General features: G+C 49.2%; 7 protein-coding genes across 15 annotated transcripts in view; 4 read left to right on the top strand and 3 right to left on the bottom strand.

The window, feature by feature from the left end:
• MAP2K5 (mitogen-activated protein kinase kinase 5) overlaps positions 1-46117 on the top strand; it is a 140328-nt gene extending 94211 nt beyond the window's left edge. For both annotated transcript variants that reach the window (XM_086620497.1, XM_086620496.1), the window contains 5 exons: positions 5040-5066; positions 5382-5414; positions 19061-19122; positions 21446-21491; positions 45977-46117. In XM_086620497.1, the coding sequence (XP_086476623.1) occupies positions 5040-5066; positions 5382-5414; positions 19061-19122; positions 21446-21491; positions 45977-46081 (273 nt within the window). In that variant the 3' untranslated portion in view covers positions 46082-46117. The remainder of the gene's footprint in view (positions 1-5039; positions 5067-5381; positions 5415-19060; positions 19123-21445; positions 21492-45976) is intronic.
• Positions 46118-55958: 9841 nt separating this feature from the next.
• On the top strand, positions 55959-60070 carry SKOR1 (SKI family transcriptional corepressor 1). Its single transcript, XM_086620447.1, has 8 exons — positions 55959-57923; positions 58004-58100; positions 58517-58624; positions 58725-58796; positions 59041-59115; positions 59190-59264; positions 59800-59865; positions 59973-60070. Exons 1-8 carry the CDS (start codon positions 55959-55961, stop codon positions 60068-60070), a joined length of 2556 nt encoding a protein of 851 aa, XP_086476573.1.
• A 23491-nt stretch (positions 60071-83561) lies between these two features.
• PIAS1 (protein inhibitor of activated STAT 1) lies at positions 83562-148270 on the top strand. Of its 7 annotated transcripts, none has more exons than XR_015222545.1 (15): positions 83562-83595; positions 110695-111139; positions 124276-124360; positions 124986-125033; positions 126499-126589; positions 127254-127388; positions 130516-130621; positions 132109-132182; positions 137634-137794; positions 140293-140423; positions 140731-140908; positions 142103-142245; positions 142576-142613; positions 146716-147174; positions 147923-148270. XR_015222545.1 is itself a non-coding variant. In XM_086620493.1 (14 exons), the coding sequence occupies exons 1-14, from the start codon at positions 83572-83574 to the stop codon at positions 146887-146889; spliced, it is 1833 nt and encodes a 610-aa protein (XP_086476619.1). In that variant the 5' UTR covers positions 83562-83571; the 3' UTR covers positions 146890-148270. The 7 variants fall into 7 exon arrangements, 3 of the variants coding, with proteins under 3 accessions (XP_086476619.1, XP_086476620.1, XP_086476618.1); XR_015222548.1 differs by lacking the exons at positions 146716-147174; positions 147923-148270 and adding exons at positions 143669-143811; positions 144320-144343; XR_015222546.1 differs by lacking the exons at positions 146716-147174; positions 147923-148270 and adding an exon at positions 144320-144355 and having other exon boundaries at positions 142576-143811.
• A 3646-nt stretch (positions 148271-151916) lies between these two features.
• On the bottom strand, positions 151917-156674 carry CALML4 (calmodulin like 4). Its single transcript, XM_009979731.2, has 3 exons — positions 156599-156674; positions 155606-155794; positions 151917-152014 (listed from the first exon to the last, which is right to left on the bottom strand). The coding sequence occupies exons 1-3, from the start codon at positions 156672-156674 to the stop codon at positions 151917-151919; spliced, it is 363 nt and encodes a 120-aa protein (XP_009978033.2).
• A 4028-nt stretch (positions 156675-160702) lies between these two features.
• On the bottom strand, positions 160703-168343 carry CLN6 (CLN6 transmembrane ER protein). Its single transcript, XM_086620502.1, has 7 exons — positions 168261-168343; positions 167146-167260; positions 166359-166457; positions 163929-164117; positions 163754-163809; positions 162205-162327; positions 160703-160991 (listed from the first exon to the last, which is right to left on the bottom strand). The coding sequence occupies exons 1-7, from the start codon at positions 168341-168343 to the stop codon at positions 160703-160705; spliced, it is 954 nt and encodes a 317-aa protein (XP_086476628.1).
• A 3160-nt stretch (positions 168344-171503) lies between these two features.
• On the top strand, positions 171504-226849 carry FEM1B (fem-1 homolog B). 2 transcript variants are annotated; one of them, XR_015222550.1, is made up of 3 exons: positions 171504-171751; positions 173736-175534; positions 226828-226849. XR_015222550.1 is itself a non-coding variant. In XM_086620531.1 (2 exons), exons 1-2 carry the CDS (start codon positions 171504-171506, stop codon positions 175369-175371), a joined length of 1884 nt encoding a protein of 627 aa, XP_086476657.1. In that variant the 3' UTR covers positions 175372-175550. The 2 variants fall into 2 exon arrangements, 1 of the variants encoding a protein (XP_086476657.1); XM_086620531.1 differs by lacking the exon at positions 226828-226849 and having other exon boundaries at positions 173736-175550.
• On the bottom strand, positions 181775-227612 carry ITGA11 (integrin subunit alpha 11). The gene is made up of 30 exons (XM_086620530.1): positions 227561-227612; positions 220909-221020; positions 208341-208450; positions 205756-205847; positions 205015-205129; positions 203441-203568; positions 202629-202777; positions 201808-201952; positions 201307-201472; positions 200221-200291; positions 199274-199418; positions 198058-198206; positions 197675-197815; positions 196747-196950; positions 196159-196289; positions 195146-195312; positions 193274-193416; positions 191645-191755; positions 191337-191422; positions 189796-190003; positions 188122-188220; positions 186738-186814; positions 185944-186033; positions 184409-184499; positions 184170-184283; positions 183390-183476; positions 183032-183142; positions 182540-182635; positions 182122-182235; positions 181775-181846 (listed from the first exon to the last, which is right to left on the bottom strand). Exons 1-30 carry the CDS (start codon positions 227610-227612, stop codon positions 181775-181777), a joined length of 3576 nt encoding a protein of 1191 aa, XP_086476656.1.
• Between the last annotated feature and the right edge of the window lie 39702 nt (positions 227613-267314).

Genomic DNA, 267314 nt, shown 5'->3' with positions numbered 1-267314 from the left:
GATTAGGTTGCTCCCGTTCATTACATGAACATGGAGAAGAGATGCAGGAACATTGGTGGTTATGTCATCCTTGCTCTGTTTTTAGTCTAAAGACCCCAGTTCTTTCAGTCTCTCCTTTCTAGATTTCTGACTGTTCTTGTGGTTTTACTTGGAACTTGTTCCAGTTGGCCGACAGCTCTCTGGGGGTGCACAGGCTTAAACACAGCACTCTGGTGCTGCACGGTGTGTCTTCAGACTCTACTCCTTCCTGGACATCCCACTATGGTGTTTGTCCTTTTGGGTTTGGGTTTGGTTTTTTTTTTGATAGCATCATGACATTATTCCTGCTCAGTCGTGATCAGTTTTGCTCTTCCATAGTGGCCTCTAGGTTCTTCTGGTGTTCCTCTCTATTACCATGGTGGTCATTTCTCTAAACTTGCTAAATATGGGTGACATTAAGCAAGAACTAGTTAGAACTAAACCCCGTTGCTTTGTTTGGTTTCTGGCTGACCACCCTTTGTTCTACTTATTGCACTTTTTGTGATGGTTGAAACAAGGTCTTAGACAGCGGTTGCTAAATTTACTGTCTATCATAAGCCTTGCTTGTCCCACGTTCCTGCTGACTGAGGAGTGGGTTACCATTAGCATCCCAGTTCCACTCCAGTGTAGTAGTACTTGTTGGCTTCTTATGCTCCCTCCGTAATTTCAACAGTGTGTGGTTTTTCATACCCACTTTGTTGAATTGTGTTACTAAACTCTGGTAAACAGATTTCTGTGAGAAGTGGCTGCAGTTCACTGGTGGATGAAATAATCTCTTTATATAAATTTCTTTGTGGACCTCTGGGAAAACCAGCGTAATATAATTGTAAGAATATATTTAATATTAAGGTTGTTGTGAATTGTCTTCTTTTTTTTTTTATTTTGAAATTATTATCATCCTCCTTTTTTTTTTTTTTTGGTCTTCTGCTTTGTGACAGTGATTGAAGTTTACCATTTGCAAAATCCACAGATTGGGATGGGGAGGGTGTTCAGAATATCAGGAACAAATTAAAGGGGTCAGTATTACTGGCTGTGGTGCTTTGACTTCTTTCAGAAGTATAACCGATTTCAATTTTGCAAGAATTTGTAAAATATGTCTGAAGATCATGCTTTCATTCCAGAGGAATAGAAAAAAAAACAAAATGTAGTGGTGAGGACCACATGGAGACGCAATACACTTACGTATTCCTTTTCCATTTATATCAGGGCAGAGACAAAGCAAGTGTGCGTTGGTCATTTGTCAATAGGAGACAACGTTTGTAGTTTCTGCTGTTCAATAAAACTTAAACTTCATTTGTAAAGATTAAAAATAAGCTACATGTCCTTTTAAAATCCACAGTTTCCTGAATTAGGAAAATAAATGTCCTACTGCGAAGCCTCCCTTAAAAATCCCAACTGTATGATTTGTTGGTATCTGTATTTTTCTATTCAAAAAAAAAAAATCACCAGCCTGAAAAGCAGTATATATGTAAAGAGAAAATTTGTTAACTGATATGGGAAGATCTAACCCTGGGTCACCTGCAAATCTCTCAAACAAGAGCTCCAGGGCAAGTCCTAATTCCAGAGAGTAAAAGCGAAAATTAAAGCTATAGCTAGTGACTCCTCCAAGTTACCCGGGGTGGATTCATTTGAGTTCCGTTGATTGTGCTTGCGAATATAATGGGAAAGGGATGGTAGAGGTCTTCTCAGCCACCTCCCGTCCAAAGTATCTCCATGGAGACAGAAATGTAACCTGATGGTCTGTCAAAAGTTGCTTTTCATGACCAGAGGCACTCATTAAATAGTAGATGAAGCAGGAGGCAAACTTTTGCATTTTTAACCAACCTAAAAAAAAAAAAATGCCGTTTGGAGAATGTGCTTTACGGGGTAGTTTACCCAGATACCGCTGATATTTCGTGACCTGAGAAACAGACTGTTGATGTGATAAATTTATCATTTTCCTTGCTTCTTCAAATTATGAACGGTCGCCTGCAGTAAGTTAAAACACAGCAGATCCAACCCAGATCCAACAAAATACAACAAAAATACAACAAAAATATCAACTAGCTGACCTAATTCTGCAAATTCACACCGTTTCGGCGTGAGAAGCTTACAGAACCTTCCGAGCACCGGGGTTTTCCAGCGGTGAGCAGGTCGGGGGCTGCCGGGAGCGTGTGGGTGCTCGTTTCCAAGACGAGAACGACGTTCCAACGAGCGCATCACAGCGATCCTCAGTACTCGTAAAACACACGCTGCGCCTTTTTTTTTTTGGTCTTCCTTACAAGCAGTTGTGTCTCTGCCACCGTTTCGCCGTTGGAAATTCTTCATGGAAAGTACAAAACCAGGACGGTGAGAATCTCCTGCTGGATCCCCGAGTTTTCCGAGCATCGTACGGGGGATGCCACGTGCCACGTGCTCCAGCTTTTGAGCGAGGATCCCTCGAGATGAACCTGCCTCCTCGACTTCTTATCTCCCAGTACCACATGAAAACCACACGGTTAAGGGACGGGGAAGAAAAAAACAAAAAAAGGCACGTGGGTGAACAGGAAGATAAAACATTTTCCGTTGAGTACTTTTAAAACTGTTCTTAATGTGCTATAAAAGTGGATGCTTCACTTTTTCATGAACTGTGTGCAAAAGGAGAAGCCCCGACTGTAAAGTTGTCGCCGGTTGGGTTTGGTTTATAGTTGCAGAGACTGCCCAATAATGTGATCTCGGGAAAGGTAAACACCATAGTTTGAACAGTGAAAAATATGCCTAATATAAATACAGCGGAGTTGGTGGCTGCTCAGAACTTGAAAAATACGGCTGTAACGTTGCATTTTCTAGTGGCGTTAGCAGAGGAGCACGGTGCAGCCTCACGAGCAATATATCTGAGCCAGAGCAAATAGGTGATACATCTAACTGGGGAGTCTCCGTGGCATTCGCATAGAGGAAAGCACAGGAGCTTTATTTAATTGAGAAAATGAATCAATTACAATGATGTTGCATCATCAAACGCAGGGGAAGTAGCAGATAGGTCATTACGTCGGGTAACGGCGTTAAAAAGTAATTGAGTGTCTTAAGCGTTTTGAATCAATTCCAGGTACTGGCACGGCTACCTTAATGCAAAATTTATGAAGATGATCTCAAAATAATATGTCGCCATCAAAATTGTGTAATAAAAGCCGGTAACGATGCGCGTGCGAGCGAGCACGCGGCTCTCCCTCTCGCAGAAGCTGGGCCCGCCGCTCCGGCGGAGAGTGGCAATGTCACGGGAAGAATCCTGTAATACTTTGATTTGCGTTGCTTTATTTTTTCATTAGAGTGCTTTTATTAGAAGTAATATTTTAAATCTGTTTCTGGAATTGGATGTAATCGTTATCTGTGTTGAGGCTACTCTGTATGATCCCACCTCTATTCCTTTTTCGTGACAAGACCTGTTTTCCCGGTAAGGAAATGTGACTGATGCTCTGTTTGGGTGAAAAACTGAATCGCCTGTTCATGTGCACGAATCTCAAGGATGCTCCGGATCATCCCTGTCGAATAAGCTGGGTCTGTTTTGTCATTTAGCATCTGGAAGTGAAGTAGGAAAAATAGGCTTTTTATCTCCACGGAATATTTTGCTTATTAGCAATAACGCAAACCAGCAAATTTATTCTGTTGGATTGTAATGGATTGACATTGACCATTACAAAATATAATGGGCTACTTCTGTTTATTGGTTTATTTTCTTCCTTGGGAAAAAACAGAATCGTACACAAAAACTTTATGTGTGTATTTGTGCACTACTAGTACAATAATGAAAGCCACGTGCATAATACCAGCTATTTTCTTGCTGCTAGTTTGCAACCTATATTACATTTTACTACCTGTAAAGTATGAGTAGAGGCTCCTGCCTCTGGCTGGGTACTGGGGGCGAGCGCTTCCAAAGGATGGCAGCCCTACAACATTCATCATCATGGCACTATACAACAGAGAGTATTAAATGTAAGGGGCGAGCCAAAAAAACTGTGTTAGAACAGAAGACAAACCTTTTCACTAAGGACTGCATTCTGTTTGCATCGTGGTGGCGTTGGGCTGCAAGCAACTTCGTGTCTGTTTAGGAAAAATACGTCGTTAATTATCCACACCCATTAGAAAGGGTAGGCATATGCAAATTATCAGAATAGCAGCATCCTTAAATCCGGTCAGATGTTTTTGCATTAAGTACCTGCTCTGTGGTTTGTATTTAATTGTTTGTATTGTAATTCTGCCTTTGTTTCTTTTTGGAACCGAAAGGTGCTTGGCCAATATGGGCCAGAATATTTTGTAGCTCTCTGTAGTTTGCTACTACAAACTATTAATGAATTTCCCGGCCAAACTGATGTTAAGAAATTTAAGCAAGGCTCAGAGACAACTGGTAAAAAGTCTTTCCTTTGCCAATTAAAACGATACAAAGTTCATCAAACTTTCCAGCCTCACAGATGGCAATGCTCTACTTAGAGTCAAAGTAGAACTGGGTTGGAATATGTAAGAAACTTGGGTAAAAGTAGAGTATTAAAGGCTTTCCTGAGCGGCGGCAGATACTTCAACCACATAATTAAAGTTTTCTTCACAAAAAAAGGGATTGTGAGCAGAGTCTGGCAGTATTCCAAAATTCTAATTTCTGACTATGATTTAATTTCAATTTTAAATAAATCGGTTTTTAATTTAAAAAGAGTGAGCTTCATAACATTAGCAATGATTGCAACATTAAGCCCAGTGTTCACAATCTAGCAATATAAAACATTATTTATATCTGAATCGTAAACAGCCTTTTGAAATGGATTATGGTTTTTCTTCCTATTCTAATACAACCTGGAGGGTACTAAAAAGTGTTGTGTGAAATTAACATTCTGCTGACTTTCGCCTATAAATGAGAAGCGAGCTATTAACATTTGTGTATTTTCATTATGTAAATTGTGTTAACACATGCCCACAAATTGCCACCAGCGATGCAATAATTTTCTCTCAGTGATCATAATGTGTCCAAGTGAGTCATTTTGATTATGACATGCTAATTACATATTGCCTTTTTTCAGATTCAGAAAAACCAGGGATCTTTAATGGTAAGCTTTATGAGTTCAGAAAAAAATTCACTTTTCTTTTTCCTGATGGCTGCTTCCTCTGCATGCTTGAATGCCTTGTTTTAAACTTAGCAAATTGCATTTTGAAGAAAATGCAAACCTTTAACTGCCTGTATTAGATTAGGTACCATTAGAAATAATAGAACATCCTGAGCATCAATGTTTTTATAAGAGTTTGCTGCTGTTGATTAATCTTGCTATATTTTATTGCATTAATGATTTTTTCTTTCCACTCCACTGTAAAGATATTGCATATAGGCTAATACTTTTTTTCCCCCTCTCTTCTTTCCATTGCAGCCTCTCCAGTTATTGCAGTGCATTGTTGATGAGGTGAGTCGTCGTCTTATGTGCTTTCACTCCTAAAGTCATTCCTAATGGAGTGGAAAGCTTATATTTTGTTTCCTAATGAAGCACAATGCCCAACATCCTCAGAGCTCAAGTTGCCTTCTGCAGCTCGGAGCTGTCGAACATGAACTGGCCTTGTCCCACTTTATGCTGTTTTTCTACTCTTAGTATTGAGTCTTCGGAAGACTCGGTCGTCTCCAAGGCTGGTCCTTTTAGCTCTTGAGGCCCTAAAGCCTCAACCTCGTCGTGTGAGTTGGTCCTGTGCCAGATGAGTTGGAACAGAGATGGTCAAGCGGCAGCGTGCTTTTTGGTGGGCGTGTTTAATGCGGTTAAGAGAGGCAAAAGGGAGTTTTGGCAAGGAGAGGAAAACAAGGTGTAAGCAGGAAAGCATCTGAATGTCGTCTAGTCGTTTTTATTTAAAGAAGGGCAAAACAAAAAACTGAGAAGTGGGAGATGCGGGTGTGAACAGCAGGGTGAATTTCAGTGGCTAACGTCACGTTTCTTCACGGAAACGTTTCTTTGCAGCTCCCGTCTCCCTTCCCAAACTGAGATGTAAGCAGAGGTTCCAACTCTTGACAGTAAGGCAATAGTCGAGGGCAGACTGCTGTCAGTTTTGGTTTGGTTTTGATGTTTAATAAGACGATGATGATAGTTAGGAAGTTTGAATGAGAAAAAAAAAAACACAAAAACATGTTAAAGACTGTGTCAGCCTCTAGTAGAACATCGTTGCTGACTCTTCAGGTTTGAGCCTCTGGGTGTCGATGGGTCTGTCTAGACCATTCAGCTACTTCCAGCCTGTCCCCTGTAACGTGTTTGTTTAGCTTGATATAAACCCACAGCCAGCGTGATGCCCAAGTACTCTGTCTTGGTTGTATCTCCATCTGTATCTGCCACACGTACGAACTGCCAAACCCGCTGCTCTTACCTGCGGTGAACACTTTTGTCCTTTTATTAGAGAATGACTTAGTGGCTTAGCTGAATTTCTTTTGAAAAGCGACTTTTGGGCCTTGAGGGATGCAGTGAAGTTAAAATGAGCAAGTGTCCCTTGTGTAAAGGAAGGGAGTTCTCCCAGTCCTCCAGCAGTGCTAGCTCTTTTACCTGGCTCTTTATGGTGGGCTGGTTCTTTGGGAGGTTTTTCAGGCAATTCTGTTCCTTTCATCTTTTCCATCCGTTGTTGTTCCTGTTACGTACACCTTTGGTTGAGGAATGGAAATTCCAAAGCACCTGTGCTGTGTATACCAGAAGCAAAAGGCCATCCCTGTCCTAAAGAAGGTCAGGTAAAGATGCTTGGATTTTTAGCTGTGTTTTCCTACCACGAGACAAAGTGGTGGTAGGAAATGGGCTGGTGCTAGTGCCTAAATCTAAGCTTACTATTCTAAAACACTGCCCTGAAGAGCTGCATGTTATGGTAGACGTTCTCAGGGCTTTCACATAGAATCATAGAATGGTTCGGGTTGGAAGGGACCTTAAAGATCATCTAGTTCCAACCCCCCTGCCATGGGCAGGGACACCCTCCACTACACCAGGTTGCCCAAAGCCTCATCCAACCTGGCCTTGAACACTTCCAGGGATGGGGCAGCCACAACTTCTCTGGGCAACCTGTTCCAGTGCCTCACCACCCTCACAGTGAAAAATTTCTTTCTTATATTTAACCTAAATCTCCCCTCTTTCAGTTTAAATCCATTGCCCCTTGTCCTGTCACTACACACCCTTGTAAAAAGTCCCTCTCCAGCTTTCCTGTTGGCCCCCTTTAGGTACTGGAAGGCTGCTATAAGATCACCCTGGAGCCTTCTCTTCTCCAGGCTGAAGAGCCCCAACTCTTTCAGCCTGTCTTCATAGCAGAGGTGCTCCAGCCCTCTGATCATCTTCGTGGCCTCCTCTGAACTCGTTCCAGTAGCTCCATGTCCTTCTTGTGTTGGGGACTCCAGAGCTGAACACAGTATTCCAGGTGGGGTCTCACAAGAGTTGAGTAGAGGGGCAGAACCACCTCCCTCGACCTGCTGCCCACGCTCCTTTTGATACAGCCCAGGATACGGTTGGCTTTTCCTCAAGACCAGAATTCCTCCAGTCTTCTCACAAAAACTTTAACCAACGAACGTTGCGCAGTCCGTAAACATCTGAGTGCCGAGCTAGCCGTAACGTTAGCGGTTTGGTACTTCCTTGTTTTAACTCATTTTATGTTCCGCAGCGTGCCACGGAACCATCACTCTCCAGAGGTGGTGATTCAGAGTGCACTGTGCTCGTGGGCACGTTAAGGCTCCACGTTGCAGAGCGTAGCTCAGCTGGAAGTTCTTTAAGTGCGACGGGCTTTGTCTTGCAGCACACTCCATGTCTAAATGGAAGTTGCGTGCCATAACGTCTCGAGCCCGGGGGGAAGAGGAGAATGGATTGGCTCTGTAGTGTTATTTGCTCGGTACATGTGTGTTGTTAGGGGGTCATTTCATAAGATATATAGCGTTTATAGATAGTGGCTGCCACACCTGGAAGTGCGAATTCTTGGCATGACGGTGTCTTGGAGGACGTTTATGTTAAGGGTTATTCTGTTCTAGCTGATGGGGAGCGTTGACTTGAACAGATCCTCCTGCCACCCCCAGCCCTGTCCTGTGTGCAGAGACCTCAGGGTTTAACTTGTGGCTATTTTTTTTTGTTTGTTTGTTTTCCTCCTCACTTTGTCTTCCGTAAGATGTGCTTCCTGGGGGATGACAGAGGGACCTGCTTTTTTTGGCTAATACTCACTCTTCCTTCTACGTAAGGACCTTTTAAGAGGGAAAGTCTCTTTGCTATCTGGTACTGTACAGCTGTTGTTGCTACCATGAGTATTAAAGATTAGAAATGCTTAGTGTTGTAAGACTGATTATTTTGGGTCAAATTTTCCCCTTGGCTGTAAGGAGGTCCTAAAACTCACAGGAGGTGGGAGCAGAGCCCCTCTCCTGCAGCTGCGCCGTGCAGCCCTTCCCCGTAGGAACCCCCAGATGCTGATGCAGAATTCCCCACCTACCCTAATGACCATCAGAACAGCCTCTTCCTCCCAACAGATAGGGCACAGCGGTGCTCCCGTGACGGCACAGCTTCTGGATGAGCCATAGTGTCAGAGGGTATGGGTCTGCAAGGGTGGGACTGAGCTGCCTCAAGGATCTTCAGTCCCCAAGTGGCTTCATGCCGTAGTAATAATTTGCTGAAGTTGTGGTTGAAAACTCTGAGTCTTTTTTTCTCAAGTCCTTTAATATGTCTCTTTGTGCGACAGAAAATATTTTGGACTTTTGACACCTAAAATTGTGATTAAATGGCTCTGTGGAGGAGAGCGGTTCTTGCAGTCGGGTCTTTGCCAGCAGCATGCCTACCCCAGTCTTTACCCCTGGAGCCAGCTAAAAACTCCAGAGCTTGACACGAGGAGAACCTAAAAGTTTTTAATAATGAGGGAACCGAAGTAATGTGAAGACCTTGATTCTTTATAACAATCTCTTATTATATTGGTAGTCATGAGGTTTTGTAGAACTGTTCCACAATTCCATCAAAAGACAGGAGGAATCCCAAAGTTAATGTTCTCTTCATTCATAATCATCTTTAATTCATAGGATTTATTGACAACTGAACTAGTTAAGAGGTTGCTTCTGTATTACCTAGGTAGGTATCCTGGATTTTGCTCGACCTCTGTATGGTGGCACACTATGGAATAAAAGCTGTCCATGGGAGTTCTCTGATGTTCTGCAGTAGGGAGATTTTTGGAGCTGTTTTTAAACTCTTAGTGAAATATATGAGACATAGCAGGTCACTTTGGCGGTTTAAACAGTCTGTTTGTTGATTTTCTGGGACTTAAACTGACTCGCAGAAATTCTGCAGAACGAATAAATGATTTGAGAAGCAGGATGATTTAACAAAAAAAAGTTGGGCACGGTTCTTCTCAAATCACAGTAAACTATGCCTGATTTTTTTTTTTTTTTTTTCCAAATTATATTATTGGGCTTTTAATGGCATTGGTTCTGGGATTATTTTTTTAATGGCAAAATTAGCGAGGAGCATTGTGTGAATAGGATACATGCCTGCCAGGACCTTTATCTTTTAACATGTGGTAACTTATAGTGAAATCTGATCCAGCTACAAATAAGACACGCTCATTTAAGCAACAGTCCTAATCGTAGCAGCGTCTCCCACCATGATAAGACTCCAGCTTCTGGTCCAAAGATGAGGATAGACTCGTCGTTAGTGTAGTTCATCCTGCAACGCAGCCAGCAATAAAGGCAGTCTGCTGTTATTTGAGAGCTGAGAGTAATTTAATATTCTAGCACTCAACTTAGTTTGTCTCCAACTCACCGAAAATGTTGTATGGAAAGCACTGAGCAGTGCAGATGAATCCCTGTTGGGAAGGACATGCATCGCTTGCTGTGCATGCACTCTTTCCAGAAACGCTCCAACATGAAGGAGAATAGAGTCCTGCTGGAAGCAGGAGCCATGGGTTGGCTTGGAAGGTGTCCTAGATGTAACCCTATGTTTCATGATCATGCAGCCAAAGAATTTGCACTGCAGTCTACTCAGCAACAGGATTATGCTTCCAAAGCGCTAGGTCCGTTTTCTAAAAAAAATAAATAAATAGTGTTTTTGTCATCGGGATCTGTTCCAGATGATAATTTAGAAATACAAACAACAGAGCCCCAGAATAATACGGTTAATGTTGCAGACCCCAGAAATGATGCATTGGAGAAATGCAGGCCACCCAATTTCTCTTTCAAGCTTTCACAGGTTGACTCTGAAACCTGAAGATGGCAAGTAAAATCACCAAATCACTGTGCTTTTTGACCTTTCTTGCTGCTCACAGTCTCAGAATGCCTCCTATGATTTTTTTTTTTGGTAGCTGATAAAGTTATGTTAACTGTTCCCTGCTCAGCCTCCAAATCTCCAGCAACCTCCCAGACAACCTACATGGTCCAGTTAAGAGTTCTCTTTGCTGATGTCTGCAAGAGTCCCTCAAATCAAATTCCCCTTCCAAGCAGAGATGATGAGAACCATATCTTTGGTTATAGTTATGCATTTTCCTTTTAATGCATTAGAAAATTCTCCTTTTCAAAGGTAAAAGAGGGTGCTCTACATTTTCTGTTTGGTGAGCAGTGGATTACTGGGCTCTGCAACTCCTCAGCAAAACGTGAGGTTGGGTTTTTAGGAAAATCAGAGCTCTGATGATATTTTTGCGTTCCTTGCAGTCAGTTGAGAAGTGGCATTGTTTCCAAGATTCTTCCAGCCTGTAACTGCTTATTTCCCTGTTATCTTGATGTCAAAATGTATTATGTGGGAAATTACCGTTTAGTTACTTCCTCAGCTGTATTCCAGATGCCATATTTCTAAAACGATCTAAAAACGTCCTTTTTCCTGATTGCTAGTCAGATCAGCATTTAGTAAAACACCAAGGTGATTGCAGCTTGTAGATGAAGATCCCAAAAGGCCAAACCCAACAGCTCTCAGTTTTTCCGCACGTCGCCTTCCCATCCTTTCCATCCCGTGGTTTTCGCCGTTAGAGGTGTCTGCTTTACATCTGGAGAAGGTTGGGTAGACAACACTGGCAGTGTGGAATGCATCCAGTAGGCAGTCCTCCTGACTTTAGCGACTCCTTTAAATTTTCCTTAAGCTCTCCAGGGCTGTTTTGTTTGACCTTTATTTAGTTAGAGTATCCCTTCTAGGAAAGCAATTATTGCCAGCCCCTTGGGTGGTTGCTGTAAACCAGGTTTTGCTGTACTGGAGCAGTTGTGGTCACAAGCTCGGTAGTTAAGCATCAGCTCTGGTTTCTAACCCTTTCTTCTTCATAACCTGAAATAAATTAATTTTGGGTTTCAAAGTTTCCATAGCTTGTCTGAGTGTAGTAGTGACTTAGGTGTTGAGTTTGGCTTATTTTCATTTATTTTTTTTTACAACTGTATTGAATTAGGGTGGAAAAGAACTCAATTTTTGTCCATCGGTTTTTAGTTAAATTATTGTATTATTCCAATTACATCAGAAGCTTGAGGAGTGAAGACTTCCAAGAGCAAATCCTATTCTTATAAATAGGAGGCAGCCTTGAAAAACCTGCCTATTTTGATGAGTCGGGCAGAAATTTAAAAGAAAAATTAATTAGTTGTACTCGTGAATCCTTACCCTGATAGCTTCATGAGTAAGTAGTGAGAAGCTTTCCATGAGTTTCTTGAGCATTTCTGTTAAGTGCCCCCACAGAGATACTCGGTCTCACAAGACTGCAGTTTAATCTAGCTCAAGGACTTTACAAACTCCACAAATCAAAGACCTCTTTTTTTTTTTTTTTTTTCTTTTTAAATTTGTACTCTTAGAAACGTTAAGCAGCATCGGTTAACGCTAGTGTTGTGTTAATGCTGAGCTGTGAAACGTTTCAGTGTCAATAAATTTTCAGTTTTTCCCATGGAAAAAATAACTTGCACTTAATACGTGTATCCTATGTAGTTGTTTGTTTCCTTGTTTTTTTCACCTGGTTAAATATATCCCTCTATTTATTGCTGCAGTAAACCCTTAAAAATTCTCAGGGTGTTCAGCTTGATCAGGTCACCCAGGGAAGACCATTGCCTGTCGAGTGCTGAATTTCTTAACCTTGAGCATCAGCGCTACGTTTTGCTATTTCTGTAAGTAAGGTAGGAAGCTCCGAAGGCTCCGAATGAAACAAGACTTTATTTTCTCTTTGGGAATTTTACTTTAGATTCTCAGCTGTTGCTTTAAATGTATGAGCAGCTGTATTCAACTCTGAAAATTGCCAGAGTTTTGAAGATTTCCATGCCAGAAAAGCTGGTGTTAGGATACAGACACGCGTGTGCGCACGTGTACGCAAACCCACCACAGTTTGTCCTGTGGATAAGTTGGTTTTGGGTATGCTTTTATTGAGACAGAAACTGTGACCTTACTAGTGTATGAGATTCAGAGACTTATATAGGAACAAGGTAAAACCACAGGTAGGAATTGCTGAATAATTACCTTTAGACCAACCTGAGCAAGAACCTTCCCAAGAGGGCAAGCTCATTTAATGGTTCCTAAAACTCAATCTTGTGGATGTCAATGGTCATGCTTGATTATTTGCAGCAGTGTTTTATGAAAAAGCAATAAAAATGCATCGGGAGCGTACAGAGGAAAAAGGGAACAATAAATGGGTTTAGTTTTTCAATTGAGTCCCTTTGGTGGGAGCAGGTAGAGGCTGCGTTTCATGCTGCCGTGCCTCAGCTATTTGCAATGTGCGTGTGTATCTCCCCAAAACGCTGCCGTGCTCTGCTGGCTTATGATCGACAAGAGACCAGCGATGGGAGGAAAAAAATTCTTGTGTTTGTTTTGGAGAGAAAGCAATTACAGTTACGGTTAAAGGATTAACCTGTTTTTTCCAGCTACCTGTACTGGTAGCAAGGCCCTTCGGAGAGCGGCACTAACAAGTGCAAAGCTTGGCGAGAGGTAGAAAAATGTTACGTCGTACACTTTAGATTATTCCTGGTGTTAATTACACTCTTCTGCTTCTTTCCATCCCCCTTCTGGGCTGTGCAAATTTATCCTGCAGTAACAAAAGTGCTGCAAAAGCAACAACCAAGCAGCCCCAAGTATCTGTTGGCTTATTTAACCAGAGGCGTCTGCGCGCGCTCGGTGCGGGTGTGGGTTACACGCACGTGGGATTTTCAAGAACTTGGGGAGCAGGTAGCACTGCTGAGAGAATAGCTGGTTCTCACGTGGTTTGAGGTGTTAAAGGTGGCCTGAGTGTTCTGGTGGATAAAACACTGGCCTTCTGACCTTGGTTCCCGTCCAGCTAGGGATCTGGAAATAAATGAGTTTACTGCTGACACTCCAATCCCAGCGGACAAAACTTCACACCAAAATGCCCCCACGTATAATTTGTCACATTTGGCATCTGCTACTGAGAAAAGAGCACGAAGCGACCTGGCGCAGAGACGTGATCATCTTTCACCTTCCTGCTGGGGGTGGGAGTGTAACGGGGACAATCCAGAAACGCTTTCAAGTCTGGCCCTCCGAGCCACCTCTAGACATTCCTGTCTTCTGCAAACGTGTTACTTGGAGGAAATCACCTGCCATTAGGCTTGTGCGAGGCTTTTGAAGTAGATTGGCTAGAAAGTCAGAAATGGATTTTTATTTTTTTATTCTTTTTTCGGTGGGAACGATGTGAAAGTAAGTAAATCTGAACGTGTACAATATTGTAATTTGCTGGTTGAAGCAGCCTGGGAACTGCACTGCATTTATTATGTGTAATTGCATCTGGCAGCTTTTCTGGTGCATCTAAAACTTAAGTTTGTCTAAAAAAAAAAAAAGAAAAAAGAAAAAATTTGGCCCAAAAGTATAAAAATAGGTGTATTCCTTGAGAGCGTTAGTAAAAGAGAAGCTGGAGTGCATAAAAGTTCTTTAATCCTAAAGATTTTGGGGGCTGAAGCGATAAGGCAGAAATGCTTTGTGAAGCACACACGTTAGTTATCAAATGCTGCCATTTCAGCACCAATGGGCCAGTTGCAGACTGGGAGTATCGGCCCAGAGGAGATGGCAATTTCAGACGGGGTGTGCTGGGGAAGCCCAGAGGAGAGAGGAGCCCAAGTTTGGTTTGCTGGGTTCTGCTAACTTCCCTCTTGTGGCCATAGAGCCATAGGACCATGGCATTTCCTTCTGCACAAGCTTTCCAGCTGAGGAGAGAGTATTGCAAAATAGGAGTAGCTGTGGGGAACAGGAAAATTTAACCCTTCATGGAGAGGGAGTTAGCAGATGAGAAGAGGGGAGTAAAATCTATTTGCACCGAGCATGGAGATCGCTGGGAATGTCAGCCTCTGTTGTCCATGAAGTGCAGCTGAGCTCATCTTTGATGATGAGCACACTGTGCAGCCTGGCTTTCTTCTGGGGACGTGTTGATGACAGGCTGCCATCGTTCTGCACCGCGGCCGGCCGTCGGGCTGGCCCCCGAAGGAGGAGGTGGGAGGAACGCAGGTTCGATCTTAACACATAGCTGGGGGCTTTGCCATCGCCCTCGTCAAGGTTTTCCTTCTTCAGAAAGGTTGTGATAAATCTCTGGCTTTCAGTTGCTTTGAGAAAATATTTCACTCTCAAGATATTGTCTGTTGGGGCAAGACCTCTGAAGGTGTGTAAAGCTTTTGGTGTATATGGCCAGTGAAGAACTGCTCCTAAATTCCGTTGACATGAGTGTTTCCAAAGAAAATAAGCAACTTGGAGCTGTTATCTGTTCAATTTGCTTCTTGAGTTTGTCCAGGTAAACCTCCAAGCTAGACAGGAAAGAGAGGAAAAGTGCCTTATCTGTATTTATTTGTGGGTTTGCTGGGCATTATTTATTTCCTGAGCCACAGTAGCATCTCTGCTACTGCTCTGCTTAGTGAGAGCAAACAGATCAGGAGACATTGTAAATAAAAGGTTTGAGAAGTAGGTGAGGATAATGGTTGGACCTGTAATTCAGGCTCCTATTGCATAGGTTGCAAAAGATTGGTTGACTTTTAGACACACTATTAGATGGTTCACTCTTCCTTTGTTGAGATCTGTGGGGGGAAAAAAAAAAAAAAAAGAAGATGCAGAGAGTAATGTTATCACTCCCTTCAGAAGGGAATGCTTTTGGAGGAATTGCCTCAGTATTCTCATTCTCAGGTCTTTATTTAGATAATATGACTTCCCCTAACTCCATGGAAGTCAATAAGGTTTATGCCAGAGCCTTCGCACTCTATAAATTAAATATTAGGAGCAGTGTTTGAAGTTTAAAGCCTGCCCTGCTCCTGCTAGCTGAGATTTTCTGCTGCTGTGCTTTTTTCTTTATGCCTGAGCACCTTCCTGACAAGTGCTAATAACAAAATGCCAAGAGAGGGTCCAGTCGGAGTTACCACACATTAAACATTCTGAACTTGTCCTTTTGCTCATAGATTGTGCATAATTAATAATTAAACGGTTTCAGTTGTAATGGGTTGACCTTCTTGAACTGTTCATTATTCACAAGGCAAAGGCATCACTCAAACTTTTTTTCCTATTGCCCTTCCCCATTCTCGCTGTGTGTGCACAGTTCGGCTGGTTTCGAGACATCAGAGGCTGATCTTGTCTTCTCCTGCAGCAGATCCCAGGTATGGGAAAGAGCCAGTCTTGGGAATAAGCTGCCTGGGGATGTAAGAGACCAATGTTACGTTGACTCTTACAACCATTTGTGTCTTTACTACCATTTTAGCAGCATCCCAGATACATAGGTCTTCCTGATACTGGTTAAAAGACACAGTATTTAACGAAAATGAAAGAACCGTTTCCCAGTTTGAAGTGAGTACACCTATTCCTCAGTCCTTTAAATTCTTGGGTTTCTGCTTTTTTTGCCTCTATAGTATGATTTCATTGTGCAGGTGAGTAGAATAAGGCAGGCCATGGGAGTGCAGCTGGACCGTTCCCTATGTGACTGTATTGCATCACGCAGACGGCGTAGACTCGGTAGAGACGTGCGTAGTTCTGGTTTATTTCCTCGTATTCCCATCTCTTTGAGTGTCAGCCAAAGTCCAGGGAACTTCAGGGTACGATACAGAATGTATTTACTTTGTGCAGTTTGGGAAATTTTTGCTTTATACCTGATGCAACAACCTTGTGATTGCTCAAGTTACGGAGGCAGCGATACCAACGCTTTCTCTCATTAGAAGTCGCTCTATCTACAAAATGCTCTCAGCTTTCTGCTCCTCAGATGGTCTTACATAGAACAGTGTCAGAAATGGCATTATTTCAGTCATTGGTTTCCCTGGGCGGATGCTGAATGGATGTTTTCTCTTTCTGACTAAGGTAAAATGCAGAATTTAAGGCAGCTTTTCAGTGTTCACCTTTGGAAGCAGATCAGGGTCCTGGTTCAGCTAAAACCAGAACCTGCCTCCTTCTCCTCTCTTACCTATGCTGTAAAGTAACAGTCGGCTCATGTACAGGAGTGAGAGTAAGGTTTTTATCTGCACTGATCTTTTTGCCCTAAAACACGCTTGCCAGCAAGTATTTCCTTGAGACTGATGCACTATCCCAAAAGGCTTCCAATTTGTCAGGCAAACAGCCAATAAATTTGTGGGTGCCCAGTCTACAATCCTTGGGAAGGCTGCATTAAAGCATCTGGTTTCATATTGAGATCCAGTTGGTGTTCATCTCCACCCACCCCCATGCACACAATCTCTTCCTGAGCTCCTGAGAGCGAGCCAACCAAGGCATGGCCATGACCGACAGGTCTACGGTGGAAGAGAACAGGCCTGGATGGGGTTGAACTACCTGTGCTGTACAGAAAGGTGTGCCAAAAAAAAAGTATTTTACATTTACTTTCATCCAGGTGAAATTTTCTTGCGTTCTTACGCAGGAGCACCTTGCCTTCTGGCTGTGTTGTAGCACAGGAGCTGCGTGGTCAAGGCGTTGGTACTGATGGAGCAACTTTTTCCCTTGCCTGCCTGAGCCCTGATGCCAGCCTAGCTTGGCATAGCCAAAGTGAACCGCTGGTGGCTTCGGAGCAGTTCGTCAGCTTCTCCTGCCCTCTCATAATGAAGTTTCGCTCTATGATGGGTCCGTCATCTCGTTGTGATTGCAGAAATTATCACCTGCCAGATGAGTGCGAAGTGCCGTATGCCCGTCCTGTTGCCTGGCACGGACTGACATACCAGGGATGCTGGGGGGATGTTTGTAGAAGCTCCTCACTTGTATTTTGCTTAAGCAGCCGGGGTAGATTGCTGGGCAGAGCCGCTTCCCCAGGAAATGGGCTCCGATGGCTTCGTCCTGCAATTTTCAAAATAATCTTCGAGTCGGTCCCACTGGGAAAGCGGCGTTTGCCACTTCAGGTGGAAGCCCAGGAAGGCTCTGCTTGGGCAGCAGAAAATGAGAGGGAGAGGCAAAACCTGGGCTCCACGCCGGGTGAGCGAGCCTGACACTCTGCTCTGCGTTTTCTCTATTAACATGAATAATTTTCAGGCGCAGTTCTTTGAAGTGGAGGAAGTTTAATTGCACTGCTTATTTCCTTGTGTTCCATCCACTCTCCAGTGGCAACCTTCCTATATTGATGTCATTTATAAGTTTAGAAACAATAACCTCTCCCTCACCCAGTCTAAGTTCAAAGAGAATTTGGGCATGTTCTATCAAACGCTCCTTGTATTTAATAGAGGTCTTTGAAAATTGTAAAGCAATTTTGGCTTCTCCTTTTACTCTCCAGTTACTTTCGATTTAATTGTATTTTCCAGCAGTTTCCAATTGTTTGAATTGGAAACAAAGCCTTAATAAGAGTTCTAGTTAATTTTCTGTCTTGTAATTACCGATCTCATTTTTCTGATAATTGGCCACAGCAATTATATGTATATTTACTAATCACATAGGAGCCTCTGCGGTTGTGTCTATCTGCCACCATTGATAATGGCACACACATTGCAGAGGTGCTTTTATCATCTTCTTTTTTCCACTACATCAAAGCTATTTCCTCACATTCTCAATAATGAATACATGCATGCATTTGACACAGTTGTGTGCTAGAGAAATTGTTTGGCTCCCACCAAATGCTGCACGCTCCGAGTTTCTTGCCTGCAGCGCTGGAAGGTTGTATGTAATGATATATTGCTCATCCAAATGGCCAAAGCACTCCAAAGCACAGTGAGATTAAAATAAGTCATTCCTTTGTTAATTTAAATAGGTGCATGTATCATACTTTGCAGGGTACTTTGTGGAGGGATGTCAGGGAGGAAAAAAGCCGCCGAAAGGTATTTTTAATAGCAAATGAGAATAGATGAGAATGGAGTCATTTGCAGCTGCCTGTTTTATGTGGCTCTCTTGTTCCAACTGTAGGTCTAATGAGATGACACTGTTAAAGTACTCTGCAGTGTAATTTCATTACATCCTGAGCTGTTACACTATAAACACAGTGGAGCTCTCTGTCATTCTTGGAAAAACTCCTAAATTCGTAAAAGCCCTTCTTTGCAAATGGTGATGTTGTTTGTTCCCTGGTTGTGGTTTGGTTTTTTTTTTTTTTTTCCATGTGCTCTTAATTTTTTATTTTATTTTTTCTTTCTTTCGTAAATACTAGGTGGTTATTTTCTGCCCCTAGACTGGTAAATCCTCCATTTTTTCCTCTTAAATATTCTTTCGCCTTTTAAATCTAGAACAGGCAGCATATGAGGACAGCCTCGAAAATGAATAAGTGTAAATAAACATGAGTGTAAATAAATAGCAAATGCAGTGAAAGAAACAAAGGTCAACACAAGAATAATTTCACAGCTCTTTGTTAATTACAAGACCATTTGTGTGTTACTTAAATAATCATTAATTTCTCATTTACACTTTCCCTACCTTCCTTTTTACCCTGTGGCTATCATTGTCCTTTTTTCACCTCCCCTCAGTGTCTTTCCACATGTTTTTACCCATTGTGTAATACTCATTAGTTGAAATTCAGTGTTTTATAACACATTCTCAGAAGAATTTGTACCTTTCTGCCTCACGTTCTCTGTGTGAAAAGGGGGCTTTGTCGCTTCTTTTTTTTTTTTTTTTTCCTTTTTTGTGTTTTTTTTTTTTTTTTTGGTTGGTTTGGTTTTGTTGTCGCTGTTCTATTGCTCTCAATTTTTTTTATTTTTTTTTTTTTTAAAAAAAAAAGATCTTCTCTCCCTCTGACTCTGCTTCTTGTTTCAATCCAATCCCAGGAATCGCCCGTCCTTCCAGCCGGGGAGTTCTCTGAGCCATTTGTACACTTCATCACTCAATGGTAAGCTCGGTTTGCAAACATGCCATGCCCTCGATGTAAATGATACATGCCATTAACTCTGCAGCTCTGCGAGACCTTATGGCTTTCCTTGCATCCTTTCGGAAAGAAGAGGGACTTGGGGGCCTTGGGCAGATGGGGCAGCAAAGCTAAGCAAACTGTTTAAATTATGTAAACGTTATTTACACAAAGGGTCGTAAAAGTACTTAGAGGAGGGTTTTTCCTGCTTTAATCAACCTGCCCGGAATGTGGGTGCAGCCTCGTGCACTGAGACTCCTCAGAATTCAGCTGGGGGGGAAGGAGGCCACAAAGGCTCACGTGGATAATATCATTATTCCAGGCTTTTTAAAAGATAACTTAGAAAATTGCCTCCACGTTTAGGAAGGCAAGCAGCCTTGATTAATTCACTGGCTTTTCAGTAAGTAATTTTTACTGAGAGTCGTAGTTTGAAACACACCGCTGGGTATATTTTCTTTCCTTAAAACTGGATAGTTCATCGAAAACCTTTTAAATTAAAAGAGAACTGGGGAGAGGAGGAATTTGTAGAATAAGGAATATGGTTCTTGAGTGACTAGAGAATAAAAATCTTGAGGGTAAGCTAACGTAAAGGAACAAAGTAAAGGGAAGATTTATTTTTTTTAACTGTCACAATCCTCCCCCCCCCAAAAAAAAGGAGGGAGGGGGATGCCATTTATGTATGGCATAAGAAAGAAGCTTGAATTCTGTAAAAATACGATGTGTTGGATGGAGAAGCATCCCTTTAGCCAGCAGGGCTGGATGCTCAGCCGCGCGGAATCGGACGGAGCCGTGTCGGCGTGTGCCCCTGCGAGCGGCAGCCGCGTGGCCGAGAGGGCGCCCGGCTTCAGCACCGCATCCTCCCCGATGCCCTCGGCCCCGTGCAGGGGGCTGTGGGGGCTCCCTGTGCCCCCCGTGCGGTGCCAGGGCCGCCGCAGCAGGAGGCATCTAAATAAAACCAAATTTCGAATACGCGACGTAGGAGAAAGCACCTCTCGGGGCTGCCGTGGTACGTAACAAATAACCCGGACGCAAAAAGCAGTCTGATTATGGGTTAATTAGAGTAACTAAATAATTAAAGTCCGTGTAACGCAGGCCTCTGCTTTCAATAGTTTCAGTTTACAGAGCAGAGCTGCTCGGAGGGCTCTGCGGCACGACGTGCCCGCGCTGGGGGCTTGTGCTTTTTTGCCCCGCGAAAAATTGACGGCAGACCGTTCTAAAAAAAAAAAAAAAAAAAAATTCTCATTGAGGCGGAGGGAGGGATAACCCGTGTTCAAATTTCCACAGATGTCAAATTGAAGCATAACTGATGGTGGCTAATAGCCTTGTTTTCCCTGGGGACGCAGCTACTTTGGACTGTCAGATTAGAACTGCTGCCGACCCGCTCGTCGGACGGCTTGCGTTACTGGTTATTCGAGGTGCTCGTAGTTACTTGTAGGGAAGGTAAATGGTATCATTAATACCTCCCCTTTGCAGCACAGATCACCTGGTGTTTCAGATACAGTGTTATATTGGCTGTCCCTTTAGTGGGAGGCATTACTGTGAAAAAAAAAAAAGCAAATAAGAAGCAACTATCCACCGTTTAAGCAATCAGTTCCCAATAAGTGTTGGAGATGTCAAGTGAACGGCGTGTCAGACTTGATGACTTTATGCCAGTGACGCCATAAACACTGGCTGTTTGGCTGGAATCCAGTTAGTCAGTAGGCAGCTCCTGATGGTCACCACGTCATTGCCTTCCTTCATGCAGCTCAGCACAGCCTCCAGTAGCTAATTGCACCTGTTGCACGGAAAACTAGGACTGGTTGGATGAGGAACATGATCTTATGGACAGATTGACGCTGTGTAATGAACTGTCGCCCTGCAGTGCACTGGAAATAAATGTGGAAAAATTAAGGGAGGAAACCCCAGGGTATCGCGCGTTCTCCTGAAGCTGTTTGGTGTTGGAGTTGGATTTCTCACCTGTTTGCATAATACTTTGTGTCGTGCTATGGAATAATCCTTAGCAAAATGAGGATCAACTTACTGTGCCCTCTGAGCTGACTGGTTTCCAGTGATCTCTGTATTTACACATTTTCATGGTTACGAACAGTAGAGACCACTACATCCCATAAGGGAGGGATGGGAGGGAAGGAAGAAACTCATTAACATTTTGGCCACTGTCAGGAGCCCTGTCTGCCGTTGGTACGTAATAAAGTTAAGAAATACGTTAAAATTCTTCACTCTGTGCTAAAAAAGGATGTCTTCAATATTTAAGCAAGTGGAATGAATGAGCAGTTGTTTACCTCTGAACATTTTGTTTTGTGACACGTAGCATGAAAAAGCAACCAAAGGAAAGGCCAGCGCCTGAAGATTTAATGGTAAGTGAAAGTTCAGAGCCCCTCAGTATGTATTTGTCTTTTAATACTTTCTATTCATGTATGTAGAGGTGTATCCTTTTTTTTCTGCATTTTTCAGTATGTGCAAATTCAAAACTAAAATCTTTCTGGCTCGTGCAAGCACACAAACCAAAGCTGGAGTTATGATTCCGCTGAAGTTAATGGGTATTTTGCTGTTATCTTCATTGTGGCCAAAGCTTCACGTGAGATTTGGGGAGTTAATACTGAACTTTCACAGCTAGTATCAGGTTTCAATCAAAACCATTTTGATGCTTAATACGCTTTTTTTTTTTCCAGTTTGTATGTCCAGGGATTCCAGCTTAATGTAGGTCACTCTCTGTCGGCGTTTGCCCGTCTTAACCTTTCAAAATCTGAAGATTGAAAACAGAGGATGTGGTCAAAATGGTGTATTTTTAATGAAATGGAGAAGCTCCTGTTTTCACTTATATTCATGTAAAATGAAATTAGGTTGGCTGCAGAGGATTGGGGTAATATGTAGCTTTGGTTTGTCCGTAGAAGGGCTCCCAGTGTCGGAATCTGAGCTGGGAAACCACTTCTTGTGCTTGGAATTGTCATTTTTTCAGTAAGGCGATAATAGGGTACCTGCTCTCAAGCTGGTCCCTCGTGGCTGTGCGTTTAGTGCAGAGTGCTGTTTGCAGTGGTTTTAGGCAGCTAGAAAAATACTATATCAAACAATTATTAACAAATATTTACAGTAACTTTTATTGCAGGTAAGAGTTGTAGTCCCCTCTGACTCACATCAAGTATCTTTGATTGCTAAATGTTTCATTACTTTTATTTATACGCTGCGTTTCCTGTAACTCAGAGGTTTATGTAAAATCATCATAATTTATTTTCTGTGTATTAAATATCCCGGAATAGTTTTAGCAGAGTTTAAACACGATAAGGACACGTTTGCCTCATTTAATTTCTTGCCTGCATGCTGCCAACTGCAAGTAGAATAAACAAGTGTTTCTATTGCAGCTATTCTCTAGTTAAAGGCTAATCCCTGCAGATGCCCTGGGGCAGGTATCTCACAATCCAGACTAGTCTCAATTTAGATCCTGGTTAGTAAAGTATTTAACTGTGAATCTAATTTTAAGGATATTAACTTCAATAGATCTACATTTGAAGTTAGGCACCTGCTTAAATACTTTGGTAGAACGAGGCCCTAAAGTTTATCAGAGCCCCTCCACTTTGCAGTGGTGTGTGTCTCGTATGGAAGGCTTACGCTGCCTTATTTTGTCTTTTTTATTAACTTTTGATGGTTGGAAAATTCTTGCAGTTAGTCACATCTGAGAAAACTTGGAACAGGTTCTAGAGATGTAGACACATTTACCTTGTGCACTATTATGCCATGGCTGGATAGCTCAGCTATTAAAACAACAGAATAGGGTTTCATAAAACCTATATCTGTTTGTAAATGCATGTTTCAGCGATGCAGCAGGCCTGCCACTTATAAATAAAACATCTGCAGATCGCACATACCCCATAAGTGTGTATGTATGTTTGTAAGCAATAACACCACTCCAGGGTGTAGAGTCATAAAAATGAGGCCAAAGGGTGAGTGCCTGCAGTACCAGGGAAGTGCACAGATTTATCTTTACAACTACGTGCCCTGGAGTGTGCTAGTCCTCTTCTAAGGAGGTATTTTGTAAAATAATTTTAAAATTATAGCGGCTCAGGACACTAAAAAAAAAAAAAAAAAAAAAAAGCCTTCCTACTTTTTAAACAAAATCTTTTTGTTTAATGCGTTTTCCCCCCTCATGCTACTTTCTATTCAATTATAAATGAACTTGCAACAACAAGTCCTAAAGCACGAGGGAGGCTGCTGCTGGAAGAAAGGAGTGACCCAGTCCTCGCCTGCGATGTGGCTGACCCTCAAACGCTGCCCTAAATTCCCTCCTCCCGCCCGCCGGGCTCCGAGCACCCGCCGCTTTTCCGGGACACGCTCCCCATTAGCTCGGCAGCTGCTCACCAGTCGAGTCCTTTACGTTCCTGCACTCAGCCAGTCTTGGCAAGGAGCACTTTATTGATAAAACTGGTGTGCATGTATGGGGCTGTGAGCACGCGGCGTATCGGTACGTACATATACGTGCGTGTATATAAATCCCTGTACTCTGTTGGAAAATGTGGCCAGATCAAAAGCTGTTAAATATCCTCCAAATGCTAGAATTGCTCCCCACAATATCCTCCTGATTCCACGTCATCTGTATCAATTCTGATGGATGTTCCCCTCTAACTATCCAGGTGGGCAGAGCAATGCAGATACTATCAGTGAAATCCTGGACTTGTCCGTTGGTTTAAATGAGAGCAGAATTTCACAGAATTCATTGGGTTTGGGTTTTTTTTTTTTATTTATTTAGAGGAAATAAACTAGCAAAGTAGATTAAAGGTGTAACACGTAATCATCGTTAGCTTCAGACTAAACAGGGGAGGGCAGGCTTTCTCCCCTATGGACATTAACTGAACTGGAAGTCACTATTTTGTAACCAATTTAGTATAATTAAAGACCGAAAGCAAAATGAAGGGAGCAGAACATCAATCTTTTTCTACTCTCCTGATAATGGGTGAATTGTTAAATGCATTTTAAGAGCTGGCTAACAATACCTGGAGCGCCAGATTGGCAACTCCGGTGAAGTCACGGGGTTACATCAGGGATGGATTTACCCTGTCAATCATGTTAGGAAACCCTTTTTTATAAAAGTCACTGTGCACATTTTGTCAGAAGGTAGGGCCAAAGCCAAGGCTGTGTGAAATTCCTGTATAAAGTCAGGCTTTCTAGTACCATAGATACTCTTACACAAGCGAACACCCAATTTCTGTAACAGCTGGCATAAATCAGGTTCTTGGATTTACACTCAGTCGTGACACTCCTTCCATATACTCGTCCACAAAACAAAATATAGCATCAGTTTCTCTGTGTCTACATAATCAATGATTTAATTGTTTCAAAGTATTTCAAATTCACAGATTTGTCCCACGGGAGTGAAAAACAAAAAAAAAAAAATTCACCAAGCAGTGAGAAAATTGTCCATCCAGGGAGAGGAATTATGTTTATACTTCACCGGTGGTTATTTTGAACCTCGTGCTTACAGTGGCTGCTCTTTTGTCTCCAGTTTGTTCCCTCTTAAGGAGAGAAAGACATACAGTGAATTAAATTGAACATCCTCCTGTTGCAGCACCAGGGAAGTCGGCACATCTTAGCGTATCCCTCTGTCTCTCTTCCCTCCCCTTCCAACAAGAAAAGGAAAATCTCAACGATTCTTCTGTATAAAGATAATTTATCTTTTTTTCCCCACGAAATTCCTGTTTCCCTCTAAAACATGGGTTTTTCTGGCATGGCAGGCCTGACTCCCAGGGAAACACAGACATGTGTTGAAGGGGTGTTACGTGGCAGTTAGTAGGGTTTGAACTCCTGCTCGTGGTAGGCATCCGCGGGCTGGTTTGGCTCGGGAAGCCGTAGATCTGACTGTATTTACGGTATTTTTCAGCAGCTTTCCATTCTAAGCTCTATTTAATGGAATCTATGCATAGTAAGTAATCAGGTCAGAGAGAAGCAGCATCCCCTGTTTGAGATCAATCGCTGGCTAATACTTTATCTAGGCCACTTTATTATCTCATGCTGATTCCATTCCCATTCTCCTCCTCCTTTGTAGCATGCTCTTCAGCTGTGGTAAAAGTACGTATCGCATACATATTAAAAACATATACCCATTCTATCTGTATGTAAATGTGTGAGACACAGCTGGATATTGCAGGAGTTTGATTTACTAATAGTTATTATCTGTTCTAGCTGTTCAGAGGCAAAGAGAGTTTCAGAAAACAAGCTAGCGCAGAAATTGCCTTTATGATATCACTATCCTGCTTTGGTAATTGTTTAAAATCTCTTCTTTAGCTGGAAGCTTGGCCTTTTATTTTGCAGATTGTATGTGCTTTTCAGAAAGCCGGCGGAATCGTTGAAGTCTCTTGTTGAGGTTCTTTTTTTCCTTGGTGGTACAGCATTGAACTCTACCGTGCTACTTACATATCTAAACGAAAGCGATTTACTTAAAGAAATGGTATTTGAAATACCAAAAGCCAAGCATGTAGCAGTTATTCCTTGATGCTTTCCCATGGATGCCTGGAAGTGCAGTCTTTAGGGTGCTGCTTGGATTCCTCAAGGAAAGTATTGGGCAGGGAAAGGCAATGCTTTTGGCCAAGGATGTAGTCGGCTTCTGCACTTGATTACTTTGGCACAAAACTGATTTTTGTTCAAGCCTCCAAATTTTAAACACAGGTTCTAGCTTTTCTCTTTTTTTAAAAAAAAATTTACTGATGTTTTTTTATGTTGGTGTTTTAGTAATTTAAAAGATTGTATGATAAATTTGACATAATCTGCGTCAAAACCACTGACCTGCTGAAAAACACCACCTTCTTCCTTTTTTTAATGTTAATGCCTAGTGCAATTTTGAAATATCCCCTTCCTATGCATTCAAGAATCCCTCTCTCCATTTCAGGAACGGCATTTAGACCAGGCACCCCGATTTCAGTCGCTACAACGGGCAGTTTTTCAGACAGATCGTTGATTTGTGTATTTAAATGCGTTCAGATATGGGTCAAGATATTGCAGACTCTCAAAAATGGATTCTGGCTGGCTGTTCCCCCATCTCCAACAAGTGTGGGAAATTTAAAATGTGAAGCAGCTGTATTTTAAGGAGCTGCATTCTAGAGGATCTGGACAGTAGCACTTCTTACCAGGTAGAGCTAAACTCGTTTACAGCTCGTTGTGTTAGACCATTGTTTGTAGCTCTAAGGAAATACCTTTATAGTTTAAACAAACAAGTGGAGAATTGGCATAATCCTACCTGGATTTTTTAATATAAACCTTCAGAATAAAGCCAATAAAATACTGCCACTTGCTTTGGTCAATAAAAGGGTTTTGCCCCAGCAGCTAATTTGGCTTTGGCATTATAGCAGTCGCATCACTGACTGGGTAGCTGAGATGACTGTACAGGTTGGGTTTTTTGATGGTGTTAACTTTTGAGGAAGACCAAGGGGCTGTCTGCACTTTGCTTTTCACCAACACATCCCATAAATCTTATGAAGACAGCTTGACAGGTAAATGTTTTCGGCATGCATCTATCTGGGTATTTATGTATCACTGTTGGATCTCAGCGAGCCAAGAATTTTCCCTCTTTGGCTACTCACAGGCATTGGGGTTTGTATTTTTTTTGTCCTGAGCCGGTGCAGGATCTCCTATCAGTGATGATTTGTCCAGCATAAAATTGTCCATGCTTGAACCTGTGATATGTGGCTTTATTTGCAAACATTTAGACTCTGCTCTGTCACCATGATCCCAGTTACTCACCCCGTGACAAGCAGAAATTCTGACGGACACCGAAACACATGCCAGATCTGAAGGAAAGGGCACTCTCCCGATTTCCCAAGGGAAAAAGTACAGAGCCAAGTATTTTAGCTGTTGTAAATATGATCAATATTAAACTGTATCTGAAGATTATCAGTTCAGACATAGAGTGGACAAGAAGTACTGGATCAAATCCATGGCAGGGGGATTGGAACTAGGTGATCTTTGAGGTCCCTTCCAACCCAAACCATTCTATGATACGTTGGAGGCAATGTCCAAATTTATGTTGACTTCCTTGATGGAAGCTAGGGCTCAGAATGTTCTTGTGTTCATCATTTTTCTTGGCCAGGGTAACTCAGGAGTTGGAGGAAAAAAAGATGTAATCTTTCAGGTAGACTGAGTTGCTCAACTTAATCCCCACTCAGCTGAAATGGGGAAAAGTGGATTATGGATCTTTCCTCCTCTCTCTTTCCCTCTGTCTTTCAAAGGAAAAAAAAAAAAAGCCATCTCTGTCCTTAGATGGTATGTATGATTTGTTCTTTTTTGTCACTTGAGAAATCAGCTATCGAAACGGAGAAATAAATTCTATCAGTGTCACCAAATCCAGCAATTACAGAAGACTAACATTGTGACAGGGTTGACTTCTGTGGAGGTGTTAGATTCCTTCACTGTCTTCTGCAAGCCCATCGCTCCTACGGCCTGACTTGTTACAGAAAATGCCAACGTCTGACTTTCTCTTTCTAACATGCCCTAAAGCTGCACAATATACTAGCACTTTCCAGAGAAATGTGAAAAGAGCAAACTTGAGTTGGCTCCAAGAAGTATTGAAAATCTGAGGAAATTGGACAAAAACAAACTGGCAACAGCTTAGAGTGATACAGTTCATATTTTTGGTTACTTGAGTCTCCTGGGCTTTGCAGTTTAATTTGAGCAAATGTTTCATTTGGCGCTTCTGGTTGTTCTGTAGTTCTCCAGACACCCAGACAAATATTTACATCTCGCTCAGTTTGGTAGCAGAATTGCAAATCTTTCAATTATGATACGTTGAGAAGTGGTGCGTTTGCCTTGCTGATATTTTTATGTCAGCTGTCTTCCTTACATATTTATTTAAAAAAAAAATATAAATAATCTGTTAACAGTTCCAAAACAAGAGCCATATCTTTAATTCCCAGAATATTTTCCTTCCTATCCATTCCAAATGCATCAAGGAATTCGCTCTACCAGGCAACTGTTGAGATCTATGCACAATATTTATTTGTATAATAAAACTGGAATTTTAAACGGGTTCAAACACGCTGCGTGGATTACAATTGCTGGCATTTGGGTAGTACCAGCTACTTGTGGGTCTGATTGGCACCTCCAGACGCTCCTGCGGTATTTAATAAGAGTAATAATTGCCTGTGAATAAGCGGAGTACAAAGCAGGAGATGGAGATATGCCTTCCTAGTGACCTGTGTGCATTGTGCCTCAAATCCCTTAATCAGATTTGTGCCGCTTGATTCTTGCATCCGCAGAAATTCAGCTGGAGGATCAGGGCCTGAAGTAGTAAAAAATCAATTAATACTACTTTCTAATTTGTGCGGTTGACAAAAAAAAAAAAAAAACCCACGCATATAAATAGGGGACATTTTTCTACTGAAGAGGGCCGCACTGAAAGATTTTTAATTGGATTTTCATTGTGATTGACAGCATTTGATTATGACAGTAACTTTATTTGGCTGGACTGTTAGAGCCCTCTTGTTCAGGGTGGGTTTTTTTTGTTGTTTGGTGGGTTTGTTGGTGTGTTTTTTTTTTTCCATCAAAGCTCTCTCTTTTTTTTTTTTTTATCCCCTGAATCCCCGGCGGAGCAGCAGCGCCTGTGAAAGAGCCTTTTAGCACCTTTGTTGCAGCCATCCCTGGTGATGATTGGACCCAGCTGGTAGCAGATAAGAAAATGTGCCTTTCACAAAGAGGTTGCATCTCCCCTCTCCTCCGTTTCAATAATTTTAAGAGCCCCGGAAACCTGTTGAGGATTAGAAGTAGCTTTAGATGTGAAATGAGTGTTAAGTATTAGTAATCGGGAGATTAGGGCCCCGGGGACAATGGGAGATAAACAACTGCAATTAAGGCAAATCTGCCAGAGTAAACAAAATTTAGCAGAAACAGATGCCCTAACCATTTTGGGGGATTGATTGGAGGGCACCGAGGAATCGATTTTTGTCTTGTTTACACTTCCAAACCCCTGTGATAAACTGGGAGGCTAAATATTTCATACAGCCTGATTTTAGTTAATTTTTTTCCGGCTCCTCGCAGTGTGCCGGCTCTCCGCTCGCAGTGACCGGCCCCGACGTTCCTTGGCGTTCACAGGGAGCAGCTAATTGTCTATGAAGGGCCCCTGTGTTTAAATGGGCTTGACAGGAATTTAAATTTTGTTTCAATCAACCTCTGCGCTCACAGCCTGCTCCAGTTTCTAATTTTTAAATTAAGCATGATTTTTTATTTTTTTTTTTCCCTAAGCTGTGGCTTGTCCTCCGGAGCCGGCTGCTGGCGCTCCCACCCGCGGGTTTGTCAAGGCCATAATGAAAACACGACTAGCTGCAGCCCTGGAAAAGTTCATTGTCCCATAAACGTGCATCTGCCTGTTCGGATTTAATGGGAGACGCTGGGGTAAACGCTTGGCTGGTGTAAATCGGGACGGCTCCGCGGAGGGAGCCGGGGTTTCCAGCGGGAAGGGCTCCCGATGGGGAACGGTGACATTAAAACACAAGTCTGAGAATGGAAATGGTTTTCGTGGCCTCAGTCGTTTGTTCAGTGACCTTGTGAGAGATTCAAAGGAATTTTTTATTATTTTTTTTTTTCCCCCAAGCCAACTAGCGGTGATATATTTTCCGTTCTTCTCTCTGTTTCCAGCAGCGCTCCGCACATTTATTCGGACTTCACTTCCTACCTTTTTTTTTTTTTTTCTGCTCCTTGGATGGAGTGATTTGACAGTATGTTCCTGCTTGATCATTTAATACTTGCTTTATTTAGTCTCTTTACTAAACCTTGCAAACACGGGGATGTTATTTGGCACTCGGTGCAGACGGCGTAGGGGCGTGTGATGCAATACGGTCGTGCGGAGCACTTTTAAAAACAACTTGTTCATTTGCAGAAACTTCATCACAGAAATACTAGCGAAGTGCGGGCTGTTTCATTCTCCAGTTTTGCTTCCAGCCAGATCATTTTCTGGTTTTTTGTTTTGTTCAATGTTGTTATTTGCGTGTGTGCACCCATGTGTGTGCACACAGCGTTTCTACTTCAAGGTTTGGGTGAAAAACATTTAGGAGACTGGTTCAGTTTACTCCGGCTTAGTGATTTTTATTTTATTTTCCTGTCAGTGGAAACCAGTTTGTCAAAACTTGGAGCAAACAACTGTTTTCTCCACCATTCTTCTCCAGTTCTGGGGAACGCTTAGTCCCCACTTGAATGAAATACTGCATCAGGTTTTAGTGTCTGACCAGCTCTGTTTGGTGTCAACGAGACCAGTCCTGTGCTCGTGGTGGGGCTTGAGCTGAAGGTACTTCTGCAGGTGCATTAACATTAGGGTTCAGGTCAGGTGTGCCTTTTTGGTGTGAATCTCCTGCCCTTTCAGAGCTACCACTCTTTCATTCTTATCACAGACAGGTCTTGAAGCTCATGAATTGAATTGATCTCAAATGAAACCAAACCAGAAGATGTGCTCCAGGCATACACCTAATGAGCTCCAGCTACTGATGGGCGCAGTGTCCGCAGACCAGACCCGAGCTGGTCAAAAGTAAAACCTCTTCCATCCCTGAAACATTGCACCAACCATTTCACTCTGCGGATCCGCTGCTGTTGTCGACAGCTTGCTAATGTTGACATACTCTATCAGCCTTGGGCCACTCTCTTTGTTGCTCTTCTACAGCTCTTCTTAACCTCAGCAGCACTTGCAAAAGCACGCTCCAATTATATTTCGGTTGCCTTAGTTTTTTTTAAGAGTCATCACAAAAAAAAAAAAAAAAAAAAAAATACCTTTGCTGAGAGTTAGCTCGTTTTGTTAGCTGAGCACCAAGAGGCATGCCAAGCACAGTTATCGGTTTAACAGCAAATATCAAAAGCAAAACTGCTGTGGAAAGAATGATCTGCAGATGGGCAAATAGACTCCTCTGTGCCACAGCCAAAACCAAAACTCTGTAGGAAATTTAAGACTTAGTGTATGCCACAGAAGGAGAACAGCAAAAATCAGACCCATCCACATATGCACCCTGGGGTCCTGCAGTAGGAGGGGATTGAGTTGTCTGAAGTCAGGTCCACGCTACAGAAGTCAGAGGAGCTGCACTAGTTCCTGACCTGAAGAAAAATTCCCTCTTGACCCTGACTCTGGTGATGAGTTACCAGCCTGGACACATCAGTCAAGTGCACGAGGGGTGTCTGAGGAGTGTTTTTTAGGCCACCAGCACATCGTGTGGCTCTGGCCAATGTCCAAAGCTTCAGAAGAAGGTTGAAAGAAGGATTTTAATCATAGTGGAAGGATCTGTACTGCTGCTTAAGAATGGAAATTCAGGTGTGATGCGTGGACAGTTCCTCTTCAGGGTAAGGTTTTCATGTTTAAGTTAAGCTGTTCTTCCTCTTGGTCCATCCATTATGCGTGGGACTGCTGTTATTTAAAGACAAGTTCTGTCCATTGCAGCAGAATTTTGGTGCCTCGACAAAACTACTAAACCAGCCAAAAATCGCTTGCAATTATCTTTATTATGATGAAAGTAAAAATTGCATTGGTAAAAGTTAATCTGCAACTAGATAAATAACAGGAAAAAAAAACCAAACACAAAAGGAATCCTCCTGGGGGAAAAAAAAAAAAAGGAAAACCAAGAAAGATAGCCCCAAGACTTCACCACTTAGTAGTGTTATGCATTTATCTGTCTTTAATACATTTTGTATCATCTTTTCACTATCTCAAATATCATCAGAGGCATAAAATCATTAGTGTGCTAATCTAGATGGCCATAGTTCTAACACTGACCTAGGCTAATCTGCCTTTGCCATTTCAAGAACTATGTTTGACTCCTCTGAAAGTAACCTTAAATTGTAGTCTTGTAAGAATTCCAGAGCTGTATCCTTCACTCCTTCTCCTAATGAGGTTATGACCAAATGCTCATTATAATTGCTTTAGACTCCTTTTAATTTTCAAGCTTATTAATCATAAGAAGAGTTATTTAAAATTGCATAAATTAATCTTAGATTAAAAGCCCATCAAAGCCTCGAAACAATTAAGAATAAGTAGGATTTCCCTGGGGCAGCAAGTTTTATTTTAATAGTGTAGTCAGGTGGATATCAGAACATTGAAGTATGGTAGTGATTAATGTATGCAAAATTTAAATGAGAGTTTTTAAATGGCAAATCTAAATCACATATTGACCTAACTGTAGGCTTTAACTGCATTGTCTGTCATATATTTAAACTGTTTAGTAATCAACATTTTAATTACAGTGCATGTTAGGGAGGCCGTGCAACAAACAAAACTCGCCACTTCCCGACGCTCCGCCTGGAAGTGTTCAGCAGGCTGGGGCCGTGCTCTTGGCTGCACGGAATAAGGAAAGAGCAGAAACTTCAAGGAGAATAATGATACTTGGTTTTGCTTATGGACGTGCTCTTGTCCCTGCTTCATCTCCACCCAGGAAACGCCGCCGATCGATGGAGCTCTCCAGCCTTCTTGGCTACCCTCACTGTTCTCCAGACAAAGCGGGTCCTTTCCTGCTCTCTGGGGGGGGAAGCTACAGGTGATGCCCTCGTGGGGGTGGGAAATTCTGTGAAAACTCTGTCCTCTGGGTGCTTTTGTCTTCTGACTCTTGGAGCCCCTGTGCCCCCGGCAGCTTTGCAGGCTCCTGCAGGTCTATCCAAGCGCCGTGTCTTTGGCCCCTGCGGTGGGAGATGTCACTCCAGCAGCCCCCCGAGAACAGGCTCTCAGGGATGCTGGATTCCTCACCAAGCACAGCGAGAGGCAGTCCTTGCCCTGAATAGTCGCTATTCTAAGGACAGGAACTGGGAGAGAGAACTGGGCCAGTCAACGCTTGGTCCCAGATCAAGCACAGCCATGCAAGTACGTAGGAAAAAACGGTACTTTATGGGTAAACTCGCTGTGATTTGACATACACAGTCCCATCACTGCAGCTGCTGCATGGGAGAGACAAGGAGGCTTCATTTCTGGCGGAGAGTTCTCTCTCAAAGCGGGGGTTGACCTTGCTGGTGCTTTGGGACACCACGTTCTAGAGAAGCTTGCTCATCTCCTCGGCACTGCTGCTTCGAGCACTCGCCCTTTTCTCTAAAGTGTCACCTCCCACGGTCAAATCACATCCTAAAATTGCAAAAGTAAACCAAGAGATGCAACAGCCTGATCGTGCTTGAATAGTGTCTCGCAGACTCTTGTCACCTGTCCGTATGTTCTGTGTCTCCATGGGTCAGTGTGAGTGGCTGAAGCCTTCAGATTCTCTTACCCCACTCAAGCCGTAGGAGCGAGCGATGGAGGGGAGGCTGCTGCGTGGGGCAGCCCCTGAGGAGGGCTCCGACACCTTCTGTGCCTGCGAATTAACGATGTTTTGGGAGTCGGCAAGAAGAGTATTGGCCTGAGGATTCCTCGCTGCTATTCCTGGCTGTGGGAGCAGAAATGGGCCTTGTGGATAGCTGGCACAGATAATTAGAACAGCATCTAGTTTGGCTCGTCCTTGGAGGCAGGAGCTCTAGATGTAAAATCCTCCTCTACTGGAGGCAGCGGTAGAGTGATGAGATCTTCTGTGTGCTGAGGTCACTAGAGGGGGACACAGGGTCAGTCCAGGGTAGTTGGGGCTGCTCGAGCGTTTCGTGTCTCCAGGTGGCCTGGGAAGATGGTACAGCTCCAGAGCTGAGGTTTGTGTTTCTCCTTTTGGAGGTCCGACTCACGTTCCCATTAAACACGTGAACGGGCAAGAACTTCCCCTCGAGTACGTGCCCTCAGTTAATTACAAGAGCCGTAAACAGCACAGACGCGCCGGTGGCAATCGAAGGACTGGCCGGGCTGGTAGCTGTGGTGAGCCGTTTTATAGCCAAGTTCTTGGTTTTCCAGAATCACAGGGCTTGTGCTCCTTCAGCCAGCTAGGGATGAGTTGCCAGCCAGGCTTTTCTGATTTCACATTTGCTCTGTGACCATCTGATCAAGCTTGCCTTTGAACAAAGAGGGCACCTCCAGCGGGGGAGGGCCTGAGACATCCCGACGGATTGAGGAGCGTGAGAAGTGTTGTGGTTTGGTCACGTTTTGCACTGAGTTACAGCAGACACCGGCTGGAGTTTTGCCGAATGGTTCTCGGACGTGGTGGTGTGTGATGGAAACACTCGACCCCTTGACCAAACTAGCAATAGTTTGGCACAGGTTCCAAAGGAGGGAAAGGCCTGAGCCATCACCTGGCCAAGAGCTCCTCTGGTTTCAGTCTGTTCTCTGAAAACCCACGAAGGAGCAGAGTGGCACAGTGAGCATCAGTGCAGACAAGCTTGGGACGCCGATCGTGCGATTAACACCTGAACAGCAGGTGGCTTTTCCAAGACTCATTTATCAAGAAACAAAGAAAGTTGTGGGTACGAGGGGTCTCATGCATACCTTTCCATCACACGTGATTTAACTAGGAGCCAACCACTTTATTCCATAAATAGGAATTTTCTTCAACCTGTCCCTGCTGGGCAGCGTGGCTGTGTGGCGATGATCTCCCCTCGAGCAGGGATGTCTCTCAAGATTTGAGATTCCTGACCTGGGGCTAAGAGATCCTTCCTTGCCCAAGGCAGACAGATCCCTTGGTCGTGGCAGATCCTCGGTAAGTGACTGATAGGATGCTGAATTAGTACTACTGAAATATTACTAATCCATGTAGCTACTCAATATTAATTATTACAAATTTTGTATAGATAATTCCATTAGACATAAACCGTTGTTCTAATCTGAGACTAAGGTTGGACCTAGCCACACCTCGGCTCCCTGAGGAGTTTCGAAAGCAATGGGGTCCACTCTGAACCTCGTGAGTCATCTGAAAGGTCTTCCTTACCCTTTGCATCTCCAGTCTCTGTGTGACTCATTTCTAACTCAATTCTAACTCAATTTTCCTTTGTATGTTTTTTCTGTGCAGTAATTAATAGAGTGAACCTTGCCGTCGCACTTTAAGTCGCCCTTTTACAACATCCTTTTAAAACCACTTCTTCCAGTGTTTTTGACAGCGGTCCTTTAGCGATCTAAATCACCCACCCATGACATGGCATGGGGTGGGGATGGGTGCAGATGCAAACAGACGGGTCCCAGGTGTCCCACGGGCAGCGATGAGGCTGTGCAGAGGATGCTCTTCCTAGGTCTCAGCTCCTACTGCCAGGGAAGCCTCACCAGTGCCACCGGGGACTAGGGAATGGCAGGGAAGGGGAGCAGGTTTCCAGTTTTCATTTTATTCTTCAAAGGTGTCCCAGTGCTCAGAGGTGCCATGTTTTGTGCAGGAAAAGCTTCGTGTTGATGCATCCGATGCACCACGGAGACGTGCAGTGCTGCAGAGCAGGGACGTGCCGTTTCTAATATTGCCTAATAAAGTGCTGCATTGTCTCCTCCCTCCCCCCTTTAAAAAATAGCATCAAAATTGCATGTTAAGCGGAGAGTGAGCTTCCCTTAAAGCAGCCTGTAGCCATCAGTAATATTTATTTTCTCTATTTGTTTTAAGCCTGTGAAGACTGTGGTTTCCTCCATACTGTCCTGATGGAGCCCTGACCAGCAAGCGTGCAATGCCCCTAGCCCTAATGTGCCATTAATGATAGGTTAATGTACAGTATAATGTTTTTTGGACTATGGGTTCATTACACTTCTGAGTGCAAGGTCCTTCTGCAGAGCGCCCAAGGTCCCATTGCATTATATCATGCAATAAAAATACCCTTTTCATATCACACGCCAATAAACTGTATTTGAAATGCTGTCTAAGGGTTCTGCCATCGTCCTGATAGTCTGTGTCTGCAACAGTTGGCATCTTTTTATTGTGTTTTTTTGCTATGCTGAATTCAAATTTTTAAATGGAATGCATGCTTTTGTCTGTTTTTCTTTGTAATAAATGGAGCGCGGTCCTTTAACTGCACGGTCTGGGAGGATTCCTGTAAAAGAGGACATTAAAAGGGTGACACCGTTGCAACCAACAGCAGTGCTGCTTATTTCCTAACACCTGTGTTAGGCACGAGGGCTTTTATTGTCATTTCTCATTTACTTGGTGGTGTGGTTACATTTGGGTGTCACGTAGTCGTTAACGTAAGGCTTTGGTCTAATGGTGTCCCTTCTTCCTCCTCTGTATTCCTGGGGTTTACATCAACGTCCGTCTTGCAGCTCGCTGCAGGGAATTCGGGCGTTCGGAGCGTCGACAGGCAGCCCCGGAGTGTTTGCAGCAGCAGCAGCTCCACCAGACCTCGTGAGCAGAACGGCACGCGGTGCCCCCGTGGCACAGCCAGCGCCAGCCTTGGCCGGGCAGGGATGGAAGTCAGGGCTTGGCTCTTCTTGCCATGGAAGAGAAAAGGGGGAGGGAGGGCAGCACTCCAGGGACTCACTGCTGCTTTTGCAGCCACCAAAGCAGAGGTGGTGCCACGGGGGCACCTGGCTGCGACCCTGGCAGTAAGCACAGCCCCTCCAGCCAGGCTGTGGCGTGGGCAGGAAGGCCACGGCGCTCGCTGCTCATCTCCCTGTGCAATCTGCTGCTCAGGCCACAGCCATCCCTTGGATCAAGGGGACGTGGGATGGTGTTCCCAGGATGCCTCCCCTTAACCTTCATGTCCTCCCACAGCGCTGCAGCTGTTTGTGCTGGCTCAGATGCCCCGGGCCGCTTGCTGCCAGAGCAATGCCACGAGCAAGCACTGACCATGGCATATCCTCCAGGAGAGCTCAGATAGGTCCTGCTGCCCTGCTGTCCTGGTTTTGGCTGGGGTGGAGCTGGTTTTCTTCTCGGTGGTCGGTGCAGTGCTGTGGTTTCGGATTCGGTGTGAGAAATTTGCAGTACCACCACCAGTGCTGGTACTGCACTGATGGTTTTAGTTAGAGCTAAGCAGTAGAGCTGATTTTCTTCTTAGTAGCTGGTAGAGCGCTGTGTTTTCGGATTTAGTATGAGAACAATACTGATACCACACGGATGGTTTTCGTTGTTGCTAAGCAGTCAAGGACTTTCAGCTTCCCGTGCTCTACCAGCTGCCCAAGAAGATGGGAGGGAGCGTAGCCAGGACAGCTGGCCCAAACTGGCCAGTGGGATATTCCATACCATATGACGTCATGCTTAGTGTATAAACTGGGGGAGTTGGCCAAGGGTGGCACGGGAACGGGCTGGAGATCGGTCAGCACGTGGTGAGCAATTGTGTTGTGCGTCAGTTGGTTTGTATATTCTTTTATTATCATTGTTGGATTTTTTCTTTCATTTTCTTTCTTCTGTCCTATTAAACTGTCTTTATCTCAACCTACAAGGGTTTTTTTTCAATTCTCCTCCCCATCCCATTGGGAATGGAGCAGGGGGGGTTGGAGTGAGCAAGCCCCTTCATGGTGCTTAGTTTCAGCTGGGGTTAAACCACGACACCTGCCCAATTAACCTCTCACTGCCCCAGTGAAAAAAATTTAGAAGGAGATGATGTCGTGGGCTCGATCTGGATGCGCTGTCAAAGAAAGGGCAAAATCATTGAGCACCATTTGGGATTAAGGTTCCTGTCCATGTCCTCCCTGTCCCCCTCATGTCCTCTCCTCCAGGAAACACCACCCTGTAATTTTTGCAGATTTGCAAGGAAATTGGAACATCCCTTGTTGCCACCCTGGCTAAGGTTGGTAGCTGTCTGTTTCATGGACCCTTTAAACCAATCTCAAAATAAGCACTCACTTGTTTTGTGCCTGGAAAGTCCTCTGAAATCACAGCAGCGTTGCTTAAGGGGTGTTATTTACAGTCTGCCTGTCCTTTGGCTGCGTTTAGGAGCCTCAGCGTTGGTCTGAACCTCCTTGGTGCTATCCAGACACGAGCGTTTCATGGTCAGGGGCAGAGGAACCTATTTATGGAACAGACTCTTGGGAAGTTTTGATCTTCCATGGACTTGTGTATGAGAGGCAGTGTAAACTGTTACGTAGGCATTATTCTAAATAGCTGAAAGGATTGGGGTAGCCCAGATTTGAGGCTGTGGGGGATGCACAGCCTTGTATTAGTGATGTGTCCCTGACTCGTTCCTACCAGCAGGCAGATCCGGAGCAGAGCTGCGTGTGGGCACGTGGTGCTGGAAAAGGGCCCGTGGGTCTGCAGCCCTGCTGAGGGTGAGATGTAAAGTCTGTGGAGATAAGCTCTGGGTGGGTTATTACCAGAAACGAAGATTTCTTCAGCCAGAGGAGAAGGCCATGAAAGCAAATTGCTGGATTTTAAGGATAGGTAAAATTACGGGACTTTTACCCTTGAATAATGGCAATTTAATTGAGTGGGCTAAGTGATTGATGGTTTGTGAGCACTGAGTTCGAATTACCAGGGCTGTGTGTTCAGGGGGCCACTGCCCTTTTAATTTCATGTCAGATATTTAAATCATTTACATCACCCTCTGCCAGGCGCTGCCCTTTGAAAGAGTTAACCTGTCTGGTGGGACACTGCAACTTGAGAAATGTACCCTTTATCAAGAGAACGAGATGAGACAAGTTCATTTAAAAAGCCTGGTTTGTCATTGTTTATCTCATTTTCGGAGTTGACACACAAAATTAGGCTGGCTGACACTCACTCTGGGGCTATCCCTGGCCCCGTCCTGCCTGACCTTTCCGGCTCCAAGCTGCTGCTGCGTGCTCGCCAGCATTCCCTTGGCTGCAGAAATCGCTGTGTCCTACCGAGCCAGACCCCACCAGGGTAAGGCAGGCATGGGGAGTGGTTGGGTGGTGGCTCTTCAACCTATTTCCCACTGCTTGGGTCTGCTGGATGTACTGGTGGCCACCTGTTTTTAAGGCTGAGTATTTAAGAATTGGCAAGGAGGTGGTTACTGCTTTGTAACGAACACGTGTAAAACATGAAATTCACAGGGATGGGATCAGCTCAGTCATGGGGACGTCCTGTGATACCTTCAGGCTCTTCTCATGAGCATCTCTTTCCTTAGTGTCATGCTTCCCACCGTGCTTACACCTGTCAGGGTTGCGGTGAGCTCTCGCACGTTCCCGAGCCTCAAAACAGTGGCTGAACATCACTGGTGGGGCATGAACAGTCTCCATTACACTGATTTTATTAAGGAATTTTAATATCAGTCCCTTATTTGCCAGTTCTCAGCGGACGTTGGTGTCAGTGTAGAAGAGCTGTGCTCTCTGCTGACGTTAGTGCGCTGTTGGAGCGGGAGAGCCGGGCACAGCTCAGCACCCCGACCCTGCTGCTGCCCAGGGGATGTGAGTGCAGGACTGGGGGGGACCCTGGGCTGGGCTGGGAGCCAGCCAACCTTCCCACCTCAAAAAAAGGATGGATAGCTACTGGAGAAAAGGTACACACCAAGCAGAGAGCGTTGTCTCGGTGAGAAACCAGCTGCTGCGATAAAAAAAACGCGTTTCAAGCTTCCACGCGTTTAACTTCCATCAGCCTTACCTTGCAAAGCAAAATAAATCTGTATGGGAATATTGAAGTGCAGCAGGTTTCTTGTGTTTGTTTTAGAACACATTGCTCACCGTTGAAGTCAGGGCTGGGATTTTTACTTGTGGCTGAGACACTCAGTGACCGGAATTTATTAGTAGTTTCCAGCTGTTGTTAGTTGGTTGGCTGTTTTTTTCCTTTCTGGAGGTGACAGTTTATCCCAGCCCCATCCTGCAGCCTGGGCACGCACCAGACCTGGAGGGTGCAGCTGCATTTCTCCTTTAGCAGTTTTGATTTTTACCTATTGTGGGTTTTTTTTTTTCCTTGTTCCTTCCTTCCCTCCCTGTCTAATCTCCCTGCCCCTTCTCTCCACTTTCCACCAGTATCTCCAGTTGAAGGTGCTGGTTTCTGAGGTGTGCGTGTTTTGGACTGCTGGAGTTAATGGTTGCAGTACCCTGGATGCCTGAAAAAGGGAGGAATGGGGGAACTAGAGATGCTGAATAGTGGCAAAATGCAAAGAATCTGTCACAGTGACTTTGCAGAGAAGTTGCTAAGAGCAGAGGAGACTTTGGAGGAAATCTCAGATGTTTTCCCTGAGACATTTCTGGGTGCTGAGCCAACTGCAAGTCCCTCTTGCGTCGTTTGTACTGCCTTTTCACTTCAAATGTTGCTGTAAGCAGCCCAAGGGCAAGTTTGATGCACTTGTGCGTTGTCCACAATCCTGTATTGCTCTTTGATACCTGCTTTTATTGCAGTTGCAGGCGTGACTGCTGCAGGCCAGATGCTGCTGAGCGAGGTGTGGCCTGGCAAGGTCAGGTATTAGAAGCAGCAAAGTGGTTTTGGTGTAAACTTCAGCTCAGGCCATCCATGGGAATTGTACATCCTTGGGCCGCTTGAGACCTCCTCGTTCTCATTGCCTGACCTGAACGTACCATGGGCTGTCCACTCAGCTTTGCAAAGACAGGACCCACTGACACTATAGCTTTAGCTCTGGTGGAAATCTGTGTTTTCCCATTCCCTGTTAAAAATGAAACAAACAAACAAGAAAAAAAAAAAAAAAAACAACAAACCAACACCAGATTCTGAAAAACGGCTTCTGGTAAAAACATCCCTTCAGCCTGAGAAAAATCCTCCCTAGAGTAATATAATCGAAACCGAAGGAAAATCTGAACAGCAGTTTCAAGTTAAACACTCCTAGGGAGAAAAGTGAGAGTGTAAAACCCCAGGTTGCAGTGGAATAACCTCACAAAACAAAGCAAATAGGGTGAACAGCACGGCCAGCTGACGTTTCCAACCTTGCATAGCCTGCAATTTCCCCTGTGTTGAGAGTAGCTTAAACACTGGGATATACTGGGTGGGAGATGTCTTCCTCTGCGGGGAGTCTCTCCGTCGTAAAGGAGATTCATGGGGGAAGCGGACTGGCTTTAATAGCTGGGTTTTAATTGCCCCAATGCATCTGCTCTTCCTTGTCTGTGGGCTCTTGATTGTTTTTCCCTAGTTCTCACTAGTGTCCTTGACTTGTTTTGTTTAAGAGGCAAAACAGCTACTTCTAGGCTGGCTTGCTTATAATAAGCATTTTCCTTACTCTTGCACCTTTTGCACCCAAAAATACGGAAGTGCTGGGCGAAACGGGCTCGCACTGATTCTCACAGCGCTCTCGTGAGAGAGCAGAATCATTTATTCCCTTTTGAACCACGAGGCTGAGGGAGATTAAGCAGCTTTGTGAAGGTCACGCTGGAAAGTATGTGGCAGCTTGGGTATAAACTCCAGGACTCCCATCTCTGGGTTCCCAATCGTGCCCTCTCCTGAATTGTTTTCATAGGTAGGAACAAAGTAAAACCAGGAATATTTCAGGTTGAATTTCTTTAGTAAAACAGTGAAACCCAAACATACCCAAAATTTTTTTTTTTTTTTTTTTAATCTCCAGACATTCCATGTATAGAATCATAGAATCATAGAATGGTTAGGGCTGGAAGGGACCTTCAAAGGCCACCTAGTCCAACCCCCCTGCAAGGAACAGGGATATCTCCAACTAGATCAGGTTGCTCAGGGCCTCGTCCAACCGGGCCTTGAACGTCTCCAGGGATGGAGCATCCACCACCTCTCTGGGCAACCTGATCTAGTTGGAGATATCCCTGTTCCTTGCAGGGGGGTTGGACTAGATGACCTTTGAAGGTCCCTTCCAGCCCTCACCATTCTATGATTCTATGATTCTATACATGGAATGTCTGGAGATTAAAAAAAAAAAAAAAAAGGAGGGTGCTGACTTCTTTAGCGTTGTTCCTTGATGTTAGACATTCAAGACCAAAGATTTTCAGTGGCCAGGCTTTGGGAGGAAAAAGACATTGTCCGTATGCTCAGTGCCACGAGCATCTGTGTACTTAAATGCATCGTTTTAAGATCATCCATCTTCTCTAGGTGGCATTGAACTGTCTGCTGCCATCCTCAAAGCGCTCGAATGGACTCAGGTACCTCTGGATACGTCGTTCTTCCTCGTTGGACCATTTTCCGAGCAACGGCTGAGCGCCAGCACGCACGCATCTGCCTGGATGGGAATTCAGAGGGCTCTGACAAATTTAAAGTTGCTGTCTACAGCTCAGAATGGCTGAAAGGAAGCAATTTACTTCAAAAAAATTGAATATTGGGGGAAACCAGCTATTTCTGCAGCAGTTACAAAGAGCAAACTCGGAAAGGTCGATGACAATGGCAGGTAGCAGCTGCCCACAATCTCAAAGGCCTGGAGATAAAATTAAGGGCTTGCAGCTGGAGCCTGGTGGGAAGCACTGACAGGTCGGAGAAGGGGGAAACGAGCTCTTGGAGCTGATTTTGCTTTGGAAGCCTGTGGTCGTACGAGAGTCGCGCTGCAGCCTCCGGTTTGCAGGAGTCGGGTGATCTGGTACCCGCAGACTTCGGCATCGCGGGTGTGTTCTGTGGGGTGCACGTCCACACGTGGGGGCTTTGACACTAAAGGGCTTTTCCTTAGGAAAACTCCTCAACTTTCTTCAGGCTGCAACCGTGCCGTTTCTCTTGTAGCTTCACCCTGGTCGCTGTGGTGTCTTTCAGATCCTGTAGAATTTTGGCATGGGTGGGGTTTTTTTCCCTCCTATTTCAATTTTGAGTTATAGACTGAGCAGGCAGAAGCTTTCCTTGGGGGGGGGGTAAGCAGGACAGCCATCAGGTCAGAGCCTGCAGCCTGAACATAAGGCGTTCCCAAAGGCTGTGAATGGTGTATGCCCCATAAATAAAGAAATCCAAGAAGGAGTGGAGGCCACCAGCATGAACAGGTCAGACCAATACTGGAGAAGACACACAGGAGCACGGCTTCTCCCTGTCCAGGCTGAAATCCCAACTGTTGCTGTGACAGACATTGCAGGGTGATGGATCAGTGCTGGAGAGCAGATTGTGTGGGGTATGACTGGTTCCAGAGCATCTTGCACTGTGCTCTGCCTGTGCTGCACTCCTTGCACTAGCAGGTCACACCAAAGCTTCCTGCATCCCGGGTTTTGCTCTCGCAGTTGTGCCAGCAGCTGTTGGAATTATTCACGTTCACCGATGATGGGCAGTGAGGTTTGTTGGGAGGTGGCTGGGGTAGAGATGTTTAAATTAAATTATCTTCTCTCCACCAAGGTCTGGCCATGCTTGTAGTGTGGTTCATGGCATAAACCTGTGCAATCTCTTCCACTCTGACGAATGGATGGGAAAAACTTTAATTTAGGTCTTTCCAAAGGAAGATCTGTTTCGTAGCTGAGAGGTTAAGCCACTGAATGTCCTGACTGGTATAGCTGTCTCCTACCACCTCCCAGCTCTTCATTAGCTTCCAGGCAAACTTCCTTTTTCTTTCTTCCCACTTCTGTGGTCTCTTCCCACCTTTTTATTAATCTTATCCTTTCCTCTTAACACACCTCTTGTCTCAAGTCTGTGGGCTGTACCGCCTCAACTCTCACGAGTTTAGTTGTGGGAATTAGACCTTTGAGATGAATGGGAGTGAGGACTGGCTCCCAGCAACTATTGATGAATTCACCTTTCGTGTTTATTAGCTCTGTCTTGCCTCTTACTATGGTGTTCCTCCATCATTCCTTCTCCAGCTGCCACACTTGCAGTTTTCCCCACCAGGAGAGTACAGCAGAGGTTGCAACGTGAGAAGAAATAAAGACCAAGTAACGTGTCAGCTCTGTGGGCTGCAGGGCCCTGGGGCTGCCCCTCTGGGGACCCTGTTGGCATGGAGATTGCCATGTGTTGGGTTTTCTTTTCTGAGCTTAAAACACGGGGTGGCAGAGCTCGTTGGCACCTCTGCTAATCCAGGCAGCAGAACGGCAGCCAGTGGACCAGAACCCTTTTCAAGCTGAGCTGTTGGGTGCTCAGAAGTTGCTGAGATGGAGGAAAGATTTGGGCTGGGCTCTGCTCCGTGCGTGCAGGCTCGAGTGGCGATGGCTCTCGCGTTGCCCCTTGCTTGCGTTGCCTTTCCCAAAAGGAGGTGGAGGTGCAGCCAGTGTCCCATGCACAGGGAGAGAAAGCTCTGCCAGGCCCTGGGGCTGTGGCTGGCTGGGGCCCGTGCCACAGAGGACCTCAGGCCCAGGACTGCTCGGCAGCTTTCAGGGCACCTAAAGCCAACGTAGCGAAGTAAAACACTTGAGATGTTTGTAGCTCCGTGGCATGGTCTGTGCATCGTGTTCTGGTGGTGGGCCTCCACTGGAATATTCCTTCCATCCTTCCTCTATGGGCTTAACTGGGAAAGCAACCGAGCTGCTCCAAGTAAGATCTGAAGAAGGGCTCTCCACATCTCAGACTTCTCCCTAAAAAGTTTCAGCTGAGATTCCAACCATCCCAAAGAGTTGAAGCAACAGCATCTCACGCTTCCTCCATAATTCTTGTAGATAATGGCACATCTGTGGCTCCTGCATTTGCTGGCCCTGGCCCCGCAGAGTGTTTTATTGCTTCGAGCTGATGCCGTGAGGATTTATTGTGCTCTATTTAGCCCGGTGCTGCTTCATTGCTCCGCTCGGTGCCATCCTAACCCAGCCGACCGTCGGGCTTCCCGTGCCCCACGTCAGACCCACGCTCGCTCTCCGTGTGCCGATCGCCGGCAATTCCCACATGTACGTCACCCTCCCCAAAGGCTCCGCGGCAGATCCACTCTGATTCCTTTCAGGCGTTGTAGGCAAGAGCTATGAAGTTTAGTGTTGCAAGAACTGAGCTGCTTTTGAGGGATTTGGAGTAGAGGTTTTCATCATCTGTGATGGTTTCTCCTGGCAATTGCTTTCTTTCAGTCATTTATGTAATTGCGGTACTCGGTTTCCTGTGGATTTTTATACTTCATTTGAGATTCATCTGAAGATGGCATGTTCCCATCTCTAGGAATGTGGCCAGATTGAGACATGAGCCGCCTAAGCTGGCTGCTGAAATTGCAGGCCATATTTTTGTTTCATCCTGAGATGCTGTTCCTGCTTTTCCAAGGTGTCTAAGACACTGCGTTCCGGTGTCTGCAGTAGCCGTGTTAATTCATGGCCGAGAATATTCTACAGTTACCCTTCTTTCCGTCATACTTAATTCCCACACTGGCTTCTCCTGAAGACCTGTTTCGGTGACACTTAGGTGATGTTTTCATTTCTGTGTCAACCGATGGCTCCAGATGACGTGTACGAGCACGTGTGTCCGTGAACAAACGCCTCTCCGTATGGATGCCGTGAACAAACGCTCCTCTCCGGGAGCGCGGCGGAGCCTGGCACCTGGTCCTGCTGTGCCTGCGGGCACAGAGCTCAACCACCACGGAACACCAGGAATTTAATGCTTGCCGGGATGTTGGTGTTTCTCTAAGTGATTTGTCGGACTGTCCGTTTCAGGGATGCTTGTGCGCAGGGTAAGGCAGAAGGTTTCCACTGATGAAGTCAAGGGCACAAATCCAGGTGGACGTGGCATTCATGAGCTGGGGGTTTCCGTGTGCCAAGTGGCACAGTTCAGGCTCTGCCCCGCAGACGAAGGAGTTGGGATAGCGGACACGCACGGCTCTTACGCTTTCCTTTAGACAAAAAAGAGTATTAGGTTAATGTTTAAAATGTGGAAGAGGTGCATGAGGGAGCTATTGAAGAGAGAAACTGGAATATTAAGAGATCACAGACCTTTACTACTGGACCAGTAGACAGTGGTTTTGTCAGAGTCCCATTTTTACCAAAGCATCATTTAGAAGTTGAGCAGCCTGGCCAGCTGTCCTAGAAAGGAGCTGGTTCAAAACACAATGAGCTAATAGAACATTAAAAAAAAATAAAAATCAGTATTTTCAAGGAGCACCAGGGCAAGGCCTCAGTAAGGGGTCTGGCTTCCCCCAGCCCCCCCTTCACTGTATAAACAATGTACATGGATAATAATATGGATCCAAGAGAAAGATCGCTGGTTTGGATCACTGGTTTATTGCATTTTTACGACTGCAACCACAGGATGTTCCAATGTATTTTTTCCCAAAAAAAAAGTAAAAAAAAAAAAAATAAAGCAGCAAACCTTTTTGGGTTTTCACAGGAAAGGTTGTGTTTATCTTGGCTAACTCTGCCTATCCTGCTTTCCAGGGCCACCCGTTCATCGTGCAGTACAACGATGGGAATGCAGAAGTGGTGTCCATGTGGGTGTGCAGGATGCTGGAGGAGCGGCGATCGACCCAAGGGGTGCAGTGAGCTGCACCAGCTCACAGCTCAGCCTGGACCAGCAGCACCAGCCCCACGCTTCCGACTCTCAGGCTCTCCGGATCGTATTTTACTAAAAATATTTTCTAGAAGCATCAACAAAATCTTCCAGGATGTTTGTTGCTGCCTTTCCCTCACCACCACGTTAAGGAATTTTCTTCCCACGTTTCTTTTGCTGCTGAGCAATTTAATGTCCTCAGATTATCTTCAGTTAAACTGTTCACAGCCTTAAAGCAAGTATTTTATACCTATATTTTTTTGTTATTGAGTGTATTGTATATTTCCTGGCTCCAGAGTATTTTTTAACTGTTAGTCTTTTGCTATTGTACGAATGGCACGCTGAGTGTTCGGAGGATTTCATAAGGAGTTGCTGGCTGTCTTTTGAGTGCAGGCATCCACAAAATTCTGGTTTTAAATTTTAAAAAAAAAAAAAAAGAAGTGTCTGGACTTGCCCATCCTGCAGGAAAGCATGGCAGGTAGATCAGCATCATGCTATGGAATGAGCAGTGGTGCCCCTCTCTGCTCCCACGCACGCACCTGCTGCTGTGGCTCGGCTTCGCTGGGAGGACCGAGCGGGAAAGACGACAGGCTGGTGTGTGCCAAGAGCACCCTGCCACCGCTCAGGCACCGCGGGCCGGTCCGTACGTGCAGAAAGGTTTTGCTGAGGTGGCAAAAGGTGAGGTGCAAGAGGACAGCGTTCTCCTAAACAGGGAGTAGGGGTGCCAGTGGGCACGCACCAGCCGGAGCTGGCAGCCCCGGCGCCGTGCGTGGCCCAGAGATGGGCTGTTGGCCCCTGGCTGCGGGGGGAGAGCAGCCCTGGGTGCAAGGAGGTGGCGAACGGCGGCGGCATAGAGGGTGTGAGGCCGTGCCCGCGTGGCACGAGGAGCCGGGCACCGCGGCGCCGCGTCCCACCAGCTGGCAGGGGGCAGCGAGGCTGCGCAGAGGGGCACGAGCCGTGCTGTGCCACCCGCCCGAGTGGCCGGAGAACAGGCTGCAGGGTTCATTTCTTTATGGCAGCAGTTTGGGGCTTGCTGGGAAGCATCTTGCTGTTCTCAGCTCTGCCACGATCGCTCGTTTTCCGACGTCGGAGGCGCTGACGGTGGGCGCAGCGGGGTCAAGCGAAGGCTCCCGGGTTGCAGAACAACTGCAAAGTCTCTGCCGTGTGCTTCTCCTGCAAGTTCTGTGGACGTTCTCACAACAGACTGGCACACATTTAGTCAGTCCTGTTTCAAAAAAGCACGGAAGAGAGGAGCACCGTGAGCGGCAGGGCTGAGTTTTAGGGTAACGAACTGAGCACTGGTGTGACTTGGGCAAGGGAGGAGGTTGGGGCTTTTGTTTGCTTGTTTTTGCATTAGAAATAAACTTTTGCTAAAAAAAAAAAAAAACAAACAAAGCTCAGGTAGTTTATTGTATACCAGCAGGTTAAAAAAAAAAAAAACCCAAGGGGTGAAAAATTTCTCCTGAACCACTGCAAATCCAAAATGTTACTTTGGAAAAGACTTTGTTTCCTTCCTTGGAGGGATCGTTTGTCTTCTTTTGAAGTATAGAGGTTGCAGGCATGAACTTATAGACTAAAGTTTGTCTTAATTGCTCTGATGTCACAACCTCCCTGGCAGATAACAGTACAATGAATGAGTCAACAGCCCCCGTACCTTCAGGTCCTTTTTCTAAAGTGAGACAAATTTCTTCCCCATGCGCCAGCCAGACTATAGGCAGCTCTTCCATTTATTTATCTCTAACAGTTTGCATTAGCTTTCTCTGGATAAAAAGTCTCTCCCTCAGATTTCCTTAAAAAGTCAGTAAAACCAAGGCTTTTCCTCTCGCTTTCCCTGGCAGGGAGGTCGGGAGGGGAAGACGTCACCCTGAAAATCTGTGCGGGGTGCCAGCTGATGGGAACATGAAAAATCTCCTGGCTAACGGGCTGACAGTGTTATAATTCACTGGCACGTGTATTAACCTTGCTGTCTTCATCAGTGTACTTAATCAATCCAGCAATCAGGGGGGAGGTTTGGGGCCTCCATCATCTTTCCTTCCCCAGGTCCTTGAATTCGGTGCAGGTTGGGGACAGGAGGAGGATGAGCGACCGGGGCTCTACTCGGTGGCACCACTTCCAACCCCACTCCGCTCCCAGCGCCAGGTTAACGCCGTTTTGGGGAGGATGGAAGAGTGGAGGGGATGGGTTTGGGAAAACTGGGCTCCTCATCATCATGGCCAGCCTTGCCGCCCTCCCAAGCGTTGAGCAGCAGCGAGGTCGGGGCTCCCCCAGCTGCCACCTCCTGCCCTGGAGATGGTGGCTCTGGATGGTGGATCCCCATGGGAGGTCTGGACACCACAGCTCAGTCTGCGTCGCTGCATGGAGGCTGCTGGAGTGCCCCCTGGCACAGCACCTCGTTTTCCCTTTCCAACCCCTATCCTGACACTGCTTCACACGTGCGTGTGCCAACTCCTGGTGCCCACAGAGCCCACTTTGAGCAATTCTGCCCGATTCTCACCACCATCCATCAGCACCAAGAGGCAAAAGTAAGAGGAAGGGGAGAAGGCAATAAAATTGGGCCAGAACCTGGGCAAATTCAGCTCTGCTGGCTGCTCTCACCCATGGCAAGTGTGTAACATCATCCTGACCCCAAAACCTGCTCCAAGGATGGGAAACGAACAGGCAGGGAGATTTTTCCCAGCTGCCAGGCAGGGCTGGAAGCACTGGGTGCTCAGCAGTGCTGATCTCCATGCTGCGCTGGAGCTGCCTGGGGACGTCGCCCCTCTCTCCGCCTTCCTGCTGCAACTTTTTTGAGTCTGAATCAAGGTTTTCCTTGGCTGAAAGGCAGAAAATGCAGCAATATTGTACCCTACAGCCGAGTCCTGCTCAGCAGACATCATTGAGGGGGTGCATAAGGAACACATTAATTCAGCAGTGGATGCTATAGATGTGCTGAGTGACCCCCCCCCTCATCTCTCCCAGTCCCACTCCTCATCCCACCAGCTCATTTAGGGGCTCCACCAGCAGCCCCACACCAGTCTCCCTGCTCTGTCTCCTCTCCCTGTAACGTCGGTCGTGGTGGTTCTGATTGACCCCATCCCTATGGGAGTGCGGATGCAGGAGCTCGCAGGCTCTGGGAAAAACCAGGTATGTCCCACCTGTGCCAAAACTTCCAATATTTTCAGTGTTTCTCTGCTTGTAACCCTTGCAAAGCTCATCCTGTGAGACGAGCCTGAGGTAGTTTGCCCTTAAACACAGCACAGAATTAGAAAATATTTTTTCTTGTACCCTGTGGCCAAATACATCCTGCTGCCAGCTTTCCAAAGGCAAAGTGTCAGTCTTTGTTTTCCGAATAACAGCCTGAAAAGCTGCATGTGCATGTGTGTGTCTGTACACACGCAAACATCTGGCAAAGAAACCAGAAATGGGGAATTGCAGTGGGCTCCGGCTTCGAGGGCTGTGCAGACCCCGACCTGTCCCTCTCCCTGGGTTTAATTCTGCGGAGCTGGGATGGCAGCGGCCAGCGACGGGTGACGTTGATAACTGAGCAATCAGTAGAAACAGCTTCGTTTTATCCCTTTGACATCCGAGAGCAGAAGCAAACGGGAGGGTTGAATCTGGGAGTGGGGCATGTATTTTCCTGCCTCTTGGAGCTTTGTGGTCCTGAAGGAAAAGTCTACCTGGAAGCATCAATGGAAAAGGGACGGACCGCAGGGACCCTCTGCCTCTATGATGCACGGAGCATGTGGGCAACATCTGAAAGCAAAATTTGGGAACTTGGGTCTTAGCTAGAAAAAAAAAATCCCTAATCCTGCAGGGAGCAACATCCACTGAAAGGCTCCAGGAGCCTATGGCAGAGACCAGGGTTTGGAGACAGAGGGACTTGGGCCGCGGGTGGGGAGGGGGGCGATGCCACCGGGGCGGGCACACGGCTCACGGCTTTCTGGCTCCCACTGTGCTCCCTCTGCCCAGCGCTGCCTCCAGGCAGCACAGCCTAGGGGGGGCATCGGCATCCAGCCCCATGGGATATGCACCTGGGATCCCCCAGGGAGCCTGCAGCCTCGGCCAGCGAGGAGGAGGAGGAAGGAGGAGGCAGGTCAGGGGGCTGCAAGAGCCGAGATACTCCAAGCCAGGGCTCTGCTCCAGGGGTGCTCCTCAGTGCAGAGAGGAGCTCCCCGCAGCACAGGGGTCCTGGGCACACACAAACCCCCTCGGGCAGTGAACGGGAGCAGCAAATCCTTCGCCTCCGCAGGGGTTAGGAGCAGGTGGCCCCCGTGCTGCTCCCTGCGAAGGGCTCCAAGGCTGCTCAGCCTCATGGGGACAAAGCATCTTTGTGCAGAGAGCCTTCCTCCCGCTCCCGGTCGGACGTGCAACTGGCAGAGACAAACACGTAAGAGACCCGACAACACCCCCGGCAGACCCGTCCTCGCTCAGCTGCCGGGAGCTGCCCCACGCAGGTGACCCCATCTCTTTGAGAGCTGCAGAAGAACCAGCTCTGGCCTCTCAGCTTCTCCGGAGGTTGCTCAGACCTTCTTCAGCCATGTGAGGTTATTTGTGGGTGACTCCTGCCCCACACAGCCCGGTCCCTGCCCCGCTGCTGTTTTGGGGCTGCCCTCTGCCCTGCGGGCACCTGGTCAGGGACCAACCTGAGCCTCAAATGCTGCAGCTCGGTGGCCACGATGTCCCTGCGGTGGGAGCCAGGCCCAGGGGAGCAGAGGGGCTCTCTAGTGGGGAGGGGGAGCTGGGGCCCATCGCATGACGGTGAGGTCCTGAGCTATAGCAGTTATTTTGGGGTAACTCATCTTCAGCCTTCCTTGGGGGACCCCTCAGGCGGGGGGGGGGGGCTCCCAGGCACCGTGGGGCACAAATCTGGAGGGATGAGGGGGACTGTTCCCTGAACTCGCTGGCCTCATCCTGCTCCCCCAGCTCACCAGTACTGCACAGCTCTTTGGCCTGGTCTGTGAAAGCCTGATGGGGAAAAAAAAAAAACTAAAAAAAAAAAAAATCTTTATTACAGTATTTTGGGCACATGGAAGCAAAAGAAGGTTGTGCTTTAAGAAAAGAGGTCTGTGCCTTTCCCTGCGGAAGCTGCAGCGGCGGTGCTGCGGTGCGGCTGCCGGGGAGCTGCGCTGACCCGGGGCTGCTTTACCTTCGGCAAAGGGGACGGCCATAAACTACAAGTGTGCACTGAGGACAGGATTTATGGATTGAGCCTTACCGGCTACCGGAGCGGCTGCCGTGGCACCGCTACCCCACCGTGGCTGCTCGCGCCGCCGAGTCCTGCAGCGAAAGTTCAAGGTTTATAAGTAGCCGGTCAGCCTGGGAGATGGTTCATGGCAAATGGATGTCTGGGGCTTTTCCAGGCAAAAGGAGGAAAACTTCCCTGCAGCCGAGACCAAGCTGCTGGCCAGGCCCCACGCGCAGGTGAGTGAGCTCCGTCCTGGGGGCCGCGGTGTCCGGCTGTCCCCTGGCACGGCACGGCCTGGCAGGGCGAAGGCAGGGTTAATTGCTGCCCTCGGCTCATCCCGCTCCATCTCGGTGAAGGCGCTGGTTTAACCGGATCAATAAAGTCGTGTCCATCGATCGTGTGCGTTGCGTTCCTCCGCCGCCCCGCAGCCGCTCCGGCCGGGGGAAATTAGGCAGATTTAGAGCCGGTAGGGATGGCGTGGGGAGGGCATGGGTGGGCGGAAAGGTGAGGGGCAGCACTGCCATGGGGGGGTAGGGGGTCGGGGCACAGGTGACAGCAGCTGGGGGGGTTGGACAGTGGGGGACCTCAGGGACATCATGTTGGGAAGGGCCAGGGAGTGTTGAGGGGACCGAGGGTGCACTTGGGGGGGGGCGCACAGTGGGATTGGTGGAGCACACAGAAGGGAGGTGCACGGTGGGAGAGCTGGGTACATAGAGGGGGGGTGCACGGTGGGAGAGCCGGGGTGTATGGGGTGGGGGGCAGGAGTGCACAGCCAAGGCACTTGGAAGGGACCCCGGGGTGCACCGAGAGGGCCCCGCGGGCTCCCCGGGGGTCGCATGGCCGGAGCCCCGGGGGGGTCCCGATCCTCCTCCCCACTACCCCATGTCCCTGCCCATCGCTGCCCGCCCTCCGCGGGTGCTCAGCACGCCGGGTCAGGCGGAGTGTGCCCGGCCTGCAGAGAGCCACCGCCCGCTCCCTTTGTCAATGTCCAGTAATTAAAATGTCACCGTTTAATTTTCAGGCCTCTCGGAGCAATCTTTTCCTAATAAAGAGCCTGATCGAAACGCTCCTTCCCCCCCCGCCTCCCCGGGAAGGGCCGCGGAAGAGGCTGTAAAGGCGCAGAGCCGCCGCGGATCGATAGAGAGAAGCCCGGATTGATCGGCCTCTAAAATTAAATTTATTGGGGTCATGGTTTTATATGGTGCTGATACAACTGTTAAATGGGGAACATTCATTTCCAATAGGAGGCGTTTATTAAACTTCCACTGAATTAGACCGCCGTGATTTATGTGGCAATCTCGGCACAGCCCTCCAGGAGAGAGGGGCCTTTCGCCGCCGTCCCCGCGTGATTATTTATTTATACACCCGTGACACGGCATCCTAAGTTTTAACCGAAATTACCCGCCGGCCTCGCCTGCCGGCGGCACCGGCCCGGGGCGGGGGGCGGAGGGGCGGGGGTCCCGTCGGGGCGCACTGCCCTGCCCTGCCCTGCCCGCCGCCTCCCCGGCACCCCGGGGGCTCCGGCGCTCCCCTCCGCGCCCCTTCCGCGGCCGCGCACCCCGGCCCGCTCGGCGGCCCCCGGGGGGGCGCCCGGGGCGGCGGCGGATCCCGCAAACGTCCCGACTCTCGCGTGCGGCGATCGTTGAGCGTTAATTAGAAATTCATTACAATTAAAAGCCGCGCGCACACGCCTTAATTACATCTGATTTTTAATTCCGAATCCGTGTTTACACAGTAAGCGAGACGTACCTCCTGATTATCCCCAATACTCTTTATACTGTACTAATTATGTAAATTAAACCTAATTAACTGACAAAAACTGCAGTCAATTCAACTGTTAAAAGATACGGCGGCTGCGAGGAGCGGGGCGCCGGTGGGGAGAGCGGCCGGAGCGGCGGGGCCGGAGCGGCGGGGCCGGAGCGGGTCCCCGCCTCGGGGCTCCGCGTTGCCGCACCGCCGTCGGGGCGAGCCGCGGGCCGGCTCCGCCGCTCCGCGCTCCGGAGGAGGCTCTGCAGGCACCGGGGCAGCCGCACGGCCCGGTGGAGACAGGGTCGGGGCAGAGCCGCATCCTCCCGGTGCCCCCCCCCCGACGTACGGCCGCAGGAGCGGCCCCGGGAAGGCGGGTACCGGCTCGGTCCGCGCCGCCGCCCGCTCCCGGTGTCTCGCAGCCCGGCGTGGCCTCGCAGCCGGTTCCGCAGCCACTGCGGGTATTTAACGCCGTGGGATCACCCGAAAACTGGCGGCGAGAGGGGCAGCGCGGCTTGGCCCGAGCGCGGGCGCGGCTCCCTGCGCTCCTGCGTCCGCCTAGCTGGAGGATGGGGGGGAGGGAAGGATAAATAATTAAAAGGCGAGGAATAATTACCGGCTCGGGTTGCGATCATTGCGGGAAGGCCGCGCCGTAAGGCCCGGCCGGCAGCACCCGGTCAGCGTCCCCGTCCCCCTCCGTCCCCCCGCGACGGGACGTCCCGGGGGGAGCCGTGGCCGCTTTCCCGCGTGGGAGCGTGGACCGGGACCGGTTCAACCGCGGCGGCCCGGGGAGCGCGGAGGCGATGGGTGACTCCGCACCTGCGTTTCGCTCCGCGCCGGCTCCGCCGCATCCTCCCGGCGCCGCTGGTGATGGCGGGGAACGGGGGCGTGGGGGTGGGGGGAAGGACGCACACAAAAGTGATGGCTGGGGGCGATCCGCGCCGTTATTAACTTCTGTTTGATCAGTGTAATTGCGCCGATCGCGGCCGGACGCGATGATTAATTACAGTTTAATTAACGTGGCCGTGACGAGCGCTGCATGCGGGAGCCCAACTAGGGCAGGGACGCGGCCGCGAGGCCCCGCCACACCGGCAGGACCGGCGGTCACCGGAGCGGAGGGGGGACCGCTGGTCCTGCCGGTGCGGAGTGGGCCCCCGCTGGGAACGAAAAAACACGAGTACGGCCCCCCCCCGTCCTCATCGCCCGGCGATTTCGTTGCCGCCCCAATATCGCCCCCCCAACCCCCGGTGCCGCTCCCGCACCCGCGCCCCGCCGGCGGAGCGCGCATCCCGGTGGGGAATGAGGAGGGGGGCGATGCGCGGTAGCGGCGCATCCCCGATTTCGATGCGGCCCCTCCACTTCTCCCCCCTGTCTCCTCTTTTCGTTGCCGCCCACTCCCCGCGCAAACTTTCAACGAGCGTCGCTGCCCCCCGAGGATGCCCACACCGCGGGAGGTCGTGGGGGGGACGCGGAGAGGCGCGGAACCCCGCGCAGGTGCGGCCCGGGGCTGATCCCCGCTCTTACCTCGGGCAGCCCGGGCGGGTCCCCGCTCGGCGGCGGCCCCCCACCTCCCCCTTACCCCCCCAAACCCCCCCCCCCCCCCCCCCCCCTCCCGTTCCGCCGTGCCTTAAAGCCGCGCCGTGATTGACTGGAGCGCGTCGGTGATTGACGGCCGCGGGGTCCCGGAGGCAGTTAATGTAAATATGCTGGTGCTAAGTGGGTGTGTCTTCCCGTTATTTTAGCTGTCACCGGATCAATGTGCAGCGTCTCCAAGTACGGATCCGGATCCTCCCTCGGTGGCGCGGCTGGTCACTCGCTCTTGTTGCATCTCGCCCGGGCGGACGCGGCGGCGGCGGGGCGGGCGGCGGCCCCGAGGCGTCGGTGAAGGGCGCTCCGCTGCCCGCCCGCCCCGCGCCCCGGCGACTGGTCGCGGTAAAAGGCTCGGTGGGGACGGGCCCCCCCTTCCCCCCCGCCCCCACCACCACCACCACCTCCGGCTGATGGCGGCCCCGGCGCCGGGCTGCGGCCCCTAACCCCGAGGAGAGCCTGCACGTCCAGCCGGGCTCCGCGGAGCGGTAAGTAGGAGCGGGCGGCGGGCGGAGGGGCTGGGAAGGGGGTGTCGGGGCGCGTCTTCGGGAGGCTCTCCCCGTTATTTCGTGTAATTACCACGGAAGCGGCTTACCGCCGTGCGCCCTCCCCGCTAAGCCAATTTGCCTGGCTCGCTGCTGCCCTTCTGCTGCTACGTGCTGCGGGTCCTGCCCGCCCCGGCCCCTAATCCGCCCGCTCCTAATCGCCTGCCGGAGACACGACAAAGGGGCTCTCGGCCAGCCGCGCCCGCCGGCCCCGCTCCGCCCGCCAGCGGGCACCGAGCGGCAAGTTTCAGCCCGCCCGGCCCGGCCCGGGGCTCGGCCTCCCCCGGCCCCGCCGCCGCGGGACGCGCCGGTCGCATCCTCCGGCGCGTTTCGTTGAAGCCCGCCCGGGGCTCGCCGCAACGGGCGGCCCGGCACGGCTCGGCGAGCCGGCACAAAGGGAAGGGACGCGGCACCTCCCGGGGATCCGGGGCGGGGAGGGTGCCCCCCCGCCCGCTTCCCGGGACGCCCTTGCCCCGGGCGGCCGTTGCCGCCGGGCGCCCGGGGCCGCCCAGCCGCGGATCCGCGCCCGGCGGCGGATGCTGCGGAGCTCGGTACCGGCGGTCGCGGCGCGGGGGATGCGCTACGGCTCCGCCGGACCCCTCCGGCCGGCCTGCCCGCGGCGGGGAGGGTCCTGCGGCATCGCCCGGGGGGCTCCGGGCCGGGGCCGGCAGCGCCGAGCGGGGATGGGCCGGGCGGCGGAGCGAGGCTCCGGGAGCGGCGGGCCGGGCGCGGCGGTGGCGGGCGGCGGGCGGCAGCGGCGGGGCCCCGGGAGCGCTTCTAACCCGCGCCTTTCCCCGATTTTGTTTTGCAGGGGCGTTTTGGGGGGGAATGGAGGCGATCGCCAGTCAGATGGGAAATGGGAGAGATGCAAGCTCCTCCCCAAATTCAAAGCAAGAGCTGCAGCCGTACCAGGGCTCCAATACCCTCAAGCCCAACCAAGTGGGTGAGACCTCTCTGTACGGCGTGCCCATCGTGTCCCTGGTCATCGACGGGCAGGAGAGGCTGTGCCTGGCGCAGATCTCCAACACGCTGCTCAAGAACTACAGCTACAATGAGATCCACAACCGGCGGGTGGCCCTGGGCATCACCTGCGTGCAGTGCACGCCGGTGCAGCTGGAGATCCTGCGGCGGGCCGGGGCCATGCCCATCTCCTCCCGCCGCTGCGGCATGATCACCAAGCGGGAGGCGGAGCGGCTCTGCAAGTCCTTCCTGGGCGAGCACAAGCCGCCCAAGCTGCCCGAGAACTTCGCCTTCGACGTGGTGCACGAGTGCGCCTGGGGCTCGCGGGGCAGCTTCATCCCGGCCCGTTACAACAGCTCCCGCGCCAAGTGCATCAAGTGCAGCTACTGCAGCATGTACTTCTCCCCCAACAAGTTCATCTTCCACTCCCACCGCACCCCGGACTCCAAGTACACCCAGCCCGACGCCGCCAACTTCAACTCCTGGCGCCGTCACCTCAAGCTCAGCGACAAGACGGCCACGGAGGAGCTGTCGCACGCCTGGGAGGATGTCAAGGCCATGTTCAACGGCGGCACCCGCAAGCGGACCTTCTCCCTGCAAGGGGCGGCCGCCGGCGGGCCCGGTGCCGGTTCCCCGGCCGCCAAGGCCGCCTTGCACCCGCCGCCGCCCGCCGGCCCCGAGCTGGCCCCGGCGCACAAGAGCCTCCGCTGCAGCGGGCAGGAGCCGGCGAGCGATCGCGGGGCGCTGGGGCTACCGGCGGCGCACGGCGGGGCGGCGGGGGCGCACGGCGGGGCGGGCGCGGTGCGCAGCTACCCGGTGATCCCGGTGCCCAGCAAGGGCTTCGGGATGCTGCAGAAGCTGCCGCCGCCGCTCTTCCCCCACCCCTACGGCTTCCCCGCCGCCGCTTTCGGACTCTGCCCCAAAAAGCAGGAGGACTCGCTGGGCGGCGCGGGAGGCGGCGAGGCGGGCAAGGGCGGCGCGCTGCCCCCCGGCATGTTTTGGGGACCCCCGCACCCCCACCCGCACCAACCGGCCCAGCCGCCGCACCAGCCCGGAGCCGCCAAGGACACCGGCGTCTACCCGTCCTTCCCGGTCTTCTGGCCGGCCGCGGGCAGCCTGCCCGTGCCACCCTACCCGGCGCAGAGCCAGGCCAAGGCGGCGGCCACGGCCGTGGTGGTGGCGGCGGCGGCGGCGGCGGCAGCGGCGGCGGCCGAACCTCCCGGTTTGTCGGGCCGGCACGGCGAGCTGGAGGGCTCGGAGCCGTCGGGCAGCGGGAGGAGCAGCGCTACCCCCCAGGAGGGCGCCGGGGCGGAGGGCGAGCGCTGCCCCAGCGCGCTGTCGCGGGCGGCGGGCGAGGAGGAGCGGTCCGGGGACGAGGCGCTGCTCCCCCCGCTGCCCCTGCCCAGGAAGGGCAGTTACCTCTCCGCCTTCCGCCCGGTGGTGAAGGACGCCGAGAGCATCGCCAAGCTCTACGGCACCCGGGAGGCGTACGGCGGCGCGGCCCCCCGCGGCCCCGGCTACCTCTCCCCGGACTTTCTCAGCGAGGGCAGCTCCAGCTACCGCTCGCTCTCCCCCGGGGGGGACACGGCCGAGGAGCCCGAGGTGGACGTGGAGTCCAACCGCTTCCCGGAGGACGAGGAGGAGGACGCCGCCGCCGCTCCCCCCGAGGGGCGGGAGCCGCCGCCGCCCCGGCTGCTGGCCGGTACCGAGGAGCAGCCGCCGCCCGCCGGGGCCGACGGGCCCGAGGAGAAGGCGGGCGAGCCGGCGGCGGAGGAAGGCGGCCAGCCGCCCGACGGCAGCCCCGAGCGGAGCAGCAGCAGGGGCGGCTACGAGGTGCGGGGCCGGGGCGGGTGGTTCTGCCCTCGGGGGTCCCCGCGGGGCCCCCGCCGCCGCCCTGACTCGCTCTTTTGTAGGTGTACGCGCCGGACAGGGGGGAGCACCTGCAGCCGCTGAAGACCACCGCCTCCCTGGGAGCGCCGGCCGCGTACCTGTGCGCCCCCGAGGCTAAGGGTAAATCGGGCCGGGGGAACCGGGAGACCGGTGGGCTTCGAGGGCGCGGCCCCGGGCGCCGCCCCCGCCGGCCGGTCATCCCTGGGGGGGCAATCGGGCCGCCGCTTTCGTTTGAGGGATTTCGGGAGAAAAACGACGGCAAACGATTTTCGTGGCGGACGGGGCCAGCGCCCCCCTCCCCGGGCCCGGGGATGCCGCCGTCGGACGGGGCCGGTGCGGCGGGGATGGGCCGGCGGGGTCGCACACGGCACGGCGGGGCAAAGCCTCTGCCAGCAAGCTACTTTCCAACAGCAAAGCGATTAGGATGTCCGCTAAGAAGGTTTTAACGAGGGCTTTGTCCGTAATTATGTAATTAAGGATATATCAGGACCATACTTTCGTTGCTTATGGTTGAAAATCGGTTTATTAACTTTAAGAGCAAGATAAAGAAGACAATCACTCCGCGGCAGAGGATTTAGAGACCAGAAAATCCTATCAGGACCAAAGGAATGTCTCGCATCCCAGCCCTGTAAATACCGACAGAGGTAAGCGCCGATCCGCGCTCCCCTGCGGCCTCTCCGCGGAGCGATGCGCGGCCCGCGGAGCCCCCCGCGGTGGGGCTGACCGCCCTCTGCCCCCCCGCAGGAGAGGACGGTCTCGCCATGGATGTCGCCGGGACGCAGCTGATGGAAAAGGACATCGAAAATTTGGCCCGAGGTGAGCCGGGGGCTCGTCCCGCGGCGGGGCGGGGGGCTGCGGGGGTTGGCGCCCCGCCGGGACGGGGAGGGGACGGGCTGTCGGGACCCCCCGGCCTCTCCCCGCGGCTCGAGGTATTTGTGTTTTCTGCAGGAGTGATTAACTCCTGTGATTAATGTAACGTAATGCGATTAGCGCCGCGCTGAGCCGCCTCCATATGGAAAAGTGCGGGCTCCCCTCAACCCCGCCATGTATTTTTAAACAGACGAGTTGCAAAAACTGGTCCTGGAGCAAATGGAGCTGAGGAAAAAGCTGGAGAGGGACTTCCAGAGCCTGAAAGGTACCGGCGATTCCCCCCTCCCTACACCCCTGCCCCGGCCGGGGAGCGGGGCTGACCTCCCCCTGCCCCCGCAGATAACTTCCAGGACCAGATGAAGCGGGAGCTGGCGTACCGGGAGGAGATGGTGCAGCAGCTGCAGATCGTCCGAGGTACGGCCCGGCCGGCCGAGGCCATCCGGCAATTAGTACTTTTTAAATTATTATTTTTTTCATCTCCTTTTTATCGCTTTTCTTTCCTTCTTTCCTTCTTTCCTTCTTTCCTTCTTTCCTTCTTTCCTTCTTTCCTTCTTTCCTTCTTTCCTTCCTTCTTTCCTTCCTTTTTTCTTTTTCCTTCTTTCCTTTTTTTGTTTTAAATCGATATCCTTTCGTGCGCTCTGATTCATCTCGGGATTTCGAGCCGCCTCGCAAACGGCTGCGAGGCATCATTACACGGGAGCGAACGAACCTTCCCTCTCGCAGCAATTTCCACCCGGGCTAAATTAAAAACCGAGGCGTAAAATTACCTGGGAAGCCATGCCCGACTTTGCGCGCATCCTGCCCCCCCCCGTATACCCCTCCACCCACCCACCCCGCGCTGCGGACGAGCGCGTTGCCCTTCGGCCCAGCGCATCCCCGACGGGGCGGCCTCGCCGTGGTGCCCCCCCCCCCCGTCCCGGCGCTTAGTGATGCTCTCCCCCCATCCCAGACACGCTGTGCAACGAGCTGGACCAGGAGAGGAAAGCGCGCTACGCCATCCAGCAGAAGTTGAAAGGTACCGGGGCAGGACTGGGGGGGGGACACAGACGTCTAAAAGTGGGGCCGACCCCCCCCCTCTCCGTGTAGGGGGGAGCCGGGGTTGACGGCTCCGTCGCTTTGCAGAGGCCCACGACGCGCTGCATCACTTCTCCTGCAAAATGCTGACCCCGCGGCACTGCACGGGGAACTGCTCCTTCAAGCCGCCGCTGCTGCCCCAGTGAGCCCCCCCGGACCCCCCCTCTTCCCCCGAAGCCATGCGGGCAGAGCCCACACAAGCCATTTCCACGAGGAGACACTTGTATATAGAGGACTCGGAGCCCGACTTTCCTCGGACTGGCAACAGGGCGGGGAGCGGCCCCGGGCCGGCCGGAGGGGGAACCGGCCCCCGCGCCCCCCGGAGCCCCCCGCGGCCCCCCCCGCTCTGCCTCTCCCCCTCCCTCCCTGTGTGTCCGCTTCTTCATCCCTTGTCCAGACTGGAAACAAAAGTGGCTATGTGCAATGGATATAAATGTACTGTGATTCTCTTGGTACAGTATTTGTTGGATTTTTATTTATTTATGATGTATATTTATTCCCCCCACCCCCCACCCCCCCTCGGGCCCCCTCCTCCCTCACCACCCCCTTGTAAATTTATGGATGTAACAGCACTTTAACGGGCGGTCCGCGACTCCGGAGGCAGAACAACGCTCGCCCGCTCTGGGGGGTGACCCCTCTGTACGTGACTTTGGTTCTTTAATAAAAACCGACTTTAAGAAGCCGCCTGGTCCGTGGGGCTGTCCCGGGGGGCGAGGGGCCCCCCCCCATTGGGCACGCCGCAGGAGGGGCTCCCACAGCCCCGACGGCCTCCCCGGGGCTCTGCGCTGGCCCGGGGCGGGCCGACACCGGGTGCCGCGGCTGGGGGGCTGGGGAAGGGCGGGGGGGGGGGGCTGCCCGCTCCCCCGCGAAGTTCCCCTTTCCTCCCCCCCTCCTCCGCGCCGCAGCCGGGAGCTCATTAATGCCCATTTATATGCTCGTTTCACACATGAAAGTATTACATTAATGAGCTCTGCGAGCGGGTGTGGAGGTGCTCGCACACCTATTAGCCCTAAATACCTGTTTTTCAGCCCAAGATTAACCTAGCACGGCATCGGGCTGGGGGGCGGGATGCACCTTTGACCGGGGCGCTCCAGGGGCGGGAAGGACCGGAGGTGGGGGGCAGCAGCACGTCGCACCGCCGGTCCTACGGCGGGCGGGGGGGATGCACGTTGCACCGGGATCCTGCAGCACACCGGGGCCGGGGAGGGGGGATGCGCCTTGCAGCGCTGCGCACCGGGGCTGCGGGTACCGGGAGCATCCGGCGGAGCGGGCCCGGTGCGGGAGGGGTCGGAATGCGATGCGGGTCGGGATGGGATGCGCTCGGGGGGCTGCGCGTTTCTCCCCGCCCCCGGCGCTTCCCGCGGGGTTCCTCAGCCATCCCCGGGAGTACCGCAGCGCGGATCTGTCGTAATTAGTTTCTGGGACGCTCATTAGGCGGAGAGCGGCGGTTCCGCGGCCTCGGCCGCCACCGCGTGGGAGCAGCCGGCGGTGCAGACCCCCCCCCGTCGGGCAGCGGTGCGCGGGGCTCCGGCCCTGCATCCCCCCTGCTCCGCCACCCCCGGGCGCGGCTGCCGGGGCTGATCCGGCGGCACCCGGCGGGGATGCTCTGCAACGGGCCGGGTCCGGGTCCTGGTCCTCCTGCATCCCGCCGGCACCGCAGGACTCTCCAGAAGTGCCTCCAAGCCTAAATCTCCCAGTGAGTCTCCGAAAGAGTGGCCAGACATTGGAACAGGTTGCCCAGGGAAGTGGTGGCTGCCCCATCTCTGGAAGTGTTCAAAAAACGTGTAGATGTAGCACTTCAGGACATGTTTTAGTGAGCCTGGTGGCATTGAGTTGGTGGTTGGACTCGATGATCTTAGAGGTCCTTTCTAACCTTAACGATTCTATGATCAAACCTCGTGGGTTTTATCAGCCATGATCCCCCCCCAGCAGTTTGGCATGGCTTTTCCCCTCGGCAGGGACGGGGCAGCGAATGTCTGACCCTGGGATCAGCTGTAGCTGATCCCCTGGGATCAGCTGCAGGAGCAGCATCCCCCATCACCTGAAGATCATCAAGGCAGAGCTGGGGCAGGTGGACACAGTTAGATGGGCTGATGGATACAAAAGCCTTGAGGTGGAAGGGCAGCTGATTCCTCTGGGTTTTCCTTCATTCTCAGAATGTCAGGCAAAGCTTTCTGTGGCTTGTTTGGGGACAGGCATCCTTTTTAGCAGTGTGAGCTGCAGAAGGTGTCTGTAATACGTGACCCTGAGTGGAAGTAGTGGGTCTGGAGTTGCTGGTGGCATCTCTCATGCAGGTAAGTCTATGGGAAGGGGGATCATCTTGCTGGGACATGGAAGGGACATGTAGACCAACGAGATGATAGAAAAGAGATGAATAAAAAGCTGAGAGGAGGGTGGCTTGAGGGAATGAAATAGTTGGGCCTCTTTGGAGCTTGTAGAGGAGCAGCTGAGCTGCTTTCCTTGCACACTTTGCTCTGCCCCTCTCCAGCAGGGTTGTTGCTGGCATCCCATGGGAGAAGCATGGAGGAGCTTGGCCTGGGTGCCTGGCCCTGGCTGCTGGCACTGGGGGGAAGTGTGCTGCACTGCGGGCACTCCTATGCCTTGGAGGGGCTCTTGCTCCTGACCCCAGCTTCTGCTCAGGACCCGCAGCCAAGCTCCAGTGTGCAGTTTCTTCCCAGCTCCCACTTTCCTCTTGCCAGGCTGCCGGAGCCGTGCTCTTCCCAGCAGCTCTCCGGCCCATTAGCACGGCCGGCCTCCGCTGCGCCCACCTGCCCGGGCACACCGTGCGTGGCAGCGGTGCTTACCAACACGGGTGCAAAAATGAACTATTATGTTGTATTAATATTTTCACACTACTTAGCTCTCATTAAAATGTGCTTTGCTGAATTTAATATGTGACTTCGAATGACACAACGTATTAAGTGCTTAATATACTAGAAATTATGAAACTATTATAGTCTAAGTAATATGAAATAATTGGAGTGAATTAAACTTCACCAGCAGAATGAGGGAAAGGCTTCAAATTTTTTCTTCTGTGTTTTTTTTTTTTTTCAGTCTTAAAATAGTTGAACGCAGTAATAGCCCCTGAAAATAAACAACCAGAGTTAGGATTTTTAAATAATTAAAGCAGGAAAAAGCCTGGAGTGTCTGTGCTTGAGCCTGTGATGAATTCTGAATCAGAGAAGCAGAAGGTCTGTTTGCTGTAGCTGATGGAGTTGTTCTTTCAGGCCAGTGGCAGAGCAGCTCCAAGGAGCTGATCACCAGACCTTCAGCCTTGCCAAGGCTTCTCCCCATATGCTATTTTCCTCTTGTACACAAGGCTGGTTTTTTGGAGGCAAGCAGACGTGATGGCTCCCAGTGACGGAGCGGTGGCTGCTCCGGGTTTCGCTGCCACGCTGCCTCCCAGCTCAAAAGTCCCTTTTGCCAAGTGGCTCCCCTCTTAACGGGGGTGCAAAGGCCAGAGACCCCCGCGTTAACATCGCAGCGACGGGATGGGGCTTGGCCTCGTGTTTTGGGAAGCGCTTCGAGCCACCGCGCTCGAGTTGGGGTTGAATCACAGGTGCTTTTCTTGCAGGAAGGGCATCGCCCTGGAGCGTGGGTGGACGTGGGGCTGGGAGATGCTCCCGGTTGGGTCTGCAGTGGTGATGCCAAGCGCCTGACCCATCAGCTGCCAGGTTTAGGCTGGGTGTTTGCTCTGGGGTGTGAACGCACGCATGAACTGTGTGCAACTGCACCGTTAGGGCACGCACGGAGTGTGGTGGGGACCCGCTCAATCGGTGTCTCACGGGCCCCAGACCTCCACCGTTGACCCGGTGCAGAGCTGGACCAGCTTGGTTGCCGGTTGTCTCTCCAGCAGCAGCGTGGCCGGACTCGGAGGACGCCAGGAGATGGCGTTCCCAGCGCCGCGCAGCCGGAGTTTGTCTGGTTTTCAGCTGAGGTTTTGTGCAACTTCCATGGAAACTACCAAAATGACTTCTTGGGAAAACAACTCTGAGCCTGGCAGGGGGGATGCGGGGGGAGCAGCGCGGCGCAGAGCTGGGCCATTGCCGCTCCGGAGATGGACTGGGAGATGCTGCTGAGTCCCTCCTGGTGCAGCAGCTCTGGGGGCAGGAGCAGAGACAGGGGCTTACTGTCCCTGTGGGTTTTGGGGCGACGGGTGTTGCTGCTATGATGTGGGATGGTGGCCATCAGTGAGAGAAAACGTGCTTGCACAATATTCTGCAGGAGGACTTGAGGGAGAGAAAATGAGTCACAGGTGGATGCTGGTCCCATCTGTGCAGGGCTGGGGTGCTCGAGTGGCATGGTGCCACAGGTTGGGGGCACCCCCGAGATGCTCGCATGTCCCTTGCAGGTTTGCTGACCCCCACAACCCAGGGGAGAGGGGGAAAAGCAGCTTTCTTATGAAATACTGGTGTTGGGAGAAACCCAGGCTGCAGCAGAGGTCACAGACCTGATTCTGGGGACTGGACCAGTGATACCATTACATGTAATCGAAGATGCTCTGTCCCACAGTGAGGACAGACTCTAGTAAATGCATCAGGTTCTCACCAGGTTTATGGAATGGTATCAGAGAAATAGTGCTGTACTTGAGTGAACACCAGGAAGGCTAACACTTGAGTTGAAAGTGAGGAAAACTGTCCTTAATTTGCCTCCTTGAGGATTATTTAGGTTCCACCAACTGTATCATCAAAAGACACGTTTGCTTGGAAAGTCTAATCATTAAGTACAAACAACTCACCAGCAAGCATCTAAAAAAGTGTTAGCTTTTTTTTTTATACATGTCTCTTTGATTTCAAGGGACTATTTGCTGCTGGTGACAGAGAGGAAAAATAATCACCTGATGAAGCTTTTTTTGGAAACGAGTTGCCTAGTCTTGGGCTAGCATGGCGTGCTTTGTAAGACTCATCTGACTTTGAGCATGCTCTTTCAATGCTGTTTTATTGCTATAGTAAGTATTATCTTGGACTGGAGGCTGGTCAGTACTGTGCAGAGGGAAACACGTTCCCTTTTCCAGCAACTGCTCAGGCCCAGGGTGGATCTGGAAACCAGCAGGTCACATCCAGCTTGGAAGGAACCTCTGGAAGGCTCTAGCCCAACCCCTGCTCAAAGCATGGCCACCTGCATCAGGTTGCTCAGGGCTGCGTTTAGCTGAAACTTGAATACCTGAAGGAGTTCCATGAGTTCTCTCCACTTCCAGTGCTTGACCTCCCTCGTGATAAAATCAAAATGGTTTTTCCTATCATCTGCTCAGCATGTCTCATGATGCCCATTGCCTCTCACTGTGCTCCTCTGAGCTAAGTCTGACTCTGTCTTCTCTGTGCCATCCCATTTGGGATTTGCAGACAGCAGCGAGACCGTCCCTTTGTCTCCTTCTCTCCCAGCGGGACGAAGGCAGCTCCCTTGGCATCTCCCCATACATCATGTGCTCCAGCCCCCAACATCTTGGCCCATCAAGACCCCCAGGTGGCTTCCTGCAAAGCTGATCTTCAGCTGGCCACCCCCACCTTGCACTGGCTTGTGGGCTTATCCCAGCCCAGGGGCAGGATGTGGCGTTTGCCCTCACAAGGTCCATGTCCTTTCTCCAGCCTGTCCCTGCCTCTCTGAACAGCAGCCCTGTCCTTCCCAGCATCGACAGCTCCTCTCAGTTCGGTGTCATCTGCTGACACTTTGTCCCATCCTCAGGTGGCTAATAGGGATGATATTGATCCTTGAGGGGCGGCACTGCTCACTGGCTGCCAGTTGGACTTCGTGCCCTGGACACAGCGTCTGAGACTGGCAATCTGGCCAGTTTTCCTGCTAGTCTGCTTATCCAGTTCGTATTTCACCAGTTGGGCTATAAGGATGCTATGGGCAGCCATGCCAAGGGAAATAAACCCCCTTGCTTTCCCCTTGTCCACAGAGCCAGCCCTTTTATCTCAGAGGGCACCCAGGAACGATTTGTGCCTGAGGAACCTGTGCTGGATCACTGAATCGTGGAATGGTTTGAGTTAGAAGGGACCTTCAAGACCATCCAGTTCCAAGCCCCCTGCCGTGGGCAGGGACACCTTCCACTACACCAGGTTGCCCAAAGCCTCATCCAACCTGGCCTGGAACACTGCCAGGGATGGGGCAGCCACAACTTCTCTGGGCAATCTCTTCCAGTGCTTCAACACTCCCATTGTAAAAAAATTCTTCCTTATTTCTAATGGAAGCCTCCCCTCTTCCAGTTTAAAGCCATTGACCCTTGTCCAAAGTCCCTCTTCAGCTTTCTTGTAGCCCCTTCAGGTACCGGAAGGCTTCTTGAAGGTCTCCCCAGAGCCTTCTCTTCTCCAGGCTGAACAGCCCCAACTCTCTCAGCCTGTCTCCATAGCAGAGGTGCTCGAGCCCTCAGATTATCTTTGTGGCCTCCTCTGGACCTGCTCCAACAGCTCCATGTCCTTCTGATGTTGGCGACCCCAGAGCTGTAACGCAGTACTCCAGGTACTGTGATCGGATGTTCCCAATCGCTGTCCTATTAGCCTCTGGGAAATGCTTTCCAGCAGGATTTGCTCCATCACCTTCTTGGGGTGATGCTGGTGAGGTCAACTGTTCTGCACCACTCCACATCCTCCTCCTCACCCAGACTGAAGCTGGGTGTCACATTTGCTTCTTCCCAGTGTCTACGTTTAGCCTGTGTCCAGGGCTAAACAGTAGTCAGCTGTTCTATTGCCCAATGACTGACGCCTCCTCACTTGAGGAGTGGAATAGGGAAAAGAAAGGAAGACCTGTTGGTTGAGGTAAGAACTCTTCCATAATTGAAATAAAATGGAAAATAATATATACAGACAAGTGATGTACAGTGCAGCTGCTCACCACTTCTTGACCAATAGCCAGCCCATTCCTGGCCAGTGCTCCCAGAGCAGGAAAATTATGAACCTGAAAACTCCCAGAAAACAGGGAGTAGGCCTTGGGAGCAGAATGATGGATGAGACTGTCCAGGGACAGCAATCATTGAGTCAGAGAGCCTGTCCCCAACAAACTTTTCAATTCATATGGAGCACGATGTTCCATGGTACGGAATACCCACTTGCCTATTCAGGTGCCAATCGCCCTGGTCATGCGCCCGCTGGGTTTTTGGGCATCTGGGTCGTTAGCAAAAAACAAGGTGAAAAGTCCTTGATCACTGTGGATATGTGCATACCACGGCTGGCCACGAGCTAAAACAAAGTGTCCTACCAACTTTGTCCCCCCTGCATCGGGTGCTGCAGTCATCTTAAAAATGTGACTTTAGAAACTCAGTTTTTTTGAATGGAAAAATCTGTTCTATGATTCTATCCCAGCAAAACCAGGACACCCAGTCATCAGCATTGCCGTGACCTTTCAGAGATGATCCAGAGTGTCCCTACAGTGATGCTGGCTGGTCCCTTGGGTGCTGCCCGCAGACGTCTGTTTGTCCAGGTGGCTGAAGTGGACCTGAAACGTGCAGATGTGACCAAAACACACCGTGAGCTGTTGGCTGCCTTGACCTCACCTCAGCAAACTCAAAAAAGGTCTTTTTTAGGGGAAAAATCCCAGCTATTTTAGGATCTGGCTGGCTGCAAGGGGCTGGGGACAAGGTGTGTGTCTAGTCCTTGCCTGGCTGGAGGTTCCTCCTGCCTTCATCTGAAGAGTTTTGTGTAAATCAGTTTAATTTGTGCACTGGAGTGTATGGCTGGTGTCCTTTGGGTTTAATTTTGGTCTGTTAGGGAGCAGCGTCCTGTAAATGGGCTGGAGCATCTGCATGCGGGGAGGTATGGCTTTGATCAAACTGGTGGGGGTTTGGGTGCAAACAAGATTTCCTGCGCTGCGTGGGTGAGAGAAGGACGTACGGCAGGGCAGCTCTGCCTCGCTTACAAAATCACTTATTTTCATGTAACAAAGGGAATTCTGTGGTTTTCTTGGAAACTTAAAACATGTTTTCTCTCTTATTTATTTATTTAAAAAAAAAAAAAAGCTGAAAATTCTTTCCTTTGATCTCCTTGCTGACTCTTAATGAAGTTGTGGGATCTGCCTTCCCGCGTGGCGCCTGTTGTTAGCGCGGTGGAGGCGGCGAGTGGGGCGAGCTCCCCTTTTTCCCGAGGATTTCACACCTCCCAACACCAGCCCAGCTTCAAAGCACGCCGCGAACGCGCGGGGCCCCCGTCCGCCTGCGCCGAGGTTGGGCTTTCCATTGAAGTCCGTAAGAGCTGAACGTCACATCCAAAGGTACAATTTGACACTAACAAATTAATTCTCACTATTTTTCTGTAGAGGAATTGAGCTGCTGTTGTCACAGTACAGGAGGATTAACTGGGAGGGGGGGGTGAGCAGGGGAGACTGGTGCGTGTGCTGGAGAAGGGATGTTTTCCAGTCTGTCGTGTGCTGGAGGTGGTGGGATGAGAGGTCCCCAAGAGCCTCGTCTCTTGCACTGCAATTAAATCAGTGCTAATGGGTAGCCTAGGAAGGGGAGCAGTGGGCACGATGCCTTGTACTGGTCCTGTTTTACTCATTGCCAGCCAATGTGCCCGACGGGGGGGGGGGAGGTCTTGAAGTCCCTGAAGCCCAACTGCCCCCATCCCTGGCACATCTTGGTGGTGAGTTCCTCATCCTGAACTGCCACTGGCGAGCTCCGAGCGGCCAGGAGGACGCGGGTGGGCAGTGCTGCAGAAGCTCTCGCACCCAAGGCAGAGCCCTTTTGGGAGAGGATGGGAGCACCTTTTTGGGAAGCCTTTGCTGCTCCTGCTTGTGCTGCCCCAGCTCTGGAAGAGCGAGCAGCCTTCAGCTGTCACCTTTCCCGAGTAGCCCACTTGCAAAGGAACCTGCCAAGTATAGCACGTTTTAATTTGCTCTTTTCCCATGCATTCCTGGATTTATGGCTTCCTTCAGTCTGGTTACCGCTCGCTATATAGATGTAAAGCTCCCTCCAGAGGGTCACTCCGTGCCATTGGCTTTGTGGGTTCCCTGGAGGAAACTGATGGTGCTATTCCCTGAAAAGCACCTGCCTAAAGAGGGGGTTTATATTTGATTTTTCAGAAATTTGAGTTTTGAAAGCTGGCGAGGAGATTCGGCTAACAGGCGATTACATCTAGCAGGCTTCTGTTTGAACACAGATGTGGTACCCTCTACCCTCTGCGTGCCTTTAAATGCTTATAGTTGTTTTTAGGTAGTATGGATTTTGGAACATACGAATCATGTAAAATGAAGGAAAAAAAAAAAAGAGAGAAAGGAAAAAAAGAGCGACTTAGAGAAAATGTGTTTTCGGTGATGCCTGCACCAGGTTGAGAAGCACATTTGCAGTTGCTCGCCATCTGTAGCGACTTGTCCAAAGCAAATATTACCAGTCAGTCCAGGTTTGGCTGCATAATTGCCATAAACCATTGCAAGGGCATCCAGAATAGCACAGCCCTGGAACTACTTCTAGGATTAGGTCCTACTCCCTTGAAAAATAAACCTTGGCAAGAGCTCAGTTCTCCCTAATAAAAATTCTGTTTTCACAGCTCTAATCAAGTTTTCCAGAGCTGTGGTCCAAATTAGAAACTGCATGCAGAATATCTGACCCAGGAGAACAAGATGGAGCTTTTCATTTAAAGCGGTGCCAGGCTGGAAATTTCCAAAGTTCTCAATGGTTCACCAACGGCAAAACTGTGGAGTGTGTCCTAATAAACCTGTCCCTTTCATGGCAAAACTCCATCAGACCCAAACTCCTGGTCCCCGCTGGCAGGTGGAAGAGTCTCCTTTGGGAGATTCTTCCAGAAATGGCATTTCTCTTTACAAACTTGCAGATACTTCTGGATTGATTTCATGGCCAGCCATTAATTATTCTTCTTTTTAACTGTGGAAGGTGATGGGGAGAAGGGGCAATGGAGCTGAAGCCACCTTGCTGAGTGGGCATCCAGAGCGGCAGTGGGCTCTGTGCTGAACCCTGCCTGCCTGGATGGCACTCCATGTCTGCAAACCTCTTGGAGATCCTCCAAAATTGTTCCACTAGTGGTCTTTGCAGAAGATGTCGTGGTTCCCCATCACTGAAGAAGTTGTGGCTGCCCCATCCCTGGAAGTGTTCCAGGCCAGGCTGGATGAGGCTTTGAGCAACCTGGTGTAGTGGAGGGTGTCTCTGCCCATGGCAGGGGGGTTGGAACTCGATGGTCTTGAAGGTCTCTTCCAACCCAAACCATTTGGTGGTTCTATGATTCCCCTAGGATTGTTTGTTACTTACCTGCCTTCCTCGCTGGCTGCAGGAGGTGTTAGGACATTGTTGGGGCGTTGTTGTGGTTTAGCCCAGCCAGCAGCTAAGCCACCACTCAGCCGCTCGCTCACTCCTCCCCAGGGAGGTGCAGATGAGAAGAATGTAGCAAAAGGCCGGAGGGTCGAGATAAGAACAGGCTAGAGGCCAGTCCAACCAGTTTTGGAGCTGGGGAAGCTTTTCACAGCTACTTGCAGGGGCTGTTTCTATAACCCCTCCTGTGCTACCAAACCCCAGCACGTTAAGCTTTTTTCACAGCTACTTACAGGGGCCATTTCTGCAGCCCCTCCTGTAAACCCAGCACAGGTGTGATCAGCAACGACCGTGCAGGCTTGGTACCACCTTCCAACCCTCCCAACTACAAGGTGTATTTCAGCATTTGCAGGAGGGAGGCTTCCGAAATGCGGGGTTGTCCCCAGGAGGGTTGAGAGGAGCCGTGGCTGGGTTTGCGCAGTCATCCGGAGTTCGGAGAGAGCCGCTCGTCAAGTGACCAGCAAAAGCAGTTCTATATTTAATCACCTAAATTGTTTTCTCCTGTTGCTTTTCCAGTCTTAGATCCAACCATCCATCAGTAGCTTTCAGTGCAAATGTATTTTTCTTTTCATGTGGTAAGTGCTCATCTCGCAATATTTGGAAAACAATGAACCTATTAGTGTCTTGGAGAGAGACGATCCAGTTACACGTAACCATGGGATAAATCTCTGCTTGTTCTGTTAAACAGTGCACAGGATTCAAGCAATATATGTTTATTTTTTAACTGCAAATGCAGCAGTGATCCGTGCAGCACGGATCACGGATGAACTTGGCCATCAGTAAACGACAGCGGAGTCTGCAGGAGAAATGAGAAGCCACAGTCACAGTTCATCTTTGTGTCTCAGGCTGGCTAGGCTCAAAGATGCACAGAAACCTAAAAACCCCGGGCAAGATCATTGCTTAAATGCTCACGTGGGCTCCTAATTGTGGAAACATGTTGAATTATGTGATACGATGTGGTTATATAACACCTTTTATGAAACTCTTGGCACGCAAACAATGTGTAAAAATAACAGATGTGGCAAATCACAACCACGTTCTGAAATCTTTCTGTAGTTCAGCTCAGTGAAAACAATGGAGTTGATTTAAATAAGGATTTCTTTTTCCCCCTTTCAAAAATGTCCACGGGCAAAGAAATATTTGAAAGGACAGTAAAAGGCTAAAAGTGCAAACAGGGTTTCTCCTAAAGACATCTGCAAGCGGCCGTTAACTCCAGGGCAGCTCAGCAAAAGGCATGGCATGGGATGGAGGGTCAAGCCCTGCTCGTGCGACTCTTGCTACCTCCAGCGAGACTTTTCTTGTAAGCCAGGCAAGTAAGACGTGGTCCTGAGGTGTGTCCTGAGGGAATAATGGTAAACCAGCACCCTCATCAACAACAGAGTATGCAACTGTCTTTCCAGGACCATCCGTTCAGCAGAACCTAAAGGGATGCCCGAGATGAACTGTGAATGCACGAGGACCTCTGCAAGGGAATAATTAGGTGGGTCCCTGGCCGTCCCCTCCAGCCTTTCACCATCCCCAGAGTTTTCCAGGGTGTTGGCACCCAAGAGATGGCTTTGCAGTGCTCCAGAGGAGATGTCTGAGGTGTTGGGAAGGTGTTTTATCGAACACTTTTGTGAAGCTGGGCTGGTGATAACGGGCTTCGCCGCTCACAGCCGGTAATCGGAGCAGAATCTGCACGCGAGCGAACGCTCTGTAACTCCACCGGGCTGATAAAAAGGGGAACAGGCTCCAATTAAACACTGACAATTTCCTCCTGTTTGTTGTGGTACACGGTGTCCTGAGCACGGGGCGTCTGCAGCTCCCAGTGCTTAAAACCAGACCCAGAGCTTTAAGCGGGGAGGCGATGCCGTGCTGCTGCTGCGCGTGGAAGAAGAAATTGGATATTGCTGGGGGTTGTTTTCTTTCTTTTTTTTTTTTTTTTTTAAATCTTCCTCCTGGCTATTAGCCTTTTATACACTGGATTTCTACATCAGCTCAAGCCCTACCCCGGCTGGCACATGGGACCATCCCTGGTACGAGAGCTCCGGAATAACCGTGCTTCCCAGAACTGAGTTTGGCCTCGAGTCTGCTCCGTAATGTCCCATTAATTCATTATTCATTGATCGAGAGAGCCCAGATGTGAGCGCAGGACCGACTGCTCGGTCGTTTCAGAGTGATTTGGCTAAGAGGTGCCAATTATTTCTTGGTATCATTTTAAAGAATTTTTGTTTCTAGATGGAAGGAAACTGCAAGAGATCTTCAATGAAAAAGGGAAAAATAGTATTAATAGCCTGTTTTTATTAGTCGGGAAAAGAAAGGTCTTTCAGTTAACGGCTTCCAACTTTAAAAAAAGGAAATTTCAACTGAAAGAGAGAACTTACTGTTTTGAAAGAGTTTGCTGGGTGGAGACGTCAAACTGAACGGATCTTGCACAACTCAGATTTTTAGGTCTAATACTAAATTCACCCATTTTATTCCTTTGCTTTACCACAGGAAAATCACTCAGGATTGCTAAGGAAATGACTGATTTCTGGACTAGAAGATGCACCCAGCATCTTCCAGGATCAGACCCTGATGTTTGTCTCTAATATTTGTCCAGAGAACTGGTGTTTCTCTAGCTCTTCTCCTCCTCCAAGTCCTCTGTAAGTGTTAAGTATTTTCACATCCAGCAAACGGAACAATAACGGAGGACTTAATTTCCCCATCTGTCAACTAGTCCTGAACAAACTGTACGTCTTTCTCTTTAGAGAGAAATCTTAGGTAAATTAAAAGCTTCAGTGTTCATTTCCATGTAACAGAGGTTCTGCAAGAAATTCTGTCATCACGTTTCTGGCTGAATGTGTTTTTTTAAACAGATGACAAATCATGGAAGACTTGCTTTTGTAGCTCGGAGACGGTGGCTCTCTCTTGGGTAACCTTGGCTCACGCAGCCCCAAAGCAACACACGTCGCAACGTCGAAGCCTGAATTTTGGGGAAGCCAAAGGATGGTTGGCCATGGCAGTAAGGGAAAACCATGACCCAGGGGCTTTGGCGAGATCGCTCCACTCGTGCAAAGTTCGAGGGATGGAGCACGCGGCCACGCCGCGAGCTCCGTCCTGCCCGGCTGAGGGTGGCCGAGCACAGGCTGCTCTTTGTTGTTTCCCAGCCCGCAGACAGCGGACGGTACAACGCTGTTTGTCTTGGGCTTGACCCTCCCAGGCCGTGCTCCAGCGAGCAACGCTGCTGACGTCGGTTGGTTTCTGTCCGTGCGCCGATAACGCCGTCTAAAAACGCGTCGGTGGGCTCTTGGCCTCGCAGGATTTGTTGGTGTCGACTCCACGCAGGCGATGGCAGCTCAAGGTCACGTTGTGCTGCTCTTTCCCCCCTCAGCCCTGGGTCTGGAGCGGTTTCTAACATAAGAGGTGCTCTTGGGTGCAGGTTTGCCCCTTCTTTGATGTGCACATAAGCTTTGTGCTCGCTTCTCTGCAGATGCCTCCGTCCTCCCCCCTTGCCGCTGCCCCAGCTGGCAGGCTCAGATAAGGGCTGAATGGGGAGATAAGAAGCTCAGAAGCTCTTTTCCTTCTTCTCCCTCATCTGGAGTACCTGTAAATGGTGAGGCCCGGGCTTTCCCACAAGCTCTGTTAAATACATGGGAAAGTGGCTCCCAAATAAACTGGGTTACACACCTGTCCCAGTCTCTGGAAGACAGACTCATCAAATACAATTTGGAAGACAATTCATGGAATATTTGGTGAAAGATGTGAAATGAGGGGGAAAAAAAAAATAATTAGAAAGCAGGTTCCTCTTCTCAGCACCCACCATGTCTCTTAAGCCTCCCTTGAAGCTCCAGGATAGCTTTACCTTGAGCAAAACCATATTATGTGATGTGGCAAAGACACTCCCTGAAAGAGACAGGTAGGAATTTGACTCTGGAGCTATTTCCACTGGAAAACAAAAGAGTTTCTGTGATGGTCAGGAACAAGTGCCAGTTAAAGGGTATGAACTCTTTTCATTCTATGCCCAACTGCAGAATATCACCAGCAAGATTTGTAGAAGCCATCAGTAGCTTTTTTGGCCCTTCTTAATTAGGCTGAGTACAACGTGGTGATGCAGCCCAGCTAACTGAGAAAACAGATACAACTTTTTCTTATTGCCTGTTGGCTTCTCCCTTGGCAATGCATTTTGAGAGTGACATCCACGGATGCAGCAATGCATCTGTGATGGGACTTTAAATAACAGAGCACGAGGAAAACTGTGGCAGGAATCCTCCGGGCTTTAGGGCTAGCGCGATTTCTGCTGCAACATGTGCTGCCTTACCAAGGAGGCATGATGGCTTCATCCCATTGGCAATAATGAAGTCGAAGAGGACATAAAGAGGCAGCTATTGACTGGCTCAGGTCTCCCCTGCTCCGAGCCTTGGCGTCAGAAGCTGCCGCCACTGCGATTCCAGCGCTGGTATCCATAGCACGAGCTTTAGAGCGGATCAGGTTCAAGTATTTTTGCTGGGTTGTGCTGCCAGTAGAGCTGCAGCGGGGATAAATTATGATGTCAAAACAGAGAGATGTTGTCACACAACCATCTCCCCTTCTGGGGTCAAGGTTCTGCTTTATAGCTTGGAAACCCATTAGTCCATTCGAAAGCATATGGCCAAGAACGGACAAAAAAAAAAAAGTCTTGTGTGTTTGGGTCAGAGCTACAGACAAAAGGCTCTTTGTGCTACGGGCTGACAATGACAAATAAAGAGGAACCTGTTGATCTAGGAGAGAAATGGAGGATTATGAAAAGATCACATGGTGAGAAAAAGACCTTGGCTGTTTGTCTGGACGTCAGTCTTGCCTGTCATTAAAATGCTTTCTGCAGCTACGACGTATTTGTTAATAGAAATACTGTCTCCTGCACACATGGGTAGTTTTTTCTAGCCTACGAAATGCTACCTGTGCCGAAGTCTGCTACCCTGGTGAGACCACATCAGAGAGGTGATATGCCCTTCACTGGCTCCTCACCTTTTGTTAGGCGTTATGCAGAATAATCAATGTTTGCAAATCTCTCCGATAGCCCTGGTAGCACTAGAAACAGTAGATGCTAGAAAATAGCATCTGTCTAACCACGACATGTAAGTACAGGACACAAAGAAAACCCCATACCAAGACCCTTATAATTCAACAAAGTTATTGCAAGTTAACCAAAAGCTATGTCTAATGCTAATATTGAGGATATTTCCCAAAGGTAACATTTGATTTCTCTCCAAAACCAAACATATTTGAAGCTTTGCCTGACCGTCGTTGTATAGCAGATTAACTGGGAGAGTTTAATCTGTGAATAACTTTGTAAAGCCTTCAGCCAACTCCGAAGAAACAGCAACAGACTGGGCTACAAACCACTTCACAGACAATGTGGGGTTTTTTTTCACAGTAAGTCTGGAGAAAACAGAGAGCGGCTTTGGTTTCGTGGCACGGCACATCTGGCAAGTGCATATTTCTGATCAGTGTGCAGAGAACAGAAATATTTATACTGAACGTTGATGGGCTGCCTAAAATGACCTCCAGAGTCAATGAAGTGCACTATAGATTTAAAAAAAAAAAAATCTATTATAGCCCATTATGTTCTGGAATGTATCCGAGTCCATCATCGTAGAGTGCCAGCAACTCTCTGCGTTTGCTGCAGCAAAGGAGACCTGTGGAAAAGTGTTTAATTCCAAATAAAGGGGGAGTATGTGTGTGTGGGGAAATAACAACAGAACGTGTTTTCTCTGGTTTTATTTATCTTTACAGCTGAAGAGATAGCAACGGGAAGGCGACTGGAAAATGAAACACAAAGGGAAAGGTCTCTTGCTGTTCTTTAAGCACCGGTTTGAAATCAATGCAGATAATGCACTTGCAAGGACTGTCTCATTTACTGGTTTTCAGTAAATCGCTGGGCTGTGCTTCCCAGTGATAACATGACAGTCATGTCTGTGCCAGTAAGAATATGCTTAAAAAGAAAAAAAAAAAAAAAGTGTGCAATTCCTTGCAAGTAGCATTTGGATAGTCTGCTCTGGGATGCCCTGAATTCTATACATTGCTGGAGAAATATCTAAGGCTGCTGCACGTCTCTCCTGGTGGTACTTTTCCCAAAGCCACAACAAACTGTAGTTAAACACAATATCCTCCTGCACAGAGGAACGTTGTCTCCGGCTCGCTATAGCCTGGCAAAGCCTCTCTGGCACAGCAGGTATTTCCTCACCACTGCTCTTCCTTCTTCCTTTGCCATCTTGATTTTTCACCCCTGGTAGTCGGTGACACGCTCCCAGTGACATCAGTGCTGCTGGATTAGGCGTAGTGTCCAATTATGCTCGTTAAAAGTATGAATGAATAATTCGTAGTTCAAAGCAGGTTTGCTACGGACAGCACCACAATCCCCAGGGATTTAGTGCGTGGTGCTGGAGTTGGTGCTTAGGTTTTCTTTTAATAATATTTTTTAACTGGAGGCAGATCTATTTATATATGCTTTGGGAGAATAATTTTATGGGTAAATATGAGCTTTATTAATATTTTCTTTGTTAATTCACTGATGTTAGTAAAGAGCTTTGAAGATGAAAGCACTGCATGCAATAAATATTAAGATTATTCCAACTTATTTTAATGTTGCCAGCATTCCAGCTCCATTATCTTTCATCCAAGAATCTCAAAGTACTTTCCAAACATTAATTAATTTCCTCTCAACAGTCCAGGGAGATATCTATTATTAGCACCCCCATTTCACAGAGGAGTCATTCCGAATGCATTTTACCCCGTGACTTGGTCAAAATCAGGTAATATGGCAGGAGTCTGGCTGGGACTGATCCAAGAATTCCTGAGTCCCATTCTTGCTGCCAGACAGCATTCCCTTCTGGGGAGTGGGGTGTGACGCCTGCCCGCGTCACGCGCTTGCGCTGGTTGCTCTTAAAACAAAAAATTAGACAACGATAACGTGCCACACTCAGGACAGGCGAGGAAACAAAACTCTGTAAAATCAGAATTATCGCAGTTATTAATTGTACTGAGTGGGCTAGGGTGAATTTTCAGTACCTTTTAATACACGAGAGTAAATCTGAACGGGATGCTGGTTTAGAGTCCTACTGTAGAGTCGGAATCTTACACTCCATCCTCAAAAGACTATTCAAATGGAAACATTTTCTCAAACGGAGCACAGGTGAGGATATATTGTGGTGGAGAGTGCGAGTGAGCAGGAAAGATCTGAGCTAAATAGCACATGCTGCAGCTGAAACTTCGCTTAAAACAGAACTATGAGTTTTAAAACTCTCCCCAAAACCAGAGGCTGAGTTAATGATGAGACGAGAAGGCCGTTTAGAGACAGCATGACTCCAGCAATCCATGAGAACAATGCAAAGTTCAAAAATAGCACTATTGACTGGTGGAAAAACAACATACACATAATTTTCAGGTAATTACTACTGTATAATTAGCTCTGTTGTTTTCATATGAGCCATCTGAAATGATCTCCACTTGCTACTGGAACTCAGCTTTACTTACAGTGCTCCCATGACCAAGGTGATCCTTTAGAAATAGCGATTAGGTAAAAAATAAAGATGTGAGTGCTTCATACCAGATACTGTCTCCGTGCAAGCAGGCATAGACCAGCTGCTAGCATTTTGTTTGTCATTTCATTCACCTCTACTCTGAGCCACTTTAGGCAAGGCAAGAGCTAAAGAAGTGGAGAAGATGAATATAATCTACTCCTATACCCTCCACATTACTTCTATGTGTAATAATCTACTCCTATATTGTCTATGTTACTTCCACGTGTGGTCCTTAATGGAAATTGTAGGGCAGGGAGTAGAAAAGAAACTCAAACTGTAATGAGCCTCTGTCTTTTTCTAGATCTCTATATGTGACTGATGCCCTGTGCAAAATTGTTGTAAGTTAGAATTGTATGAAAATATCATATTTTACATGTACTGTGTGAGTGCAGTAAGAGGGGGAGTAACACGTAACATCATAGCAAGGACTTACCCTCCATCAAAGTTCTGGAAAATTTAGCACCTTATTATCTTTCTTTTTTTTTTTTTTCCACAGAACTTTGCTTATTAGGAATTATTTAGTATCTGTAGAAAGAAACTTCTTAAGCACTGGGATCTTGCAGTCTTCATAAAATCACTTTTAATTGGAATGGAAGAGTTTGTTGCAGTTAAAAGCTGGTTTTGTTGGTGCTGTAAGTCTGTACGGTTTAATAAAAAGTCTGCCTCACCTCTCTGAAGATATTTTGGAAATACATGTAGCTTCCTTTAGTTTTCTGTCCTGGCATTTGAGCAGTTCTTGGCCAATTTCAAGCTTCTGAACCACCTGAGCTCTAGGTATTACTTGGCTTTGGTAGAGCATGGTGCACTTGATGGCTCGTTACGGATCGCTGATGCTCTGCTGCAATGGCCTTACTCTTTCCCCTCGTACTGCACCCCCACGCTACTGAAACGGGTGCTAATATCAAAAAATCCCAATCGTGATTCAGCCAAGTGGAATTTTGTTGACAAAAATCTGGATTCAACTCAGCCAAAGGAAATGCTTTTACAAGTGTAGATGAATATCTCAGGAATGACCATTTCTTCTCAGAGAAAAAAAAACCCTATTCTAGCTTTAATTAAAAAAAAAAAGAAAAAGACAACAATTCAAATACAAGCCCGGAGAAAAGTGAACGAAGGCACATACAGAACTAGATTCACTCGACAGTGGCTGTTTTCCTGGGGTAAAAGTTACAGAAGTTAATTTGAGGTAACTAAATGCTGCAAGGCCAGTAGGATGCTGTTACCTTCGTCGCTCGGGCTGCCTGTACCACGTACACCTGATTTCCATACAGAAAGCAGTCCCCGTGCCATAAAACTCCCCTACTGCTGCTGAGTGTTGCTGTTGAGACTACTGTTGTTACGTATAAAATTGAGCAAGGCATTTTGCATGATACCTCTGTGGCCGGTTCGGGTGTAATCCAGGCACTTTTCTTTTCCTGCACCTGTGCTCGACGAAGGTGCAAAACCTGAAAGGCAGCGGGCAGAAAGCAAACGACGGCTGCCATGTGGTTGGGCGAGGTGATCCCCAGGGAAGACAAGCAGGAAGACCTCATTCTGTTCATCCTCACCTTAAAACGTCATCTCCCTTTGACTGCTACTTCATTTGACTCAGTTCAAATGCAGAATAGCTTAATTATGCTGTGATCAAGCACATATCATCCATTGATACCGGAGTGGAAAAGGCTAAGCAAACAATTTTAAAGAACGGGCTAATTGTTGTGCCTATTACTATTGTCTTGCAGCTGCAATGCTTTGTACAGCAGGGAAGTACACAGGGAGCTGAGCTTGACTCGGACCACGTAATCCCAGGCAGGGAATATAATATACAGGGCACTCAAGTATCAAGGAGAGCAATAAAAATGTTAAAAGATTTGCAAAAACTGCAACGGGCAAAGAGTTTGTACGGTGGCCACGGTAGGCGTTGAGTACGTGGTGGTGTAAACCACCCTGATGTGTACAGCAGTAAGGCAAGTTGATATTTAGGAACTGAAAAAACAGGAAATAACGCAAATGAAGCTGGGATGTGCCACGCTGTAACGCTGCATATGTAATTAAAGATTATAGTAACTCATTTACATATGCTTTCCATATTGCAATACCATTACCAGGAGATCTAAGGATATAAAAGAAGTGACATTAACAAAATGGTCCGGTATTTCTCCCTAATTTAGGATTTGAGGTGATTAACTCCTCCTCTGTAAATTTTAGTAACACAGGCAGCAAAGATGTAATGAATTTTTCTTTTCTAAGTAAGTAGCAGCCCTTGTTTTGGGCCAAATTTGAGAGATAATGGTAAGATAATACGACATAATATAATTTAATATCCTATTGCACTTGGATGTGAATTTAGGGGGTCGTGTGTACCAGCCAAATCTCAGTCACTCAACAATGCTGACCTTACAGTACAGCATGTTAAGCAATGCCACGTATATTGCTTATAAAGAACAAAACGGACTTATTTTATCTGATATACTGGTTACTCCATTTTCTTCATATACAGCCAAGTAATTTTCACTAAAATGTATCTTTATGAGTTTTTTTTTCCCCCCAGAAAAGGCTCAGTGACACATCTAAATGTTTTTTATGCCTCCAACAATCTCCGGAATAAAAGAGGTTTTTATTGGCTTGGTCATGTTTTTCCATCAAGATATAGAGTCTTTGAGAATCTATCTTTAAATAACTTGTTATACTCAAGATCAAAAAAACCTCTCCCTTTACTTTTGAGCAGAGAGTAAGTTTGGACTGTTAGACAAAGAGGGAAAAATCTTGGAGACTCTGACTAATGAAAACAACATGTTAGCAGAAAAAATGCATATCTCTTAAAAACGTTATTGTGCCTGAACACGGTTTTAAGCAAGTGAGTTATGTGACATACGTTTTTGGGGAGGTTACAGAATAGGAAAAAAGATGCAATGGAGGTGGAAAGTAGATTTTGGAAGTCATTTATTTTACTGCAACATGGCAAAAAGGGGGAAACAAACTTTTGAAAATTGGGAATTGAAAATATCAAAACTTTGAGTAGTCGAGGAAAACCCTGATCTTTGTTCTTCTCTCTCTCCCCTTCCCCCTCGCAAAAGGTTAAAAGATAAAATATTGTCATTTTGGCTCAGAAACAGAGGTGACTGATAACTGGAGGACTATTTTGGAGGTGTTCTTACCTGCTCTGGTTGTAGCCCAGTTGCACCAGTTGACGGACATGTGCTTTTGAAATGAAGACAGAGTCGTGACAGATCTGAGTGTTGCCATCACTGACAGAGGCGGTACTCTGAGAGCACCTTCGACAATTACTGCATGTTGACGAAGTCTTTTCTTGGCAAAGAAACCACCATCTAAGTCTCAGGAGTAGAGAGGAACAAAATTTCATTGCATGTAAATAATTGTCTAAAAATAGAAGCACAGATTGCTTTTCACATTAAGTTCCTTCTTCAGACTAAAAGTATACACCGCATTAAAAAATAAGCGACTTGCAGAAGTCCAAACTGAAAAATAAAGGGCCTGTATTAGCTTCACCTGTAAAAACACTTACAGTATTTAGGGTGAACCATTTTGAGCTGAATATTTGGTATCCCCTCTTTCAGTTTGCTTCCTTAATGTATCCGAAGACATTCTCAGCCTGTTTTATTTAAAGCGAGTTTTGAAAGAGGACACTGTGGTTTATGGCCATGTGTCAGGTTTGATAGTGTTGTGCCATGATTTAGCAAAGCTCTTAAGCACATGTCCACATCCCACTGAATTTGGTAGGAAGCAAAGAAGCAGAGGACAAACCGTCTGCTGTGCAGCCAGCTTCTTTCAGGGGGAAAAAAAAAAAAAAAAAGATTTGTCTTTATATGGTTATAGATCTTCGTGCCAAATGCTTTAAGCTAGACACAAACTCGTAGATCATATTAGATCATGATTATTAAACATATTCAATTATTCAAAATGAAGTATTTGAAACTGGGCTGGTTCAGACCACTGAAATAGATCAGCTAATTATGGTACACGTGGGTGTACTGGGTAGTCATCTGACTTTTATTTTTTTAGATATCTTGCCTAGCGCCCTGCCCCCTCGCCAAACCAGGATTTTAGACACTTTGATAAGTCTTCATTACACACAGTATTAAGCCAGAGTATCAGAGTATTACTTATCAGCCTTTTCTAATTGCTCCTCATTTTCTGAATGCTTCGCTTGATATGCCAGTGCTGAATGCCGAGAACTGTGAAATAAATCAGTGATAGTTGGCATGTCTGCAACAGAAACGGGATGTACGCGTGACTCCGGGAAGAGAGAGAGGTACCAGTGAGAAGTCAAAAAACACACCTGGGTTTTCTGTCTGGTCCTGAGACCAAGCTGGGGAATGTTTCTGGGTGAAACGCTTTGAAACGAAATGTTTGGAAAGAGATGTGGGTTGTTTTCCTTTGTTCAGAGAATCAGGACTTCATACTTTTGCCCATAAACAGGACGGTATCAAAAAGCTACTTACTAGAAAGATACTTGATACCACTGTCGAATCCTTCCCTCAATGGAAACCACCTAATTTTAAATTGTGGCTAACTATTCAGGTCATATGGGAGACATAAATTGTAATTCAGTAATAATAATGAGTGGTAATCTCTTTACTGCTGATTCCCTGTGTGGCCTCAAGCATGCTTTTTCTTTAATCTGTAGAGTGGAGACATTAATGCTTTTTTTTTGTCTTGCAATGCAGATAATGTAAGTGCTTTCTGAATGTATGATGACGAGCTTTATAGCAGCTATGGAAAAATTACAGATGCTGTATCTGTCACTTAAAAGGATGGACATCGGCCGCATTCAACAAACTTTTTCCGTCCTTTGCACTAAGGCAGATTCCAAGTGGAGAAAGCATCATGGCAATTTGTAATTACAGAGTGACATAGATGGAAAAAGCAGCTGAATCAAGCTAAGGTGTGTGACTTAAATTTAAGCCAACCGACTTCACAACTGATGCAGTCATCTTGCCAGGTAGCATTTTTGGTCTGTTTTTTTCCCCTCTGCATTATCTGGTCTGGTGTTGCAAGAACCCACATTCTACTCCAGAATGGTGCGAACTGGGCAAGTTTGGGTCTAAAAGCTCTGCTCCGATTCTGGAGGCCCTCCTGAAACCTCTTGTATTGCTTCACCTAAGTGAGAGGAGAACCCGGCCAAGCTCACGTTGATTCCCTGAACTTCCCATGGAGTAGCTCAGGGAAATCAAACCACAATTTCCCACTTCGCGCTGTACAAACCGGCGGGGCGTTCTCCCGGCTGGTCCCGCAGCCCAGGTGCCACCCGACCGGCCCCCATCGCCCTCGCTCCGCCGGGGGAGCGGCGCACGGAGCGCCCGCTGCGCGATCCCAGCCTAAAAAATCCGAAAGCTGCGGATTAAATCGGAGGAAGCAGAGTTGCAAAGTCCAATTTTAATCGATTTATTACTACAGGAAGGCGTATGCACCTCGTCCCTCTCGCGATTCCGATGGAGAAGGCCCGCAGCGCTCCGTGGGCTCTGCCCGGGGCGCGGGCACCCTCAGCGGCCCGGCCTCGAGAGCGCCGCCCGCTCCCCGCTGGGCGCCGCGTTCCGCTCACGGAGCGAGCGGCGGGGCGGACGGGGCGGAGGGGGCCGCGCTGTCACGGCGAAACTTTCCTGGCAGGGCAGCGGCGACACGCTGCGCCCCCCCCCCCCGGGCGGATCGGAGACCCCCCGCCGGCAGCCGCGGGGCTCCTCGCACCCCTGAGGAAGGATCTCGCGGAGCGCTCCCCGCCGAAGACCGACCCCCCCCCCCCCCGGGCCCGGCGAGCGTAGAGGAGCGACAAAATGGCGCCGTGATTCAAACGCTGCGCGCTGCGTGCCGGCGGGGGGGGGTGGCGGGGGGGGGGCGGTGTCCCGGCGGGGTTCACTGCGCCTGCGCCTGGAGTTGCAAGATGGCGGACAGTGCGGAACTAAAGGTAAAGCGCAGCTTCAATTCCCTCCGCGATGCCCCTCGCTGCCGCTCTCGGGGCCGCCGCGGCTGTGCTCCCCCTCCGCGCCGGGGGCGAGCCGAGCCGCTGCCGGCGCTGCGCGGCGCCCGGCGGCGCTGTATCGCCGGGGTGGTTGCGGCGGCGCCCCGCCGGCAGCGGGGGCTGAGGGACGGAGCGGGGCGGGGAGCGGAGCGGAGCTGTCCTCCCCTCGCCTCCCGCCCGCTCTCCGCCGGGCGGCCCCGGGGGGGCGGGCGGGCGGGGAGGGCTCCCCTCAGCGCCGGCGGAGGGGGCTGTCGGGCTCGGGCCGGGCCGTCGTGGGGGGGTGAGGGCGGCGGCGCCGGCCGGAGGAGCCGCGGGGAGTTGGCGGCGCTGGGCAGCGCGGCTCGGCCGCCCCCGAGGCGGGGGAACGGTTCCGCGGATTCCCCGCAAAGTTTCCAGGGGACTCCGTCAGCGGCGCCGGGCGGGGAGGGGACCCTGCGGGGCGGCTCTGCCCGCCGTTGACAGGCGGCGGCTCCGAACGAGCGCCCTCGCCGCCCGGCGCGGGGCGGGGACGGCCGGGGCAGCCCCGCTCGCCTCGCCCAGCGCCTGCCCCGGTAAATAAAGAACGTCACGGGCGTATGTCGGGGAGTTGGGAGGGGGTGAGGTCGCGGCTGTCCCTGTCACCCTGCGGAACGCATCGGAACCCGCTGCTCCGAGCGAAGTTCCAGCTCCCCGAGCTGGGGGGGCCGCGGGGGGGGGGGTTTAGGTGGGACTGTGCCCGCGGCGGAGGAGACAGAGCGGCTCTGCGTAGCGCGTCCTTCAAGTGTTTTGAGGAAGAGTGGTGATGGAGTAGTGGGTGGTGGGGTATCCATGCTGCGCACCGAAAAAAAAACAACCAAACCCAACAGAAAATCCAACAAAAAAGACTGTAAAAGACTTTCCAGTCGCTCTGGCGAGGTGCGTGGGGGTGCGAACTCTGCCTTGCACACGCAGCAGCGTCTTTAAAAGTTGGAGAGTTTCGTTGTGGTTGTCATGGGGCTGTTACTCATCAGGAGGGCTTCTGTCTTGTACTTTAAAAGTTAATACGCTGAAAGACACAAGTAAGTATATTAAACGTGTAACGTAACTACACACTATGTAAAGTATGACTAGGGAAATACTTTGTCTTTCCTTTGAGTTTCGCTACGTCTCAGTTCTCTGTGTATCAAGGGTTTCTCACGCTTTCATTTTAAGATGCTTAAAGAGCTGTCAGGATGTAAAAAAGTATAAAATCTTGTGCATGTTCCAGCTTCTGAGGGTCTCTGGCTACCAGGTCAGGACAAATGGATGCCCCTTTAAATGCTCCTCTGTCCTTTGTTTTTCTGGGTGTCTCGCAGGGTATATTGCTTGAGCTGTGTTGCCCCCAAGTCTTTTTTTTTTTTTTGAATTGTGACTCCCAGATAATGAGATAAAGGGTCAAGATGGGATTCTGGTGTTAAACTTTTGTTAATCTTAGCGTGACAGGTAGCGTTGTGGTAACTGATTCTTAAGATCTTGGTTTTGGTGCGCAGTAGCTGACTCGCGTTTACGCGGTACCTTTATAAGCAAGACTGACTCAAATGGAGTGAAAACAAGCAAGAGCTCAGGAATACAGTGGGTTGATTTTTTTTTTTTTTCTTCCAATATGTTAAGATGGCAGGATGATGGTCAAGGGACAGTGCTGAAAGAGATGACTTTACTATGAAAATTGACAGTTTATTGATCTCGGGAGCTTTGAAACTTGAAGCTTCTCTTGTCCATCGCGGAGCCTCGGGGCTCTGGGTACATCTACACGTATTAGAGTGCTCTTGGTCTCTACGAACGGATCGCAGAGGCCTCTCCATTTCTCTTTCTCTGTAGCTTTACAGGTGGAGCTTTTGTGGAAATGTATTTGTGTCTGCTTGTCATCCCGGACTTCTTTATTGATCCCTTTCTGAAACCTGCTCCTTGAGAACCAGTGAAGAGATTTTTTTTTTTATTTTTAAAGTACTGTTGCTACCTCAGGGATCTGAAGGGTAAATGTCAAACTCACTAGTTTATTTTCAATTTCACTTTGCTGCTCAGGATATGTAGTGGTACTTGCAAGCTGGGACTGTAGGATGGTAACCCTGCATTCTGTGTTGTTTTTTTTTGTTTGTTTTTGGTAGCTATGGGGGCTTGGCAGTTTACATAAGAAAAAAGTTATTTCATAAATTCATACTTTGAAGACTTCATTTTTTTTCTCTCTAGAGTGTACAAAGAAAGAGGTGTGTGGGTGTGTCCCCTCTGTCAGGAAGGAGAAGGAAAGACAAGGGGGCATGAAATTTCTGCTTAGAGTTGTAGCTGTCACATACCAGTTTTCCAGAAGTAGTACAGCTCGGTTATTAGGTACTGGATGAGGTGAGTGCTCCTTGGAAAAATGTGGCTAATGGAAAGCCGTTACATGGTAGTTGGGTGCAGTGGGTATTTTTAAGCAGGAGTCCATCCCCAGAAAGCATGCGTTTGAAATCTTTCTTTTTTTCGAAAGTTGAAAGGAGATGTAACTAAGGGAGGGTTTGTGGTTAAGATTCATTGCAGAACGAACAGTGGATTTCTTTCATTATTTTGATTTTCTCAGGTAAAATCTTTTCACGTTTCTCCTCTGGTTAATTAGCAAATGGCATTGATTTCGGATTTAGTGACCTTTAAAAACTAAAATCAAATGTAATAGTTGCGTAGTAACTCACTTGCCTTGCCAGATAAAGTTTGTCAGAAAAAACTAGTCAAGTTTCTAAAGCTTTCTTCCCTTCCTCTGTAAAGAACCGTGGAGGCACATGCGGATAACGTGCACACATATAAACGACGAAATGTGACATGATGAGTGATATTGCCACATGCACAAAGTAAAATTAAAGATCTTGCTTCTTCCAGAAAAACAGTGGTCATTCTTGCCGCGATTTAGTGCTAGATCATGAAATAACGTTTCCTGTAGTGTATTTTCTTACCATAATCGAGAGTATTTCAGTCTCTTGACCTATTCGAGAATATTTATCCTATTGGAAAAAAAAAAATCAGATAAGATCAAACATACTTTGCAGATCCCAGGCTTGTAAAGTTACTGAATTCTTTGGTACTCTCGAAGGTTTGGATAAATTGCACCAGTATGTTTTCATTTCTGTTGATGAAGCAAGGTAACTGAAATTCTGTTTTTCTGTGGATTACCTCCCTAACTCCATAGGCTGAGGCATATGTGAATTTTCCTGATCTTAATTACTATTCCTGTATAATTGCATACAGATAATTTATCTCAAGGTAAGCTATTTAAAGCTCTTTCTAATTGGAAGGAGTATACTTGAGTGATTAAATCTTTCCTTCAATATTTCTTACATCTCTTTAAATTGGTTATTAGATTGTTGTGATCTTTGCCTTCTACTCAAGTCTTTTGGAAATCATTACACAGTTTGCAATAATCAATTCAATTATACATGGATCAAAGAATGAAAAAGAAAAGCTTATGTTCTAGTATTGTCATTCTTGATACTGTCCTAAGAAGCTGGTTTGGAAAGCACATGCTGGGAGGTTTTCTCCTTTGTTCTCTCTCCTTTTAAGAAAGTGCCTTTGGGGATTGAAGAGATCCCTGGTGTGTTTCTTGTTAGACACAATTTATACTTAAAAAAAAAAAAGTGAGCCAAGAGTTTGAATGAAAATTCATAATAGCACTTCCACACAATGGTGATGAAAACAAACCATTTAAAAATATTCAGTTGGGAAATACACCCCCCCTATAAATACAAGGAAGCATTTTTTTTTTTTTTTGAAGGGGGGAGGCTAATGGCACGGTTTTCAGGTGGTGGTGGTAATAGTGACAAATGAATCTCTGGCATGGAAACACAGTTGTGTTAAATTGCATCGTCAATGCTCATAAGCATAAGCTACCGATTTCGGTGTTCAATTAGAATTTTACTCTTCTGTATTATGAGCTATTTTTGCTTAATCCCTTTATAAGTTGCTGGGGTTGTGTGTTTCTGTGATTAAAGTCAATATAATCCACTTTTCATTGTTATCTGAGTCTATGGATTACATTATTTTCATGCCCATAATTTGGTATATGTCAGTATAATTGTATTTTTAACTGTATTTTGGTCTAGGCATGTTTTTTTTGAGCTGTTGGTCTTCAACACTGGAATTGCAGATATCAGGTGAATAAAATTGGCAGCTGTGCATCACTGCTGAACTGTCAGAGCCCCAATCCATAACACTTCTTTATTACCAGTAAAAACCAGATTGCAGATGGTGTACACATAAATACAGTGTCAGCACACTTCGAGTCTAAAGCTCTCACGAGTGTCAGGAGGTGTCCTGGAAGTATTTGTAGGCCTGTGCAAGTGAAATTCTCACTCATTGCCACTTGTGAGAAGGAAGGAAGGTCCAAGAACCAGTTGTTCATAGCAGTTATTTTTCATGGATTTGCAGTTCAGTTCTGTTTTGGTTATAAAGGTGTTTAGAAATTCCAGTTAGAAGGCTTAGAAGCTAAGAGGCTGTTAGAAGATGTGTCTCATTTAGCTTTATTCTGTGAGAATAAAGTGTTACCCTAGGGAGGGGAAAGGTTCGGGACTGCTTGGCCATTCCTAAGAATGTTTATGGATCAGACACACAAGACAAATACTGAAAAACATCCCATGAAGCGGGACGTAGACAGTTAAGATATCTTCAGATACAGAAGTTATTTATAGGGATGTAGACGGCTGGTATGGTTTATACCCTGACCCGTGTTCCTGTAGAGCACAAAGATAAGTGCAGACTTGTCACTAATGTCTTTTGGCACAGTGGATTTTAGTTCCCGTAATTCATTCTCATGGAAGTCAACATCTGATCCTTTTTCTCTTTAGTGCCATTATAGTGAAAAGGAAAACAGAACTTCCAAACGCTTGAGACTCGAGTGCTCCCTGGAATTGTTCTGAGATAGCCCCAGCCCTCGCCCATCCTCTGAGTGCCTGGCTGCTGCGCTTCTCTGCAGCGTCCCTCGTTATCCTTTCGGTTGTAGCAACGCTGACGAGTCTGGAGCTGAACCCCAGGGTCAGTCGGCTGGTGGGCTCCCGTCAACGTGGGGCTCCTTGGTCTCTGCTGGAGCTGTGGAATTTGAAGCATTGGTACCTTTCTTGCTGTGAATCAACATTTTGAGAGCGTTGTTTTGTGGGGCTTTGGGATCACTCACTGTCCCAGAGGATTTGTGGCTGGGAAATGCGTTGGATCTCTTGCAGCTTTTCTCTTACATGGTGGTACTGGTGTTTGGCCCTGGGGGTCCCCAAGGACATTCCACCTACAAACCTGAAGTTGTCTCAGAAATGTCTGTTTACTTTTGCTGCTGTGCTTCCACTTTAGAAACTTTTGCTTGGATGAAGGATGTTACGGGTGCCCTTCTAGTAGAAGATTCTGCTTTGTGACCCTCTAGAAAAAGTGGCAGAAGACTTCTGAAAGCCACGATTTTAGTGAAGAATGCAAACATGGGTTTTTATGTTAAAAGGTTATTGATACGTACCTTGTTTGCAGTCCTGCTGCCTCAGCTCCTGCTGTCCCCTGGAAGTAGGAACTTCACATCTGGATAACACACAGATGTGCCTGCAAGGATCACGGAGGAATGTTTGTCCTGCTCCTAAGGGGAGGGAGAAGGGAAAATGTATTGTGTGAGTGACTGCTGTGGCACATGCTTGAGCAGCTGAGTTTTTGAATCCTCCTGCTCAAGCCTTGGGTATTGACTGTCTCATTGCTCTGTCACTATTCCAGCTCTGTGTAGACCAATAAATGCTGGGAGTGTTGGTTTGGACTTTTTAAAATGAAGGTGATTGGATTTTATGGTGCAAAAATTGCATGTAGTACCTTCAGTGGTAGTGTGTTCATGAAAATAAATGCCTTTTTAAAAGTAGATTCTTTTCCTAGTCGGAGAGGAGGATGAGAAGAAAGGATCTTCGCTAGTTTCCAAAACGGTGCTTACTTATTTCTGTAATTTTCCTCAACTCTATCAAAGCCATTTGAACAACTATTCACTGCCATAAAATGTGGCTATTTCAAAGTAAATTAGTCACCTTGGGGCTACAACAAAAAGTAGATGATGTTAAACCTTTGAAATGAGAATATATGGGGTTGGGGCTGGGAGATATTAGTTTATCTAGCCTTGTTCTGATCTTCCAAATTTTCCATAGCAGCCAGAACCAAATTAAACCAGGTAACATTAGATTATATTGTTCTCTGTGTGCTGTGGTATAAACCTTTCTATTGTTGTTTCTTTTCTTACTGTTTTGCTGATACTCCTGTGTCTGTTGCAGCCGTATTGATCCAGGAGTTTATCAGCAATTTGCTTAATCTCATTCTCCTGTTGGGATTAGGGATGGCTGTAGATGTAGTGCCGTGTCTGCACTGTTATATTCTGTCCCTTAACATACACAGAGTGCTCTGTAAACAAGCATTTTATTCCAGGACTAGGGAAGAGTAGGAATTGGCAGAAGGTGGATATTATGGGGCTTGTCTAGAATATGTGAAACAAAAGAAATGAAAAGCCAGTATAGAATTAGACCAAAAGTCAACCTAAGCGTGACCTTTATGTCTATAGGAGATGATATACAAGAGATTTATACAGGAAGTGGCATGATAATTAATGGAGAGGGGAAAGGAGCCTTTTAAAGCCATTGCTTGGTAAGGCTAGAGTCCTAGGCTCTGCAGCAGAGCAGAGGCTCTGGAGGTGTGCTAAAGTTTATTTGGCATGGAAGACAGAAAGATAAGTGTTACTCTCTTCATGTGCATCACCGAAGATTGCTGTGCAGCGAGCTTCCCTTGTTTTGTTTAGGAAATGATAATGAGCTTTCTGGATACATGCTAATAAACATGTATGAGTTCTGCTTCTGCCAGGACTGCGTGGGCTGTAGGTGATGCTTCGGTTGCCAGTTTCCATCCTAGAAGTGCATCTAACAGCAGGAGAGAGTAAGAGTTTCAATCTCTACCCTGCTTTGGGGCAGAGTACCAACCAACGGAATAATAAAACTGTAAAGGATCCCTTTATCGCTGTAGATATTTTCTTCCCTATGCCTTGCATGTTTATAGTGTATACTAGGAGTGTTTTTTCCCAGTTTCCAGCCCAGATCTGATTTGTTGTGCTCAATTCTTCAAGAGTTCAGTAGGACTCTCCTGTTAGCTTTTCTTGGTGTTATTTTCAGTTTGACATGCAGTTGCTCCCTTGATCCTGACCGTAGATTATTTGGTAACTTTGGTTGGAAAGGACCTTGGGAAAGCTCCAGTCCAACCTCCTGCTCCAAGCACGATCAGCTGTGAGGTCAGAACAGGTTACTGAGGCCTTTATCCAGTCTGGTCTTAAAAATCTCCAAGGATCGAGACTGCACAGCCTCTGTGGACAACCTCTTCCACTGCTTAACTGTTCTCATGGTGAAAACAGGTGGGTTTTGTTTTTTTTTAATCCAAGCTGAACCTCTTATTTCATCTTGTGGCTGTTGTCTCACGTCCTTCTGCTGTTTGCCTGTGTGAAGATCATGGCTCTGTTTTCTTGATAAACTGCTTTATGTGTTGGAAGGTTGCCATTAGGCTCCTCCAAAGCCTTCTGTTCACCAGGCTGAACGAGCTCGGTTTCCCCGGCCTCTTGCTAGATCACCTTGCTGTACCTCACATCTTTGACAATAAGATACCAGCAGCTTGTTTGGGGATGGGATTTGGGCAGTTAATTCCATGCCACAGATGTAGTTCTTGAGGAGCTTTTACTTCTGTGGATTTCTGTTAGTGGAGATGTATTACAAAGTCCTTAACATCCTCAGAAATGTGCCAGAGTAGTTCCTGAGACTGTCCACTGGTATCACTGGAAAAGGTGGCGGTTGCTTCAAAAAATTAAATTTCAAAAGCGATGAAGCTTCTGAGGGGAGAAGCTGACAGATGGCAGGCAGTAGGTAGGCATCTCTTCACCAGGAGGCTCCGCAGGATTCTTGTCCGATTTGAAAACTGATATACCAAGCTCTCCCACTCTTTCCTCCCCTCCCATTAAATACGTGGTTATAAAGCAGAGGGAAAACTGAGCTCAGTCTCCTTACTTCTTGGTTGCAGCATGGCCTCCACTTCCTGAAGATGTGCCTTTTGTGGCCACAGCCATTTGAGTGTGCAAACATTTGTGTTAAACGTTCTCAGAAATTTGTGTTGGGCTGGAGGTAAGTCATCATCTTTGGGCAGAGCTGAGATTAGAGGCCAGATTTTCTGATTTAGGTTTATAATAGGAAAAAACCAGTTCTCTCCCAAAGAGATGACGAAGTATAAAAGCGCAGAGTACTTTAGGTACACTAAAATTTTCTGTTGAAGCTGTGGAGGTTTGTATTCAGAGTGGTTCTTCCATTGGGCACGTACTCAAGCTGCCAGCCAGTACTGTGGCTTTGTCTTTCCGTAGTGTACAACTCATTTTTGAGCAGCTGTAGGATCTGTCATCTGCAGCGTTTTCAGGAGATGTGGTTTGCAGTGGGATTCTTTAGGTCCATTGGATTTCAGCCTTGGCCCTCTTGACCATGCATTTACTTGATACTGCTCCTCTTCTTGAGGCTCACAGAGGGGAGGAGATTGACAGCTGAGCCAAAAGGCAGCATTTAGCAAAATAATTTATCCCCGGTTGCTTCTGGGATTAAAACTGGCTCTGTGTATCTCTGCACAACAGAGTCCTGAGAGCCACTTCATTGGTCTGGTCTAATCTTGGTCCTTCTGCAGATTTGTGGTCTGATCAGCGCAGCAGACCACGCCAAGTTCCTCCAGCTTTGTTTTGCATGTGGCAGTGCCAGAGCTTCCTCCTGAGAAAGTGTATTTTCCTTCTTCAGAAGAGCTTCCCATCTGGTTTGCTGTGGAAGCAGGTATCATGCTTTCGGTGACCAGCCACAGGAAGAAATTTGCTGTCCCTTAAAGTGGGAGTCAGTTGAGAATCATTCAGGGCTGAAACTTCTTGCTTACCTTCGTTCAGTTTTCTGCAAGGTGTTCCTCCTGCCCTCTTTGTAGAGTAGGGTCTGAACTTAATAAGGCCTCTCTGTTCAGCTTTTTGTCTGAAAACATGATTAGTTTGCATGCAAAATAGAGCATAGGATGGAAATAACAGTGAACATACTTTTGTTTGGTGACTTAGCATACGTGCATTATTTTTTTTAAAAAAGAGGCCAAATATAATAGGGATCATGTGTTTGATTCAGGTAAAATCTGTATTCTGAGCTGCAGGAGTGTGTCGTAAAAAGTTGTGTGGATGAAAATATTTTTTGATGCATTCATTCCTCGTATTGTTTCTCGAGACTCCCTTGACAAAATGATCTCACTTTTGTGCAGATGTTGTAGCTGGTTTCCCTGGTGCAAAATAAGAGACTTTGAAACAGTCCAAGTGGTTGTGTAGATTTTCAGCTTATTGAAAAATCTGTTAGTGGCAGCTCTGCTCGGGCTGTCTGTGGGGTTGTTCGGGCACCTATAAATGTATTGCACCAAAAGGAAAAATGTAGAAACTTGAGCAGTGGCTCTGGAACAAAGCTGTTCTTCCTCATAGGTTCCGTGTTGATTTAGCAGTGTCTCATCAGTGAATCTACTCAGGCCACTTGATGGCAGGGCTTCAAATTTTTTAAATCAAGTATCAGAACTGCTGTCGGTTCGAATTACAAATATTTTAGATAATATTTTTCTAAAGGGTGTACACCCAGGTTTTCGTTCAGTTAATTTCCACTTTTACCTCCTTGGTGCTAAAATTTGACTCTTTCTGTTGAGAAGTAACGTTTTTATTAGAGGCTCTTGACAGTGTCGCTTGGGTTTCTGAGGAAATGGCTAAAAATAAACATGTTATAAACTGAATCTTAAGAATGTAGAAGTGGCAGTACTGGTTCAGACCACAGGTCCATCGGGCAGGTGTTGTCTCCTACAGCTTCCAGAAGTGAGTGCATAGGGAAAAGCTAAAAACAGGACAAAGTATGAGAAGTAACTGTCACCTCCCTGCAATATTCTCCTGCTCTCCAGCTGTTTTCGGCTCAGTCCTCTGAATCCAGTGGAGGCTGCTAACTGGACAAGCCATAATAAGTATATTTTCCAAGTGCCTTTCCATGTTCTCCTTGACTCTATGTAAACTTCTTTTGTTTACAGTGTTTTGTTAGGGATTTCTGCTCTTCTGCTGCTTGCTGTGGGAGGACCCTTCTCATTTTGTTTTGAGCCTAGTTCCAGCCAGCTTCATCCACTTCATTGTGTAATGGAAGAGACTGAACACTGTCCACTCTCCTTGTGCCGCACACAGTTTTATAGATTGCTGTCATACCTGTTCCCACGTTCTCTTTTTTGTAGCTTGAAAAGTCTTAACCTGCCATTTCTTAGTTCGGGGAATCATGCTGGACATCTGTTGTCCTTCTGTCAACGTTTCCACTTCTAACAATCTTCTTTTTCTTACTTTGAGATGATACCACCAAAACCACCCTCACTTTGAGATTTAGGTGAACCAGGGATTTATATAGTATATAATCGTTTCTCATTTGCTCTCTGCTCCTTTTTTAATGATTTCTAAGAATGGTTTGTGTGTTTGACAGCTACTGAGCTGATGTTTTCCTATGTCTGTTTATCTTGGGCCCAGGAGCTTGCTCTGGTGTAGTAAAGGTCATCCCAGAGCCCATCACTTTGTATGTAAAGCTGGGTCTGTCTGGTCTGCTTTTCCCCATAGGCATCACTTTACATTTATGTACATTGAATTACTCTGTCACTCAGTCTCCTGAGGTCTTTTCAGGGATTCTTCACCTTTACAACCACATCATATCGTCAGCAGCTTTGTTGCCCCACTGATGGCTTCGTTTTCTACGTTGGTAACGAATAGGTTAAGCTACGTGTGCCAGCGTAGGCCCTTGCAGAACTCCACGCATGACCTTCCTCTATTGTTTGGTCTTGGAACAACTCAGACACATTAGTAATACAAGTACTTTGAATAGCAAGCTAAGGATCTATGGCCTGTTTTGTTTTGTTTTGTTTTTAATAATATTATTAATGCTGTAAGAATACTCAGTTTGTGTGTGTGGACTGGATTTTTCATAGTTTCCTTTGACCTGTGCTGCTCTGTTGTTTTTAAACATATGTAGAACTCTGAGGTGGTGCCAAGCTGTTTTAAGGGGAAGCAGAGATGTGTTGAAACTTGTTTCCTACGTTCGGTTAACTAGAAAAGTTTTTTAAAAATGTGCCTTTGTTTTTCAGAGCATGTTCAAATAGCTTAGTAAGGGGCTTGAGCTAAATATTAGCTGATTGACTGCATTGATTCCTTCGTTCCTCGGGCCGGTGTCTGATGCCTTGATGTCTCGATGCCTCTGTTTTTATTTTTTCCCTAATACTCGACTCTCCTTTGCTTTTGCCATAGAGGCTGAACAGGGCTGTGAAGTAACACGATGCTTGCAACATCCTTACCTGGAATTAGAAGCTGTACGTTATCTAGTGAGCGTGTCAGGAGGCAGAAAAGTGCAGAAACTTCATACTAAAACCTTAGACCGAAACCCAGAAAACGCTTCATTTTGTCTGGAGATCCGAAATAATCTTCCCCCTGCCTCGCCTTGGCTCCTGTATGTAAAAAGGGACAGGCAGAATATAAATTCATGAACATGTGAGAGTCATTCAAATGACATTAATGAGCTGCGAAAGGCTTGTATATATGCAAATTCCTCTTCAGAGTGGGATTTGGATGAGTGTGGTTAATGAGGTGGGGCAATAGTTTGGTCAGTGAAGATGAAAAGGAGCAGCGACTGGAGCATCCTCCCTCTGCCCCAGGAGTGAGGTGGGAGTTCAGGGGGAGGCAGCTCACAGCAAGGTAGGAAAACCAACACAAGAAGGACACAGAGCTGCTGGAGCAAGTCCAGAGGAGGCCACGGAGATGATGCGAGGGCTGGAGCACCTCTGCTTTGGAGACAGGCTGAGAGAGTTGGGGCTGTTCAGCCTGGAGTAGAGAAGGCTCCGGGGAGACCTTCCAGCAGCCTTTCAGTACCTAAAGGGGCTACAGGAAAGCAGGAGAGGCACTTTGGACAAGGGGCAATGGCTTTAAACTGAAAGAGGGGAGATTTAGATTGGATCTAAGGAAGAAATTTTTCACTCTGAGGGTGGTGAGGCATCAGACCAGGTTGCCCAGAGAAGCTGTGGCTGCCCCATCCCTGGAAGTGTTCAAGGCCAGGTTGGATGAGGCTTTGGGCAACCTGGTGTAGTGGAAGGTGTCCCTGCCCATGGCAGGGGGGTTGGAACTAGATGATCTTTGAGGTCCCTTCCAGCCCAAACCATTCTGAGATTCTATGATTCGATTTCAAATATTAAAAGTGAGGGGATGTTTGTGTCTGCAGTACTGACTGCAGCAACACTGCGTGTTCTCTGTTTTCACTTGGTCAGGAGTTCATGGAGGCTTTAACTTTGCTATCAAAGTTTTCTTAGGCAGCTCTTTCAATTCTGGTTGTTCTTGAGGTCGAAGCCAAGTTAAATGCGGTATCGTTTTTGGAGTTTACTTGCAATGGTTTTAATGTATTTTAAATCATAGGTGTGGCTGAAACTTGGCTTATAAAAACCTTCATTCCATCAAGCAGTTTGTTTCCATGCAGGGCAGAGGTTATTGTGTGAACAGATTAATTGAATTCAGTCTTACTTTGGTTATAAGGAAAATACAGGGGCAGCAGGGGGGCTGGAACGAGATGATCTTTGAGGTCCCTTCCAACCCAAACCATTCTGTGATTCTACAGCGTTTGAAGAAGGAGGTGGTGGGAAGGGGGACAGTGTGTCGGATGGATGGCACTGGGTGATGAGATATCCTTCCCACCGAGCAAGCATCCTTAGTGTCTGTCCTTAACGTGCACCAGTGGGACTGTGAAAGAAATGTTTCAGTCGGCCTTGTCTGTGCCGTGTGTGGGCCAGGAAAATACGGAATGGAGAATGTATTCTCAGCTTTCTGATGTGCTGTTGAATGTTTGGATGGCATTAATCACTGCAATCTAATGGGTTCTTAAGCACTGCATGCTCGTCTTCGAGCCTGTAGGTAACATGATGCAGCTAATACGTGTAAAAATATGATTTTCTGGTGCAGACAGCACTGGCAGGTGGAAGGACAGAGTAGCCCAAATTCTGAGAGGTGATGGAGTAGGATCGTGGGGTTAGGATCAGGAGTCTAGGCCTTGCCTAAGATGCATCTTCTCAGCCTGTCTCTGTCTGCGTGTTGTCGTTTGAAACTCTTTTCTTTATCCTCTTTTGAATACTGAAGAAAAGCAGGAAGGTCTGCTTCCTCTCCTATTATTCTGTCATCTTTTTGCATTTCTACATAGTGGGAAGAAACCAGTCGTTGTGGGTGATATGAAAAACTGAGCTTCCTGCTTTCCCTTTCTTTGTCCCCATGCCTCTTTCAGATGTCTTCCCCAGGATACGAGTTCAGCCTTTGGCACCGTTGCTGCCCCATTGCTCTCTTTCCAAGCTGTGCTGGTGCTTGGAATGGGATCAGTGTGATTCTTGACAGTCTTACTGGTGTTTTAGTGTCGTGAATAGCAGCCAAAGAAGCCGTCCATGTCTCCCTGACTTGACTGACCCAGGATCCTGACTCCACCTCGGTGGGAGCTAGGTTGAGTACTCACATAGTAAGATTTTTTTAAATGGGAGATGAACTTCTGACTGCCAGTGTTTTCAGCTGAGTTTGGACAAGTGACATAAAAGAAGTTTGTTTTTTTTTTATCCAGCTACTGATTTCTTTTATAATAATAAATGCATTTTGGCACTTTAAAATGGATATGTCTCAATATATGATGTAAATATTAATTCTGTGTCATATTGCTGTATGCAGTAAATAATTCAATTTTTTAATGCATCTGTACAGTTAGGAATAATTTTAGTATACATTTAACTGCACTATAAATAGTCAGACCTATAATTTGTGTTCCCTATTGTGCCATGACAGACAATAGCTCTTCAGAATTTGAAAAACTGACTTTTCTGGAATTACTGAGTAGCCACATGTGGTTCATGCATAGTTTTCTTGCTAGCAGTTTGCTGTTAATGTGGCTGCTCTCTATTCCAGGTACCTTGTTGAGAAAGAAAACAAGGTAGGATAGATAAGAGTGATTTTACTAGGTGGTGTAGCCCTATGTGTTCACCAGTGGATAGTCACAGGTAGTCCTATACGCTGGCACACCATTCCCATTTGATGCCCTCTTTCCTTGTCCACCTCTGCCTGTGTTTGAGGTTTACAGTATGTATTCTGAAATTCTTTCCCTTTTTGGAATGACTGTAGGACCAAATATGTCATACATTTCATTTCTAGTTATTAATTCCCTTCCCTGACTTCTCCTTCAGTTTTGAAAAGTACTTTTATCCACAGAATCTGAGGTTGGAAGGGACCTTCCAAGGTTGTCTACTCTACTAGTTCCCTGCAAATCTGCTTATTTGGCTGTAGGGGCATGAAGAGATGTCTGTAGTGATGCCCAAGTTCCTCTCCTGAACCATCAAAAAAAAAAAAAAAGAAAAACACATGAGAAATTTAGGTTTTCCTCCAATTTTGACTACTTGATGTTTTGTAACTTTGAATTTCATATGCAGTTTTCTCTGAACTTGATGCAGGTGATCTTGGGCTGGAAGAGTCACGTAAACATGCAAATGCTATTTCTTGGTCTTGCTTTTAGGCTGGTGCCTAAAAACGTCAACCTGTTGGTTCACGGGTAGATGCTTCCATAAAGTATAAAGGGGTAGTAATTCTTCTTAGACCAACTGATGTGGTTGAAAAACATTTCAGATGTGCAAATTCTTTCTCTAAATGCAATAAAAAGTGTTACTTCCCATCAAGCCTTGCCTCTCTTACATCCTTTTGGTTATGACCACTGCAGTATTGATAGATAAAATATGGGAAGCAGAGAATTGGCTCCCAGATAAATGGTGATGCTTAAACAAGAAAATACTGAACAGCTGAGGAACAGAGAAAGGACTGTTAGGCCTGTTTTGGTCTCCAGCAAACATCTAGGACAAGCTTTTTCTAGGACTTTGGGCTAAGCAAGCAGAGTGAAAAGAACTTGGATCATCTCCCTGGCTTTGTAACGATGGCTTTGTTTCATAGAATCACAGAACGGTTTGGGTTGGAAGGGACCTCAAAGACCATCCAGTTCCAACCCCCTGCCATGGGCAGGGACACCCTCTACTACACCAGGTTGCTCAAAGCCTCATCCAACCTGGCCTGGAACACTTCCAGGGATGGGGCAGCCACAGCTTCTTTGGGCAACCTGGTCCAGTGCCTCACCACCCTCAGAGTGAAAAATTTCTTCCTTAGATCCAATCTAAATCTCCCCTCTTTCAGTTTAAAGCCATCACCCCGTGTCCTGTCACTACACACCCTTGGAAAAAGTCCCTCTCCAGCTTTCCTGTAGCCCCTTTAGGCACTGGAAGGTGCTGGAAGGTCTCCCCGGAGCCTTCTCTTCTCCAGGCTGAACAGCCCCAACTCAGCCTGCCCAGTAGGTAAAGGTTAGGCAGTCTCCGCAGAACTGGGGAGCAGGTGCCTCGTTTGTGTGGTGCACCTTACCCGACACTCCGAGGAACTGTAATGTAAAAGGAAAAATTCTTAGTATTGTTCAAGCTTTTAATTTTTCTTGGTAACTTTCTGATATGTGACTACTTAAAAAGAAGTGGGTGCTTTGGCTTCCTTCTGTAATTTCTGTACATGAATTTGAAGACTTCATGAAATACAGAAATTATGAGCATAGTGACTATACAGATGCCAAGTATGATTGCTTGGTGGAATATTTATTTTCAGTTTACTGACACAGTGGAAACTTTTGACTCGGTTGCTTATTTCTACGATAACAATTAAGACTAGTTGTTAGTAGTAGTAAGTTATTATTCTTGGTGGACCAGTGTTAGAAGGGAATAAGGGTATTTGGCCCATGTATTTCATAGATATTTGTTGTCAGCAGATTTATTTAGTTCGTGTTCTGTTTCTTCCTTTGAAAAGGGAAATCTTTTAGTGATAAATTGAGTATTTCCCACACCTGATGTTTTATCTGATCTCTTAATTTTCCTGTTCTTCTCCCTTCCTTCCGCCTTTCCTTCCTCTCCAGCTTTCATTCTAGATGTTATTGACTATTGTTGCAGTGTGCTGTGTATTCCCGTGGTTACAGATGAAAGCACTACCCAACATTCTCGAGCATCTTGTGAGACGGTGTGTGAACAAGGTGATACTGGTGATACTGGTACATGGCCCTGTCGGCGTTACGGCTACTGCTGTCCTTAGCTCTGCGGACAGATCCTGCCTGTGGGATGGGGCTCAGCGTCTCAGCATCCGTCTTTTTAGTGGAATTCACAAAGCCTGGGAATACATTTCTTGGAACGGAACTTTGTGAGAAGCATTGCTTCAAAGTCTAAAAGAAAACACTAATTTTATCACATGCCATTTTGACTTTAAAAAAGTGAGAATTGTGAACAGGTAACTTCAGTTTTCTCATTTTCTTGCTCTCGGGGCATTAGCGTAGCAATTGGTTACTTTTAAGGGAATTGAGAATCAGTTACATACTGACTTCAGCCTGCTGTTCAGTACTTTGCAAGTCAGTATGCAAATTTAATGATTGTTAATTAAAACTTTTTGAGATTCCAGATTAATAGTGATGATGTAGTCTGTCTCTTGCGCTGCATCCTAGAAAATAGGACAGATGAGGGGCAAAAAAGTCGATAGTTTATCTAGAAGTGTTTTGGGTATGTTTGACTGCACAATTTCATATCCTGAAGTGGTATCTCATTAGAGGCTAATTAAATAGCAAAAGTTTGTTTGTTTATAGTGGACAACTAACTCATCAGCGTTTGGTGATAACTTATGACGTGGAGAACAGATCACTTCGCAGTTCTGTAATAAACAGAAATAATTTTTTTTTTTTAAATCTTGGAGGAAAACACATCTATTATGTCAGTAATTTGTTTTAATCAAGTGATGCTTAAGTTGGCTAACACATACGAAGAAATAATGTCTGTTGATGCAGCAGAAATTGAAATAGCTGTTGCAAGCAAACATCAAAACTGAAGATAAGAATGTAGGTTTCGAAATCGTGGTGTCGTGCTGTTAAGAGGTTCTGTAAGCTGCTTGTGAAAGCTGCCTCCTTATCCATGTTGCAGTGTGAGTACATTCATTGAATTCCAGGTACATTCTTCTCCAGCTTTCCTTCAAAACTGACTTCCAAAAGCTACATGTGCTTCATGCAGGTATTTGAGATATTTGGAAAGTAGCTAGAGCTTCGTTCTGTAGTGTACTGCTGAAAAATAATGGCTGGAATGGTTCTCATTTAGTAGCCTCCCTATCGGTAAATTCCAAATCAGTCAATTTGTTTATGTAACCATTGTTTTTGTGTTTTAATAGCATATTTTAAAACGCGTCTGTCTTTTTTTTTTAAAATCACTGGAGGAGGGGGAATAAATGTGTGTTTGTGACCTCCTGTATGGCTTCCAGAAGCTGAGACTTCTTGGTCCTAATTTTTTTTTTTTCTTTTTTTTATACAAAGATACAATCTGTTAGACTATTATTGAATGCTGTGTAAGTTGTTACATTTTGATTATACTGATGTAGACCTTTTGTGTTATTTATTGGAGAGATTATAGTCGGCCATACTGTGTTTAGCAAGCTCTTTGGCCAGCTGTGTCTGCGGCTGGCTAGGGCTCTGCTGGAGCTTATTGCATAGGAATTAGCTCTTCTGTCAGCCAGTTGAAAGGCTTAGTTAAGGATAAGAACGTTCTTAATAAAAAGTAAATTTGTCTGGCAATGACCCTCTCCCAAATAGCTGAAAATAATTGTCTTCGTTATTAGTTGTAGGTGTAAGCTGTTTGTCTTTAGAGAGGCACATTGTTTTGTATCCAGAGATTGTCCAAACTAGTATTTCTGCAATTACTTGTCATGAAAATCATGCTGTCTGTGAAAATAATTCCCATCTGCAAAGATAAATACACGAGGGACAATTAAGTTTGAGTGTGGCTGAAAAAAACCTTGAGTCTCCAAGAACTGAAATGAAGATTACTCCTGCGTCAGCAGCCTTATTTAATACCACAAGTAATAATATAGTTCACCTAGTGAGTAAAATCTCTGGAGAACAGTAAAACTTTTGTTATGGATTAAGATAAAATGTGACTTACTTGAAATCAAACACAATTTAGGCACGACTAAAGTCTTGGCAGACTTTCTTCAGCAAATCTAGGTTTTACAGTTGGAGCAAGTTGCTGCCCACCCCGTGTCTCTGCTACGGCAGTGTGAATGGGCCGGGGAGGAAGGGCAGGACACTGGGGGGTTTGCAAGTCATCATATTGGGGAAAAAAAAAAAAAAGAAAGAAAAAGCCACAGATTTAAGTGTTCAAGGACTGAAGTGGCATTTTGGGTACGTGGGCACACAGTCTGTTCTGCTGGGTCTCTTCCAGAGGAGAAGAGACCTTCGTCTTCTGGGAAAAGGGGTGGAGTGGGGGTCTACGGGGGCAATTGCCTACACTGATTTGCCAGGTTACGTGTGTCGAGGCTTTTAGAAGATATTTCACATATATGATAGCATAGCGAAATACCACAGGCATTTGCAAAAAACAAAAGATAACTTTTAACACATGGGAATTATAATAAAAATTCCAAACTCTGCCTGCCTGTTACTAGCAGCCAGTTCAGGGGGGCCAGAGCTGTCTTACTGTTCCGTTTCACAACATCCTTTCACTCTCGATGAGTTTTGTTGCTTTTGTGCTGTGGGTTTTCTTGTCTCCAGTAATGGATGGACATCTCCAAGAACTTGCTAGCGTTGCTGGTGCAGGATTAGGTGGAGGCCTCTGAACTGCAGGCTGGAAGAAGAGCTTAGATTTAGCAGTGTTCATGAAACAGCATTGCTCCCATCTTACTAAAACTTATTAAATTTGAGAGTAGTCAAGTTTTACCAGCATGACAGATACAAGCAAGCAGTGTTTGCCAAGAGCAGGTAAGAAAAACGTTCCTTGTCCTAGTTGCTCTGTGGAATGAAGAGTTAAGTGGTTATGGTGTACTTGGTAAAGTTGTACATAAACTGGATACAGAGGGATGGAAGTAAGAAATTGCAGGAGCTCCTGCCAGAAACCCTTTAGGTGGAACTGCTGTAGTTTTTCGGTGATCTCTTCACTGCCAGAGATTCCTAATGTTAGCAGGTACTTGAAAGTGAGCTTCATCACGGGTAGGTTGGTTCTAGGGTTGTAATGTTTATTTAAGGGATATGCAACTGTATCATTCGCAAGGAAATGTATTGTTGGTGAGCATGCTAAAGTAGCTGGCACCTGATGACTGAAGAATCACAGAATGTCAGGGATTGGAAGGGACCTCAAAGGATCATCTAGTCCAATCCCCCTGCCGGAGCAGGACCACCTAGATCAGATCACACAAGAATGTGTCCAGGCGGGTTTTGAACATCTCCAGAGAAGGAGACTCCACAACCTCTCTGGGCAGCCTGTTCCAGTGCTCTGTTACCCTTACTGGGAAGAAGTTCTTCCTCATGTTTAAGCGGAACCTCCTATGTTCCAGCTTATATCCATTTCCCCTTGTCCTATCATTGGATGCCACTGAGAAGAGCCTGGGTCCATCCTAAGCTTTATAGTGTATGTTCTCTGCTTGCATGGGGAGAAATATCTTACATGAATGCAGTGTTTGACCCTAAGGAAGCCCATGTCTATGGAGATACCAACAGTAGGTCAGCCCGGGCTGTTACTAGCGTTTACAATATATGGACATCATTTTGTTGACTCATTTTAAATGGATTAAAATCTATTTTTACTGCCAGCTAGACGAATGCCTAGATTTGATCGTGCAGTTGTGAATGTTCTTTATGAGCACTGATATACTGTGTAAATACAGGGTTTCTTTGATTAAGAAATATCTCCATGAGTGTGTAACAAAAGGCAAATGTATTGCGTTCAGCTCTGGAGTCCCCAACACAAGAAGGACATGGAGCTGCTGGAGCGGGTCCAGAGGAGGCCACGGAGATGATGTGAGCGCTGGAGCACCTCTGCTATGGAGACAGGCTGAGAGAGTTGGGGCTGTTCAGCCTGGAGTAGAGAAGGCTCCGGGGAGACCTTCCAGCACCTTCCAGCGCCTAAAGGGGCTACAGGAAAGCTGGAGAGGGACTTTTTCCAAGGGTGTGTAGTGACAGGACACGGGGCAATGGCTTTAAACTGAAAGAGGGGAGATTTCAATTAAATCTAAGGAAGAAATTCTTCACTGAGAGGGTGGTGAGGCACTGGACCAGGTTGCCCAGAGAAGCTGTGGCTGCCCCATCTCTGGAAGTGTTCAAGGCCAGGCTGGATGAGGCTTTGAGCAGCCTGGTGTAGTGGATGGTGTCCCTGCCCATGGCAGGGGGGTTGGAACTGTATGGTCTTTGAGGTCCCTTCCAACCCAAACCATTCCATGATTCTCTAATATCTGTATCTGCCATTGGTTTGTACCTGTTCTTTTAGTGCTGCCCTGCTTGCCAAAACATTGTACCTGTCGCACTAGGAGACAGCTGAGTTTTTCATGATGAAAACCAAGAGCCTCCTGAAAGGTTGTCTCATGTTGCATATTTATGACTGCTCTTCCGTGCTGTTGCCTCCCCTCCATTTTGAATTATGGTGACTTCAACCTTTTAGTGTTTTGGTTGCGTTAGACAAACGCAGGAAGTTACAGCCTGTCATCGAGGCGCTCAAGCTTCCATGAATTGGTTGTTTCACTCCCTCTTGCAGCTTCTCAGTAGACTGATTTCAATTTTTATTGTTTAGCTTTGATAGCTTCCTTGTGTGAGTCTTGCAGATGGGATTTAAGACTACAGGATGTGCCTTCATAAAAGATGGGAATATTTTTACCTTCATGGTCTCCCGTTTTCACAAATCTTAAATGTCTTAAGAACCCAAGAGTTTAGTCTGTGTAACTGTAGAGAGATCCTGTAGCTCAAGTATAGCTTTCTTTTCCAGAAGATTTATATCAGGGGTTAAAGAGGCTGTTTGTAGCATGCAAGAACTCTCCTGTATTTTTACAGCTGGGTGTTGGAGGCATACAGAGATTAATTCAAAACCATTTCCATAGTAATCTAATGCTTCCTAGTAGCTTTTATTAGAAAAAAGAACAATTTTGATTTGATTTTTTTTAAAAAAACCTGTCTTTTAGAAGTACATTGTGAAATTCCTTGAATAGTAGTTTCCTTGTTTCACAAGAGGAAAATTTCCATTTGTGTTGTCCTTGAAAACAGTGGTAGAGCTTTGCCAGTGTGTTTGTGTCCACACTGTTAATGCAAAGTGCAACTGGAGCCGATTGGAGCTGGGGCTGAAGGTGCTGTGCAGGGTGTCAGTGTAGGGGTTCCTTTGCTGAAGCGTTCAAAAACGTAGTCAGAAGGGTGTTTTGTTTTTTTTTTTCTTGCACTTCCTCTTTGGAGAAACTTGTTGCAGTGCTTTCCCTCTTCCGTAACAACCATTCTTAATTTTAGAAATTGTAAAAGTTTTAGTTTTAGTTGCTGATCACTGTGTTTCTGAGAAGCCTACTGTCACTGCCTTAAATTGATTATAAATGGGTGACCTCACGTTTGGTATCCGTTTTTTATCATTTCTTCTTTCTCTTTTTACTTACTCTCTTCTATCTTTTGACTAATGTTTGAGGTGTTGTTTTCTTTTCTTTTTTTCCCCCCCTTCAACTTTCATGTTAATGGTTAGAGAATTGTGGAGGACCTGTTGTGTAGCTTTAGGCACAAAACGCGGTGTGGTACCTAGCCAAACTCTTCTTGTTGTGCTGGCAAATCTTTTGAATGTGTTTTAGAGCTTATTCACAGCTACTAGTTATCATAAACATCAGGAAATAACTTGTTAAATTCTCCAGATAGATCGCAGGGCTGATTACTGCAGATGTAGAATTTCCCTTCTAGAAAGCATTCATCAAATCGTTGGGACCGTTAATGCTGCCGCTGATGGATGAGTATGCTGCTTTGAAGACAGTATCTTGTGGAGCTGGTATTTGTGATAAATTTTCAGTATTGTCCATCATGCTTTCCTATGGACACTGTCCAATTTATTAAAAAAAAAATAAATCACAGAATCACAGAGATTACTGGCTGCTGCCTGGTTCTTACCTCTCAGGCAAGTCTCTCCCTTCAAAAAATGGGGCAATCTGTGGTGTCCGAACTCAGGAGATAACCTGTATCTGATCCTTTTGTGAGCTGTAGGACTTAGAGCTCTTCTCCTGCATTTTAAACCAGCGTTTTAGACCCCTTGTGTTTTCTGGTCTAGAAATGATGTTCTCTGCCTGAATCCGCTTGTCTTCTTAGTTGCACTTCTCTGGATCACGTGCCAGTGAGACCAGCCACACAGGGTTATCCAAGGAATTTCTTATCCAGAGGCACTAACACTTAGGGTTTATTTATTTTTAAATTTAATTCCCAACCTTGATAGATCAGTGAGACAAGGTCCAGTTCTTCAAAGTGGTTTTCTTTAGTCTGACCTGTTAACCTGTGCTAACGACTGGACTTCTCTAACCAGGGAGCTGCCCTCCCTGAGCGTCTTTCCTCGATGGGTGGAATGACTGGGCTTGTATGGAGAACCCTTCTTTAAAAAAGATTTGTCTGCTATTTTATTTGCAGAGAGAAATCAAAGTAAATGACTCTTAACGTTAGAAGTTAAGGTTCCTGGTAAAGTATTTACTCTGAATGCCTAGACAGCATTCGCAGAGCAAAATGGTGCTGTTGTGTGACATAGACATATTTCTCCAACCAGACGTGCTTGTTTATTGAGAGAACTTGGTGAGTCAGGAGCTACAAAACGTGCATTGGCATTGCAGTGTGTGCTAAGCAGCCTGATGTGTTGTATTTCATAGTCCTTTTGTGGATGTCTTGGAGAAAACCCCTGTTCCTCCTTGCCTCTACATGCAATTTTTGGTTTGGGAGACTTAAACAATTTTCCTATCTGTTAGCTTTTAAAAAAAGTACCAACTTTTTTGAAAGAGAGCCTTGTAGGTAGAACATCCTTTCCTATTGACAGTCACAGGAAGGGAGTAGGTGGATGACGTAGGATGCCGCCCATGTGTTACTTCTGCATCCTTCAGCTGTGTTCTTCGCAACCTTATTGGTTGTCTGAAGTAGGTGTGGAGCAGGAAATAATCCTTGTTTCCAGATGAGTTGCTTGAGAATATTTCCTCAACATGCAGAAAGAGGGCAATGTACCTGCTCGTGCAGCTGATGGTTGGGTTCACACAGTCTGGCCAGAGGAAAGTGGCATGGGTTTGGAAGCAAGCAACCAAGAGGTGGGGAAATAAACTGGCCTCTTGGCTTCCATGGACCTCCTGCCTGACACGTACAATTAGGTGACTTCTCTTAAGACAGCGAAATGCCCTGATGGCTTTGGGAAGGATGGGCTTGTGGTCACGAGGCTTGGGTGAGGGGCTGTGAAGGGGGGATGTACGTCGTGAGCCGGGCAGCCCCGTGACTAATGCAGCTTTTGCGGAGGAAGACGAGCTTGAGTTGTGTTGTCAAGCAGGAAATGTCAGATGGATGTTTATAGATTAGAGTTACCTTCTCAACTCTGTGAAGGCCTTTTCAGTGAGTCAAAATAGAAATACTCTCTGTTCAACTCAAATAAGTCGAGTTTCTGTAAAGCTTGTTTTTACTCTTCTACACTGAACAATTTTTCTACCGTCCTCACCCTGTCTTTGAATTTCAGATATTGCCTAGATACGACAGGTGCATCAGCAGAACACCTGGCTTGTTTGATACTGGGGTTTGTTCTGTCTGAAACTGGCTTGCAGTCAGCTTGCTGTGTTTCTCACGCTGAAGTTAGGCAAGTGGCAAGTAGCTCAACCTCTTTGTAGTGGAGTATCATCAATTCCTTGTGCACTGGTGTGGTGTTTGTAGGAACATGGATTCACCTGTACGTCATACATAACTAACCACCTAGTTGTCTGTAATTGCAGCTTGCAAGCTATCCTTCAGTCTGTCCTTGGGAGCTGTGTACGTCCTTTTGTTTTCATTTGGTTGTTTTGGGGTTTTTTTTGTCTGTTTTGTTGTTTTTTTTTGTTACTTTCGTTTGTGTTAGGAAAGAAAAAACTAAACATTTTGCCGGTGTTGATAAACAGCCAGAGGCAGGGGCATTTATTTGCATTGTGGATATTTGCTGCTGTTGGGAGGCAGACTTTGCGGTGGGTTCTGTAGCTTGCTGCAGATGCAGCTGTACTGCTGAGTGATCTTTTTACTTCTGTACTTCGGGCAACAGGAAGAAAAACCAAAATTTCCTGAAGCAAAAGGCTTGGCATCTTTGCCCTTCAGCTTTGCTGGTGTAACTAAGCCAGCAAGGGGTTTGAATTGTGATGAGGTGAGAATTGTGATGAGGTGAGATGTGACAGGGGGAAAAAAAAAAAAAAAATTGCAGGTTTTTCATAGATTTACTTTGTGCGTTTGACAGCACTTGGTTTGTTTCCCTGCTATAGTTGTCCTGCTGTTCTCAGATTAGGGTGCCAGTGTGACCTGGGCCCAGGGCTCGTAGCCCGGGTAGCGCTTGCAGAGGCAGCGGCACTTCTGCCGGTAGAGCTGGATTGTGTCCTCAAATAAAAACACAACTGCGTTGGAGGAGGGGAGAGGAATTTCCACGTTCATGTTGCAGTGACGTGAGAGACTTGTGCCAGCACGGCTGTCTGTCGGGCTCTGCTTCCCCGTGCCACCGATTGGCACGATCCGCTGGCGAAACCCTATGGATCTGTGTGAGTGTGGGAAGCTGTTTTTAGGCATCGCCTCTTTTTACTGATATTTGTGTAAGAAAGGTTCCTGTGACGTATGAAACTGTAACAAACCCACAAACCTTTATTGCTGGTTTTTCCGTGACCGTGTTTTCGATCGACGTATCTGTTAGTGCCCTCAACGTTGGAAGTAAAAATGTTCTCGTCCTCCTGCGTAAGGAATGCGCCGGGGTGGGGAGGATCGGGGGAATTTTATTTGTTTTGGTTCCTGAGTCTGGCTGCAGGATAGACCCTGCTTTCTGTGTGCTGATTTCTAACCTGCCTGCACCTTCAAACAATGGGAAACATCCAACGGGTAGCAGGAGCTTCTCCGTTAGCTCAATTGTTTCTTAATCCTCTGTGGTTTCTGCAAGCCAGGCCTGTGAGTTTATTACAAAACAAGAGCAGAGTGAAGCTCTGAGAGGTTCTGGCTGTTCAGGAGGTGACTTTAATGGTGATGGTAGCAGGCATTAAACCCTTCAGCTGTAACCACTTGTTCTGTCGAAGAAATGTTTGTAAAGCATTATAAGTAGTGTTTTTCTGTGTTTCAAATCTATTTGTTTCACTTTCCTTTCAGCTGTCAACACTTCAGACTGTAACTGAAATGCCTTATTCTTTTAAGACATCTCCCTTTTTACAAAGCACCTCGTCTGTTCTCATTAGTAGCTCCCTGACAGGCCCATAGTTAAGTGTGAAGTAGGTTCTCAAGGTATTCGGAGAAAAAAATGCCAGCGAACTCCTGTTCTATCCGAAGCGGTGATGCTAGTCTGCAGCAAGGTTTATCTCAGACCTGCAACAAGGTTGTTCAGTTCTGTCACTGTGGCACAACAGTGTAGAAATTTTGTGCAAATTTAAGTAAATCTGTCTGGGTGCAGACTTCATTAAATAGGTGAATCATCTGATTTAGGGCTTTGAAATAACACAACCTATTTTGGTATGGGGAAATACCTCTTGTGGACACCTGTGCACTGCAGATCTCTTGCAGGTGCTGGAGGTTTGAGGAATTGATAGGACTTTGGGGCTGGTTTTGCTAAAGCTAGGGTAGCATGCTTTCTAATATTAGCACTTTAGGTCTGAGAGTTCATGTGAAAATGTCTTGAGTAATGTATGTGTCTGAGTACTTTGCACAGTTTGAAGAACTAGAGAGGATGGGAGCATTTGTCCTCTATTTCAAAGACTGTTTGCAAATGCAAGTGCTGGTTTGGTTATTCAGCTTCGGTGGCTGGGAAATTGCAGAACCCTGATACGCTGAATTAGCTGGTTTAGTCCTAAATATGCACTTGAAGTATTATTTTGAATTTGATCTTTTGGGGTTGACTGCAAAACATTCAGAGTATTTTATGGTTTCGTACAGAAGATCCAGATAGGCAGTCATGGTGATCGAGTTCCAGACGTTTCGCTTTCTTGTGATTTCTTGGGAATCCAAAGTTCTGCAGGAATACCATTTTGGCTGGTGTCACGGACCTTGTGACGGCGAACAAGCCCATGTCAAGCACTGAAAGGAGTTTTTAAATAGAAACTAGGCTCGGGAGTTGGCTTTCTGGCTCCTGCGTGACCAGTGGGGAAGTACTTACCGTGCGCAGGCGGGGGTGCCTGTGCTGCTGCTTTGCGTAGTGTTTTCCTTGGTTCCTGAAGAAGTGAGACAGTTGACAAGTCTTACCAGTTTGTTTCATTAGACCATGTTGGGAGACAGTAAAAGACTGTGTAAATGAAGATGCTAATTAACAGAAGGCAAAGCCCTACTCCCCCATCCAAAACAGAAGATGCAGCTCTGATGTGAGAAGTGAGGAAGTTGAATTGGAAGAAGCTTCTTTCAACTCAGTAAGGATCGTATGGGGTTGCACACAACTCAGGTTATCATTTCGCTCTCTCTTTTTAACATCAGTCATTTCCCTCCTTTCCTTTGAGCCTGCGTGCATTAGTTATGCTGCATGGCAAAAAGTGAGGGAGGGACTTGGAAGTGAAGTAGGGTTCTGGAGTGAAGGGCTGGCAGAGCTTTTCAGTGCAAGTGCTGGAGACTTGGATATGGTCAGTGTGTGACTTTTATTCATCTAGCTGGAAGTCCAAAAACTGGCTAACATTAGAGATGCTAGCAGAACAGCAATCAGAGAATCGTTACGTTTACAAGCTTTATTCTGCACTGGCAACTTGTCCTTCTCTCAATATTTTTTTACCCCGGTGTTTCTGTCCCGAATTGTGTATGGCAAGTGGAAATCCTTTAAAAGTTGCTCATTACAGACTTTTGAAGTAGATGTATCTGCCTGTGAACAAGTGCTGGTTTACGTTCTATTTCAGATAATCAGTGATGGTGTGCCTTTAAAAACTGTATGCTTAAGGGGATGAAGCCACATTCTGATGTTAGTGTTTAAGATGCTGTAACTCGAATACTAATTTTTTGTTTTGTTTCTTTCAAGCAAATGGTTATGAGCCTTAGAGTTTCTGAACTGCAAGTACTTCTGGGTTACGCGGGGAGGAACAAGCACGGCCGAAAACACGAACTGCTGACAAAAGCACTGCATTTGTTAAAGGCTGGCTGCAGTCCTGCCGTACAAATGAAAATCAAAGAACTCTATAGGCGAAGGTTCCCGCAGAAAATCATGACACCTGCAGACTTATCTATCCCCAGCGTACACTCGAGCTCCATGCCAGCAACTTTGTCTCCGTCTACCATTCCACAGCTCAGTTACGATGGCCACCCTGCCACGTCACCATTGCTTCCCGTTTCGCTTCTGGGACCTAAACATGAACTGGAACTCCCCCATCTTACATCTGCGCTCCACCCTGTCCATCCCGACATAAAACTTCAGAAATTACCTTTTTATGACTTGTTGGATGAGCTGATAAAACCCACCAGCCTAGGTAAGGTTGTGGATGTTGTAATAATAGTTGAAGTCTTTTTTTTTTTTTTTTTAAATAGAAATGGATGAATTCAGCTGCTAATGCAGTAACTGGTTAAATATTGCATCATGCCAGTGTTTAGAGAATTGCTATTTTTGGTAACTTTTGGAACAGATTGTTCTACATGGAGAGACATCTTACGTAACACTCATTAGTTGCTTTAGCTGAGCCACTAAATATGGTTCAAATATCCGTTATATTTCAGGGGTGAGTTTGAGAAGAAACAAACTAAACCTTAGAAAAAGGAAGAAACCTGTCTGCTTTCAGTAGTTCATATAAACCAGAGTTTAATTGTTTAAAAACCAAACCAAACAAAACAAAAATACCCCTGAATCTATCAAGCCCACAAAATCTTCTCGTCTGTGCTGGGAAAGAATTCCAGGCTAGATGTTTGCTGTGATACTTTACAGCCTTAACATCTGAGTTTAGGAAGGACTTGTTCTTTCGCAGTTGTGGCTACTTTTCCTTAAACTCTGTTTTGTATTAAGGTATAAATCACTTGTGTGGCTGCTGAGAATAATCTGCTGCTTATGGAGCATTATATAACAATGTGTTATTTTTTTTTTTTTTTTTCTGGCTCTGACTCCGCATAGCACTTAACAGCGTGGTTAACTTTTAATAAACGCTGCTTAAATACAATAGTCCTGTTGATTTCTGGAGGGGCTGCTTGCATGTTGGAACCTTCTGCTGTCTTGAAACCCTGGAAGAGATTCACTATGAGAATAGCTGATAGGAGGAGGAGATTTGTGAGAGTAGACATGGGGAGATGGTGAGTGAGTGAAACAAGTGTCCTTGGCGAAAGAGACCTCTTGTAAATGAAAATGAGCAGGTACTTTGCATTAACAGTCTGAACAGCTACAGGGATGTAGGAGGCCTAGTATGTGAGTGGTGATGCTGGTCTGCAGATTTCTGAAGTATGTTGCACGGTTGTTTACATATTTTTTTTTTTAACTGTTATGACTGAGACATTGAGAGAAAACCAGATAGCTTTTGATAAAACTTCTGGTTCAGGTATACTATATCTATTTAGCTGTAATCTAAAACCTGATTGATTAATAAGCATTCCAGGCAATGCTGGTGCTACAGGATAATTAGGTACTCAGTATGTATCTCATCACTTTTACATTATAAATACTTAAAAATAATGCTATAATTTCAATAAGACATTCCAATGCAGGAATTATGGTATGCATTTCTTCTTAGATGTGGTAAGAACACTTTGCTGTCAGCTCCGTGTCTGACAAACTGGCCCCAAATGAAGAGATCATAATTCACACTCTGTGTGTCTTCCTGCTTGAGGAGTTCATATACAATAGGATATTTTTTTCCCCTTTATGGACTCTTGAGTGTCAGGGTAAGAAAATGGAAGTGGGTGAAATTCCAACCAGGTACCTTTTTAAGCAATCTCTGTACTTTCAATTAACAAAGGTATGTTTGTTTGTTTGTTTTTGCATGTGAATCCTGTCTGCAGATGTCTTTCTGTTTGTCTGAAGCAATATTGTTATTAAAAAGCTCTTTTTCTTGTGCTTTTTGGGGAAGAGAGAGCGTCAGTGTCAGCGCATATGAGAAATGATTGGTGTTTCTTTTTGTAGTGGAAAGTCATGTTGCTCCAGATTGTAAAATTGCTAACTATAAATGTCATGAAGGTATTTTAGAGTAATAAATATATATATATGTTAATGAAAAAAACCTGTTGGATTAATAGCCAGTGATATGCAGCTTTATATACTTTCAAAATAACTTGGAGCAATTGTGCATACAGCTTAGCAGTTTTAAATGCAAGGATGGAGCAGATTTGGATTAGTTTTCTCCATTTATACAGTTACTGATACTCTAACTAAAAAGTCTTAAATGATTTGTTGAATATTTGCCCTGAATGGTTTGGGCATCCTTCTCACTGCTGCAAACAGTGTGAGTTTTCTCAAATGTCAAATTTCTAAGTTCTCTGGCTTTGTTTTCAAACGACAGATACATACTACAGACACTCGGAACTTCTCCTTGGCATATGGCCAGCGTTTCAGCTTCTCCTGCTTGCTTTTTCCCATCAGATTCCTCATGGGGTAGGGATAAGAAACTTTTGAATTTCCTCTGTTTCCCTCCACCACGAGAACAAACTGATGATCTGATGTGGGGTTTTGAATAATGATCTCCTGGCTTAAAATGGAACCTACTGGAATAGAAAAAAAATGTGTGTGTGTGTGAGAGAGAACGAGCGCGATCTCTGTCGATTTGAGGATCTTGAGATTCTTCTGAAATGATAGTCATGGTGCAAAAGTTGGGCAAACCACATCTTTGAATGTGATTCTGCCCGGTCTTTTCCAAGTTGAGGTGGAATTGCTTGGAAGGTTTGCCACAGTAGTCTTCTGTCCCATCAAGAAGTGATTATTAATCAGAAAAAAAATAGTTTGACAAAGCTTCAGGGAAGGGTGTTGTACAGCAGGGCACTTGAAGATGCATTCCATACCCAAATATTTTGCATAGGTGGGTAGTACACAAGCTAATGTGAATAACAGATAAAGAAATTAAATTTGCTAACTATTATTTTTAATGTCAAGAATGTTCAAGGCCAGATTGGATGAGGCTTTGGGCAACCTGGTGTAGTGGAGGGTTTCCCTGCCCATGGCAGGGGGGTTGGAACTGGATGATCTTTGAGGTCCCTTCCAACCCAAACCATTCTGTGATGCTATGATTCTATAACAAAAGGAGGAAATGATGTTACCTTCTTACACTTGCTTCCTCAACATGTAGCTCTGAACTGTGATTACAAACGACACGCTGACCGCTCGCCGGGGTGGAGGCATGGCAGGGGAGAAGAGCAGTGCTTCACCCATCCGTACCCTTCTCACCATTGAGGAGCATGGCTGGCTGAAGCGTGTGTGACAAGGCTCTTGGCCAACTTTCTGTAACTTTCCCTGGCTTACAGCAGTCCATACAACGTGCAGCAGTGAGTAGGATGCTTGCAGAAGAGCAGACTTGCCTGGCTAGTTGAACTTGTCATCTCAGCCTGTGCTACCTCAGCCTGCTCCTGTCTGAAGAACTGAACGTTGCAGCTAAGCCCTGCTGACGGTGGGACGACTCTTCTGCTGTTACTCTGCTCAGATTGCAGAGTCTCTCGCTTCCTTCCGAGTTTTTCAAGTCCATGACTCCTGCGTGGCTCTTTCAGAGCTGTGGAGCTGATAGGGACAATTCTGGTTGTGCTGGCTGTGCTGTCGGGGGACGATGGCATTTTCTTCACTCCCAAGAAGACTGTCAGTGGGCTTGTTTTTCAGACAAAGACATATGTGTCCGTGTTCAGTGGAGTGGTCAAATTTGATCCATATTTTATTAGTCATCCTCATTGCAAAATTGAGAAAGCTTCTATGTTGGATGTTTTTTTTTTTTTTGTGCAAACCAACTAGGAATGCTCTGTATTCCGAAAATGTATGTTGGGGGATGAGTCTGTACACCGAGCTCTTCCAGAGCTAGTGAGAAGCCTGAGCACTCTGCCCCATGGTTAACCACGATTTGGTGTGATTATATGACTTGGGTTTTTTTGAGGAAAAGCTATCCAGTTTGGCCTTGATGGAATGTATGAAAGTTGCCTTTTTATTGTGACTTCTCTGTTGTTTTTTGAATAGGAACTCCTTTGAATAAGAGAATTTTGGTTGTTAGTTTCTCAAGTGAAGCTGCAGCTTTCACTTAATTTCACTTATTTTCAGCCCCCTGTGCACAGACACTGCTAATTGGTTGGTTTTTAAGCATAGGGCCAATTTTCTAAAAGTAACTTCCAACGCACAGATAAGATCTCTTTTGTGTGGTGAAACATGTTTACTATGAGATGAGTAACAAGTTCCAAAATTCTGCCAGATTTTTATGGAAGGGACATTAGATAGTTAAACAACATCTTAAAAATACTTCTTCTTGTTACAGCATATGTCATTCCTAATTGCTTTAGCTGTGTAGTCGTTCCAAAAAACATTTTAACTAAGTTATGGGTCTTTACTTACCTGTAAGAGGAAATTAACCTTTTCTTTTCAATTTAAAGGATTAAAAAGGCTTTGGGCTCTGCTGCTTTTCTAAAAGCTTCCTGAATGGCATGTGGATGATCACCCTATAACTGAACTTGCTGTGCTTCAGGTTTAGGCGATGTGGAACGCAGCCCTGAAACTTGGATCAGAGCCATGGCAATCAGGATTTTTACGTACAGCTCTCTCCTCCTGGAAAGAGGAGACAAACGTAAGGTTTTTTGAGGAGTCGGAGTACCACTTACAGAAAGCATCCTGTCCTGCCTGCCAGGCTGCAGATCCTGACTCCATCCGGTGAAAGGAGCTTCTTCCAGTGGCTCTACTGAGGCTTGTCTTGCTTTGCTCAGGTCTTAGTTTAACTTCTTAGTCTGTGGACTCTCATAACAGGGTTTCTCCAGTGAGCAGAATTGCACTGCTGGTGCCTGCCCTCGAGAATTGTGTGTTTGCTACCCAGTGTTGGTGCTTCTGACTTGCATTTTGCCTTGGATTTTCTTCTTGGCTGTGGTTGAGCATGGTTGCTTGGACGTGCTGCGTTCTTGACAGATCTTGCAACTGATATGACTAAAATCTTTAGGTTGACTGTAGTTCAGGGTGCAGCTATTAAACAACAATTCAGCTCACTTAGGATTCTAGGTTGGAAACTTTTATAAAGTTTTGTTTGGCAAGTTTCTCCCTTTCATATATCAGCAAGCTGATCTGTTGCTCTGTGCAATCAGTATCATGGTTTATATGAAAGTCAGGCTTTTACTGTCTTCTGTGTTTGTTATTTTTTTAAATGTACTTTGTGGGAGGAAGTTCAACAAAACACTATATTCTCAACTCAGGCTTGAGCTTGCTGACTTCCGGCCCTACAGCTTTTAATTGTGCAAGAAAAAGCTGAAATATCAGCTCTCTCTTGTTCATGTGCTGAGGCTGAAGTAGAATTACAGTGCACATAAGTTTCTTTTTCTGGCTTCAACTTCTGTTTGCCTGTGGTATGCCTCAAGTTCACGTATAGAGAATCTTTTCATAGTCCAGGGTCTGTTTCTTTTAAGTATGTGAGAGTTTTCACCAACCGGGTAGCTCGTGTGCTGCAAGAAAAGGAGTATAATTTATTACTGCTCACTTCAGCTGATTGCTCAATCTCAAACGTAGAACTGAGATCACCCAAATTCCAGGATCTTGCAGGATATGGATATTTTCGGACACCGCTGCTCTGATGGGATGAACCTAGGAAGCTACTTTACTTCCCAAGATCAAATTAGGATATTGTTTTGATAATTGATAAGGAGTTGGCCTTGATGATCCTTGTGGGTCACTTCCAACTCAGGACATTCTATGATTGCAATTAAAGCTTTTAGTAGAAAGAATTATGGCAAACCACGTGGTTAACTCAAAGCATGTGAGTAATCCATTAATAATCAGTGAACCAATGTAAGCTTGGAGTGGTGTCCCTTTTAAGCGTTTGGAGAGCTTGAGGCCCAGCAGTGGTGCTCACATGGCGTGAGGGAAGAAGCTGTGCTCTTGCAATATGTGTTTTTTAAGATTTCCTCTTGCAACCAAGATGCTGAGATCACTTAGTGATGCTGCTGGGACTTGGAAGTCTTCAGTGGCTTGGAATCTTTTAGATATGCTGTAATCTCCCTTTGTGATGATATGTTGATGCTAATCCTGGTAGAGACCTTACTAGGGACTCTTATCTAATCATGAACTTTAAATGTAATTTTTTGCCTTTCCTGTTAGTTGTATAAAACTTGCTGCTTTCTTGTTGAGAGTAAGAACGTGCTGGAAGCCAAGTACCCCATGAGTTGAGTTCTGGGACGTATATTTAGGCGTCTAAAGAAATCAAGTGACTTGAGTATGGGTGATCCGGTGATGTTCCTTCTGGTAAAACAGTGGCGATCTGTGGGCCCAGGATGGGCAGTGGTGACAAGGGGAGAGCTGGTGTGGGTGGGTGGTTACTCCACAGAGGTAGGTTGGGAGGGCAGGAAGTGCTGGCATGGAAGGTCGGCATGGAGTTGTCCCTTAATACCTTCTGTAGGTCTTCAGAAATCCTCATTGCTCAGAAATGCTCTAATAACGCAACTGATCAAAAAAAATAATCAACATAAATGTCTGTCCAATGGCACAGAGTTTCCAGCTGATCTGTTTATGCAACGTATCGTAGAGAGTTATAAAATACGGAATATTTATGGATTAATTGTAGCCTTTGGAGTATTTCCAGGCTATTTTCATACGTGTATTTAGGCACTATTTCAAATAAGCTCCTTCGTGTCGCTTTACTCTCTGCCTTTCCCACCCCCAGTGTAGCTCAGCCTATTCCTTCTGAGTATCAACTGCTGAAAGCTGAAGTTGAACAGAATCTAAAATTGATCTTGTGATAAATACAGCACCAGAACTGGAGCTGAGTTTTCCATCTGGTTTGAGCTGAGGAACGTGGTGGTAGCACGGTGTGTTGGTGAGTGCAGAGCAGTTGCAACCCGTGGCAGCGGGTTAGGAGCGAGTCACCGCTGTCAAGGGAAGAGTGAGCTGTGTGTTTACTACGCCGCTTCCCTTCGAGTAGTGCTGAAGTGTTTCCAAGTGTTAAGGTAATTGTGATAAGAGATTGGAATGAAGTGAAATGGGCAGGATGTCACAGCAAGCGAGTGGCCAAACAGAAACGCAACCTGGTGTAGTGGAGGGTGTCCCTGCCCATTTGGGTTGGAAGTGACCTCAAAGATCATCTAGTTCCAACCCCCCTGCCATGAGCAGGGAAAAATAAAAAAAATTTAATAGTAAATAATAAATATAAATATAAAAAAATAAATATAAAAAAAAATAAATAAAAATAATAAAAAATAATGCAAATCCTGTCTGAATTTTACCCTTTTAAAAGGTAAACGTTTGCTGAGCCGTAATCTAAATGCAGTAATTTTGGTCTAGCTTGAAGGCAGCGTGTTAAATTTTCCGCAGTGATACTTGAAACAGAGGATTGAACATAGATTGATACAATGCCTTCTGTTGTTTAAAAGAAAAAGCAAAATGCCTGTGCTGCAACAAAACAAGGTAGCTTACCTATCTGGAGAAGATAAGCAAGAATTATTTATGTGTTGGATTGACAACTTCTAAAACGTTTGTTTTTTTCTGGCTAATATTTCACTAAATTTAAGTGGTCAAAATTCTGTATTAGGTTAGTGAATAACTAGTTAGACACTTGTTTATCTTGCAGCATTTAGCAAAAATTTGCTGTAGTCCTGATTGTCTTACTTAACAATTTTTGCCTTTGGAAATCAACATGCTGTTATTGCAAATCATTGGTAACCGGCCAGTTCCCTGATAGCTTTTCTCATGGCCTCAACTTAGGTAATTACTGCAGTGTCAAGTGCAACTTTAATTTTAGTCTTTCTGTGTTAGAAGGTAATATATTCCCTTTGCTATTTAATAAGCTGCACTTGGTGATGAGAGATGGGAAAGGTTAACCCTGGTATTAATCGGAATGTATTGGCAGCGTGGTGGTCAGCTGGAGCTGCGTGGGGAAGCGTGCGATAACGCGGGATTCATTAAAGATTTGGAGGTATCTCTTCTTGAATGGAAATTTAGAGACTGGCTTTTTCTCAAGACAGCGAGAGGTATTTTACTGCAGAAAGATTGTGTGGCTATTTTTAGCTGTGGGTACTGGTGAGGTGGAACAGAATATTTTTAGAGCTGTAGAAAATGCAGCCACTCAAGCTGGCTTCTTTTTTTTTACTCTAGCGCTATAGGGTTTTTCCAAAAGACAGGAGAAAATTGGTTGGAAATAGTTTTTTATGTATTATTATTACTTATATAAGTAATATACTAATTGTCTCTATATTTACACACATATATATACATTCATACAGAATTTTAAGTGGTTTAGTCCTATGAATGATCCTGTCGTGTATTAAAATAGTTTTTTGCTCAAATTTTGAAAACTCATTACTCATGAAATGTTTAACAAAATATACAACCAGCAAGGCATAACTGGATCACTCTCACTTAATACATACCAATCCTGTATGCTGTTTGGATCATTACTTGAACGAGGCAAGTGGGGAATAATTCAGGAAACTGTGCTGATAGCAAATTGGTAAAAAGAATAGATTTGAAGAAGAAACTCTGTAATGTTTTTGCAACGTTTTAGACCTTTTAGGTTGTGTTGTAGTAATGCTGGGGACCTGCAGAGGCAGCGGACCTGAATTGTGCTGGTACTTAAAAAGTGTGGGTATGTGTTTCCAAGCAAATGTGGATTTTGGTCATTGCCTTTCCTGGATTTAAGCTGGATGAATGAAGAACTGGTAAATCCTCCCCTCCGCCCTCCCTCTTTCAGCACCCCCTCAAAAATAGTGAGATTCCGGTAAGATGAGAAATGGATATTTATATGACTTGTCTGAAACTGTTCTTGTTGACACCCATTTAATTACCTAAGTCTGCTTGAAAAGCTTTTTATTGTACTTTCAAAACCTGCCCTTTCAAATTTCTCAATTATTCAGGAAATTTTTTAGCAGCAAGGTAAAATGATGTTTGTGATTCATGGTATTTTTTAAATTACTGCGCCTTTGTTCTTTATATGTAAATTAAAAAAAAAAAGTAAGAAGCATTAGACATTTGTGTGTTGTACCTCCTTTCTGAGAATGCAAAAGGAGATTTTTGGCCTATAAACTGTTCTTGACTATTCCTCCAAGCCTGGTACCATTGCTAAGGAAAAGGCTATAAAATTTAATAATTTACAGGTAGTAAAAAAAACGCACAACACCAAACCCCAAAAAACTGTTCCTGGGAGTTTTCTTAATAATGTTCATGTTGACTCTGGTGTCCTGGCTAGATTCCAGCTTTATTAGATTATGAATTCTGTTTTAATCCGCTCAGTTTTCCATTGGAGATCTATTTTTGCCTGTCTTTTGTTAAATAATAATAGTTGTTTGCAGGGCGTGGTTGCATGTTTCTAGCCATCAAAATGATTTTCTTTTATAAAACTATATATTTGCATATTTCTGGTTTTAATCATCCTCCAGAACTTAAAGTAAATGGCACGCTTGTCTTGCCAGGGTCTGTTTGGTGTTCTTAAACACAGCAGATACACCAGATGAATTAATAGAAATCTGTTAGCTTTTCCACACTCTTAAATTCCAGACTTCCAGTGTCTGTTCCTTGAGAAATGTGAAGTCCGTAGAAACAGAGGAGTTTGTGTAGTCACAGATAAGCTTGGAAGCTTAGTATTTAATAGTAAAGCTGCTAAATTAACTCTGTTTAATGTGTTTTGTTGCGATTTTCCTATGTTGTTTGTAGGGTAGAAATACATATCTAGAAATAATAGGTACAGGTATAAAAAAATGGGGTGAAAACATGGGAGAAGATTAGAGAAAACCACAATGAAAAAAATATATTTCATCTCCCTTCTAAAGGATGCTTTTGGGTTTGTTTGCTGCCTATCCCCCTTCCTCCCAGGCAAGGTCCTGCTGCCTAACCTGCCCCTTCTGTGCCCCCCGTCCCCCCAAATCACCCCCCTCCCAGCCTTGCTTTGCAAGGGCAGCAAAGTCAACAGGCGGTTGGGTTTCAGGAGTGGTAAACAGAATCTTTGTGAAGCTGTTGACTTTTCCTTGCCATATTTAACTGACCTCTGCTTGAAGTAAGTGGTTTTGCAGCCGGGGGGTGTATTTTGCCCTACCTCCCCTCCCGCAGCCCAGCTGGCGATGCTGGAGGTTGTCCCGGTGTGCTGGTGTTCGGTGGTGACTGCAGGATCTTAACTGGAAGCTGGAAAATGGAAGTAGTGCTGTTAACCAGCTGTTAACTGTGCTTCGAATGTGATGACCTAATATTTTCAGTTGTTCCTGGCCTCTTGCAAGTCGTTTTGTGTCTGTGTTACACTGATTCTGTTTGTTCTTTGCGTAGTTTGTTCTTGTCATTTCTTAATATTGTGCTGAATGGAGGGGTTACAATTATGTCTATAATTGGCTGAAATGTGCCTAAGGTTAGGCTTACATATGGTGGCACACACCGAATTGGGCAATCCATGATTAAATTTGCTCTTTTTCCTGTTGGTAGCTACACGTCCAAGGGGCAGAGCTGTATCCTGATATTAATTGAAGAGCCTGACCGTAACTCTCTCTTAGTTTAGAGGAACGTAGCTTCTTGTCTGTCTTCCTCTGTCTGTACTGCTCAATCTGTCAAGAGTTTTGAAATCTTTTGATTGGCTTTTGGCTCGTCTTTGCCTAATTAACAAGTCATTTCTTCCTTCTTCGCCGTTTGGCCGTGCTCCCGTGGCAATCACGGTTGCTTGTACACAAAAGCGATGTGTTGAAAACACGGCGTGTGTGTATTAGTGCTGTTTTACAGCTCAGGAAAGATCAAGCAGCGTGTGATGAAGTGCATCTCATCACTGAGGACCGTTGATCAAACAGCTCTTAGACTTTTGCTTGCAGTTGTTAGGACGAGTGCAAGTGAAGTTAATGGAGTAAGAAGAAGTGTTGGAGGCCATTTCGTTCTTCGTCTGAACTGACAACGTTAAAACCAACCGACCATCCTGCCTCCCCCAGCCCCAGAGCCTTCCTCCTTGCCTTTTTCCTTTCAGGTGGAGCCTGGTTAAGAGTAAATTCTTTAGCCATAATGTGCACAGTGCAGTTACTCATTGCTCACGTTTCTGTGGTGTTTTAACAGTTTGCAGTGATTATTTCTGTTGCAAAAATTTTTGGGTCAAGCCGAGGCTATTTACTGTCTTATAAACGTGCTAGAACTGGAGCTTGTGAAGAGAACTGGAATTAGGAAAGCTCCCGTAAGAATGTACCTTTTCATTTTCTGTCCTTAGAATGTATAATGCTTTAATTTGGCCAAGAGCAAGATGAAACCAAATACAGAAGTTAGAAATCCACTTCTCAAGATCACGTGTCACTATTTAGCAAAACTAAGGGTGCATTAATACCAGCCTGTAAAGAACAGAGGAAGAGAGTTGAATTTTGGGACCTCTTTTGGTGTTCTGCTCACAGTTATTTTGCTCCTCCCTTCCTTCCAACGCTTGCAAAACTCCACGTTACCTGCTTGATTCTGTCTTTAAATTGAGAATGCTGCAAACCCAAAACAAGCAAAAAACAGCTGAAAGGGGAAGAGATTGTTTAGGAAATTTGGGGTTAGACTTTTTCTTGCGAGAGTTGCTGTTTAACTTCTTTGGATAATGGAGTTTTAAATGAAGGTAACTTCAGGGAAATGTTCAGCAGCCTTGTTCTTCAATTAAAGGTGTTGGAGTTTACAACAAATGTTCACAAAGACCTTCCAGAACTTCTCTGATAAAGCCAGAACTGCCAATTTCTAGGGTAAAGCAAGTAATACATGGGAGGAAGAGAAAACCATCTTTAACCGTGTAAAAATATGAAATAATACATTGAATTTATTCAGTTCTCTGATGTGCAGTGCATTATTTAACCTTGCTAATTCATCTTTTGTTGATTACGGTATATAATTCTGATCTTTCCATTTATAACTAAAAATAGTTGTAAAGTTATATTGAAGACCAAATACTATCACAGATTTTCATTGTTAATTGTCTACATTCTGTTTGTTTCCTGCAAATTCTTACATTGTGATGGCATGAGTGGTGGTCACCTGCAGCCTCTCATGTTTCTCATTTGATGAAATGTAGTTGAAAATGTATTAAAATGAAAATAGATGTTGGATACTGCAGGCATGAGTGTCTCACTAAACATTAACTTGAGGCTGTGTGCTGCACCCTAGCCCAGATGGTGCTTTTGGACGTTACAGTAGAATTTACTATTGTAAAAAAAAAAAAAAAAGAAATATATGCATATAAAAAAATAAGAAGTTCTTTGTATAGCTTAAGGCTTTTTAAAAGGTTTACTATTGCTAGTATTTTCACAAAAGTTGCTGTTCAGTATATATTACCTGCTCTTGCCCATCTAGCTTTAGAGCAACTGATAATGAACTGCGTGTGGTTGTTGCATATAATGTAATAAAATGTCCTGATCTTGCAGCATTGTCATACAAGAAAGACATAAATGTAATTTTGTGAGATTGCTGCTGTTAATATTTATACCAAGTCAATGTCTGTTCTATTGTTGGTTCTAACCTACCACATGCTGCTTTTAACAAAATACCTGAAGCATCACCCTGAAGTATTCACTCATCTATCACTCAAGGATGAGTCAGGAAGTGTATTATAGTAAAATAAAAAATGATAAATTTATTGAGTGTTTAATACACAATATAGTTATTCATAACCTTATAAAATTATGAAGAATAATGAAATTGAGGGGCAGGCTTCTTATGACTTTTGCTTCAGTATGTGTGTTGATGAGCATGTTCAACAGTTCTCTGGGGAGATGCTTCTCTTGGGTTTTTTGTTTGGGTTTTTTTTATTATTATTTTTAAAGGCATTTTCATAGCCCTTGGGTATGGTTCTGCACAGCAGTGGTGCCTCTAGCCCTGGTGAAAGGATGTGTTTTAGATATAAGCACTATTTTGGAGATGCTTAACATTTCTTTGAGTTTTCAGCAGCTGCATTAATACTTAAATACTGCTTGGTTTGTTATAGAGCACTATGGCACAGAGCTGAAGGACTTGAAAACCAGATTTCATAATTATGCATCTCCTGAGTTGTTTGTGTATTATGTATTTGGTGTGTTTAACTCCCTAAAATATCTTATTGAACCATGAGAAGTTGCATGTGTTGTACTTCTGAGCATTCACGAGCTAATCTGTGATCTTGCGTGGTAAAGGAGATAAAAAAGTGATTGATGAGAATACCTAAGAATTTTTGGTTATTTAATATCAAAGAACATTTTGCATTACGTCACCATGACTGATAGAAAGTCTGAAACTGATTTGTTTCAACTTTGGTGTTATCTATATCACTTTTTAAAATGTATAATTTAAATGCATATAAAGTTTATTGTGTTTACAGGAGGGTTTAAATGGCAACTTTCTTGTTGGCTTTAAAATTCTTTAGACACAGATGTTCATCATACTATAGACAGATGCTTGTCATACTGTTGGATTTGCTATGAAAATGTGTGTATCTATATGTAGGCACTTTAAAAACAGCAAATAGAGAATAATTGAAAGAATGATCTCCTCTCATTAAAGTGATGATCTCTCGTTTTCTTCTAGCATCAGATAATAGTCAGCGATTTCGAGAAACCTGCTTTGCGTTTGCACTGACACCGCAACAAGTGCAGCAAATCAGCAGTTCAATGTGAGTGAGTTCCGTCAGTAATACAGTATTTCCATAAAAATAAATTAAAAAAGGAGCAGGCTTACCATATCTTTCATTTTGAAATGTAATCTTAAAGCTTTAACGCAGGTGTGCGCGTGGTGCCTCAGAAAATACTCTTCTGGGGAATTTTTTTCTCCTTTGTGTGTAAGCTGATGGAGGGGAAAAGGGCAAGGAAGAGAGAACTAAATACCAGCACTGTCCAGTGAGTACTGGGCAGGTTTCTCCTGTACAAATACCTAACTGTCCTTCCTGCAGCCCTTTCTCGCCATCAGTCAGATCCTTTGTCAAGTTCTATGTTTATTCACTGTAAAAATGGTGTTTCCTAGTGACCCATCACAATTTTCTTTATAGTATACAAAAAAAGAGGAAGTGGTAGAGATCAGATGAGAACGTAATTGATTTGTTTACTTGCAAAATAAAAAGTGTATCTTTTAGCGTGTCTTGAGAGTGGTGGTTTGACTGACCAGAAGAAAGGGGAAGTGTGATAGAAACTATAAATACCAGGAAGTGTGGTTTACATACATTGAACTTACAGCAAACTCGGAGAAAATATTGATGAACCTGTTGTGTAAACAATATGTTTTCATTTATATTCTGTTTCTAGGGATATTTCTGGGACCAAATGTGACTTCACAGTACAGGTCCAGCTAAGGTATGTGTTTGTATTGCCTGCTCCTGCTGCTGCTGTTGTTTAAAATGTCTCAGATCTATGCTCCCCAGCAAGTCAAGCTTTCCTTTGTGGAGAAGAGTCTCCGGTCATTTCCTTGGAAAAGATTTGCCATTGGCTGCTTTGGAAAGGGCAGACTTAACTCCTTGTCCTTGTTCTGTGCAGCTTTCCTGAAGCTGCTGGTGGCAGATACCTGGTCGGAATGCTGCGTGTACTTAGCTATGGCCAGCTCGTTTTCTCCAGTCCGTTATTTCGGATTGTGCCTATGCTCCTTTCTTTAACTCCATGTCTGTCAGATTCCAGGTGCCTGGGCCTTCCAAGTCTGCATGCAGGGAGGTGATTTTTCCTAGCAGAGATGTCAGACGCAGTATTGCTGGGCATGGCAACTCAAAGTTTATTTTTCTTGAGGCAATGGGAGGCAAGATTTTGGGAATGACCAGATGGGGTCTTAACCTGTTGGTTATTTTAGAGGTTTTGACAAACATATCATAAGTTGATTAAAACCTGTGTGTCCCTGTAATTCTGCAGAAGGCTGTGGGTAGACCTGACTTCAGGGCTTGCTCCTGTCAAAAACAACTTCTTGCCTTCCATCCCCTGGTTGTGTCTGCATGGCTGTTAACTCGCCAGACGGAAAGCGATCGCTTCTGGATCTGACTTGTTAGGATACTTGCACTGATCAGCACGTCAGGTTGGCTTGGAGAAGGGTCAGACGGGCAAAGGGATGAGGAGAGCAGGAGCAAAAACAAGGAGAGAAGGTGGCTCCCCCTCTTTGAGAGCAGCAGCCTCTTCAGGGCTCAGCTGCGTTGAGTAGCCATACCCTGATGGGCTAGTACGTTTGGGTGGATGGAGCAGGTCCTTGGAAGAAGGCCAGTGGAATTGAGAGGCTCTTTTTGGTCCTTTGAATGCCTATTGTCCACGATCTCAGCCTGCACATTTCGTAGGACAAGGAAGGGTGTGTCTTATTTTGGTTGCAGCAGCAAATAAGCCTGTCTGAACTTAAGTAAATAAATAAAACTGTTTGAACTTAAGTAAGAGGCTTGACATAGGCATGAGGATAGCGTTTGATGCGGTGACTAAACAGCTGGCTGGTTTATTGAAGTTGGAGGAGGGACAGTTGAAGAAACTATATTTTTGTCCTTTGTGAAAGCCTGGTCTTGTATCAAGAAGTCAGGCTGGGGAAATGGTAGGAAAGAAATTGGAAAGATCTGTTTTTTCTAACAGGAACCTGTATATCTGAATCAGTCAGTCTGAGGAGGAACCTACAGCCATCTTGATCCAAACCTGTAATTTGGGGGGGCTTTCCTGCTTAATGATCTGTACGGCTAATTTGTGTGTTTAGCAAGATTTGTCACGCTTTCATAACTCAGTGGAAAAAAAAAATCTTTCTAGGAAGGAGGTGATCTTTAAATCACTTTAGAAGTGAAAGATGATGGAAGCTCTTTGCTTTTAGGTTTTGTTTATCAGAAACCAGTTGTCCACAAGAAGATCACTTCCCACCCAATCTGTGCGTGAAAGTAAACGGGAAACCATGCAGCCTTCCAGTAAGTAAGATGTTATTTTGATACACATAATTGGATAGTGTTATTAGGAACTGTCTGTCAGAAATGAGCCTGAGAACATATCCTAACCTTTGTTTTGGAGCATTTGAATGAAGATGGATAGATGAATGGAAAAGACAGTTAAGTAAATTGTTTCTCAGGAGACCAGCCAGTAGGTCCGGAATGTTAATTGTCAAAAAACATGACAGTAAATTTGTGTGTTTGACAAACATCCAGTGAGTCTGACTGAAATGAGATGCTGTTTTGAAGGTGGTCTGTGCAGGGCATAGACCATCACTGACCAAGAGGACTACAGAGAAAAATGCCAATTTACAGTACTGGGCAGCACGCAGGATTAGACTGGGCAGTGTTAGCCAGGCGGGTTGATAGCAGTCCTGAGAAAGGAGGGATGGCAAAGGTGCCTTTTAATATTCCGGTGGACAGGGCCAGGATTTGGAAAGCGTGAGGCTCTGTGTAAGGAGAAAGGGCTTGTAAAACACCTGCTACTTTCTCGTCTGATATAGATGTCTGTCTAAGAGGGAGCCTGGTTCCGGTGAAACACGGCTTTTATTGTGGCAGGGCTGTGATGAGAGGGGAGGAAGGCAAAAGCAGTGGGTTTTATATTTATTTTTTTTTTGCTGAGGGGAAAAAATACTTTGATTTCTAGGGCTATCTTCCCCCAACCAAAAACGGTGTTGAACCAAAGCGACCCAGCCGACCAATCAACATTACCTCACTCGTCAGGTTGTCTACGACGGTACCAAACACAATCGTTGTTTCGTGGACTGCGGAGATCGGAAGGGTAAGTCACTTGGATACGTAGTGCTGTCTAAAGCTTATTAGTTTCTGCTTTGGCAATCTGTTGGGAAGGTTTGAAAGATAAGCAAGTGTAATTGTGCAGAAAATACTTGATGGTTTAGCAGTGGACTGTTCCATCTTGTGATTGCATTGCTTTGTGCTAGGCAGGTTTGACATGCTCCTTAGATCGATAGCCCTCCAATTTTTTGGTGTGATCTTTCCCTCCTCATCCCCCACCCACCCATCTTTGTGACTCACTGAGGGTCCAAATAATAAGATCAAGATGTCTTATAAACCTTCTTTTGTTTGTTTGTCTTAACCTCAGACTTCCAGCTCTTCCTGATTTTGGGGACTTGACAAACCTCATCTTGGCTTCAGCTTGTAGCTAGCACGTGACGTTCGGTACAGAGTGGTCTTTTATAGCTGAGTAAATGTGGACACAAAGCGTAGCAACTGAGCAGGGCCAGGGGATTTAATTTGCTTTTTTTACATTTCTCACAACTGCTATCCTTAATATTTTAAAAAATCATGTTTTTAAAACTTTTCTGTGTCTGTGGTGAGAATGTTACAGTTGATATTATAAAATTGCTGATGTTCCACTAGACGGACTAAATCTGGACCATGATGCAAAAAGTTACTTCAATAAATTAGTCGTGAATTAGCACACTGCTTTCACTGATGGCAAAAAAACTGCTAGATATACGTTATGGAGTCAACACGTGCTTGAAAAACAGTGGCTTTGCCATTACAACCATCCTGGTTTTAGGAGCCCCCAGAATTGTCCTGAGATGAAACCTTGTCCAAGAATTTGTCGGTATGCAAAGCCCAGGATTCCTGAACCAGCGTGGAAAAATGCTTACAGCCCAGTGATGCACAATAGCCAGTTATAAAACATCATGATGGTATTTCATGATTAATTTCTTGCAGAGCATAAAACAGTCTCCATTCAGCTTATAAAATAAATTATGATTGAATGATTTTTTTTTTTTAAAAAACACCCTTCTTTTATCTAATGAGAACTGCAGGTATCAGAAATAAGAATTTAAAAATGAACCTGTTTTGGTTTACATTGCAGAAGTGTCGGCACGCAAGTTGATTAATCCTGGTTATTGCTCTGAATATAGTGCTGCACTTTTATTTAAGAATACCAGTGAAGATTTAGGGAAAAGTCACAAGTCTGTGTGGACTCTAAGCTAGTCTTCTGTGAACTAGCTAGTTGCTCAGAATTCATAGATATTTCCATAAAACCCATGCGGCTAACTTGTAGCTTACAGTAGAAAACTGAAGAGAGTGGCAAATCTTAGCGTATTTAGTGAGAATTAGATGCCAGTCAGACCTTCCCCACTCACGAGACGTAATGCTTCCTAATGTGATTGTTTGAGACCTTGACAATGGAATGTGAGGAATTTTTTTTTTAATTGGGATGTGCCTGTATAGTACAAAACTGGAATTGCCCTCCTCCCCTTCCCTCAAGAGCCAGTTGTGTGTCTCAACTGGTGTACTCTACCTTTCCTGAAGTCATGACTGTGATTTTTACACAATGTGTTTCAAGAGCCTTCTGTACAAGATGCCTTGGGCAAGTTCCTGGCTTTGTAGATTCAAGCTGTCGGTAAATAATTTCACAATGTTAATTACCATTTTTCTAACTTCTGTACTAATTGAGGCATTAAACAAACAAGTTAAAGCAGTAGTGGTTTTTAACGATGTGAGAAGCATTCATTGTAAGAATAAAATATTTTAAATGTGGTGTTTCTGATGCTGTTTCAGTTTTTGCGATTTTATGGTAAGATATATCACTGAAATCACGCCTTTGGATTCTAGTGGCATCCTGAATAACGGTAGATGTCACAGTTGTATGGATTTTTTTGTTTGTTTTGTTAGTGGAAACGTACATAGCAGTTGCTGGGGGAAGACTGTAATTTTCAATTTGAAGTATATGAGTGAAGCTACAGGTTTGGCCAATACTGTTTATATCAAAAAGGAATTGATGTACCCTAATGTGAGAAAACAAATTTTGCCCGTTTCATTTTGGGAGGTCGAAGGAAGAGAGGGATGTTGCTGATGAATGCATAGTACAGTATCACATTTTTAGAAAGGCAGTTACTACCTGCTGTTAGTAGCTTACAAGAAAAAGGAGAGCTTGAGAATTCCCAGCCTGTGGTTTGAAATCAGTTGGCGATGCCAGGGAGAGCACTCTGCCACTCCTGCTCACCCCTCGAGGGAGGGCTTACCCCGCTTACAGGGGAGCTGGCAGAGCTGGTGCTCGGGCTGCATCTGACCACCTTCTATGCCAGGTGATGTTCCATAGTGGCAGAAGTCAACGTACATGGCTTCTTGCTGACACCACTAAGGAACATTTGCATGGTCTGGGCTGTTGAGATCGATGGGGGGGAGTGACCGAACCTCTTCCAGAGGGGAAGGACAGGCAGTTGGGAGGGGTGACTCGTTACCTGCTCCACCTAGATTCACTGGAGTACACCTTGGCCCTGCTGAACTCATGAACTCTTTAACTGCCTTGCTTTTGTTAAGCTTCGGTAGCCAAGTTAGTGTTTTGTAGGCAGTAACTGCAGGAAGATAAGCAAAAGAAAGTTGACCAGTGCTTCCAGACTGAGTAGGGAATACTGCAGATGATGCATCTTGTGTATTGCTTTCGAAGAGGCATCACTGCTGCTTTTCCTGTTTTGAAAACAAAATAAGCTTTTATTAAAAAAAAGTTTTGATTGTATTTGACCTGACAGCTTCCCTTAAAAGTATTGATAAATCTGCAGTACCTGACGTTATTGGTGTAGAATTGCCCTTCTTAAATGGGCTGTAGGTGGCACGTCCCAAGTTAGATGTAAAACTTCCAGAAGTGTCCTAAACACTGGTTTAATAGCTTGGTTTGCAGCTAAATCTAATCCCAGTGAGGCGTGAAGTCCCTTTTGTTGCACCTCCCAAACTCCAGCCCTGCAGACTTTCCGAAGCAGAAGGGGTTTTCTCTAGTCTGCAAACTTTGCCATCTCGAGTCTTGTAACCGCTTTAGAAACACAGTGCCCTGTAACCACGTAACAAATTGTGTAAGTGATGCATAAAATGCAAGCTGCCTTTTGATTAGAACAGTTTTTACTTTGCTCTTTTGTTCTGTTTTCTAGAACTATTCCATGGCAGTCTATCTTGTAAAGCAGCTGTCCTCCACGGTGTTGCTGCAGAGGTTGCGAGCAAAAGGGATACGGAACCCGGATCACTCTAGAGCACTGAGTATGTCTGCTGTACTACTTGTTTGAAAAGGAAAAAGAGCTTTGGTAAAAGGAGGCTTGAAATAGGGCTGTACTCACTGAGGTTTGGACTTCCTACAATTCTCTGGGTTTTGAGAATCTGATAGTGGTGTTCTTTGTATTCGGTTCCAATTCAAAGACTCAGAGGCCTTTGTTTGTACTAGGAGCCAGTCCAGGAACCCTGTTGACACTGTGAAGGGAAAAATGCAAGAGAATCTCTTTCAGCTCAGCCATACTGGCTTTGTTTCTTCAGAACAGCACAACTGTATTTCTGTAGTTAGCTGGTAATTCAGTACCTCAAGCAAGCTGAACTAAATGCCTGATACTGGACTTTGATGCTGACATGCTGGAGGAGAGTCTCCATCAACGTAGTTTTTGTTCCTTTGTCACGATATTGTGGATTGAGCTCCTGGAGAGAGAGTGTCTGGCACAATACTCCTCCCAACCCCCTTCCAAATTTAAGCGTGAGGTTTGCTGCTTTATTGTTTTCTCTGACAAGTACGTGTTGGTACAAGTTTGTATAACAAAAATGCAAGCAAAAACTGCTGCATGTTTCTTTTTCAGGGAGAGGGTGAAAATACCAACACCTGACAGCTGTTGGTCGTACTCTTTAATGCTCAGATAACATGTGTTGCACACAGCGCAGGACCTTCTCCTAAAGGGAAGAAATTACTCCACCAGTAAATGCTACAAAGCCAGTGGTGTCTAATGCTGGGCATTAGCTTGTGCTAATGCAATGTGATGATTTATGTGCTCAAAAATCTAGAGAGTTTCCAGGTGGCTACTGCTCTGTGTAGGCAAGATGAGAATGAGGGTGTAGGTCCACTTCACAGAGCAGGAAAAACATGGAACTGACTTATTTGTTGAACTGGTGACTGCTTATAAAACAGTCGGTGTCAGTAAAAGTAGAGATGACAGACTTCTGCAGTGCTAATATTTCACTGCAGTGACTTAAAACACAGGTTTTGTCAGGGTAATTCTGATTTCCTGTTTCTCAATTTGCTTTTCCATTTTAAATCACAGGATTGCTTGATGAGTGTTTCAGAGGTTTACAGTGGTGCTTGTCCGTGTGAGAGTCACTAACACCTTTTTTTGATGTGCTTGAAGTGAACAGTCAAGTCAATGTGGCTCATCTTGTCGGTAGATTTTAAATAACTGTCAAGTACAAAGTTGCATGTATATGAGAAGAGATATCGCTGTATAATTTTCTAGGGATCTTGGTTTAAGATGAACTCTTCCTACTTTTTGTTTTCTTAAATCTTGTCATCTATGATCTTTCTAGAGAGTAAAGACTGCTTATGTTACATGTTTGTTGTGAGAGTCTGAAACAAGTGAGTCTACTGTTTGCTTCCAGTAGATACGGCAAATGGAAAGTTTAGCACACAGTTTCAGACTTGTTGTATTTCTTTATCTTCCAATTTGTGTTTTAAATCAACTGTAAAATAAACCTTTTCTTCTTTCAAATAACAGTTAAAGAGAAACTGACTGCTGATCCAGACAGTGAAATAGCAACAACAAGCTTAAGAGTTTCTCTCCTCTGTCCGGTAAGTTGGTTTTTTTTTTCGTTCCTCAAAACTGATTCTGATCAAAAAGTGGCTGTTCTGGGACCTGCATTTGGTAGAGATTAGCGTGTGTTTGCCTGTGTGTTAACTTTGTGGGGTAGGATCCAGTGCTGAAGTTATCTGTCCCTGTGCTTAAGCATGTGATATACCCCTGAGAAAATGAGTATTCCATTAACTTGAAAACACTGTTTGAAATGACAGGTAAGCACACATTTAAATCTGTCACTACATCGTGTGGGTGTGCAGTTTGAGTCCTTGATTGTAATAAAACCACTCCCAGTGGTAAGGTAGGTAAATCTGAGTATTAAAAATAGCTCTTCGGCCAGTGTCTGCAGTCAAAGAATTGAGCATCTTTTAACTGAAGGTGATTATATACATGTTTGGACTTTGAGTATTTAATAATCTTAGATTAAAAACAAAACAATGTCCTAGAGGCTGTTCGACAGAATTAGTTCCAAACCTGAAGTAGGAGAATACAGTTCCAGTGAATGTGGAAGTGGCAGAGACATACTGTATCTTGGCCTGATAATTGATTATTGACCAAGTAGATGCAGAGGTGAGCGGTAGTTTATACCTGGCTTTATGTTATCATTGGTAAAATGCTCAATATTAATATTATGTGGACTTTTTTTCATCTTTGAGACCTCTTTTAAACCTCTTTTCAAGATTAAGGATATATCTGTTTCCTGGTTTGGCTCAGTCTGCTCGAGCTTGACATGAAGTTTTCAGTTTTGAAATCTAAAGAAGAAAACTGACTTTATTCTTGCAAAATTGAAGCTTATTTCTCAAGTTATTGAATATGTTCTTAAACTCTACCAGTGTGAAGACAGACTTCTAGATGCATAATCTTTGCTTCATAAAAAGCACAATTGACATTGTGGTTACTTTTTGTGTATGCATTAGGTTATTGTAAATCTTTAAATGTGGTGTTATTTCTGATTTTTCAATCTTCAGACCTCCATATCAACACTGATGCTAACTAAATAATAACACATTTATAAGGAAGGTAAACTCATCTGTAAGAAAGATACAGGGACTGCATTTACAAAATAAAATCCTGATCTGTAAACTTAGTACTTCCTAACCTACAGTCTTACAGACCTATGGACTTTTGTGTCACATTGAAACTGCTGCAGAGTTGCAACGCTGAAGTATTTTGGGTCCACAGCTGGCACCTTATTTTGCTGAGTTGTCACAGTTGAATGTTTGTTGTGCTGTTAGTACTTTGTTATTCTAGAAAGCACAACTTGGTTTTGGTAACTTTTTTAGGCACAATATTCTTGCTGCTTAAGATTAGTTTCCAATACGGACCAAAATTGTAATCCGTTAGTAGAAATTAACTGTAAGAGTTTAGATGTGCCTGTGTATTAATTAATTATCTTAAATTAATCTTCATGCATCTTCTGGAATTACAGATTTTTACTTCAGTCTTACTTAATTTGACAAAACTGCCTCTTCAGGCAGTTGTATTGCTTTATAGATCATTCTGTAGGAGTTTTCTGACACACTTCTGCGTGTCCTGGTTGCCCCCATTACTGGTAACAGTTCTTCTGCAGTGCTTTTAGATACCTTTTTTTTTTTCTTGATGACTGTTATTCAGACGAGTTAGTATTAGAGCAGGAGTATCCTCTACAATACTGCTTTTAGGGCTGTAAGTTTGCTAATACCTAAAGATGTCAAATTCTGTTTTGCTTTCTCAGAGTTCTGCCAGGGGTCAAACAAAACAGCCATCAGACATTAGGATGTAGCTCTTCAGAAATCCTCTCTTCGTCGGTGTTTCCTCTTTAATTTTATTGCTTTTCTGATAGACATACAAAACAAAGTCTATAGCAGATTATTTTGAGCATATTTGTCTCTATGTCATTTTAATAATGTCTACAAAACATCCACACTTGACTTTTTTCCCTGTGTGTTCCTTGTTCAGTGCTATTTGATTTTGCTGTAGCTTTTGGAATAATCCATCATTGCAAAGGCTCGTTAGGACAGAGACTGCACCCTTCAACCTGCCCTACGAGTAAAGGTTATTAGCATGATTCAGACTCCTCGGGCCTGAATGTAATTTTATTATAGCCTCCATATTTTTACTTGCTAATTGGTAAGCATTTGGCTCAGGGAGAATCTTTTTTGTAAATATTTTGTGCTTACTTTTTAACGCTCGAATGGAGAGTGTGTGCTTTGAAAGTACCCGTTGGAAATGCCGAGTTGGTCTCCAACAGCAGAACCAAAATTAGAGTGATGCATCTTCAGCTCTGTTAATGCGAGGGTGCTTTCTCCCACCTCGTTTGCTCTAGGTGTGATTCCCTCGTGTGTACACTTCAGTAAAATAAATGGAATTGTGTATCTGCACGGGGGTGGCAGGTTGAGGCTTTATAACCTTTGATTTTGCCCTCAAAAAAAAGTGCGGCGTGAAGCAGCTTCCTCTGAATTTGTTTTGGATTGCTGCTGAGCTTTTTTTAGCACAGAGGCCTGCTTTCCCTTCGAGCCCGTGGAGAACAGAGGAAAAACTGTCCTTAACTATTGGCTGAACCTCTCCAAGATACAGCAGGCAAATGGGCTGCACCGAGTCTGCGTTTCAGGAAGACTCTTGAATTCATGTTCTTTTTTTCACTCAAAATAAAAATAAATAAATTCACAGGCTCTGCAGCCGGACCAAATATTTAACTGCACGAAAATTCCAAATCTAGCATTTGACTGTAGGTTTTGCAGCTTTGTTTACACATCTTTAACTCCTGTTTTGGGCGCGTTTTTAGCATGAAAAGATAGCGATGTTTTGTATGCTGGTAAAAGAAATTACTGCAATGTTTCTCTGACTGCCGACAGGCAGGGATCGAAACAGTAACAGTGTTGGGAAACAGAGTTTTTCCAAAGTTGGGATGCATCCCTTCTTTTACGACCTTTTCTTTTGTCGGTTCTGACACAGCTCGGCCAGTGTGGCAGAGCTGATCCGGGAGGTTCAATGCCAAAAATGGGAAAGGAGACATCAGCTCGTTAACGCTGAGTGTGCCGATTCCATCTGCGTGCGTGTGGCTTTGGTTAAACCCCACCGCTGCTTGGAAATCGGAGGCACAGCTTTTATACCAAGAGCTTGTGAAAATCGTTCTGGTTTAAATCTTTTTTACTTGGGAGACAAATATTTCTGTTCTTCCTGCGGCACGTGTCTTTGACCTGCCTTGTTTTTATTTTCCATCGCATAGGAGCGTCCAGGTTTTATCTCCAGTACCCTTACTCTTGATCCTCGCTGAACTGGGAGACTCTTCCTGTGCCCAAAAGACAAACGAGCCATTGACCTACCATCTGGGAGATAAGAATTCCTAACAGACATGGATCAGGGGGCCTTGCTTTGTTGGGGGTTGATTACACGATAGAAATAATGTGCTTGGTCATGGATTTTTGGGGGAGGGGGTGCCAAACACATGGCCCATACAGCATCTCCTGCTGCCTGAGCTGCCCACCACCATTACTGCAGACTCCCCAGGGAGTTCTCCGCTCCCCTCCCATCTGGTGGTGAGTTTTATGGCAGTGACTGAGAGCCAGAGGGGAAGAAAAAGAAGCAAGATCCTGCAGTCTAGCTGAGTTTGCTGGGAATGGGGTGGAGGGATTTCTGCTAGCGGGGGATAAAAAAAAAAAAAAAAGCATCATGGAGGAAGTAGTGGACTGTGAGTAGAGCCTTTGTTCTTGCTATTTAGTTTTCTGATATTCTGAGGTTGAGTGCCATCCTGTGGCACCCGTCTTGTATTGCGCAGAGTCGCTCTGCGTGCCCACGTTTGAGCTGCGCTCAAACCAGTTCCTCCTCCCACCCTCTGCTGGAACTGGCTGGAGGTTTTCAGATCAAGTCATTGTGTATGTTTTAGTCAAATATATGTAGCTTCAAAATACTCAATATAAATAGTTCTTAATTAATAATTGTTTTGTTGGGTTTTTTAATGTGGTGTTTAGACATTCTTCTTTTTACCTTTAGTGTGGTCATTTAAAGCCCCTCCCTAAACTGCAGCATCAGCACTTTGCCAGAAAACAACTAGTTGGTTTTTTTGAGGAGAAGAGACCTTTTTATTTCAGATTAATATGAAGTGTCTTACTGCCTAAACAATTTTGCATTCAATGCAGTCATATGTTACTGGCTTATGATCTGGGTTAGTGTTGATCTGTCTATCCAAGTCAAGATGGATATGCAGTGATAGGACAAGGGGTAATGGCTTTAATCAAAAGAGGGGAGATTTAGATTAGATCTAAGGAAGAAATTCTTCCCTCTGAGGGTGGTGAGGCACTGGACCAGGTTGCCCAGAGAAGCTGTGGCTGCCCCATCCCTGGAAGTGTTCAAGGCCAGGTTGGATGAGGCTTTGAGCAACCTGGTGTAGTGGAGGGTGTCCCTGCCCATGGCAGGGGGGTTGGAACTGGATGGTCTTTGAGGTCGCTTCCAACCCAAACCATTCCATGATTCTGTATTCCACAGTTTAGCCTTAACACTCACTGTATGTAGCACTCCTGTGTTATCTCAGCTCTGCTTTTTCTGTTAAACTTGTGGAAGCTTTGTGCTAGCCTGCAAAACCTCTCTGTCCTAGCCTTTCTGCAAACTTGAAGGAAAGGATGGTCCTCATCTGAAAGTGTACTTTAAAACTCATTTTCTCCTGTTTCATTATCCGTTAACATTTACAGGCCCTTTGTAATGTTGAAAAGATGTGATGGTGTTAGAGGGGATAGTCAAGTATTTGTATTTTACCTGAGAAAAAGGCAGTGGCCTTTCAGGTTAGCTCACAACTGTGTACATAGTAGTGGTGTTTATCACAGCAGGAGGAGTATAAAATAGTTTCTCGATAGTTAACAGGTGTGACTTATGTTGTGAGTAGTCACCTTCTGACAGGCCTTTGGAGAAAGCAGTGACAATGATGGAGTTAGAGAACTCATCAGGAAACGAGCCGTAATCCTGCAGGTGCGTGTCTGTACGCTTGCTACAGTGGCTGTAGAGCTGAGCAAGTAGTTCTAGTAGTGCCGTGATGACCGAAGTGTGGACAGCAGCTCCAACACACAGCTTAACTGTGAGTCAGTAGGAGAGGTCTGACCCACGTTCATCAGCTTTTTGAATACTAATGCTGGAGAAAAAAAATATTTTTTGTGGTTCATCCAGGACGCTGGTATGTTGCAGGTGGTCAGTGGTCTCTGTATTTTGTTACAGGAATATGGAAGAGTGTAGTCTTCAGTTTCCTTGATCAAATGTAGTTAAAAATGTGGTTGTTTTAATCACTTTTTTCTATAATTAAACCTACGTACGATGGAGGAAACGATGCATGTGACGTGTATTTTAATCAAAACTCGGATTCGTGAGAGTTCTTTCTGGAGTAAAACTCAACCTATCTCTGTCTCTTTTCAGACAGAAGAGTCCTGTTTGTTAATTGAATACCAAGATGATGTAATCTTGTTGGTTTTTTTCTCTTAAAGCTTGGTAAAATGCGGCTAACTATACCGTGCAGGGCCCTGACTTGTTCACACCTGCAATGTTTTGATGCCACTCTCTATATTCAAATGAATGAAAAGAAACCAACTTGGGTTTGCCCTGTCTGTGACAAGAAGGCTCCCTATGAACATCTCATTATTGATGGGTGAGTAAAACTTGGATCAAAATGAAGGATGGACCTTAAACTCTCTGCTTACTGTTGTTGTGCTGGACAGAGTGCAATGCTCTGAAATCTTAGCTGGCTGTGACCTGGTTTCAGTTACCATGTCCTTTCATTTCCCTCCTGTTGGTGAACAATTACTAACCAGGTGCTTCTTTGTTCAGTATTCTGGAAGAATTGTGGTCATCAAACTGTTAAAGTTAATAATAATGAAAGGTTTTCCTTCCAATCCTAGGTAAATTTTTGAGCTATCCTGCCTAAAATGGTTGGTTTGCCTTTTTTTTTTTTTTTTTTTAAAATATCGCACGGTGCTGGATCCCTAGTTGAAAACAGCACATCTTTTGATGGAGCAGCTCTACAAACCTGGCATCGTTGATAGCAGGCATTTGTGTTAGATCAAATAGGTACTGCCACCCCCCCCAAATCCACGTACAATTCCGTGTACCATTTCACACTTGGGGAGTTGCTATATATAGAAAGTGGCATAGAGACTGGTTCCCTGGTACTGCCTACCCACAGGACATTAAAAAAAAAAAAAAATCTATTGTTGGTCTCCACGAAGAAATGCCAAGTATGTGTTCTTGGGTTTGCATTTTAATTCCTTAGATAAGAACCTTCTTTCCAAAACGTGATAAAGACGGAGAACAAGTAGAGTGTTCTGAGAATACTCGCAGAATATTTTACTGAAAAAACCCACCGACTAACCAACCAGTAAAACTGCCACAACAAACAAAACCCCAAAAAGCAAAACAAAACCCCCTGAAACAGTCAGAACCCCAGAAAACCAACTCACAGATAGTTGGGTCTTTTTTTAGTGAGGATGTACTTTGTTTTGGTGGCCTGCCAGTGAAACATAAGATTGCTCGGGATCCCCATTAAGGCCCTGCAAAAAGTCCTGGAAATGACACTCAGGGGTGGCACAGACTGCTTTGGATTCATGGATCCTGAGATTTACAGGTCCTCTCCTTTGGATCAGAGAGTCGTGGGGTTCCTTGTTCTACATTTCAGCCTAAAATAATAAAGGCTAAGAGTAGTAATAACCAAAGCAACCCATTTTCCTTATTTCTTCTTGTGTTGCCAGGTAAGGATAGTGGAGAGGAGGTGATATAATGTCATGGTGTAACCCAGCTGGCAACTAAACGCCATGCAGCCGCTTGCCCACCCTCCCCTACCCCTGGGAAATGGCAAAGAGAATTCAAGGGGAAAAGGGAGGGAGACTCTTGGGTTGAGATAACAATATAACAATAATAAAATTACAAGTGATAGTGATAAATAATAATATATGAAAAAATATATATAATATGGTAATAATATATACAAACAAGTGATGCACAGTATAATGGCTCCCCACCCAGTGACCAACACCTGTCTCATCCTGGCACGCAGTCCCAAAACAGATAAGTCCCAACACCACAATCCTGGATGAGTGAGAGGCCCGGAAAGAGAGCGAGAGAGAGGTAGAACTCCTAGAGTCTGAGAGAGTCCTCAGAAGAGAATTCCCAACTTCCCAATTAACCCTCATCTATATACCGGTCGTGATGTCGCATGATCTGGAATACTCCAGTGGCCAATGTGGCCCTCAATCCTAAGTCTAAGGTCGAATCCTAAGGGGAGTCGTGGGCCCTTTGTCCCCGCTGTGCTCCTGCACACCGGCAAAACACGGGAAGCTGATGTCTCAGCACCGACTCCAAACATCAGTGCGCTGTCAACGTTCTTCTCGTTCAAATCCCAGACTAAATCCAAAGCACGGAGCTCTTCTGGGTGCTCTGCTAAAACCAAAAACTAACTCAGTCCCAGCCGAAACCAGGGCATGGAGCATCCCAGGGAGAAGATTATTTCTGGAAAATGTTTCCATCTGGGAAAGAGTGAACTTTCTCACTAATTAAAGCAAAGCTCTTTCCTACACAGAACCACATGAATAGTCTTGGTCAAAAGCTGGAATTCCCACTGGGAGTGGCATGGTGCCAGGATCCTAGAAGTTTTAGGAGATGCAGCTAGGAGAAGAGGCTGCATGTTTAGATTCTCATGCTCAGCTTTTGTTAGGAAGTTTTCACTTAAAAAGAAAAAAGGGATTTCGAGAAGTACTAATCTTTAAGTATTAAGCTGTGTGGACTCCTTTAAGAGATGAGCTTCCTCAGTTAAATATTGTTAAAGACAAATAAGAGTAAGAAAGAGCTGGGGTTTTTGACATTAGTTTGCATTCTTTCATTTTGGAAAATGGAGGGTTCAGTGTCATTAGCTCTGCGGGGTTCCACTCTTGTGGTTCTTCAGAGTGAATGTGCAGATTTTTATTTTACGTAGTATTTTAAATTTTTCAGAGACTCCTTTTTATCAAGGAAGCGGATGAGGGAAGGGTGGAACAATGAAAGCTTTTGACTCTTTTTAAATGCTACTTCAAACGTACACTGACTGATGAAGGTATTCTAGAAAAAAATGAGTTAAGCTCTTTTTGAAGGCTGACACTAAGTGTTTTCGATTGACAGGTTGTTCATGGAAATCCTGAAGTATTGTACAGACTGTGATGAAATTCAGTTTAAGGAGGATGGATCGTGGGCTCCGATGAGGTCGAAGAAGGAGGTGCAGGAAGTAACTGCGTCTTACAATGGAGTTGATGGTAAGTCATGTTTTGGGATGTCTGGACTGAATGTCATACTTCTTAAGTATTGATGTTCCTTTAACTTTTCAAAATGCTTATTTTTGCCTGCGTGTTCGTAGCTTTTAATGATCATTTGTGAGAAGGATCACTTGAGTAATAACAGTTCGGGGCTGATGATACTTGTAATATCAACATGATGTAATTTTGCTGTCTTTTATTCTAAGTTGTAAGCTTTATTTATGAAGGCATATCATAAGCTGTGATGTTATGATGATTGCAGTGTTACTGTAAGCTACAGCTTATAATGTTGACTTACTTTGTATAGGATGCATAAGCTCCTCCTTGGAACATCAAGTGTCTTCTCACCAACAGTCAAATAAAAATAAGAAAGTGGAAGTGATTGATTTAACCATTGATAGCTCATCAGATGAAGAGGAGGAGGAACCACCTGCAAAGAGAAACTGTCCTTCCATATCTCCAGCATCACCGTTAAATAATAAGGGGTAAGAATAAAATATGCAGGCTGATGCAGAGGGAATATGCTCACGACGGAGAGTAGTAACACATTGGAAAAGAAGTTGGATCTAGAAAGTTCTGTATTTGGGTTAGATCCTGATTTAGTATCTCACAGCAAATGGATTTGACCTCAGGTCACAGGGCCTGGAAAAAATTGGAATAACAACTTTGATTTAAGTGTGTAACACGATATGGTTTTAAAATTGTATTTGTACTAATATTTGTGAAAATGAGTATTAAGTGGTGCAAAAGGTTGTGACTTAGAAGTATATTTTTTGCAGATTTGGAAATGTTTTTCTTTCATAGGGATATATGGAAGCAGCAACATACGGAGAGAGAGAGAGAACAATGAGAAACATGGGTGTGTTGTGGGAGTGTGTGGGTTTTGCTGGTGGTTACTGCCAGTAGCCAGTAATAGAGAGTGCTGGAATAACCTGGTTACACCTGAGCAGCCAAGCTGGTAATAGCACCCTGTTTGCTTCAACATGTAGGGATGCAAACCGAGGCTGAGCCAAAGGGATCCTGTTGTTGAACTGATGATTACTCCAGTAATGTAAACGACTCGGTGATCACTTAAAACTCTCCAAAAACCTTTTTTGGCTGTCTTCTGTTGCTGATTACCTTGTAGAATGTATCTTCTGTGCTGTTACACAGATTTATGCCTTTTTGGGGGTTCAGTATATACCTTTAGGATTGTCTTGTCCTGGCTTAGGAGTGTTTGTAACATATTGTAGCGGAGGTCCCAGTACCATTTATATCGAGAGCGTCAATTTCTGCTATTTGAGAGACTGAGCTTTCCTTTGCTTTTAGTTTTGCTAGACTTCAGCTTTTGGGCTGCATTAACTTTTCTGATAAAATATGGTTGTGAGAAGAAAGCTTGAGGAACGTGTGATGCTCATGTCTCTTCTGCCCCTCCCTCCCACCTCTTCCCAGTCCCTACAAGACTCTTTGAGCTGCTGTAACATCTTCGTGCTTTCTAGTGAAGCTTTGAAATTTAGTAGGGAAGCAGTTGTTGCACACCTGTCACAAAGTTCATAATGTGTGGAAGGGTTGTCTTTGTGTGAAATTTGGAAGTGGGCATACCCTGCATGGGACAGCAGTAGAAATCTTCAAATGCTGTTCTTTTAGCATTTAAGCCAAGACTGTATTTTATGCTTGTAACAAGCCTTTGTTTCTTCCAGCATTTTAAATTTACCCCATCAAGCATCTCCTGTGTCAAGAACACCGAGCCTTCCTGCTGTTGACGCCAGCTACATCAATACATCACTTATCCAAGACTACAGGCATCCATTCCATATGACACCTATGCCTTATGACTTGCAAGGTGAGCTTCTGGCAGTTCCTAGCTGTAAGTACAGCTCTCCAAGCAATACTGACTATTATAAAGTGATTTAAACATGCAGTCGTTTGACAGTCCAGTAGTGCAAAACATTATTTTGCATCCACAGAGATGAGGTGATATTAAAAAAAAAAAAAAAAATTAGGTTAATATCTTAAGGTTTTAAAAGGTTGATGTTTTGCAAGCTCCGGTGGTGAAGAGAGTCTGAAGCGTCACCAGTATTACGCTGGTTTTATTTCAAAATAAATGGTGTGAAAATGGAGAGGTGCTTTTTTGTTTCGAGAAGCTTAATTGTTTTTCTTTGGCTCTTTACAGGTTTAGATTTCTTCCCTTTCCTGTCAGGAGACAATCAGGTAAGTCAAGGAAAATCAAGTCATATGGCAGATACTCTTTTCTGAGAAGGACTTACTGACAGGGATGTATAGGCAAGGAAGCAGCAGATGTGTGATGTGGGTGTAGATGCAGGCAGGCTGCAGCTTTATTTTATGCAGGTAGAAACTGTGACCAAACATAAGCATTGTCTAAATACCGGTGCAGGATAAGGTGTAGCAGAAGATACACATTTCAGTTTCCAGGGGTTAAGCTCAGTCGGACACTATTGTGTTGTGGAATGACCATCAGCTGTGGCTGAAGGTCCACCAGCCACCTCCATAGTTTTTCCAAGCTGAGGTCTGACTTTGGCCATCTGACTGTGCTGGGCCCCATAGCTGGGACTCTTGACAGTCCTTTACACAATTTGGGGAGTCAGGGGCAGCTCTCTGTTTTTTCTGAGCCTCTGTGCCTGTGCATACCATGTTTGCCACCTTTCCGTAAGTGCTTGTTGAAATGGGTTATAGTGGTGCTGGCTCCTCTGGTTTTGGGAACTAAACAGGTCGTTCTCCAAAGGAGTCTGGGTTGGCAAGTCCTCCCACTTGATCACTTTTCATCCTGTGCCTCCAAGAAAGGAAGGGGGCTGGGGTGCCTCAGCTGCCCTTTTCCCTTCGTGTCCGTTCTGCAGTCTCGAGTAGGAGAATTGCACTAGATGTAGAGGGATGCCTTTGTATCATAATTAAGACCAGAGTCTACAATGTAGAATTTGGATTCAGAAAAGCCATCTTGATACTCAGTGAAACACAGAGAAGAGAATTATTCTGAAGCAATAAGAAATCTGATGCTGCACTGATACGGTGTAATTATACCAGTACGTAAATGCTGGGGAACAAGGCTGAGTAGCCTCTGTGTGTGTGTGTGTGTTCCATCAGATACTGGAAGGAAACATTGAGAGCAAAATGACCCTGTGCAGAGGTTGTATTTAAAATCGAGTTCTTGGCAGCTCAAGTTCTTGGCTTTCAGGGGCTGCCAACTGGGGACAGCCCCTGCTGCCCTCTGATGCGACTAAGCACGCCATTTCTAAACGCCTTTTTCACAGAAATGTGCTTTCCTCCACCAGCAGTGATTAGCACATAGTTTCACCAGCTCTGGTTGGTCTGGGACTTTTGAGCGGAGGAGAGGGATGGCAAAATGTTTCTTTGAAATTTGGGGAATTTTTCCACCAAGGAATTTTTTGAAGAGGTAAAAAGAGTGCTGCTTCTTACCCTTTCTTACCGTTTTGGGTGTCCTGCGATACTGTTGCCTTTCTAGTGTTTGCTCTTACTGATACCAGTATTTCCAATTTCTTCTGGCTTCAGAAATGAGGGGCTGCAGAGGTAAAAGCTCACTGCGTCGGCCCACTTACCTTACAGAAAGGTGGAGTAGACGAGCTGGTGTGAAATCCAGCAGCTGTCAGAGCTTTAGCTTACAAATACCTTCTTTTGTGCTGCTCTGAATCCCAACTCTGGTGTCTGAAATGTAACTTGCAAATGTTGTTTTTCCCCCCCCAGCATTACAACACCTCCCTTCTTGCCGCTGCCGCGGCGGCGGTTTCCGCATCAGATGATCAAGAACTCTTACACTCTCGTTTTTTCCCATACACTTCATCTCAGATGTTTCTCGATCAGCTGAATGCAGGAGGAAGCAGTTCTCTGCCGGCCACAAACAGTAGCAATAGTGGCAGTAACAGCAGTCTTGTTTCCTCCAACAGCCTGCGAGAGAATCATGGTCATCCAGTTGCAAGTAGGAGCAGCACGGACACGGCGTCTATCTTTGGTATCATACCAGACATTATTTCATTGGACTGATTTTTGGAGAAAACGAACTCGTCAGAGGAAATCTTTGTGCTTGGTTTTACTTTATGTTAGAAACATAGACAAGTTTTTTTTCCTTTTTTAGGGAAAAAAATTTACGTGTACAGAGAACAAAAGTATATTTTCAGTTTTACTTTTGTATATAAACCTAAGATGGCCTCACTGGTGAAAATAAGAAAAAAAAAAAACCACAAAACTAAAAAAAAAAATAACAAAAACAAGGAGCTTCAGTTCATTTTTATGGATGTTGAAGACTTTACACCTGTGCATTTGTCATATGAGTTACTTTTTTTTTTTTTCCCCATACTTTGGACACAAATGGCATTATTTTATTCACAGTAACATAAACAGGAAAGAAGCTGAACTTTTAAAGTTCAAACATGTGAGAGGGTTTTTTTTCTCCTCTTGGAGACTGTACGTTTGGTGGAATCTAATTGCCCCATCCCATATTTAGTGCAGATTTTATTATGCTTAAGGTGGAATAAACCCTACCCAAACTGTTCCACAGCATACCCTCTGTTTGCAGGACATAGCCTTTCAGGAGTGGGTTTGTTTTTTTGGGAATTTTTTTTTTTTTTTGTCATTTCTGGTTCTACGTGACCCTCTATTCAGAAGATTTGGGGTTTTTTTTTTAATTCCATGCTTTAATCAGGCATGTTGCAAGCTCATTAGCGCACCAATTACTCTCGAGGGCCAGACTCCATAAAATCTCAGGCTGAGGATTTACTTGGCTGTGCTTCTGTGGGACAGACAGAGAATTTTTATAGACTCTAGCCCCAAATGAAAGCAGTGACACGTTGGACTGTAGGGTTTTGTTTCTAAGAACTTACTATGAAATCCTTTTAAAATAACGTTAAGATCCTAATCAGCAAAATATTAAGCATGTGTCAGTTTGAAATTTGTGGAACTGCTTGTGCTTTGAAGTTAGCCACGCGTGTGTAAATGGCCTCTTGAATCGAGGCCTCTCTTATTCTGGCTGGAGAAACCTACTTTTAGCTGCAGTAGATCAAATTTCTGCTTAAAAATGAACTTGTCAACAAAAGGAAGAAAATACAAATACCAACACACTATTGCATGGTTTGTGCAGCTGATAATGGTCTTGGTACACTGTCTTCTGAGTTCACTTTCATCAAAATTAATATTAAATGTGCAACGTGAGTCTCTTAAACCAAAAACCAACCCAATAAAAAGCGCCCCACCCTGTAGCCCGTGCACTCAAATGTATTGCTACCTATTGAAGTCTCTTAGGGTTGTGGGTTTCAAAATTCAGTTTTCTCTTTTTGGCCTTGTAATTATTTTGATTTCCCTGATTTTTCAGTACGCTTATGTCGAACTTTGAGCCATATTTACTTCCTGATTTCTTTTCTCTCTCTCTTTTTTTTTTTTTTTAAGTTGTGCATGACATAGGAAAATCTTTTTTTTTAGAACTGGTGGGTCATTTGGGCTGATCCGTTCTTAATAAAGAGTGAAATGTGTAAATAGCTGGAATGCAGTTTTTCAGGAGATTCTTTAAAGTAAGAGAAGGGGGAGGGAAGGAGGTGATTCTCTTGTGTCCCAAAGTCCATGTCAGAGAGAGTAAATATTTCCTCTGATGTGAAAAATATTTTTATAACTGGTTGAAAGTGCAGGTAACAAGTTTATCAGGAAGAGAGAGTAAGGAATACTAAAATTAGCAGATTCTTGTCTGAATTTTTAATGTCCAAAACTGTTGGTTGCAACTAGTTGCTTTGAACATTGACAAGGGCCACCTTTTGCCTATGAAGTTGTCTCAAAATCTTGCATTGATTAAAAAAGAAAAAAAAAAAAGAAAAAAAAAAAGGAAAAAAAAGGAAAAAAAAAATCTTTAATCCAAGTAGCATTAGGTATTGCTGTATGATCAGTCGTATGGTTATTTGAAAGGTTCACATTATGTGGCATCAAAATCGTTTTTAGTGTTTTTACAGCATCCCTCTGCCACTAAATAGTTGACTTGAATTTTGAAAACAAATGTTTGTGTTTATATGTATATGTGTGTGTATATATGTATTTATAGATCTGTGTGTGTGAGTTAAAAGTGAGTTAAATAGTTTTTCCCATGCATGTGTATTTCATACATATCTGGCTGATATATATATTTCACCATACACCAATTTTATAATTTATTAAATGTCAGTTAAAAAAAAAAAATAAATAAAAGGATAGAAAATGGGAAATACTTATTTTTTAAACTCAAGTCTGATTTTGAAGTGATGAAGCCTACACTAGGAATATATCTCCTACATTTTAGTCATGAATACTAACCTGGTAACTTCAGAGCATATGCTTTACTACCGTTTGTAAACCTGGAGTCCGCCTGCCGCCGGTGTCAGCGGGAGCGCGCGTTATCCCCGCGTCCGGAACGCCCCGGAGAAACTCGGGAGAGCTCGTGGCCGTTTCGCCGACGACTGTGTCGACGTTTCCGTTGACTGTGTTGTTACAGATGACCTGAAGAGCAACTCGTGTCGCTTCTGGCAACGGTATTAAAATCTCGTTAATTAACCGATGAAATGAAACGTGGCGAGCGGGTGGTAACACGGAACCCGGCGTCTTCGTGCCTGTCGTAGCTTCTGGAAGGTGAGGTCAGCTGATGACGTCTTCCATTTCCTCACGAGGGACCCTGACGGGGAGGAAGGCCGTTCAGTTCGCCGCTGTCGTTTTTTAACCTCGTTGCTCTGCAAAGAAGGGACAGAAAGGTTCTGAAGTCCTCCTTTGTGGTGTGACTCCCATGTGCTTTGTGAGTATTCCTGTTTCCCGCTAGGGTGTTCCTTATAGCCCATAATTCTCTGTGCCTCTGACCACAGTGAACATTGCTTGGTAGAAGTCTCAGTCTTGAGTTCTCGACAAGTTCCCCGCGAGCGTCGCTCCGAAGCTCCATCTCCCTTAGTTTGCGTGTTGTCCAGGATGCAGGGGGGCAGCCCAGGGTGCCCTGGCTTGCGGCGCGGCTCCGTTCGCCGCCGGTGGCGGAGCTCCTGCCATCCTTAGGCCAGCGCTCTCTTGTCCTCACCTTCTTCCCCTGGAGGAGCAGGGTGTGCACACACGTGTCCGTGTTACGTGCGTCCGTGCACATGGATACGAGCACGGAGCTGCTGTTTGGATGGCTGGGTGGAAGTGGCTTTGAATCGCTCTTGAGAGCGTGACCGGTGCATCCTTTAGAAGAAGAAAAAACGCGCTCAATGAAAACCTGTGCCACACAAAAACTTGGTAGCACTTCCATAACTATAGAACAGCAGCTCCAGGCTTGCCCCTTCCTCTCCATGGTCATCCTCCCAAGGACGGGATGACCGTTAGGTGTTCAGTGGACTCCCTTGGACCTGCCTCCCAACGCAGAGCTGAGGACTGTGAGGAGAACGTTTCGAAAATTAGTTTCTTTGTTGCAGTTTAACATTTCAGGGTTTTAAGCACATTTTAAATAGAAAGGATTTTGGTTTGTCAGTGTAACTTTTTTTTTTTCTTTTCGTTTTTTTTTTCTTCTTTTTTAACAGAGCTTAGATTTCTAACAAGGGAAAATTGCTGGTGGTCCCCGAAAGTGCTGCTGTTAATTGTTTTAATTAACAAAGGGAAAAATGTATATAAGCAGAATATTAAAAATACCATTAATTCCATGAATTTAAATCTGTCATTCATTGCCTTAAAACTTTCTCTTAGTTTCCATACGGCATGCCAAACCAGTAAATGGCTTTTAAAAATGTATAGTAGACCAATGTCAGTTTGTATAAAAGTACCAAGTGAAAATATTTATTATATGCATTGGAAAAAAAAAAAATGGTTTACCTATTGAATGTTACCTGTTTATGTAGAAATCTTTAGATGTAATAAAAAGCATTCAGTTACGTTGTGTTTCCTGGGGTAAAAAAAAAAAAGGGGAGGAGGGTGTTTTCTGTGAACCCGGAGTTGCAAACTGGTGGCTGACTTTTATCTGGGTAATGTTTACCCACCCAGAGCAGGGAGAAACTGCTTGTTGGGATACAGACGTGTTCTGGAGTAATCCAAAGTGGTTTTGAGCTCATCAGTCCCAGTGACATACAAGCTTTCGTGTTGTCTGCAGCTGAATGGATTTGTTAATCAACTGTTCTGGTCAAGAGGGAAGAGTCAAGCTGTGTATTGGATCATTTGGAATTTGGCTATTGATGCATATTGGAAACAAATGCTTCTAAATCAACTCCTTGTTTCATGAGCTAATTACACTCATGCTCCAAGCAACCGAGGTTTTTCGCTTGCCTTCGTCTCTGGTACTGCTGTAGCAGAGGTCTGGAGCAGCTCCGGTGGGCAGGAACCAAACGCCCACGCCGTGGGCAGACCTCCAAAGGCTCAGCCTCAAGGTAGGTCATTTTTTCTGTCCCAACATTGAGATTTAACTGTGAACCGTGGTAAGAGCCAGCCGTGTCCTGGGCTGCATCCACAGCAGCGTGGGCAGCAGGGCGAGGGAGGGGATTCTGCCCCTCTGCTCTGCTCTCCTGAGATCCCACCTGGAATACTGCGTTCAGCTCTGGGGTCCCCAACACAAGAAGGACATGGAGCTGTTGGAGCAGGTCCAGAGGAGGCCACGGAGATGATGCGAGGGCTGGAGCACCTCTGCTCTGGAGACAGGCTGAGAGAGTTGGGGCTGTTCAGCCTGGAGAAGAGAAGGCTCCGGGGAGACCTTCCAGCACCTCCCAGTGCCTAAAGGGGCTACAGGAAAGCTGGAGAGGGGCTTTGGACAAGGGCATGTAGTGATGGGACACGGGACAATGGCTTTAAACTGAAAGAGGGAAGATTTAGATTAGATCTAAGGAAGAAATTTTTCACTGTGAGGGTGGTGAGGCACTGGCACAGGTTGCCCAAAGAAGCTGTGGCTGCCCCATCCCTGGCAGTGTTCAAGGCCAGGTCGGATGAGGCTTTGGGCAACCTGGTGTAGTGGAAGGTGTCCCTGCCCATGGCAGGGGAGTTGGAACTGGATGGTCTTGAAGGTCCCTTCCAACCCAAACCATTCTATCATTCTATATAAAGGGTTACAAGGGGAATCCTCTTCTGCTGTTAGTTGGAACCTGTTCTTGGTTCTCCTAGTGAATCTTTTCTCTATTTCCCTGTATGCTGTTTTTCTGGAGTGTTGGCTGAGCACTGAGCTGCTTGTAACTCATTTTCAGCGAAACAAGGTTTTCCTGGTGTATTTTCTCTCCGTAGAGTAGGAAGAGCTAATAAAGAATTGAAGGATGCAGTAGACAAGGTATGTCAGTTTTAGCTCGAGCAAAGTTCATTTCCCCTGGAAGAGTGATCCTTTGCTGTTCAGAGGCCCTTTGGCTGGTACCTTGGCATGTCAGGATCCAAGTCAGCCTGGCACTGCTCTGCTGGGAGAAGCTCAGGCTCCGCAGCGTGGCTCTCAGGGAGGTTGGGCACAAAACTGCTGTTTGAAAGCTGCGTCCTGCATCTGCTCCCATTCCTTGCGTAGCGTTCAGCACGTCAGTGGTGCTTGTTTTACCCCCGTGTAGCAATGCTCCGTAAGAATAATCCCTGCCTTACCCTTACAGGGACACTGTTACTGATGTGGAAGGGTTAAAATTGGCTCATGCTTTGTTTTTTCAGTTTCTGACCAAGTTTGTGCTGGTCGATTCCAAGCGTTGCCGCGATGTGTGGTGGATTTGGTGGCAGCCGTGGTGGGTGGGTGGTCAGGCTGTGCTCGGTGCCTCCATGGGGGATAAACACCCTGTGTCTGCAACGACTGGGATGATTTAATTGCTGGTAATTTCACAAACAGAGCAAAGAGCGAGTGAGTTGTTGCTTCAGTGTAAAGATTCGGAATTAAAAAAAGGCAGGAGAGGCACGGGTGGAAGGAGGGAAGCTGAAGGATGGGGAATGGGGCTCCCACGGGTGGAAGGAGGGAAGCTGAAGGATGGGGAATGGGGCTCCCACGGGTGGAAGTGCAGCAGACCCGCAGGAACGTGTGCTCCTCCAGTGAACTTCACAGGCTGCTGCTTCTGCTGTGATGTGCAGAGATGCTCTAGCAAATTCCCAGTTGACTCCAGAGAGAATGGGCTGTGTGTTGTCCTAAATTTCATACCAGCCTGAGGACCTTAGCCAAGGCTGCCAAGATATGGATGGAATAAGATCAGCAACGACTGCTATGGATCACACCGACTTTAATCAGTATCGAATCAAGAGAGAGGCTGGTTTTTTCCTGTTGTAGAGAAGGTGAATTTTCGTGGCCCCTGTTTTTCCGTGCCAGGCTGTCTCTACCAGCATGTTCTGGGCAGATAGCCCGGATCTTGGTGGCAGATACATTTCCCAAGCAGAGCATTTGCTTCGGAACGCAGGGGCAGCTTCACAGCACGGAGACTCGACGTTGCAAGATACTGCACCTTAATAAATAACGCGACAGAAGCACAACGCTGCAGAGATCCTGTATGTTAGAGGGTGAAAGATGAGGAGGAATGTGCTTGGAGACTGGGAATTGTCCTCTGCAGCCGGTGGGCATTGCTGGCTGGGGAGCTGGAGAATTGCCGTCTCCTGTCGCTCTGGATAGAATCATAGAATCTTAGGGCTGGAAGGGACCTTCAAAGGCCATCTAGTCCAACCCCCCTGCAAGGAACAGGGATATCTCCAACTAGATCAGGTTGCTCAGGGCCTCATCCAACCGGGCCTTGAACGTCTCCAGGGATGGAGCATCCACCACCTCTCTGGGCAACCTGTTCCAGTGTTCTACAACTCTCATGGTAAAAAATTTTTTCCTAATATCCAACCTGAATCTACCTCCCTCTATTTTAAAACCATTACCCCTTGTCCTATCACAACAGGCCCTCCTGAACAGCCTCTCCCCATCTTTCTTGTAGGCCCCCTTGAGGTACTGGAAGACCGCTATAAGGTCACCCCGGAGCCTCCTCTTCTCCAGGCTGAACAGCCCCAACTCTTTCAGATAGTCCACAGGGATGTGGCCACCCTGCAAGTGGGGCTGTTAACCTGACGACTTTGTGATGGGAACATCTGGTTGGGAGTTATCTTACTGGATCATACCATAGACCGAAGGAATTTTGGGGAGCTGTGCATAGTTACACTAAATTTACATGTTGTCGTGACATATTGGAGCTTCCTGGGGAATCTCTACACAAAGAACCATGGCTGGGCTTGGGTGTCTGGAAATAGCAAATGGCTGTGGGTGTTGCTGACTTCTTGGAACGCAGTCGCCGGGAGACCTTAACTACAAGTTCTCATTTTTGCTGCAATCTGTGGACTGAAATGGATTTTTAAAATAAGAGTTGTTTTTTTTAAACACGACACTTTTTACACGAGGGAATGTTGGATTCAGTTTATTTAGATAACGGAGAGCTCACATTTTGTGACAGCGTTTCTCCAGAAACAGAACCTGTGTGAGCGTGAGCACTATCATGAAGGCAAAATAAGGATTTTTAAGGCAAATGATGATTCCTGAGTCCAAGAAGTAACTAGGAAAAATTGAAGTCAAAAAAGTTTCAGGTCCTGCTTTTACCAAATCTCTTGTTTTGAATTTCAGTAGTCAGCAGTAGGAAGACAAATGATGCGGACAAATTCTTCGTATTTTATCGTTCCATTTGGTCCAACTTTGGCTTCTTTTAACAGGTCATCAACTGAAAGAAAGAATAAAAGAAAATATAAGCTTGAGTGGCCTATATTAAGGATGTTGTGGTCTTCAAAAGAAGAGCAAAGCAGGATTTGGGTTTTCAAATCGTTTTTGTTAGAAGTAATAACTTCTGGGATCAGTTGGAGGTGTCATCCAGATGGTAGTTTTAAGCTAGCATCAGCTTGCACTTTGATTTTGATTTCCATGTCCAACGCTCTGGAGCAGAGATGTCCATCTCTGACCTCCACATGGAAAAGATTCACAAATTTAGTCCAAATCAGCTTTTAATCGCTCTTGGTAGGAGCGGCTTGCTTGGTTTGAGTAGCAAACCTGTCCCTATTCAATTTAGACAGAACTAAGTGCTCACGCAGATGATGTGCCCGATTTTTAAGTAGATTTGTGTGACATTCGTTGGTATCAGTGGGCCTTTAGTTGGCACCTGGCAGCAGTGATGGTTTTCATTCCAGCTTTGGGAACGCCGTGGCAGTGATGGCAGTTATCTAACTTAAACATTCTCTTCTGTCCAGACTAAACGTGTTTAGAGCCTCTTGATAGACCGTTGCAACAGAGGGGTGGTACGTGGGGATGTGCTAATTGTGAATCCTCCCGAATCTCGTGGTGACCCGGCTGGGGCACTGCTGGTGTGCCCTCCCTTCCCGAGATGGGCATGGGCAGGTTGGCGGAGGCTGGTCTGTGTTTTTACTCATGAGCTACTTGGCCGAGGTTACCAAAACGCCTGAACGAGCTGTGGTTGGTTAAATAAGGCTCTGAGTACTCGTACTTGAGCACAGAATAAGAGCTTTGCAGTTGCCAGTTGTGAAATCCATGGGGAGGGTCACTGGGAGAGGTCTGGGGGTTAAAAAAAGCTGGTTTACTGTAAATAGTTGTGGAAGGTCTCCATGAGCAGCATAACCTGTTTCCTCTCTCTACTGTTCATGCGGGTACTGGATGAGACACTGTTTTCCCTCTGTTTGCAGTCAGTATGTAAATAAAGCCAATGTATATATGTTGATAGGACAAGGGGCAATGGCTTTAAACTGAAAGAGGGGAGATTTAGATCAGATCTAAGGAAGAAATTTTTCACTCTGAGGGTGGTGAGGCACTGGAGCAGGTTGCCTAGAGAAGCTGTGGCTGCCCCATCCCTGGCAGTGTTCAAGGCCAGGTTGGATGGGGCTTTGAGCAACCTGGTGTAGTGGAAGGTGTCCCTGCCCATGGCAGGGGGGTTGGAACTGGATGGTCTTTGAGGTCCCTTCCAACCCAAACCATTCCATGATTCTGTATAAAGGGGGAAGCTGCTGCTGGCAGGACCTGGTTGCAGCGTGGAGTAAATGAGGGGCTATTGCGAGAGCTGCTGCTGTAAGGTAAGGAACAGTTCCTTCTTTCCAGGAGGTTTAATCCTCCTTTCGAAAAGAACACCCTGATGGTAATCAAATGCTTCTAAGGACATAAATTGAGAAAAAAATTCATTCTTTCCAGAACATTTAAAAATAAAACGGAAGAAAAATGTGTCAGTTCTCATTTGGTAGAAGTACATTAAATTAAAATGAAGTAGAGGCTTTTCTGGAGCCACTGTAAGCGAAGGTACGTGCTGGTAGTTACTGAACAATCGTGGATGTAACGAAATTGAGTCTGTTCTGGCATCAAATATTTATAGCAGCTTCGGAAGCCGGAGCTCAGCACGTTGAGCCAAAGGGGGCGTTTCTTGTCGCTTCCGACGTTGGGATCTGTAGTGCCTGGTTGCAAGTTGTGAGTAGATGTGCAGCCTACACGCCAAAGTAATGGGAAATCCCCTGGCACCTCCCTGATCTTCTTCATGTAAGAGTGGTTCTTGCCAGGATGCCTTTAATTAGGGTTAGTGTCTCCGGGTCTTCACCGTTCGGTCAGCTCTCATAATAGCTCTGACTGTTTTCAGGTGGAAGGAGCTGCAGGAACTGTTATTCCAGTTAAACAACTGAAGAAAACACTGGGAAGAGACGCCTCGTTGGTGTATCACTCATCAAGCTGGTGAGGACTGGAGTGACGAACCTTGCTCTGGTTAAATCCGAATTCTGCTTTTAACGTTAGGAAGGACAGTTCTACTCTCAGCGAGCTCCTTACAACCCCCATAACGCTGGTAAAACTCCTTCCTTGCCTGCATCGCACCGTCGGTGGGATTTCCTAACGCTGCCTTGGGCAGAGCACGAGCGATTCCGGAGCTCCGGAGCCCGCAGGGTCGGAGGGGCGAGAGCTCTGCGAGAGGTGGGGGAGAAGCCAAAGGTGATGTGGTTTGGAGCAAGGAGGGGACAGGACACCCCGTCTGCAGGGCTGATGGGCAGGGGGGTGCGCCCATCCTGCACCCTCTCCCTCCTGCAGCCTGTGGCAGCTGGAAAAGTGGGGCATGCGTTTAAAAAAAAAAAAGTAATACGTACATAAAATGCTGAAGGCAAAATCAGCTGTCTGAAAGGTTTTGATCATTTTTGGCTTCCCAGAAGTTCCCTCCTATTTTGCCTCTTGGAGGCAAACTTCTGACAAACAGGACAGGGTTTTTGGTGGGTGGTGGTGTTGTTGTTGTTTTTTGGGTGTTTTTTTTGTTTGTTTTTGTTTTTTTTTTTTTTGTTGTTGTTGTTTGTTTGTTTGTTTTTAAATAATTAAATTAAGTCCTGGTCTCTCTTCCAAACTGCGCTGGCCGCGCAGCTCAGTGGGGAACGGCCGTGCCCTGCGTGCTCCGTACAGCATCCCTGGGGAAATGCTGGTGCTCCCTACAGCATCCCTGGGGAACTGCCGTGCCCCACATGCTCCTTACAGCATCCCTGGGGGGAACGGCCGTGCCCCACATGCTCCTTACAGCATCCCTAGGGAACTGCCGGTGCCCCCGCGTGCCCCGTACAGCATCCCTGGGGAACTGCTGCTGCCCCACATGCTCCGTACAGCATCCCTGGGGAACTGCCGGTGCCCCGTGTGCCCCATACAGCATCCCTGGGGAACTGCCGGTGCCCTGTGTGCCCCGTACAGCATCCCTGGGGATCTGCCGTGCCCCGTACAGCATCCCTGGGGAACTGCCGGTGCCCCACATGCCCCGTACAGCATCCCTGGGGATCTGCCGTGCCCCGTACAGCATCCCTGGGGATCTGCCGTGCCCCGTACAGCATCCCTGGGGATCTGCCGTGCCCCGTACAGCATCCCTGGGGATCTGCCGTGCCCCGCATGCCCCGTACAGCATCCCCGCAGCATTGTAAACACAGCAAAGCATCTCGGGGTGAGAAACCACCCTGTGGAAAACAACTGGAGAAAGGGACGAGGTCTCTTGGTTCACGGGCAGCTGGTTTGCCTCTTCTGCAGAGAACAGAATCTCTGCTTCGCGACGGGGGCGTGGGGAGGGGCTGGCAGCAGTGAGGTGGTTGCACCGTCGCGAGTGTCATGGGGGCCCTGCTTGATGAAAGCATGAGCTCATGGTGTGGCTGGGGCAGGAAGGAGCCTGGTGACACCCCATCTCCCCCCACCGAAGGTTGTACAGGTCCTTCCTGGCTTCCCAGCTGATCCCAGACTGGCTACGGAGGAAAATCAGGAAGGGAGGAGGATGATGGGGAGCATTTGATAACGTCTTTGAATAGCAAAATACCTTCTTCCTCGGAAAGCTTTTCTCCCAGTCTTGTAAGCTTGGCTCTCAGCTCCGAAACGGTGATAACGCCTTTCTTCTGCCTGTCTATCATGGACAAGGCCGTGAGGATTTCCGTCTCGGGTTCCTCCTGCTTCGTCTGCCTGTACATGATATTCAGGAAAGTGGAGAAATCCAGCTCAGCATTTCTGTCTGGAAAAATAAGAGCAGATTCTTGAGGAATGGCTCAGTTTTGTAGTCTGGATCCAGACCTGAGCATCCCTCTCCTCTCCTTCCCAGTTCCCCTTCCTGGGGCACCCTTTCCCTCTTGCCTGATGCTGATCTGGACCAGGGCAGACCCACTCCTGGGGGCTTTCTCCTGGCCCGAAAGCCCATTTATAGCTTTCCTAGACTTGTGCTCTGAAACCTCTGCATCCAGAATTTTTAATCCAACCCACCTTATCTCATCATTCTTTGCTCTTTGTGCTGGGCTTTGGATTTATTTATATGTATCTGCAGAGGAATATCTTTCTTTGCTCTTCTACCTCTGCTGGTTGGACTGGACAGTTTCTCAGCCTCAAAATCCATAATTCCTATGTACGTGTCCTGCTGCTCTTGAGGCTTTTCTTTTTTTAACGGCACTTATTTTAATCTGTGTACCTCCATCCCTGGAAGTGTTCCAGGCCAGGCTGGACGAGGCTTTGAGCAACCTGGTGTAGTGGAAGGTGTCCCTGCCCATGGCAGGGGGGTTGGAACTGGATGGTCTTTAGGGGCCCTTCCAACCCAAACCATTCGATGGTCGACTTTGTTCACCATCTGGCACATCAGACTGGGTTTTGCTGACTGCCCTTGCTCGTGCTGCTGTAGTGCCTGGGCTGTTTCACCTGAAGAGTGAATATTATCTACTGGGCTCCAGGCAAACTCCTTGTCTTCGCGTGTTGTCTCCTGGCCAGAGAAAAGTTGAATTTCCCTGACCACAATCCAGCGTGTTTTATTCAAGTGCTGCACTTTTCTTACCGATCTTGTGCAAGTGCAGGTGTCTCTGCACCTCTCCCGGCGTCGGGCTGGCTCCCAGGCACCGCATCACTGCCATCAGGTCGGAGGCTTTTATCTTGCCTTTTTGTTTCTTGTCGTACAGGGAAAAACATTCCTTGAACTCTTAATTAAAAACCAAAACTCTCTGTTAATGCCATGTAAGATTACATTGTGCTACCAATGAAGTTTCTTCTCCCGTTGCCCGGCCAGGCGGCGTTGGGAGGGTTCCAGCGAGGATATTGTGTCTGGGTCGGGGTGTCTGGTTTCGAGGAAGATGATGGACTGTGGGGGAGGACCTGGGGTAAAGTGCCAAGGGCAATTAAAATCCAGATTTCTGAAGAGCTGAGCTAATTGGGGTCCTTCAGCCTAATGAGGCAAGTCTGCAAGTGGAGTCAGGCCTCCAAATATGCAGAATGCTGTTTCAAAAGTACTTTTCTCTGCGCAGGAGGGGATGCTAAAGGAGGGAGCCTCAAGGAGCGGTGGAGGATGCTGGCTTGGTCCGTGCAGGGCCTGGCATCGCCCCTGGCTCTGCCTGCCACCGTGCAGGTGGACGGCTGGATTTTGATAGGAGACAGAAGAACTGGGAATGTGGCATCATCGGTGAGTGCCGTTGGGTGCCTGCACGGTGGGGAGGAGAGCTGCCCGCCCTGCCGCGTGCCAGCGGTGCCACCTCCACTCCCTTGCTGTGCTCCCTGTCTGCCTGCACGCCCCTTCCCCCTCGAGCGCTGCCTTTGCAGTTTGCAGATAAATAAATGCGGGTTGCAGCTGACCTAGATAAGGCTGGCATCTCCCATCCTCTCTTCCCACTGTGCTCCCGGCGCGGCGGCGAGCTCCGCTCGGCACTAACGGGCGGCTGGTGCCACGCGGGGACAGTCCTGTCTGCAGAGCGGGCAGCGAAATGAAAATCAGCCCGTTTTGGTGCCATCACCCTTCGCTCCCCCTCCTCATCCTCTCTGGCCCTAGACCTGGGTGCAGGGTGCTGGGTGCCCCAGGGGTGCTATGGTGGGTGCTGGGTGCCCCGGGGGTGCCATGGTGGGTCCTGAGTGCCCCGTGGGTGCAGTGGTGGGTGCTGGGTGCCCCAGGGGTGCCGTGGCCTCCCCCTGCCCTGGTCACCTCCTCCCCTGCATCAATCCTGCAGAGCTGCTGAGCCCGAGGGCGCTGCAGATTATCAGATTTGCAATAATACTCTTATTTCAGCTTTCTTCTGCCATTCTCGTAGCAAACCTTTCCTCATCCCAGCCCCAGGCAGGGGGTCCCCTTTCCCAGGGAGAGCCCCGGTGCCTCGCAATGAGAATTTGTGCTTCCTGCACCCTCTCCTTCCTCCTCTTCCTCCTTCACCTTCTCTCCCATCATATGTGAAACCTGAAATTTCTCCTGGTCCCCAGTAGCTCGGCCAGGGCTGGTGTGTTTATGGGGCTGGGAGGTTGCTGGTTGACCTCCGCTCGTCTCCGTGCGATCCAGCGTGTGGATCTGCGGGTGGTTTCGGTTCCCTGCCTGTACCCAGCACTGTCTTTAACAAAATCGGGGAGATTTCTCTGGTTTTGGAGCAAGCTCGAGAGCTGGGAAGAGGGTAAGTGGGGAGCACAAACCCAGATTGAGACACTTTAGGGAGAAGTGCCATTTTTAATAGAGATCTATACGTATCTATACATATAGAGATCTATATGTATCTATATTTATCTATCTAGAAATTGAAAAAATTATATTTTTTAAGCTGATCTTGCTAATAAAAAGTCCCCACAAAACCAGAATAAAACTGTACATACCATTAATTTGATCCTGGGACAGAAATTTTGCCTGTAGCATGAAGGAGGGAAGGAGGAAGAGAGAAAAAAACAAACAAGCAAACAAATCAGCTTTAAAATCTGGATGGAGGGGCACAGGGGGGAGCAGTTTGTGTTAGCTGAAGTGCTCCACTCACCATTATTTTGGGGCCCTCCCTGTGTTCTACGCTGCCCGTTGAGATCGGAGGTGTCTGCTGCTACTTTCCTGGTTGATTAAGGGCTAAAGTCCGCCGGGCTGTAATAAATACCCCGCTGCTATGGCTACGAGACATGATCCCTGCTGGGGCTGGATCCCGCTGCCGGCACGGCTCCTGCTCCCACGCCGTGCTCCGGATGGGACCCCGAGCAGCCATGGCGTCGGGAGGAGCGGGGCGAGAGCGTCCCTCCGTCGAGGTTTTAGGGTGTTTGGGGTCAGGCTGGATATGGAGGTGAGTTGGTGGAGCACGAAAGGTTTGATAATCCCAAATAGCCGCACACCTGGCACTAAGCTGCCGGGAGACAAATCCGGCCTCGCTGGTATGTGCTGGGGAAGGGAGCGGGGGGATTTATGGCTTTGCCATTCGCTCCTGGAGGGGTTTTGCTGGTGGGCAGGAGAAGGAGTTAATTCAGGCTTTGCACACCCGGCTGAGCTCGGTGCAGGGCACTGGGCATCGTCGCTTGGCCTTGCCCGGAGGGTTTGCAGGGAAGGGGGGTGTAGAGGTGCCCTCCTGCCAACACGGCGGAGCTGGGACGTTGCAGACATGCTGCGCGGTGAAGGGATTTTTGTGATGGTTTAAAAAGCTCCCTGCTGTTTGAGTTTTTTATTTATTAGCATTTATTTAGCTCATCTGCTCGGGAGCGAACGGGCTCCAGGACTGCCAGGTGGTGTTGACTCGGAAGGAGGATGCAGAGATGGTGATGCTGAGGGAGCAGGAGGGCTGCAGCGAGCGGAGGGTACCAGGGTTTAACTGGGGTGCGTGGGGGAGGCAGAGCCTCCAGCTGTTGGGGCCCAGCCCAGCCAGCTGTGTCCGCTCAGGTCTCTTGCTCGCTCGCAGCGCTGTGCTGCTGCTGACATTCGTGCCATCAAAAAGCAAGTCTGATACAGGACTCTGCAGTTTTGTCCCATCCCAGCCCCTCCAAAAAGACCTGAGCCAGCAGCTCGGCTGGGTGCTCCTGAGCGTGGGATGGGCGATGCTCTGCCTCTCCCCATCTGCTGATGCTTCAAATATCCCATCCCCAAAAAACCCAGCGCTGCACAGGCAGGGCCAGTGTGTGTGCAGGGGGTGGAGTACCTGATGCCAGGCTGGGGTGGAGATCCAGACCCCAAACCACAGTACTTAGTGGCCGTAGCACACTGCAGCACAGAGCAGACCCTTCCTAGGGTAGACCCTGTCCTGTTAAAACAACACGGTCAGGGTCCTTAAATCTCCTGGGATAAAGATTCTCCCTTCGAAGAACAGAGCTGCTTCGGGAAGCAACGTAAGTCACTCAGCTTTTACCAAATGTTTCTATTCAGTAGGTTTTGCTAATAGCTTTTTTTTTTTCTTGTACCACTTCGATTCTGCCCTAAATACAAATTTCAGAGCCCGAAACCATCGCAGGGATGCAGCTGGAGTTGCAGGCGCTCGGCTCCGTCTCCTGAGGCTGCAGAAGTGAGTGGGAGCAGAAGCTCACCCTCTTCCTGATGCTCTTTTTGGGCTGCATTCATGAGGAATTGGCTCTTCTGCCTCTGCCAGCAGCCAGGCCCTTCTTGCACCGCGGTCGTGCTCAGCAGCGAGGGCTCAGCCCCGGGGCGGCACGGCCGAGCGCTGCACCGGCAGCGGGTCCAAAGTGGGTCGGCTCAGCCCCTTCCCAGCTTGTTTACTCAGCTGGGAGCCGCGTGGGAGGAGTGGATAAATCCCTGTGCCAAGGCACGGGGAAGGCGAGAGCGGCTCCGACTTCCCGGCAAACCACTCCCGGATGTTCTCCGGGCCAGCGTGGCGGGATGGGGCATTGCCACTGGTGAGGACCAGCGTGGGGCTGGGCTCTGCACCCCTGCTTCCATATGGGAGGGATCTGGCCTGGAAAATTCCAGTGTGGAATGGTGTTGTGCAACTGTGAGGGCAAAGCTGGGGGAGACCCCCCCCCCCCGCCAGCACCCTGCTTTTAAAGCGTTAAGTCACAAAGACTATTTTTCCCTCTTATTTGAACTCCCCCACCCCCAGCTCGGTCCAGTTAACAGTCTTGCAGCTAATGTTGGTCAGGAATTTATTTGAAATACATCTACATTAGAAAAACTAGATTTTTTTCTTTTTTTCTTCAAACCACTCTAAAATATCAAAACTTATAAACTTTCCTTTGCTGCATGGAGGTTGTTCATGTGCAGGGTGTAAAATGCCCACGGCTCAGGGATATAGATCACACCAGGGTACTTCTTCCTGAGAATTTTGTCATTCCACAGCCAAACCACCCAAACAGCAATGAGGACCAGTGTTATGATGAAGGAGTAGAAGAGAAAAAGCCCATTGCTGTCCAGGACGAGTCCTTTGCGTTTCTGGTGCATCACTAAAGCCATCATGGCAAAGAAAGTGAAAATGTAGAGGATGAAAATCTGACCCTCCGTCACGAGATACCTACAAAGCAAAAACACCCATCAGTGCCCCCCCACCCGAGAAAGGACCGAGTGACAGCAGCCCCCAGTGCTTCCAGCCTTACTGGGGCTGAACCATCTCCCTCTTCTCCCTGCTTTGCATCCAGACAGAGCTGTGCTGCTTTCTACTGCCAGCTTTTAAGCTGTGATTCGTTTTCACGTTTCTCATCACTAATTTAACAACTGAGCTATGGGCTTCATTAAGAGAACGGGTAAAGAAACACGTGCCCAGTATGGGATGTGAAAGATGCTGGGCTCAGTTTGTGAATGGGATGCTTGACTGCAGAACCAAAGCCAGACTCTGGCTCCGACCTGAGGATGGTGTGCTCGTTTAGTCCAAAAATCCACTGCTCCACCTGTGCTGTGCCTGGCAGTGGCCAGTCCTGAATGGGTGTTAGCAGGAGGAAGAAAGAATTACACTCCCTGGCTCTTAAACGAAGTGCAGAGACTCTGGCTGATATATTTAAAGGAAGTGCAATGGGTTAACTGGGAACTGACCAAATCATCCTGATGATTTTGACTATCAAAAATTAATTTCCTGTATAAAAAGAGTCTCAGCAGGGGGCAAAGCCACGGGCAAGCGAGAACATCATCTCTGAAGATGAATGAAAAGTTGTTTGGCTGCCACCAGGGAAACCGTTTGGGAAGCTGAGGCTAATGAAAATGGGAAATAAATAAGACCTCTCTCAAAAGGCTATTTGGACCCGCAGGGCGAGCCGAGGAGGCAGCGTCTGAGCATCACACGGGCGGCCTGGGCTCCGTGTCAAATCCCTGGGCGACTGGTGAGAGGCTCCCCGTTGCCACCAACAACCCAAGACCAGGCGGATGCGCTGCAGGCACTGGGCGATCACCCCAAAATCATCAAGGACGTGTCGAACGGCGGCCTTGGAAGGGGAGCAGACACCAAGTGCCACGGAGGCTGGAAGCTGGAGCTCCAGCAATAACACCACGACAGACAGTGTGGTTGAAGAAACACCCCGAGCAGGGACAGGAGTGCTGACGAGTGAGCCTCAAGTCGTCCCAACTTGAAAAGGCCAAAGTGGCTGCAGATTTCAACCAGGTTTGATTTGATTTGATTTTTCCAGACCCTGCAGAGCAGAAGCTGCAGCAAGTTCTGCCCTGGGGAACAGAGAACCCCTGCCTGTGGCAGTCCCTCGTCATCCCTTGCCCATCCAGAGTGGCCAGAAGCCACTTACCAGTAATAAAGGCTGCTGGGCCCCATCAGAAGCAAAGCAGCCACTGGCATCCTGCTCTCCTCTTCAACAGGGGTGAAGCAGCCGGTGAAATATATAAACAGTATCAGGAAAAAAGGGATGTACCTGCAAACAGAAGCAACCCACTGATCGGTGGCGTGACCCTGGAAAGTGTTTAAACCCACCTCCCCCAAATCCAAACCATGCACAGAGGCAATTCCTATGCTGAGCTCAGGAATTAACTTGGTGAAGGACAAGAGGAGGGCACCCAGCTCTGGCCACGTGTGCTCAGGCAGGTAAAGCCGTGGGTAAGTGGGGTGCAGGGTCCGGCTTTGTGGGGTCAGGGCATCCACCCCTCTGCCAGCATCGCCGCTCTTGCTGTGACATTACTGCTGTGTCGGCACGATGCCAGGGCCGGCGGTGCCTGCTGCAGGGCTGTCATCTGCTCCGGCTGCACCCAGGGCTCCTGCAGATGATGAGACTTCTGGGGCTCTCCCAGGAAAAGCCTGGGATTGCTGATTAGGGCAAAGACCGGGCTCGAGTGCTCCGTCGAACAACTGCGTTTGTCACACGCTCGGATCTACGAGGCTGTTCCGGAGCGGTGTGTTGCGTTAAAAGCTGAACTGCAGGAGAGCAGGACGTGGAGCAGGATTTCCACAACTAAACAGAGGCTTTTTTTATTGAAAAGAACAGGATTTGCCTGCTTGAGAGCACTCAAGAAACAGCAAATAAACCAGGAAAGCCTGATGGGGGAGAGATTTCCCACCGCTCTGAGCAATCTCAGGATTATCTAGCTGCGGATAAAGGGCCAGACAGTCCTTTCTGGGGTCTTTGGTGCAGGCAGAGCAGCAGGACACGGGACATGCCTGCAGCACTGGGTGCTGCTGATGTGGGCAGGAGGGTGATGGGACCTGCCGCAGTGGACACCACCAGCATTACCTGCCCCCAGAGCCAGCCACGCTGGATGAACCACACTGTCTGGCTGGAACGAGCGTTTCTAGGGTCGCCTCGGGGTGAGGGCACTGAAATCAGACCCTGACTCAGCTCCCTGGATCACCATGGCCGAATATTGACCCCCCTTCCCTCTTGCTGGGGGTCACTAAATGGATGTATGGTAAAGGAGGGAGCGAGCAAAGGGCAAGAGAGACTGGGCAGAGCCGAGTTGCTTTGAGATCAACCTCCAGAGGAGCAAAACTGGGTGGTGACAGCCAGGAGCCTGCAGCGCCCTCGGACCTGCGCTGTAACGTGTCTCCCGAGTATCTCGTGGAAGGTGGCCGAGGGGCCAGAGCAGACGAGCCGTTCCTCTGTCCCCTACGGCTGTCAAACAGCCACCACGTCCCAGAAACACCCCTGAGACAGAGCCAAAACTGGGGGGAACGGGCCATTTTCCAAAGCAGAGATCTGTGTAATCACCTCGGCTGCGAGGACATTATCCCCAGCCAGCTCTCCTCAGCTGCCTTTTATTTTTTCACGTATTAAGCTACGATCAGATGGGATCTGCCCTCCCTTGTGCTACGATCCGCGGCCGCTACGCGGTCTGTAAATTGCTTACCACATCGAATGACCCAGATACTCATCGTAGTAGTACAGCAGCTCAAAGGAATCAATCTGCAATGCAACGAAAAGGGATTTAAAAGGGCAGAGGGAACAGGGTGCTATTCAATAAGAACAAGCAATTAATATATTTTTTTTTTTTAAAGTGCTTGTATAAAACAGAGCCTCTTTACCAGCGTCTCTGGCTTCAGGTTCTTGATGATGGGATTCTCTCTTACAGACAGATGGTGTTGGTAGCCACTGAAAATCAGGCGATGGTTTACGGAGTCTCCGACCAAGTGGATGCTGGCTCCCATGACAAACATGATGATGCTGACGTAGACCATTGATCTCGGTAAGGTCTTGGGGGATCTCTCGATGAGCTAAAAACACAGAGACGTGTTGAACAGCACGAGGAGATACTGGCAGAGATGTGTGACAAGTTCTGCTCTCTCTGACTTTACGGTGCTTTGCAAAAATCATCCAAAAACCATGCAGAAAGCTGCAGGTTGCGCTGCTGTGGCTGGTGTGAGCTGCTGCCCGCGACAGCTGGCACCCTGCAGCGGAAAACAGTCCCCTGCCCTGGGGAAAGTGGTGCCACCGCACCAGAAGAGCTTCCCCGATTGAAGCTACTTTCCCTAAACGCATCTCAGACACGTTCCCACCAGCCTACGTGGCTTTCAGGTTTGAGCACACACTTTATGCCTGTTTGCAACAATAAACCGATGCTTTTTGCCCTTATTAAAACTTTCTGCAAAGCAGCATCCTTAACCTGAGTCAACGCTTAGACCGAATCAGTGACCTAGTACTTCTAACACAGTACTTGAAGCAATTTCTTCACCAGATGTGAACAAAACTCATTAATGAGAAAGAAAAAGGCAGCTGCTTTCTCTGGTTCCTCTGCTGAGCGGCTCTGCAGGCTGGCTGTGCCCTCCAGTGGCAGGGAGAGCCTCCAGCAGCTCTCCAGCTGGGCACACCCTCTTCACTCCCCTGCCTAAGAGACACTTGCTTCCTTTAGAATTCTCCCCTGGATGATTTTCAAAGGACTCTTGTTGAACTCTTTGGGTTCTCTGTTTTTTCTTTCTTCCTAATGGAACTGGACTCACCTCCCTCTCTCTCTTTGCTTCTAAGAGGAAGCTGCATTTCAACCCCTACCTAGAAATATCTAATTACCAGCAAAACTGGTTGAGGCAACCTTTTGAGCAGCAGCTTTAGTGATGAGCTCTCCCTGTACCATCCCGTGTAGAGGGTGGAGGCAGGCATGTGAGGCTGGCGGCGAGCCCGGCGTTACTCCCAGCCTGGGGCGAGCTCCTGCAAGCCCAGCTGGGGATGAGGAGCAGGAGCTTCTCTCCGGAAAGGAGCTTGCAAAGTGGGGAAGACCTCAAAAGACGTAAATCCCAGCTCAAGTGGTTCAGGCTTTGGAGGGGACGCCAAGCCGGCCTCGGGAAGCGCGGCAAAGGGTGGATGCGTCAGCCCAGCCCGAGGATCAGCTGAGGCCACCTTCGCCTCCCGTCTCCCTGCTGCCAAATCAGCTTTGCAGCCCTTCATAAACACTGAAAAGCTCCTTATTTGCATTTAATTTTGAGGCTTAACTTTCCCTTTCTCTGTAACTGCTGTATGAACGTCAGAGGAGTCAGAGAGGACGAGGAGAGCAAAAGGTCCAGGAAAGCTCTGGTCTGATGGAGGACGGTGGGACACGTCCTTCGAGGGGACACTGGGCGACAGAAATGTCTCCTGAATAACAAATGGATTCTTTCTGTGGACCAACCCTTCATGCTGGGCTGCCAGGGAAGTCCGAGACGGCAAATTTTACCCCGATGAGTACGCAGCCTGCAGAAATCAGCTGTGTCAGACTGTGATGGGAGAGACCGAGCGTCAGAGCTTTCACATCCCCCAAAGGACCCGGGTCCTGGATATTCCTTTTTGGCCACATCGGCGTTTAAAAATCTCCCAGACAGACTCAGGAGAGAAAGAATCATTTACATCTTAGGACATAATTCAATTTCTAACTAATGAAGGTTAAAATACATTTATAATTGCTTTCTCATATCTTCTGGCTGCTAACTATTTAATAGAAGAAGATTTCTAATGATACGACAGTCTTTAACCTCATAAATGGTTTACCCGATCCAGTGGCTGGCAGCTGAAGCTAGATAAATTCAAGCTAAAGATACAATTCTGCTGTTGAAGAGCAAGTGTAATTAAGCAGTGAACAATTTAGAAAATCTGTTACAGTTCCAGCTGTCTCTTAAGGTCTTTTAAGTCACGGATGGATGTTGTCTTAAAAATACACTTTGGCTCAGCCAGGGAGAAGGACTCTGACTTCCCTTGAATCTGGAGACCCCAGGGGAAGCGGTTTGCTTTGTTAATGCAGGAAATTGAGTTGTATTACGATGGTCACTGCCTTGTTCTTTAAACGGTGGCATCACAAATTCTTTCCAGAGTAGCAAACCTCCAACTTACAGTTGGGCCAGCTCACTTGCAGGAGTCTGAGAGCGACCAACGTTTGTTCAACAAGTTCCTAAGAAACTTTCAGCTTTTATAAAACTATTGTTTGCCCTGTTTTTACAACTGGTAATATGAAAAAAAAAAAAAAAAAGTGACACCTGCACCTCGAGGTTTACCTTTAGCAGAAGAAATGGCGTGATGACATTGTAAGCCATGTGGAAATAATCTCCAGCACTCGGTTTGTTTAGAGGAAACCACTCCAAAGGTAGGATTATCTGAGGAGGGGAAGGAAAAGCACATCAGTGTATCCACACCACCCAGCTTGTGATTACAGCCCCGTAACTAGCTGAAAGACAAGGAGGGAGGAAATCCTTGCTGTGGACTCTTGCTGCTTGCTAACGGTCAACTTGACTTCACGTAGCTGTCAGTAACGAAGCTGGGCAGCTTTCCTTGCAGTGAGCATCCCTAAAAGCCCAATCTGGCAGTGGGTGCTAAACCCACAGCGTATTTACACCTCGGCCAGCCGCTCCTGCGGCGCTGCCCCAAGCTGATGCCGCGAAGTCGTGTGATTAATAGATTTACCTATCGACAAATTAACAAATTTTAACGTATCGATCAACAAATCCATTTATTAACATGTGGCCAAGCAAGCAAGGAAGGCAGTCAGGAGTCCTGCAGCACTGGATCTCCGTTAACCCTCTGCCACCTGCGGCTGGAACCTCCCCAGGTAACTTTTGTTACAAAAACATGAAGTTGTGGGATAGATGACACGGACCAAGTTTCCCAGATACCTTCCCCGTGACTGGAGCAACACATTTTGTACCAGTTACACCAGTAAATCGCAGCGGTCCTCATCTCAAGGACAGCTCCTCAAAGGTGTCCCTTCGGTGTAGAAAACAGCCCACGGGTCTACAGGGGACCACCACAGCTCCACCCCCCTGCCCTCCACCCTGCCGCACTCACCATCGCAATGGGACGCCCGAAATCCAGCACCCAGTTCTGCAGAGTGAAGTAGAACCACAGATCAAAATGAAATGGGGAGGTCTTGAAGGTGTCCTCGTTCTTGACCGCTCCATGCCTAGAAAGGACAGAAGCGACGGTGTCAGCCTGATGTCGTATGACAGGTTTATGAGGAGGCAGGGAGGAGAATCCAGGTCTGCATCCCCACCCAAAACCTGTGCTCCCCTGGCTGCCGGCGCATCTCCGGGCTTTGGGATCTGTGGAGTAACAGCAAAGCTGAGAGGCCAAAGAGAAGGAGGAGGCAGTACAGAAAGGCAAAGTGTCGTTAATAAAAACCGGCACATCTCTGTAAGAAGGCTCTTCCTGGCTGAGACGTGAGTGCAAAAGCAGGAGGAAAAGCTTAAATGCTGAATTAAGTGCAACTATTTTTAACTTTTGCATGACAAGGCAAAATTCAACTCCCACGGCACTTCTGCTGAACGCTAAAAATGCAGCGATGCCTGGTGGTACTCAAGCACAGGGATGCTCTGGATGCACTATCACCTTCATCTTCCACTCTGAAGATCTTCCTCCTCTGCCTCTGCAGAGCAAGGCCTCACTGAAGTCTTTCCATCAAACAACCCTCCAGCACCACCGGACCTGCACCTCCCTATGGGAAAAGCGGATGAATCGCTCTCCTGCGGAGCCGAGACCAGAATGGCATCCGCCACGAGCTTGCGCTACCTGAGCCCATGGCCCAAACCCGATGGATGGAGGATGAGGATGGTGGTACCCTGGACAAGTTGGGGTGCCCTGGATGAGCCGGGACAGCTGCAGCTCCCTGGAAGAGGCTGTCAAACCCTGGACCAGGAGGAGTAACCAGGTGAGCCAGAGGGAACCCTACACGCGGCTGGGGGACCCCAACTCTCTGGGATACACTGGACAACCGCAGCATCGGGACGGGGTGGTGGTACCCGGGGGGGGGACACGGCATGAGCTGGGGGGGGGCTGGATGGGGCTGGGGGAGCTGGGGGGCACGACGAGCCGGGGGGAGCGGATGGCTTGGCGACCCCCGGGGAACGAGGAAGGGGTTCCCGCTCTCCTTCCCCCTCCCCGCCGCCCCCGGCCCCGCCGCTCACCTGCCCGGGTAGAGCGGCCCGACGGGCTGGGGGGAGCCCGGGGCCGCCGCCGGGAACGGCCGCCGCCGCGCCGCGCCCTGCATGTGGCCGCCCGGCCCGGCTGGTCCCGGCGCGGCTCGTCCCGGCGCGGCTCCGCCCGGGTCCCGCCTGGCGCCGAGGGCCGAGCGGCGGCTGCGCGGCCGGTGGCCCCGGGACCGCCCCGGCGGGGCGGGGAGCGCAGCGCGGCGCCGCTCGGCCCGGCCTCCCCCTCCCCGTGCGACATCCAGGCAGCTCATGGTGCTTCCCTTCCCTCCGCGCAGCGCGGGTAATCTTTGCGATTTTCAAAGGAGAGGAAAAGGAGAAGAACGGGATTTAACCCCTTCACTGCTCTTTAGATGAAAAGCTCTTGGCCCTGCCGGGCAGCGCGAGTCGTCACCTGGCCAAGAAAATGAGATTCGGGGGTGGGAAAAGAACGGAGAACGTTCTGGTGGAGAAGGACACGGAAAACACAGCCTGTCCCATGCAATCCCAGTATCGCTTTAAGCGGGAGGTTTAATGGAAATAAGGTGCTGGAGCGGAGCGTGGCTTTGCCGCAGGTTTGGCTTATCACCACGAGCAGATCCCGACGTGTGGCAGGTCTCGTCTCCGCTTCCCTGGAACGAATTAACATGGCATAAAGCAAACGGACGGAATTACTCCGAGGAGTTGGGAGACGCAGATGTCGTGCTCCGTTCCCTCTTGGCTTGTGTTTGCCCGGATAAATGCCATCAGGTCCGGACGACTCACAAACAGTAAAAGCAGGGAAGGATTTGCAGCCCCCGAGATTTAATTTGCACCCCCTGGGACTTGTAGTTTAGGGCCTAAATCGGGAGGGGCATCTGCATTTGAAACAAGCAGAGCTCCTCGAGTGGAGATACAGCTCAAAGTGTGCTGCTGGTCAGGAGAAATGGGCATTTAATGGACTAAGTGGTTTGATGGGCTGGAACCTTTTGGCTTCTCACCCTGCTCCTGGGTAGATTGAGGACTCTGACGTCAAGCACGGTGGAGCCCAGGGGCTTACCTGTGCTCAGGCACCTTCAGGATCAGCTTTGAGCTGGGAGCTCTGCAGTAGCTACACCCACACGTTCATGTCCCTGTTGCCTTGGCTGTGCACAGCTTCGTCTTTGAGATGGCTCCTGGGGGTCATTACTTGAAGCTGTGCCATAGCTTTCTGCTGAGGAATTGTGGTCCAGACCACAGTGAGATGGACACACCACAGTCGATGAGGCTCCAAGAAGCTGCAGAACAGAGACATCAGTCTCTGCTCAGTGGTGCTGCCAGGAGGGACCAGGGAGCTTCCTCACGGACCCTCTCTGCACCGTTCATGCCAATCCATGGGGGAACACGAGTGGCACCCAGGCAGCATTTGTTAGAAAAAAAAAATCCTCGAAAAGTGGAGGAGATCATCGAGGTAATGGAGCCAGGTTCCACTTAAACCTACGGTGAACCCTGCTTGTCGTGCTGTACCTTACACGCTACGTGGCTGTTAAAAGCTGATCCTCCTTGACTGAACACCGTAGGGCTGACCGCGGCCTGACTCGCTTCCCTCTCGCCGCTCCAGGGCTCCTTTCGGCAACGCCGGCCACGCAGCCGGGCGGCTGCTCCCATCCATAATGCACGGCCCGGCCTGTGTGAAACTTTCCACAAAGAGCAGCGGCTCCAGTTGCATGATTTTAAATTAACTATTAATATGGCTGACACCATATCCCCTTGAAAACAACGGCACGCAGCAGACAGCGGCGCAGGCTGTGTATCACGTTACTTACCGTGGCCTTTATCGGTCTCATGTGACTGGTCACAGCGTGGGGCACCTCCTGAAGGTCCTGGGAGATGATCTGTGCAGAGGAAAGGGGAGGCGGGCAAGCAGGTGGGTTGCATTTAGCTGTCGGTTAAGCTGATACGTGCGCAGCGAGGCTGGTAATGGCGTCCCCGACACCACGGATGAAACTCTTGTGTGTGCCGAGACTGGGCGTGACAGGCTTGTTGGGGTGGAGTCATGGCCAAGGTGATGAAAGCTGCTGATCCCTTCTTTGAAAAAAACAACAAACTGAACCAAACAAGACCAAAACCAACCCAACCCAATCCAACAAACCCAGGCCAACTGAACCAGACCCAAGCCAACCCAGTCCTACTAATCCAGCCCCGTTGAACCCAACCCAATCCTACCAATCCAGCCCAGCTGAACCCAACACAAGCCAACCCAGTCTTACCAATCCAGCCCAGTTGAACCCAACCCAACCCACTCCTACCAATCCAGCCCAGTTGAACCCAAGCCAAGCCAACACAGTCTTATCAGTCCAGCCCAGCTGAACCCAACCCAAGCTAACCCAGTCCTACCAATCCAGCCCAGCTGAACTGAACCCCAGCCAACCCAGTCTTACCAATCCAGCCCAGTTGAACCCAAGCCAAGCCAACACAGTCTTATCAGTCCAGCCCAGCTGAACCCAACCCAAGCTAACCCAGTCCTACCAATCCAGCCCAGTTGAACCCAAGCCAAGCCAAGCCAGTCCTACCAATCCAGCCCAGATGAACCCAACCCAAGCCAACCCAGTCCTACCAATCCAGCCCAGTTGAACACAATCCAGCCCAACCCAACCCGAGCCGGAGGACCCGGCCCAGCGCCAGACCCCCCCGAGGAGGGCAGACCAGGAGAGGCCGCAAAGCCTCCGGCCAGCGAACAGCCCGGGGGCGGGCGGGCAGCACCGGAGTGGCCGGGAGCGAGGAGTCACCTCGTGTCCGCCGGGTGCCGCCCGGAACGCCCGTGCGCTGCCGCCGGTTGCCGGGGGGAAGCGGCCGAGAGCGGGGCGCTTCCGCTTTCGCTTCCGGAGTGCGCGGCGGGGGCGGAGCGGGGACGGACATCCGTGCCCGCCGCGCTGCCGGCGGGGCCCTTCCGGCGGCCCGGAGCGGTGCCGCGGCGCCGGGGACGCCCCCCGCCCCGTCGGGCGGGTCCGGGCGGCGGGTTCGCGTCCTCGCTGCGGCGCCGGGGATGGGCGGCGGGGGCTCGCGGGGCGGGTGAGGCGGGGGCTGGCCGGGCCCGGGGGTCGGCTGGCCCCGAGGGGGCGGGGGGGGGGGGGGGGGGGGCCGCATGTGCCGCCAGCCGGGCACCGCGGCAGGACGGAGGAGGAGGCGGAGGGAGAGGCCGCCCCGGCGGCGGGGCGGGCCGGTGCGCCCGAGCGGGGCCGGTCGGGCCGTCGAAGCCGCAGTCGGGAGGAGGAGGAGGCGGCGATGGAGGGCCTGGCCGGGTACGTGTACAAGGCGGCGAGCGAGGGGCGAGTGCTGACGCTGGCCGCGCTGCTGCTGAACCGCTCCGAGAGCGACATCAGGTACCTGCTGGGCTACGTGAGCCAGCACGGCGGGCAGCGCTCCACGCCGCTCATCATCGCCGCCCGCAACGGCCACGCCAAGGTGGTGCGCCTGCTCCTCGAGCACTACCGCGTGCACACCCAGCAGACTGGCACCGTGCGCTTCGACGGGTACGTACAGCCCGGCCGGAGCCGGCGGTGGCACCGGCGCGGTGTTGGGAGAGCTGCTGTGTGAGCCGTGAAAACGCCTTTGCCGTCGAGGTGCCCCCCACGAGCTGTGAACGCCGTTGCCCTGCCGAGTAGGCGGGGTGGCGTTGGCCTCGTGTTTCCTCTCGCCGGGCCAAAACGGTGTTTTCCGTGCCGTTGCTCGCTGGTGCGGGTGGCAGCGGGCGTGGGGTCAGGGTCGGGTGGTCCCTGCACCATTTGGTTACTCAAATTGAGGGTTTTTCAGTGTCCAGCCCAGACACCTTGAGAAATGTCATAGAATCATGGAATGGTTTGGGTTGGAAGGGACCTCCAAGACCATCCAGTTCCAACCCCCCTGCCATGGGCAGGGACACCCTCCACTACACCAGGTTGCCCAAAGCCTCATCCAACCTGTCCTGGAACACTTCCAGGGATGGGGCAGCCGCAGCTTCTCTGGGCAACCTGGTCCACTGCCTCACCACCCTCAGAGGGAAGAATTTTTTTCTTACATCCAATCTAAATCTCCCCTCTTTCAGTTTAAAGCCATTGCCCCGTGTCCTGTCACTACACACCCTTGTAAAATGTCCTCCAGCTTTCCTCTCGGCCCCCTTTAAGTACTGGAAGGCTCCCTTCCTTGCTGCTGGGAGCCAACGTATGGGATGGCTGGGAGAAAGTGTGACATTTTAGGATGAGAAGGAAGGAAAGGGGTGCCAGGCCCTCAGCTGGGACCTGGCTGGGGCAGCGGTGCTGGTGCCACTCTTTGAGGAGAAGCCTGGCTGGGATGTCCGGGTCCCTGGGTGATGTGCTGCCATGGCAGAAGGAAGGGAGAGGAACTGACTTTTCCCCGTGTGGTTTGGTTTTTTTTCTTTCTTCCTCTTCTCTTCCAGCCCTTTTTTTTTTTGTTTTTCACAAGCAAAATCTGGTTGAGAAAACCTAGAGTGAGATCTGCCCCAAATTCAGTTAAAAGAAGGGGCCTCTGTTGGCAGAAGGGGATAGGAAGAGCTGTCAGCCCCACTCTGCTGCTCAATTTTCTCCTTTCTCCTGCTGTGCCCTGATGGGATGGAGAGCTGCTTGTCAGAGCCTCTGCCTGCTACAGATTAAAGGAGGTGGGAGTTGCAGCCTGGTGAGAAGAGAGGCGGCATGTGGTCCCCAGCACAGCGTTGTTGTTCTTCTCCAGAGAAGGTGGCACAGCAGCTCTGCTCGTTTGAGCTCCAGGCTTTGGAGGTGTTGGGTTTGCAAACAGCCACACAACTCTTCCTGTTGAGCTGTTTTACGTCGTGGTCTACGAGGCCATGATCTCTGAAACAGGCCAACTCAGAAGAACTTCTGCTTTTTAAAATTTTGTTTCATTCCTCGTGTTCCATTTATGTAACCAGGCTGCTGGCCTGGTTTATGGTGTGATCTCCCAAACAAGAAGTGTCGGCGCAGCGGAAGCGGTGGCGATTTTGCAGCTCAGGGAGAGAAAACAAATGAAGTGATATGAAATCCTCAGGCCAACTTTGCTGAGTGTTGTATAGCTATACTGTTATTCATGTCTGAGTTGTGGGGTGTTTTTTTTGTGTCCATATGTCAATTTTAAGTTTTCTCCCTTTCTTTAATGTGTCAGTGTCTGGCACCAGGCATCAAAGAAGCGGTAATTCTTGTAATTATTCTTCCTGAGACCTCTGTAGGCTGGAGCTTGCGGGGAGGATCTTCAAAGCAGCCGGGGAAGCACTAGTGCAAAATGTGGCTCAATCCCCTGGCTGCTCTGAAGTTTCAACTTCCAACGTTTCTTCCTTCAGGAGGTCTGTGTACTTGATAAGTCGCTCACTCTTTTACCTTGGCTGTCCTGGTACAAAACCAGGCTGGCTGTAAAATATCTTTTAATGGCTGGGTACGTGCGTGCCTGTTGGGTACCGCTTGGCTGTCTGTAAGATGCTTTCGGAAGAGCGTGGGTTTGACTGCTTCACTCTGTCCTTTACGTTTTCAGCTTCGTCATCGACGGAGCCACAGCCCTCTGGTGTGCAGCAGGAGCCGGCCACTTCGAAGTGGTCAAACTGCTGGTGAGTCACGGCGCCAACGTCAACCACACTACAGTGACCAACTCGACTCCCCTGAGGGCCGCCTGCTTCGACGGCCGGCTGGACATTGTGAAATACCTGGTGGAGAACAACGCCAACATCAGCATCGCCAACAAGTACGACAACACTTGCCTTATGATCGCGGCTTACAAAGGCCACACGGACGTGGTGAGGTACCTCCTGGAGCAGCACGCCGACCCCAACGCCAAAGCCCACTGCGGCGCCACGGCGTTGCACTTCGCGGCCGAAGCCGGCCACCTGGAGATAGTGAGGGAGCTGGTCAAGTGGAAGGCGGCCATGATGGTGAACGGCCATGGGATGACTCCGCTGAAGGTCGCCGCCGAGAGCTGCAAGGCCGATGTGGTAGAGCTGCTGCTTGCGCACGCCGACTGCGATAGGAGAAGCCAGATCGAAGCGCTGGAGCTTCTGGGTGCCTCGTTTGCAAATGACAGAGAGAACTATGATATAATGAAGACTTACCACTATTTATATTTAGCGATGCTGGAGAGGTACCGAGACAGCGAGAATATCATTAAAAAAGAGGTTCTTCCACAGATTGAAGCTTATGGAAACAGGACTGAATGCAGGACTCCTCAGGAATTAGAGTCTATTAGGCAGGACAGAGATGCCCTTCACATGGAAGGCCTCATTGTGCGAGAAAGGATTCTGGGCTCGGACAATATCGATGTTTCTCACCCCATTATTTACCGAGGGGCTGTTTATGCAGATAACATGGAGTTCGAACAGTGTATCAAGCTGTGGCTCCACGCGTTGCATCTGAGGCAAAAAGGCAACAGGAACACTCATAAGGACCTCCTGAGGTTTGCTCAAGTCTTTTCTCAGATGATACACTTAAACGAGCCCGTTAAGGCCAAGGACATCGAGAGCGTTCTGAGGTGCAGCGTCTTGGAAATAGAACAAGGCATGTCCCGCATCAAAACCACCCAAGACTCGGACATCCACACAGCCATGGACAACTACGAATGCAACATTTTTACCTTTCTTTACTTAGTCTGCATCTCTACCAAGACCCAGTGCAGCGAAGAGGATCAGTCGCAAATCAACAAACAGATTTATAACCTGATTCACCTCGACCCGAGAACTCGGGATGGCTCCAGTTTGCTGCATCACGCCGTCAATTCCAGTACGCCGGTCGACGACTTCCACACGAACGACGTCTGCAGCTTTCCCAACGCGCTCGTCACAAAACTCCTGCTGGATTGCGGTGCCGACGTGAACGCGGTGGACAACGAAGGAAACAGTCCGCTCCACATCATCGTCCAGTATCACAGGCCCATCAGTGACTTCTTGACGTTGCATTCCATCATCATTAGCCTGGTGGAGGCTGGTGCTCATACGGACATGACGAATAAGCAGAAGAAAACCCCACTTGATAAAAGTACAACGGGGGTGTCTGAAATACTCCTTAAAACTCAAATGAAGCTGAGTCTCAAGTGCCTGGCTGCCCGAGCAGTACGGATCTATAACATCAGCTACCAAAACCAGATCCCCAGAACTCTGGAAGAATTTGTAAAGTTTCACTAGGCTACGTGAAATCTTTCGTGGTGGTGCTATGCCGGGATGGAATCGATTGCAGACAGCGGAAGACATATGTATACATGGAGTCATCTTTTTTTCCTGTTCTTTTGGTTTTGGGTTCCTCTGGATTCAGTCTGCAGCCTCAGTTCTCATGCAGGTCTTGGGGGGTGTAAAAAAAAAAAAAAAAAAAATCCACATTGTTTTGCTATAGTCAAATCTGATGTTTGAGATTTTGGTCATTTCTTTTTGATTAAAATAATTGCTTCGTTATGTCTTGTTTTTATAAAGAAAACGAAAAGAATCCCAGTGTAGCTCTTGCAGAATGTTTTGTTTCCAATATACATCTCCACTTAGGATTTGCAGCCGAGTGCTTTAGGTAGTTATTTACAAAGGCACCTCTGAAAGCCCCTGTCACCGCGCTACCGAGGCAGCAGCTTTGCAAATTTTAAACCTTTTTGGAGTGAGGTGGGAAAGAACAATTGGAAATTATGTGGTAGTTGGTTAAAAGTGAAGTCTTGACGTACAGAGCAGTCCCATTGCTCTCATACCTCACCATGTTTTTATGCCTTTCAGTTAATGCTGAAGATGTTGGTAACATTTTAAAATTGTTTGTGGTTTTTTTTTTTTTTTTAATTAAATTTCAAACAGCGGTTATCAACAGCTACAGATGTATGGAATGCTCTGTTAGGAAATACAGGTTTAAATCCAGCGATGGTATGTTCATCTGATAATAGTTGAAATATCAAGCTCTTCATTTCCACTGCTACAGTAAGTATTGGATGACTTTTGTAAAAGGAACTTGCACATTGACCCAAACGAACCGGAGTCCTGGTTTCTTTTGATGTAGCTAAGTTGCTCAGATATAAAGATCATGCATGGATACCTAGAAAATTGATAGGGTATTTGTGTTTGTGTGTGTCCCAACATTTCAAAATGCTTTTAACTTGGGTTTTTTGGTTGTTGTTTCAATGGTCAACACGCACCTTTTGGGCTCAGAGTGTGTAAAACTGCACTCTTGGATTCCAAATGCTGTATCTTCCTAATGGAGTAGTCTGTGGCCAAAGAGAGTCTTCCTTTGGAGGGGGATACTGCTTGAAACTGGCTTTTCCGATAAGCGTGGAGTCTGTGCCTCCCTGAATTGGACTCGAGGATTTTTTGTGATTTTTACTCCTTTCATTATGAAAATCTCTATTGAAACTGATTTTTAAAAAATTGTCCTATCATAAGATCTTTTATGATAAGCAACTGATTGTATAATAACGCTGTTGCTGGAGAAAGTACTTCTCCTTGGTAGAAGTTGCAGATACTCCGACAGTAAAATGTCACTTGTTTTGACAGGCTACTGAAATCTCTGTTTATTTTAAATGCAGCTTTTTAACTGTCAGATGAAAGAATGTTCTGTAGGTTTGGGTTTGTTTTTTGTTGTTTTTTTTTTTAAACAATCCGGGTAGAACTTTTAAGGCGAGATTTGGGCACACGTTTCTATTTGTATTACAAATAAATAAACATTGAATGTGGAATTGGCTCGTAACTCTTAATTTTTATCTGGTGCCAAGCAGAGTAGCACTGCTGGGATCAGATGGTACCGTGGGCGTTGTGTCTCCTTAAGGGTAAAAGCTTTAGAAATACTTTTGTCTTCAAAGCTGCAAGCTTTGCTCTGCTGGAAACTAACTCCTAAAAGGAAAATTGGATCTCAGGTAGGTTGGACTGTGAGTTGTCACCCTGAACACCTTCCCACGGCGTGCCAAGGTGCATTTGTCAGGGAAGCTGCAGGTTTGTGTTTTGCTGGGAATTCGCAGGGGTGATTTTTAGCCTGGCTGTTGGAAATTCCAAAAAATATTCAAGTCGCCGTGGCTCGTCGTGAGAACTGGGGAATGTTTTCAGTCTCTCATCTGGGGTTTGTGTCCGTTACTGCCAAAGCTGGGAGCCTGAAACTCAAACAAACAGCTTGAGAGCACACACCAGAGGATTATTATTTAGCTGGTAAGGTTGCTGGTAGCTGACTCAGCTAAAATGAACCAATATATGAATCTGTGTGTGTGTCTTAAAGAAAGAAAAAAACCTTCTGTTGTACAGTGCCCCATGCTTTGACAGCGCAGATGCCTTGCTCTTCCTTTTTACAGATTTATAATTCATGATGTGCACATATTAAAAAATGAGAATCAGTGTCCTTGAGTCTGTTTGGCTTGGGAGGTGGGGAGAAAGGGGAGAGGGCTGAATCCTTTCAGCAACTACTTTTGCTGTGTAACAAAGCCTTCTGGACTGGAAATCACTACGAGTTGCTGTGTCATTGATTAAGATAGCGTTTCCTTGCGCTGTTTTTTTTTGGTGTCAGGACCTGTTCCTGACATGGAGTAATCCAAGTGGTGTCTTCTTGTGAAACACCTGTATAAAACCATTCTTGGAACAAACGTGTGTGCTTGGAATACCTGTAGGCAATAATAAGGTGAAGGGAGCTGCTCCTCCCCCAGTTCTGCTTTTTTTAATAAGGCAAAAAACGTTACACCAAACGCTTTATGGAAAAACTGCTTCTTCCTCCCTCCCTGTAGCTTTGTTCTGATTCTTTCCCGCCTTTGGCTGCGTTGCAGGGTATTTGCTGAGGTTCTGCTTTGTTCGTGCCATTCCTGGGATGATTTCAATACGTGAAGACCTGAAGAGAGAGGATGCTCTTACCCGGGAGCAGCAATAAAACTCATCAGTAGGTTGCGACGTGCTTTATAAAGGAGGAGGAGGAGGTCTGTGCTATGGGAGGAGCAGCTGATGCTGAAGCCACTCCTCAGGTGTGTCCCTGGTCTCAGGTGTGGTCCCTGGTCTCTGATGAAGACGGGTTCCAGCTTGGGAAGGTGGCATTGCTATGGCAGTAAAAGCTCTTGGCCAAAGGATAGGAAAAAAGCGGTGGGTGCCTGTTCTGCACACGTGTGGGTGCAGCAAAGTCCATCGCGGCGTCCCCAGCCCTTCCCTTTCCTTAGCCTGGAAATTATTTTTTTTGAAGCATTAAAGGCTGAAAGAGTGTGCTCGCTCTCTTTGTGGGAGTTATTTAAAGCTCTTGCTAAAAATCTGTACAAACCCCACAGGTTCTCCTTTCACTGGGAAAAGGAGCTGCGTGACGTCCCCTCTGCCAGGGACGAGACGTGTGGGTGCCCGGGGGTGGGGGGGTCTGTTATTTATAGAGCTGGCTCAGCACAGGGAGCTGCTGTCAGAGAGCAGACTGGCTTTTAAAAACACATCTTGCGTGTGGTTGGTGGGATGCAAACCCTTGGCAGGCCTGGAGCGTCGGTCCCTCTGCCCAGAGGGATGCGCTCGAGGAGGTGAGCCCAAGCAGATGGGCAGTGCCACTGCACACGAGGTGCAGTTCACACGCTTGTTTTTGGGTCAGCTACTCTTAAACCACAGTCCTTAGGTGTGCTGAGAGCCCTGACAGATCCTGGCGCCATGTAGCTGCGTGGAAAGCTGAGTTTTCCACTTATTCCTCTTATTCCGCAGGCTGCTGTGTCTCTGCGGGGGCAAATGCTGCTCAGCTCTACCCCGGAGCCCTGGCATTGCCAAGCAGGGGAAAGCACTTGGTGTAAGAAAGAAAACTCTTTTCTGAAAACAAGGCATGCTAATATTTTATTTTTTTTTCAAATGTTGAGACTCAACTTTTGTCTTTGGCAGGGATTGCATGCCAGCCTCGTCGCTGCTGCTGCGCCGTACCCTCTGTGTAAGCCAGAGTTTGTGGAGCAAAGCAACTGCGGAGCAGCTCGACTGCGTTGCTGTTTTGAGTTAAACTGATAAAAGCTGTCGCTGTAAGTAGCTTTATAGAGTGATAGAATGGTTTGGGTTGGAAGGGACCTTCAAGATCATCCAGTTCCAACCCCCCCTGCCATGGGCAGGGACACCTTCCACTAGATGAACCAAGTTCTCAGTAGCCACAAACCCTCGTCACGTTTTAACCCACAGACAGAGAAGTGCTGATGCCCGGTTTGGGTAAGGAGAAACCCGTGGCCAGGCTCGTGTCCTGTGGGGTAAGTGTTCCCCCCCCCCCCAAAGCCCCCGCGCTGCAGAGGGAAATGGGATTTGTGTTCCTGGAGTGTTTTGAGTGAACAGGAATGGAAGTGCAGGTTCTCTTCCCACGAGAGCGCAGGGTGGCTGTTGTGCACCAGCCATCCATGTGCGGCGAGGGATGGGGATGGGGACTGGGTATCGGGAGCAGCCGCTGCGCCGGGCCCTGGGACACTGCTGGGTGGGAAATGTGTGTGTGCAGGGACACCACAGAAATATGTGTATGTGTATATGTACACAGACACACACACTTTTGTATCCAGAAATATATATGCCTATATGTATATACAGACACCTTTTTTTTTTTATACATACACACACCCACCTGAGCATATTCCCACACACATGCATATGCACACACACATACACACACTTACGTATACATGCACTCCTATGGAGACAGGCTGAGAGAGTTGGGGCTGTTCAGCCTGGAGAAGAGAAGGCTCCAGGAGACCTTCCAGCACCTTCCAGTGCCTAAAGGGGCTACAGGAAAGCTGGAGAGGGGCTTTGGACACGGGTGTGTAGTGACAGGACACGGGACAATGGCTTTAAACTGAAAGAGGGGAGATTTCGATGGGATCTAAGGAAGAAATTTTTTGCGCTGAGGGTGGTGAGACATCAGACCAGGTTGCCCAGAGAAGCTGTGGCTGCCCCATCCGTGGAAGTGTTCAAGGCCAGGTTGGATGGGGCTTTGGGCAACCTGGCATAGTGGAAGGTGTCCCTGCCCATGGCAGAGGGGTTGGAACTGGATGGTCTTGAAGGTCCCTTCCAATCCAAACTGTTCTGTTTTCCTTCATCTCCGAAGCCTGGGGGGGTGAGCAGCTGCTCTTTTCATAGCACCAAGGGCTGAGCTGCTTTTGGCCAAAGCCTTGAAAAGCAGTTATTTCTGGTTTTCCCAGCAATAAAAGGTGGGAAGGATGCCGTCAGCAGTCCTCGTGCAGGCGGGCTCTGTGCGTTCAACCGCCGTAAGGAACATCGGTCGAGCACAAAGAGGGAGAAAAAAAATAATCTGCAAAATTTGGTCTCTCTGAGGCCATGGGAACGCCGACAGCACCGGTGCTGCCCTGGACTCTGGGAGCCCCACACACCCACCGTGGTACCTGCACTGGGATTTTGGCTCTCGGGGGTAGCCCTGCACCCCAGCTGGACCCACCGGGACAGCGCAGACCCAAACCAGCCCAAAACTCTGACATTAACCACTCCCGTTTGAGGTGAGGATGCTCACAATCTAGTATCAGGTTGTGTTTTTTTTCCCCCCCTCCCCATTTTATACAACACATGGGGCTGATTCTGCAATGCTCCAGCCCCGGCCACTCATCCCACCTGAGAGCATCCCTTTAAAAACAGCCTGCAAAAAATCTCATATCCCACAATAAATGAGGAGGGGAGGGCCAAGCCGTGGAAGTGGGCTAGCAAGGAACGGGAGGAGAGGCTATTTGTTTGTAAAATACCATATCTTTAATCCTTAAAAAATACTAGGACAGTATTTAACAAACTTCATTCCACATCCGGCGGACATATGCTTTCTTTTCATCCATAAAATTAATATTAGCATAAATAATTCTGTTATGCAAAAAGACAGATTTTTGTCAAACAGCACCGATCAGCCGGTCTCGCGTGACACCGAGTATGTACAATTATGATACACGTGCGGCCCCTTGCTGGCCACAAGCTCTTCAAAACTGCTCAGTTTGCAGAAAACACTTCAAAAATTGGTTGGTGATTTTTATTTTTTTTTTTTTTTTTTTAATTTATTTTCTCCTTTGCTTAAACAGGTAAATATTTTTAAAATAAGTATGTACAGCTGGACACTGGAGAGTTGCATTAAGGTGCTTTAATTTGCTATCATTTATATTCAGTGCATTAAGAAGGCAAATTAAAATCTCCACCCAATCGCTCCGGTTAACGAATGCAACGCAGTTTGAGAGCCGTGGCCAGCAGAGCCCAGGGGTTTGCTACAGCTCAGCCTTGGACTGAGCACTCCTCATTTTTTTAAGGATATTATATTTTTAAAGATTTTTTTTCTTTTTTTTTGCAGCCCCATAGTTTGCCCCAAGTTATGGGGCACGTCACTTCGGTGGCCCCGTCCCTCCCCGTGCCGCTGCCATCTCCTTGCAAACCCAGGTGGAAGCTCCTCTCGCTGTGACACGGGGCTGGGGGAGGTTTTGGTATCTGTAGGGTTTTTGGGGTGGGTGTTTTTTTTGGCTTTTGGACCTGTTTAGGTGGTTTCACACAAAGGGGTGTACTCTCGATGCGAACCCAAACTCAGCACCCAAATCCCTCGGCATCGAGGTGAACCTCTGCTCCGGAATCGGTGAGGGGCTGGTGGGGGGCCACGGGGTGGGGGGAGCTGGTGGCCCCAGCAGCATCACTCCAGCCCCTGGACACTCCGCTCCCGCTCCGCCGCTCGCCTGCGGCTCCCGCTTTTAAAAAATCCAAGCTGTAAGGATTAAAGAGAAACAAAAGAAAAAAAACAGCCCACCATTATTCCAGCTGGTTGTTGGGAAGCATCTGCCTTTTAGTGGGATATTGCCAAGAGGTTTGGACCCTGAATATAAATAATATGGAAGCAGAAAGGGGTTAGAGGAGCTTTTTTGTGATGCTCGGTGGTGCTGAGGGGCTCGTGGGGCTGCGGACATGGAGATGTTGGGGGGGGGGTGGGTCCCTCTATGCATGGGGGTCTCCACCGATGCACGTGGCGGAGGGGCTGCTCACCTTCCAGAGCGCAAGGACGAGCAGGGCCAGGAGCAGGAGGCCTCCGAAGGTGCTCCCCAGGATGATCCAGATGGGGATCTGCGACTCCTCTGGCTTGGAGATCTCAAACGTTATCTGCAGGGAAAGAGCATCAAATCACGCTGCTGCTGTGGGGCAGAGGTGGAGGGGATGGGGGGGGAGATGCCCACCCCACGCACCAGCGATCTGGCTCAGGTTTTCCCTGCGGCACCAGAGCTACCCGGCTCTGGCCACAAGTGCACCGAGTTGCTCTGGGCTCTGCAGAGCTGGGTGCCAGGTGCGGGTCGCTCCAGCCCTTTTGCCAGCTCCAGCTTGGTTTTCTCGCTGGGGTTAGAGCGAGGGGTTGAAGCATCCCCAAAGCTGCCAGGTTCCCGTGTGACCATCCTGCCCGGGGGCTCACCTGGCGGCTGGGGTCCTCCTCGCGGAAGATGAAGGGGCTCCCGAAGCGTCGCTGGAGAGCGGCGTTCATGGTGAGCTTCAGTGACTTGAACTTCAGCTGCGGGAAGAGATGCTGGACATGAGCATCAGGCATGGGCGAGGACCCAGTGCCCTGGCTGGGTACCCCCGCCCCGGCTTCGCATCTGTGCTGGGATGCTGCGTGCTGCATCCGTGGGAGAGGATGATGCAGGTTAAGTAGGGAGTGTGGCTAAATTGCAGCCAAAAAGGGACTGCTCGAGACGAAATTCCCCATGGCGAGGTGCTGGTGGGATGCTGGATGCACACACCGATAGAATTAGTGGGCTTTGAAAACAAAAATCACCCCATGTACGCCTGGGCTTCCTGGGAGGGAAGGCAAGCGCAGGAGAGGGGGAAAAACCCAAACCACCACTGGTTTTGGGGTGCGAGGGCTCGTTTGGGGGAACTTTCCCCCGAAAGCCACGGCAGGACTTACTGCTTTCAGAGACTTCATCCACAGATTGCCACGCAAGTGCAAGTTCATCTCCTCGTTGGGGGCTAATTTCACATCGCAGTCGATGGAAACGACGTCAGAGTTGCTGTGGTTCTGCGAGGGGAGACGTTTGTGGTGTGGGGGCATCGCTGCTGAGATGGGAATAACCGCCCCCCCCCCCCCCCCAGGCTTCTCCCCTGGCACCCACCGAGGGGAGCAAGAGCCCACCCTGGCAGAGGGGCCAGAGCACCCATCCTCCCCCGTGGCCATCCCCGTCCCGGGAGCTTTCTCTCTGCTTTAGTGGCTGCCGGGCTGGCAGCGCTCAGCCCAGGGCCAGGATCAGGCCCATAAAGGTGTGTACCAGGTGGGGGGTGTGGGAGAGGTCCTCCTCGGTGGGCGTCCTCCGGTAGTCGGTGGTGTTGCCCCAGATGTTGCAGGTCCTGTTCTCCTGTGGGAGAAGCCAACAGCCTCCGAGCATGGGGACAGGGACCACCACAACCAGCTTCCCGTGTCCTGTCCCACGCTCAGCACCCGTTCTGGTGGAAGTGGGGGGACTCCCCACCCCCCCGGGCTTTGGTGGTGCTGGTGGCTGAGCGTCTCACCAGCAAAAACCACTGGCAGAGAGCCCTGTCCAGGACACCAGCCACGTGTGCTGCGGTGTTGCAGGTGACACAGGGACTTTGCCAGAGCCAGCAATACAAAACATCCCCATTGAGGCCAAACCCATCCATAAATGTGCCATGTCCCGTGCTGGGATCTTCCCATCAAGGTGCGGGGACAGCGGGAAGCTCGGGGTGCCCCAGGCTCTGCTCCCAGACCCCTCACCATGTTCGTGGTCGCTCAAGCCTGCACTTCCCCCCAGGCACAGCTAAATGCTTCCAAGACCCTCGAGAATCCACTGCATCCTGGCAGGAGGTCTAGCTCGGAGAAATATTTGGACTAAACCCTTTGGCCACTACCATTTTCCACATTTCCAGCCAAGTGAATGCAAAAGGGAGAATCCCGGCGAGCCAAGCCTGTCCGTGCAGGTGTGAGCACGGGGGGGTTTGCAGAAGGATGGGGGTGACCCGTCTCCATCCCCACCCCTGGCACAGAGGGGACCCGCACGTGCTTAGCGGGGGCAGAACCCCCCCCTTCCTACCTGGTCCCCCAGGAATTCGGTCAGGAGCAGGAGGCGGTTGCCTGCCCGGGTGGCCACGGGGATGGTGAGTTTGATGGTCACCCCCTCCACGGGGAAGAAGCCCAGATTCTGCAGCTGCGAGGGCAGAGGACAGGGATGTGCCCGCGATGCCAGATCCCACGGGACGAGGACGAGCAGGGTGACCGTGGCACGTCCCATCTCCGGGGGGTCCATCAGCTGGTTTGCAGCCCCCTCCTTACCTTGAAGGTGCAGTGAAAGGGGGGGCCGATGCTGTCGTATCTCTCCAGGGAGCTGTTCGACCGGATCTCGTAGTAGTCCAGGCTCGACACCCTGTCGTGACGAAGGAGGACGAGTCGCGAGGAGGGCTCGGAGCACACGGAGCAGCCCCGTGCCCAGGGCAGCCCCGGCCCCTCCGCAGGCAAATCGCCCCAGGAGATGACTTTTAGTCTGGCTGGTCCCATTTCGGATGGAAACCATCGCCTGGCTCCACCTCGTGCAAAAAAAAGATGAGGGCTGCTTTTCACGCTGCTCTGCTTCTGCAGTATTTTCCCTTTTCCTTGTAGAATTTTCCTGGCTTTTTTAATATCAGAGACATCCGAGGCCCTGCTGGGCAGTTTAAATGGCACGTATCAATCTCAGGAGGTAAATCACATCTCTGTTTCGCAGCTGGGAAGGAGGGAAAGGAGCCCGGAGTGTCCGTGATGGATGCACGCTTGCTGGTGCCACGACATGGGGCACGTGGCCCAAAACCCCCCGAAACATTTGAAATTATTTCCCCTTTTCCCCCCCCCCAAGGCACCCAAAGTAGAATTTTTTGTGCTATTACTTTTCCCCCCAAGTTCTCCCTTGTCCTCTAAGGGCAATTCTGATTATTTTTTAAATTGAGAATCCCCTCCGCTCCCCATATATTTAAGTGTTAAAGTGGTTTTATTTTCAGTGCTCCGCTGCCTCTAGTGTAAAAAAATAAAAATGACTTAAGGGCTTAAAAATCTGCTAAGAATCACAGTAAGCAATGCCAGGGAATGTGCTTCTGGGGTCCATGCTTTTTTTTCTTGCAATCAGGTTAATAAATTATCCGTGCCTTAGCTCCCGGCTCTCCTTGGACCGAGGATCCTCTTGGCTTTACTTATTTCCCGTGCCCAAACCCTTCCATGCACATCCCTCAGCTGAGCTGCTGGTGAGATGACTTCTTAATGGGATGGCTACCAGCCCAGACATTGGCTGGTAACACGTTAGGAACATTATTACCTACAATAAGTAGTTTTTCCTCTTAAAAAATAAATAATTGCCCTATTAGGGAGGTAGATTCAGGTTGGATATTAGGAAAAAATTTTTTACCGTGAGAGTTGTAGAACACTGGAACAGGTTGCCCAGAGAGGTGGTGGATGCTCCATCCCTGGAGACGTTCAAGGCCAGGTTGGACGAGGCCCTGAGCAACCTGATCTAGTTGGAGATATCCCTGTTCCTTGCAGGGGGGTTGGACTAGATGACCTTTGAAGGTCCCTTCCAGCCCTAACCATTCTATGATTCTATGATTTAATAACACTTGTGCACTTAAACATTATGAAATCACAGCACCTCGTTGCTCCGTGCTGTTGGATTTAATAACGACCCACCGAGCGGGACGTCCCTGGTTTTATGGTTCCTTCAACCCCGTTTCTAATCAAATTCCCCAAATTCAAGCTCTGTTTGGCTCCCGCTGGTTTTCCCGAAGGACACCCTGTGAGCCGTGTGTGTGCCCCCCGTGAGCTGCGCCCCCTCCCCAGACACCCACCTGGTGAAGAGCAGGTCGGCTTCGTACTTCAGGTGGAAATTGAGGTGGGCGAAGTTGTCCTCCTTGGTGCTCTCCTGCTCCTCGCTGTCGCTGAAACGGCAGTGGGGCGAGCGGGGGGTGAGGCAGGACCTGGCTCCCCGCTGATAGTTTTTTTTTTTTTGGGGTGGGTGGGGAAGGGCTGAACTTTGGCTTTTTGGCCAAAGTGTAAAGAGAAGCGATTTTATTCCGTAATTTTTAGTAGCCCAAGGGCATAAAAGTTGATTATCTGGAGAGAGGTTTCCCACTCGGCAGAGCAAATCCTCGGCTGCTCTAATAATTGATGAAAATAAAATAAAAAAACCCCAACCCAATGAGATTTCACTTGGCTGCCAGAAAACTTCACCTGGACAGGGCGAGTGAGCGAGGAGAATTTTGCAAAGCTGTTTGTTAGGAGATGTTTTTCCTGGGAGTATTTGCAGTTGTGAAGGTGGGTGAAAACGCAGCCGTGGCCGGAGCCCCTCTCCGCTCAGCACAGAGCCTGGCAGCGACGGCTCGGCCTCCACGTATGCACAAAAATGATGGATATAAATATATAGATAAACAAAAAATAATAATGATAAAAATACTGTATCGTTAAATAAAAATAATAATCGCCCCGTTTGCGAATACAGGGCTGAGCACTCTGTTATAACCCCCAGCAACGAGGTTTCCTTGTGGTTGTTCCCTGGGTAAAGCCTCCAGCATCACCTACAGCTGTGGAAGAGGGAACCCCCAGGCAAGCGGGCGCCGTCCCGCTGCCCTCGCCAACCACCGACCTGTTGGCGACCAAGTAGATCTCCATGCTCTGCAGGAAAATCGACTTGCTGAATTCAAAATCCAGGCGAAAAGCTACCTGCGGAGGTGGGAAACAGATGGGAGAAAACATCAGAAAAGAAAAAAAAAAAAACCCAACCCTGAGCGCTGGCCAGGAGTGATGCGGAGAGGGAGAACGTGCTCCTGTTTCCCCCGGGAGATGCTGCCGGGCTTTGGGCTTTCCAGGGAGAGAAGAAGCCAAGCTGAGGATTTGCTCTCTGTATATTTATTTTTTTTTTACTGGGAGATTGGAGAAGCAAACAGCTCCACTTTGGAAGAGAAACCCCCCAGGGGACCGGCAGCGAGAGGCACGGGGTGGGCTGGCGGGGGAAGGCAGCCGGAGAGAGGCCAACGACAACAAAACGTGATAAATGTCACATCTGCGCCGCGCGGTGGCAATGACCTCAAACTGTCTGGGACTGCACAGCTGACTATCATATTAAAGCTCCTGCTGCTCTCGGGCCAGATTTCCATTTCCAGCTTGTCTTTGTTTTGGCAGGACCTGAGCTACCTGATGCCACGCAGATGCATTCCCAGCCCCCGTAGGTCATGGGCAGTCGGGCTGCTGCGCTCCCGCGTGCGGCCACAGGCATCCGAGAGGGCTTTTTTGGGAGCTTGAAAGCCTCGTGAGGTGCCTGGAGCTCGTCCGTCACCATCGAGCTTCTGACAAGGAAAAGCATCAGATGGACACGGCGGACGGAAAGATTCTTTCTCTTTAGATCCCGCTTGTCTCTGCCCGTTTTCCCAGGGGGGTGCAGGATGGGCAGGTGGGATTTCACCGGCAAGTGAGGTCCTGCTCTGCTCATGGCATCTCCTCAGTTTTCCCTCCCTAGCTTGATGCTGCACTTGAAGGGTTTTAGGGCATTTAAAAAGTGGTGCTGGTTGGACCTGGGCTTATGGCCGGTGCTGGGAACCGCTGTGGCTGGAGGATGCCACCAGCCCGAGGGGGCTTGGGCAGGCTCAGAGGAGGGTCTGGAGAGACCTCGTGTGTTCAGAGCAAGGAAAATCTCTCAAGCAGAGGAGGGTGCCTCATCCTGCGAAGAAGGAGCTCGGGCAAGTCACCAGTAATGGTTTGAAGCCACCATTAAATTGCTCCAAAGGACTGGAGTCAAGTGCTTTGACTGGGAGGGGCTGGGTTTGTTTGGGTGCCAGGCGATCTCCTGGCATCACAACAGCACCCTCACCATCCCGGCTCCCCGAATGTGCCTTTCAAACACCAGCGATGGACAGAGAAAGGGAAGAAACCGAGTGTTTGTCTTTAGAAGCCCCGTTTGAAGCCTCCCAGCCCAATGGTGGATGGATGCGGCCCCGTGGCCGTGCCGGGGCAGAGGGAGGGAATAGCCATACCTTGGCCTTGGCTCGGAAGAATGGGTAGCTCACGTTGCACACCTTCTTGTTGGGGTGCTTGTCTTCGGTCATGCAGTCGATGTTGATGTCCGTGTCATCCTAAAACGGGATGCGACGTGTCCGTGACACCGGGCACGAGCCCCATGACTTGGCTCTTTATGAAAGAGGCAAACACACCCACGGGGCTCAAAACAGGCTTTAACTTTTGGGAAAAAAACAACCAACCAAACCAACCAACCCTACTTGCTGCAGGCTGGGAATCCTTCCCATGCAGCTGAATTTCCAGGGCCGTTCCTGGCAAGAGGCATTTCTAGCCAGTGGCTTCCAGTTTTCCAGTTTAAATCCTCTCCAGCAATTTAACTACAGCCATGAATGAATAAACCCGATTGTTCTTGGCACTATAATTGAGAAGAAGAATATTTTTCTGTGATGAGGAGTCACAGGGAAACACCAAGAGATAACATAGAATCTTAGAATCACAGAATGGTTTGGGTTGGAAGGGACCTTCAAGAGCATCTAGTTCCAACCCCCCTGCCATGGGCAGGGACACCCTCCACTACACCAGGTTGCCCAAAGCCTATCCAACCTGGCCTTGAACACTCCCAGGGATGGGGCAGCCACAACATGAGCTATTATTATTCTGCATGGCCATTAGCTAAACAGTAATATTTAATTTGCTCATCTCAACAATCAGGTTCGTGCTGCTGGAACATCCTCCAGCTCACCAGCCGGGCTGGGGAAGCTCCTGCCCATCACAAAGCCCAAGCACAGGCTGGGGTGGAATGGGACACTGACCCTGCTCTGCCTCCTCTGCTGCCAAGCTGTAGTAACTCTACAAGAGGTTGTAGCCTGGTTGTACCCAGGTGTCCATCCCCACCACGAGACGATGAGCTATTCCAGCTTTTGGCCCGGTGTGAGACCCTCCAAGGGTCTTGGTTCGAGCTGCTGCCATGGTGCTTTGTTACCGTGCGCCGTTGGGTTCTTCCCCTCACTTAATTTGGAGTAATCTCTCAGAAAATGCATTTTTCTTATTTTGTGGGCAATGTGCCCCACAGTTTTCCCTTGGCATGGCTCGTAGGAAAAGAAACGCAGGACGCGGGATCTGCAGGCGGGTCTGAAGTCACTGGGGGGGCTGAGCAGCATCAGCGTATTCCCCAAACCTCGCTGGGAAAAGGGACGCGTCGCACCGAGACTGAGCGAGGGGTGGAGGTGAAATATTGGGGGGGGGGGGGGTGGGAGTGGACGGGCACGACGGGCCCATCCAGGGGACAGCCGGCAAGAAGCGGCATCGCCCGGCTCGACGCTGCGCAGCGGCCGCGATCCGTTATCAGCCCATGCTTCCAGGAGTCCTATCTCAGCTGGAAAAATTCCCCCCTGACAGGAACTTGGCCGCGTGCAGTAAGTATTTTTAAACTATTGGAGTAGAAAAATAAAGAAGGGGAATAATTTCATCCGCGTTCCACCTTATTTCGGGCTCTTAAAATTCGAACGGTTTTTGTATTTCCAAAATAAAGAGCTGAAAGGGCTGTAAGGGTTTAGAAACGAAGACCATAAACGTGTCTGATTTATGAGGGATGGAGACATTTTTGGGCTCTGGTTTAGGCCACAGCTTTCCCATCCGGCCGGGATTAGAAGCGCCTCCGGAAAGCCCTGGATCTCCCCCAGCAGCCTCACCTTGGGGATCAAGCTGGCGAACTGGAGGTTTCTGGAGAAGGAGATGTTGAGGACGGTGCTGTAGGCGTTCTCGCCTCGGTTCTCCAGCGCCGCCTCCACGGCCACCCTCCTCCTGCCGCTCTCGATGACGAAGACGGAGGTGTCGAAGGAGAGGCTGAAGGCTGAGCAGTTGGGCGGTGGCCTCCGCAGAGCCCGCCGGCAGTATTCCCTGCAAGAGGAGGGCAGCGGTGCGGGCAACCTTGCGTGGACACCATGCCAAGACCTAACCCCGGGGTTTTTATGGATCATAGAATCATAGAATGGTTAGGGTTGGAAGGGACCTTAAAGATCATCCAGTTCCAACCCCCCTGCCATGGGCAGGGACACCCTCCACTACACCAGGTTGCCCAAAGCCTCATCCAGCCTGACCTTGAACACTGCCAGGGATGGGGCAGCCACAGCTTCTCTGGGCAACCTGTGCCAGTGCCTCACCACCCTCAGAGTGAAAAATTTCTTTCTTATATCTAACCTAAATCTCCCCTCTTTCAGTTTAAATCCATTGTCCCTTGTCCTGTCACTACACACCCTTGTAAAAAGTCCCTCTCCAGCTTTCCTGTAGGCCCCTTTCAGGTACTGGAAGGCTGCTATAAGATCACCCCGGAGCCTTCTCTTCTCCAGGCTGAACAGCCCCAATAGAATAGCTCTATTCCAAGAAGTCATCCCAAAAGTGGTTTTCTCAGCAGAAATCACCTCTGTATCAGTTACTCTTCTAGGGCACGATCCAGTTCCCACTGATGCCGTCGGGAAAATCCACAGGCTTCAGGAGGAACCGAATTCGAGGTCTGGCAGCCTGGTAGGCCCCAGCATCTGCCCATGGTTGTTTGTAGGACTCCAGCTGCTAGGATCCATACATAATCCCCTTCCTACAGCTCACTTCAACCTTCCGCATCTCAGACCAGCCAGGGGTTCCAGGGACCCCAGACCCCCTCCTAGTTCATTCCTGGGTCAGCCTCAGGATCAGGAGCTCTACAGGAGACACAGAGCAATAAATGCTGAATTATGGGATACAAGTAATTCCCAGGTAGCAGCGCTGGCCATGGGCTTGGTCCAGAACCCACGGCCATCAGTGGAGGTTCCGGCTCCTGTGCTCCTGGAAGACCTTTAAAAGCTCCTCAAGCCATGAGATGTAGCATATAATTATTTCTGCTGTGCGAGCCAAGCCTGTAATCGCCACGTGGGCAATGCCAGCCCTGCATTTATTCCCCCCCTGTTATTTACTGATTTGTCTCCCTGGGGCTCATCACCATGGCATCAAATATTAGTTGTTTTGTGGATTCCCTGAAAAAACACTAATTCGTTCCAGGCAGGGAGCAGGCAGAGGCTCAGAGACCCACTGCGAGCGGAGGGGCCGAGGAGCACCTCGTTGGATGAACCTCGTGGTGGTGTTGGATGGAGGACCAGCTGTGATACCAAAATCTCTGGAGCATGGGTTGGGGCTGGGTTTTGAAGTACCCCCTAGTTGCTGATACTGGTTGGGAGGATGCTCTGAGCGACCTACTCACGTGGCACTGGGCACATCGCTCCTGGCATCCAGGACCAGGTCAGGGACGCAGTGCTCATCCTCATTGCACCCGTTCCAGAAAGGGACCTGAGAGGGGGATGACAAGAGTTTGAGCCCCAGGTTGTGCTCCAAGGAGAAGGGGCATGGGTGGTGACCTCAGGCTGCAGCGAATGCGAACACATGGCTATCAGGGGAAGGACCAGGGATTAGATTACAGCCCCAAGATAGAGAAGATGTTACGTTCAGCGATAAATCTGCTGACCAAGTGCCTCATAAAAGGCACCCTGGGAGGTCGGTGCTGCTACCTACCGAGACCTTGAGCGAGGTGGGCCAGCCATCGTCCAGCATGGGGCCATTCTCAGGGTGCTCCAGCTCATAGTCAATGGAGAACATCACCGGCTTCACATAGTCAGCTGTGTCCTGCGACGGGCAGGAAGCATTGTGTGATTATTTGATGCAATAAAAGCTTTGCAACCCAGTATACTTGGTGTGTAATCACCCTGCCTCTCCAGCTGACCCTAACCAAGGGACAGGGACAACCCAAGCTCAGCGGTGCTGCACAACGTGCCTGCCTGATGGTGTAGGAAATGCTTCACCCTGGCGATGCTGGCTCCAAAAGATGGGAGCTCCGGGCGGGGGGTCTGTCCCCGAGCCAGGCTCTTGGGGGGGCGACAGAGCTGTTCTACATCCCTTACCTGGGGCTCATCCGACTGATAACGAAGCTGCACCTTTCCTGAAGCTCTATAAGCTCTTCCCACGCATTGCGGGGCGCAGTGAGATGCTCTGAAGCGAGATGCTTCTCAGGCTAAATCACAAGCTCCGTCTCGAGCTCCAGACTCGAAATTCCCAGAAGTGCCTGGCGGTTCAGGCCAGGGCTTGGGGCTGGGCCAGTCTGGCAGCTCGGCCCTCCCTGGCCTCCGCAATATTGTCATCATTCCCCAGGAATGTTTGATTTTGGCCAGGTTTGTGCATCAGCTGTTCCCTGCGAGCAACCCAGAGGGTTTCGCTGGCTCCTGCACACGTGGAGGGGGACCCGGATGGTCAGAGGGGTGCAGAGGGTGAGAGCACCAGGGACTGGCACGGAGGCATTTGGTTCCTGACGGGATAAAATGAGTTTTCATGGATTTTGGAGCAGGAGGACCAGGCTGACCAGGGTGCCAGGAGTGCACGCCCTCCCCGAGGGCACGGCTAGCAGCTCGTGGAAAGGAGCGCGGCGCAAGCGATGAAGTCAGCGCTTGGGGACCCAGCAGCTGCCGCGTGCCAGCAGCTCCATCCCTGACCACATCAAATCCAGCACGAAGAAATCCAGGATGGGGGATGAGGCTCATTTCCAGCTCCACGAAGCCATTGAGCCTCCTCTGACCACGTCCCAGCGTGTCGCTGTTTCGCACAAGGTGCAGAGCATCTTTGCTCGGGCGCTGGCTCTCCAGGGAGGAAGAGGAGCAGGTTCAGAGAAGAGCAATGAAACTAGTGAAGGGTTTAGAGAACTTGTCCTATGAGGAGCGGCTGAGGGAGCTGAGACTGTTTAGTCTGGAGGACAGGAGGCTCAGGGGGACCTTATTGCTCTATACAATTAACTGAAAGGAAGTTGTAGGGAGATGGGGGTCGGTCTCTTCTCCCATGTTAGGAATGGCAGGACGAGAGGGAATGGCCTCAAGTTGCACCAGGGGAAATTTAGGTTGGATATCAGGAAAAATTTCTTTCCAGAGAGGGTTATGAAGTATTGGAACAGGCTTCCCAGGGAGGTGGTGGAGTCCCCATCCCTGGAGGTGTTTAAAAACATTGGTGGATTCGGTGTTGAGGAACATGGTTTAGGGACCCTGACAGTGCAGGGTGAATGGTTGGACTCGATGATCTTGAGGGTCTCTTCCAACCAGATGATTCTACGATGGGGCTGGAAGAGGATGAGACCCCGGCCCCGTCCTTCTCCACACTCACCAAGACGTGGAAGTGGAGCCTGTCGCAGTGCTCCTGCCCGGCCAGGAGCTCCAGCCCCTTCTGCGTGTGCCGCTCTCCGCTCTCGTCCAGGTGAGCCCGCGGCGTGTACCTGCGCTCGTCGATGGTGGCGTTGTACCACAGCGCTGGAAGGAGAGCGGTGCCGGTTACGCTCACGGTACAGCAGCACCGGGTCAAAACGTGGGGCTGTTGTACACCCAAACCGCTGTCGCCCGGCTGGGAGGAGCGTGGCTGGGAGCACGTCAAGGGAAAATGGGGAAAATCAGGTTATAGTTATGGTTGCCTCTTTCTACCAGCCATTTCTTTGGGGCAAAGCATCCGAGTCAAAGCAGGAACTTTAAAAATGAACTATTACAAGGCATTGAGCAAAATCTGTGCAGATTATTATATATAAACTTCTATAGATTTAAGATTTTATATATATATGAGGACAGGCTGAAAGAGTTGGGGCTGTTCATCCTGGAGAAGAGGAGGCTCCAGGGTGACCTTATAGCGGTCTTCCAGTACCTCAAGGGGGCCTACAGGAAAGATGGGGAGAGGCTGTTCAGGAGGACCTGTTGTGATAGGACAAGGGGTAATGGTTTTAAAATAGAGGGAGGTAGATTCAGGTTGGATATTAGGAAAAAATTTTTTACCATGAGAGTTGTAGAACACTGGCACAGGTTGCCCAGAGAGGTGGTGGATGCTCCATCCCTGGAGACGTTCAAGGCCCGGTTGGACAAGGCCCTGAGCAACCTGATCTAGTTGGAGATATCCCTGTTCCTTGCAGGGGGGGTTGGACTAGATGACCTTTGAAGGTCCCTTCCAGCCCTAACCATTCTGTGATTCTATATATATAAAGCTATTATATAACTATTCACATGCTGGCCTCTACCAGCTCAGGAGGTATTGCACCCCGGAGCACCATCCTCTCCCACATGCTTTACTGGAGAGCATTCGCTTCCTGCAGTGCTGTCAAAAAGAAACTGAAGGTCCCCAACCCAGTGCCGAGCAGGAAGAGGGATTTACACCCGCTACACCAACATATGAGCAAAGAGCAGCCGTCAGCCCCCAGCACGCACCGTCCGCGGCGCGGCTCTTCTGCGTAAAAAGAAGTGTAAATAAAGGAAACCCCGCTGAGATTTTTGTTCCACAAGCTCTGCAACGACAGTGGTTAGGAGGAAAACGCTGGGTTTGACAGCACAAATCAAAATTCCTGCTCTGGAGGATGGGAGTTTTTCCTTTGGCTTCGCTCAGGACATGATTTTTCCTTCGGCGTTTGCTGCTGGGGGCTGAGCCGCTATCGCTTGTCCCTGCTCCGGCTGAGTCACGGGCCGGGGAGACTCGGGGTCACAGCAACATGGAAGGGTTTAAAAGCAGAGTTGGCCAATAACTTCACAGAGATTCTCAGGATTATTAGGGAAACATGCACATATGGTCTGCAGATGTGTCCTGCCGCTGCAGCGGGGAGGATGGACAAGCTCTGCGGGACACGGACCTGGCACGTCCTCTCCTGTCCCGTTGGCTGGCAGGGTGGTGGGGACGTCCTCGTCACACCTACCATGGCAAGACAAGGTGTGGGAGAGCTTGGCCTCGGGGTGTGGGTGGGAGAAGAGGTTAGACACAGTGAGGTTGTATCCTCAGGGTGTTTCTTGGCACTGCTTGACGGCAGAGTCGCCCTCCCTGCTGCATCAGCCGGGGTAGGGACATATTTGTGGGCAAAAAGGGATGTGGCAGATGGCAACGCTCACTCCTCCAGACATGCCAGGCTCCTGGCTGGTTTCCCCTGGCAGAAGCTGGGTGTTCCCTTGGGGCTGGAGACTCGAACGACTCATGAATCGGGGTTTTTGTCACGCGAGCAGCCGTGCCGCTTACCCACGCTGGCCGTCTGGAAGTGAGTCGAGAGGAAGACGGCGGTGAAGCAGACGAAGGCTGACATGCAGGTGGCATCCTTCCCGTTCCGCTTGCAGTCCTTGGTGAAGATGTTGATTTTGGAGGGCTCGAAACGGATGCTGGCGTTGATCTGGACCACGCTGCGGGACCTGTGGGGCGAGCAAGGGTCAGGAGATGTGCTGGGGAATAGGATGCCTTCAAAAGCGTCCCATACCTTGAGATTTGACCCTTTTCTACCCATTTTCTCACCATCAAGAAGATGCTGAAGAAGCCCAAAGGCCCCCACAGCATGCTGATCTACTCAAAGCTCATCCACGCAGGATCCGAAGAATAACATCCCTTGCACATATTTGCCTCCTGCTTATGCCAGTGATGTAGTTCAGCACCGAGAGCAGGATTTGGCCCCCTGTGTGCCCATAGCACTTCCCAAGGCAGACCCCAGGGTGGTCCATCTCCGCTGGGCACAGCTACCCTCCATCCTAACAGCTCCAAGGGACTTTTCAAACACTAATCAATATTTGGAAATATTAAATTGTTTTTATTAAACAAGACCGGAGGGAGCCTGGGCAAATCACCACAAATGAATTAGCTGGTTTGAAACTCTTGGGAAACCAATGATGAAATCCAATGCAAACCCAACTTTGACGTCCTTTTAGGGCCCAAAGGCATTGAAATCCCATGGCCCTACCAGACAGGGGGTCGTTATTTTGGAAAGATGGGTCAGATTGTTGGGAGATCAGTTTTCTCAACCACTGGAATAGGCTGCCCAGGGAGGTGGTTGAGTCCCCATCCCTGGATGTGTTTAAGAATAGGATGGATGAACTACTTAAGGATATGGTTTAATGGGGATTAGGGACGGTTGGACTGGATGATCTCTAAGGTCTTTTCCAACCTAGAAATCTATGAAATCTATGAAATCTATGAAATCTATGAAATCTATGAAATCTTGCAATGAGCTTTGGGCAGAGGAGAGCGCCAAACGAGATACAGCTAACCACAGCAGCACGGCGTTCCCCAGAGAGCCGACGGCCAAGTCTACAAGCCCATCTTCGTTCAGGTCCAGCTGTCCGTGGATGCTGCATCCAAAATACATCAGGCCCGGCGCGAGGTCGGCAGCTGCTATCCGCTGGAAAGCAAAGGGGAGAATCCAGGCTGGTTTCCAGCAGGAGCATCACTGCCTGCGAGGAAGGGTCTGCCACGGCGACCTCCGCCACGCTGCTGAAGATGCCCCTTTCCAAGTGATTGCATCAAGCACAATTTTCCAGGGAATGAGAGCAGCTTCTCTTTGGAGACACCGTCCAGAGATTTCTGCTGAATTTACTCTGCATATTTATTATTTCTCATGAGAGTGAGAAATATTTTATCTATAGCAATCCATTGCGCCGAGAGCTAAGCGTTGCCCATATTTTCAAGCATGTTTTCCATACCCTACGTTGCTTTGTCTTGGACCCCTCACAGGGGAAAGGATCCAGCAATAATAATTTACGACACAATTTATTGTGCTCCGTCAATCCTTAAAACGAGCACAAATGTCATTTTTTCTGATGAAGGACGAGGATAACCGAAGCACCTGGGAGCCATACCTGCTTGTACTTCTTCAGGACGGTCTCTTGGAAGCCGAGGAAGATGTATATCGCTCCTTGGTGTTCGTCCTCCAAAGGTGCACCGACCACAAGGTCGTTGTAGGAGTCCTGGTTGAGGTCGGGCACGGCGGCGATGCAGGAGCCGAAGCGGGAGTTCTGGTAGCTCTGCAGATCGACGAGGGCCCCGCTGGAAACGAAGCGGTTCTGCCGGGCCAGCCAAAGAGAGAAGGCACAAAAGAAAAAGAAAAACAACCCCAAAACCATCAGCAGCAGAAAATGCTCAGAGGCAAGCAAACAAGATGCAGTGATGTGCACGTAATTTCTCCAAGGAATGAGGCAGGAGCCCTCCTGGGGCTGCAGGACTTTCTGTTCAATGCATCCTTGGGGATGGATGAGCCCCACGCCAGCCTGCTCTGCCTTCCTATAGCAACCTACGTAAGTGATTGCATAAAGAAAGCTGGGCTTTAGGTATGGGGGCTCTCACTGCTCCGGGTGGGCTCTGCAGCCTTGGATACAGAGCATGATCTCTTCACTGCCCCGGATGGATTTGGCTCAAAACCTGCATTTTCCCCCAGATTTGAGGGCAGCAGGAAAGCTGGTCCTGCCCCAGAGTGCTGCCGGATGCCAGGGAAGGGGATGGGGATGCCACACATCCCATCTGTGCCCCGAAGCGATGGTGGAGGGACCAATCTCACCGCATCCCAACACCCCGGGCAGGAAGGTGCCCTGGGAGGGAACGGTTTTGGATGGGGATTGTTTCTCCGGGGAGACACCCATGTTGCAAAGACCCCACCTTGCAGCCCGTGCGTCGCCTCGGCAGAGCTGGGAAGCTCGCCTGGCTGGCAGCAGTGAAGGAACCCCCCAGGACTGTTTATAAACGAGGAAAACAGGCAAATCCTCCTCCAGCCTTGCAGCGGCCACAACGTACCTCCCGCCGGGTGTAGACATAGACCTTCCCCCTCTCCCTGCCCTCGCTGAAGTACATGGGTGCTCCCACCAGCAAAACGTCGGTGACGCCGTCGCCGTTGACGTCAAGGGAGTTGATCTCGCTGCCGTAGTAGGAGCCAATCTGGAGGAGACGGAGGAAGGGATGGACGGGAGTGACGGTCCCGGCGTGCAGGGGCACTGCCACCCTCCCCGGAGGGCACCGCAGGGACGTTCCAAACCCCATCCCTGCTATGGCCCCGTGGTTTGGAGCTGCGGGTGCAGCAACAACATTTGCAAAACGAAGGGGGAGGATTCATGGAGGAGGGTGGGTGGCAGGGGGAAAAATGGGTGCAGCATCCTCGGCGGGACGTGCCCCGGTGTTACCTGCTCTCCCTTCAGCGCCTGGTGGATGGTGAGGTTTCGGTTGTTGTGCATGCTGAAAATGATGACTTTCCCCGTGTGGTTGAACCTGGGGGCTCCCGCGACGTAAATCCGCTCGTGCTGGGTGGATATGACGGAGGAGACGGTGTAACCTGGAAGCGGGGGGACGGGGTGAGCCTCACCAGGGAGAGGGGTGAGCCTGGTTGAGCAGCTCCCTGCCCGCTGCTCTGCTCTCCATCAGCTGCCAACACAACCCTGGCCGCCCCATGGATCGGGAAGCTGGAAACTCAGATATCTTCAAAAAAAGAAGTCATTCAAATAAACCCTAAGGCCCTGACCCTGGGCTTTGAGCTGCCCGCTCAGGTCCTACCCACACCCTAAGCATGGCAGCTGCGCCAAGCGTTTGGGGGCTGCCAAATGCAGCTGGCAAACCTCCTGCAAAATCCTGCTTTTGTGGAAGGTGAATCCAATTCCCAGCTGGATACATGATTTACTTCACAGCTCACGTACGGTTAACCAAACCCCATCCCTGGAAGTGTTCAAGGCCAGGTTGGATGAGGCTTTGGGCAACCTGGTGTAGTGGAAGGTGTCCCTGCCCATGGCAGGGGGGTTGGAACTGGATGGTCTTGAAGGTCCCTTCCAACCCAAACCATTCCATGATTCTATGACCCCCATGTCCAGGGGCTGTTCATGTCCCCAGCGGAGGGAAAAGCCCCAGCACACCGGCGGGCGACCCCGCAGCGTCCCACCCTTCTCACCGCCACGGGACTGCTCAGCCTGGCACGCACAGCTCCGGAGAGAGGTTTCATTTAGCAAACCAGGCTGATATTTTTACTCCGGGGCTTCGACGGCCGCACATGGAATGGATTAACCCAGCAGGTATTTCCTCCCTGGGCGTGCAATTTCATCAGCGCTTTTCCAGTAAGTGCTGTAGATGACCCGGGCTGGCTGGTGCTCTGAGCTACTTCTGCATTTAAAACACTTCTGTGCTGCATCCTCTGGTTGACACCAGCTTCTTCCCAGGATGCTCACGTACATCTCTGAGCAAGGGGCAACAGGACTCGCATCGACGGGAGCTCGCCAACAGCCGGGCACGGTGCTGCCTGCGCTGGGAGCTCTGGCTGCCATTAGTCATTTGTGAAATATGTTGTGTTTCCTATTATTAACTGTTAAATCATGAACTCAGCTCTGGCAGCAGAGCCTCATTCGGCTTCCTTACCTAAATACGCTCCGTGATTTTTCAGCTCCTCCGGGAACTCCTGGAGATAGGATTCCCGCAGGGGGATGACCTTCCCGCTGCTGGTTTCCTTCAGGACGGCTCCGTTCCAGTCGTAGGCACCCACTGCCCCCAGTAAGATCCCGTCCTGTGGGAGAGCAGGAGTGCTTTGAGGGTACTTCTTGCCAAGCGGAGGCAATTCTCCCCCTCGGTGCCCGTATGGGCAAAGCTGATTCGTGAGATGGACCCGCCGGGCTGGTTTTGTGTGAGAACACTTTTTGGGGGTCCCTCAAAGCCCAGATCTCAGACTATGTACTTTTTGGAGGCTGCAGAGTGCAGAGGAGATATAAGAGCAAATGGTCCCTCTGAGAAATGGCACAGTTTGCAGAAAAGGGGAGAAATCTCACAAAACGGAAAAGAAAAAAAGAACCAATAATAAGAATTAAAAATAAATAAAAATCAGTCAAACCATTCTCCAAAGCACACTTGGAAAGATGGAGATTTTTCAATGACATTTCCACCCCATCCATACCTTTTCTTTTCCTCCCAGGAAAAGCTGGAGCAGAAAATCCTGCTGGCTTTTCTCTCAGACCTGCTGGCCTGCAGAGCCTGGGGGTGGAAGGGGACTGACCATCCCCTGCATCCCACCACCAACACGTGCCTTCCCCCACTGCACATCCCTTCCAAGAGGTGGTGGCAGCGGGAGCAGCTGGTGCAGGCTGGTCCAAAGGAAGGCACTGGTCTCCCAGCAGCTCCCTTCCCCATGGGATAAACCAGCAGCAACAATATTTTCTTCCTTACGTTCACGTCAGCAATTTGGCTTCATGATTAAGGACGTGCCCAAAATACCCATCTCCCCACCTGCAGCTGCCAATGGTGGAAAAAAGCACCTTTAAAAGGTCCCTGGGCGCACAGGCAGGAACCAAAAAACCCCACATTTAGTCTCTTACTTCCACGACATGCGATGAAAATCCAGTCTGGGACATTTCCAGGCCAAAGGAGATCTCATTCTTGTTGGTCCCTTTAAAAAAAAAAAAAGGGAATTTGTATTTTATGGAGAGCTTTGCTTTCCTGGAGGGGCTGAGCATCAGTGGGTCGGGGTGGGATGAGTGTCCACCTCCACCCCGCCTGGAGCACAAAGGACCTCAGTTGCCATAATTGTGCTCGTTTCTCCCTAAATCAGCACAATCACACAAACTCGTGCCGCTAACAGGTGCCGTCGTCTCATTTCCTGGCTTTGAGCTCACACAAAAAGGTGGATTTAGATGATTTTGTTTTGTAAGTGCAAGTGAGTGAAGCTTCCCACCCAAGGAAGCTTTCTTCCCCAGAGAAGGGTTGGACCGCTGGATCAAGGCAACTGGCAAACTGGTGGGGAGTTTGTGAGCTGGTTTGACCAAAATTCCCCCAAACCCTGAAATATTTGTCAGTGAAAGCCCTCCATCTTCTGTTTCCATCTCCCAGGATGTGCTGTTCCTATGAAATTTAGATAAATTTAGTTTTGGAGACCGACAAACTCATCAAACGGCGGACAGAAGCGCTGTCATTTAGAACAAGAATATTTCCTGATGTTTAATTTCAGCCAATAAACCATAAAACGCCCCATTATTCCCATAACCCCACAACGTCTGCCGCGCCAAGGAGCCCCTGGCAGTCGGTGTGTGGCTTTTACCTGTTCATAACCCTGTTGGGTTTGAATGGATTTTGATGGATGAGGAAGATGCTGACACCCAAACGAGCCCCACACCAGATTTCCAGGGTTTGCTATAAACGATGGAGCCACCACAGCTCTGAAAATACCAGTGGCCAGAGCGAGGGGTGACCTTTGGAGGAGAAGGGACCTGTGCTCCTCACACTTGAGGGATGCAAACCACTCAAAGACATTTCTTTATATATGAAGATACTCAAAGTAGGATTTTTGGTTCTGTATCAAACAGATGTCAGGGAAACCCATGGTGTGATCCGTTCAAATTCAGCGGACCGACAGCACATCCGAAGCAACCCGCTGCCGGGATGTGTCAGGGAGGAGCATCACTCACCTTCCAAACTGAATATCCTCTCCCCCAGCGCGTCCACGATGTCTTTGAGCGCTGCTTCGTCCGTGACGTTGAAGAAATGCTTGTCATCCGGGTCGCTCGCTATAAATTTTATCTCGTTCAAAAAGGCTTCGGGATTGATTCCTCTTCGGTTATAATAACCCAGTACCTGGGTTGGAAATAGGAATGCAAGATTCAGGGGTTTTCACACCATGGATAGAGTTGTCCCAAAGCACCTGAGGGAGGGGTGTCTATCTAGAAGGAGCCTGAAAGCCTTGGCATCTGACACCCTGGGGAGTGGGAATTTGCTGGGATTCCTCCAGGCAGCCCAGACTGGGCACTGATAATGCAATTCCAGTGCCCGGCGCAACGCAGGGTCCTGCCCGTCCCCAGCCACAGCGCCTGCTCTGGCAGCTGAATCCAGAGCTGAGCATCCCACTGCCTCCCACAAAAGCAGGGACAAAATGGGCTGAAAACATCCCATCCCCCCCCGCCCCAACTCACCGCCACGGCGTATCTGGTGACGTTGTCCTTCTCGCTGTCCTCAATCACCTTCTCCAGGTCTGGGCTGTCGTGCGACTCTCCATCTGTGATGACAATCATTACTCTCTTTGCCCCTTTGCGGCCACCTTTCTGAAACGCTTCCGAGCTGCAATTGAAGAGATGCCCTGGGCTGCTCAGCCTCGCCAGGTGGGTGGCAGCTCACCCAAACCACCGCGCCCCATCGCCCGCATCGTACATCGCCCAGTGGCGGCCGGTGGGCTGCTGGCCCCTGGGGAGGTGCAATCGGGTGCAGGAAACGTTTCAGGACTTTAAAAAGGGATTTTTTTTGCACCGATGGAGGTGGCTTCTTGCAAGAGAGGAGCCTATAATCCAGCAAAACGCCCTGAATCTGCTAGTGGGAATACTGGTTGGGCTGCGGAGCCGGCACTTGTCTCGGATAACGGGAGATGGAGCTGGGGGTTGGAGCTGTACTGAGCTCCCGGGTACCCAACCGGGGCTGAGCTACGGCTGCTGGGGCAGGTAGCATTTGGGGACAGAAAGCTCAGCTCTGGGTGCTTTCAGGAAGAGGACACATTTTCAAAGTCTGCATCTGCACCCTCCTTCTGGTCCGGCTGCCACCGAGGATGGAGCAATTTTGCAGAACATTTTTTGGAAAGCACCAATTAAGGACTGAGACTTTTTACAATAGCGTTTTTAGAGCCTGGCAGTACGCCCTGCTTTCTAAGAAGCAAGGAAAAGTGAAGGGGAAGAGAGGGAAATAAAAATAAATGGTGATTTTTAAATTTGTCATGGGAATAAACAGGAATGTGAGAGATTTTTACCGAGCAAACTCTATCCCATAGGCAGTCCTGGTTTCTGTACCTCCTCTTTGCTCTATGTGACTGGCAGCTGCTACCACATCTTTTACAGACCTGTAGTCATTTAAATGAAACTCATGGACGACATCTTCTCCGTACTGAACAACCCCGACCTAGGGATTAAAAAAACATCACAAAGGACGCCAAAACCCCGCCGCGTTGCGAGAGCCTGCGAAATAACAGCCACTGTTAAAAATCAATCGCTCTGCCCCACTCTGTCCTCAGTTTTCCTGCTGTGGGACCATTAATATCACGGAATTTTATCGCTGTTCTCTGCCAGCTCTCGCCCACCATCTGCTGCCCCTGCCCTGCTGTAGAGGTTTGGGGTGACGCAGACGTGCCGTGCCCCGGGGCGGACCCACAGCATCACTCGCTAGGAGCGAATGGGGGGTTATTTGTGCAAATTGTTGAGTTTATCCTTGCACAAATCCCTGTCTGAATCAGCTCAGTCACTAATCGGAGGAGGACGGAGGGCACTTCACAGCTGCAACAAGCTGCCTCTGCCCAGGGCAATACTTCTGTATTTCTCTATGATTTCATCCTCCCCGTGCCCGGCCGGGGCGCGGGATGCTGCTCTCGCCAAAGCTCGTTTAGGGACATTCATATCAGCATTATTTCCACGGGCTCAGCTTTAAAATTTGATAGTTTATTTTGGGAAGGCACAGTGCCAAATTTCATTGGACTGGCAGAAAAAGGCCATCGAAAACGAGCCCGTGAGCGTGGCCGGGAGACTCTGCACGACACCAGGGGGATGCACAAGTTGTGCCGGGGCTTACTTGGATCTGGCCGGGGCCAATATAAAATTTTTTCAAGATGTTTATCAGGAAGTGCTGAACTTCGACCCAGGGATAGATGCTGTTTGATCCATCCAGAACTATGATTATGTCCATGTACGTCTGGCATCCTGTGAAAAATACGCAGCATGTTAGTGAAAGACCTTGGCAACGCTCCCAAAGGGGCGATTTATGGCTTCGTTCCTCACGGTCAGGTACTTGCTCTTATGATTTGTTCGGAAAAAAATCTTATTTCAATCATTCATAAAGACTTCTGGGCTTCAACAAGGTAGAGAGAAGCCACAAGCATCCTCTCTGCCGAGAAAAGACCGGATAACTTTCTAAGAATAACACTCAGCTGTATCTTTTCTGATTCAGGTCTGGACCTTTATCCGGTCTAATACAGTTGCACACTTCAAAGAGTGGCCCCGCTGCAGGGAAGGATCCGGCCCCCGCTCCCCCCGCGGAGCAATGAGCAATGCTTTACCCCTGAGTCACCGCTCAGCCCTGCCTGGACTCGCCCTGTAACGCAGGTTGGGCATTTCCTCCCCTTCCCGTTAAATCCTCAGCGACGAGGCAGCCAAAAACCCCAGTGGGGACCCCAGCAAAATCCAGCAGGAGGAGCCGAGAAGGATTTAGGCAGTCGGCGGGTTCTCAGCGGTGAAAATTGCTCAGCGCCATAGAACCATGGAAGGGTTTGGGTTGGAAGGGACCTCCAAGACCATCCAGTTCCAACCCCCCTGCCATGGGCAGGGACACCTTCCACTACACCAGGTTGCTCAAAGCCCCATCCAACCTGTCCTGGAACACTGCCAGGGATGGGGCAGCCACAGCTTCTCTGGGCAACCTGTGCCAGTGCCTCACCACCCTCAGAGGGAAGAATTTATTCCATATTTCTGATCTAAATCTCCCCTCTTTCAGTTTAAAGCCACTGCCTCTTGTCCTGTCACTCCACACCCTTGTCCAAAGCCCCTCTCCATCTTTCCTGTAGTCCCTTTAGCTACTGGAAGGCTGCTCTGCTCCACACCGTGAGAATTAACCGACACCAAAGGGGTGATGGAGCTGGGGCATCGCGCCCCATGCCTGGCTGGGGCAAGGAGCTTCTGGGAGCCCTGATGGTGCAGGACGGGCTTCTGCAATTTCTTACCACCTACAGAAACACCAGGAAGCTTATTTAATACCTCAAAATAAAATCATGTATCCAAATTTACCAATTTGGGCCAAAATATTTAGCTTTTAGTCAATGAGCTCTTTGTTCCGTGCGGACAAGGTCTGAATTCTTTCCCTATTTTGCCTTCCTAGCTGTGCTGATAAAATATTCTGGACGCTTTTATTTCTGGTTTCGGAAGAATAAGGTATTTTTTTGTCTTCCCCGCGTGCCAGTCAAAAGGAAAATGTTTACCAGATGTCTGTGTCCGTAACCCCCTTTGAACCACTTCCCTGCAACCATTTCCTCTGCTCTCTTAAACACTGACATCGCTTTCTTTTTCTCAACGGGACTGAAGCGATCAGAGAGCAGAAATTCCCTCTGACTTCAAAGGTGGGGTTAGAGCCACCAGGCAGATTATTTCTCGTACTCTGCAGAGCTGGAGCCACCGTCTTGGAGAACCTGAAGTTGGAGTTGACGCGGGAGCACATGCCCGTGGTGTAGTAGGAGCTCCCGCACTCGTGGGACCAGAGCGGGCTGCAGGCCTGGGGGGAAAACCAGAGCGTCAGGATGGGTTTAAAATTGTCATTTTTTTTGGTTGCTGCTTGGCAAGGCTGTCCTCTCCTTTGGCATCTTTTTCCCCATGGAAGGTGAGGTTTCTGAGCCCCACGGTGCATGCAGCATAGCTATAAATACACTGAGAGGTGTATGTTTGCATGCCTTTGTGTGCATGCATCTGGATTTGCATGCCTTTGCACAGATGTGCATACATCTGGATTTGCATGCCTTTGCACACTGATGTGCATGCATCTAGTTTTGCATGCCTTTGCACACTGATGTGCATGCATCTGGATTTGCACGCCTTTGCACACTGATGTGCATGCACCTGTTTTTTCACGCCTTTGCACACTGATGTGCAAGCACCTGGTTTTGCATGCCTTTGCACAGATGTGCATACATCTGGATTTGCGTGCCTTTGCACACTGATGTGCATGCATCTAGTTTTGCACGCCTTTGCACACTGATGTGCATGCACCTGTTTTTTCACGCCTTTGCACACCGATGTGCACGCATCTAGTTTTGCACGCCTTTGCACACTGATGTACATGCACCCTTGCAGCACCCTGCCCACGCAGGGGGGCCGGGCTGTGCCAAAGCCCCCATTCCTCACCAGAAAGCTGTTGTCCTTGGGGTTGGTGGCCAGGCTGAGGCCGAGGCGCATGTTGTCCTTCCGCTCGGAGACGTTGGAGAGCGTTACCCGTCCTTCGGAGAGAGGAGGTGGTTAGGGGCAGCTGCTGGCCAGGGATGCCAGGCACCCAGCCCATGGCCCCGTGGTGCTCCCCGGTATCTCTGGAGCACGAGGGAACCCTGCAGAGCACCGGAGCAGAGCTGTCTCTGCCCACTTACACCGCAGACTTTGTGCTTTTGCTTTTTTTTGGGAGTAGTTGTTCAGATAAGAATTGTTTTTTTTTTTCTTAGATGTCACAGCCAAGAAAGAGAAAAGTCTTCTAGGGAAGGAAGCTGTGAGTCAGGGACGACGTCTCTTAACGTAGTAAATCTTTAGGAAGAAACCCCTTTGAGCAGCTCTAGCATCTCATCTTTTATTGCCGGGCCAGCAGGCGTTTAGTGGCTGATTTATCTTTGTGCATTGTTTTCGTTTCCCATGTCACAGCCCAGAAACTGGGCACATCCCCCAGGGCAGCCCTGTCTTTCTGTTAATGCCAATATCATCTCGCTGTGACACAAACGCTGCCCAAATCAGTCATTCCTCCGCTTCAGGGACTCGGGCAACGCGGCTCACCGTGGCCCACGGCTCCTCCTTTGCTGTTCTGCCCAAGAAGCAAACAGAGGAGGAGGAAACAGGGCAATTAATGGTAAAATTGGGGGTTGGTTTAGTTGCCTGCGACCTTTGGAGGTTTAAACTCAGAGGAGGCTCAGGAAATGAGATCCACAACCCAGAGTTCAAGGGAGCAGACGGTGCCATCCCACTGTCCTGCTCCGGTACCCAGGTATGCTACACCTCTGCGGTGGGCAGCAGGATGGTCCCCGCCAGCTCCTGCACCCAGCACCCACTCGGCGTGGGGTGGGAAGGGGCAGAGCACCCAGCCCATGCCAGCTCGTGGTTCTCCACACGTCAGTCATCCCTGCTCAGCAATGCCCCAGGGCAGCTCCATGGCTGGTTTTACTCAAAGGGCCTCAGTGGATTGTGCTAACTAGACAAGTTAATTGGGAAAAAAAATTAAATAGGATGTGCCTGCGGAACTGATCTGGTCATTTGAAACTCGTTTCCAATGGGAAAAATATTGCTTTTTAGCAAGATTCAAATTTACGCACACAGGAGTCTGATTTCCTTGGAGAATCTTGATGTTCTCAGAGCAAACAAAAAAGAAAACAATGCTTTAAAAAAACCCAAAAGATTTGGAGCCAATCAATCAAATATTGCAGATGACCCAAAGTTCCTCCTCTCTTATCAGCTCTGGTAGAAACCCAGGATAGTTCAGATTCATAATGATGAAAAATAAAGTGAGAACAGCTGCTCCAGCATTAGAAAATCCCAGACTTTACCCCCAAACCCCAGCGATGCTCCTCAGGACCATGAGAAAGTCCTTGGCTCCCACGTTCCCTCTTGAGATCCTCGCACCACCACGACCCAGGGAGGGCACCTCCCGACATCGCGATATTGTGCTGTTGGCACGATCAGTGCCAGACCAGCCCGAGAAACCCCAAGAAAGACCTCGCTCTCTCCAGCCTGGGAGATGGGACTGAGATGTCTGGGGCACCGGAGCACCCTTGGCATCTCTTCTCCTGTGCCACAGTGACAGGGCCCCGGGGAGGGATGGGGCTGGGTGATAATTCCCCGAATGATAAAGCCATGGGGGGCTGGGGCCAAAACTTGCCTGTGCCCAGGGAACTGGCTGTGCTGGGCACAGCATCCGAGCATCCCCCGAGAACACAGACACTGCTGTGTGCAGTCAGGGGTTTGCTAGTGGAACCATTATCTGCTGGTAATTTTATCCTGATCATTCAATAAATCAGTTTAAGGTATATTAAATACAAACTTTTTTACTTTATCCCGATTTATCATAGAATCATAGAATGGTTTGGGTTGGAAGGGACCTTCAATCCGGTTCCAATCCCCCTGCCATGGGCAGGGACACCCTCCACTACACCAGGCTGCTCAAAGCCTCATCCAACCTGGCCTTGAACACTGCCAGGGATGGGGCAGCCACAGCTTCTCTGGGCAGCCTGTGCCAGTGCTTCACCACCCTCAGAGGGAAGAATTTCTTCCTTAGATCCCATCGAAATCTGCCCTCTTTCAGTTTAAAGCCATTGCCCCGTGTCCTGTCACTACGTGCCCTTGTCCAAAGCCCCTCTCCAGCTTTCCTGTAGCCCCTTCAGGTACTGGAAGGTGCTGGAAGGTCTCTCTGGAGCCTTCTCTTCTCCAGGCTGAACAGTCCCAACTCTCCCAGCCTGTCTCCAGAGCAGAGGTGCTCCAGCCCTTGCATCATCTCCATGGCCTCCTCTGGACTCGCTCCAACAATTTGCTTGATTTTACCCTAACATTGTTTAAAGCTCAGCACCAGGAGCGACATGATCACCGGACATAATTCCTTATCTAAAAACCCTCCCAAAACACGCAGTCCTCGTGCGTTTGGGGACAATCTGGCCGATGCCACTGGGTGCACCTTTAGGGAACATAGCAGTGACAAAAAGCACGGTGCTAACGGCGCCCACCTCCCCGCTGCCCCGCGGTACCTAGGTTGAGTTTGGTGCAGTTGCTGTGGGTGTCGCTGGTCACCGGGCACTTGTAGACATCTCCTGTCTTCTGCTGGCCGTTGGTTTCGTAGGGAGCTCCCACCACCAGCCTGTGGAAAGAAGGGTCTGTCAGTGCCCAGAGGCTGGAGGGCAGGCGTGGAGCAAAGCCATGGCCACCGCCGGAGGGGAATAACATGATTCCCATCCCGAGTCCCTGGTAATTGGGTCAGGTGGTGGCAGGAACAGGTCTCTTGCTGGATGGACACCATCATTCCCCGACCTGACTCGGTGCGAGCAGCAAAAGCACTACTCCACCTTCCCCTCCCCACGACAGCAGGCAGCAATAAGCCGGAGATGATGACTCATGGCTGCTTGGAAGCAAAGCCCATCAGATGCACCGGGGGCAAACGGATGCCTGGCGGCGAGCGAGGTCTGCAAAACCATCAGAGGGCATGGGGAGGAGCAGGGAACCCCCTATCACCACCTTGGCTCACCGCCAGCACCAGCACCGGAACCTTCAGCATCCATCTGAGGTCCTGTGGTGGGCACGGCTGGTGCCAGGGAGGGGGAAACAGAGGGGGGATCCCTTCTCACCACTGCTTTGGTAGGAACTTTTTCATGCCAGGATTGCTTTCAGGACATGGATGTGTAGGAAAAATCCTACCTAGCGATACCTGAAGGAATGACAAGGAGCTGGTATAGCAGTGATGGCAAATCGCACCAGGATCTGTGGGGAATTTTCCCCATTAAAAAACTCAAAGAGCAAATTCCAGGAGTTTTTCTCCAATTAGGGCTGTGAACTTACGAGCAGCCCGGAGCAGCACATTGGGATCCCCAGCTCAGCGGTGGGCGAGGATGTTGGGCATCTATCTGTTCTTTAAAATCAGAGGAGCTGATAAAAACTCGAACACCCACCAAGGGTGCAGTCGGGATGTATCTGGGACATTGCGAGCGTTTTTCTCAACTTTTTCGTGTGGACTTGACCAGAATAGTACAAACCAAAGGAGGAAGAGAGCAGGACTTGAGGAATTTGGCCATTCCTTCCAGGCTGGTTCAAAAATACTCTGAACCACGGGTTATTGGCATCTTCTGCTCCCAATGTGTTAGCCTGAAATAAAGCTGCACCGTTGATTTTTTGTTTTCCAAATCCTATCGGTGGATACAACCGTCCCAGTCCGGATCACCAGATAAACAGAACCTCTTTTGTTCCGCACCGCCCTACCCAGCAGCTGCCAAAGCGACCGTCCCCGGCACAGATGTTCCCTGTTAGACCAAAAACGGTCTTTTTTTTTTAAAAAAAAACCCCTCTGCTTCTACAAAGACACCAAAACACTCATTCTTTTATTCCATCGCTGTAAAGCAGAATTGCTCACCAAATTAAAACTTCCAAAAATCTAAGCAGCGTTTAAGGATTCTCATGGAAATACTTCCTGTCTTACAGCTTCGTTGCTAACGAGGAGATTAATTAGGGGAAAATAATAACCATCTGGAGCTGTCCTCAATAGCATCCAGAAGCTCAGGGAAATCTGGTACCTTCTCCCTGACCTGTACAAGGCGTTTGCTCGTGTCCCTCCGCCTCTGGCACATGGTCAATGCCCGTTTGCTCATGGTCAGAGATGGGGGGGGAGGTGGAAGACGTGAAATATAGTGAAAAGGTGTGGGAGGGGGAGAAAAAAAGACCTTGAAGACAAAAAAAAAAAATAAAGGTTGAGGCACTCCAGAAGATGACGTTCTCATTTTTCAATTCTTCATTCCAATAGAAGAATTTAACATAAACAGGATTTAATATGAACTTCTCAGAGCAGTTCAACCCCCCTTCACCTTGATCTCCCCACAGCAGGAAAATCCCACCTGAGACTCTCCCATTAATTAATATTCACATATTATCACACTACCCATTAATAAATATTCCCAAACACCAGCGGTTATTAAGTCAAATCATCTCTTTCCAATGCGAGACGATGATGAGGGTGAACCACCCGTTCCCCCAGTTCACCAGCCCTACATCAGGGCTGGGAGCTCAAAGAAAGCCCAACTATTTGCAGACCCTGCCATGAATGCAAAGGGGTTGGGAGGCTCCTGAAACAGGAATTTTTGTCTCCCGAAGACAATGGCATTGTTTTCCCTTTTCGGTTCAATTTAAATGATTAATTAGGTGAAGCCGTCAAATTCTCACGGAAACTTGGCAGATTGGGGAAAAAGGTTTTTCCAGCTGTTTGAAAGGTGCCGGTCACAGGGATGCTGGAAGCGTTGCCCAAACTTGGCTGTCGGAGACGCTGCTCTACTCACCAGCTCGCACGTTGCTTACAAACCTCTTCCTTTACTTTACGGTTTGTGAGCTTGTGCTCTAAATATTATTTTTTCTATTAAAATAAAAAAAAAAAAAGAAAAAGAAATCCCATCCCAAATCACCCAAAACACCCACATCACCCAGATCCAACTGGAGCATCCTGCCGCAACGCGGAGCCATCCCCTGCTCCGTCCCAGCTCTCCCCGTCCCCACGCACCCTTGGGTCACCCCAAATCTCCCTGGAGGGTTGTAATTCCCACTCCCCACCAGTCCACGGCCTGATGCTAACCCAGTAAAGCCCTCTGCAAAGGGGGAAGCTGCAGGTCCTTGCGTCATGGCTTGGCTAAGAAATGAAGCTTGAAAAGAAAAGAAGCAAACAAGCCCGCCCTCGGCTGCCTTTTCATGCGCTCCTTATGGGGAAAACAAAAGCAAAAAAAAAAAAATTAAAAAATGCGAAAAGCGCAGACTGCTCAGAGCAACATGTCTGAGGACGTATTTTTAACTTTCATCCCAGGGAAAAAAAAAAAACAACAAAGCAACAAACCAACAAAAAAGGAAAATTGAGCTGTTTAGTGGAAATACCAGCGGAGCCTCTGCTCCATCTGTGCAGTCCGGGGAGTGGAAACCCAAATTCTGCAAAGCCTCACCTCAACCAAAGTGACATGTCAAGCCCAATTTGCCATTTTTGGCACTGTTTTCAATGATTCCGTTACTTGTGCACATGAGCAGCGCGACATAAAACCCGAAACGCTGCCGGGCTGCGGTGTCTGAAACAATTAGAGCCACAACTGCCTCGTTGAATTATTTGGTGTTTTTTTTCCCTTAGTCAAAACACGGTCTGGTGCAATTCCCTGTGTCACAGACATTAATTCCTGCTGGTTATCTCAGTGCTGAGCCCAGTAAACGACGTTTGGCTGGAGCACATCTCCCAGAACAACATCCGTCCCCGATTCGAAGGCACTGAGCATTGGAGGAGCCGGCATTTCCCTGGGAAACATCTTGCAGAGTCCAGAGCTTAAAAATTCCCAGCAGTTGGGATGTACGTCCAGGTTCCTGGAGCTGAAGGACCACCAGCATCCACCAACAGTCCTCCATCTGCTTCTGCTTCCTTTCTTTAGTCCCTATTTATCATAATTTATTTTTCTCTACTGCCCACGTTTTTAGAATCATAGAATGGTTAGGGCTGGAAGGGACCTTCAAAGGTCATCTAGTCCAACCCCCCTGCAAGGAACAGGGATATCTCCAACTAGATCAGGTTGCTCAGGGCCTCATCCAACCTGGCCTTGAACGTCTCCAGGGATGGAGCAATTTTAATTTCTGCCTACTTCTCCTGGGTTTTACCAGCATTTTCTCCTGCCCAGGCTCTATTAACCAGCATCTTTGCCTGGAGGTAGCTCAGCCCCTCACCCCATACGCCTCATAATCCCACACCCCGACCCAAGGGTCCTCCAAAGACCCCTCAACCTTTCTGCATCCAGCAAATTCCTGATATTTTAAAGGAATAACACCCAACCCCGGCACAGCGAGCTCCCTGGGTGCCTTGCGGAGACGTTGCAAAGCTCATTTTGAGCCTTAAGATATTTTGATTAAATGGAAAGAAATGAGGAAAGGAAGGTATGTCTAGCTGGTGATCCTGGAATGCGGGGATTAGGGAGGAACGGAGAGGCAACTACGCTTTTCACAGGATTTTTCAATCAATGGGACACTTAATCTGCTGCGAGGCAAATTCACTTGCAGTTAATTTATTCAAGATGGAACTGGATGAAGAAGTGATTCAGGAGGTTCAGGAAAGGGAGAGTTCAGCTGTGGAAAACTTGAAATGGGATCGGGGCTCCTCGAAGGGAGCGTGACAGAGGAACGGACGTCAAAATGTTTTTCTCCACGTTGGCAACGGCGGAAAAAAAAATATCTCGTGGGAGCCCAGGGAGAGGCAGAAACGGTGGAGGAGTCAAAGAGACAGAGGCACGAGAGGATGTGGGACGAGAAAACGAGTCCTTGGTCCAACAGCAGCTTCGTGTGCAGATTCCAGCAAATTGTTTCATCAATCTCTGGTCGTTTTTTCATCTTTAAATAGGAGATGACTCCACTGAAGAGCCCAGGCAAGGCAGGGCGGCTCTGCGGATGGCGATGACTCCATCGCATGGCGATGGGCAGTGACGGGCAGATCGCTGTCCTGGTGAGTTCTGCTCACCACGAGCAGTCAAAACCCTTGTGTCGGTGACCAAGGGCCACCACAAAAACACGCCTGGGACAAAGAGTGATGACCAAGCACCGGGCGACCTCCAACACGGGCTCGTAGAGAGAGTTCGAGTTGATGGCGGTTGCGTTATTAAACCCAGATCCACCCCTTGGCACTGCCCAAAGCCCGGGGAGGGGCAGCAGAGATATCAGAAGGTGACAAACTGATTTTTTGGGTCTCTTCACGGAGAAGTCCCATGGGAGGGAGCTTGAGGCATCTGGGAGAGGAGCGCAGGCTGGCAGCGGGAAGGGGTGCTGGGTCTGGAGCACCAAGAAGCCATCTCGATGTGCACTGGGTCAACAGTGTGTTAAATAATGTCAGCTGGGTATGGTCAGAGAGAGGTTCTGAAGGATGATGCGCAGAGCCAGGAGTGATCCAAACCTTTGCTTTCCCACCAGGCAGCAACGAGAAGTTTCACCCAGCCCAGGAGCCAAGGCCGGGATATCCGACAGAGGAGGAGGAGTAAGAGGAGGATGATTACAGAGGGGAAGTATCTGCACTGTCTGCATCAGGTTTCCATCACCTTCGGCAAGGGACGATGTCCCCGGGTGCTGCCACCCGGGAGCGGATGCTCCCCCCGGCCACCACTGTTTCATCCACATCCTTCTCTCCTGCGTGGAACATCATCTTATCCCGACCTGTTCCTGATTGTCTCCAGCCCTAGCACTGCTTCCGGGCCCACGTCCTTCACACAGCTCCGGAGGGACTCTTCTCCAGCACCTGGCTTTGGTCTGACTCGTTACCAATGAGCCATTTGGGCTCGTTATTTCCCAGCGGTTGCAAGGGAACATTATGCCCTTTGCAAGACCTGGTAAATCGTCCCTTGGTGGAAGCATTCCCCCTGATGCAGGTGTTAGGACCTCTTATAGAATCACAGAATGGTTTGGGTTGGAAGGGACCTCAAAGACCATCCAGTTCCAACCCCCCTGCCATGGGCAGGGACACCTTCCACTACACCAGGTCGCTCAAAGCCTCATCCAACCTGGCCTTGAACACTGCCAGGGATGGGGCAGCCACAACATCTTGCTCACTCCCAGGTCTCCCTGTGCTCCCCATATCACCCCAATTAACAGACAACCCGCTAATGAGGGGTTGCAGCACTCCATCCCCACATTTGGTGAGTTTTGGGGGATTTCTCTCCCAAGATCTAGCACATCCTTGCTTTGAGGTTCAAGTCCCACTGGAGCCCGGCACAGGGAGTGGAGGTGACTGGGATCAGACCCAGACCCACTCCTGGACATGACCTTCATCCCCATCCCTGTCCTCTCCAGGGTGCCCAGCTGTCACTGAAGCACACAAACATCCTTGGTGGTTGTTTTTTTTAAAGGCTGATCAACGTTTTCTCTGCTTTATAACAAACCCTCTCATTGCACAACGAAACACAAACACGACTGTAACTCACCCAGCTGTTCCGCACGCCGGGTCCAGCCGGGAATGGATGCTCCTAATTACACAGCCTGTTCCCACAGCGTGGCTCCGAACCCTTCCCGTGGCCGGGCAGGACCCAATGGGCCATCTCCCCCCACGCCAAGCATCCATGTCACGGGAACAGCCCTGAGGGGACCCACCACCAGGACACAGGACCAGAGACAAGTGGGTCCGAGCGCCGCTGCGGCGAACACACGGACATGGCAGTAAGCAAAATTCCCGGCGCTTTCCTTAAAATAGCAGATGACGGGCGTGCAAAAACCCGTCTGAGGAACTCGCAGAACATTGTGGTCAGCAGTAATGATACTTTCTTATTTCTCCTGGTGTAATTTTTTCCCTTTGACTTCGGGATATCGTAATAAGGAGGTGTTTACAGGCCAGGCCCGGCGGTGATTCTTGGCCGGGCTGTGGGTTTCCACCGTGGCGTTTGGAGTTGACGCACGTGTCCGTCGGGGTTCATGAGATCCCTGGCTTTCTTCTGGAGGTTTCCAAAGCAAACGCTGATCTGCCACTCCGGTTCTCGCCAGGTGCTTCTTGCTTTCCCCAGCCACCCGTTATCACCAGCTAACGATGTCTGGGGGGGTTCCCCCACCCATGCGTCTCTACGTTGGAGGCACCGTTGAGTCACAGCTCCATCCAGCTGCCCTTCGATGCTCTGAGACCACAGCACCAAGCCCCCAACTCCAAATGACAACGATGTGATTGCAAAGACCTTTTTATGGGTGAATAATATGGGTTGGGAAGGAGCAAGACCCCCCCCTTCCTCTACAGAGGTCTTCACGAGAGAGGCTGTAGATATTTCATGGCACATGTGTGTTGTGGTAGCACAGGGACTTGGTGCCCATCCACCTCCAGCCTCCCCGCTCTCATCACAGGAGTGGTACTGGATGCCAACGCTATGGTGCAACGAGGATGCTTTAAAAAAAACCCAAAAAACACCAAGGAGACAATTTTCCTCTGGGCACCAAGGGCCTGGCTGCTCAAGCTTGTGCTTGATGGGCCTCCTCCAGCTCTTCCTAAAAATCTTGCAGCAAGAAACGTGAGACCACGTCTATTTTTCCGATTAGACCACACGCTTTCTAAAAAATAAATGAATAAAAATGAACCTCACAGCCAATGCAAACTGACCCCGGGGGCTGTGACAACCCCACTGGGAAGATCTGCCCTAGGAACGTTGGCTGTCCCGTGTCCTCCAAGGTGCCAGGCACGGACAGACCTGCGGAGCAGCCCCGAAGAGCCCAGCGATGTTCATAACAAAACCTCTGGGATTTTCAGGGGAAAAAAAAAAAAGGTCATACTGTGCCAAAAAAAAAGGGACCAGCCCTGAAACTGGGAGATGGGGTGGGCTGTGACAGCATCCTGCACCCAGTCCGTGCCTGCAGCCCCGGCACGATGGGAGGGAGAGCCGGGAGCCGCCGTTATCCCCGCACCGGAGGAATGCTTTGCAGTTATGTACCCTTTCACCAAAATAATCCCAGCACTGGGGTACGGGCCAAACCACAGGAGAATTACAGCCAAGAAAGCCTCTTGCAGTAGTAGGGAAATAGCAAACCCTTTAACTGTTTTTCCAGATCAGCACAATTATAGCTTTAAATCCACCGAGCAGATTTCCCCCCCCCCCCCCCCCCCTCTTCTCCCTTTGGCTGAGCTCAGACTGGAAACGTCATGTCTGTGCCTGGAGCAGCCGTGAGGATGGGGGCTTGGGGCTGCCCCCCTCCAGGCACCCTTGGAGTGGGGGGTTATCCCTGGGGTGCTCGCAAGGATGAGCTCTTGCTGAGGGCAGTGGGGAACTGCGCAGGGGAGGTTCAAGGGGGCCAAATCCTGCACCCAGGCTTCACGGCACCCCTTTGCTGCAAAGCAGAGTGGGGACAGCACGGGACACGAGCTCAGGAGGGAGAGAGCACCTTGAGACCCCTCTAGAGCATCCAGCACCCCAAATTCTAGACCCGCTCCTCAGCAGCATCAGCGGAGCCCCGGCCTCAGCCAGCTGGGGAATGCTGTATTTATTGTTTTTACGGCTTCCGAAGGCTAATGAATGTTTATTCCCAAGGTTTTCCTTCCATGGCCAGTTCTTCTCAAGCTTCATTTTTTGCATAGCTGGAAACTTTCAATCCGCAGACACAGCCGGCACGGGGCAGCAGTCCCAGCACTCTCTGCGAGGAGCATCGCAGCTGCTGCCCTATTTTAACCTGATTTTAGACCTCTAAGAATATTTTCTCCCCAAACTCAAGGCGTTTCCCGTTTGCCACAAACATCCACGTACAGCACGAGCAGAGCGCACACGGGGACGAGAGCTTCTACGTCTGCGGGACGTACGTCCCACGCGCGTTGGTGGGAACTCTCTTCATGTCTGAACACACGTATTTTGCCCAATTAAATCCATCCACAACAACAAACGTGCCCAAACTCATGCGATTCGTACCTTAAATACCCCCAAAAAGGCATGAACCAAAGTATGACTTGGGCAGAGGAACAGCTCCAAGCCAAGGCAGCCCTTTGAGTCAACACCACGATCATCTCTGCCCTTACAGTAACTCCCTCTGCTTCTACCAAAACTCCTGCCAGGCCACTCTACCCCAAGCACAGCAGCATGGGGAGCTCCCGTTTCCCCCAGGTTTCATCTGAGATGCCCAATCCTGGGGATAAGGGATGCTCAGATCCCGTAACGCCGGGCACCACTTGCCCTGCCTGCACCAGCAACGTGCCAGGGCAGGGCAGCCGCTGCCTGACCGCCGCTGTACGGAGCTACGGTGCATGGTGGGATGAGTTTCAGTAGCTTGCTGTCATCTTTTCCACTCGCATACTTGGGAAAAGGCACTTGGGTTGCACCTCCAGCTTAATGAAAAAGGGAGAGAAAGTGTTGAGAGAGAGGTCTGGAAGCCACTTGCTGCTCGGGAAGATGATGAGCAGAGAAAAGCCACCCCAGGAATGGATGAGCTTTTCAAGCAGTATATATCCAAGTGGTTGGTTTCTTTTTTTTTTTCCCCTGAAGTTCAATAATCTGAATTCTTTCCTTCCAGATTTTCCACTATCAGTGTTGTAGTTACAGCCCCCGTGTGCAAATGGCCTGGCTCCTTCCTCGAAAGGTTGGAAAAAGGGAACTTGTCGTAACTAAAAATATACCTGCAGAATATTATATATGAGTTTGTGTATACACATTCACCCAAATATGCCTACACATACAGATATATATATATCAAATTTATATATATATATTTCTTTTTTAGCTTTTCACATATATATAAAAGCTGCTTTGAAACCCTTCTAAACCCATCCACACCAGCCAAGAGCAGCATTAAAAGGCTCAGACTGAAGGATAGGTGCCAAAGTCCTCAGATTCCACGTTTGGTATTTGGCAGCCGGGTCTCCGCACGTTGTTATGACCATCGCTCCTGTAGGAACCACCGCTCCTGAGATAACCATTTAGTTCCTCTGAGCTCTTCTGCCTTTCAGCAGATTTTGTTGAACTCCTCGGGGATGGCATTGAAGGACGTTCGTCTGGCTTCTGCCTTTACCAGCAACTGGGGTTTCATCTTGGCATCTCCAGTTCTTCTGCCTCCTGCCAGCTCCCGGGCTTGGCTGAGGCTCAGCACAATTATTATCCATCTCTCTGTACGTCCTTGGTTTATACTATAGATATTTTGTTTGTTCAGTCATTTATCCTTTAACCAGAGTGAGTCATGGTGGCTTCATTTTCTAACTGTGTACACATATTTAACAGGCATTTTATCCTACATAATTGCATATTCAAATAGATGCTGCACTCACGTCTACGCACACACTCGTTCGGTGCAGAGAACACCCTTTTTTTTCTTTTTCCATGCAGAAGAGAAAACTACAGCTGGGTCCTGCCTGCTGTTAGCAGGAGAGATGGGACAAGGACCAGAACAAGCCAGAGCTGGTCTTTGCTCCAGTGTCCTGCTGGGGAAAGGAAGAAGAATCTTCCCTTCACTGGCTCTCAGGGAAGCCAGTCCTTGACCACCCCATCAGTGATGGTGGCAGCTCAAAGGAATGAGGAAAAAAAGCATAAAAGCCCCTAAACGGCACGGAATTGGGGTCCCTTTGCCAGGGTGCAGCCAGGATCATGCCTAAACCAGCATCTATAGCTACAATTGGGCTGAAAATATCTAAAAAAAAAAATATGGGTGTTTTCCACTAATCTCTGCAGGGCCTCTCCCTCTGAGAGCTCATTTTGGGTAGAAATCTCTGCAGAACAGGAAAACCAGCCCATGCAAGCACTGAACACCCTACCTGCTGCTGCTGTCCCTCCTGGCAGGGAAACAAAACCCTGAGGGGCAGGAGGGAATCACACCAGATCCCTCTTAAACACCTTGGCCAGGACCTCGGCAAGATGGGTCAAGGGATGGGACAGGCTTGGCCACATCCATGCCCTGCATCTCCTGCCCAGGGGTCAGAGAGGAGGCTCTTTCCTAGGGACCAAGGCTCGGTTGTGGTCCCAGGGGGTGGTTTCCCACCACCTATGGATGTCATTTTGTCATTTGAGGAGCACGGTGACATGCGAGGACCTTGGAGCAAGGTGCCTGCGCACCGTCCACACCCGGTTAGGCTGCTCTCCTCCAACAGGAGATTTTTAGCATGTTTAGGATGAAACGGGATATGGGAAAGGGATATTCTCCAGAAGCAGAGGCAGGGAGGAATGTGATGGCAAAGACACTCGGTTCCTGCTCCTTATCCACTTTGGAGAACCAAACAGCTTTTCCTGGGCTTAGCCCTGACCCTGCAGGCACTTCTGCAGAGCTGGAGTATCTTGCAGGGGTCAGCACAAATACCAGTGGATTTTTTGGGTTTTGGATCTATTCCTGATAGAAGGTATTTCACAGCAAAGTTCTGCACAAGCGAAGGGCTCTCATGCTCTGAATCATCAGATCGGCCACCCTGGAGAGCACGGTCTCCATCCCACCACCTCGCAGACATGCCTGGGCTCTGCCCAGGAGCAGGTGAGGGATGGAGACACCAGGTTGGGCTGAGACCTCCTTAGAAATTAAGCACACGGTGCTGCCCAGGTGTGCTCCATCATGGCCTGGGAAGAGGCAAGGATGGAAGACTTCACATCAAGCAGAGCACCATCACCCATTAACGTCAGCCACCCCCGCCAGGTCACGAGCAGGGAACTTTGCAGGAATTTGCTTTATTTACTGGAACCACTTGACAGCCATGTTTATGTCGTGCTCCAGTGGCTTTGGCCATGAACAGTTGTGCTGTCAGGCAGCCCAAAATTCTTTACTCTTCCCCCAAAAAAGCATTTCTTTGGGTAAATATCCATGTTCTCAAGTAAAGAAAGGCTGTCCCATGCCAGATGTTTCCGGCTTCTGGTTTATTAAGTGCAAGCTGGCTGGTTGGGAAAGAGTCCCATAGCACAGGTTCACGGACAACACGGGTGGAAAGGATCCCAAAGAGACCACCCAGTCCCCAACACAGGGAGGTAGGGGCAGCTCCAGGAGAAAGCTCCCCGATTGCTGCACATGAACTTGCTCATGGACCATGGGGATGTCACCCTGCGAGGATGCCCTGGTACCTGCCATGGGGATGTTTCCAGGGAGACTCAGCATGGTACCATTTGGGAAAAGCACGAAATCCTTGCGGGAAACCAGAGCCTGCAGACAGGTTCACCACAGCATGCCTGTCCCCAACCCTCCATTAAACAGGAGGGAAGCGGTGGGCAGGGAGGTTTCAGGCTGAGCTGGTGGCAGGTGGGCAGCTGGAGGTTAAAGCCAAACCTCCCCACTCCTCCCAGCAGCCAAACATCAGCTCGGCTTGAGGACACGGGACAGGGTCCAGCCCCGTGCCCCCCTCCAGCACCAGCAAAGCACAGGTCTGATTTTGGAATTCCAGGGGTATCCAACTGCATTCATTACACACTGGCTTGCTGCCTAAGCCTGGCTGCTCTCCACCTGTGGGGCAGATCCTCCGGCTCCGCTACAATGGAGTCACTGGGAATTGAATGGGCTTTGGAGCTGCCCTCATTGCTCCAGCATCCAGATGTGCTCCTGGAAAGCACCAAGAGTCTTGGCCAACATCTGTGCAGGATCCCCCAGCGAGGATCTGCCCTGGCAAGGAGCAAAACATGCCGAGAAACCTGAAACTCGACCAAAACCCATCTGAGCTTCATCTTGCTCTCCTGACGGACACAGGCAGGTCTAAGCACTTCTGCAGACCACAGCCCTTTGGTGGAAACTCCATAAAATGAGATGGCCTCGACCCAAAACCCAGATGAGTTTCCAGTGAGCGTTGGAGGCTGAGAGGCCCCAACAAACCATGAACCTGCCTGAAGCAAAGCCCCACACACAGCACCTGCCACCAAAAGGCAGCTGGGCAGGACCCAGAGCATGGCACCCTCCATACACATATACCCACCAAACGCAAAATACACCGTTAAGCCCCACATAAATCTCCTCTTTTTGAAAGGAAAACGGTTTCTATTCTCTAATTTGCCCAGGCTGGCTTGGCACCAGCATCACCAAGAGCAAAGCTCGTTTCCCTTGGAGCTGCCCACCCCAAGCCGGAGGTTGGATGGAGCAGGAGGAGATGTTCAGCATCTCAGGTAAGTTAGTGTAGGTCTCTCTCCCGAGGCCAGCGCAGAGCTCACTTACCATTTCTTCCCCCCGATGTCATGCTGCTGCACTGTGTAGCCAAAATACGCTTCCTTAGAGCCAGCTATGATTTTGGGCCTCTTGGTGTCAATGTTGAAGGTGTCACTGAACCCTGGGGAGAGAAAAGAAGGATCCCATCAGCCAAGGTGCTGGGATGGTAGGAGAAAATACTTTTTGACTGTGGTCAGAGACTGAACAGGTCACCCCAAGTGGTTGTGCAGCTTCCACCCATGGAGACATCTAAACCCCAGCTGGACACAGCCCTGGCCACCAGCTCCAGGTGACCCTGCTTGAGCAGGGCTTGGACTAGATGGTCTCCAGAGGTGCTTCCAACCTCAATCATCCTGGGAACGCTGCTCTCCTAAAATGCACAACATGCCCAGGAGGGTCTTAGGCAAGACAGAGGTGGTTTTACCCCATCACAGCAGCTCTGGGGCACAGCATTCCCATGGCCAGCTGTGAGGCTGCCATCCCCAGAGTGCACCAGCTCCACCTCACCTGCAGCCACCCAGCACTCCTCTCTCCAGCCCTGAGCCCCCAGGGAGCTGCCACTCCTGGGGCTGCAGCTTTAAGCAGGTTCATTTAGGGCTGAGAGGCCACAGCTGTGCAAGCCCTGGAGGGTGTTCCCCTTCCCCAGCCCACCTGCAAAGGGGCTTCACCCCAGCAGGCACCGATGTGCTCCTTGGAGCTGCTGAGCTGGTGCCCACTGCTGCTACCAGAGCAAAAGTGTGATTCTGGTTTGTGATAAAGGAAAGATGTGCCGGTCTGGAGCCCATCACTCATCCCTGTCTGTGCAGAGAGATTCATGCACTGTGTTGCCTCCGGTCCCATGTCCCATGGTCCACATCCCAGTAGGTATCAGCCCACAACATCCTGGTCTTTATCTGGAGACCCACAGGCTTTGGCTCAGGCATCACGTTTGAACCCTCCACAGGTACAAACGCTGCCTGGCTTCTACGGGAAGGTGGTTTTAATTTATAATATTGTTTTCCTCATGGGTTTGCTTAAGCGTAGAGGACCATGGCCCAGGTCCCAGCAAGATGGTGCTGCAGGGAGAGATATATGATAGCCGGGATATCCCGGTTCTTTGTTCCCCTTCGGGCAGAAAGTAGCTGAGGTTGCAAATAAAAGGTCCTGGTGTCCCTGGTGAGGATGGCTTTAAAAGCAGCAGAAGGATCACGTTTGGTATTTATAGGGGTATAAAGGAGTTGTCAACAGGAGACACTGGGAATGCCGCTTCCCAGGCAGAAAAATTCAGGATGGAAAGTGGTTTTATAGGTAGGAATGTCCGGGATAAACCTGAATTTTTTTTTTTTTTTTTTTTTTGTGGTCAAAGGAACAAATCTGCAATGTTGGCTCCGTAAGCAGAGCCCGGCGGAGTCTGGCCAAGGAGAGCTGAGGTAGGAGCTCTGAAATGCTACAAAAAGAAATTCTAGAAAGCAGGGGGAAAAAAAGGAGACAGGGGGGTGAGGGATGAGGGCCAGCACATTTCGTGGTAGGTTGACCTTATTTAACATTACAAAACAAGTTAAATTGACCTTATTTAACACTACAGAACAAATTAAAGGCTCCTCTGAGTTAACCATCAGCCAGAGGAGAAGCTGAGGCTGGGACCAGCCATGGAGAGGAGTGATGGGCAAGGGGGAGGGGGGAGGTCCTGGGGAGCTGGGAGCACCCCGGGGTGTCACCTCGCTGCCCCCAGCGAGACAGGGTGACCCCCTGGACGTGGCTGGAAGAGAGAGGGGTGTCTTTTGGAGAGGGAGTTTTGTATTTCAAGCGAGGTTCAATTCCAGATAATGCAGAAACATCTCCATCACTTGGGTGCAGAGCAAGTGTCACAGAGGACGTGACGGATTTTCTTCCTATTTTTGGCCTTCAGTAGAATTTCTCTGCCCCAAGCAGAAGTTTTTGGGGAGTGGGAGCACTGGGACAAGTTGGAGAACCCCATCCCATGGCTCCTGGCTTTAGAACCCCACCGTGCAGCTGTAGCTTCTTGCAAAAGGCAGCCAGGCTTGTGAAAAGCAGTATAAGCCCCCAAATAAATAGGAGAAATGTTTCATTAAGTGCAAAGATCTCTGATCCAGGGGGGAGCGGCAGATAGCGGGGACCGGAGGAAGCGATGGGGCTGGGAAAGCAAAACGAGCTGGAAGAAAGTTTCCAGGCAATGGATGGCAGAGGGGAGGAATTTCCGAAAGCCGACAGATGTGGGTGCATTCGAGGCAGAGAGGCAAAAAAAAATAAAATAAAAAAAAATGGAGAATATTTAAACTGGCTTAAACTAATGGGAGATTTTTGAGAGGTTGTCAAGGAGATTTAGCAACCCAAAGAACCGAGGCTCATTTTCTTGTCGGGAGTGACATCACTGTCATAAATAAGTGACCAAAAGCCACATGTTTTGCTTGCGATGCTGCCAAGGCAGGAAGCCTCAAATACCTCCTTTCCGAACCGGAGCTTCTGTCGAGTCCAAACTTTTGATTCTTGTCAGGTCAAATATTGGAAAGGAAAAAAAAACAAAAAACAAAACACATTTGGGAAACAATACTGAGAATAAAAGCCACCTATTCTGCCAAAAAGAACAAAAATAAGTCTTCCCTGTAAGGGAAGGGGATGCTCTTGGGGCCCCGACACCCTCCTCCTGCCCACACCTCTGCCCGTGCCCCCTGCCCGCAGCCCTCGGGCAGGTGGTTGGATTCACCGCTGGCAAAGGGACCCGGGCAAGGTGCTGTCATGCAGCTTGGGGGCATTTGCCGTGGTGCCCCAAGGCTGCTTCTGCTGCCCGGAGAGGTTTGGGGCTTTAGCCCGCTGTCTTCGCTCCAAACCTTTGCGATTTAGGGAGAAGTGGAGCTGCCGGAAGAATTGCCTATATATTTTTATTTTTGACTGTGGGGAAAATGCAGTTAATTTTTCAGATGGCATCGTGCAAACCCAGCCTGTTTCATTGGCCTCCAGCACTTTCACAGCTCGAGATGGAGTTTCTGGAGCCGAGGCATGGGCAACGACATGGGGTGGGAGAAGCATCTTGGAGCCTGTGCCTGAGTCCAACCCATGGAAAACTGTTTCTGAGTCCATGTGGGCTCTTCTGCAGAATTCCACAGGGCAAAGGCAGCTTTCCCCGGGTCCCCAGGGGTGACATGAGAGGTGACATTGAATTTGGGGGCACTACAGGTGATCCGAGGAAAAGAGTACGAATGGGACATGAGAAGAGCACGTGCCGTGTCAGGCTCTTACTTTCTTGCAGGGACGAGTGAGCTGCAAGCTGGAGGAGCCCGGGAGCACATGGCGAGGGGAAAGTTCACATCTGCCAAAAACCTGGAGCGTGCCGGGGTCAAGCAGCTCCATCTGGCACTCTGAAACCTGCCCTGCTGGTCTCGCTCCCCTTTCCTCTCTCATCACTCAAACCCATGCAGGAGATGTGACTTCTGTGATGGGGCAGCGGGTCCATGGACCCCAACGTTGCCACGGTGACCCTGGCATCCTCAGCAGCCCTGGCAATGCCACTGGGCTCCTGTGACCCCATCCCCACCGCCAACGTGGGCTTTGGTGGTATCGGATGCTCCCCTGCAACCCATCTGCCATGCACATTATTCCTGCTTTTCTTAGGAATGAAATATTTGGCTTAACTAGAAAATGTTTAAGCTTGAGATTTAGGCAAAAACCAGCAGGTCTCAAGAAGGAGCAGGGTGGGCCACATCTCCTCGAGCTTCCCTCTAGCTTTAATTCCCATCTTTGCCGAATGAGATGCCAAAAGCTCCAAATTCCTCTCCAGGTCGCTATGTCAAAGCCAGCGTTTGTCATCAGCTGTTAGGGAACGGCGCGGGGTTTGGTGGCTGCTGCAGCGGCGGCTGGAGAGCCAGGGAATCGTGAGGATGAACAGAGGATCAGTCATCGCCCGCTCGTGTGTTCTAACATTCCTGGTTACCCACAAAATCTCTGACAAACAGCTCCGGGGCGTTAACTACACAAGTACCTTGTGCTTCCGTAATTCCAGCTTTCTGGCCCCCCAAATCTGGGGAGAAGCTGTTTGATAGCTTTAGGAGCAGAGGCCACGTTTCACAGCCCTAAGGAATGTGTTGATTATTCTTTTGCGGCGTGTTCATTAGTGATAAAGCAAACAGCATCGGGAATAAAGAGCGGCAGGTCTCTGGCTGCCCCTTTGCCAGGGAGATGCCAGGAAAGCGATAGGTTGTGGGGGTCATGGAGGGGTGCTGGCTTCTCAGAGCCCCACGCACCACAGGGCTTGGGGGGTCTGTTTGATGGACCTTCCCTGGCCAAACCTTGGCCAGTGGATGGACAACAGGCAGGTGGGGTGGTGGGGTCCCTTTGTCCCGCTGTTGGGGTTGTGCAGCCACCCAAAATTAAGTGGTCGTCATCAAAGCCTGGACTGGAGAGTCCCTTGGAAACCCACCTGGACAATCCCAAACGTGGCCCATGGTGCAAGCACGATGGTTTTACCATTTGGTGGCCCTTTAGAGAGGGAAGGAGCTGACTACCTTCTCTGGAAAACCAAACCAGGGAAGGAAAACAGATGGATGGTCTGACCCAAGGGAAGTGATGGCATCTCAGTGCATCAGGTATTCATTCCAACAAGCCACAGCTCAGCACCCCTTGGCCAGGTTCTCCCACTTTCATCCCAGACCTGCACCCTGCTTGCACCGAAGCCTCGGGGAAGAGGAGCTGGCCTGATCCGAAATTTGGGGACACCTCTGGTTGTCCCCAAGGTGGGCTGGCATGGAGGCATGGCGCCAGGGTCCCTAGCCCTGCCAGGTGCCTGCTGGAAGGGTATTGCCTGCCTCCTCCCTTGGCTGTATTTCTGGTGACAAGTAATAACCAGGGAAGCACCGGAGACGCCATGGTGCTCGTGGGACGATGCAAGAGTGGGGACAGAGCCTGCATGCAGAAACGTCCCCTGGGGCCACTGGAGAGAGCGGGGAGGGGGGTTTCTCTCAGGCAAAGCACATCTGGGCATCGTTCGCACCTGAGGGCACCCACCAGGCTGGGCAGCACACGGCGAAGGGACCGTTCCCAGGGGTGTACATCCCAGCCCAGCACCCTCGGCTCAGCCCAGGGGGTCCCGCACGTGGCACAAATTTTCTTTCAGTCTGGACGGCTGAAGGCCAGTGTTAGACCTCAGCAAAACATATCGACCAGGAGCCACGACACCTCCGGGTCCAGAGACCACCATGGAGTGGGGAAGCACTAACCCTTCCCACCGGCCGTCGCCGGCTGCTCCAGGTGCAGGCAGAAAACCCCATGGGCAGAAACACTCATAGGCAGAAACCCCCGTGGGCAGAAACACTCGTGAGCAGAAACCCCAGCAGGCAGAAACACTCGCGAGCAGAAACCCCTGTGGGCAGAACCCCCCGAGGGCAGAGACACTCGTGGGCAGAACCCCCCGAGGGCAGAAAACATCTGTGGGCAGAGACACTCGTGGGCAGAACCCCCCGAGGGCAGAAACACTGGTGGGAAGAAACCAATGTGGGCAGAACCCCCCGCGGGCAGAACCCCCCGTGGGCACAAAGGGCTCCGGCGGAGGATTTCTGTCCCCCCCGAGGCTCCCCTCCGGAGCCACATCCCCCCTCCCGCGGCTCCGCTCCGCAATAACCGCCACGTACCTCCGGGCAGCCCCTCTTGAGGGGCATTTCACCCCACGGACTCGGTGGCCCACGCAAGCAGCGCCCGGGACCGTGTCGCCGTCGCCAAACCGGGGCTCGGGGCGCGGGGCTGCCGGGGCGCGGGGCACCGCGCCCCGGCAGCCCCGCGCCCCGAGCCCCGGTAGCCCCAGGCCCCGCCGTGCTCGCCACCGCCATCCGAGACGGCCACATGTTCCCCATTAAGCGAAGAAAGGCAGCTCGGCCGCGGCTCGTTTTTAAGGATCAAGCAACAATGCAATTAGAAAGGGGGAAAAAAAAATAAAAGAAGTAAAAAAAAAAAAAAAAACCCACACCAAAAAAAAGCGCCAATCTGGCGTGTTTTTCCATCGGGATGGTTAGAAACGTGCAGCGAGAAGCGCTGGAGGGTGGCGGGAGGTGGGAGACGGTGGCAGCGGTCCTGGTAAGGGGGGAAAACTCTTTTTTTATTTTTTTTTTTCCCCTCCTTTGCAGGACCGGGCGGTCCCAGCGCGGCGGCTCGGAGCTGGGCTGAGCGCCGGAGGATGCCAGATGGAATTGCAGCAGAAATGACCCGGGCTGGGGAGGCTCGTTCTGCAAGGAGCGAGCCCGAGGGTGCCTGAGAGGGGCCAGCAAGAAGCGTAACCCCCCCTCTCCCCGCCCTGCCCCAGTCCCCGGCACAAACTACCTGCGGATCACAAAAGGTTAACTCAGGGTAAAAGGGTCCGCGCTTATTTTGTGGGGACTTTTTCCCCACCACCACCATCTGATGCTTCATTAAACCACTCACTAACGCCGCTCCGCAGCCGAGGAGGGGGGGGAACCGGGAGCGGATGCCCCCCTGAGTACCCATCGAGCCCCTCCATCCCTTCCAACTCCCCTTCACCCACCCCCAAAGCGACCACCTCCCTCCTGCTCCCAGCGAGACTTTTCCCAACACCCCGGGCTTTCTCCAGCGACTTTCCCAGATAAACTGAAGTTATTCCCGGTTGCTTTTCCCTCACCGCGGGGGGTGGGGGGGCGAGGGAGGGGGAGCGGGCGCTTACCGGGCAGGAGGCAGAGGGAGCAGGCGAGGAGCATCCCGCTGGGCAGGTCCATGGGCGCGCCGGCTGCCCCGCTCCCCGGCCCCGAGCAGCCGCGGCCGGCAGCCCGCCAGACTGGTAGCCTCGCTGCAGAGTCCTTTCCTTATCCCCAGCCTTTCCCGGCTCCCTGACAGAAGGAGAGCATTGGGAGGGAGTGGGAGGGACGAGCGAAACTTGGAGGAGGTACAGAGGGAGAGGACGGGAGAGGGGACAGGCTTGGCCCGGCCGCGGCACCCTTTAGGGATCGGCTTCCCAGCGGGGTGGTGAAACTTCAACCCCACCGCAGCACCCCGGTCCTCTCCCTGCGGCACCCCGCTGGGGTCCCCGCAGGACCCCTCGCCCCGGTGGGGGCTTGGTGATGGAAAGTCTGGATGGGGTTGCTGATGGTTGTGGGGTGTCACTTCTGGTCAGGGTGCTCTGGTGTCAGCTCCACTCAGGTGCCACCTCTATTCGGATGCCACCTCTCTCCCTGGGTGCCACCTCCAGCCACCTCCGCTCAGTGCTCCTTCCATTCAGGTGCCACGTCTGCTTTGGATGCCACCTCCAGCCACCTCCACTTGGGTGCCAGCTCTGCTTGGGCACTACCTCCACTCAGATGCCACCCACTCTTGGGTGCTACGTCTGCTCAGATGTCACCTCCGGTTGGGTTCCACCTCCACTCAGGTGCCACCCCCAGGGTGGAGGAGAGCAGAGCTGGTGTCCACGGCACCGAGGAGGCTGCTGTGATGCTGCAGGGCACTATGCAGTGCTGGGACACCTGGTCACACCATTTAGTTTGCAGGCCAGTTCGTTGCACCAGAGGAGGTTTAGATTAGATATCAGGACGAATTTCTTTACTGAAAGAGTGGTCAAACATTGGAACAGGTTGCCCAGGGAAGCGGTGGAGTCACCACGCCTGGAAGTGTTCAAAAAACATGTAGATGTAACACTTCAGGACACGGTTTAATGGGCATGGTGGTATTGGGTTGACAGTTGGACTTGATCTTAGAGGCCCTTTCCAACCTTAATGATTCCATGATTCTCTAGTTTCCCCAGGGGGGAGCACACTGCTGCTGGCGCAGGCACCCAGGAGAACCCGGCTGGAAGCAAACAGCAAAGGAGCAGGAGGAAAACTGCTAAGAAGCTTTTTCTTCACTGCTGCCAGGGCTGTTGCTGGGCACGACCAGGCGCTCCCGCTGTGCACAGCCCTTGGGCCAGTATCTCCAGTGTCCCCCTGACAGCCACCACTGCCATTTAGGGCCCCGTCACCTCTGGGCTGGACTATGCAGCCCTAAACACCCGAAGCACAGCAGTGTCCCCAGGGTGGGATTTTCTCCCTCCATCTTCTTCCTCCCCAAGCTGGGGACACCCTTTGGAGGAGGCGCCCAGGAGGAAGCTGAGCTTTGACCTTGGCGAGGCTTTGGGGCTGGGATGCAGCACCGAGCACCCACAGACCAGACCACACAGTGAGCTGGGGCGGCTCTGCTGGGGAGGTGAGACCAGCCACCGCCTTGCTTCCACTTTTTCCAACCAGAAAAGATAAATCGAGTCTTTGGTTTGTTTTCAGACAGTAGATGTGACCTTGGAGGTCCTTCCCTACCCACCCTCCAGCCCAAGCCCTTTTTGCCAACAGGAGCATCTCCACGTGCAGTTGCTACCTGCAGCGATCAAGCTCCACGAGACCGACCGTGCAGCAGGAGAAAAGCAAAGCCAGAGCCACCCACCCTCTGCAGCCACTGCCGCACCACCAGCCCTCCTCCCCTCGATGCAGAAGAGCAAGTGAAGGTCCTTGATGGGCTTTTCATCCCTCTTCCCACCCAGCCGAGACTGAAGATCTCTTGGGATGGGTCCAAGCACAGACATCTCCGTCTACCGAGTGTCTGTCGGACAGTTTGGGGTCTGTGGGAGGGAGATAAGCTCTGCTGGAGACACTCTTGGATGAAACAGAGCGTCTGGGAGATCCAGTTTCTTTTCATTTTCCCCTCTTTCCTCCTAAAAATATATGTTTGGGGTCTGCAGGCGGGAGAGGACACATGTCTGGAACGGAGATCAAAGCAGCAGTAGGATCCAAACAGGCGCAGAGATGCGGATGCTCTTTAGCTTTTTTGTACTCCACTCTTTTCCACCAGCAAAACGCTGCTTGACAGAATTAAACATTTTCAGTTCTTAACTACATTTCCCAGCTGGTTTCCACCTATATAACTCTGGAGCAAAAAACAGAATTTCAGAGGACAGCAGCAACTGAAAGGAACAAAACGCATTTCTGGTTTGGTGAAAGTTAAGACTTTTTTTTTTAGGGAATGAAAGGAAATATTGAAAAGTTTGGGCAGGAAACACAGATGAGCTTTAAAACAGAATAACCAGAGCACAGAGGGAGGGATCCCTGAGAAGTGGATGCTCTGAGCAGGAGTCGCAGCCTCACTGCTCCCAGCTCGGGGCCGCAGACGGGGCAGGAGAGGGGAAATCCCTCGCTGGGAACTAAACTCTCCCATGCAGTTGGAGGCCAAGGAAGTTTTTCCTGAAAAAAAAAAAAAAAAAAAGACAAAAGGCCTATATAATCTTGCAATTTGCATCTCGGTTCAGTTTTCAGAAAAGTTGTTTGGAAGCAGATTGCTGGAAACAGGAGGCTTGAAGGGTTTTGGAGGAAAGAATGGGAAAATCAGTATGTAAACGGGCTACAAGAAAGTTGGAGAGGGGCTTTGGACAAGGGCGTGGAGTGACAGGACACGGGGCAATGGCTTTAAACTGAAAGAGGGGAGATTTAGATCAGATCTAAGGAAGAAATTTTTTACACTGAGGGTGGTGAGGCACTGGAGCAGGTTGCCCAGAGAAGTTGTAGCTGCCCCATCCCTGGAAGTGTTCAAGGCCAGGCTGGATGAGGCTTTGGGCAACCTGGTGTAGTGGAGGGTGTCCCTGCCCGTGGCAGGGGGGTTGGAACTGGATGGTCATGAAGGTCCCTTCCAACCCAAACCATTCCATGATTCTATTATAAGAACATCCAAGAGACCTGGGCCTCGCGTTCTCTCTCCCTGCCCAAAAGAGCAAGTGGGATCTCAAGCACCACATTTCAGAAGTCAAAAATCTCCATGGAAAACTGAGCGGCAGCAGCTGCCTCCTGCCTTGAACTCCCTGACCTGGAAACCAGTGGAAAGTGGGATTTCCAGGGATCTGCTTTCCCACTCCTGCCAAAGGACCTGCTGCGAGAGGTTCCTCTGCACCGGCCGCGGTTCCTGTGCGGCAAAGCAAAAGGAGAAACCCCGGGAGCTGCTCCGGGATCATGAGCAACAACCATCAGACCCATCTTTGCTGGTTGCCTGCAAGCAGCTTGCAAATCCCTGGTGGTTTCTCCTTAGTTTAAGTTGGACCTGACTGGGACAGCAGGGTCTTATTCGACTGATATTCTGCAAAACTGGTTGAAACCGTGCGGTCACTGATGTGCAGACCCCTCCTCTGCCAAGCTGCCAGCGCCCGAACGCGCCCGAGCTGCTTGGCATGAGCAGAAATGCCGAGAGTTGAAAGGAGAAGAGCTGTGCTGTGATAATATTGATGTAATGCTTCCAAAATGTAAACAGCTGTCGCTGGAAGTGACGGATGAGCGAACAAAAAAAGGAGGAAATAATAGTATTTTGACCCCTTGCAAAAAGTTCTGGTGGGGACATCCCATGAGAACCAGTAAAACCCTACTCAGCAGGGCTCCTTAATGGCTAAAAAGCCTATAGAAGGTAATTTTCTTGTATTCAGCACATGATATTAATCCTGTAAAAAGAAAAAAGCTGGGCCCATATTAAAAGCTGCCTTCCCACTTCATTTTTTGGATCCTGCTCCAATTTCAGTGCTGTTTCATCCAGCCCAGGCAACGCTTTCCAAAAAAGCTCTGCCTGCAGCGGGGCAGAGCCCGGGGGGGACCGGGGAGACCCCCACGGGCTGCCACGGGGCGAAACACAAACTCAACCAGCTGAAGGAGGATTATTTCTTTTCTTTTATTTTTTAATTTTCTTTTATTTTTTAATTTTATTTTATTTTTTCTTTTATTTTTTCTTTTATTTTTTAATTTTTTTTTTTTTTTAATTTTATTTTTTTCCTCCATTTCCCAGCTGCTGACCTCGACACACCACAGCAAGGGGAGCGGTTTTATCCGTGAGCATCGTGGGGGACGAGGACCAGCCGGCAGCTCCGCTTCCTCGTGGGACCAACACACACCGACCATCTCCAATAGAGACCGGGGCGGCTGCAAACAAACAGCCGGTCCCAGCGCAGGCGCTTGGAAAGGAGGTAGGAAAAGATTTGCTGCCAGCTCTGCCTGGCTCTCAGCAAGCCCTTGGGATGTCTTCCTTTCTGTTGGGTTTTGGTGGGGGATGTAGGGGTAGGAGGGTGCTCAGGGCCAGGGTGCTGGGCTTTGCAGCTGCTTGCAGGATCAGTCCCGCCGGTGCATCCCACCGTGCTGCAAAACCGATCCGATGAGCGCAGCATCGAGCCCTCGGGGATCCCTGGCAGCCAGGAATAAATTGATGGAGAAAGTGAGAAACGAGACAATTTTCTCCTGAAAACAGGGCAGAGCAACAGCTTTTAGTGGGGAAAGGCAGCCCTCAGCTTCTAACCCTGAAAAAGTCTGGCTCCCGAGGAAAGTGTCTGCTCGTGGCTCAGATGTCAGAAGTTTGTGACCAAAAAAATCCTCCTATTTTCTCTGCAAGCCTGACAGTTTCCAAGAAAAGTGTCAAGGTGCAAACAAAGGCTCGTGCACGTTGGAGATCATCCATGCTCCGCAGCCAGACACCCCATCCCTTCAGCAGAAGCAAAACCCAGGAGCTGAACTCTGCACCTGAGCCCTGGGCAAGGTTTTGACCTTCTTGACCATCAGCATTTTCTGCACAAGCCAGCAGAGTCGGGAAAAAGCAAGGAAAGAGCAGGCAGGGACAGTTTCAACCCAGGCAGCAAGTTCATCTGGCTGCAGATCCGGTGAGGGAATTACACAAACCATTCCTGAGCCGTTCCCAAAGGGAAGATCTCGTGTCTTCCCCAAACGAACATCCTTGGATGGGCTTCTTACAAAATCTGGGTAAGGAGAACGCTGCACTGACCGTGCCCTTGCAGCTTGCGTGAAGATGACCCCAGGCTGCACGGCTGAAGCAGACAAACCTTCGTGCACCTCTTCAAGAGAAAAAATTCCGAGTGACTTGAACTTCCACCCGACGCAACCAAGTCCCAGCTCAAGCTCTTGCCCCGACACCTCCAAAGCTGAAGGAGAACCCTACATGAGCTCGTGCTACCCACTCGCCGCCTGCCCAACCTTCCTCCCCTTGCGCTTTGAAGTCATCCCAGCAATTCCCTGTAGGTTTTCCCACGTGTGGTCATTTTTTCCAAACTTCAGCGTTTCCCCGGAGCAGATGCCTCCTTGCGTCTGACCTTTCAGACGGTGTCATGTATTGGATGCTATTGCTTCTGGAGTTTTGGAAGACTTAATCTAGGATACAAGGAATGTAAACAGAGGCCAGGAATGAAAACAAACCCCCAAATTCACTAATATAAATGCAGGAAGGGCCGACAGTGTCGTGTGGGATTTAATTGCGAGCAGCCCCAGGGGAATGGTGCTGCAGAAGGTCCGGGATGCACCCAGGGGTGCTTATCCCACGGTTTTGGGGGAAGGACGGGTGCAAGTTGGATGCTCAGGTTACACATATCCCCCAGCTCAGGACCACCAAATGCTGCTCAAGACCTCGGTCTGGGGTCAGGATTACACCCCCAGCAGCTCCAGCACGGCAGGAAGGGAAAAGGCAGCATGGAGTGGGACCACCAGCAGCTCCATGAGGGTCTCGGCACGCTCAGAGCCCTGGCCGGGCGCAGTCAGGTGCGGGTGGTTTCATCATCCGTGGGTGATGGGGAGCAGCTCGAAGGTGTCCGGGCCAGCAAAGCACGTGGTGCCGTCACGCCTGATGTCGCACAGCCCCGCTGAGCTCAGAGCTCTGGAGAGGCCGTTGTCCAAAACAAAAGCTGATGTAAACAAAAAGTCAGGCTCTCCCAGGGCCTGTCAGCTCCGTGCGGAGCCAGGAAATGTTACGTCTCTGCAGAGCACAAGACTGGGAAGGTGGAAACCTCCCAGCACAGCTTGGAGGATGCTCCAGGGTTATTTCTGTGCCCTGGGGTTCTCCCCATCACTCACCCCAGCTGGGATCGCCCTGGGTACATCCTGAGCCAGGGAAGTGGAGGGAGATTGGAGCCTGGGAAAGGAGGGGGACATAGAATCATAGAATGGTTAGGGCTGGAAGGGACCTTCGAAGGTCATCTAGTCCAACCCCCCTGCAAGGAACAGGGATATCTCCAACTAGATCAGGTGGAGTTGATCATGCTGAACCGGGACCCAGGGTGCCCATGAGGGTGTTACCCATGGGAGCAGGAAAACCCTGAGTTATGCTACAAGACCAATGCTCAACATCTGCCTCCATGCCAGAGCGGGTTGGGGTTCCTGCCCTCAGCATCCCGCGGTGGCTGCGGGGTCCCTTCGCCTGCACTCGCCATCCCAGGCAGGCACAGGGACCCAGAGACCCCCCCATCCGCCTGCTTCTCCCACTGAACTAAGGAGAAGGTGGACACGAGCAACACCCAACTCCAGAAGCAACATTGGAGGATAAAACATACACTAACCGAAGAGAAACTCTGCCGGTGAAGTGGTGCCACAGAGACCCATTGGCTTTTATTTTTGATTTTAAAAAGAGGGAAGTAATTTCACCTCCGGAAAGCGGAGACTTGGCACCCCCGCCGTGTTTGGAAGAACTTTGGCCCTTAGCTCCCAGCACTCCATTAGTGTAAGCTGTATTTATTAGCCCTCGCCAAAACTCTTCTCTCCTCTCCTTCCGTGCCACCAAGCTCGTGCTGGGGCCGAACGCTTCCGTAGCCGGAGCAGGGCTGGCGGGGGCTCGGGGGTGCCACGCTGAGGAGGGCAGAGAAGCTTCAGCCAATGATATTTTTGCAAAAATATATCCACAATTCAACAGCTGAGCCGTTCCTCATCCGGTGTTTCTCACCGTTTTGGCAGTCGGCGCCCGGCTATAAACATCCACCTCCCTGCAGATGCCTTTCTGCTCCGACAGCCGCTTTCCGAAGCACGTGAAAACTCCTCTAAAAGGGTCCCCGGAGCCCCAGGACCCAACGGCGAGGGGAGCAAGGGAATGGGGTCCCCCAGGGTTTAAGGTCACTCCCCTCCCAGGTGGGCCGAGGGTCCCCAGGTGCCTGGTGCTGCCACGGTGACTTCACGACTCAAGCAGCTTTCCCAACGCTGTATTTCCAGACCCCTAACCATAGACGTGTTTGCTACTGTATTGGGTTTGCATGGTGAGGTTTTGGTAGGGGGGGAATACAGGGGTGGCTTCTGGGAGAAGCTTCTAACATGTTGGATAGAGTCAATGCCAGCTGGCTCCAAGATGGACCTGCCGCTGGTCAAGGCCATGTCCATCAGGGATGGTGGTAGCACCTCTGGGATAACAGAATCATGGAATGGTTTGGGTTGGAAGGGACCTTCAAGACCATCCAGTTCCAAGCCCCCTGCCATGGGCAGGGAGACCCTCCACTACACCAGGTTGCTCAAAGCCTCATCCAACCTGGCCTGGAACACTTCCAGGGATGGGGCAGCCACAGCTTCTCTGGGCAACCTGGTCCAGTGCTTCCCCACCCTCAGAGGGAAGAAGGAAAAAAAATCCATGAGCAACTGCAGCCAGAGAGAGGAGTGAGAACATGTGAGAGAGACAGCCCTGCAGCCACCAAGGTCAGTGAAGGAGGAAGAGGTGCTCCAGGCACCGGAGCAGAGATTCCCTGCAGTCTGTGGTGAAGACCACGATGAGGCAGGCTGTGCCCTTGCAGTCCACGGAGGTCCATGGTGGAACAGAGATCCACTCACAGCCCAGGGAGGACCCCACGCCGGAGCAGGAGGCCCAAATGAGGCTGTGACCAGGTGGAGAGCCCGTGCTGGTGCAGGCTCCTGGCAGGACCCGTGGACCCATGGAGAGAGGAGCCCAGGCTGGAGCAGGTTTGCTGGCAGGACTTGTGATCCATGGAGGACCTGTGCTCGAGAAGGTCATGAAGAACTGCAGCCTGAGAGAAGGACTCATGCCAGAGAAGTTTATGGAGAGCTGTCTCCCATGGGAAGGGCCCCCACGCTGGAGCAGGGGAGGAGTGTGAGGAGTCCTCCCCTGAGGAAGAAGGAGCAGCAGAAATGATGTGTGATGAACTGACCATGACCCCCATCCCCCCTCCTCCTGCACCACTAATTCCCCCAAATCACATCTGATTTACCCATGATGGTAACCCATGGGTGATCTCTCCCCATCCTTATCTCCACCAGGAGCCTTTCCTTGTATTTTCTCTCCCCATTCCAGCTGATGGAGCAGCTTTAGTGGGCACCAGGCACCCAGCCAGGGTCAACCCACCACAGCTACCCAGGAATTCCTTTGTTTATTCAGCCAGCATAGTTTTTTTTTTCCCATTTATTTAGTCTCTCCCTGTTTATTTCTTACTTTGAATGAACAAACATCCACCCTGCCCGGACACTGACTTATGGGGCTGGATTCCCTGGGGCAGAGCCCACGCTGAGTAACCGCGGTCCCGATTCCCTGCCTGACCCGTGGCACACGCTGTCTAGGCAAGTTCCCAGGTACTGCAGCACGGGCTGGATACTACTCACACCTCCTCCACACACAGAAAACAGGAAAAAATTCATATGATTGCTTTTTTTCCCCCCCCCTCCTTATAAAGCTGAAGTGTCCAGCATTGATTGGACCCCTGTGCATCACTCCAGAGGCCCTGGGAAAGCCCTTCCATCCCAAGCACTTGACCCCCCTTCTCAAACCAAGAAAAAGAAATTAAATATCTTCCTGATCTCAACAGAATCTTTCCCCTGGGAAATTTTCCCTTGCGGAAAAAAGCACTAAAATCCTTCTTACCTAACTCTTCTGAACTATTTATTATGAATATTACTTTATCTCCTGCTCCCCAGCAGAGCCACTCGCAGCTGCTGGTTCCGCTGCCTCTATTTGCCCAGGGGTAGCAATTCCTCCTGTCTGCAGGCGACTGCTGTGCAGCAGGAATTCTGCTTGGGGTTTGGGCTGGTGTTTTTCCCCAGTTTAATTCTGTCGAAGTGACACACGCAGCTAAGCTCTAAATACGACCGGTAAAGCCATTTAAACCTTAATTCGTTAGAGAAGATGCCAAACTGGCTGCATGCAGTCAGCAATCCATCAAAATCACAACATCAGAGGAGAGTTTGATTAATACGGTGCTGAACCTCCAGGAGGGGAAAATATGCAACAGTAAAAGTAACTCTGGGCACAAAAATCTTTTTGCAAAGGAGGAAGAAAAGGAAAAAAAAAAAAGAAGACTTTTCAAACCTGGTCTCCCCTGCACCAGCCTCTCGAGCCCCCTACCTTCTCCTGGGGATTAACCAAGGGGTATCACCTGCACCCACATAGATTCGTGCTTCACTAGGGGAATTGTGTTCATCCAGACAAGGTGGGAGAGAAAAAAAAAAATAGTTGATGGGGTGGGGACAGTGCCCAGGCAGCATCACCCAGCTCCTGCAGAGCTTACTGGTTTTGCTGAACATGTTTCTAGGGTAGGTTAAGGAAAGGGATGGGAATTTTTACACTGAGAGCAGAATATGGGGTTTTTCCTTCTTAAAGGAAAGCAGCATAACAGCCTTTGAGGGGTTCAAAACCTTCAGGAAAGATGAATGCAAACTTGACCTGAAATCCAGTTGAGGTTTGAGATGATAAACCCTCGATGGTGTCATGGCACAAGTCCCACCAGCTCCAAGCCACCCTGCAGACCAGCGTGAGCCCAGCCCTCACGTTGCTTTTATTGGGAATTCTTGCTCCTCTGGGTGCAGGTTAGGAACTGGACATTTTTGGTCATTTCTCCAGAAGAGTCCACTGCAGAAAATAAGCACATTGCCCACTGCAAGACACAACTGGGTTACTGTAACGAGCTTCCATACTTCCACAAAACACTTCCTCCAAGCAGCTCGAATCCCTTTCCAAACCAGAAATGCCATCAGGCAGCAAAATCTGATCCCAGCTCCCCATTCACCTGACTCCAAGGGCACTTGGTGCTGGTGTTTTCTAGACAACCGTCTCTAAAAAAAGGAAAGATGAGCCATTTTTAGACTCCTGAGACAGATTTAACACATTCCAGGTGTCTGGAGAGCACTCTGCTTCGCTCTCCGTGCTCTGGTAAGGCCATTACTGGCAAGTGCTCCTGCGGAGGACGAGTGCCACCATCCCTGGCTTTGCCAAAACGCTGCCCAGCAGTCAGGAGCCGGCGGCATCCCCGTGCCAAGGTGGCAGCCCAGGATATCACCTCTGCCACAGCGCTTGGCACATCCCCAGTGCCCTGCAATTCATCACTGGTGTTAATTTAAGCATCCTCGGACATAAAGGCTGCCCTGTAATGGGGCAAGCGGAGAGGGCTTTGTCCCCTGTGAGAGCATCCCAGTGCGCTCCGCATCCCTGCTGGGTGCTCTCCCAAAAGGCAAAGCTCTCCGCTCTTCCCTCTCCACCACTATGAAGCGAATCATAGAATGGTTTGGGTTGGAAGGGACCTTAAAGATCATCTAGTTCCAACCCCCCTGCCATGGGCAGGGACACCCTCCACTACACCAGGTTGCCCAAAGCCCCATCCAACCTGGCCTTGAACACTGCCAGGGATGGGGCAGCCACAGCTTCTCTGGGCGACCTGGTCCAGTGCCTCACCACCCTCAATGTAAACAATTTCTTTCTTATATCTAACCTAAATCTGCCCTCTGTCAGTTTAATTCCATCGCCCCTTGTCCTATCACTACACACCCTTGTAAAAAGCCCCTCCCCAGCTTTCCTGTAGCCCCTTTAGGTGCTGGAAGCTGCTATAAGATCACCCTGGAGCCTTCTCTTCTCCAGGCTGAACAGCCCCAACTCTCTCAGCCTGTCTTCATGGCAGAGGTGCTCCAGCCCTCTGATCATCTTCGTGGCCTCCTCTGGACTCGTTCCAGTAGCTCTATGTCCTTCAAAAAATTTTATAGAACAAGGTGAATCCTTCACACCAGGTGAATCCTTCACTCTTGGTGCTTTAGGGCTTTTAGAGTGTCCCCTCTTCGCTTTCCACCCGTTGAGTCCACTCATGAGCGGCTTCATGCTCCTTCGGTTCACCAGAAAGTCAAAAGCTTTCCTACCACCCAGAGTTTGAAGCACGGAGGTGCGAGATCACCTTAATTTAGTGGCCCCTTGGCCATCGTTTCTGAAGCCAATGGACTCGGCTGGGAATGACATCAAGCCTCCGATTTCCAAAACGCTCTCTTGTGCGATGCAAACTGTGCCCACACGTTGGGAATGCAGCTCTTTAACAGCAATTAATATTAGGAAAAAATTTTTTACCATGAGAGTTGTAGAACACTGGAACAGGTTGCCCAGAGAGGTGGTGGATGCTCCATCCCTGGAGACGTTCAAGGCCAGGTTGGACGAGGCCCTGAGCAACCTGATCTAGTTGGAGATATCCCTGTTCCTTGCAGGGGGGTTGGACTAGATGACCTTTGAAGGTGCCTTCCAGCCCTAACCATTCTATGAATTAGCTTAAATAGAATGAGATGAGCCCCCAGCTCGGTGCGGGCAGGGGGGATGCACCCTGGGCTGGGGCACAACGCCCCGGCCACGGCCAGAGCTGCACCCAGCCAGGCAGAGAAAAAGCACCATCCTCAAAGCATCGTCTCTCTCAACCTGCAGCTTCAGATTTGAAATTAGAATTAGCACCAAGTTTCCTGCTTCTGCCAAAGAAGAATTTGAAAGCTGGATTATTATTTTTTTTTTTTTAAGTAAAGATGAGCCAAAAAAAGGTGCTTTCTTTGTTAATGAAATCAGAGGTTTTGCTCCGAAGCTGAGTGCCAGCACATTCTCAGATTTTTTTATATTTTTTTTTTTCCTGGAAAAAAAAAAAGGTTGAAGACATTGAAAAGAGAGCCAGTTCTTTACAGAGAACACTGACCTGCCTTTTTGCCGTTGCCTGGCTGCCTGTGCTGGCCGCAGCCGCGGCGGCTCTGCCATGCAGCGTTGTCTGCGGAGCAGGAAACGCCATCCGAAGGCATCCGGTGACAGCACCCAAGAAAAATGGGGAAAAAAAAAGAAAATGTCAAAGCATTTAACCCCACAGCCGTCCAACTGGCTCTCACCAAAACACAGTCTCATCGTCCAAAGTCCTAGAGATCCACACGAGCAATATTTCAGGCTCAGGAATTTATTACTTCAACAAGCAGGTGGGTTTTGTTTTTTTTCCTCCTTCCAGTCCATAAAACCAACACGGTGATGTCCCGGGGACAGGATGGCTTTGACACCACGCGAGCATCAGAGCCACTTGCTCCTGCGTCTGTCTGGGAATTCACTGAAGGTTTAACTCCAGCACTTACTTAAAATCATGTAACAGCATTGCTAAGTTTTTTTTTTCCTTGGTTTTTGCTAGGATTTTGGCTCCTTCCCTGGCATTTGCCATCAAAAGGGATGGAGGAAGAGTCACCCCTTTGCTACAACAGCTGCAGGGAAGAAACCCCCAGCCCCACGGATCTACACTCATCACTTTTTTTTTTCCCCTAGCTCAAGCTCCCAAACTAGTTTCCTCTGGCTTCTCCTGTCTCTTCCCACATATTATTTTAGCATTATTATTAGTTTCCACGTTGCATTACCATTACTTTCCAAGCTGCACGTGCAGAAGCCGTGCCTGCAATGGCTAGCGTGGCTTGCAAAGCCCCCACTGCCTGGGGGTCCCGTGCCCACCCTCCGTTGCCCGTTTTGGGGATCACATCCTCAGGACCAGGCGAGGGGGGTAGGTTAAGCAGCTGTATTTCAGCAAGCAGGGATGAGTCAGTGTCACAGAAACTCCGGCGCGTGGAGAAGGATGCAGCATCAGCAAGAAACCTGCCCTGCCTTGTAACAGGAAAAAGATGTTTCGCTGCCCAAACCAGCCCAGGGCCTGGGAAGGATTAGGAACAGAGAAAACTCCCTGCTGGCACGCAGCAGGGACATGCCAGCGGCTGCAGCAGCCTGGCACCCGCTCGGGAGGACAGAGAGGGGATGAGTTATTCCCCAGGGCTGCTCACCTTCCAGGCAACTCGCTTGTTTTAAACCAAACTCCAGCATCTCCTCTGGCAGAGGGTGCTGGATGTGCCCCTCCATCCGCAGCGCTCCACCTCTCCCTGCAGCCAGGACCGAAACGGACGGATCCTGATGCTGCTGGTCCTGTGTGAGCCTGTCCCCCAGCCCAGGCACCTTCACCACTGATAAAATCCTGTCCTAAAGAGATTCATGCACCAAAAGGAAATAAAAGTCAAGAAAACAGCCTACTTTATATTTTCCAAGTCACGATAAAGGAAAAATTATTCCCTTCATAAAAGATATTTATACTGAATGCAGCGTTTCAATAAACTCACAAAGTTTGCAAGCACCTTCATAAGCTAAGGAAATCTATCAGGAAGGTTTTAAGATCTTTCTTTTGGTGGACATACAGATTTTTCTATGCCATCTGCGTGCCATATTTGTGATGGAGCCAAGAGTTATGTGTAGAGGCTCCTCTCCCATGCCAGGATGCTGCTGGGATGGACTAAAACCCGGCACGACACAGAGCCGAGTGCCACACACCGCTCGTCCCACACGGGTTGACATCGGTGCCTAATACAAAAATCAACTTGGGTTTCAGATCCAAAAAAGAAAAAAGGATGTTATATAATTAAATCTCATTTTCCAGAGCCCTCGAAACCCAAGGAATCAGTGCCCACATCCACTTCTGCCAATGCTCCCAGAGCGAAGCGGCACTGACAGCTTACGGCACATCCCAACTTTCTCTGCCTTCCATTTCAGCTCCTTGTTAGTAAAAAAAGCTGCATTTAAATTTTCTTTTTTCTTAAAATTCTAAACATATTTTGGAACTTACAGATTTAAAAAGCTTGAAGCCATCTTATAAACCTGGACTTTTAATTATTCCCACATCGTTTGCTTTCAAACCCAGCCTTTTCCAGGGGGGCTCCTCAGCTCAGCTGCATGGGAGAATTCCCAACTATCCCTCTCTGCTTCCTTTTTAATTAAGTGTGTAATAAGGAGAGACAACTTTCATCGCCTCCACGTGCCACCCATATTCAACCAGACTTTCTCCTTCCTCCTGCTCCTCGGCCAGCATCACGGCACATCTATTCTGCTCCCTCCTACCCCGAGCAGGCAGAAGCGGTCCCACTCCTGACTCGAGGTGGTTATATTTAGCACTTTAGGGGGATAAAAAAATTAAAAATTACAATTTTGCAAACTAACTAGAAGAATATGTCATTTTGCAGACATTTTCCTCCAGGCCAGACTGCTGGGAAAACATGTGTTTCATTAGCTGCAGTAAGTGGTGCAGGTGGCCAGGGAGAGGGAAGCCAGTCCCATGGCAAAGGGACTTGTTTATTGTTTGGGGAAGGGGAGGGGGAAAAAGAAGAGGAAAAGCCTCAAATGATGTCATGAAACCTCCGGACACTGCACTGCTCCTGTTCTAAAAGTGAGGAGAGACTTGCCAAACCCTTTAAAGGTGCTTCTTCCCTCCCCACCAGCATCGGAATCACATTTGGGAGGGTTACATGAATAGTGGCTGGAGGCTGCAGGGAGCCCACGTGCCAGAGTAGTCTGGCTTTAGAAATTCCTGATGCCTGAGCACCCCAGATCCAGAGCCAGTCTGGACTCTCCAGTCCAGAAACTCTGCTAAAACCATCACTGCAGGACCTCATGACTGTAAAATTACTTTTTTTTTTTTACATGATAGGAAAAAAAAGAAATCTTGGTTTACGTAGCCAAGTCTCTTACTACTCTTCAGTATGATGTATCATTAAGATATTTCTGGAAGCAAAGCTGTTCCTTTCATTGAGTGCTGTGGCCCCCGTCGTGCTCCCTACTCACACCTGAAACCCATTTAGGGCAGCTCAAAATTTTACTGTTGTGCTGCTGTGCTCACCTCCATCTGCTGGAAGGATCAAACCGGAGCAGGTGGATGAGTTTCTCAGCTCCTGTCCCAGACTCCTGTTTCAGCTGCGGGGATTTACACCAGAGGAATCTTTTACAGCATTTTTCACTTGGCCCACGTCCACGCAGCCCCTTTTCATCACCTTTTGATGCATTAAGTGGGCCCAGACCAAACGTGAATGCCTTTGATCCAGCCCCACGGCTACCCAGGCTGCTTTTGCAGCCAGACCCCCACCTTCCCCCATCCACCCACCCCCAGGCTAGGCAGGGGAAATATAAAGCAAAGCTGGAACACCCTAAAAAGAAATTTCACAGCTATTTCTGGCATTTGGGGGGGTGCTCTGGACTCCCCAGCACCAGAAGTGAACCTGCTGTAGCCTGGAAGGGGTTTTTTCTTGTGCTCAAGGGGTTTTTATTCCCCTTGCAAAGCTCTCCCAGCTCCGAGCCGGGGGAACGATGTTGTGGAGGTGGCAATGGCCAATGCTTTGGAGAACCAGCCTTTTCCTGAGTGCCTTGTAGAGGGTGGCACAGGATTGAAATTAAAAGCCCATTTTTTTCATCCCAAGAGCTCACTGTGCCCTCCACCTCCTCCCAATTTATTGTACCGCTGAGAAGGATGGAGCTGTTTAAGATTCAGGCTCCACATCCCCATGGCAGGACCCTCTAAGGAGCTCACCAGGACACACACCTCCTCAGCAGCTCCAAGGACAACCACCCACTTACCAGCACATCTGGCCCCAAAGCACCGGAGGGCACCCCACATCCCCAAATTCCCATGTTTTGTCATTTCAACTCCCTCTGCTGTCTCCCTCCTCCACACGTGCACACTCACAGGTGGATGCAAACAACATTGCTATTAAAAATGCCAAGTTTGTTCACAGAAAAGCATGTAATATGTAAGAAATGAGCATGCTGGCTCCCTGATGCCTGCAGGCAGCTCTCCCCTGCCTGCTCCTCCGCAGGGGAACATCACCAGCTCGCTCACAGGAAGGGAAATCATGGGAAGTCACCCTGTACCAGCAGCTGGGCTGGAGCATGCACCCTCCTCCCATCCCAAAGCCCTTCAGAGATGATCCCTGCTAAAGGAAGGGGGATGTCCCACCTCCTGGGGCTGCTTGGTGTCCCCAGTCCTGTGTGATGCTGTGCCGTGGAGCGAGCATGTGGCCACAGCATTGCAGTTCCAGGGCACAGCCCCTGCCAGAGCTCACCATGCTCAGCCCTTTGGTCACGGGCACCTCGGGGGACACACACACACACCAAGGGTGGCACTGGGGTTTTTGCTCCGCAGGTAGTGTTTGAGCCAGGAAAACAGAGGTGTACACTGATGCAGAGGAAGTCAAGAATACAGATAAAGTCCTTTTGGTACAGAGATTTCCTACGTGAAGGATGAAATGGGTATTTCCAGCAAGCAGCTGAGATGTGGACAGCAGGGAAGTTGCACTGATCCGGCTTCCTTGCCAGGGGGTCAACAGCTCCTTCTCCCTCTGCACGGAGCCGGGGAGGAACCTGCAGAGCCTGGGGACACGCTCAGGGCTCGTTTCACTGGCCCGGGGGCACATTTACGTGGCACACACAGGAGCAAGCCCACAGTCATGTCACTTTGTACCCTCACAAGCAGCATCCTCTGGAGCTGAGCCCCCGGAGCAAGGGCTAAGGAACAGCTTGTTCCAGCCCTCCCCAACACTGCTCAGAACAGTGACACTGTGCAGCGTTGCCCGGAGGAGAAGCCACTTCTGCAGAGCCCATGGGCAGATCCATGAGGATAACCAACACCAGGGCCAGGCTGGACCTCCAGGACCCCAACAGCCAAGTGCTCAGAGCCACCTGGCACCCATGGGTGCTGCAGCACCCAGTAGGATCCAGCAGGCTTTGCTAGAGAAAGAGCTGAGCTTTGCCAAACAGCCACAGACCAACCAGGACAAGTCCTGGGATCAGTGCATGGCACCTCCCATGCTCCAGCAGCCACAGACCCCCCCATACTCACCCTGGGCAGACACTGCCTGTACAGGGCTGTCATCCACTGTCACGGCCAGCTGGGTCATCTCTTCCATGTGCACATGGCAGCAGGTGCCACCGATAGGACAAGTCTTCCAGGAGCACGCAGCGGGTCACCCTGCACCATCCATGGCCAGGCCAAGGGGTGCTGCCTCACAGCACCCCCCACACCGGGGCACAAATCCAGCCCGGGAACACATTCACTCTGGAAACACAGCCCCGGGTGCAAAGCCAAGCAGACAGACTTTGGTGTCCCTCCAGAACAGACTCCTACAACAAGGGAGCTGCTAGACACCACAACCCCTTGCAGCACCAACAAAACACTGCCCCTGGCCCAGCTCCAGCCCTTTTAAGCAAGGGCTGCTAATTAGCACTTGCAGCCTAACAAGCTCATTTATCTTTGAACTCCCAGCTGACAGCATACTCCTGCCACAGCCCCAAAACAGAGCACCAAGGTGCTGGGGTGCTCCCTCAGCAGCCCAGGGGACTGGGGGAACACAGGGAGGTGAAGGGGACCCTGTCTGGTGCATCCCCCGGGAGAGGACAGGGCTTGGGACCAGCTGTGGCTCCGGCAGCTGCTGTGCTGGATCAGACCCAGGTGGCTCCAGCCCAGCCGGGGCCGTGCAGACGACGGCCACAGCTCGTGACACGCACCCGTGCTTCGGCAAAGCCGACCAAACCCTCTGTGTCTGAGCTCTCCCACCAGCTCTCTCCTACCAGCAACCTCAGCAGAAGGTGATGAGAATAAGCAGGGAAGGAGAATCGGAGAACTTTTTGCAGCAGGATTTGGCCGAGGGGTGCGGGGCACGTGGCCATGCTTCCAGCGTGAGTCACCCCGCGGAAGCGGGCTCTCCATCGCCAGCCCCAAACCCACGTTTCCAACAGGACCCTGCTGACTTTTGCCAGAAAACGAGCGCCGTGGCTGCGCAAAATGTGTGCAGTGTGGGTGGGTGGGTGGACTGGGAGTGTGTCCGGCCCTGCACAAGGGTCCAACAGGCTCTTAAAAACCTCCAGGAGAGGCGAGTGTCATGCACAGAAGGTTGCCATCCCTTGTGGGCAGTAGGACCAAAACTCACCCCTCCTGGGCAGAAAAACCCTGCGTTTAGATTAGCGTTTAGAAAATAACCATAGCTGCCTGCAATGGTTCTCAGGAACATGTTTTTGAGGGGTGAAGTATTGCCCAGCCCAACGTGCCCAGGGCACTGCAGAAACCCCTCACCTGCCCCGAGTCAGTGCTTGGAAGGCAGCAGATGCCCTGCCGTGTCTGGGTAAACTGAGGCACAGGAGAGCTCAGATGGCCGAGCGCCCCAGCAGCCTCCATCGCCAGGAGTCTGGGGGTCAGTGGTCACCATATGTAAGATACAGCCGAGCTCTGGCAGAGCTGGTGAAGCTGCTGGGGGCTGGAAATGCAGCCCACCGGCCCAGCTCCTCGGTCACACTTCGTGGCTTTCCCGAGCGGCGCTTTGTTTGCTTTCCTTTACTTTGCTCCAAAATTTTTGTAAAATATTTTTTTTTTATTCTGCTCAGGGAATGCGAATGGCTCTGTAGCCCCTGTGCCAGGCACGCAGCTCCGGTCGGCGTCGCGGTGCGTTGTGCCCCATCCTGTCGGATCCTGTCACCACCATGTCTGTGCCACCACGCTGCCAGGGCGCCTGTGCCCTGCTGAGCACCCTGGCTGATTAACACGCAAGCAATTAGCATTAATGCTGCAAGCCCTGGGCTCCGGCAGCTAAATTAAGGGGTGATGGGGGAGACTGCTATGCATTTTGGTAAAAATATGTAATTATTTCACGGCTTTGGTGGAAATCGTGGTGGCTTCGTGCACCTTCTCTCACCCCCGGTCCTGTGCGGAGTCAGGGGTTTGGCATGGCAGCTGGCTCAGCCCCAGCCCAGCACCCCGCAGCGTGGGTGCCCACCACGGCTGGCACCGGCACGGGCTTCAGCTGATGCTGTGTGCGGGAGCCGGGGGGGATTTGCTGGCCGGGGTGGGGGCAACACGGGGAGACCCCTGGGGTGGGAAGGGTGGGCGGCAGCGAGCCCTCCCCAGGGTGCCTGGGGCAGCACCCCGGCAGTCCCGCTGCGGGGGCCGGCTGGGCAGGGTGGCTTTTGCCAAGCCCCCGGGGCAGAGGGGAGCGCGGAGGCTCCGTGCCCGGCGGCTCCGCATCCCCCCGGGCCGCTGCAGGATGCGGCCGCCGGCGCTAGAGGGCAAAGGCGGCCCCGGCGAGCGGGGTGGGGGGGGCTCGGGGCTCGGATGTCCCCAAAATACTGGGGTGCATACTGGGCTCAGCTCCCCAGAATGCTGGGATTCATCCTGGGTTCAGCCCCATGAAATGCTGCGGCACGCTCTGGGCTTAGCTCCCCCAAAATGCCAGGCTTCATCCTGGGTTCAGCCCCCCCAAACGCTGGGGTGAATTCTGGTTTCAGCCCCCCCAAAATGTTGCAGTGATCTCTGAGCTCAGGCCCCTAAAGTGCTGGGGTGCATTCTGGGTTCAGCCCCTCCAAATGCTGGGATTCATCCTGAGTTCAGCCCCCAAAACGCTGGGGTGCATCCTGGGTTCAGCCCCCCCCCCCCCAAATAGTCAGGTGCATCCTGGTCTCAGCTCCCCAAAACGCTGGGGTGGATCCAGAGATCAGCCCCCTCAAAATGCCGCGGTACATCCGGAGTTCAGCCCCCCCAAAATGCTGCGGTGGGCTCTGAGCTCAGTTCCCCAAAATGCTGGGTTTCCTCCTGAGTTCAGCCCCCGAAGTGCTGGGGTGGATCCTGAGTTCAGCACCCTTGACATGCTGAGGTGTATCCTGGGCTCAGCCACCCCCCCCAATACAATGGTGGCCTTGGGTTCAGGTCCCCCCCCCAAATATCTGCAGTGCATCCCAGGTTCAGCCCCACCTCCAAATGCTGGGGTCATCCTGGGCTCAGCCCCCCAAAACGCTGCACTGTGCTCTACACTCAACCCTTGAAAGATGTTGCAGTGCACCTTGGTGGGCTCAGCCCCCCAAAACCCTGCGGTGCCCCTGATTCAGCCCCCCAAAAGGCTGGTGATGCCTCAGCTTCAGCCCCCTAAAAATGCTGCAGCACCCCGGGCTCAGAGTCCACAACTGTAGCGATGTGCCCGTGCTCAGCACCCGCAGGGAAGGGCCGTGGGAAGGTGACACCCAAAAGCTGGTGGAGACGTGGTTAATCTCAGGCTCGTGTCTCTGCCCTTCCCTTCTCCGGCTCATCCTGGCAAACCAGGTGGGAACTGCAGATGGGGCCAAGGGGGTGCAGAGTTGGGAGAACTGGGGGGGAGAGTGAGGGGCTTTGGTGGGGTCCCATCAGCTGCCCCTTCACCAGCCCTGTTCCCAAGCGCCATGTGGGGTCACCCAGCTGGGGAGTGAGCCCCGTTTGGGGTGACATGGTGGGCATCCTTGGCAGGTGGCCTGCGGGGGTCAATGGCAGCGATGGAGGGGACCTGGTTGCTCTGCCCACCCTGATGGCATCAATCATCTCCCCAAACCTGGGGAGACTTGGGGGTGCTCGTGCTGCGAGGGGAAAAAGAGCAAGTGGGCCAGGAGTTTCAGATTTCCCTTTAAAATGCATGTTGGTGGTGCCAGCCAAACGCATCGCCCAAACAACAGACGTGAGCTGTGGAAAACCCTTCTTAAATTGCCCGGGCTGCCTTCCCGCAGCCCAGCACCCTTGCCAGGATGCTCTGCTTAAAATGGAGTCCTGTTTCTTTTCCGTGCCCTCTGCACTGCGAGGAGAGCTCCCAGGTCCGACCACTTTCCGATCTGCCGCCTGGCTTGCACGAGGCACAGGACAGACCTTTTATCAAGAATTTAGCCGGGGAGTGGAGCTACAACAAACGGGGATGCCGAAATCTCGGCTCCCAGTGCTGCTTCTGCTCCATTCCAGTCCTTCAGCGCCTGCCGTTGCGAATCCGCGTGCTCCGGGGAGCCCGGCCGTGCCGGATGGAGAGCGGGAGCACCAGGAACACCTCCGAAAAGAGGAGAACGGGGGGAAGGACATTGCTGTGTCTCACTAAGAGGATGGAGGCTTCACACCTGCTTTGGGCAGCGGCTTTTTGCCCAAGCTCAGGAGCCAGCAGCCGTCCCCAGGCAGGCAAATGGGCCGTCTCCTATCAGAGCTCGGTCAGGTCAGGGAGGCTGAGTTGGAAAAGCTGCTCTTATCCAAAAGCTCCCTCCTTTCAGAGGGTCAGAAAACCTCCCCAGCACAGCGCCTGGGTGGGCGGCTTGAGGAGAAGGTGACGTCTCCTCTGCCATGGCCAGAGCTGTTGACACGGAGAGCGATGCTGGGTGGGAGTTGCTGCAAATCTGTCCTTGAGCTACGTGTCCGAGAATTCACCGGAAATATCCTTGCTGGGACACGAGCCACCACACCCACGACATGTCCAGCACATCAAAAGATAGCGAACGCTTTCAAAGGGCTTCTTTTCAAAAATAATTTCCAAGTCTTTTGCGCCCCCAGCCACAATCCTCCGGTTTAGCAGCAAGAGCCCGGCCACTTCCTGAAAAACCCTGGAAAAACCCACTGAGCTCGGAGTGTTACTGATCCCAGTTAGCCCAGAGCCCTCAAATCATCACCGGTGTGCTGAGACACAGGAGAAGGAATGCCTGAAACCAGAAGCACGCTCAGTGTGGGGCAGGGTGACGGGCCACCACGGGAGCCACCACGGGAGCCACCGGCTCGGCCACGGGCGCTGCTGCAAACCAGCAGCTCCGCCGAGCTGGGGAAATGCAGGTGGGATGGGGCAGCCCCCTTGCAAGGCCAAGGACAGGGTGAAACAGGTTCAAAGGTGGAGACCAGCCCTACGTTTCCATCTCCTGAGATGTTACTGCGGCGCTGCACAGGTGCTTTGTGTCACACGCCTGATGCTCGAGTCCTGCAGCCACCACCGACCTACACATCTGGAAGGAGCACACCAGGCAGGGTCAAGCTCTGAGCACCCCAAGGGGGAGATATAGATATATATATGTACACACACAATATATTTCCCTCTTTATCTCCCCAAAACACCAACCCCAAACCTGAACAGCTCCTGGCCCCGGCTCCCTCGCTTTGCTCCAGCCTCCTCTGTTTTGCTCTCTGTCATCTTCTGCGGAGCGTTTCCCACCCGTCACGTGCTATCAAATTAGCAGCTATGGTGAGAGCTGGCTACCACCAGGCGCTGTGTAAACAACAAGCCACAAGAAGAGGCTGGATTTAAGTCGCTGGTGTTGAGAGGCTGCCTCTTGCTTGGCTTTTCTTGGGAATTGCTTCTCCCACTCGGGAGAGGAGGGGTCTCCTCCCAGCCAGCTGGTAGAAGCTGCTTGGCCTCCTCTCCAGGGAGGTGAGTGAGGAATGCTGTCTTTCCTCCTTGCTGGAGAAAACAGCAGTTTCCTGCTGGGTGAGAAGGTGATGGGTGCCAGGAGAGCAGCTTGGGACCCTCCGCTCCCCGCCAGAACAGAGCAGCACCAGAACCTGGTGCTGGCCCAGCCAAATCGTACTGGGCTTCTCCCCCAAACCCACACTTCAACCACAGCTTCCCCCTTGCCAGGGGTCATTGTTACTAGTCCCGAGGGCTGGGGACCGGTGGCACGGCTTTGAGGTGGGAAACTCAGCTCCCACCCTCCATCTCCTGTGCCGTTAGAAGTGATTTTCCACCGGGAGGAGCTGCCATGTCGCTTTGATTCCCTTCACACATTGTTGCTCGTTGAGTTCTCGTTTGTGCACCACATTCACTTCATACTTGGAATGAGTAGAAATAGCTCCAAGTTCCCCTCCGAGTTCCCTGAGCAAAACAGGATCGTATCCAGGACTAATCCGAACCAGATGACTGCAGCGGAGGGGAAGAGCAAGGAGAGTCAGTAATAGAGAGATGTTTGTTCTTGCTAACGGTGTTTTTAAATGGAAATATCTTGCTTTCAAGTAGAAGGGCTCGGGCTTTCAGTGCGGTCCAAGTGCCAGGTTCTACCAAGTATTGTTATTCCAGATGAACTTTCATCAAAGCAGATGAAAGCCCGTCGCTGGACTTCCCTATAAATTATCTGGTATGGAATCCAAACATTAACCTCCGTATAATTCACAGCTGCAGTAACTCTGGGGATAGTCCAGGACGATTTGCCATGCACAGCCTGTCTGTAGTATCTCTGCTATATTTATTTCGATGTAATTTTACCCAGCGCAAACAGTGCGCTCAGCTTTGGCCACCTACTGCACCAGTCCAGCGATGGGAGCCTCTCTGAGCACTGGAACTCATTCTGGATGAGGCAAAGAACCAGCTCAGTGGATCTTAACTCAAAAATCCAGTATTTGCTAAGGGAGGACCACACGTCCTTCGTTTCAGCGGGACTGGCGTTGCTGAGAAAGAGTGTGGGCCTGGAAGACACGAAGACTTGTTGCACCTGCAGCCAAGGAGAACCTGCCTCTGGGATGGTTCATGATCCTGACAGCATTGGGACCACTGCCTCCGACAGCAGCATCAGGACCACCACCTCCAACAGCAACATTGGGACCACCACCTCCAACAGCAACACTGGGACCACCACCTCCAACAGCAACATCAGGACCACCACCTCCAACAGCAACATTGGGACCACCACCTCCGATGTCGCGGTCTCTCCCTCCAGCGCTCCGGTGCTAACGGAGCTCCACCAGCCCGAAGCACCGAGCGGTCTCATCTCCCAGCTGACCGGGCAGACACCTTGTGCAGGAGATCTGGGGCCTGACCTGCATCCCCCGGGCAAAGCCATCGTGAGCTGGCAGCAAGCGACTCGGCCAGCTCCATTCATGAATCATCTCATGGCTGGGGCTCGCTGGTGACACAGTAATTATGTGTTACAGCACCACTTCGTTATTATTCTCATATGTCTGCAAGCACAGCCTGGTGCACTAGAGACGTGTCTTTCCAAGAGTTTCATCAAATGAAGGGCTAAACTCATCCGGGGTGTAACCAGGTCAACCTTGGAGCTTGCCCCAGAGCCGAGCCTGGCTCAGGCAAGCCAAGTTGTGAGTCACGGCTCGATGAAGTCTCTCCAGACTTACAATTTGGGCTGGATTTGGCAATATTTCTCTTGGGAGCTTTCCTTGAGCAAGGTGATGTATTCTGCTGGAGACAGACGTGTGTCTGCAGCGTTACATGTCCCGAATCTCCTGGGCACAGGCACTCCGAGCCACCCTCTTCCCACAGCCCGTGCCAGAGCATGGCCCGTGCCACACGGCCGGCCAGGCAGGCTCCAGTTTTCCCGATGACTTGCTTTGATTGCTTGCATCCACCAGGGCAGCGTCTCCTTCCTCCCGCTCAGCTGCGCCAGTAAATCAAACACAGAGGGATGGGATGAGCCGCGTGGCAGGAAGGACGGAAACGCAGCCACGCTCCGCGCGTGGGCTCCAGATGCTGCGAGGCGGGAGGTGGGGGGGCACAGGCCCCCCCCCCCCCCCCCCCCCAGTCTGTTTTTGGGAAGGCTTTTGTTAATTAACCCAGCTCAGGCCCCTGAGCATCCCTCTGCCTGGGTTTGCCCTGCTGCAGCAAGGGCTCTGGGCTTTTGCTTGCCCCAATGTGTGCTGCCACATGCCCCCCCCGGGGTCCCCCAGCATCCTCCGTCCTGTCCCCACGCCATCAAGCTGGTGCATGCTTGCAGACCCGCAAGCTTCCCATTCCCGGGATATATTCATCAATTTTATCGCAGCAGAGCCGGGAGAGGGAGCCCAAGCCTCCCCCGCCGCCGCTCCTCGCCTGCCATGGCTGCGTGGCACGGCCCCGCGCTCGCCATCGCCCACGGACACGCTGCCGGAAGGAAATTCCATATTCCCATCCAGCAAAGGCTCCGCTCAACAGCTCTTTGCAACAGATGTGTCCGCACGGGGTTGGGGCTGCACGGCCCCATCCAGCCCCGCAGCAATATTCCCGTCGGCCATCCCGTGGGCATCCTCCTGGGCCACGGGAGACACGGACCTGAGAGCGTGGGGACCGAGCCGTCCTCCCCACGTCTCTGGTGCTGATTTCCTCTGTAGGCAGCTCCAGCCAGAGGAGACCAGGAGCAGGACCAGGAGCAGGATGGATCCTGCGCAATGCCAGCAGGAGATTTTAACTCTTTGCAGGTGCTGAGCATCTCCCTGCCCCAAGGACTGTGGCAGGAGAGTGGGTGCTGTCAGTGCAGGTCTGCACAGCCTCCCCCCTCACCCCCCCTTCAAAGAAGGCAAGTCCAGTCTGGGGCTTGAATGGGATCCCAAAAAACCTTCAAAGCAAAACCCCAGCAACAAAGCCCCTGCAATCTATTGCTGGATTAATTTTGATCCAAAATATGATAAAATCCTCTCCAGTCTGCCAGAAGCTGGATGATTTGGGGTTGGACTTACTGTACTGGTGAAACATGTATGTGGAGCAAAGCTAAGAGCCCGTCCACCCCCACTGACTCTCACCAGAGCCCTGTGCACCCATAAATGCCTTTTCCATGGGGACTCATGCAGGATGCTGCCACGGGCACCCTCATCCCACAGCGTGGCTGGAGGGCAGCCACAGCGCAGGCGCTCGGGGCAGCGAGTTGCCCCGTGCTGGGCAGGGCTGGCACTGCTGCGGCTTCCCCAGCACTGCAAAATCCCACCTTTCCACCCTGGAAAGGGCTGAGCCACCCCAATACCCCTCCTGCTCCCTGGCAAAGGCTTGGCTGACAGGGCTGCGTCCCCCAGCCCTCCCTGTCCTCCCCACTGCACCCCAAAGTGGGCCCCAGCCCTATTCCCAACAGGAGCATTTCTGGGCTCCCCCCACTGCAGCAGCATTTGGGGTTCAGGGGGTGCTGGGCTGTACCAGCACATGGAGAGGCTGTGTGGCTGCAGCCTCCCTCCATCAGCAGGATCAGGCCCCCAGGAGCTCCCCCCCAGCCTTCCCACCAGCTGTGCCCAACCTTCGCCGGCTGTCCCAGTTCGCCGCTCCAAGCGAGTTGTTTCAATCAGCTAATTGGTGCTAATTAATCCCAGCGGCTGCAGCCGAGCGCAGAAGGCTCAGCAGGTCCCGGGTGCTGCCGCTTCGGCGACACGAGCGCCGGCAGCCGGAGCGCGGCGGCTCCTCCGAGGCTTTGCGAGAGCCTCGTTTCACCCCGGCCGGCTTATCCGGGCACCGATGGCCCCGGCCTCGGCCACCTCCCGGGCTCTGCTCAAAGCATCATCTCTGTCCTCGTGGAGTCTCCTGCTGCGGTCACCCGCTCCCGGGAAAACGGGGTTTTTGTTGGGAAAAGGTCATCGCTGGGTGGTTCGGGAATTAGAGGTGGCTTCTTCTGCTGGTTAATGTCATTAGCTCGACATTAAGTGCATTATTAGCCTTTCTCACAGTCCAGCCCACGGCACATGGTTTATCTTTAAAAACAGAGCTGGTTTTTAGAAGAATCCCAGACGTTTTTTTTACGACTCTCGGTATTCACTCGTTATCAGATCCACTGGCATTTCACGGGAAGGCTCAGCACTGGAATAAAACTCCGTAATCTTTCATCAGACCCTTGGCTGAATAATCTCCTTATAAAAAGGAAATCCTTTGTTTATTGGCAGAGCGCTTCTCTTTAAGAGCAATTGGAAGCGCGTTTGGTGTCGTCCTCAAGAAGTTTTAATTCGGCAACAATAAAAGAAGTTGGTGCAACGTCTAATCTAATGACTGGATAATTCTGCTCCAGGGCTGTATCCCGCTGGGTTCGCTCCCATGGAACCAGGAGACAACAAGATAAAATGCTACGTTTTTCTAAGTATTGCTTCTGTCATCTCCAGTGACAGAGATCTTTAAAAACGTGACAAAATGCCTGTGCTTTGTGGCTGGTGCCAACGTGTGCCAGGGTGCAAGGCCTGGCGATGCCAGCCGTGCCTAGCAGGGATGCTTCAGTGCCTCCTGGTACTCTGCACCCCCGAATTTATTTTGAGGCGGTGCCATCAGGAGGCTGGATGGCTCAGTGGTGAGGAGAGGAGGTAGGATACAGTCACACAGATTTTATTTCCTCACCAGTGACGTCATAGCAGCTGTTTGGGCCCTGGTCTGTACCCGGGCACCTGCCCGCACTGTGGGGCACCGGACTCCTAAGTAACCCTGTGCATCCAAGTGCCACCTCCGGTCTGGGCCACCCTTCATTCGCCTGGAAAATGGGAACGACAGCTCTGGGACAAGGCCGTGGTCTCTGGTGATGTCACTGTCTATAATAAGGAAAAAAACCCCAAATCACCCTGTCTGTGAAGGGAAACAAGCACATGGATGGATGCTTATGGATGCTACAGGACCCTATGATGATGCCCACCCGGGAGGGAGCCGGCAGCACGGTGGGAACCCTGTGGCACACCCCGGCTCCTGCTGCGGAGAGTCCGTGACAAAATATGTGACTTGATTGCAATCGCTGTGCAGAAGCGGTGACGTAGCCCATCACTGCTAAGTGCCCAGAAACCTGTGTTTATTTTTTTATATTTATATTATATTTATATTTATATTTATATTTATATTTATATTTATATTTATATTTAGTTTTAGTTTTAGTTTTAGTTTTAGTTTTAGTTTAGTTTTAGTTTTAGTTTTAGCTTTAGTTTTAGTTTTAGTTTCATTTTATTTTTATCTTAGTTTTAGTTTTTTATTTCTTTTTCCTTTTCTTTTTCTTTTTCTTTTTTCTTTTTCTTTTTCTTTTTCTTTTTCTTTTTCTTTTTCTTTTTCTTTTTTCTTTTTCTTTTTCCTTTTTCTTTTTCCTTTTTCTTTTCTTTTTCTTTTTCTTTTTTCTTTTTCTTTTTCTTTTTCCTTTCTCTTTTCTTTCTTTCTTCTCTCTTTTTCTTTTTTCTTTTCTTTTATTTGTAATTTTCCTTTTCTTTTTCAATTTCCTTTTATTTTTATTTTTTATTTCTATTTTTTATTATTTATTTTATTATTCTTTTTATTATTTTTAATTTCTTTGGAGAAAGGGGAGCCGTGGCACTCCCAGCGCCATACACACTAGTCCCACTGGGCACCACCGCACCCTGCGTTCGGGAGGCCCCTCCTCGGTGGCCGCCATCCCCGTGAGCATCACCGGGAGGGGGTGTGTGTGGGGGGGGCGGGGAGCAGGTGCCTGCCGGTCCCGTCCGCGGGCGGGAGACCTCTGGTTGGCAAAGAGTTAAAAACCGGTCTTTTCTCCCTGGAGCCCGGCAGCACCCGCTCCCCCCCGCCCCCCTCCTCGGCTGGCTCCCCGCCTGCCCCTGCCCGTCCCGGCCCCCCCGCGGGAGGCGGCTGCTCCGTCACCGTGGCGCGGGCTGACATCACCGCCGCCGCCGCGCCGAGCACCGATCGCTTCGGCTGCGCGCCCGGGCGGGCGGCGGAGGGCTGCGGGCTGCGGGCTCCGGCTCCCCGCTCTGCTCCAGCCGCCCCTCCGCGGGGAAAAGGCAGCAGCACCGTGCCGCCACCCCCTCCCCGCCCCGCTGCCCTTTTTCTTCTTTATTTTTATTTTTTCCCCTCTTTTTCTCCCACCACCCCCTTGCCCTTTCCGCGCATCCCGCCCCCCCCTCCCTCCTCTCCCGCCGCCCGCGGAGCTCCCGCACTCCTCCGCCACTTCCCGCATGACTGTCACCGAGGTAAGGACCTGCCTTCCCCGCCGGCCCCGCCGCCCCCGTCCCGCTCCCCGCAAGGTGCCGCGCCGGGGGGCTGCGGAGCGGGGCCCGGCCGCCGCCCCCCCCCCCCCCCCCCCCCGCGCCCCCCGGCCAAGGATGCAGCTTTTGATTGATTTTATTTTACTGCATTGGGTTTGGTTGTTTTCCTCCCCCCTCCCGCTCGCTCCTCACCCCCCCACCTCGCAGCCGTGCTGCATTTTTAACCCTTGGAGCAGCCGGACGGGAGGGCCGGGGGCGAGGGGGGGTTTGGGCTGAGCATCCCCCGCGGGCGGACCCCGCTCTAAGCCGCTTTCCGCGGCCGCTCCAGCTGCTGCCCAGACCTCTACAGGTGGCTGCCGGCTTGGCCGGGGAGGGGGGGGAGAGACCTCGGGAATGGGGCTGGGAGGGATTAAGGAGCGGGCCTGGGGGTAGGGGGGGGGTTGCGGGGTGGAAGGGGCTCGGTGGTGGCTGAGCGAACCCACCCCGAGCAGAGCTGCCGGGTGCGGGAGGCGATGCGGACCCCCGGTCCCCCAAAGGTGCCCTGTAACCGGCTGCTGGGTTAACCCCCCGAGCAGGGCGCCCCCTCCCCGCTGCCAGCGCTGCGGAGGGGAAGGATTTGCTTTCCGAAGGGCTGGGTCCCATCCCCCCCCATCCCCCCCATCCCTAGTGCTGGGGAGCCGAGCTCAGCACCTCCTGCTCGCCCCATCCTGCAGTGGGTCCGGATTGTGCCAGGGTGGATCTGCCAGCGAAGCGGTCCGGAGCACGCAGCATCCGGCAGGGCCACCTCTGGACTGGGGGAGCCGTGGGATGGTGGGAGCAGAGCAGTCCGAGCTGGACCTGCTTGGCTCAAGCCCTCCTTCTCATTGTGCAGCCCCAATATGAGGATGGGGTCATGCCGATGAATTTAATGGTTCATACATATATGCCCCCTGCGGCGGGCAGGGTCTGGCTGTAGCTGGAAGGGTCTCAGTGGGCTGCAATCAGCATCCCAGGGATGGGACTGGCGGGTCTGGCGGGTCCCTGCAGGTGCGTGATGCCACACTGCTGATCCGGGCTGTGGCTCGGCTCACGGGCCGGAGCGCAGACTTAGCGGGGCGTTGGGCATGGCACCGAATTAACTCCGGGCACGCAGAGCGGAAGCAAACGGGACTGAAGCTGTTGTGGTCCTTCTCCAAGCCCTGAGATGGGATGTGTCCGGGGAGGGAAGTGGTAGCTGTGCTCTTTTTGCTCCCTTTCACCCCAAATGTCGCTGGCCTCCGCGGCAGGAGGGGCCACGCAGCGGGGACACCCACCAGCACCTGCGTTCAAGAAAAAGTGTGTTTCCAGCTCTTCTGGGTGCTGGGAGAGGGGTTGACGGACGGACCTGGAAGGTCAATTGGGTTAAAAGAACTGCAAACTCACCGATAGCAAGTGTCACGGTTTTAAGCCAAGCTGACTAATTTGTAGTGCTCGTTACCAGATTTTTTTTTTTTCTGAGTGCAAATAGATTTATTCAGAGCTACGCTGAGAAAAGGCCGCAGGGCTGTAAGGAACAGCACCTTCAGTAGGACGGGGAAGGGCTCTGCTGTTGATTTTCAGGGAATAGAGGTGTAATCTGGGAAGATCTATACCATAGGCACAAAGTATTCTTCCCCTAAAGCACTATAATGCATTAAGACACCCTATAGATATTATTTCCTGCAATATGGGCTATCCTGACGCAAGCTAAAGAAAGACCAAGAGCAGGCTCCTGACCTCCTTGGCATCGTGGCATGGCACCGTGCTATGCCATGCCACGCCACGCCGTGCCACGCCACGCCGTGCCACACCACGCCAGCTCTGTCTGGCCAAAGCTTTCTCCAAGCTCTGCAATAAAAGCCATTGAGGTGGTGGCCTCCAGCTGAGAAGATGCTGTAGTAATCATGAACAACTTCATCCCTGCTGTAGGTCAGGTGGTCCCGCGAGGGTCCGGGACTCAGATTTGGGTTCTTGTTGCTTGCGAACAGAAAACCAGCCCGGATGCGTCATGGATAAAGAAAAAGGTCCGTGTTAACGAGGCTAAACAAGTCTGCTTGGAAAAGCAGTATGAAACCAGAGCCCAAGTCTTGTGGCAAACAGGGAATTGCTCGATGGTTGTGGTTTACCATCATCATCGGTTACTCACCCTGGATGACTTTCTGCTTTATACCGGTGAGCAGGAAGACACGAAGCTGGGCTGATGGTGGGCTTCGGGGAGAAGGGATGTGAGTCACAGGATGGAGAACAGAAGCGGAAGGAAAGAGCCCCCGGCTGGACTCTCCGAATTCCTTTGTCATTGAAAGGGATCTTTGGGGATACCCAAGTGAGAGTGCTGTGGTCAGGGAGGGGCTGGATGAATTTAACCCCGGAGCAGGGGTTGTGCTGGGTGTACTTTGGCAGGCAGAGGCATGGCAGAAGTCCCTTGGTATGGCAACAGTGCTTCCAGCTCCCACCCGGAGGCTGTTTCCAAAGCCCTGAATAGAATTAACCATGAACACAAGTTAGTGGGGGCCTGGGGGCGTGTGAATTTTGGAAATATAGTTTTAAAACCACTGGAGGTTTTTCTAAAAGACGCAGTTTAAAAGAGGATGCCATCTTTAAACTGAAAGGGGAGATTTAGATTAGATCTAAGGAGGAAATTTTTTACAATGAGGGTGGTGAGGCACTGAACCAGGTTGCCCAGAGAAGCTGTGGCTGCCCCATCCCTGGAAGTGTTCCAGGCCAGGTTGGATGAGGCTTTGAGCAACCTGGTGTAGTGGAAGGTGTCCCTGCCCATGGCAGGGGGGTTGGAACTGGATGGTCTTGAAGGTCCCTTCCAACCCAAACCATTCTGTGATTCTATGATCTGGGAGGTCCCGCGGTGTGCATTAGCCTGAAGTATCCTATGGTCTCCTTGGGCTTTATTATTATTAATTGGCATTAGTCATCAAGCCACGCTGCCTAAATAACGGCTCATCCTCGTAGTTCAATGAGCAGATGAAGCCAGAACCAAAATTGCAACTATGGCTCGTCGCGATCAAGCGCGGTAAATAAATGACGCCCTAAGATGGGTAAATAGTAATTATGGCAGAGGCTCTTGACTGGGAGGTGACGGTCACAATGCCATGAGGTTCCTGCTGACGGGTCATGGTGTCCTCTGCCTTGTTGGCGAGGGCAGATTTACAGTGTCTGGGACAAACGCTGATCCCACGGAAAAGCCGATAGCGGTTCGATCAATAGGAAGCGTGATTGAAGGCGCTGGGCCGTGTTATCAGGGGAAATGGCTTTGCAGAAATTAGGCTTTGGACAGCACAACTCGACTTTATTCCTGGAGAAAGAACGGGGGAAGTCTTCTCTTAGGCGGTCTGCTAAAAATGAATTTGCTCCAGCGCTGTGCGCGCTCTGATGCTTGAGAAACGGCTCCAAAGGATATTAATAAAACTCATGTTAATGGATTAGGTGGAAGCGAACCGACGTCTCTCGAAAATAGATTAACGGGATTTATCATTGCACTGGGTTTTGCTCATGGTGTTCAGATCGATAGGGCCGGGTCCCCACGCCAGCCCCAGTGTCACAGCAGGGCTGTGGCAAAGGGCAGATGCTTTTCCCGGGGGGTGAGGGACACGGAGACAGCGGTAAAGGCAGAACCAGCCCATGGAGGGTGCGGGAGGAGCGGGGCTTCCTCTGCCTCTTGCTGCCTTGAAATCCCTATTTTTTTCGCTGGGGTTCAACGATGTGGCAGTTGGAAAAGCTTCACTCGTTTGGGCTGCCCAGATGTTGCTCATAAATGAGTAATTACGTAAAATGGGGAGGTGGGTCCCAGGCAGGTCTGGAGGGAACATGGCTCTTCCTCAAAGCAGCGCGTGATGGGTGACGGTCGCGTGGTGGTGTGCGGTGCCACAACTGGAAAGGGGCAATGAGGTTGGACTGGGATGGAAGCAGGCGGTCGGTACGGAATCGTTAACACGCCACAGAACGAGTGCCCTTGTCTCCAACAACATGGACGAGCTTTGGATGAGCTCTGGTGGGACTTCTGGGGGTTGGGAACACGCATAACGGGCCGCTTTGAGGCTAAAAATGGAAGCTCCCTGCTTCAAGAAGTGTTCCTCTCATCAAAGGCAACTTGTCTGGCCTGCAGCTCTTTAATGAGTTTTAATTGTGATTCAGTGCAGCATTAATCTGGCGCTTTAATCTGGCCCGTCTGCGGGCAGCGGGCTCGCTGGGCACTGTAATTCATACCCTGCAAATGCAACGCAGGGTCGTGTCCCCCCTGCTCCCTCCCCTTCTTCTTCTTTTCATGGAAATTTTATCAAATGATGAATAGTCCAATTCATTACCCAGCTAGCGGGGAGCTCGAATTAGTCGAATCCTGGATTCCTATCTCCCGAGTCAGTGGGTAATTACCCAAATCTGGCAGCGGGCAGAATCTACGTGACGGAGCCAGCTGCTAGAGTCCCCCACAAATCTGTGAATCCCATCGTTCCCCGGCTGCGAGGGGACCCGCGCCAAGCTCAGCTCCCAGAAATCCTGCGCTCCTTTGTTCATGGCAAAGCTGTTGGCAAAGCCCCTTCACTGCTGCTCTCCGGCTCGAGCATCGCTGTGAAAAGCCTCCGGAGCAAAATTGTCCTGGGAAAAGGCTGTGCCAGGGCAGTGCTGGAGCAGCCGAGACATCGCTGGAGTTGCAGAGAGCGGAGAAATAGGGCTAAATCCTTCAGAGCTGAGCCCAGGCTGGAATCCTGCTATGGCACAGGGCTGGTGAGCACGACAGGGACCCTGCTTGATGGGAGACCTGGGTGGCCTCGAGCCGGGCAGGGCACCGGCCGCCTCGCTGCACCAAAAATGAGTTTTTCCAACCTGTTGCTCCACGCTCCCTTAAAAGCACGGCCAAGCAACCAGCTGTGCCTGCTCAGCACCAGGACAGGAGCTGTGCCCATGAGCAGCAGCGTGCTGCGATCCCTGCCCGGGCACCGACCGCAGCCCCCGTCCTCCCGCCGGGATGCGGACGTGGATTTTCCCTTCTTGGAGCGGTGGTTTCTTCCACCGACAACCCGCTGTGCAGATCCTGCAAACGAGCTGTTGGGCCTTAGGGAAAAATCTTCACCCACCTCCTGTGCCAAAGGGTCGGGGTGAGCCACGCTCCAGCCAAAAAACCCTGCGGTGCTGCCGAGGAAGCTGCTGGGGCCAGTCTGGGAACATGCCTGTGCCCGTGGTGGGGACAGGGGGATGCCAGCAGTGGGCATCACTGGCACAGCATTAACACTCTGGTTTTGGTAATGGCAAGGACCTAAAAGGCTGGTTCCCGGGGTTGTAGGGGTGCTGGGGGTGTTGGCAAAGCCCGTTAGCGATGCGGATAGCTGCTCTACAATAGCTGCTATAAATTCCCCCCGAGAATAACGGTCCCTCTGTCTGTGCACAGCACCCTCTCTGCGCACCCACCCCGAGGCTTACAGGGGCTGGGGGGGGGCTCCAGACTGATGGGGGCCACATCCTGACTTTTCTGTGCCAGCGGCACCGGGAGCATGGCTGCGATGCTTGGAGGTGCCATGGCTGCGGGCACCCAGCCCCCCTGCACCGGGGGCTTTGGGACTCCGTACCCCACTGGTGACCGGGGCATTGCTCAGCCCACGCTCTGAAATGCCCGCTGGCGGCTGCGATGAGCAGGGGCTTTGCCGTGCGGGGCTGGGGGCTGGCGATGAGAGCTGGGGGGGTGCTGGAACTAATCCCAATATCGTTAGGAATTAGCTGCCCGCAGCTGCACCAGCGGCTGCACCCCAGGGTGCATTGGCACCCAGTGTTTCTCGAGCGCGTTTGGTGAAGCTGAGGTTGAAGCTTTGTGCCCGGCGGGGGCTCGGGGCAGGTGGCAGCGGTGCTGCTGTAACCAGAGGGTTTCCCTTTCTTCCAGGGTCAAGGACCACCCGCGTTTCCCTGAGCCCCCCGTCCGTTCCTGGGTGCCAGGAGGTGCCCAACGAGCCCAAGGAGCAGAGCAGGGCAGGTGAGGACCCCGTGCTGGCGGCCCTGGGGGGGACCAGAGAGGGATGGAAACAGCCCAAGGACGTGGTGCCGTGCCCAGGGTGGGGGTCTGCCCCTAGCAGCCCCTCTCACCCATCCCTGGGCACTCTGCAGATAGCCGGGCAGCTGGGCACGTCCACAAAAGCAGTTTTTATCAAAAGGAGAGCGGCTTTGGCTGCTCTCTTAATTGTATTAAGTGCAAAAAAACCTGATTCTGGAGCATCGTATGTTAAGTGCAAGGGAAAATAGGGAAAAGGCGAGATTTGAGGTTCTGGTGAACATGGGCACATCACGGGGTGGGGAGAAGGGCCACGTCCGTCCCGCCGCGAGCTTCCCGGCGCTCTTGTTTGTCCCTGGATAACAAAGTCTCCGTTCGCTTCTGCGGATGCTTTCCCCCTTCCTGGGAGCGGGCACACAAGGCTGGGCTTGTCCGGGCGCCAGCTCCCGGCTGGCAGCGGGGGAGTTGGTACCTCCCGCATCCCGGCCCTGGCCGTCCTGTGACCTTCATCCACCCAAGCTCTGGCACTTCCTCGCGCTGGCCAGGAAACGGGTTTCTGAAGCCTGAAATATTTAGAAGATAATGTTTGTTTTTCTTCTTTCTTTTTTTTTTTTTTTTTTTTTTCTTCTCTTTCCTTCTTCTCTTTTGGAAAACTTTTGCCCCCAACTGGGATAAACTTCCAAAAAACTCTTGCGGTTTTGTAAGCTGTCCAGGAGTGAACGGCTCCGTGTGGGAGCGGTAAAAAACGGGAAAGGAGCCTCCGGAGCCCAGGCTGCGGGATGCTGCCCCATGCACCCAGGAGCACCCTGGGGTGTTTGTTCCTGGGGAACATTTCGGGAGGTTTTGGATGGAAAACAGCAAATGAGGGAGAAATATCTGAGCTGCTCTCCCAGCACTATCTCCCTGCTTTCAAAAAGTCCCGTTTGCCAGGATAAATAAGTTTCTATAGTTCATGTCCCGTACAAAGCTGGAGCTTGGTAAGGAATTTTTTCAGACTGTCACAAAAGTAGCGATGTTAGTGCTGCCAGCAGTCCTTTTTGCCCCGTTTTTTTCACCCTCACCCACCCTGTAGCATCTTCCCAAGCAGTTTCTCCCCCGTGGGGTCCAGCAGTCGCCCTCCTCCCCTCCGTCCCCCAGCCCTTCAACACCCGCACGCGGGGCTTTTCGCCTCTTTACAATTAAAAAGCAGGTGAGTTTAGGAGGGGTTGGATTTCTGGAGTCCTCCCACTGGAGGCTTTCTCTTTTTATCCAGGCAGCTCTGCTTATTTTGCTTAAAACTGCTGGGAAAATCCCTGTTGCAGCAGAGTCTCTTGACTCAGTCTTCTTGATGGCGTGTGATGCGATGTGAAATAACGTTCACGGGTGAGCACCTGGCTCGGTCACCTGCTTATCCCAACACGTGAAAAGAGACATTTTTCCCCTTTCTGAGTTTCCTAAAACCCTCTCGAGTAGAGAAAAAGCACAAATATTTTTACCCTCAAGAAAACTTTATTCCAAGAAGCTGGAGGAGGGTGAAATCCTGTGGTCGGTGACCCAGGGCAGCTCCGGGGGCCAGAACTGCTTTGTGCTTCACCAGGATGTTTGCGCCGGCTTCGCGGGGTGGGAAGGAGTTGGGAAACAGAGTGGGAGGAAAACTGTGCTTGTTTACGGAATTTATGGACGAGCGTGAGATTTGTATTTCTTCTCAGCACGTGGGCCCAGGAGAGGTCTGCTTTGCCTCCTCCGGAAGTTTCCTGGGGGGAAAATGGTCCAAAATGGGACCCCTGCCGCTACTGCGGATGCTGGTGCCAGGGATGCTTTGTGCATCGTTCCCGTCCATGACGTCTGTGGGACCATGTGAGGTGCCCGGGGCGGGTGGGGAGCAGCACTGTGGTCCAGGAGGAACAGGGACTCGTGGTGACAGCCCGATCTCGTGGCCAGGAGACATCTGGCCTCGCTTGGTGCATTTTTCCCAGTGGCTTGGGAAGAGGAGAGGCCCTTCCCAGGCAGTCAGGGGTCTCTAGAAAGAAGAAATTGTTGAAAAGTTGAACTCCAGGGAAATCCCAGTCACTTCCTTCCAGGCTGGAAAAAATCTCAGCTGGCAGATATCGCCTCAGAAATGTTCATGTGTCTTTTGTCCTTTGTTTAGACCATGTTAATGGGCTTCATCCTGAATATTTGTAAAATCCATCTACTGTTCTTTACAAGTTGGATAAACGTGGCGCTCTCTTTGCCTCTTCTCCTTGTCCGTGCACTAAGGACAAGTGGCTTTTCCAAAGCTAACTGTGCCGGCCAAAAATCCCATCTTGAGCCCCCATCCCCCAGCTCCAGGGTCACTGCCGGGGAGCTGGGGTGCACCCACTGCCCAATGGGTGCAGAAGCAGAGATCAGCTCTGGCCCTTGGCAGCTCAGCCCGACTCGGGGGACCAAATCGGAGCAGCGCTGCGGTGGGGGGTTCTCAGCCCCTTGGGCTGTACCACTGCCTGGTGTCCCTTGTCCCTGGTGTCTCCTCTGCCAGGACGTCACCCCAGTACTGATATCCTCACAGTGTCGTACATCTGATCGTAGCATTGTTCCTGGGTGCAGGGCGCTGTCGGTGCTGGCTGCTGCAGAGCACCCGCCGAGATGCCGGAGGGCAGGCGCAGGGCCAAACCAGTGCGGGAACATCGGGATTTGCAGCGCGACCTTGAAAAACACTTTTTGGAGCATCCCAAGGCCCTGCTGTCCCTGGGCCCCTTCACTGGGGCTGCTGTGGCAGGGCACAGGGGATGCCCAGGAGATGCCCAAGGGATACCCAAGGGATGCCCAGGGGTTGCCCAGGGGATGCCCAGGGATGTCCAAGGGATTCCCAGGAGATGCCCAAGGGATGCCCAGGAAATGCTCAGAGGATGCCCACGGGATGCCCAAGGGATGCTCAGGGGATTTGCAGAGGATGCCTAAGGGATGCCCAGGGGATGCCCAAAGGATGCCCAGGGGATGCCCAAGGGATGTCCAAGGGTTGCCCAAGGGATGCTCAGGGGATTCCCAAGAGATGCTCAGGGGATGCCCAAGGGATGCTCAGGGGATTCCCAAGAGATGCTCAGGGGATGCCCAAGGGATGCTCAGAGGATTTGCAGGGGATGCCCGGGGGATGCCCGGGGGATGCCCAAGGGATACCCAAGCTCCTGCCTGCCCACCCGAGCGTGACCTCCTTGAGGGGGAACGTTACCCCACGCAGTTTCACGGCAGCCCTGGTGCTGCTGCTGGGGTCAGGGCTGAGCGTGGGCAGCCCAAATGCTCCCGCCCCACTTGTATCTCACCCTTGGACTCAGTGCCAGCAGGGTCTGTGCCCCTCCGCTGCCATCCGCGCCGGAGGCAGAGATTCAGTGTGTGGGTGCATTGGTGGGGGGCACCTTCCCGGGGTGCAAGACGAGTGGATGGTGCCAGCCCGCCCGTGGAGGAGGCAGCCAGGCCACGTTGGCGCTGGGGCTCCGGCACCGCGAGGCAATTAACCACAGCACCACGTTGCCCGCCGTAGCAAACAGGCGAACGCAGAGCCCTGTGCAGGAGGGCACTGTGGATTCAGCATCAAACCCCAGGTTTGTTTTTTAACACAACCATAACCCAGTGTTTGGTCTGGGGGCTCTGCCCCGCCTGCGCTGCCAACGTCCCACGTGCCAGCATACGGCTCTCCGAGGGCTGCCAGCATCCCCAGCCCGTGGACTGGACTGCTGCTACTGGGACGGACCACGGCCACGGGGCAGCCACTGTGGGGGGCTGCGTGGGGTGAGACCCACACCGACCCCCAGCCACCTCCGCTTCCCTTTGTCCCCACCGCTGCTGTCCGGCTGTGCCGGGACGGAGGCGATGGGAGGACGACGGCCCGTTTTACAGGAACATGCTCTTTCGGAGGCCCCGCTTGGTGCGTTTGTTCCGGTGTTTATTAGAGCCCAAAGGTGTTTCCTGCAGCTGAAGCCGTTCGCTCAGCTCCCCCCTGCCACTCCGGCTGTTTGTGCCATCAGCCAGATGCATAAGTCAGGAGAACACAAGGAGCTTTGCTGGTTGCTGTAGGATTTGGGTCTCCCAAGTGTTGTCAAGAGCAGGCTGGAGGGCTCTGCCCCGCTCCGTGCACTGTGGGGCTGGGAGGGATGGGATCTGGGACACTCACGAGCCGTGGGACAGATGCTCCAGCACCACATCCCGGTAGGAGGTGGTGAAAACGGAGCAGGTGGGATGGGACAGGAGCAGGAGGACCATCTCCCTGCATGGCTGATTCACCTCTCCCCCCTAAAAGAAGAAGGTGCCAATGGCACCTCACCCTGCCCTGGGTGAGCGTCCGTGGCGAGGGATGCTGCCTTGTTCAGCATCAGCTGGCGGGGGGGGGGGGCCGGTGGGGGTGAGGACCAGCACCGGTGAGGACCAGCCCATGGCTCTGCAGCAAAAATTATGCAATTGCTTATCAACTTCTCATGGGGATCAAACCCATATCAGGACCAGGGAAAAAAGCTTCTTCCCAAGAAGGAGATTCTTTTCTCTGTTCTCGAGTATTTGTAGCTGTTTTGGGACAGGTAGAATAGCGTTTTTTTTGCTGAGGGATTGAAAGACACGTGGGAAAACTTGGTCTAAAAGAAAAAGCACCTTCAGGATGCTGATGGCTTTTGGGACTGTGTCCCTGATGCTGGCAATGGAGCATTTCCAGGTGGCATTTCTGCCCGTGGGCAGCTGTGGAGGGGTCTGTGAGACCCCTCGGGGCAGGGGCTTGGCCAGAGTGGTGCTGGGGGGGAAGCAGAGCTGTGACTGTCCCCCAGCCCGGCCCGGGAGCCACCACGCTCTCACGGCAGCAGGAGATGGATGAGGTCCCGTGGCCCCGCTGATGTTATCTTGGAGTCAAAACTACTGAGCCGTCCAAACCATAATAGCTGGATGGAGGCTCAGTGGGGAAATTTATTCTTCATTATCGATGCAGTTATTCTGTAATGGGACGTGCAGTTTTGCCTGACTATAAATACCCATAACCTGCTTTTTAGTGGTCAATATCTTATCCCAAACTAACCCGGTACAACCATTAAGCCCCTCCGGCCCCTGTAGCGTTCTCAGACTGGCAGGACATGGGTTTGGGGCTCCGACCGTCATTGCTGGGCTGCTGTGTGGTGTCAGCCCAGTACGGCTGCGCGGGGCTCTGGCCGCTGGCCCTGATGCCCGGGACTGCTCCTCAGGGGGACGCAGGATGGGGACGTGTCAACAAGCTACGTCTGTCAGCCTGTG

Source organism: Tauraco erythrolophus, chromosome 14 (assembly GCF_009769465.1).
Source record: "Tauraco erythrolophus isolate bTauEry1 chromosome 14, bTauEry1.pri, whole genome shotgun sequence".
NCBI classification, from domain to species: Eukaryota; Metazoa; Chordata; class Aves; order Musophagiformes; family Musophagidae; genus Tauraco; species Tauraco erythrolophus.
This window is presented reverse-complemented; position numbering and strand designations above follow the sequence as displayed.

Bases quoted from the DNA above. Each gene is read 5' to 3' on its own strand.
- FEM1B (XM_086620531.1), top strand. From the start codon at position 171,504: ATGGAGGGCCTGGCCGGGTACGTGTACAAGGCGGCGAGCGAGGGGCGA. The intron at 171,752-173,735 runs GTACGTACAGCC...TTACGTTTTCAG, and splicing joins GGCACCGTGCGCTTCGACGG to CTTCGTCATCGACGGAGCCA.
- ITGA11 (XM_086620530.1), bottom strand. From the start codon at position 227,612: ATGGACCTGCCCAGCGGGATGCTCCTCGCCTGCTCCCTCTGCCTCCTG. The intron at 184,500-185,943 runs GTGGGTGTCTGG...TCGTCACGACAG, and splicing joins GCCGACCTGCTCTTCACCAG to GGTGTCGAGCCTGGACTACT. The intron at 182,236-182,539 runs GTGAGCCCCCGG...CTTTCCCTGCAG, and splicing joins AGGAGGACCCCAGCCGCCAG to ATAACGTTTGAGATCTCCAA.
- SKOR1 (XM_086620447.1), top strand. From the start codon at position 55,959: ATGGAGGCGATCGCCAGTCAGATGGGAAATGGGAGAGATGCAAGCTCC. The intron at 58,101-58,516 runs GTAAATCGGGCC...ATTAACTTTAAG, and splicing joins GTGCGCCCCCGAGGCTAAGG to AGCAAGATAAAGAAGACAAT. The intron at 58,797-59,040 runs GTGAGCCGGGGG...ATTTTTAAACAG, and splicing joins CATCGAAAATTTGGCCCGAG to ACGAGTTGCAAAAACTGGTC.
- CALML4 (XM_009979731.2), bottom strand. From the start codon at position 156,674: ATGGCAGTGATGCGGTGCCTGGGAGCCAGCCCGACGCCGGGAGAGGTG. The intron at 155,795-156,598 runs GTAAGAAAAGTG...TTATTTTTCCAG, and splicing joins CCTGCACTTGCACAAGATCG to ACAGAAATGCTGAGCTGGAT. The intron at 152,015-155,605 runs GTATTTTGCTAT...TCTTTCTTTCAG, and splicing joins AAAGCTTTCCGAGGAAGAAG to TTGATGACCTGTTAAAAGAA.
- PIAS1 (XM_086620492.1), top strand. From the start codon at position 83,572: ATGGCGGACAGTGCGGAACTAAAG. The intron at 124,361-124,985 runs GTGAGTGAGTTC...TTCTGTTTCTAG, and splicing joins CAGCAAATCAGCAGTTCAAT to GGATATTTCTGGGACCAAAT. The intron at 137,795-140,292 runs GTGAGTAAAACT...TTCGATTGACAG, and splicing joins GAACATCTCATTATTGATGG to GTTGTTCATGGAAATCCTGA.
- CLN6 (XM_086620502.1), bottom strand. From the start codon at position 168,343: ATGCAGGGCGCGGCGCGGCGGCGGCCGTTCCCGGCGGCGGCCCCGGGC. The intron at 167,261-168,260 runs GTGAGCGGCGGG...TGTCCTTTCTAG, and splicing joins GGGCCGCTCTACCCGGGCAG to GCATGGAGCGGTCAAGAACG. The intron at 166,458-167,145 runs GTGAGTGCGGCA...TCCCCTCCTCAG, and splicing joins TCGGGCGTCCCATTGCGATG to ATAATCCTACCTTTGGAGTG.